Below are 288,358 nucleotides of genomic sequence, written 5' to 3'. Positions count from 1 at the left end.
AAAAAATAGCCATTTTCCTCTGCTTTACTGTACAAAGAGGAGGAGAAGGAGGAAAATGAGGAGGAGGAGGAGTGGATCAATTATTCAGGTTGAGCTTCCTTCACCTGGTGGAGATTGGAAATTCTGAGAAATCCAGCCTTTATTCATTTTAATAAGCGTCAGCCTGTCAGCGCTGTCAGTCGACAGGCGTGTACGCTTATCGGTGATGATGCCACCAGCTGCACTGAAAACCCGCTCGGACAAGACGCTAGCGGCAGGGCAGGCAAGAACCTCCAAGGCGTACAGCGCCAGTTCGTGCCACATGTCCAGCTTTGAAACCCAGTAGTTGTAGGGAGCTGTGTGATCATTTAGGACGATGGTATGGTCAGCTACGTACTCCCTCACCATCTTTCTGTAAAGATCAGCCCTACTCTGCCGAGACTGGGGACAGGTGACAGTGTCTTGCTGGGGTGACATAAAGCTGGCAAAAGCCTTGTAAAGCGTACCCTTGCCAGTGCTGGACAAGCTGCCTGCTCGCCTACTCTCCCTCGCTACTTGTCCCGCAGAACTACGCACTCTGCCGCTAGCGCTGTCAGAAGGGAAATACTGTTTCAGCTTGTGCACCAGGGCCTGCTGGTATTCATGCATTCTCACACTCCTTTCCTCTGCAGGGATGAGAGTGGAAAGATTTTGCTTGTACCGTGGGTCCAGGAGAGTGAACACCCAGTAATCGGTGCTGGAATAAATTCTTTGAACGCGAGGGTCACGGGATAGGCAGCCTAGCATGAAATCTGCCATATGCGCCAGAGTACCAACGCGTAAGAATTCACTCCCCTCACTGGCCTGACTGTCCATTTCCTCCTCCTCCAACTCCTCCAACTCCTCTTCTTCTGCCCATACACGCTGAACAGTAAAGGACTCAACAATGGTCCCCTCTTGTGTCTCGCCAACATTCTCCTCCTCTTCCTCCTCATCCTCCTCCACCTCCACCTCCTCCGATATGCGCTGAGAAACAGACCTGAGGGTGCTTTGGCTATCAACAAGGGAATATTCTTCCCCTGTCTCTTGTGACGAGCGCAAAGCTTCCGACTTCATGCTGACCAGAGAGTTTTTCAACAGGCCAAGCAGCGGGATGGTGAGGCTGATGATGGCGGCATCGCCACTGACCATCTGTGTTGACTCCTCAAAGTTACTCAGCACCTGACAGATATCAGACATCCACGTCCACTCCTCATTGTAGACTTGAGGAAGCTGACTGACCTGACTACCAGTTCTGGTGGAAGTTGACATCTGGCAGTCTACAATCGCTCTGCGCTGCTGGTAAACTCTGGATAACATGGTCAGTGTTGAATTCCACCTCGTGGGCACGTCGCACAACAGTCGGTGAGCGGGCAGTTGGAGGCGGCGCTGCGCTGCCCTGAGAGTGGCAGCATCTGGGCTGGACTTCCTGAAATGCGCACAGATGCGGCGCACCTTCGTGAGCAAATCAGACAGATTGGGGTATGTCTTGAGGAAACGCTGCACTATCAGATTTAACACATGGGCCAGGCATGGCACATGTGTCAGTCTGCCGAGTTGCAGAGCCGCCACCAGGTTACGGCCGTTGTCACACACAACCATTCCCGGCTTGAGGTTCAGCGGTGCCAGCCACAGATCAGTCTGCGCCGTGATGCCCTGTAATAGCTCTTGGGCGGTGTGCCTTTTGTCGCCTAGGCTCAGCAGTTTGAGCACCGCCTGCTGTCGCTTAGCGACGGCACTGCTGCTGTGCCTAGAGCTACCGACTGATGGCGCCGTGCCCACGGATGGTAGTTCGGAGGAGGAGGTGGAGGAGGGGTGGGAGGAGGAGGAGGCATAGTAGGCCTGAAACACCTGGACCGAGGTAGGCCCCGCAATCCTCGGCGTCGGCAGTATATGAGCAGCCCCAGGGTCAGACTCGGTCCCAGCCTCCACCAAGTTAACCCAATGTGCCGTCAGAGATATATAGTGGCCCTGCCCGGCAGCACTCGTCCACGTGTCCGTGGTCAGGTGGACCTTGTCAGAAACGGCGTTGGTCAGGGCACGGATTATGTTGTCTGACACGTGCTGGTGCAGGGCTGGGACGGCACATCGGGAAAAGTAGTGGCGGCTGGGGACCGAATACCGAGGGGCGGCCGCCGCCATGAGGCTGCGAAAGGCCTCGGTCTCTACTAGCCTATAGGGCAGCATCTCCAGGCTTAGCAATCTGGAAATGTGCACATTAAGGGCTTGGGCGTGCGGGTGGGTTGCACTATATTTGCGTTTCCGCTCCAGCGTCTGGGGTATGGAGAGCTGAACGCTGGTGGATGCTGTGGAGGATCGTGGAGGCGACGATGGGGTTTTTGTGGCAGGGTCCTGGGCAGGGGGCTGACTAGCAGCTGACACAGGGGAAGGAGCAGTGGTGTGCACGGCCGGAGGTGAACGGGCTTGTTGCCACTGAGTGGGGTGTTTAGCATTCATATGCCTGCGCATACTGGTGGTAGTTAAGCTAGTAGTGGTGGAACCCCTGCTGAGCCTGGTTTGGCAAATGTTGCACACCACAGTCCGTCGGTCATCTGGTGTTTCCTTAAAGAACCTCCAGACTTCTGAAGATCTAGCCCTCGCCGCAAGAGCCCTCGCCACGGGAGCTTCACTAGTTGACACATTTGGCGCTGATGCACCAGCTCTGGCCCTGCCTCTCCGTCTGGCCCCACCACTGCCTCTTCCAACCTGTTCTGGTCGAGGACTCTCCTCCGTCTCAGAAGCACTGTGTTCACCCGGCCTCTCAACCCAGCTTGGGTCTGTCACCTCATCATCCTCCGATCCCTCAGTCTGCTCCCCCCTCGGACTTCCTGCCCTGACAACAACTTCCCCACTGTCTGACAATCGTGTCTCCTCATCGTCGGACACCTCTTTACACACTTCCACTACGTCAAGAAGGTCATCATCACCCACAGACTGTGACTGGTGGAAAACCTGGGCATCGGAAAATTGCTCAGCAGCAACCGGACAAGTGGTTTGTGACTGTGGGAAGGGTCCAGAAAACAGTTCCTCAGAGTATGCCGGTTCAAATGCCAAATTTTCCTGGGAGGGGGCAGACTGGGGGGGAGGAGGCTGAGGTGCAGGAGCAGGAGGAGTGGCGATTTCGGTGACATGGGTGGACTGCGTGGAAGACTGACTGGTGGTGGACAAATTGCTCGAAGCATTGTCAGCAATCCACGACATCACCTGTTCGCACTGTTCTGGCCTCAACAGTGCTCTACCACGAGTCCCAGTAACTTCAGACATGAACCTAGGGAGTGTAGCTCTGCGGCGTTCCCCTGCTCCCTCATCAGCAGGTGGTGTCTCACCCCGCCCAGGACCACGGCCTCTGACCCCTGCAGTAGTTGGACGCCCACGTCCCCGCCCTCGTCCTCTACCCCTAGCCCTCGGGTTAAACATTTTTAAAATGAGAGTTATAACTTTATTTTTTTTTTAATTTTTTTTTGTGTTTTTTGTTTTTTTTTGAGTTTTTAAAACCAAACAATGCTATCCTATTGCTATGGCTATTTTCTAGCCAAGTATCAAAGCACACTACTATGCCAGATGAGATGACACTGAGTTAGTGCCTAATTGAAATCCAACCCCTACTAAATTTTCCCACTTCGGTCTTTGCTATGGATATGTGCGTCACTAAGCGCAGAACACAGCGGTCGCAAGTCTCACTACAAATTGCTCAGAATTGGCTAGTACATGCACTGCAGAAAGTACAGCCACCAGCAGATCAACCAGAAATCAAATATATAGAACGCTACTGTATGCGTAAGTAAGCTCTTTGTATTCTCCTATGGCTATTTTCTAGCCAAGTATCAAAGCACACTACTATGCCAGATGAGATGACACTGAGTTAGTGCCTAATTGAAATCCAACCCCTACTAAATTTTCCCACTTCGGTCTTTGCTATGGATATGTGCGTCACTAAGCGCAGAACACAGCGGTCGCAAGTCTCACTACAAATTGCTCAGAATTGGCTAGTACATGCACTGCAGAAAGTACAGCCACCAGCAGATCAACCAGAAATCAAATATATAGAACGCTACTGTATGCGTAAGTAAGCTCTTTGTATTCTCCTATGGCTATTTTCTAGCCAAGTATCAAAGCACACTACTATGCCAGATGAGATGACACTGAGTTAGTGCCTAATTGAAATCCAACCCCTACTAAATTTTCCCACTTCGGTCTTTGCTATGGATATGTGCGTCACTAAGCGCAGAACACAGCGGTCGCAAGTCTCACTACAAATTGCTCAGAATTGGCTAGTACATGCACTGCAGAAAGTACAGCCACCAGCAGATCAACCAGAAATCAAATATATAGAACGCTACTGTATGCGTAAGTAAGCTCTTTGTATTCTCCTATGGCTATTTTCTAGCCAAGTATCAAAGCACACTACTATGCCAGATGAGATGACACTGAGTTATTGCCTAATTGAAATCCAACCCCTACTAAATTTTCCCACTTCGGTCTTTGCTATGGATATGTGCGTCACTAAGCGCAGAACACAGCGGTCGCAAGTCTCACTACAAATTGCTCAGAATTGGCTAGTACATGCACTGCAGAAAGTACAGCCACCAGCAGATCAACCAGAAATCAAATATATAGAACGCTACTGTATGCGTAAGTAAGCTCTTTGTATTCTCCTATGGCTATTTTCTAGCCAAGTATCAAAGCACACTACTATGCCAGATGAGATGACACTGAGTTAGTGCCTAATTGAAATCCAACCCCTACAAAATTTTCCCACTTCGGTCTTTGCTATGGATATGTGCGTCACTAAGCGCAGAACACAGCGGTCGCAAGTCTCACTACAAATTGCTCAGAATTGGCTAGTACATGCACTGCAGAAAGTACAGCCACCAGCAGATCAACCAGAAATCAAATATATAGAACGCTACTGTATGCGTAAGTAAGCTCTTTGTATTCTCCTATGGCTATTTTCTAGCCAAGTATCAAAGCACACTACTATGCCAGATGAGATGACACTGAGTTAGTGCCTAATTGAAATCCAACCCCTACTAAATTTTCCCACTTCGGTCTTTGCTATGGATATGTGCGTCACTAAGCGCAGAACACAGCGGTCGCAAGTCTCACTACAAATTGCTCAGAATTGGCTAGTACATGCACTGCAGAAAGTACAGCCACCAGCAGATCAACCAGAAATCAAATATATAGAACGCTACTGTATGCGTAAGTAAGCTCTTTGTATTCTCCTATGGCTATTTTCTAGCCAAGTATCAAAGCACACTACTATGCCAGATGAGATGACACTGAGTTAGTGCCTAATTGAAATCCAACCCTGTAATAGCTCTTGGGCGGTGTGCCTTTTGTCGCCTAGGCTCAGCAGTTTGAGCACCGCCTGCTGTCGCTTAGCGACGGCACTGCTGCTGTGCCTAGAGCTACCGACTGATGGCGCCGTGCCCACGGATGGTAGTTCGGAGGAGGAGGTGGAGGAGGGGTGGGAGGAGGAGGAGGCATAGTAGGCCTGAAACACCTGGACCGAGGTAGGCCCCGCAATCCTCGGCGTCGGCAGTATATGAGCAGCCCCAGGGTCAGACTCGGTCCCAGCCTCCACCAAGTTAACCCAATGTGCCGTCAGAGATATATAGTGGCCCTGCCCGGCAGCACTCGTCCACGTGTCCGTGGTCAGGTGGACCTTGTCAGAAATGGCGTTGGTCAGGGCACGGATTATGTTGTCTGACACGTGCTGGTGCAGGGCTGGGACGGCACATCGGGAAAAGTAGTGGCGGCTGGGGACCGAATACCGAGGGGCGGCCGCCGCCATGAGGCTGCGAAAGGCCTCGGTCTCTACTAGCCTATAGGGCAGCATCTCCAGGCTTAGCAATCTGGAAATGTGCACATTAAGGGCTTGGGCGTGCGGGTGGGTTGCACTATATTTGCGTTTCCGCTCCAGCGTCTGGGGTATGGAGAGCTGAACGCTGGTGGATGCTGTGGAGGATCGTGGAGGCGACGATGGGGTTTTTGTGGCAGGGTCCTGGGCAGGGGGCTGACTAGCAGCTGACACAGGGGAAGGAGCAGTGGTGTGCACGGCCGGAGGTGAACGGGCTTGTTGCCACTGAGTGGGGTGTTTAGCATTCATATGCCTGCGCATACTGGTGGTAGTTAAGCTAGTAGTGGTGGAACCCCTGCTGAGCCTGGTTTGGCAAATGTTGCACACCACAGTCCGTCGGTCATCCGGTGTTTCCTTAAAGAACCTCCAGACTTCTGAAGATCTAGCCCTCGCCGCAAGAGCCCTCGCCACGGGAGCTTCACTAGTTGACACATTTGGCGCTGATGCACCAGCTCTGGCCCTGCCTCTCCGTCTGGCCCCACCACTGCCTCTTCCAACCTGTTCTGGTCGAGGACTCTCCTCCGTCTCAGAAGCACTGTGTTCACCCGGCCTCTCAACCCAGCTTGGGTCTGTCACCTCATCATCCTCCGATCCCTCAGTCTGCTCCCCCCTCGGACTTCCTGCCCTGACAACAACTTCCCCACTGTCTGACAACCGTGTCTCCTCATCGTCGGACACCTCTTTACACACTTCCACTACGTCAAGAAGGTCATCATCACCCACAGACTGTGACTGGTGGAAAACCTGGGCATCGGAAAATTGCTCAGCAGCAACCGGACAAGTGGTTTGTGACTGTGGGAAGGGTCCAGAAAACAGTTCCTCAGAGTATGCCGGTTCAAATGCCAAATTTTCCTGGGAGGGGGCAGACTGGGGGGGAGGAGGCTGAGGTGCAGGAGCAGGAGGAGTGGCGATTTCGGTGACATGGGTGGACTGCGTGGAAGACTGACTGGTGGTAAACAAATTGCTCGAAGCATTGTCAGCAATCCACGACATCACCTGTTCGCACTGTTCTGGCCTCAACAGTGCTCTACCACGAGTCCCAGTAACTTCAGACATGAACCTAGGGAGTGTAGCTCTGCGGCGTTCCCCTGCTCCCTCATCAGCAGGTGGTGTCTCACCCCGCCCAGGACCACGGCCTCTGACCCCTGCAGTAGTTGGACGCCCACGTCCCCGCCCTCGTCCTCTACCCCTAGCCCTCGGGTTAAACATTTTTAAAATGAGAGTTATAACTTTATTTTTTTTTTAATTTTTTTTTGTGTTTTTTGTTTTTTTTTGAGTTTTTAAAACCAAACAATGCTATCCTATTGCTATGGCTATTTTCTAGCCAAGTATCAAAGCACACTACTACGCCAGATGAGATGACACTGAGTTAGTGCCTAATTGAAATCCAACCCCTACTAAATTTTCCCACTTCGGTCTTTGCTATGGATATGTGCGTCACTAAGCGCAGAACACAGCGGTCGCAAGTCTCACTACAAATTGCTCAGAATTGGCTAGTACATGCACTGCAGAAAGTACAGCCACCAGCAGATCAACCAGAAATCAAATATATAGAACGCTACTGTATGCGTAAGTAAGCTCTTTGTATTCTCCTATGGCTATTTTCTAGCCAAGTATCAAAGCACACTACTATGCCAGATGAGATGACACTGAGTTAGTGCCTAATTGAAATCCAACCCCTACTAAATTTTCCCACTTCGGTCTTTGCTATGGATATGTGCGTCACTAAGCGCAGAACACAGCGGTCGCAAGTCTCACTACAAATTGCTCAGAATTGGCTAGTACATGCACTGCAGAAAGTACAGCCACCAGCAGATCAACCAGAAATCAAATATATAGAACGCTACTGTATGTGTAAGTAAGCTCTTTGTATTCTCCTATGGCTATTTTCTAGCCAAGTATCAAAGCACACTACTATGCCAGATGAGATGACACTGAGTTAGTGCCTAATTGAAATCCAACCCCTACTAAATTTTCCCACTTCGGTCTTTGCTATGGATATGTGCGTCACTAAGCGCAGAACACAGCGGTCGCAAGTCTCACTACAAATTGCTCAGAATTGGCTAGTACATGCACTGCAGAAAGTACAGCCACCAGCAGATCAACCAGAAATCAAATATATAGAACGCTACTGTATGCGTAAGTAAGCTCTTTGTATTCTCCTATGGCTATTTTCTAGCCAAGTATCAAAGCACACTACTATGCCAGATGAGATGACACTGAGTTAGTGCCTAATTGAAATCCAACCCCTACTAAATTTTCCCACTTCGGTCTTTGCTATGGATATGTGCGTCACTAAGCGCAGAACACAGCGGTCGCAAGTCTCACTACAAATTGCTCAGAATTGGCTAGTACATGCACTGCAGAAAGTACAGCCACCAGCAGATCAACCAGAAATCAAATATATAGAACGCTACTGTATGCGTAAGTAAGCTCTTTGTATTCTCCTATGGCTATTTTCTAGCCAAGTATCAAAGCACACTACTATGCCAGATGAGATGACACTGAGTTAGTGCCTAATTGAAATCCAACCCCTACAAAATTTTCCCACTTCGGTCTTTGCTATGGATATGTGTGTCACTAAGCGCAGAACACAGCGGTCGCAAGTCTCACTACAAATTGCTCAGAATTGGCTAGTACATGCACTGCAGAAAGTACAGCCACCAGCAGATCAACCAGAAATCAAATATATAGAACGCTACTGTATGCGTAAGTAAGCTCTTTGTATTCTCCTATGGCTATTTTCTAGCCAAGTATCAAAGCACACTACTATGCCAGATGAGATGACACTGAGTTAGTGCCTAATTGAAATCCAACCCCTACTAAATTTTCCCACTTCGGTCTTTGCTATGGATATGTGCGTCACTAAGCGCAGAACACAGCGGTCGCAAGTCTCACTACAAATTGCTCAGAATTGGCTAGTACATGCACTGCAGAAAGTACAGCCACCAGCAGATCAACCAGAAATCAAATATATAGAACGCTACTGTATGCGTAAGTAAGCTCTTTGTATTCTCCTATGGCTATTTTCTAGCCAAGTATCAAAGCACACTACTATGCCAGATGAGATGACACTGAGTTAGTGCCTAATTGAAATCCAACCCCTACTAAATTTTCCCACTTCGGTCTTTGCTATGGATATGTGCGTCACTAAGCGCAGAACACAGCGGTCGCAAGTCTCACTACAAATTGCTCAGAATTGGCTAGTACATGCACTGCAGAAAGTACAGCCACCAGCAGATCAACCAGAAATCAAATATATAGAACGCTACTGTATGCGTAAGTAAGCTCTTTGTATTCTCCTATGGCTATTTTCTAGCCAAGTATCAAAGCACACTACTATGCCAGATGAGATGACACTGAGTTAGTGCCTAATTGAAATCCAACCCCTACTAAATTTTCCCACTTCGGTCTATGCTATGGATATGTGCGTCACTAAGCGCAGAACACAGCGGTCGCAAGTCTCACTACAAATTGCTCAGAATTGGCTAGTACATGCACTGCAGAAAGTACAGCCACCAGCAGATCAACCAGAAATCAAATATATAGAACGCTACTGTATGCGTAAGTAAGCTCTTTGTATTCTCCTATGGCTATTTTCTAGCCAAGTATCAAAGCACACTACTATGCCAGATGAGATGACACTGAGTTAGTGCCTAATTGAAATCCAACCCCTACTAAATTTTCCCACTTCGGTCTTTGCTATGGATATGTGTGCCACTAAGAGCTAAACACAACGGTAGCAAGTCCCCCTGCTAATTCCTCACAAAATGGTACTAGATGCAAATTAAAATAAAAAAAGTAGAACGTTATTGTAGCCCTAAGAAGGGCTGTTGGGTTCTTTGAGAATCACTCCTGCCTAACAGTAAGCTAATAGAACACCCTAACGCTTTCCCTGACCAGCAGCAGCTCTCTCCCTAGCGGCATCCAGACACAGAATGATCCGAGCAGCGCGGGCAGCGGCTAGTCTATCCCAGGGTCACCTGATCTGGCCAGCCAACCACTGCTATCGACGTGTAAGGGTACCACGTCATGCTGGGTGGAGTGCAGAGTCTCCTGGCTTGTGATTGGCTCTGTTTCTGGCCGCCAAAAAGCAAAACGGCGGGAGCTGCCATTTTCTCGAGCGGGCGAAGTATTCGTCCGAGCAACGAGCAGTTTCGAGTACCCTAATGCTCGACCGAGCATCAAGCTCGGACGAGCATGTTCGCTCATCTCTAGTTAGCAGATGTATGGAAACATCTGCAATATATTCTTCACTGTGTTCTTCACTTAAATGATCCTTAACCGGTTAAGGACCGGACCCTTTCCTGTTTTTTCATTTCCATTTTTCACTCCCCAAAAATCAATAACTATTTTATTTTTACATGTAAAGAGCTGTGTGATGGCTTGTTTTCTGTATAACAAATTGCACTTCATAGTGATGGTATTGAATATTCCATGCCATGTACTGGGAAGCAGGAAAAAAATTCCAAATGCAGTGAAAATGGAGAAAAAACGCATTTGCGCCATTTTCTTGTGGCCTTGGCAATTACGGCTTTCACTGAGTGCCCCAAATGACTACTTTATTCTTTGGGTGGGTACGATTACGGGGATACCAAATTTGTACAGGTTTTATACAAAATTTTTTTAAATTATTTTGCCATCTTCTGGCGCCAATAACTTTTTCATACTTTGGAGCTGTCTGTGGGTGGTGTCATTTTTTGCGACCTTTGATGGCGTTTTCATTGCTATAATTTTTACAACTGTGCGACCTTTTAATGACTTTTATTTATTTTTAATATTTTTCAAAATGGGCGTTATTTTCTGTTACAGGGTTAAACGCAGTGAAAATTCGTTATTATATTTTGAAAGATCGGCCATTTTCAGACGCGGCGATACCTAATGTGTTTATGATTTTTACTGTTTATTTATATCATTTCTAGGGAAAGGGGGGTGATTTTAATTTTTTTTTATTTTTACTATTTTTCAGACTCCCTAGGGTACTTTAACCCTAGGTTGTCTGATCAATCCTATCATATACTGCCATACTGCATTATAGCAGTATATGGGGATTTTCCTCCTCATTCATTACAATGTGCAATTAGCACATTGTAATGAATGGGTTTAAACGAGACATCTTCGGGTCTTCGTGAGACCCGAAGCTGTCATGGCAATGGATCGCCGCTCCCCGATGATGTCATGGGGAGCGACGATCCACGGCAAGATGGCCCATGCGCGCCAGCGGGAAGGGAAAATTGACCACTCTCTGCCGGAACACTATAGCAAATATCAAAGTAAGAACCCGAAAGATAGCAATTTTTATGTACTACAAAAAGTAGAAAGGCACTGGCGAGAAGATGACTTTATTAACAAAATGAGCCAGAGAGAAAGCTGTAGGATATTCACCTTAAAAACCTTAATACCATTCGGATTGAATGCAGATTTTAAGCTGAAGTGTTTTTTGACTTGGACTTCATATGCTGCATATTTTTACGATCTCTTATTCTTATATTTTAGAGTAAAATTAGGGGTTAACTGGAAAAAAAAATGTGTATACCCCAATAGAAGCCGTAGTTGGCGACACTTTAGTCGGGTTAACCCTCCGGGAGGGTGATCATCTTTTGTTTGTTTGATGATTAAACTTAAGCTATACGCTATGTGACTACAATTAAAGTATTTTTTAACCTGGTTTACTAATGGTGGTGCACTAGTGTTGTTCCTCTTCATTTCAAGTGTATGGTCCGGAGAACAACTGCAACATAGACAGGCGGAACCCTGGGGTGACGTATCTGTTTCTGGAGGAAAAGTCTCCAGTGTTGCACTGCTGGCGTGGAACATGCTCCACTCAAGGTGGAGGAGAACAGTGAGCTCCATAGAATCTCTCCACTACTCTACTCTGGTGTCTGATTCTTTCATTATAACTGCACTTTCATTATAAGTACTCTGGACTGTTGGTGGAAATTGCCGTTTATTGGACACTTTTCAAGAAACAAATCTATTTATCCATTGATGTATTCAGTGGAGGATTAAGAGGTTTTTTCATTTGGATTGTTTGTGTATGTATTTTAAATCGGCAATCTAGGGACTGTGGCCAAGGTCCTGGCACTGGACATAGCTTGACCTTCTGATATTTTTCCATCCACTTCCACATTGTATATTGTTGCTAATTGAGGTCTTCATTAATAAACCAAAAATATCCATTTTTGGTATGGCTATACAGAATATCGACTTTTGGAGATTATTTTCTGATATGTGCATTGTTTGTATATAAATAACAAAAACTACCTACAGTATATTAGAGAATTTATCACATACTGTATAAAATTATGACTTCCCACTCCAAGTGTTCTCGGAGTAAATAATCTGTAAGTCTACTTTACAGCATTGCTGAGATAAATTAATAAACGTGAAGGATCCTGTAAGCAAATGCCTTAGTGACTTCCCGCATTAAATATTTCATGTAATAAATAAGTAGAAGAGACAAGCTTCCAGTTCTGCTATAATATATACATGAATTATAATGAAGTGTGCGTACAGCCTGTTTATCAGTACAAAATCCAAATTCACTCATTTATGTGGTCGGAGATGGAGGCAGTATTTCAACATACAGAAATGTACAGATATTGTATGAATTTATGAGGGCGGCTCAGCCTCGCTGTATGGGATTTACTTGGCTATTAAATACATTTCCTGCAGTTTTGAGAATTCATTACAACATGTTGAACTGAAAACAACTTCTTATCTAATCTAAGCCTGTCCCTATTAGACAGACAGATTCTTAAAGGGGTTTGCCACTTCATGTTTTTGTAGTGTTTTCTGTAATATGTGTGGGGGGGGGCAAGGTATAATGTAATTGACTAATTTACTAATATAAATCAATTATTAGTCCTGCACGGATTTCTTGAAATGTAAAGGGAAGCCGCTGGTTAAGAAATATCTTTTATTTCATAAGCCAGACATTTCTGTCTATAAAATGTCCGCACATGGAAGGTCATGTGATCTCTTAATGTCCATGAGCCCTGCCAGGACCTTAATGTTGTATTCATGAATACTGTATTATGCTCCTGGTAAGGCGATTTGTCACGGAGACTTAGGATCACATGACCCTCCATCTGCAGCCATTTTATAGACAGAAATGGCTGGTGATGAGGTAAAAGACATTACTGAACCAGAAGCTTTATGTGGTGCAGAACATTTAATAGATGTATATTGGTAAATTACCTATTATCCTTTCTGCACACTTACACACATATTACAAAAAACATGACGTTAATTGGCCTGCCCCTTTAAGGATAACATACACATTAAATGGAAGTAGCTTGATGCAGGGACCACCAATGAACCAGCAATCCTCTAGTTATTGAGTGTTACACTGATGGAATTGTTTTGCTCCACAACCGTTTACGCTTCATTCTTTGTTCTTGTGATTTTTGGCTGCTGTCTTGATCTTGTTCTTTACCCTATCCCAATCCCAATGTTTGTAAGTCTTTGATGGGATAATGTTGGTTCCTGGACTATGTGAGGGTCACTCAAGTTCCTATACACCAAACACCTTCTCTAAGTGTTCAAAGGAAGGAAACAATTGCCCAAAAGGTCTTGGAGTAAATGCATTAAGTTTAACATTCACTCTATCCTTACAGTTCTAGATTGAGAAACTCCGTAGAATTATATCTCCTTCAGTCATGCAGGTAATATTTTCCTGGCAATCACCAAACAGAGATTCATTTGATACCACATAGAAAAGAGTAATTTGTCACTCTACATAACATGTTTCCACTACTCCAGAAGCCAATGACAGAGATGAACCTTACACCACTCCATCTGATACTTAAAGAGCTGTCATTAGTTTTGGGACCCTAAACCAACTATAGGCTCATTTGGATCTGTAGCTTAGGGTCCAAAAGCGGCCTTCATGAGCTCTCAGGGTGGGGCAACCAAAAAAAAATAAACATATTTACTCACCTTCGATGCGAGTCTGATGGAGCACATCAGACTTCAATCTGAAGTTTTTGCCACCACGCATGCCCTCTCGCAATGCAGGATGAAGCCGCATTCAGTGTGAAGCCAGCTTGATTTTCGCACTACGCAGGTACTGAGAGGTCCGGAGCAGGTAAGCATTAACGTTTTATTTTACTACCCCCACCTTGGAACTCATTCAGGGCGCTTTGGGACACTAAAACACAGGTCCATTAGGATCTGTGTGTGGTTTTGTATCCTGCATCACTCTAAATTATTTGTAATTATACAAAATGAATAACGGTTACAACAATGACATGCCCACAACCAGGCTTTATGCAAGATATCATATTAGGCAAGTGGTGGCAAACTCTGGAGCCCTACCTACAGCAGAATGAACCACCGCGATAAGGGGGTCAAACTATCTGGAACCTGCCTAAGTGATCTTGCAAATGCTTTTGCCTGCCATCTACTGATACATGAATTGGACAGGTTGGGGTCAACTAGTAAAGTACTAAAACAACCAGAGATCAATAAAGAGAGGTAATGTAATACAATGCAATAAGCACAGGTGAAGCCTGGAAATTGCCAGTTCTAAACACAAGGGGGGAGATTTATATCATAAGTCTCTTACAGCCGAACTGTTGTAATTGCCTGTGGCAACCAATCAGAGTGCAGTTTTTTTTTCTCACAGCTGTTTATAAAAATTTAAGCTGAGCTCTGATTGGTTTCCATGGGAATCTAGAGCAGTTTTAACTCAGAAGCATGATGATAAATTTCCCCCTAAATATCAAATTATTTGCTCTGCTTGTATCCAATTACAGTGCGACACTGGAATTTATTGAGATCTATAGAACAACCTTTTCTTTCACTATTTGTAGACAGCCTACAAGATAAGGGCCTGGATTTTATATACCCGTGGCATATATCATACATACAGTATGGAAACTACTTTCCCTAATGCTAATAATAATAATTCTTTATTTATAAAATACTTAATTTACGCAGCTCTGCACAGAGTTTGCCAAATCAGCCCCTGTCCCCATGGGGCTCACAATGTAATGCTAGTAGGCAAATCTCTTAAGTTATACATCTATGCAACTACAGATCAATATGCACCGTAGCTTTTCCATTTGAAATCCCCTTAAAATTATTTATGATATTGAAAGCCATGTAAACCTCGTTACATACTGATTTTTATATTAAAAGAAATGCTTAATAAATGCAGAAACATCTTTCATTTCTTCATATTTTCTTTTTAGTATTCAGTAAGCATAAGGTAGAGATATTTTAAAAGATAAGATAACCATCATATTAGAGCCCTTAGCTTTCCTGAAGCCTCAAGCACCGTCTTTTTGATAGTTAGACTGACAGCGCAAATCAATACGGCTGAAGCTTGCAGGAGACATTACCTTATTTAACCCATCGATAAAAGGCTTTTGACTTTAGACACAATTAGTGAAGAAGGCACGTATACGCTCGTAAAAAGCAAAACAGTGCTGCCCCCCTCTCTCCCCTCATGAGGGGCCTTGGGGTCTTTGCCTTTTTTTTTAACGTAGGAGCCAAGTAGTGAGCAGTGAGAAAATATCCTCCACTATATTTTTTGCAGTGTTGCCAAAATTGGGGAATCAATGCTGCTTACAAAAGTTACTAAACTTATAAAAGAAGACTGAGTTAAAGGAAATCTACCATCAAAAACCAGTATTTTAAACCAGGGACACTTACTCATAGATGAGGAGCACCGTGACTGCGGTAATCTTCTTATATTTCTTATCCATCCTTCTAAAATAAACTTCCCAAATTATTCTTATGAGCCTGAAGAGTTCTCCAGAACCCCATCATGCCACGGCTACACAGGCTTTTACACTGTGCAGGAGCACTTCCCCCTCCCACTGTCTGCTGAAACTTCCTCTGCTTCAGTGAGATTATATCAGGCAGTGGGAGGGGGAGGTGCTGAGTGAGCAGAGGGCAAAGGGAAGACAATGGAGCACATTTACTTACCCGCCCGTTGCGTCCTCCGATCTGAGGAATCGGAGCTGCTGAGATTCACTAAGATCGTGTGTCCAATTTCCTGCATGTGATGCTTCCCCGCTCAGGTCCGCCAGAGTTCCTGGTGCATGTAAGTGCGTGTCTTGTGACACAATTTTGAAAGTTAAATTCAGCGGTTTGTCCGACTCAGTTGGGTTTTCTGACGGCCACTCCCCCGATTTGTGTCGCATGAAAGCAGGCGCTGATGTGCCAAAATCCGATCGCGTGTGCCAAAAACCCCTGTGCAATTCAGGGCAAATCAGAAATATTCGGGAAACCTGACGGAGATGAGTCTGACGGACCCTTATTAAATGTGCCCCAATGTGATAGCCAGAGCACAGCAGGGCTTTGGTAACACCTCCCAGAGTCCTTCTGGCTATAGGTGAGCAGACCTAAAGTTTCCAATCAAGTTGAGGTGTATCTCACACGGCCTGGACATATTGCTAGATTAGCAGTCAAACAGTGAATCTGGCAAATTGACTTCCCTAGCAACTAGCCGTGGCTGTGTTTGGCTAGTGGGACACTCTGGTTTTCTCACCTCTACTTCTGGCTAATTAGCATTATTTTAACATTTGATTTTAGAAGGAAGGAGGCCATGGATAACAAATATAAGAAGATTACCACAGTCACAGTGCCTAGATCTATGAGTGCTCCAGGTTTATCATGCTTGATTATGATCACACATTTCCTCTAATGTCTAAAGACATTTTTTTTTAAAAAAAGGTGTGGGGTTGGCAACTGGGACACAAATTCATTTTGGGGCATTTCTCAAGGCTTGTAGTGGTGTGCAAGTCTGGAAAGAGTAGCAATTTCTGGCCTTGCGCTCACATCTTTTTAAGGACTTTCTGCCCCTTTTACTCCACCACCATGCCAAGTTTTCGGGGAGTGAATTGGGAAGAATGGAGAGAGGACACTTAGCACTGGCATTTTAGCTAAAGCCTGTGCCAATTCCTGACCCAGGTTATAGGGCAATTCTACACTAGGCAGGACCTTATATAGTATTGATCCAACTGCATGGCCATGCGCTATATATACTAAGAAGTTGGTCCTCTTGGTATATCTCTTCTGATCTAAAAATCCCTCCCTCATTGACTCAACAAAACAAATTATTGAACAGTGAACTCCCACTATTTCCAAAGCCACATCACTTTTTGTACAATCTTTATAAGCAAATAAGCAGTAGATTCTGGTTCATTGAGATCTTCTCTGGTATTCAGATCATAAAGTGCATTTAAAGGCACATCAGATGCAGTATATTTGGAATGAAATGGAGCTTTAGGTGCTTCATTGGTCAATAGCATACTATATCTACTGTAACCTGTAATTTCTAATAATACAAAGCCCTGCAATGAAACTCTCAGAAGACTATGGATCTGCAAACAAAAGACCCATGCTGGGTTGTTAGCAGCCCATGGGGGACATGTATCTTTATTTCTGCTTATTAAAATGGCCCCTTTTTTGTGACTTTTTTGTCATTTTTGAGACTTTGCACTGCAACTTTTTCAAGTACGCCTTGGTCTGCACCTTGTGCATTGCCTTGTGTATCTTTATTTTCCAGGTGTTCTGTGCAACTTTTCACTTACGTATCACATTTTTTGCTTATTTTTGCAACTTTTTAGGTGGAAATCTGCAGCTGGTCCAGGGCAGGTGAAAAGGAAGGTTTTTTTTTCATGGACTCTGTTTTAACATGTAAATTGGAATTTATTCACATACTTAAAAGAAAACTGGTTAATGTGCAAAATTTTAAACATTTAAGAATTCATAACTTTTTTCATTTTCATTTTTAAAATATGTATTGGTTACTTTTAAGGGTGAGGTCACATGTAGCGTTTTGAAACACATAACAACAGCTGAGGAGAATTGTTTTGCCTAATTACATTACTGTTAACATTTGCAAAACGCAATGTAAATATGATGTTATTGCATGCAATGAGTTGATATGTGAGTTTTGTAAACGCAAATGTTAACAGTAATGTAGTTAGGCAGATCACCTCTCCTCAGCTGTTGTAATGTCTTTCAAAATGCAATGAAAACGCAACATGTGACTGCACCCTTAACAACACGTGTGACCACAGCCTCCTATGTCGTCATCTCCCTGGGGTGTGACTAAAGTGGTTAAAAATGCAGGACACAGCCTCAAATCCTAAATTTACAGTAGTGTCCACACCTGCATATAAACCCCTCTCGTGGCTTGTGTCCATGTGGATTTGAGAGATTTGCAACAAAAAGTCTCAAAAAGAAGCCAAAATTTGCACCTGCAAGGATAGGCAAGACTAATCATCACAAGAAAAAATACATCATCATATATAAGGTGCAAAAAAGACTAAAAAATTAACCAAAAAAGAAAAACTGTGATACATGTCCCCCCATGTGTCATTGTAATGTGAAGTCCGCTCATGCGCTGGTGAGTGTAGAAGAGGACAGGCAGAAATAGGACCTGCTCTATGATTTGTGGTCCCGGCAGTTGGTTCATACACAGGGCCATGAAAACAGCAGCATGTTTGAGCCCATTTAAATAATTGTGCTAGCTGTTGAAACAACTGCTGGCACATAGCCAAATGGAGAAATTGGGGGACATACAACAGGATTTCTATACCACAAAACTGGCAATTGCTAGAAAAACTGCAGAAATTTTGAGCATTTACCCCTTAACACTATCTCCACGTTAAAGGGGGGGGGGGGGCAAAGAAGAGGCCTTGCCAGAGGGAGAAAGGGCCAGAACAAGTCGTCACTGCTCCTTGCACACTCGTTCGAACTAGCGAACTTTCATAAATGAAAGTTTACATGCTGTGTGTATCTGGATGCCTGGTAGCACCTGGTGTAGAAATATTAGCTGCTCAGCCGGGCAGGAGGTACATCAAGAGGGATGTATCCGGCGGTGTCGGAAGGGCAGGAATTTCCTCATACATTATATATTTCTCTATACATATTTACCAATAAAATGATCTTATGCCTTTCAGAAAGGAACACATAATATGAATTAACAACTGTAACATTTTCTATACACAGTTCCCTTATATAGACATCATGACATTATTGCTTATTGCATATTTAATTTAACTGTTACCATATAAATATACAGCAGTTGTGCAAAATGTGCAAAATGTGTTAAATACTGACACATTACAATGGCACGATCATTAAGAAGTGTGAAGCTTAGAAACATATTTAATTACTTTAATCATAAAGCAGCGATCCATCATAATCTTTTACTGTATAATTAAAAGTCTCGCCAGCATTTTCTACTATGCCACAGATAAAACTCATTAATAATTGCTTAAGGAGGCGGTGCAATACTTGCCAACAAATGGAGTTTTATTAAGAATTCAAGCTCTACTACTACAGGCATGACCAAGTGGTAAAATTGTCCTTGGGAAGAGTTTTCTTTTTATGATATGGATGGTAGCAGTATAAATGATACAGCATTATTTGAAATTGAGGTATCATATCTACAAATACAGGCTGGAATCATTATCATAACTGCTCTTGTTAAGAAAGGAACTTTTCTAAAACTTATCTTATAATTTCATTTATTTAGAACCTCATAGAAACATCCATAGCACATGGTTCTGACATTTAAAAATCAATCCTTTGTGAGCAAGTTTTTATAATCAATGCTGCCAAGTCAAAGTAACACATACTACAAGTCAAAGTTATACCGATCACTTCCTGTGTGCTTGTTTTACTGAGCACATCTTGTATATTAGTCATTCTGAGCACTTCTTGTGTAGTAGCTATTCCAACCATTTCCAGTGTAGTAGTTATTCTGACCACTTCCAGTGTAGCAGTCATTCCGACCATTTACGGTGCAGTAGTTATAACAGCCACTTATGGTGTAGTATTTATTCGGACCACTTCCTATGTAGTAGTTATTCCGACCGCTTTTTTTGTAGCAGTTATCCCGACTACTTCCGGTGTAGTTATTCCAACTACTTCTTGGCATTCTAGTGTACCACAAATTGAAATCTACGTCAGTCTCATGTGGATGTAGATTTCAGCTATAGCCTGAGCTATAAAATAGGTGCGGTAGCTTTGGCTGACCTTGGCGTCCTAGCCCTGGCCACTTTGTTTCCCACACTGCAGCACTTACTTTTTTTGAAAGTGGCAAAAAGGGCAACATTTTATGCCTTGCAGTGAATAGAGACCAATACCAGATTATTAAGGGCTGTAAACTAGGCTGTAGGCTGTAAACTAGGAATGTGTTACAGAGTTTCAACTTTTGATGCAAAACAGTCTGTAAGACTAAGGCCTCTTCCACACTAGCGTTGCGTTTCACGTCAGGGTGCAATGCGTGAAAAACTGACGTTTTTGGCTGTGTTTTTGTTCCATTTTTCCTTGGAGTAATTAGCGTTTTTGCGTTTTTCACGCGCGTGTTGTTAGCGTTTTTTTTGCGTTTTCGGCGCATTTTTCACGCGCGAGTCAATGGGAGAATCGAGCATTTTTCAAAGGGACCATGGTTTTGGATTAAAATGGGTTATTTAATTGAAAAATAATGTCTTCTGATAAATTGCAAACATCTGCGATCTATTCTTCACTGTTCCCCATGTATATTATCTCCCGACAAGTTAGCAGATGTGAAGAACAGTGAAAAATAGAATAAAAACAGTGAACACAGTGAACACAGGACCATTTAAGATAAAAACACAGTGCAGAACACAGTGCAGAATAGATTACAGATGTTCGGCACATCTGCTTACTTGTCGGGAGATACGCGCGGAACGTTGCGAACAAAATAGCATGTGAAGAACAATATATATGTGTGTGAAGAACAAATTGCAGATGTTTAAATACATCTGCAATGTGTTCTTCACACATATATATTGTTCTTCACATGCTATTTTGTTCGCACCGTTCCGCGCGTATCTCCCGACAAGTAAGCAGATGTGCCGAACATCTGTAATCTATTCTGCACTGTGTTCTGCACTGTGTTTTTATCTTAAATGATCCTGTGGTCACTGTTTTCACTGTGTTCACTGTTTTTATTCTATTCTTCACTGTTCTTCATTGTGTTTTTTTAATTAAATGATCGTTCGCGAGCAGAGGAAATACTGTTATACTGGTCACCTAACAACCCTTACGTTTAAAACGCATTGCACTCGCATTGCACTTGCAATGTTTGCGAGTGCAATGCGTTTTTGATACGTCCCCATAGACTTGAATGGGGCGTGAAAAATGCACGTGAAACGCAAAAATAGAGCATGCTGCGATTTTGACACGCGTGCAAACGAACGCAAGCACGCGCGTGCAAAACAACGCAAATGAAGAAAGACCCATTGAATACAATGGGACAGAGTGCAATGCAAGTTCTGCGCGTCAAATGCACGCGCAGAACTCGCGCGTGAAAAACGCCAGTGTAGAAGGGGCTTAAGACTGGCAAGTTTTCTCTACAAGTACCCGTTAAATTAATGCCCTTTCAATCTTCTTCCCACATTAAACCTTGCAAACCGGGTCCACCCACCACCCATAAACTTACAGGCTGATTGCAAGTTATAATAATAATTCTTTATTTATATAGCGCACACAGATTACGCAGCACTGCACAAAGCATGTCAAATTGGTCCCTGTCCCCATGGGGCTCACAATCTAATCACCCTAACAGTATGTTTTTGGAGTGTGAGAGGAAACCGGAGGACCCAGAGGAAACCCACGCAAACATGGAGAGAACATACAAACTCTTTGCAGATGTTGACCTGGGTGGGATTCGAACCCAGGACCCCAAAGTTATGTTTCTGCTACTTGATACATGTTACTTAAATTGCCTTTGGAGGCAGTATAGACATAACAGACCCCTTTAAACTTTCACATAAGGTTTTTCTTAGTGTTTTTTTAAAAACTTTCCATCATTTTAACAGATTTGCTACTTACGACTCCAGAATTCTGTATGTACACATTATACACAGCTGTTAACATTGATTTCTATATGTCTCCAAGGAATTAGCAATAGAAAAAATCTCAGCAAGTTAGCAATGAAACAAGGTACCTTTTGTCTCACCTATCAATATAATAATTTTTCTATGTAGCAATTATGTGCACTGGTGCGTAATTCTTATAGGACTTTAGATGGAATAATAAACTCTAATTGTTTGTTACTGTCTCACCCAGCAGATAAGTTAGAATTACTATTGATTGTGTTTTTCATCCAAGTCTACCGAAATTTCATCATACATCCAAACAGGTCCTCTTGCTACAATTTCATTTTGAATGTTATTTTCTCATAGGTCATGCAGCTATTCAACCAGATCTTTGTCTATTTATCCTGGGATTGATTCGGAAGCAACATTGGCTTAAAAGTCTTTGTGATAAAGTGGTGAATTTATACTAAAATCAATGGGACATTAAATGATTGAAATAACAGACAATGCAGGAAATCTTTTTCTCTTAATTGTGATGATATGGCCATATTTCTGGGAGGTTACAACATTTTCTTATATATGGTGATATTTTTATGCTATAGAAATAATTCTTTAAAGGGACTCTGTCAGTTCCCAGGTCACGTACAACTTACAAGCATGTGTGCTTATCTTAGGAAATTCTGAGGTTTGGATGCTGAGAAATCAGCACAGTGGGGGACATGTATCTTTATTTCTGCTAGTTAAATTGTCTAATTTTTGCAACTTTTTTTAACTATGCGACTTTTGCTGTCGTTATTTAAGTACACTTTGGTCTGCACCTTGTGCCTTATGTATCTTTATTTTCCAGATGTATCACTTATGTATCACTTTTTTGGCTTATTTATTGACTTTTCAGGAGCAAATCTGCACCTGGTCCAGGGCAGGTGCAAAGGAAGGATTTTTTTTCATGAACCCTGTTTTTCATGGAATTATTTCACATGCTTTAAATGTTTAACATTTTTTTTTTTTTTTTTAAATTCATAAATGTTTCCATTAACATTTTTTTCAAATTTATTGGTTACTTCTAAGGGTGAGGCCCATGGGGAATTTTGGTTGTGTTTTGAAATGCATTACAGCTGAGGAGAGGTGATTTGCCTAATTACATTTACAAAACGCAATGTAAACACATGTTAACACATGTAAACACACAGCTAACACTTGTGTTAACAATGTCTTAACGTTTTGTAAATGCACATGTTATCAGGAATGTAATTAGGCAAATCACCTCTCCTCAGCTGTTGTAATGTCTTTCAAATGAAAATGCAACGTGTGACCGCAGACGCATATGTCGTCATCTCCCTGGGGTGGGACTAGAGTGCTGAAAAATGCAGGATATGGCCTCAATTCCAAAATTTACAGTAGTGTTCACTTCTGTGTATAACCCCCTCACATGGCTTGTGTCCATTTGGATTTGAGAGATTTGCAACAAAAAGTCTCAAAAAGAAGCCAAAATTTGCGCCTGCCAGGATAGGAAAAACTAAACATGTATCACAAGAAAAAATACATGATCATACATAATGGCCAAAAAAGACCTTCCAAATGTTTCAATTACACCAATACCAATACACCAAAGAAAAAAAACTTTAATACATGTCCCCCCATTGGCATGCATTTATTAAAGTGTGTGCACCAGTTTTCTGTCTAACTTTGCACTAGAAAGAACTTGTAAACTGCTTGCACATGTATTTATAAAGTATCTGTGCCAGACAGAAAAAGTGTGCACCTATAATGGCTTGTTAGTGCTTATCATCATAGTATATAAGGCTGGAAGGAGACGCAAGTCCATCAAGTCCAACCTTCAAGAATTAAATAAATGTTTTATCCCCATAACCCGTGATATTTTTTCTCTCCAGAAAGTCATCCAGGCCTCTCTTGAACATGTACATAGAGTCCGCCATAACAACCTCCTGCGGCAGAGAGTTCCATAGTCTCACTGCTCTTACAGTAAAGAACCTTTGTCTATGGTGATGGTAGAATCGCCTCTCCTCTAGGCGTAGAGGATGTCCCCTTGTCCTGGTCACAGGCCTAGGTATAAAAAGATCTTTGGAGAGATCCTTGTACTGTCTGTTCAGGTATTTGTACATTGTAATGAGGTCTCCCCTCAGTCGTCTTTTTTCTAAACTGAATAATCCCAAATTTTGTAATCTGTCAGTGTATTCTAATCCCCCCATTCCCCTAATAATCCTGGTTGCTCTCCTTTGCACCCGTTCCAGCTCTATTATATCCTTTTTATACACTGGTGCCCAAAACTGTACACAATATTCCATGTGTGGTCTGACCAGGGATTTGTATAAGGGCAAAACTATGTCTTTATCATGAGAATCTATTCCTCTCTTGATACACCCCATTATTTTATTCGCTTTAGCAGCAGCCGCCTGGCTCTGGTTACTAAAATTAAGTTTACCATCCACCAATACGCCCAAGTCCTTTTCAGCTTCAGTTTTACTAAGTAATTGACCGTTTAGAACATAATTATACTTTTTGTTTCCATGGCCCAAGTGCATAACTTTACATTTATCTACATTAAACCTCATCAACCATTTCTCTGCCCATCCCTCAAGCTTCCACAAATCCCTCTGTAATGCTAAACTATCGACCTCAGTATTTATTACTTTACACAGCTTAGTATCATCTGCAAATATTGAAACTTGACTGTGTAAACCCACTACAAGGTCATTAATAAAAATATTAAAAAGAAGTGGCCCCAATACTGACCCCTGTGGCACTCCACTGGTAACATCAACCCAATCTGAGAATGTGCCATTAATGACCACCCTCTGTTTTCTATCACTAAGCCAATTACTTACCCAGATACACAGATTTTCTCCTATTCCCAGCAGTCTCATTTTGTATACCAACCTTTTATGTGGCACGGTGTCAAATGCCTTTGAGAAGTCCAGATATACAACATCCACAGCGTCCCCCAGATCCAGTCTTGAACTTACCTCCTCGTAGAAACCAATCAGATTAGTCTGACAGGACCGATCTCTCATAAACCCATGCTGACGCTGGGTTATAAGGTTGTGCACAGTGAGATACTCCAGGATAGCATCTCTAATAAACCCCTCAAATATTTTCCCCACCACAGCAGTTAGACTTACAGGTCTGTAGTTTCCAGGATCGCTATTTGATCCTTTTTTGTATATTGGTACCACATTTGCTATGCGCCATTCCTGTGGAACATAACCAGTCCTCAGTGAATCTTCAAATATTAAAAATAACGGTCTGTCTATCACGGTACATAATTCATGCAGAACCCGGGGGTGTATGCCCTCTGGCCCCGGTGATTTATCTATCTTAGTGGTTGCGAGGCGGCGCCGTACCTCTTCCTGGGTTAAACTGTTGACATTATAAAAAGAATTAACATTATTCCTCATTGTGTCTTCCACCAGGGGATTTTCCTGGGTAAAGACAGTTGAGAAGGCGATATTCAGTAGATTGGCCCTTTCCTCATCTCCTTCCACCATGACCCCCATGTTATTTCTAAGGGGACCCACACTCTCTGTTTTTAGTTTCTTATCATTTATATACTTGAAAAATAATTTGGGATTATTTTTGCTCTCCCTGGCAATATTTCTCTCAGTCTCTATTTTTGCGGCCTTTATCTGCTTTTTACAGGATTTATTTTTCTCTCTATAATCCTGTAATGCCTCATCGCTACCTTCACGTTTTAGCACCTTAAATGCTTTATCTTTCTCGCTTATTGCTTTCCTTACAAGACTAGTTAGCCACATAGGGTTTTTCTTGTTCCTTTTATGCTTTTTCCCATAAGGTATGTGTTTCTCACAGGACTTTTTCAGAATATATGAGAAAAAGTCCCATTTTTGGGGGGGGCTTTTGTCCTTGAGAGCATTATCCCAGTCTATGCCTTTAAGGTCTTCCCTTAGTTGCTGAAAATTTGCCCTCCTGAAGTTTAGAGTGTTGGTTGCCCCTTCACTAACGCTCTTAGTAAAGCGTAATACAAAATCAATGATATTATGATCACTATTCCCCAGGTTCCCCCCAACCTGTAGTTTTGATATCCTATCAGGTCTGTTGGTAAGGATAAGGTCCAGCAGTGCCCCCCCTCTTGTTGGCTCCAGGACTAGCTGCGACAGGTAATTGTCTTTTGTTGTTGACAAGAACCTGCTACCTTTGAAGGACCTGCAGGTTTCTGCCCCCCAGTCAATATCTGGGTAATTGAAGTCCCCCATGATAAGTACTTCACCATGTTTTGAAGCCGCATCCATTTCACTTATCAGCATTTCCTCTGCTGCCTCCATTATATTTGGAGCCTTATAACAGACCCCTAGTAATATTTTATTATTCTTTTTCCCTCCTCTTATCTCCACCCATAGGGACTCCACATTTGCGTTACTGATGTCATCTCGCAGGACGGGCTTGAGGCAAGAATTCACATATAAACAAACCCCTCCCCCTTTTTTATTTATACGATCCTTTCTAAAAAGACTATAACCATCTATAGTAACAGCCCAGTCATAGCTACTGTCCAGCCATGTCTCGCTGATACCCACTATATCATATTTCCGTTCCAACATCAAGAGTTCCAGTTCCTCCATTTTGTTTGTGAGGCTTCTGGCATTTGTGTACATACACTTTATATGGTTTTCCCTGTCCCTATTCCTTTTGTCCTTATTCCCCAATCTCATTCCAGCCCCCCTTCCTCCCCCATGGACTATGGCTCTTCCCAGCTCTCTATGTACACCGTCTATTTGCCCTGCACAAGTGTAATTGCCCTCCCCCCAGGTCTCTAGTTTAAACACTCCTCCAACCTTCTAGCCATTTTTTCCCCTAAAACAGCGGCCCCCTCCCCATTGAGGTGCAGCCCATCCCTACTGTAGAGCCTGTAGCCCACAGAAAAGTCATCCCAGTTCTCCATGAACCCAAACCCCTCCTTCCTACATCAACTTTTGAGCCACTTATTTACCTCCTTGATCTCCCGCTGCCTTTCTGGTGTGGCACGTGGTACAGGCAGTATTTCGGAGAAAATTACCTTTGAGGTCCTTGCCCTGAGCTTATGGCCTAAATCTCTGAAATCATTTTTAAGGACCTTCCACCTACCTGTTACTTTGTCATTAGTGCCAATGTGGACCATGACCGCTGGTTCCTCACCAGCCCCTCCCAGTAATCCGTCAACCCGATCCGCAACATGCCGAACCCGAGCACCCGGCAAACAACACACTGTTCGGTATGCACGGTCTTTGTGACAGATTGCCCTGTGTGTTCCCCTAATAATGGAATCTCCCACTACCAGCACCTGTCTGACTTTGCCTTTGCTCCCATTACCCTTCTTACTGGAGCAGACATTCCCCTGGTTGCTAGCGGCCATGTCTTTCTGCAGCATTGCTACCCCAGAGCTGATATCCCCCTCATCCACCAGCCTGGCAAACTTATTGGGGTGCACCAGATCAGGACTAGACTCTCTACAACTCTTCCCTCTACCCCGCCTTCTACATGTTACCCAACTAGCTGCCCCCTCATTCTGCACTTCCATACTTCCCTCCCCACAACCATCTTCCCCAGAGAGTTTGTGCTCCAGGAGCAGCAAACTTCGTTCCATATTATCAATTGCCCGCAGCCTTGAAACTTGCTCATTTAGATCCAGAATCTGGGCTTCCAGATGAGCAATTTTCACACACCCCACACAGCAGTATTCCCCTTCGAACGGCTGTTCAAGGAAAGCATACATGGCACAGGATGTACACCTTGTAGCAATGCCACTTATGGAGTCCATTATTCTAATGGGGATTACAATATAAATATGCACAGAAAGAAGAATTTACAGTCAAAGTAACACAAAACACAGAAGTTACCTACTAAAGCCCCTCAAACTTAAGTCCCTTAAACCTAAGTCACACTTATGACACTGCACACACTTCAGATCAATGCACACTCGCTGCCAAGTTCACACACTCGCTTTGCTAATGCTTTTTTTTAAAGTTATCGGCCACAAAAATCTGCAGAGCTCACTGCACAAGATCTGGCTGCAAAACCCCAGATCACACCATGCACCACAATTATGTCTGAAGTGCACCACAATTGTGTTTGCGACTCTCAATTCTGCAGCATGAAAAAAGTGCATAAAAATGGTGCCCACTTCCAGAGCAGTGCAGGGGCCGCCAGATTCATGAAGAACATGCATCACAATTCATGAATCTGGCGCACCCTGCACAGTGTTTGATACATGTTGGCCTGTAAGATTAAAGCAAATGAGCATTTCAGTGCACTGTGAAATGCGGTGGATCTTCTCTTTGTAAAGTTTTACCACCCAACACCTTCAACTACTCCCGAAAACGAACAGAAAAATGTGCACCAAATGTTAATTTGCATAAAAATAAAAATGAAGATTTCTTTATATTCAAGCCACATATTTTCCCAAAATAGGCCTGCTTATGATGAAGTCACCTCTCAAACAAGGACAAACATTATTCTCCTTTTTTTAAAGGGGTTGTCCGAGTTCTTGAAAAAAGCTAAAAGTGGCCGGGACAGGGCTGCATAAAAAAAATAAAGCCCTACTTACCTTCCGGTGCCCTCCGGTATCCAGTGCTGCTGTCACTCCGGTCCGGGTGCCATGTAAACAAACATGGCCGCTGGAGCAGCGCTGGATTCAGCTTCCGGCCGGCACTGAGTCCAGCGCTGCTCGGGCGGCCATGTTTGTTTACATGGCGCCCGGACCGGAGTGACAGCAGCGCTGGATACCGGAGGGCACCGGAAGGTAAGTAGGACTTTATTTTTTTTAAGCAGCCCTGTCCCGGACACTTTTAGCTTTTTTTTCAAGAACTCGGACAACCCCTTTAACAATTATTTGTTCCCTTCCAGAAGCTAAGAACTGCAATATTACAATTCCTGCTGTAATCGTAAATCAGAAGAGAGACCATGGTACTATTCAGGCAGGCCTATCACTTTATGGCCAAAGGCATTTTAAATAGTTTTTGCCCGAATTAATGGCAATTTTTTTTTCTATCAAGCCATATTGAGGGATCAGATTTAGAAAAAGAACCTCCTGTACTGTTGCACTAACAGAAATAAAGACATTAGTTAAGAAATGTCAAACCTATTCAAGATTAAGCCCCGATAGTTTTGCCTTCTAGCTTTATCGGCCTGTGTTCCTAAAGTGCTCTCTGTTAAAATTCCTCAGATGGAAATGTCATGGGGCACATTCATTTGCTCTAAGCACCGAACAAATAAACTAGCTTAATGCACCAGAGCTAAGTATCAATCCTAAAGTACATGCATAGCCAAAGCATTAAAGTAACACTTTAAAGTATAAAAGCTTTTACCTAACTTTGCACTAAGCGAAAATAAGCAGTTCTCTAGCTATCTGCAGCCATTTGCCAGCTAGCAGGAGGTGTTACACTGTCCCTGTGGTTGTCTTTGTTTGGTTGGTTGCCATGGGAATCCATATCTAGACAGTGGAGAGGATGGTGGATGTTGTTTGGAGATGATCTGTAGCTGCTGGGTGCAGGAGAATATCAGCATGTAAAAATCTCTAGGATCTTGAGTGATGTCATAAGCATGTGACTGATCACATGCTTCAGGCCATCCAATTACATACCAGGAATGGGATGTAACAGACTGTTTGTGTTTGAAAGAAAAGTGTATGTGTGAAAGTTTGAATGCAAAAATAAAGACAGAGCAAAAAAAATTTAATCAGTGATTGAATAAAAAAACTTTCCTTCAGGGAGGGGGTGTGCTCAGAGAGGTGGTCTTCTGGAGTGGTTTCACTGTGTAAGTTCCTCTTTTTATTACTATGTAGGTGTTTTATAGTGTAGGTGGACATGTTTTAATATATCTTTTTCTTTGTGATGTAGTAGATTCCTGTGTGATGCAGAACTCCAGTGCTCTGTGTCTTCCCTCTCTTGCTCTGCCCTACATCTCTGTACAAGCAGTAACACTTATTCTGTATCCTGATTGGCTGGGTTTGTGCACGTTCCACTGTCACAACCAGGAAGTCCCGCCTCAGGAAAAGCAGAGAAGATTTTACAAGAAGCCTTATATATCTATTAGCCCTACATCTCAGGATAGAAAGAAGCCAGAAGCATGATATAGGCATCATTGGAATTGTCATCAAAGACTCTTTCCAGTGGTTCTAAAACTATTTTTTGTCAAGCAACTTTACAGTTACGCTTTAAGAATTGCAATGTGCAGGAAACAAAGATACAGGAGTGAGGGCTGCGGAGCATATGTACACTGTGGTTTCATGAGTTTGTGACTTAATTATTTAATATTATAAGTAATGTCATAATGTCTAAGCAGCTCCAAGATGTACCTTCCAATATTATTTAAGGATCTGAAGGCTGCAACATTGCAATGCGCCCTCACCACTGTTTTATCTTATAGAAATAATCTCTTTCTACAAAATAATATTTTCTCTACCTACAAATGCCTTATAGTTTTTGTTTGTCATTGGGCTGTTTAAATTTCTGTCCAATAAACAAGAAAATCAAGTCAACAAATTGCATTTAATCTTTTTTCCCTAGACTGAATATAAATGAGGCAATATTTCCCTAAACTGCATCTAGAAAGTGTTCTGAGCTGCATTATAGGCTGCTCATATAAAATATGAAGTTCAGAATTAGTCTGTACAGCAAATAGAACTGCAGATTTGTCAGATAAATCTCCATAATATCTTTCCTAAACAGCACTGCTCCGGAAAATAAAACGTCTGAACTCGTTTTCAGTACACACTTGGGAAATCTATTCAGTTTGGACAAATCTTTTACATCCGGAACGCAGCCTGTCAGGTGTATTTAAATGATCTGTATTGTAACCAATATAACCCCAAAACAAAGCAGTGACTCAACAAATCAAGTGACTATCATGTCTAAAGCAGATAACATAGGGTTTGGTCCAGGTGTTACCACGTTGTTATTCATTTAAGTGCAGTGATATATTTAAGTAATTTGCAGTAGAAATATGATGCTGTTTTATTTACAATAGACTGTACATCCCCTTATCAACTCCGCAACCGTTGAAATTGAACAGGCTGAACAGAGACCCCTTGCAGGGGGAACATCACAAGTCAGTTTTGTTGGATACATAGGCAAATACAGTGTCATAATCAACAGTAAAACTTAGGGAGGGGGAGTACCACAAGGGGGGAGAAATGTATAAAAATGTGTCATAATATTGGTTTGCTCTAAGAATTATGAGATCAGTAATTAACGGTGGGGGAGGTTCCCCTTTGCCTCAAAAGGACTGGTGGAAGATCTCTGCGAGGTAATCCATGGTGCACATATTCTTTCGAATAGTGCATAGGTATTTGTCCAGGTCGCCTCTATCATGTGAAGGAGTTGAATCATGGAGGTTCTTAAGCAGTGCAGGGACCCCTTCTGCAACATAGAAGTCCCTGCAATTTTGCCTACAATAATTTCATTGTGTTTTTTTTCTCAGGGCTTTCTTATGACAGCAGTGGATAGCAATATCATTGTATGATCACGTTGGGAAAGTCCAAAAATTAATGGCTTTCCCACTATGCTAATGCTAGGCTGCTACAGCTTTAATGTATCAGGACAGTTATAAAAAGCCAGTATTGTGTGGTCAAAGATAGCCAATGATAGCCTCCTTGAGGCTGAGACACAGTTTCAGCCCACATAACCATTTTATAAAAAAAAAAAAATTGGGTCATAGCCATTACAAAACAAATAAATGGATCTAAAAACCACAGAAAAAAAGACTAACAATAATTAAATTAATAAAGCAATTATCATACTTCCCTCTCCTGAGTCCAGCATGGCTCACTTCTAGTAGTCCTTACTTTTTCTCAGCATTCTCATGACACAGAACATTGGGATTCCTGTGTAGTTGAAGAGGTCACTGTGATTTCATGTGAGACCCAGGTTTTTTAATTGTGACAAATGTTGGGCTCCAGAATGCAGAGATTCATTTACTGTAAGTACATTCAAAGGGTTAAGTGCATTTATCAACCTAAATAGGCAAATGCCTGCGAGTGAACCTTTCAAATCATTTTAATTGCTGAATTAAAGGCATTGTGCTTAAACATGACGGGGGGATATCTTGTAGAAAAAAACGAGATCTTGCGAGCCGTGCATGAACAGATTAGAGGTCCAAACACTTTTCTGATGATGCATCTGTGTGAATATGTTCCTATTTGTAGCACCCAGAGGTGTCCAGAGAGGGAGGAAGCCTGCAGCAAGGTAAAAGATACCAAACTAGGCTACTTCAGGTGGTTTATACACTTGCCCTATGAGCACTTTGCATTCTCTTCTAGTTTTTTTACAATACATAGCAGGTATATGCATAGCTTTTACCATATGCCCACCAATATACCAAAAAGTTTATTTTATGTATTATGCAATTTGTCGCTGGCGTTTACTAGTGGGATTTAGTCACCCAGTAATTGCTGGGTGGACTGGTTTATTAATTTTGACTTGAGAGTTATTACATGAGTTGGAATTGTTATGGTGGCTTTTAAAGAATATTTATTTCATTGATTATTTATTTATTTAAATGAGTATTTATTTATGAATTGACTATTTATTAAGTTATTTATGTAACCCATAATAAACGCTGCGGCCAAAATTGTTCCAAAAAGTCGTTGCTGTGTATTTATTTAGCATTAGTTTCAGTGGGGCTTGTGATTCCATGTGTTTGGGTATGGACTGTGAAGATTCCAACCAGCCTGCATAGGCAGCAACAGAGAGACCCACATTAGGGTACTAATCTAATAAAGCATTGTTTTATACTCATGTACATGTGTCTTTCATAGTGTATTTTATACACGGAGTAGGCAATCATATGTCCACCAAACCAAAAAAAGGCTTCATACACAAGTGTAGAAATATACATTTGTGGGAATGAATCTATAATGCCTGTAAGCGATAATCATTTTTTTATATGATGAATATGCAAAGCAGCTTGTATAGGGTAGGTCCAATTTGCCCACAAAACCCATTTTTAGCAACAGTAACATTGCTATTTTTTATTTCTGCAAAGTACTGAACACACTTAGTAATCAGCCATGTAATGGTCTTGGGTGCAAAGGGGGCAACCGTTACTTGGCCTGGGGATGGAAGGGGTCCGTATCCTGCCAGCTGCCAGACTAAGGGTCCCTGACAAGGGAAGTTAATGAATTGTTTTGACCAATGGCCAGTTAAGGATCACATGAACCTCCATCTGCGGCCATTTTATGGACAGGAATGTCTGATGAGGTAAAAGACAAGAGGCTTTACTTCACATATCAAGGAAGAGGAACAGAACATTTAATAGATATATATTGGTAAATTACCTAATATCCTGCCCCCCACACTTACACACAAATTACAAAAACCATTAGGTAAAGTGGCCAACCCCTTTAACACCACATCTACAAGTAAATAGAGCGCTTGTAAACAAAGCATTGTAAATGTAGGAATGGTCACATGAATGATTTGGCTTCTTAAAGTAGATGAATAGTCCATCAATATCCTGAAACGTGAAATGTGGTTGACATAATCTGGGGATAAGTTTTTCGATAACTTCCAGCACACGATTGAATGTTTCTTCCTGATGGCAGCATAACTGGTATCGCTGTAAACTACACATGCAACCATGTGAGATCTGCCTAATATCCCTGCTTTCCAATTTTACACTGCCATAATGTTACTCATGAGTGCACCATCATTTTAATAGTGCTATGAAATGGGCCTATGATATACTGAATAATGATGTAATTGGGTAGAGGAAATAATTATAGCTGCTGGAGAAATCCCTCCGACTGCAGAATGTTTTCAATTTGCTCTCCGGAATATTTCTTATTAGTTTTCATGAGTATAAATCATCAGAAAAGTGCAGATGTGCAGTATCTTCCCATCTCCCAGCACTTTTGTCTTGCTCTTTTCTTGGCGTTGAGGTGTTCTGTTTTGTCATTTTATAATATAGATGTTTCTGGTGCCAGATTGTTTACGCTGTTGTTTAAATAACTTGTTGTAGGATATTTTGCTATTTAGGTATAATATATACAGCCGTTTGTACTTCCTTACAATAACTAATTTTCATTTTCATGATTTATTTGCCATGCATGATAGCAGCGGCAATCTGTTGTTTGCTTACATTATTCGGTATTGCTTACAAAATATTACCATAAAAATATATTAGTTTCATAAATGGGCCATAGAAAGGATTCAACATAGAAGCCTACACAATAAGGGAAAAATATGGCTTTTATGCTTTCCTTTGTGTCTTGCTAATGTGTTGATTGCACAGATTGCAGAGCCAAGTTTTAATGAAACCGGATGGGGAAAAATGTGAATATATAACTGTATGTCACACATGAAATATCTGCTCATGTAGGTCCATCACTAAGTATATGTTATGTGTGGTGACAGATAGTCATAGGGCGCAGGAGTTGGCTGACAACTGGGAACTATCATAATGTTCTCTTTCATGGTGTGCTGCCTATGAGGACAGCAATCTAAGAGTAATACTGACAACAATGACATTTATTTGCCACTTCAAGCTTTAACCTATTACACCATACAGTCCAATATTTCTCAGGTTCTCAGGTTATATGTGAAAATATGTGGCTTATCACTTGTGTAAAACTACAAGTTTACTTGTAGTTTGTAATCCCGAGTTATTAAAGAGGACCTGTCACCTAAAATTTTGGCCCTGAACAAATGCTGCAGTGTTAGAAGGATAGTGTTACCGGAAACCTCCGGTAACGCTATATAACACTGCGGCGGGGTACAATGTAATCATCGGACTGCTTGCAAAGCAGTCCGATGTATTCATGAGGGGCGGTGTTGGGCCGTGGTTAGAGCCGTGACTGTAGCATGATGCGCGGCAGTCACCGCCGGCCTATGGAGCGAGTGGGGTAGAGGCAGCGCACCCTCATGAATACATCGGACAGCTTTGCAAGCAGTCCGATGATTACATTGTACCCCGTCGCAGTGTTAGATGCTATCCTTCTAACACTGCAGCGTTTGTTTAAGCACTAGGAGCTGCTTACTTTTCCTGGGGCGTAAAGAAAAGTCTCAAAGTAGGTTTTTTGAGACTTTTCACGGGGCTATTTCCACCTCTTCCTTAATCTGGTGTAAACATAAAAGTACTGCCAGTGCAACACCGTGCAAAGCCACATTCATGACAAGTCTCATATTTACTCCAGTCCTCTGCTGGTCTATGTGCTGAGATGTTTTATGTTTTTTTTTAGATTTTTTTGGGTAATTTTTGAAAAAACAAATCCCAGTCAGACAATAGACCATAAGAACATTTATTAAAGGACCAAAGCCACTTTAATGAATCTGATGTGCACCAGAGCTCCAAAAATAAAGCTAGGACTGTCCCAAGGAGCTTACATAATAATAAATAACCCCCTATGCCTGTCTCCGCTGCCTGTTAGATTCATTAAAGTGGCTTTGGGCCTTTAATAAATGTTCCACTTGCATCTGGGATTTTATTTTTTTAAAAAGTCGCAAAAAACTAGCAAAACGCATAAAAAGCCCCTGCAGGGGACTGGAGTAACTATGAGACTTTTAATGCAACTTTTTTAAAAAGTCTCAAGTCAATAATCTGGCTTTGTACGGCGTTGCACTTGCAGTAGTTCTATGCCTGTGCCAGAATAATGAAGTGGCGGAAAAAGTCTAATGCAACTTTTTAGCATTGAAAGGCTGAAAAATGTGATGTTTTTTTTTTACTTTTTAGACTCCAAAAAGCCCAGAAAAATATCACTGAAGGTAGTATGAACTAGGCCTTACACATCACTGGCTTACATCCATATTACATATCTAAAGGGGAAATCTGCATTGGTTTAATTTCCAGAATTTATTTGGCAATGAGTATATACAGTATTGAACTTAAATAGTTTACTTAGCAGTATCTTTTTATGCATGGTAAATTTCCACACAAGTTATTGGGGCTTATTATGATCATGATAGCCCTGCCGCTGCTTTTGCGCAGCCCATGTGAAAGTTCGCCGGTTGCAGCGAGTGCGCAGGCGTGGGGACAGTAACTCCCTGCACCGGCCCACACTTGGCCTTCCAGGCCTCCCCTTCACATCCCTTCACGCCCCACTGGCGTGAAGGTGGCAGGTTGGGGAAAATAATCCCAAATCCTAGCATTTGCAATTATTTGAGGGCTTCTGATAAATATCCCACATTATCTATATATTTTATGGATTTACCATTCAAATAAGCTATATGAGAAATACGATATTTAGAATATTTTCTGCAAAAATGGTGCTCAAAGTTTCCCCACCATAAGAGACATCATGGGTCAGTGCATGCGCTGTTCCATACAAATTTGTATTATAATATAAATTTATATTCCAGGGTAAGTTATTAAGACATTTTGGGAGTTATTTATCATTAGGTGGGTCCTTGCCATAGTTCTATGTCTGCCTTTGGAGCTCTGCTGCCCTTTAGATTTAATAAAGTGATGTTGGACCTTTTAAAAATATCTCTGGGATGTTTTTAAAAAAATAATCACAAGAAGAGTAAAACTATCGCAGCAGCACATATAGCAGGGTGGTTAGTGGAGTGATTGCGATTATTTCTGAGTGATGGGAAAAGGCCCTTGTAATGTTTTTACTCTAAAAAAATCACAATTTTGAAAAGCCAGAACTTTTTTATTTTTCAAATAACATAAATCAGACTGTAACACGATGTACTGATATTTCATACAGTATACTTTCATACTACTGTATTGCAGTATTTGTTAACTTCGTTGGTTCCCTCCCGACCGTCATTGTAACCAATCGTCACAACTCTACAACATGCCCCGTTCTCAGTACCAGCCAAGGGGTGATAATCGAGCCCCATACATGAAGTGGTGCTTATTTTGTCAGCTTCTGTAAAAAACTAAACATGGCCTTTCTTGAGAATATGTGTGTCTTGAAAGTATAGAAATCTTCATCTTTACTTAAATACCATGGGCCCTGGGCTTTACGAATATTATAAGTCCTACAAGTCTGGAATTTACTTCTTAGATATGGTACTAGAGTCAATCGAGGATATGTCCTTTCTGCCTTCTTTCAATCAGTGGTTTCAGGACCTTTGGAGGACCCTCAAATGTCCTAAAATGGCTTTATGTACATGTGTATTGAGATCATGAACAGATGTATGAGGATTTCATGGGTGAACGTCCTTCTTGGTATTAAATTTGGTGGGTGGTTTGGGTGGCCATGGGCCCCCTAATAGGTATAACCCCAGGTTACTGCCCAAACGGCTTTTAATGGATGCAGAGGGGATGCAGAGCAAGCAATATGAGTATGAAATATTTTCCCTGTAATTACATTTGTTCAGCTTCCCTTTGTAAAGCTTTGGAAGAAGTTACCCCATTTGAAAATAGACCTTTCACATACCTGAATAAGAGGCAACAGGGAGCAGGAGTGTCCTTTACCAATTTATTATGGTGAACATACGGAAGTCTGTGTTGTAAAAATTGAAAAATACAAATAATCTTAACCATGAATTTGTGTTGCCATTAAGTTGCACACCTTCTACACCTTAGGATTTATATAGAAGAGGGCTTCTTGTATGCAGCGTTAGTGTGGATTCCAGGCTCGAAGTGTTGGGGGATTACTTGGTAGCCTGTCTTTTTTTTGGAAAGGACATAAAGTAAATGCCATAATTGTGCACTTGAGTGGCATACTGAGATTTGGCACTTGGTTTATCAGATAGTCGGATAAAGTACACCATTGAGAGATGGAAGGTTGGCACCTACTTTATTTTAGACAGTTAAGAGATCCTGGAAAGTCATAAAAATTACAATAAGACAGCCTAAAATGTTATGTAAAACAGAGTATCTAACATCTAAGGAGATGAATAGATGAGAAGTGAAGAGGGAACTATTCACCTTTTCCCCTTATTATACTTATCAGCTTCAATTTCTCTTAACACTTGTCATATCACACTATTCATTAGGAAATATAGAACATTGAGTGCAGCTACGGAGAAATGTTCAATCATAATAAAACTGTCTCCGAAAAGCTTAGAGCATACAGTTCCCCCATTTCCAGTAGATGTGATTCACTTGACCTTGTATGCAAAAAATACTGTATACAGTATAACGTAATAGCCAAACATATATTTAAAAGACTAAATAACGTTAAAAAACCCCTTGAAGCACAAATTGATTTATGTGATAATTTAGGGTTTGAAATTGCTTGTAGAATGTAAATCTATACACCTGACATCTTTTACTTACATAAATGGAAAGCATCAACTTTGAAACACATTAAAAATAGATCAATAGTCAATTTAGTTCAAAGTAGAAAAACTTTATGGCGCACTTATATGTTGATTTAGAAATCGGCCTTTCATAAATGCGGCTATGTGTAGCGGATAGCACATTAGCTAAGACTAAATAAACTATAGCCAGACGTAAAATCAAATACATTACCTGGAAGAAAAACTCACACGGATGGGAAATAAAGAAAATAATGGATTTAAAAAATGTCAACGTATTTTTGCAATTACTGTGCATTGGCATTTTTTTTATCTTAAGATGATGAAACTTGCAGTTGCCTTTTCTGGCCTTGTACAATTTTACAAACTAAAACTTTATTATTTTCCCATTTATGTAATTATATAAAGTGTTTTCTTGAAAAACAACTAGTTTTTTTAAAAAAAATGTATATATCTTTTATAAAGAGTCAAGTACCAGCTTGCAGTATTGTCCCTACTGACAGTGAGCAACAGGAAGTAGATTTGGATCCCTGGCCTGGCTCTCCCCAATTTCAAGAAAACCTACTATGATTCTAACCACTGGGGAGAATGGTTGGATACCACCCTTGGTTGCAATCATAATCAATTTCAATTGATTCCCTTCACCCTCATGAACCCACAATCTGACCCTTCAGATATAGGCCACGGTAGTCCACCCTGTGAAAGTTATATCCCTTCCCATACACCACCCATTTTCCGGGCCTCTTTTTTTTTACAAAGAGTTCAAGCAATAGAACCCAAGCAGCAAATATGCACCCAAATATATTGTAGCACCACTTTTCTAGAAATATTTTAAATTCCTAATATGCTTCTGGCTGTTGTTATTACATTATTACAAGAAGGGGTCATAGGGTGAAGCCAAATGTCAGTGATGGACCTCTTTCATTTGTAATTGATCAGGACAGGTTTTGGCTTGTCATTGCACAGTATGCTAGGCTTTATATAAACTCAAGAAAAATTACCCTGCTAAAAAAAATAAAGGGAACACTCAAATAACACATCTTTAATCTGATTGAATGCTGTATATAACTGAGGAAGAGCCCGATGCGGGCTCGAAACGCGTATTATTCAGCCTATGAATAAAGATATTAGTTTATGAAAAGGAACTATTCTGAGTGATTGGCGCCGCTGATAGCCTGGAAGATTGCCATACATTTACTAATCTGAATGAATGAAATATTCTCATTGAATACTTTGCTCTGTTACTAAAAAAACATCAATAGAAATTAAATTTATTAACCAATGGAGGCCTGGATTTGGAGTCACCCAAAAAATAAAAGTGGAAAAACACACTAAAAGCTGATCCAACTTTGAGCTAATGACATTAAAACAAGTCAAAATGAGGCACAGTATTGTGTGTGGCGTCCAAGTGCCTGTATGACCTCCCTACAACGCCTCGGCATGCTCCTGATGAGGATGGTCTCCTGAGGGATCTGGTCAGAACTGGATTAAAGCATCCGCCAACTCCTGGACAGTCTGTAGTGCAACATGACATAGATAGATCGATAGAGCGAGACATGATGTCCCAGATGTGCTCAATCCGATTCAGGCCTGAGAAACAAGCGTCCTTAGCTTCAATTGCTTCATCTTGGAGGAACTGCTGATACACTCTGGCCACATGGGGTCTGAGGATCTCATCTTGGTACTTAATGGCAGTCAGGTTACCTCTGGCGAGCACATGGAGGGCTATGCTGCCGTCCAAAGAAATGCCAACTCACACCATTGCTGACCCACTGCCAAACCGGTCATGCTGAAGGATGTTGAAGGCAGCAGATCGCTCTCCACTGTGTCTACAGACTATTTCACATCTTTCACATGTGCTCAATGTGAACCTGCTTTTATCTATGAAGAGCACAGGGTGCCAGTGGCGAATTTGCCAATCCTGGTGTTCTCCAGCAAATGCCAAGCATCCTGCACAGCGTTGGGCTGTGAGCACAACCCCCATCTGTGGACGTCGGACCATCCTCATTGAGTCAGTTTCTAACCTTCTGTACAAACACATGCACATTTCTGGCCCGCTGAAGGTAATTTTGCAGGGTTCTGGCAGTGCTCCTACTCTTTCTCCCTGCACAAAGGCAGATGTAGAGACCCTGCTGGGTTGTTGCCCTCCTACGGTCCCCTCCATGTCTCCTGGTGTACTGGCCTGTCTCCTGGTAGCGCCAGCAGCCTCTGACAGACACAGCAAACCTTCTTGCCACAGCTCTCATTGATGTGCCATCCTGGATGAGCTGCACTACCTGAGCCCCTTGTGTGGGTTGTAGAGTCCGTTTCATGCTACTACGAGTGTGAAAGGACCACCAACATTTAAAATTGACCAAAACATCAGCCAGAAAGTATTGCACTGAGAAGTGGCCTGTGGTCCCCATCTGCAGAACCACAACTTTATTGAATTGTCTTGATATTTGCCTGCGAAATTGATTGTCAATCAATGATTCATTTACAATATGTCTGTGTACCTGGGAAATGTTGGTGTCTACTGGTGCACCTGATTTCTTCTTTTCTCTCCATGGAGAAGTAATTGATTTAGTAAAGGGCAGCACAGAAAGACAAAAGCAAGTGGAGCAGCGGGCCCTTTTCACTGACACGCTGATTTGAATAAAGCTGAAAAAATACAGTATGGTATTTTCTCTAATAGATGGTTGTAAATAGGAAAGTGAGGTATGAGTAGTAGTAGGTGCCCACCCACTGACCCTCCTCTCCTTGTTCCTAAACCAGGTCAGGAGGCTAGGACATAAGCAAGCACCTCACAGGGACCAGACCCCTATCATAAAACCTGATGATAGTGCAGGGTTCCTACACAAATCCATTACTGAGGTCAGAAAAAGGCTAATGTCCTCTTTTGCAAGGGTCACATATAAAACTCCCATATATTGGCCATATGCTTTTCCCTGTCAACTCTGTCCAGGTGTCTGCTGCTACTGTAGGAAAATCAACTTATTGGCACCTCAGCAACAGGGAACAATTCATTAATTCCCAAATTATTGCTCCTCTATTTTCATATTTGGTATGTATGTATGCAGATTTTGAGGCAAAAAGGTGTTGTAAAATATTAAGCTGTCCCTTGAGCATCTGTAGCAAATTAATTGACCGTTTCAGGCACCAGACTTACGAGTATACCAGCAAAGATATATGTAAAAAGAAAGATTGCAGCTCTGTCCAGTCTTGTATCCTCTACCATTAGTGAAATTCAAATCAAGTATCATCCATCGGGGGCCCTGGTGCTTCACGTTCATCTGCAGGACAGCAGTTAAATAGATCCATAAGAATGTAAGTTAATTCACACTACCTAAAGACCACAACATCTTCACATTCTCCTTTTTTATATTAAAACATCACTTTAATAGGAGCCTTCTTGTTTTCTAACGATTCCCTGACCTCGGAAGAAGTGTAAGGGTTTATTCACACGGCCGTCTGTGGGGACATACATGCGGCCGCAAATCTGCGGCCGCATATATGTCCCCATAGACGGCAATGGTGGCACGGCGGCGGTACGGTGCCACACATGCTCTATCTTTTCCTTGGTGTGCGGCTGTGCGTCCTTGTTTCCTATGGAGGAAGGAGGGGCCACCTCCTCCTCCTCTCCAGCACATGGAGGGCATACCGCGTGTGAATGCCTCCTTGCCTAGATTGACTGTTCAACCTAATGAATGTTATAGGTTATTTGGGCCTACTCTAATGTAAGTTATATCGTGAGCCTGACATAACGAGAAGTGGCACCTAAAATTCTTCAGCTTTCAGGGGATGGTCCAGTTTGAACCGGCAGGCTCCCTCCCTGAACCATCCATGACCCTGACAGAAAGATATTTTTGGAAAGTTTATTTAGTACCCTGCACATTGCTGTTATTATTTGTGAGGTGCATTGGGAACTGGAAGACTAAGGAAGGATGTGAGAATTTTATTGGTAGTGACTGGACCTTATGAGCAGAGTTTGCTTGAGTGATTTGCCTCCTCTATTCACTATAATCTGCCGCCTAAACACATTTTGATATTATTTTGGTGCTAGGGTATATTTTTTTGCTGTCAAGCACTGAAACCATGACTGTGTAAAATCTGGAGCTCTATTCAGTCACATAGTTGTCTCTGCTTCTGTGTTTGAGCCACATAGGCCCTTATTTTTAGATGAATAAACACAAGTAGGGTTCCAAAAGAAGCAACGCATCTGTGATTTTAATATGAGATTGAATGAGGCTGAAGATTTTATATTGTCCATGGTGCTGGCTTCAATTCTTCCATCATCTCCTTTCAGGAAAATAACTGCACCCAAGCCTAACATGTGGGGATGAAGCAGAGCTGAATTTTGTTAACTGATTCTGGTCCATAACTCAATATTTTTCAGAAAGGTGTAATTATGAAGCCTTATCAACAGAGAATATTGTATTGCATTGTATTATTTCTTTACTACTCTTAGAGCTGAAAGAATTAGTCTTAATAATTCATGTAAAGTTGAGTACTGTAGGTCTGACAAATGAACACTATATCCTCATTTTTGCTGTTAGGTTGATAGATCATAGTATATGTTGGAATCATTTCACGGTCTAGTTGATCAGCTATAGTTGCAGAGCAGAGTGAATAAACAGCTAATACCTGGGGTGAGATGCAAGACTCAGCATGATGCAATGCCTTACAATTTCATTAAATATTCATTACATGATGAAGTCATTTCATGTAAAATACAGCTTTGCCTCTGACATGTACAATTCTAGTGTTTAATAAACCAGAAGGTATATATATAGAAATTGGTCCGTGAAAAGAGCTAATGCAATCACAAATGAAAAATAACAGATTTATGTAACAAATACAATGGGGCAGATTTACTTACACGGTACATACGCGATCAAGGGGCGCGTTCTCTGCGCTGGATTCGGGTCCGTCCGGGATTTAATAAGGTAGTTCCTCCACCGTCCACCAGGTGGCGCTGCTGCGCTGAAAAGCATCTGAACACACCGGAATTCACCGAGGCCGGCTGAGTGCAGGTAAGCGCGGTTTTTCCGAATACGTCGGGTTTTCGTTCAGCCACTCCCCCCCGATTTCCGTCGCGTGCATGCCGGCGCCGATGCGCCATAATCCAATCGCGTGCGCCAAAATCCCCGGGCAATTCAGGTACAATCTGCGCAAATCGGAAATATTTGGGTAACACGTTGGGAAAATGCGAATCGGGGCACTTAGTAAATGACCCCCAATGGGTCAAAATAGAGAAGCAGTGCAAAAGAAATTAAGCACACCTCATGGGTTTAGTCAAAAGTTGAATGGTGATAGATCAGTAAAGTGTGGGAGGTTCGATAAGCACTAGTACTGACGCTCTATTATCTCCTCCTGGGAAACAGGAAAAGTGGAAAACCTCACAAAGCTGAAGGTGGACCCTACAGAAGTCTACTGAGTTAAGTTTTGGAGACCCATTACAAACTAACAAGCTAAAGGCAATCATACATTGCACCACTGTGAGAGCTCTAGTCCTAAAGTCCATGTCCATGGATCAGTCCATGGTCCATGGATAAGTGGATAAGTGGCCCCAGCTAATGAGAGTTCTACAAATCATATGACTTCACTGATGACTGTGCCGAATGCCAGCTCTACACAGATGCATCAGGTCCTGTCAGAGTCCCCTTAACCTCATCCATTTATGCATATGAAGAGAAACAACAATTGGACCCAGACAATAGAACAATGCAATGTACTGTTGCAAGCTTTCTGTTTTCCTAAATTCAAAATCCAGCAAAGCATATGTTTAATCACACATTTTATAGAGCTGTGGGGGTGGTGTTCCTTAGAAAGTGAGGGGCGAGGAGAAGACATTTTAGGGGATTCTTCACATTATTTAAGTCTATATGCTGTATGAATATAGATGAGTCAGAACAAGTCATGAAGACTGACATATTTAAATTCTAAGATTGCGTGCCATCATAAAGCCCAACTGTCAACCCACAAAAGAGAATGTGAGCCTTTAGCTTCCCAAAAGCTCTGTCCCTGCCTTCTTGCTGGCCCTGCGCTAAATGGCAAGCAGCAACTGGATGGAAATCTCTTCTCTGGTTAAGTGCAAAGTACAGTAAGACAGACAAAAAAACAAAGAGACACAAGACAGACAACAAGGTAAAGTCAGATAAACAGGTACAAACAAGTCATCATAATGAGCATATTGAGGAGCATTGTCAATGCTAAAACATAGCTTTTATTAAACAGTTTGCATAAAATCACACTAAAACCATTAGTGCAGAAAAAGTTAGAACCTTAGGCAAAAAATTATACAATGAGGATTACCTAGCAGAAGTGTGCAATCTAAAGAGCCAGGCTCCAATTTCTTAAGCTGCTGCTCTCCTGTCCTGGCGGTGGACTCGCAGATGTGATATGCAGGCTGGCAATGATAGAATGACAGATAGAATGCACTTCATCCTCTTTAAATCAGAAACCCCACCCCCTCTCTTATTTGATTGGTGCACACCTCCTCATGCCAGCGATCCTATTGGTCCGGCGCGGTGCGCAGTTGCTAGTAGGGTGGACCGCAAAGTAAACAGCCGGGAACATGGTCCGGCTAGAGTGCGCATGCGTACTGTGGGGAAAATCGAGTGGATGCGTCACCATAGAAATGCTTGATATTGGTCTGTCTCTTTTATGCGTTATGTCGCCCAGATGTTCCCCCACTCTCCTCCCTAATTCTCTGTAGGTCTTGCCCACATACTCAAGACCACACTTACAAGTAACCTTGTAGATCACTCCCCTGCTTTCACGGTTTATGTAATCTCTGATGGTGTATTGATTACCTGTAGTGTTACTTGTGAAGATTTTTCCTGTTTGCATATAAGGGCAGGGCACGCAACCCCCGCATTTGTAGCTTCCGTCACTCATCTTTTCAGCCACATGCCCTTTGGCTTAGGGCAGTGGTGGCGAACCTATGGCACTGGTGCCAGAGGCGGTACTCGGAGCCCTCTCTGTGGGCACCAAGGCCATCACCCCAGCATGAAGTTCACCAGACAGGTCTCAAAGAATCTTCCTATAGAATCTTCCTACAATGATAGGCAAATTTGCCCTCCTACTTTCAACTGCATTGGTGTCTTTAGGAGGCTGAACGATTTAAAGTTGTCTAAAAGGTTCGCCATCACTGGCTTAGGGGCTACATAGTGGCTGTGCACAAGTCGATCTGTTATGGAATGAGTCGGTCCAATCAAATTTTTAAGGTCTTTATCCATCAACAAAATGGGCCAATGTTTCTCCAGGATTTTTTTCACCTCCCTGGAACCATTATCAAAAGTGGCTATGATCCTCAGTTTATTATTTAATCCTTTCTCTTTAGGTGGAGTATGTAGCAGATCTGCTTGATTCCTTCTCATGCAACCTTGATAAGCCTCTCTAAGAATCCTATCAGGAATCCTTTCTAGGAATCTATTTCTCAGGTCACTTGCCTGCAGTCGGAACTCCTTCTCTGAACTGCAGTTCCGACGTACTCGCAGCTACTGGCCTTTTGGGATTCCTTTACGCAGCGGGTATGGGTGATGACTATCCCATCTTAGCAGCGAGTTAGTCGCTGTTGGTTTGCGATAGATGGATTAGTGTAATTTTGTGATTGTGATTTTGTGATTAACACATCTCAAAATGGAAGGCTCGAGTTATGGATCTCTGAAGTGCAGCCCTATGTGATTATGACACATGAATTTGCCGCATTCATCTTTTCCACCCTTCCACAAGATGAATATATCATCAATAAATCGAAAAAACATATCCACATGTTCGTTCCCCTCCGGTGAGTCATCCCCAAAGATGCAGGTGACCTCCCACAAGGAGCAGATTAGCATATGAGGAAGCGTCATTAAGTAAGAAGATGTTTCTGAAAAGGTGGGATGACACGTGACGGCATGACGTGAAAAAGCGTCATTGCCGCCCCTTCCCATCTGCTCTTACCACACGTGATGCTTGCGCTCCTGTCTCCGTCCTGACCAACCGCCCAACAGCGCTTTCCGGCTTGCCAGTAGACTGACTCCTTCGGAAGCATCCACAGCACCTCGGCAGCCGCCTGCGATGCAGACGCGGTAGACAACAGCACGGAAGTTTGGTATGCACCTGAGGGTAGAAGCGGGGACCGAAGCCCAGCCTTGATGTAGTGGAGCCAGCTTGCTGCCTGAGAGTGCGGTCGACCGCTGGATTCCTCCTTGGTTACGGATGCCACTCTTCCCAACGTGCCGCCTGCGTTTTTGAGCTGGGACCCTTATTAGGACTAGTGCTACCCAGGAGAAGTGGTAACCCGCTGGTGTGAACTCTGAGAAGTAACAAACATGGTAATTAGGCTGTAAAAGGATATGCACCCGTAAGATGCCAGCAGTATCAGGTCTGGACGGTGAAACAGAGGTAATAGTGGTGTTAGTACTTACACCCTTTAAGCCTAACAGGGCAACCGGCTACGTGGCTGCTTGATTTACAGCTTTATATGAAATGTTTGTGGCTCTAATCCTAATAATATAACTAACCACATCCGTGTTCCTCTCGAATCTTCTGCAACTGTAACATTCTTTTTTTTTTTTTTTCTCATGCATTTTGCATACGGCACTGTTAAGAAGAATTGCCAGTGATTCCAGTTTAGCAGCATATGCATGGACATAACTTCTACTAACTGCTTAATTGTCCTGACGCGATTTCTTGGATCTAACCCCTACTAACTGCCCTACTGCTGTGAATGCTTAAACTAACTTTAACATAACTTGCCGTCCAAAGTACACCTCTGCATCTAACCTGACTAATTGGACTGAACTTATTTTTCATCTTCTTGGCATACCCTTGGTGGTTATGGGTCTGAGGACTGATCCTTGGGAATTTTTTGACAATCTTGATGCGGTACCAATTGCTCTTAGATGCACACACTCCATTATAAGCATAAAGAGCCTGCTGCACTGTTAAATGAGCGCATTGGAAGCTCAGTTTGTTAGGGATTTGTGTGTTTCTTTGAGTTGATTTAGTGCTGGATTGCTAACCCAGAGAATCTTGACACACCTACGGGGTGGCGCTGGGACCTGTTGCCAAATCCCAGTCGCAAGGTTTTGTCATCTTTCACAATGGGCCCTAAAAATGCACAAAGGAAATCGGGAGGGGGGTATAGATAAGCTTTGGAAAGCATCGCCTGCTAAGACTAGACAGACCCCCAAAGAATCAGAAGGCCCAGAGAAAGGCTCCAGGTTTACTCCCCTACAGAATGAGGACCCTTCAGGGGAGCTAAAAGAAACTCTATAAGAATCTTTATTCTTAAAGATCAGCTAGACATAGAGCTGGAGGTGCAGAGGTTTTGGGAGCGAAATATTGGATCTGCGAACAGAAGCTCGGTATGGGACGCCTTAAAACTCCATCTCGCTAGTCTATATGGGAGGGAAATTAAACAGGCGAGGTTACGATACAGTGAACAAGAACGCACATTGCAACAAGAAGTGTGTAATGTGGAACAAAGACTTATTGATTCACCCTCGGAGGAGACCAGGGATAAAGTGCCTATATGCACACAGGCACTGGAAGAATTTACAAACCTAAAGTCTCAACACAGAGCCTTTTTTCGCTCCCAAACCCAGTTTGTAGAAGGTGGGAAACCTGGCAAATACCTAGCAAGACAAATTCAAGACATAGGGGGGAAAAACTTTATTACAGGTATTAGAAGGAAGGATGGCAAAGTGACCAACGACCAGGAGGAGATAGTCCAGATTGTGATAAATTTCTATGAGGAATTATATAGGTCCAAAGAAATACAGGACACTAGAGAGATTGGGTCATATTTGAAGGGGATACAATTTCCACAAATTACACAAACTCAGCAATTAATGTTAAATGGTCCCATTACATTAAATGAACTAAAAACTGCACTGGATTCCTTTAGTCGAGACACATCGCCAGGTCCAGATGGGTTCCCCTTTAGCCTCTACAGACAATACGGGGATGTTTTGCTCCCAAGACTCTTACTTGGGTTACTAGATCGATGGCTGAAGCTGGAATTGTGTTGATTCCCAAGAAAGATAAAGATCCTGCTGATGTGGGGTCATATCGTCCGATACGGACATTAAGATCCTATCCAAAATTCTAGCCAATAGACTTCAAGGTGTAATTAAAGACATAGTCCACAGTGACCAAAATGGGTTTATACCCGGTAGAAATACGGGATACTGCATTCACCGGCTATATTTGGCCATCAACCTGGGAGAGGGGGAGCTCCGCTCCATCCTGTCACTGTACGTGGTAAAGGTGTTTGACAGGGTGGAGTGGAGCTTCCTTTGGGAGGTAATGCAGAGATTTGGTTTGGGGAATCGGTTTGTCGAGCTGGTATGTATAAAGCACCGACGGCAAGAATTAGGATAGGTAGCAGGGAATCGGAACCTTTTTGCCTCACACGAGGTACTAGACAAGGGTGCCCATTATCACCTTTATTATTTGCAATTTACATAGAACCCCTAGCTATTAAAATAAGAGCGGACACAGAAATACCCGGAGGGGGTTGTTTGGGTCTGGGTGATAAGATCTGCCTATACGCGGATGACCTTGCTCTTCTTCTGCGAGACTCACCGGCAGCGATTCCAAGGGTAATCACGGTGGTTGAGGAATTTGCTAGAGTATCGGGCTTGAAGATAAACTGGGGGAAGTCCGCTATGCTGGCTATAGACCCAGGGGTAGAAAGTTGGGCAGTGGACAATGTCACACTGCACTCTGTAAAAACTTTTCGGTATTTGGGTGTAATAGTTTCAAATAAACTGGAAGAATTTTATGGCTTTAATATGGCGCCATTAGTGGATTCGTTAAGGAAAAGAATCGGAGGATGGAATAAGCTTCCACTTTCTAAAGCAGACAGAATAGGGTTGATTAAAATGGTTGTTTTACCCCAGGTATTATACTTTTTGTCCGCCTCACCAATCTGGATAGAAGACTCTTTTTTTAGAATGATTGAAGCAATACTGAATAGCTTAATATGGGGCAGAAAGAGAGTTAGAATGAAGATCGACTTTCTGTATATGCCTATAGGAGAAGGTGGACTAGGTCTTCCTTTTTTTAGAGGCTTTTACTTAGCCGCACAGATTGGTCGATTAATAAAATGGAAGGAGAATCCTTTTATGGTAAAACTGGTGAGGATGGCGCAAGGCAAAGTTGAGACCATTTTTGAACTTTTGGAGAGCTCTCTTCTGGAAGAAGAGTTAGGTCATGCACAGGTTTTAGGCAAGGCCTTGAAGAAAGCTTAGATGGCCTGTAAAAAGATTCTTGGGGTACATGGTTTTTTAAATGATACCCCGCTTTGGTTTAATGCAAATGTTACGGGTGTTAGGAGCCTACAGGAACAGAACTTTTAGTGGGGGCGGGGTATTAGGTACTTATCACAAGTAATGGTAGAAGGTAAATTTGTATCACTTTCTATGATGCAACGGCTTTACGGATTAAAGTCAGAAGAGTGGGTTAGGTATTTGCAACTTAAACACGCATTAAAAAATAATAGGCACAGGATTGAAATGAAATTGTAATCATATGAATGCATTTGTTTTGTTAAATCAGAGGGCAGTAGTAGAAAAACTATATCTAAAATTTATAAATTTTTGAGGGATAAGTATTCATGAAGTAGGAGTAATAAAGCTAAAAGTAAATGGGAAGTTATCACCGGTGCACTGAGTAAGGGTAAGTGGAAAATGATCCATAAGTACGCGAAATTATGCTCACTCAATTGGAGTCACAGATTCATTTATTTTAACGTCCTGTACCAGGTATATTATACCCCAGAAGCTCTATGTAAAATGAGACTGAGAGAGAACTCCAGATGTTGGAAATGCCAACGGCCAGAGGCAGACTTTCTACATATGGTATGGCAGTGCCCTATTATAGGGGACTTTTGGAAGGAAGTATTTCAAAAAATAGATGACATCCTTGGAATTGACCTCCCTTTAGTTATGCCTACAGCCATTTTCGGTCTGGTGGAGGAATCAGAAATAATTAGCAAGTACGGTAAATTGATTGTTAAACTGATGAATGTGGCTATGATAATTATCGTTCGAAAATGGGGCGTTAAATCCCCCCCGAAAATGGAAAGCTGGTGGCATCTCTCCAGACAGATAAAATAATATAAGTTTAACCGATCCCGAATAATGCAGAGTGTAAATGGAACAAGATCTGTTCCCCTTGGCAGTAGATTAAACATTGTTGTCTGGTTTGGTCGGCACTCGGAGATTCTTACCTCGTGCTCGTGGATAGGGGTAAAGGTATCCAATAGAAGAAATGATCCCGGCACTTCGAGGTAGATCAATTATATATTGGTTTTTAATTATCAAATTTTCAAAATGATACAAAGCATATCGCGGTAAACGCGTTTTTCGGCTCTGACCGAGCCTTCATCAGAGCTGATGAAGGCTCGGTCAGAACCGAAAAACGCGTTTACCGCGATATGCTTTGTATCATTTTGAAAATTTGATAATTAAAAACCAATATATAATTGATCTACCTCGAAGTGCCGGGATCATTTCTTCTAGTAGATTAAACATTGTCTGTTCTTTCCTCCCCTTTGAAATAATTTTTTTTTTCTCTTTCTCCTTTGCTACTACTGCCAGTGGACTAGCCATGGGGAGGTGGGGGAGGGTGGGGGGTAATATTACGGTTATGTCTCAGACTGTGATGGGTTTTTTCAGGAAGCGTGCTAGTCTAGGTTTGACATGTATGTACCTATATATCTTGGGTCTCCAGACACATGTTACACGACCCCAAGGGAACCAAATGCTGAAAGTTTGGAAATGAATGCATGACATATATCAGGTATTAAGTAGGTTATCTTAGGGGTATACTGTAACATACATATTTGTCAATACCAAGTCCGTATTGTTTAGAGTTAAATGGAACGGGGCATAGATATATATGAGGAAAAAATCACAGTAAGCTACAAACATTTTACTTAGAAACAAATGTATATTTTATATTTGGTACTATGTACGCCTGATATATTTTTACTGAGATGCACATTTATGTGTATTAAGAACATATTGTTATTCTATTTATGATATTTTTGTAAAATGAAGACGGAAAATAAAATTTGTTATACTAAAAAAAAAAAAAAAGTAAGAAGATGTTTCTAGTAAGAGATCCTGGATGAATCTATTGTGTCCTTGGTACTGAGTGCCCCTAGTTGAAAGAAAGAACTCCACTGCCTCCAGCCCCTTATTATGGGGGATGGAGGAGTAGAGAGCCTCCACATCGATGCTACCTAGCAGAGTATTCTGTTCTACTGTGATCCCCTCTATGTGGCTCAGAAAGTCAACAGTGTCCCTCAGGTAAGATGGTAGTGAGAGGACAAATGGGCACAGAACTCTGTCGATGTATGTACCAATGTTTTGACAAATTGAACTGACCCCTGATACAATTGGTCTTCGCTTTAGGTGTGTAACCCCCTTATGCACCTTTGGGAGGCAATGAATGTGACTGGGGTGACAGGGGTCAAAAACTCAAATTCATCATCACTGATCAATCGTGGTATCTTGTCTTCTGCAAGGATATTCTGTAATTCCAGCACGTAATCCCCTGTTTGGTTGGACTCCAGAACTTAATAGCCTGTCCTATCGTCCAACAGATCCTTACATAGTCGAGCATATTTTGGTGTGTCCATCACCACAATATTTTCTCCCTTGTCTGACGGTTTTATTGTTACTCCACAATCTCTTTCGAGACTGAGGAGGGCCGATATGTCTTCCTTTGTGCAGTTGTGTACAGTATTAGTTGGTTTAAGTTGTTTAAGATCTGCACAGACCATTTCAATGAACACTTCAATGCAAGAAACGTCCCCTGATGGGGGCATTTTTTGTTACTTCTGTTTTTTAGTGTGGTGAATGTACCCTGTCTCTCCTGTTTAGGGTCTGATTGTTCCAGGCTAGCAAGTAGCCCCACATCCTCAACCATCTCTGGGGGTTCACCCCGTTCCCTGCTGGATTTCAAATTTTTTTTAATAAAGTATTTTTGCCAATTCAATTTTCGGGTGAAAAGGTGAATATCCTCTGTCCATGTGAAGGCATCATAGTCAGGTGGGGACAAACGATAAGCCCTTGGAAATAATTTCCATCTCCTCTCTACTCAATGTCCTCTGTGATAGATTTATGATTTGGGGGGAACGGTTTGGTTCACTGTCGTATTCCTGAGGGGTTATGGGTTCTCTAAAAAACGGGCCCCTGTACCTCTTCTTTTGGTGTTACGCCCTTTTCTGTCCTTATAGGACCCTTCACTATCTGATATTTCAGCCTGTTGATGAGACTTCTGTATTGGTGGCACGAGGTTGAGGACGTTGGCTCAGAACACTATAAACTGTATTCTCTTTAAAGTCCTGAAGATCCCTTATAAATTGTTGCTTTCTCTTTTTCAAAAAATATTGGTACTTGTCCACTGTATTTTTCTTTAATAGAGAACTCTGATTCCGTTTCGAACCTTTTCACTGTCTCAATTTGTTCCTGTAGTATTTGTCTAGTTTGTCAAGATTTATTTTTTCTTCTTATTCTTCACAGTTTTCAGATTCAGCTCAACTCATCGATTACTTTTGTACAACCGGAATAGCCGGCGCCGCCTGAGATTCAAGCGGCGTGGCACAGCCGCGGACTGCCTCCTGACTGGTGGGCCATGGCTTGGTGGGTGGAGCGACGCTGCACCAGGTGAGTTAAGCAACCTAGGTGTGAGGAGCGTGGTTTAGTATGCAAATACTTTTGGGGGCGCCAATTGCCAGTCCTTACCACCTGTTTCATATTAGTGTGTGAGTTCCTTAGGTCCGAATGTGTACAAATACCCGTGTATTTTTTAAGTCACTGATATCAGAGGCTGGAAGAAGCGTAGCCTTGCGCGAAACGACCGTCGCTGCCGACCATAGGCATTCTGCCTTCACCCTTCATGAATAAAGAGTAAGAAGATTTTATTGAAGATTGGTGAGTGCCATCCATTCCTTCTCCCACATAGCACTATTGCTTAGCTGTCTGCTTTGGACTAGAGCACCGCCTCATTCGATATTTTTGTCACTACAAGGAGGTCGCTATATGTATAGGACACTATGGGGCTCATTTACTTACCCGGTCCATTCGCGATCCAGCGGCGCGTTTTCCGATGTTGATTCGGAGCTTGCCGGGATTCACTAAGGTTGTGCGCCTGATATCCACTAGGTGTCGCTGCGATGAAGTCCACCGGAGTTCACCTTCTTCCTCCCGTATATGTGTATGTTCTATTCTTGCGACACAATTTTTATTTAAAGTTCCGCAGTTTCTCAGAATCCGTCAGATTTTCCGACGGCCATGCCCCCGATTTCTGTCGCGTGAAAGCCGGTGTTGATGCGCCACAATGCAATCACGTGCGCCAAAATCCCAGAGCAATTCCACGCAAATCGGAAATATTCGGGAAACCCAACGAAAATGCGCGATTCGGACCCTTAGTTAATGAGCCCCTAAAGTTGAACATATCTTCGCTGCAGTTCTACAGAGAAGACACTAGGTGGTGCCGTTGTTAAATTGAATTTGTATGTAAGTCGGAACTGTACATTTTATCATTGTAACCCCAGTCAGAAGTTTTTTGGTCTCTGTGACAATTGGATTTTAAAAATGTTGGGTTGTCATAAGAACCAGGATTAACACTAAAGCTTCATTACAGACACCTGTGATAACTGTTATAGCTGTTTATTGTAGCCTAGGACTAAAGTACAATAAATAACCAATATCCAGAGGTCCATTTGTAACTAGGGGTCGTATGTAAGTCGAGTGTTCTTAAGTAGGGGACCGCCTGTATTAAGTTTATGAATTTATTACCAATGATACTTAGTAACATCTAGTACTTCACAAGTGACTGTTTCTCCATTAGGAATAGATCTTAATTACAATTTCCCCCATCTATGACAATCACTGTTGAATTCACTGCTAGATGTCGTCAGCTCCATGCAGCATCTCCACACTGAACCCATAAAAATACAACATCACTTACAATATGTCACCTGGATAACAACACTGTGCTCCTAAGTAGTATATATCCCAAACTACAGAATTTAATATAAACTACTGATAATTTAATAAATACCACCCTAATAAACTAATATATAAAACACCACCCCAATAAACTTATAAACAGCCCCCAATTAATTATATACAGTACCCTATATGCAGCCTCTCCCTGTAATTACAATCTGCCCCCCATAGATGGAACCCCCCACTTTAATTATATACAGTATCCCATAACTGTCTTTCCCATAAATTAATATACAATCCCCCATGTTAGGGTAATTCAGCAGCCCGTCTATGGGGGCGTATATGCAACCACAAATTTGCGGCTGCATTTACGTCCCCATAGACGGCAATGGCGTCCCGGCAGTGGTACGGTGCCACACATGTGGCAACAGCGGGCATGCACCGCTGTTTCTTATAGAAGGGGGAGGGGTCACCTCCTCCTGCGCACACCCTTAAGCTGTATTCAGTATCAGCCCACCCCCCAATTCAATTACTACCCATTCCCCATAAAAATCCCCATCCACCCCCAGTTTCGTTATATATAGTACTTATTTATAGAAACCGCTTTCCCCATTTTAATCCTGGACACCATAGTGAGCCCTATTCATACTTATGCACTTATAGATTTAGCTTTTTTAAGACACAAGATTGACAATCTTATCTGAAGCTGCGCAGAACCGCTAAGGAAAAGCATTCTGCTCATTTGCAGTTAGTGATAGATTTTGTGTTTTCAAGCTTATGGAGTTTCTATTAATAAATATTGTTCGGATACGTCATTTAGCTTTGTTCGGCCTCAATCTTGTATAAAATTAGAGTTGTCCACAAAACTATAAGTGGCAATTTTTTTATTGTTTTGTTTTAAATGCTCTTTCATTTGGGGATTAAGGACCTGGCTAATTAAATGCAATTATTACAGTACTTTGAAGTACCAATTTCTTTTAGCCGTAGCTGTTGTTTTCTCCCAAGAGTTTAAGCAGATTTTAGAATTTAAATAATTAAACAGGTTTTAGAAGTGAATGCATCCCCTGCTTTATTATCAAATAAAAGAGAAGCTACATAAAAGGATATTTAGATGGCACAGCAGAAAGACATCACAGCACCGAAAAATCATTGTCATATCTAGAAATATGAAAAGTTACTGACATGGCTTATCTGATGTGCAATGTTATTGCACTGAAAGGAAATAAAAATAAAAATCGGAATTTAAAGCAAACCTGTCACCAGGAAAATTGGGGCAGCATATTATAGAGTAGAGGGAAATGAGCTAATTGTATATAGGGTCCTATATGCAGGCAGCATATTATAGAGCAGTAGAAACAGAGAAGATTTTACAAAGTGTCCTATCTTCAGGCATCATGTTATAGAGAAGGATAAACTGAGAAGATTGTACATAGTGTCCTATCTGCAGGCAGCATGTTATAGAGCAGGATGAGCTGAGCAGATTGTACATAGTGTCCTATTTGCAGGCAGAATGTTCTAGAGCAGGATAAACTGAGAAGATTGTACATAGTGTCTTATCTGCAGGCAGCATGTTATAGAGCAGGAGGAGATGAGCAGATAGTACATAGTTTTCTATCTGCAGGCATCATGTTATAGAGCAGGAGAAGCTGAATAGATTGCTAGAAAAGATTCAATATAACTTATCATTTAAACAATTATATATTTACTCTTTTTATGCTTGTATACAATCTGGCCAGCAAATTACACTGAATTTTTATGGTGAAAATTCCCCATAAAAGTGAAGCTGTAGACACATTTTCAAAAATAACACAGTTAAAAAGTAATATAATATATACAAGTAACTTTTAGTATGAAGCCTTTTTGTATTTTACAGCATTTTTGGATTTTACAAAATTGTTGCATTTTACCAAGTTTTTCAAATTTTTCAGTGGTCTCTTTACTGTATAGGCTCTTAAAAGCACAGTGAAATCTATATGAAAGTGTATTAATTTGAGTTAGCTGCAAAAATCTCAGCTAGCGCACATAAGGAAAATATGTGAATGAGGGCTAGGGCCGGCAATTCCATGGACTGCAAACACTGCACAGGATGGGAGTTCTTGCATCATACAGAAAAATGGTTCAAGGACTCCCTGTCTGCCAGAATCAGCGCCGGTATTGTAACAGTTGTAGGCGTTCAACAGGATTAGAAAAAGCTATACATGATTTGGGGGGGGGGGTATTAAAACAATAAGAGGCCTGGCATTAACATATGGTGCTGCAGGTGAACAGGAGCATGGGAGGAGATATGTTTAAGATGTTTTTACCGATTTAATGGCTTTAAGCCATATATAACTTTATCATATACTGGAAAAGCCCTTTCACACAGTGGTGGGACAGCAGTTCACCGTAACCGTAAGACCTTGCATTATGTTTCTGTATGATGCAAGGACTCCAATTTGTAAAGTCTGTCATGTGGAGCCAACATATGGGTCCTTTACCATGGGCTACACATGTCCGTCTGCAGCCAGCCCAACAATGCCGATACAAATCCCCTCATGATTGTGTAGTTCTCTGACTTTATTTGCTTCTTTACCTCAATGTCCATTTAATAAATATTTTTCTTAGGTTGGGCTGTCCGGCTACTGCATATACAGGAGGTTCTCCTGACACTCTTTCGATATTTTCTAGTGGAGGAGATAAGGACTGTGGACATTGGGGCAGATTTATCAAGCTGTATAAAAGTAAGAAGGTTCTTATAGTTCAAAAAAAGAGGTAACTTCCAGCAGTGTTGGTTCCAATTGAATAAAAACACTTCTTTATTGGCACAAAACTAAAAACATAGGAATGCCATGGCGGTCAAAACATAACGATCTGACGCGTTTCAAATCAAAGATGATTCTTAATCGTAGATGAGATCTACGATTGAGAATCATCTTTGATTCGAAACACTGCTGTACCGAGGATCGCAGGTACGGCCGTGACAAGTTTTTTGAAGGTGGGGAGTAAAAAATGGAAATGCAAAAATGGAAAAGGGCCTCGGCGTTAAGGGGTTAATATTGGGGTATTTTAGCACCCAAAAGCTCAGACTTTCCACAGTTCTACTAACCTGGACTTAGATCATCCCAGGAGTATCAGGAAATTGTCGGGATACAATGAAAACACTTCGGGTTAAAAGGAGAAACAGTTCTAGTTAATTAAAGTGATGGCCCCTCAGATTGTGAAGCTTCTTCTCTTCCTTTTGTAGCTGAAACAAGATAAAAATTACACCTCCACTTTAAGAGGAAATAAGGAGCAGAGGTTATTCGGTAATTACTTCTGCCATATAAGAAGGTATGAGAGACTGTCAGAGACTGTCAGAGACTTCTTACGGAGACTGGCCGTTAAGTCCACCATGTAGCCATGGATGCTTCACTAGGGGGATTCTGGGAAAACATGCAAATATGTTTTCCAGGTTGAGATAAGGAAAGCCATGCCTCTTTTAGCTACCTTGTAAGGCAGCTCGCTTGACATCAAGCATGACCTAGTAGTGCCCTGCTATTTTAAAGTGACCCATTCTGGGCGGCCTGGTTCTGTCTGAAGTGGATCTCAATGATTTTGGTAGCACTTAATTTGTTATTGACTAAAATGCCATGTTTGGGAAAAGCTAGTGTGTTTTGGGTTGCTTTTTGGGCACTCAATCTCTAAAAGGTTTGCCTTAACTGCCCTAGGGTACTTTAACCCTAGGGGGTCTGATTGATCCTACCATATACTGCGATACTACAGTACAACAGTACAGGACATTTTTGCACATGATCCGTTACAATGTGCCATCGGCATATTGTAAAAGATCTGCAGAAATGACAAGTACTAGGGTCTTCTAAAGCCCCAGGCTGTCATGGTGACAGATCGCTGCTCCCCAATAATGTCACAGGCAGCAATGCTCACAGCCAAGATGGCGAAATGTGAAATGGATGTTTATATTTAAATATATATTATAGTCCTATAATATCCTGCCTGCTTTTAATACCTTGGAGATAAATACCCTTTGAAGAGAACCTGACGCAAAGAAGAGCTTTTCAATTTTAAAACCAACCTGTCGTCATTATGGTTCAGTCTGATCTCTAGAGGTGAGCAATAAGAGCTGAGCCAATTGATATTGTTTAGTTTTTTTTTATGTACCAATCAGTAACTGGCACAGTGATACATAAAAGGGGGTTTATCATTAATAAAAGGAATAGTATTTGGGAATATTTTCCTTGAAATTGTACACATTTATCTACTCAATACATGTATCTTCATCCTTTTTATGGTGGCAGCTTCTATTCCAAACAAATCCTCAATGTTGAATCAATACATTAGAAACTGAGTATGTAATGTAGTGTATGAGATTTTGGTTATAAAATAAAATCACTACTTAATATACATACAATATACACTATACTAAAGGTAGAAATTGTAAATGGCGTAGTTGGCCATGTAACATGATAGACCCATGATGTCGGAAACCATTGTATTTAGAATCAGGCTCAATCACACCACATTCACAGATGTAGCAGCTGTCATTGGATATTCCTGGCAATGCTGGCAAGGGAAAGGAATGTCATTTCTCTGATATGATATATTATTTATTTAATATACATTCTTAATGGGATCTTTGTCAAAAAATATAAATGCCAAACTTAGAAGTCACGGAATGCACCTGGGAATAATTTGGTTTCCATGGAGCAGTCATGTCTATTGACAGTGCACATGGTTTATTTAGTCATGTCCTATTATCTACAGGACTGTCAATCTCATTCAGAGGTATCTCGCTGAAAAGTCTGCACAGATGCGAGTAAAATATGGGCAATGAGTGGGCAGTAACCATATAATGACATTCAATAATGTATTATCTGAAGGAAATATTAAACCTGAAAATACTGAATGTAAGCACAAATGTTGAGGCATCTAACTTCATCCATTTATCATGTCATATCCAGAGTGGCCCAGGAAGCTGAAATTAGGGCTCCTGTTTGGTAAAGTCCTTACGTTTTCATCTATGGGTCAACTTTAAAGAGGAACCATGGTTTAGTGTTCCAAATCGCCTTTTACCAAGTCCCTTCATGGGAGCTATAATTAAAACACAGGACATTATACTTACCTAGAGGTGCATCAGACCCATCTCTGGTGCTTTCCAAGTGTCAGCAGTTCTTCAATAAAGTGCGAGTTGTACACACTTGCTTCATTGACTGTGCACGCAGAGGAACTAGGTAAGTATTATTGTTTTTTATATTATATTTTTAATATTATACTTTTATAGCAGGCACCTAGGGGCTTTCTAAAGGGTGACTTGCAGGGTTGTAACTACAGTGATGGCAGCCATAACAGTTTCTATGGAGCCCAACATCCAATATAGATATACAATGTTGGGGGAGAAAGAGGCGACAGCAAAACAACAGGACGAGGGATCTCTCATCTCTTATTTTTGCTGTGCACGTCCCCCATGTGGTCAGCAGCTAATGGGACAGGTCTGTGTAAGTGTGTAAATGTAAGAATAGTGTGTAAATAAATCAGTGTATAATTGTGTGAACATACAAAAATTTATATTTTCGGAGGGAGTAGAGGTCTGCGATGGGGCCCTGCCTTTCCTGGTTCCACCACTGGCGACTTGGAACACTAAATCACTGGTTCATAAGGACCTGTGGGTGGTTTAGTATCCCAAATCACCCTGACAGGTCCTCTTTAAGCTTAGTTCAAGCCTGCCAGGTAATGCCAATAAAATGGACCAGAACACCCACGTTTATGCAAATTTTAAGTAGTCCTGCCCATTTTATGGATTGTTTCATGGGAACATACTGCAAAAATTGGATGGATATGCAATTCAAAATGGGCCTGAATTTATTTGAGAGTAAGGTCCTGCTTTATAACTAGTGGCAGACAGCGCAGTGCATGCACCGGTCATAGGAATGAGCCCATAGAAAATAGGGGTGCTTTATGTTTACAAAAATTTTTTTTTTTAAATGGCTAGCAAACGGCCCTGTTACATGGTATTTATATGCATTGCCCTGACCAAGGCAGCTCTTCTTTTGCACCTCCACCATATGCAAACACGCATTTACTGACAACCATCAATCTCATTTGCCGCTCTTTATGCCCCTTTCAATATGTAAATAACTTACATGTTTGACTCTCAATTCCTAAACTTGATGAATTCAGATTTCAGATTTGATAAATACGTTTATTTCATTCATGAAATGTATTTGTAGATTTAACTGCAGAACATTTTTAAAAAATTCCAATGAAACTTTTGGAAAATGCAAATATTACAAAACCGAAGCAAATAAAAGCCTGGTTATTTGTCTTCTACAGAACTTTTCAAACATTCACAACATTACATACATTAATAATGATGTATATGAGAGAAATGTAGAAATTGTAGAAACTTCAACTGGTAAAAATATCATCTTTTCTCATCTTTGCCTTGGTATCTTTTCCTACAAATGTTGGCCACCATGTAACATGCGTAATATCATAGGAGATCGATGCAAAACTAGCCATGGGCTCAAATCTTTAATGCAAGCAAATTATTGTCTTTTAAGTACAGTGAACCTGAACAGCCAAAAAGTAATTCTTAGAATAGTTGACTAACTATTTTTATCATGTAATAATTATAGACAGCTAAGTCCTAGGATGTTGTAAATGGAAAGAGGTGGCCTGTTTCTGATAAGTGACATTATACCATTATTTTAAAATTGTGAAATTGTTACACAGATAACACTAATAATATATAACTTCAACCTAAATGGAGCCAAAGTAGAAACATATTTATTGCAATTTTCCTTCATCTTAGTGTGGCCTTATTACACAATGTATCCTTTTACCTGGTATTTTGTACAGTTTTCAATGGTTAAAGTAGAAAATGTACTTTAACAGCTTGGACTCATTTTGCATATTCCTTTTCGTTGACAGGTTTGTAAAAAAAGAACTATAATTTAGATATCTGAGAAAACTTTTTGAAAATCAAATAGGTGTGTAAATTTTAACATGGTTATTTCCATCAGTAGAACCCTAATAAATAGTGACTCATCCATATGGAGTTATATAGGGTGTAACAAAAAGTTTGTGACTGTGGAATATCTTGCAAAATACACATTGGATTAAAAATCTAAAAATATTCATTTAAAATGTATTTTTTGTTTTCCGATCTTATGTGTATTTCCCAAGATATGGGCATTTTTGGTTTTTTTTTACCCATTTTTAATTTTGGCGATTACAGCTCCATCTGTCAATAAAAAATACTTGAATCATAGATTGAATTACATTTTTCCTGTGGTATTTGAAATTGCAATAAAAATTGGGGTTTTCATTTGCATTTCCTGATTTGCAGAACCTGTTTACAGAGCAGAAGAAGCTGTGCACATTCATGTATGGTTATATAGGACGTTACGTTAATATGACTCTTACTTATAAGAGTAATCCTTATCCTTATAATGGGCTAATAATTCAAGTGAATGGTTTGAATTCAAGTTGATGATTTTTAACAGACAGTCTTCCTGCTGTGACCCCACATACAAAGATACCTGTCTATTAATCATTAGGGCAACCCACCGGCCTCCCAAGCCAAAAGTGAGGAGAAATTTTAAAAATTATCCTGAAACTTCTCACAGAACACTATAGGGCACATTTACTAACAACAGTGCAAACTGCGCCACTGTTTTTGGTGCACCTTTAACATGGGACTTGCGCTACACAATTATGTCAGACTTTGCATGTTAAATCTGGCGCACGGTCTGACTGAGCGCTGGAATGCCCCCTAATTTGTGTTGCATGATGCCTAGTGCAGCTGTGCCCCAAAAGGGTCGTTTGTGACACAAATGTGACACAGACACTTCTTAAATACCTGTGCAAGCAGTTTGCACTAAAAAGAATGTGAAAAGTCCAATAGAAAACTGACACACAGAGATTAGTAAATGTGCCCCTATATCTCAAGTTGCTGAAGCACTTTGCAATTAATAAGTGTGGTTTAGGCTGCAGTTTGGGCACTTAGTCTCTACAACAGTTGCTATCACTGGTTTAGCACATAGCAGAAATGTTGAAGTTATAGGTTGGCACATGCGATAGCTCGGAGTAGAGTAGAGTAGACCTGGTATTAGATAATGTTATATTTCATGTTCTTCAAAAAGAGTAATAATTAAACCCAAACTTGAAAGAAATTTTTTGCACATTTTTAAAATCGATGAACATCAAATGATAAAAATTATATTTATCTCCATGTACAACATATTGAAACATTTGCTAATACTTATTTCTCATTACACTTCTCATTGACACATTTTATAGAACAAATAATATTAAGCTGTAAATTAAAACCTGCAAAAACTAATTGGGGGAAATGCATTAAGAATGGTGCTTTGAATGCCAGTCTTAAAATTTCCACCTTGCCGGCGCTCCGGCCCCCGTATCCACTAATAGGCTCTAGCCTTTTAGTGGATACAAGCACAAACTCTGCCAGTTCCAACCTCCAGACTAAATCTCAACTGGTGGAATTATCCTGGTTTTTGGCCATAGACTATAGTAAATGTGGCTCCCCGTCTGTTCTCCGTCCCAACATGCCCAAAGTGGCATGTGGGTCGGAGGAGCCAGAAAACTGGCAGAAAGGAAATATTTATGTGCTTCTCCCTAGTGTGTTTTGGTTCATTTTTGGTGAGTATGCGAAGATGTCAGAAGATGCGAAGATTTAAGCTTGTATTCTCTATTTAGAAGGTCTTGAAGGTATAATGAATTTTGTCTAAATTGTGATGCTAGTGTATTACCAAGTCTTCATGAAGTTACGAAACAACATCTATAACCCGTAAAATGGTAAAGCTCCCATGAGTGGGGTCATCAAATAATTACCCAATTTAAAATATCTCCCCACAGTATTCATATTCTTTAGTTGTGCTGTAATATTTTTAGAGGCCAATCTTTTGCTCTATTGATATTGTGAGAGATATCAAATGATATATTTCTCACCAGACACCATCTTGTTCACCCAGACACCATCTTGTTCACTGTCAGCCATCTCATAATTGAGACACAGGGGGTCATTTACTAAGGGCCCGATTCGCGTTTTCCCGACGTGTTACCCGAATATTTCCGATTTGCGCCGCTTGTACCTGAATTGCCCCGGGTTTTTGGCGCACGCGATCGGATTGTGGCGCATCGGGGCCGGCATGCGCGCGACAGAAATCGGGGGGGCGTGGCCGAACGAAAACCCGACGTATTCGGAAAAACCGTCGCATTTAAAAACCGAAAATGTGTCGCTTGGGGAGCGCTCACCTTCACCTTCTATGGGATGGTGCATTCCGGGGCGTTAAGATTATTTTCGGCGCTGCAGCGCCACCTGGTGGACGGCGGAGGAACTACCATCTTAAATCCCAGCCGGACCCGAATCCTGTGCAGAGAACGCGCCGCTGGATCGCGAATGGGCCGGGTAAGTAAATGTGCCCCACAATCTTGTGTAATCTGCTTAGACATACTTTGTCTTTCTCTGCAGCTCCTGCCTTAAGGTCATGTTTTGATTAGTGGGGACCCTTCACAGTACTTTTAGTGATAAGAGATTCTGATCCCTTGAGAACAAGGTTTTCTAAAAGAAATGATAGAGTTCATCAACATTATTCTGGGAAAAGTAGCCTAAGGAGAGGTGCTGGAAATATATTCAAGCTTACCTATAGCATTATAGTGTTTTATCAACTTTTCACGCCCTTTACAAACCATTTCTGTTTTCTTTATACACAACTGTGTGCCTGGAATAAAGTGTAATTGAGTACAGCGTATGACCTGGTTGTGTCTTTCTGTGCAGTTCATCTAAGCACTGGGAACAAAGACCTATTAAGTTGGAGATCACCTTACAACTGAGAGAGGGTTGTTGGAGCCCTGGGTAAAATCTCTAACAATATGTTCTGATTAGGAAATCTATGGCTGTCTACGTTTCCAACTGTTACAGAATGTAGCACTAGGAAAAGGGAAAAAACAAGCAAGTAATATACTGTACATATTTTTTCATTTTCATATAGGTAGGTAAGGAAATAGTCAAATAAATATTGGCATACTCTCACATCTACATAGAACAGGGTAAAGAGTTTGTATGTTCTCTCCGTGTTTGAGTGGGTTTCCTCCGGGTCCTCAGGTTTCCTCCCACACTTCAAAACATACTGGTAGGTTGATTAGATTGTGAGCACCATTGGGGACAGGGACACTATATAAAAAAAGGAATTTTTATTATTATTAACAAGGTTTGTTGTTATGTAGCTTAGTGGGAAATGACGTCATGTATAAAGCCTATTTTCCTACAGTTTTGTTGGAATTTGGACCTGACGTGGGGTGAAGCAAGACATTTAAAATGTCTTAATAGACTGGCCCCCTAGAATAGCTTGAGTTATTTCTAGGTTTTCTTAGGAATGCAGTGGGTGACCCTACAGCCTAATAATTCTGCGAAAGCTCATAATCCAGCAGAGATTTAGCTAAAACATGTTCAAGTGATACTGCGTCTTACCACCAATGTAGGAAAAATATTTGCTTGTTGCCCCTCAAAGGTGGCATAAGAACGGTGCTACAACAGATACCTCTGCGTAGCATGGTTTCTGTGACACCTTCCCTTTAGAAACCCAATAATGAGTGACATAGCAGAACTTAGCAAAAAAATAGAAATGATAACATAGTGGTTTTATTCTGTTCCCATTCAATATACGTTCAGTAACTGATATAAATGATCGCAGATCACTTTCTACATTTCTCTTCGATGTATTTTCAACATAACATAGCACTGAAAAAAATACAGTTCCAGAACATGCTCAGTATTGTTTCACTTCAACCCAATCAACAAAGGCAATGTCAAAGGGGCTAAGACAGCTTCTATTAAGTTAAAAAGGGCAGGCGAGCTCATGCTGACTTACTGAATGAAAGGTTGTTTCATGACTAAGGAGCCTGGGGGCAAACATTAATTGATTTCATCAGCCCATGATAATGAATCATGTGCATATCACTATATTGCTATAATTAGGGATTTACAAGCCATGGACACTGCTTTACAATGAAATGCATGAGCCATTTTAACCTGTTGCAATGTCACATTAGCAAACACTTGCAATAGGATGACTTCTTGGTCACCATCTGCCATGTCTCCTAGAAAAGCAAACTTCCCTAGCAGTCGTATCTGGCTGCTTAGAACAATGGCAAGACACTTGAATTAAAAAATGTAACCAATAATGTAAAACAATGTACATCCAAGAATGAAAGAAAGGATCCCAATTCTGAACAGCGACATTCCAATTTGAGCATGATTCTTCACTTTTCTCTGTATAGTGAGTTCAGTCTTGTGCCTTGCTTCTTAATAAGTCCTGTTTCATCAGCTTTTAGCTTTTTAGAGTTCATAAATGGTTGTTTTTGGAAAGGTACGCTATAAGCGCTACAGCCACCCCAACATATATCCCTGTTCCTATGGTGATGGACAATACTGCTAAGAAGAGTGCTCTCCGGGAACTGGAACTTGCTTGATGAAAGTCTCCTTTTGCCACTGCCTTGTTTGTCTAAATTTTGCAAAAAAAATAAAAAATAAAAGTACAAATTAGTATACAACCGATCATGAATGCAATTACTGTTACTAAGAATAATGTACACACAACTCTATACAATGCATAAGGTGACCAGATGTCTTGATGTGGACATGAAAGAAAATTGACTCAAAGTTGTAGCCTTCCATAATATGCATCCACCGAAGCCACATGTTTAAAGGTATATTCCGGGAATATGAACTTTTGATACAAAAACCCTTAATACTATAATAAAATGAATACAACAAAACTCAATGTCATTTTAACATGGTTTTAACATATCCATGTGATTTCATATTGTTTTCTCGTGACACATTGTACTTCATGTTAGTTGAACAATTTATGCAATACGTTTTGCGTTTCATTTTGAATTTTGAAAAAAAACTGGAAAAAATTTAAATTTTCAAAGTTTTAAATGTTCTGCTTTCTAGGTATTTAGTGGGACCACCAAAATAGCTTGATTGCTAACATTTCTGAAATATCTGCTTTATGATGACATGGATTTTTTAATGTGTCCTCCTCTTTTTTTAGGGGTTATGAGGCTTAGCAATTTAGCTCTGATTTTTCTCATTTTCATAAAGAACTTGATGAGATTTTTGAGGGACAACTCAGCTTTCAAGTGAATTTGAGATACCTACATATACTCTAAACATAGAAACTACACCCCCTTATGTATGTAAAAGAACTCTTACAAAGTCTGTTAACCCTTTAAGTGTTTCACAGGGGTTAAAACAATATGGACGTGCAATTTAGAAACTTTAGAATTTGTTTGGGGGAAAACAATTACACTTTCACAATGAATCATATGATAAAATGCTCTTCAAAGTTTGATACCCAATTTCTCCTGAGTGTACCAATACCCCATATGTGGTATCATAGTATCATAGTATATAAGGCTGGAAGGAGACGCAAGTCCATCAAGTCCAACCTTCAAGAATTAAATAAAAGTTTTATCCCCATAACCCGTGATATTTTTTCTCTCCAGAAAGTCATCCAGGCCTCTCTTGAACATGTACATAGAGTCGGCCATAACAACCTCCTGCGGCAGAGAGTTCCATAGTCTCACTGCTCTTACAGTAAAGAACCTTTGTCTATGGTGATGGTAGAATCGCCTCTCCTCTAGGCGTAGAGGATGCCCCCTTGTCCTGGTCACAGGCCTAGGTAGAAAAAGATCTTTGGAGAGATCCTTGTACTGTCCGTTCAGGTATTTGTACATTGTAATGAGGTCTCCCCTCAGTCGTCTTTTTTCTAAACTGAATAATCCCAAATTTTGTAATCTGTCATTGTATTCTAGTCCCCCCATTCCCCTAATAATCCTGGTTGCTCTCCTCTGCACCCGTTCCAGCTCTACTATATCCTTTTTATATACTGGTGCCCAAAACTGTACACAATATTCCATGTGTGGTCTGACCAGGGATTTGTATAAGGGCAGAACTATGTCTTTATCATGAGAATCTATTCCTCTCTTGATACATCCCATTATTTTATTTGCTTTAGCAGCAGCCGCCTGGCTCTGGTCACTAAAATTAAGTTTACCATCCACCAATACGCCCAAGTCCTTTTCAGCTTCAGTTTTACTAAGTAATTGACCGTTTAGAACATAATTATACTTTTTGTTTCCATGGCCCAAGTGCATAACTTTACATTTATCTACATTAAACCTCATCAACCATTTCTCTGCCCATCCCTCAAGCTTCCACAAATCCCTCTGTAATGCTAAACTATCGACCTCAGTATTTATTACTTTACACAGCTTAGTATCATCTGCAAATATTGAAACTTGACTGTGTAAACCCACTACAAGGTCATTAATAAAAATATTAAAAAGAAGTGGCCCCAATACTGACCCCTGTGGCACTCCACTGGTAACATCAACCCAATCTGAGAATGTGCCATTAATGACCACCCTCTGTTTTCTATCACTAAGCCAATTACTTACCCAGATACACAGATTTTCTCCTATTCCCAGCAGTCTCATTTTATATACCAACCTTTCATGTGGCACGGTGTCAAATGCCTTTGAAAAGTCCAGATATACAACATCCACAGCGTCCCCCAGATCCAGTCTTGAACTTACCTCCTCGTAGAAACCAATCAGATTAGTCTGACAGGACCGATCTCTCATAAACCCATGCTGACGCTGGGTTATAAGGTTGTGCACAGTGAGATACTCCAGGATAGCATCTCTAATAAACCCCTCAAATATTTTCCCCACCACAGCAGTTAGACTTACGGGTCTGTAGTTTCCAGGATCGCTATTTGATCCTTTTTTGTATATTAGTACCACATTTGCTATGCGCCATTCCTGTGGAACATAACCAGTCCTCAGTGAATCTTCAAATATTAAAAATAACGGTCTGTCTATCACCGTACATAATTCATGCAGAACCCGAGGGTGTATGCCATCGGGCCCAGGTGATTTATCTATCTTAGTGGTTGCGAGGCGGCGCCGTACCTCTTCCTGGGTTAAACTGTTGACATTATAAAAAGAATTTACATTATTCCTCATTGTGTCTTCCACCAGGGGATTTTCCTGGGTAAAGACAGTTGAGAAGACGACATTCAGTAGATTGGCCCTTTCCTCATCCTTCCACCATGACCCCCATGTTATTTCTAAGGGGACCCACGCTCTCTGTTTTTAGTTTCTTATCATTTATATACTTGAAAAATAATTTGGGATTATTTTTGCTCTCCCTGGCAATATTTCTTTCAGTCTCTATTTTTGCGGCCTTTATCTGTTTTTTACAGGATTTATTTTTCTCTCTATAATCCTGTAATGCCTCATCTCTACCTTCACGTTTTAGCACCTTAAACGCTTTATCTTTCTCGCTTATTGCTTTCCTTACAAGACTAGTTAGCCACATAGGCTTTTTCTTGTTCCTTTTATGCTTTTTCCCATAAGGTATGTGTTTCTCACAGGACTTTTTCAGAATATATGAGAAAAAGTCCCATTTTTGGGGGGGCTTTTGTCTTTGAGAGCATTATCCCAGTCTATGCCTTTAAGGTCTTCCCTTAGTTGATGAAAATTTGCCCTCCTGAAGTTTAGAGTGTTGGTTGCCCCTTCACTAACGTGCTTAGTAAAGCGTAATACAAAATCAATGATATTATGATCACTATTCCCCAGGTTCCCCCCAACCTGTAGTTTTGATACCCTATCAGGTCTGTTGGTAAGGATAAGGTCCAGCAGTGCCCCCCCTCTTGTTGGCTCCAGGACTAGTTGAAGTCCCCCATGATAAGTACTTCACCATGCTTTGAAGCCGCATCCATTTCACTTATCAGCATTTCCTCTGCTGCCTCCATTATATTTGGAGCCTTATAACAAACCCCTAGTAATATTTTATTTTTATTTTTCCCTCCTCTTATCTCCACCCATAGGGACTCCACATTTGCGTTACTGATGTCATCTCGCCAGACGGGGTTGAGGCAAGAATTCACATATAAACAAACCCCTCCCCCTTTTTTATTTATACGATCCTTTCTAAAAAGACTATAACCATCTATAGTAACAGCCCAGTCGTAGCTACTGTCCAGCCATGTCTCGCTGATACCCACTATATCATATTTCCGTTCCAACATCAAGAGTTCCAGTTCCTCCATTTTGTTTATGAGGCTTTTGGCATTTGTGTACATACACTTTATATGGTTTTCCCTGTCCGTATTCCTTTTGTCCTTATTCCCCAATCTCATTCCAGCCCCCCTTCCTCCCCCATGGACTATGGCTCTTCCCAGCTCTCTATGTACACCGTCTATTTGCCCTGCACAAGTGTAGTTGCCCTCCCCCCAGGTCTCTAGTTTAAACACTCCTCCAACCTTCTAGCCATTTTTTCCCCTAAAACAGCAGCCCCCTCCCCATTGAGGTGCAGCCCATCCCTACTGTAGAGCCTGTAGCCCACAGAAAAGTCAGCCCAGTTCTCCATGAACCCAAACCCCTCCTTCCTACACCAACTTTTGAGCCACTTATTTACCTCCTTGATCTCCCGCTGCCTTTCTGGTGTGGCACGTGGTACAGGCAGTATTTCGGAGAAAATTACCTTTGAGGTCCTTGCCCTGAGCTTATGGCCTAAATCTCTGAAATCATTTTTAAGGACCTTCCACCTACCTGTTACTTTGTCATTAGTGCCAATGTGGACCATGACCGCTGGTTCCTCACCAGCCCCTCCCAGTAATCCATCAACCCGATCCGCAACATGCCGAACCCGAGCACCCAGCAAACAACACACTGTTCGGTATGCACGGTCTTTGTGACAGATTGCCCTGTGTGTTCCCCTAATAATCGAATCTCCCACTACCAGCACCTGTCTGACATTGCCTGTGCTCCCATTACCCTTCTTACTGGAGCAGACATTCCCCTGGTTGCTAGCGGCCACATCTTTCTGCAGCATTGCTACCCCAGAGCTGATATCCCCCTCATCCGCCAGCCTGGCAAACTTATTGGGGTGCACCAGATCAGGACTAGACTCTCTACAACTCTTCCCTCTACCCCGCCTTCTACATGTTACCCAACTAGCTGCCCCCTCACTCTGCACCTCCATACTTTCCTCCCCACAACCATCTTCCCCAGAGAGTTTGTGCTCCAGGAGCAGCAAACTTCGTTCCATATTATCAATTGCCCGTAGCCTTGAAACTTGCTCATTTAGATCCAGAATCTGGGCTTCCAGATGAGCAATTTTCACACACCCCACACAGCAGTATTCCCCCTCGAACGGCTGTTCAAGGAAAGCATACATGGCACAGGATGTACACCGTGTAGCAATTCCACTTATGGAGTCCATTATTCTAATGGGGATTACAATAGAATTATGCACAGAAAGAAGAATTTACAGTCAAAGTAACACAGAACACAGAAGTTACCTGCTAAAGCCCCTCAAACTTAAGTCCCTTAAACGTAAGTCACACTTAAGACACTGCACACACTTCAGATCAATGCACACTCGCCGCCAAGCTCATACACTCGCTTTGCTAATGCTTTTTTAAAAGTTATCTGCCACAAAAATCTGCAGAGCTCACTGCACAAGATCTGGTATCCTGCTGTATGGGCACAGGGCTGAGCATAGAATGAAAGTAGTGACACTCAGAGAAGATTTGTATTTTCAAATTGTACAGGCTACACATTTTTAATTTTTTTGTTTATGCAAACATATCAAGGATTATTTGCGAGATTGATTTTGAGGTGTCTATAGTTTACTTATGAGATTTTATTAACTATTTCAAGGTACACACAAAGAAAATCATCAATTTTTGTTTTGGATTTTTAGCCCTTTTTAGGGCCATTCAATTTAACATAGAAATATTTTGTCTTTATTCTCTGGTTCACTACGATTATGGTGATACCTCATTTATATAATCCACAAAAAAAGGAAGGAAAGCCGGGGCACATCCGAATAAAAAATACAATCTTCTTTATTTAATTGTCATGTAAAAACGCACACAAGAAGTGTGCATGGCCGGTGTAGGCACAAAACAACTACGCGTTTCGGCTTAACTGGAATCCTTAGTCATGCCTTCATGACTATCTATATTTATTCCAAACCATACCAATACCACTTCCTAGGTCATAATTCAATAGACTTCGGCGCGTGACCCAATGGTTTTGTCTTCCACAACTTCCAACCTCTCATTAGGTACGCTATTTTGGCATCACATAACAGAACAGGGCTCCGGGTCTGCTACAACAAGGCAATGATAGCTACATATTTCACAAACGTTCCACAAAACGTTTGATCAAAACCCCTGGGCCGCTCACCCACACACCACTTCCACACACCACTACCATACCCCTGTCTAGACTGCGAGATGTCATCTCGGACGCAGGAGGTGACAACCCTGCTGGGCATTCCAACGTCCAGGTGGCTTCTATATATTATTAAAATTTTAACTATGTTTCCTTCTTGGGACCTTTGGAACATCTGCTAACTAGCTTCTCTTTTGAAGATCTTTACCTCTCTCCCTCCACACCGTCTCACACAATCTCCTTGGTCTACTCAATACTTACACAAGTTTAAATGTTGGATGCCACACTGTAGTGTGCAAGTATCTGGTAAAGAGATCTCAATTAATCATTTACCCCTGTGCAATGGCAAAAGTCACTGATCTTGAGGCATAAATTGTCAATCTCCAGCTGCTTACAAGAATTAAATTACAAGATACTGACCCAATGGTATAGAACGTCAGTAAGTCTACATAGAATGTTCTCCACTGTCCCAGATACTTACTGGCCCTTCGGGAACACAGTGAGTTCTAAGCTCCACTTGCGGTGAGAGTGCCAGCCTGTACAGGATCTCTGGTGAGCCATCTTTGCAGATGTGTCTGCCAGGGTAAGGTCACACTGACCTCTGAATTTGCGCTTCTGTCCATGTTCTCTGGCACTATTGTGAAATACAAAGAAAGCCTGCAGCGCCACTTTATTATGGCCATGCGACAAATAATTTCCAAATTCAGGAGATCCACCGAAGTTCCCACCAGATTGTAATGGATAGAGGCGCTGGACTCAATTAGTCATATGGAGGAACTGAAAGCAAGTGATGATGGCAGATACGAGCAGTTCCATGCAACTTGGTCCAGTGGTCCATCACCCACCTTCCCCCTCCATTACCCTTCCCTCCTTTTCTAGACCCCTTATCCCAATTCCCTATCTTTTCTTGTCTTATCCGTAGAAACCCTTAATTTACTTAGTTTACTGTTTACTGTTGGCAGGTTAAGCCACTGAAAACACATACTCAAATAGGTCCTATATATAACTATATCTGAACACATATATCTCACACTATGTAATGTTGTGCATTATGACTTATTATACCGTAACATCCCGCAATATCTGACCATAAAAATTAGCACATCCACACATATCTAGAGTTTAGATCTCACATAATGTAGATATATGTATAAAGTAAGAAATATTATCCAATTACTATTACATTTCTTCAACTTTTTGTAAAGTTTAGAAATAAGTACATTAAATCCGTTGCCTACTTGTGCTCCTTGAGTACCTTTATATACTTTATAATTTATTAAATCAACTTAATAATTTACAAAGAAGGAATGTGGAATCAAGATAGTTTCTTCTTTACCCATCACTAGGGCAACAGAGTACATACACAGTAAGGTACATGTTCTTAATAATTTAAAAGACCAATCACACTGTGTATTTTGGAATTTATGTAGAGTCCTCATTGAGTTTATGAAAATAATGTATCATTGAATCTTAGCCTACAATATTAAAATATCAGAAACTAGGAAAGTCAGCCTTCCATATTAAACAGGAATATTATAGATTAGCTGGATATTTGGATCATATGAATACTTTAGTGGATGGTACATATTTTTGGAAAACTATAACAATAATATAGAAGTTTGAGTTTATGATCCATGTTTACTTCACTTTATTATTAAGAGTCCACATAGAGCACTAAAACAATTTAACATGTAGATTCACATGAGAAAGAAATAAAATATAAATCACAAATTGTCCTTATTTGGTGAATTGTGAATTTTTAGAAGGTAAAATTTAAGGTAATGGACTTGTTCCTGAACTTGATAGAGTTGCCCATATTGGGAAGGTATTTCATAAACCCAACACCTTGCAATTGGCAAGTGTGGCAATTATATACCAGGCAGGCTTTTGCCAGTTTTACACACAGGGGCGTAAATATAGGGCTAGCAGCCATAATAGCTGCTAGGGGGCCTGCAGTGACAGGGGGCCTCGTCATCCCACCTGACAAACTAAAAAGAAAGGAGGTGCACTGAAATATATAGATTATGCTGTGCATTGTACAGTATAATATGTCAATAAAAGAGCAAATCCTCCACAGTACACAACTGCTAAGATCTGAAATGTTGGGGGAGGGTGACAGCAGAACAGCAGGACTAGGAATATCTTATCTCTCCTTCCTGCCATTGATTTCCCCAATGTAGTCAGCAGCTACTGGGACAGATCTGTGGCCTCTGACAACCCCGGGATAAAAAGACTGCGTGAGAGCGAGTATATACACATGTGTGACTATACAAATATTAATACAGGGAAAATGGGCCCCATTCAGTGGTCTGCTATGAGGCTCTGCCATTCCTAGTTATGCCCCTGTTGACAAAGCGCGTAATCAGATCACTATTCTGGATCAGTATTTAGAATCCAAAATGGATCTAAAAGAGAGGAGATGTATAAATCCTTCCATCATCCTCTGTAGGAAACACACTGGTTATGGCTTTACATTTATGGATGCTAAATACTGACCAGAAGACAGCCATGTGAAACTGGTCTTTATTATATAGAGGTCTTTTTCTAGCACAGATTCATAAAGACACGACAAGTCTTAAAGGATTCTGAAAAATCAGAAAAACTCCCTGTTGACAGGAAACACACATAAAGTAAATAATAGATTCCCTCAAGGGGCTGACCACTTACACAGAGCATATTATTTACTTAATGTGGTAAGCGCAGTCCATATGAGCCTTGGGTCGAATGAAGAAATACCTGCATGATATAACCTTAATATTTTGTGTCTGACACATGGCTTGTTTTTTTTGCTGTAACAGTTGTATTTTCCAATGGCATAATTTTTATTGAAAAATAGCCTAATGGTAAAAAATATTAAACCCTTTTATGCAGGGGAACAAAATAAAAAAGCAATTCAGTTACTTGTTTTTTTTTAAACCTATTTTGTTTATTTTTTTATACAATATATTGTAATTCATCATATACAAACATACAGTATATACTGCATATACACACACAACATATATTATACACACTTATACAGCATATACATTAACACACACATACAACATATATACACATGTATACACCAGATATACACACATACCATAAAAACACATACATATACATATATAGATATACATGTTTAGAGGGAGGGCAAAAGGCAGCTGCATATATACCAGAAAATGGGAGCTTGGGTCACGTCTGATTTCATGTGCACGAACCTCAGAGGCCTCATTACATTCCTGCCTCATCAGCAGCCCGTGCAGCTGCTGTGTTACCCGGTTCTGGACCTGCACTTCCTCCACCTTTCCCCGAGGTACTATGTGAGTGTCCTGGAGGGAAAAATCATCCACTTCTGTCAGGGGATGTTGTGGAAACCTGAGTGTATCTGCGGTGGTCTGCACCATTGGTGAGGACCCGCAAGCTTGTGACTGTATTGAGAAAGGGGAAATACAGGGAGCAGCATGCCCAATCCTGGGGGAGAGAGGGGGGCTTAAAATTAATCCACACTCCCTCCTCCTCTCCACCAGGCTGAGGGCCCCTGTAATAAAATTGTGCTCCAGTTGCACAGTCAAGGCGCGACTTAAAAGCACTGTAATTCACCAGTGCGCCACGGGCCCCTGGTTCTTGGGGGCCCCATAACAGCCACTACGGCTGCTATGACTGTAGTTACGCTACTGGCCCTGCAGCTAAACTCCCCCTCATACTGTACTCGTGAATAAGCGGAGGCTCCTAATTTTACCACAAAAAAAAACTTGGAAAAGTTGACTTGAGTATAAGCCCTTGTGTAGGAAATGCAGCCACTAATCTACAATGGACAATGAAATGTCCCCAGCAGATACCCCCGTTTAATCTTAAATTTTTAGCAGAGCCCCACTTTAAAGAAATATCCACAGCAAAGTCCCCCTTTAGACAAATGTCCACAGCAGGGGCCTCCTTTACAGAAATGTCCACAGCAGATTACCACTTAAGAGAAATGTCCACAGCAGAGCCCCCTTTACAGAAATGTCCATAGCAGATACCTCCCTTTAATAAAATGTCCAAATCTGATGCCATCCTTTAAACAAATGTCCACATCAGACGCCCCCCTTTAATGTTATGTCAACAGCAGGGCTTCCACTTTACAGAATGTCCACAGCCTCTGCATGTGTATGCGCCCAGGCAGAAGTTGGAGCAGCGGGGACGGGGAGACGACACCGGAGGTGAGTGTAGATTTGTTTTTTAAATGATGGCAGATTCTTATAGGGCCACCATTTCTCATCCTAATCCAGAAAGTACCCATCCTTTGTCGGTAACTTTTGTTTGTTTTGTACATATTTTAACTCCATTTGTTTAGTCTCCATTTAGCCATTATCATCTTGATGTAGTATAAGTGAACCCCTCATTGATAGTGCAGCACCATGGAATTTATGCTTCTCCATTAATAAATAAATAAATAAATAATAATATATGAAATCTATTTGTTCTATTTTATTTTACCCACCACAAACAAGCAATAGAAAGCTCTCAGTAATGCATAGCAATGGCATAGATTTGCACTAGACATTTTGCTTAGCTCAGAAATAGTCTCTGCATCTCATGTTGTTATACAATATTCAGAATAATTCCATTTCTTTCACATGGAGACTGTATTTCCATTAGCATGCCACCTCTTAACAAGCTATAACATGATATTATATTATGCCTCTTTTACAGTATTTGCAATCCTTTTCATACTTCCACTATCTAAAGACACCAATCTGTATCTGTTAAGACTTTGTTCCAGAAATAAAAGATGATTGCTTTTTCTGATTGAAATGGAAAGGACATGTGAAAAAGTGTAGCACATAAATTAACACATATTTATTTGATTAATATTGGTATGTATGATGCAACACTATACAAGAACAGATAGATAGGAGGGTAGGTTACTGGTTGTAACTCCCTGCATTCCCTGCACGATCCCGGCATGCAAAACTGGACCTGATGAAGCACTTTGCATAGTGCGAAACGTGTTGTCCAAAAAGTTTTTTCCGAATAAAAGAAAACCTTACCCTTGAGTACCAGCGCCATCCAGACGTCTCTTTTTCTCTCATAGAGAGTTACAACCAGTAACCTTCCCTCCTATCTATCTGTTACACACCCTTGTTATCCAACCCTTGGGTGAGGGTGGAGATGTGGCAGTGGACACTCACCATACATGCCGAACACCAGCATTGTGCCTTTCTCCAGCACAACCAAATAAGGTGAGTACATATCTCACACATTAACAAATTCCAACTAACCAAGGATAATCTCACATTAGGTAGCGCTACTTTTCTCTATTCCCCTTCCTTCATTTCTCCATACACCCACAGTGACTATACAAAAACCATGCAGAGGGAAGATATCAGAAGTAATTGAAGTTCGTAGTTTAAGATTCGAATCCTGCTCCTGTTCCCTTTGCTCAAAGGACCTCACAGACATTAAAAAAACTACTATCTGGCTACAATGGGGAACCAACTATTCTTTACCCTAAACTTTTAAATCTTCTCCATGTAAGGTTTAGTTGTTTAGGTCCAGTGAACACTTTCATAATGTTTCCTGTTACACTCTCCATTTTCGGAGAGCATAAAGAAAACAAAACTTGATATGTCTTCTGTTCATCTTTCGTTCCCCATTGTTGACTTCTGTTACAGTAGAGAATAAGATACAATGTGCTACGGTATTTTTTCAGTTATTAAAAGGCCTCTGCTCTTTTTTAACCTTCTTATCCCTTAGTTTTTAAGAAAAAAGGGCTTTTAAAATATACAAATGATCCTGAGGGGCTCCAGGCTCCATAGAAGTTAATGGAGCCTGGAGCCCCTCAGGGTCATTTGCATTTTTCTTAAAGCCCCTTTTTCTTAAAAACAAGGGCATATTCTCCTGCACTCCTGCACCTGCCTGTCCATCACAAACCATGCACCAATTTCTATCCACTGGAAGTAAACACAGTGGGGCATATTTATTTACCCGGCTGCTGGAGTTCATCGAAAGTGCATTGTCCAATGATATTGCACTGTGCCGCGATTTACTAAGATTGTGCACCCGATATCCTGCATGCGTCCCTATCCAGGTCCGACCGGTCTGACAGAGTTCACCATCTTTTCGTGTTGCATGTAAGTGCATTATCTTAAGACACAATTTGAATGTTAAATTCCGCGCTCAGTCTGCATCAGTAAGATCGTCCGTTGGCACGCCCCCCCACCCCCCGTCCTGCACCAAAAACCGTTTGTATGTGACACAATCCCAGCGCAGACACTTGCTAAATATCTGTCCAACCATGATGAATTGATACATTAAGTATATTAGAAAATTGTATAACTTTTCTTTACACAAAAAATATCCATTATTTGGTTAATCTGAAAATTAACAACCCCTTTAAATAATCACCAAAGCCTTTAAAGAACACAATATTACATGGAAATTCCTGAATATCTACTTGGTAACTATGTAATCTGATTTCTTCCTCTCTCATTCAATTTGCAGTGGATGAAAAACTCAGCTATCACAATGCGAATCCAGTTCTCTGCCCAGAAGTCTGACTTTTTTTTTAAAGATGTTTTTACCATTTCAGAATTGATACCAGGTGTCAGGGGAAAGCAGAACACATCATGCAGAATAATAATTATGAATGGCTTAATATACTCTAATCAGGATAGCAATGCCATTATAAAGATCCCTCCTAATGCTGATTCCTTGCTAAAATGTGTTATAAATAAATAATCCTTCCTGTCACATAGGACAAAATCATGGAGTGTAGAGGTGACTGAGCCACTTAAAAGACCGAATCAAATATTCCATTAGCATTATAGCACTGAGCACATTTCCTATTACTTCTCAAGTCATATAATCAAATTCAGTTACAGAAAAGCCACCCGTGACAATGAGGTCGCTTAAGCCGCTGCTTTGCAAAAAAACAAAATATTTTCTTTGAGGCAAATGTCAAATCTCAAGTGCTCACTGAGGAGCTCCGATACCTCTTCCAGCAAGATTAGGCTTGGCCTACCGCTTTTATACCCAGGACTTGTGCAATATCCAAACATAATGGTCAAGGTGAATTTTTTAGCCTTCAGGCACTCGAAACCCATGGAGAATTATAGCGCACACAGAGCTTGCCGAATCAGTCCCTGTCCCCAATGGGGCTCACAATCTAATCAACCTACCAATAAGTGTGTGAGGAAATTGGAGGACCCGGAGGAAACCCATACAAAATTAGAGAGAACACACAAACTGCAGATGTTGACCTGGATGGGACTTGAACCCAAGACCCCAGTGCTTCAAGGCTGTAGTGCTAACCACTGAGCCTCCATGCTGCCCACCCTCATCCATGCCACAACAGACCCAAAACAAGGGGCAGAGTGGGAATTTAAAGTGGCCCTGAAAAAAAATGGTAAAAGTGATCCAATGGAATAGGTACCAATAGAAAAGGTCAACACAATTGGGCAGTTTTCCAGAAGTGACTCATGATGACCTATCCTGAGAAACATATATTTTAACATGATTCCTTAATTTAAAGGGTTGACCAGAATTTGTTGAAAATGATTTGTATAGTTATTGATTGCTTGTTATTGATATTGCTGATCAGTAGACACTAAACCTAATCCTCATAATCCAGAGCTGTGTAGTTGGCTCTGTCGCCCTGTGACAGTGTGTTTACACTGTAGTTGCAGATTCCTGTAGAGCCAATGGTCCATCTACCCCAGCCCTCAACTTAATTAATAGATTGACACTACACATTGGGGCTCATTTACTAAGGGTCCTCCCGATGATTTCCGTTTTGCAACAAATTGTCCGGGGATTTTGGCGCACGAGATTGGATTTTGGCGCATTGGCGCTGGCTTGCATGTGACAGAAATCGGGGGCGGGCCGTCAAAAAACCCGAAGGATTCGGACAACGCGGAGGATTTAAGATTTAGAATTGTGTCGCAAGACACGCACATACAAGCATCTGGAAGAAGAAGGTGAACTCTGCCAGACCTCGGCGCGGAAGCGACGGATGCAGAAACTCAGGCGCACAAGCTTAGTGAAGGGGAGAGTGGAGGGGTCACCACGGCTCTTCTCCATCGCGGCTAACATATGCCTGTTTGGCCGTTCTGTGTGCATGTAGCCTTATGTCATATAGAGAATATCTGGTAAATTTGTGCCGCGCACATCTGAACATGTTCAGTATCAATTCTCCAAGCTTTTTATCTTGGTATTGTAATATCTTCACATGTTGCATTTGTACATATGCAGACAATAGTGATACAACTGAATACATATGCGTTACACTTTCAGACCAAAGTCACATTTTCAGGAGCAGAGTTTTTTTCCACTAAACTAAATCCTTTTTTGACAAAAACATAGGGACAGGATTGTATAAATGATGCAAAAAAATCACAAAGAAACAAAAATACAGTTTGTGAACTGGCACTATAAACTCAATACTATCTCTTCAATAGATTGCTTTCCCTTAAAACTGTTTTGAGTACAGGTGGTCCCTTATTTACGGACACCCGACTTACAGACGACCCCTAGTTATAGAAGGACCTCTCTGCCCACTTATTGATAATCCTTGTTCCCATGAAGATCCAATTGTCTCTGTAGCTCTAGACAACTTATTTTTGTCCCAATTATAAAATATACAGTTCTGACTTACATACAAATTCAACTTAAGAAGGAACCTATGGAACCTATCTTGTGCGTAACCCCGGCACCCCCTGTATATTGTCTCTATTAATTGAACAGCTTTTACATATTGATGATTCTCAACCATCACCTATAAGACCTTAGACATTCTGATCCAGGTAACAGTTTGAGGTAAGGTTTATTTACGGGTAGGTAATTCACCCTATGGTTAGGGTGTTTTTAAATAAATTAAAGGAAAATACACATTTTGTCAATGTTTGTTGCATTTTTGGCCCTTTTGTAATGCTTAGAGCAAGCAAGAACATAATGATTTAGGAAAAAATTAATCATGACAAATCAAAGAAGCCGTAGGAGATAGAAGGCAAATTATTTTATTCTTGTGTTCTTCAGTCATTCATATCATTTTTTACAACTTGTATAGAATGGATCCAATTGTTCTGTACATAAAGAATGCTAACCCTTGAGAAACTCTAGAGAACAACTTTGATTTGGTAGTGATGGTGGTTATAATCCACAAGCAAGCTTTGAGCCCAGTTAGTAAATTGTGGTTCGGAGATGTATCAACATTTTGTAGACATTTTAATACAAGGTAAAAAAATATCTGATTTATATTTTTAAACATATTTAAAACCATTTTACCATTTGCATCACATGTCATCACTTATTTCAAACCTCTTCTTGAAAACTAATTATATGTTGTTCTAAATCACCAGACCGATCATTGACCCATGTTCTTTAAAATGGGTTTATAACAATTATATTGGCTAATAGATGAAACCAGTAGATTATAATATAAGCCCACGGCCACCTAAACTACCCACCAAATTCTTTACTGAGAAGGAATTGCACCAATTAAATACAATACACATGCACACAAGAGCCATTCAGGACTGTTGACGGTCCTTCAAAGATCTTAAAACCACAGATTGTAAGCAGCAGAAGGGACACATCCTCCATTCCCCAAGAAGCTTGATTGTAGTATCATAAGTAGGAAGTGAATTTTGGACTTGTAGGAGCTATAATATTCATACAATCCAGGGCCCATGACCGTCTTAATCCGCCTTTGGATGAAACTCCAGAAAACCCTACATTTTCATAAGTCATAAAATCAATTAAAGAATAGCTACAACATTTACCATTCTCCAGATACTCCCAACTTTCTACTTTCTGGATTCCTCAACAGTCTCTTCTTCCTAGTTCTTCTAAAAATAGAAATGTGACAGCTCGCTGAGATGGGTCACAAGTAGAGATGAGCGAGCACTAAAATGCTCGAGTGCTCGTTATTCGAGACGAACTTTTCCTGATGCTCGAGTGCTTGTCTCGAATAACGAGCCCCATTGAAGTCAATGGGAGACTCGAGCATTTTTCAAAGGGACCATGGTTCGGGAATAAAATGTGTTATTTAATTGAACTTATCTTCTGATAAGTTAGCAGATGTATGCAAAGATCTGCAATCTATTCTTCACTGTTCTGCGCGTATATTATCTCCCGATAAGTTAGCAGATGTGAAGAACAGTGAAGAATAGAATAAAACCAGTGAACACAGGATCATTTAAGTGAAAAACGCAGTGAAAAACACAGTGAAGAATAGATTGCAGATGTTAGGCACATCTGCTTACTTGTCGGGGATCCGCTCCTCTTCTTCTACTGAAGTGTCCCCGATCTCTCTGCGCTACTCCCCGATGTCTCTCCGTGCTGCCGCCCCGATGTCTCTCCGTGCTGCCGCCCCGGTGTCTCTCCGTGCTGCCGCCCCGGTGTCTCTCCGTGCTGCCGCCCCGGTGTCTCTCCGTGCTGCTGCTCCCCGGTGTCTCCTTGCTGCTGCTCCCCGGTGTCTCCGTGCTGCTGCTCCCCGGTATCTCCGTGTTGTTGCTTCCTGGTGTCTCTGTGCTGCTCCCCGGTGTCTCTCCGTGCTGCCGCCCCGATGTCTCTCCGTGCTGCCGCCCCGGTGTCTCTCCGTGCTGCCGCCACCGGTGTCTCTCCGTGCTGCCGCCCCGGTGTCTCTCCGTGCTGCCGCCCCGATGTCTCCATGCTGCTTCTCCCCGGTGTCCCAATGCTGCTGCTCCCCGGTATCTCCGCGCTGCTGCTCCCCGGTATCTCCGTGCTGCTGCTCCCCGGTGTCTCTGTGCTGCTCCCCGGTGTATCTGTGCTGCTCCCCGGTGTCTCTGTGCTACTCCCCGTGTTCTTCAATGTGTTCTTCACACATATATATTGTTCTTCACATACTATTTTGTTCGCTCCGTTCCGCACGTATCTCCCGACAAGTAAGCAGATGTGCCGAACATCTGTAATCTATTCTTCACTGTGTTTTTCACTGTGTTTTTCACTTAAATGATCCTGTGTTCACTGTGTTCACTGTTTTTATTCTATTCTTCACTGTTCTTCAATGTGTTTTTTTAATTAAATGCTCGATCTCGAGCAGGGGAAATACTCGTCCGAGCAACGAGCCGTTTCGAGTACCTTAATACTCGAACGAGCATCAAGCTCGGACTAGTATACTCGCTCATCTCTAGTCACAAGTGAGCCTAAGTGATCTAATTTCCATGGTGAGGAATGGGAGTATTTAAGGCTTGGTGGAAGACTGGTGAATTATAGGACGAGGAGGGGCACATGACTGATCAGATCATGATGACTTTCTGACATTATTCTGGACTCTTCAGACTTTCCAATATGTAATGGTAACCAGAAAAGTTTTAGACCCACTTTAATTTACATTATCATTTTGGATTCACACCAATGTTGACATTTTTCCATCCACTGGCCAATATAAATTGTCATAAACTAGAGCAAATATTCAATGTTTAGGTGTCTTATTTGTAAAATTATTAGTTAATATATTAGTTATTATAATCCTTTGAGGACATTTGAGTTTCTACAGTCAGAGATTACATGCAACTGTACAGCAGTACATACATCAAACATGAAATAATACATCATGTAAAAAATGGACACAAACTATATACAACAATATTCTGTGGATAAAAAAGGTACCACGATCAATCCATAGTAATATAGTAGGGGCAGCCATACACAATATAAATAAGACCAACACCAACTAGTCTTAGTGATATATTTTGGTCTTAACATGCCTCTGACTCCGGAATATTAGATGATAAAATGGCTGAGGCTCACTGTGTGTTTTTGACTAGCGGTACTCGACATGTTGCATTTCATCAATAACACATAATTTAGAAAATAATCTGATATTGCCATGACCTATGCCATGTTACTTTACTCCAAAATATGGAGTTATATAAAATGAAACACTGAACTAGCATCCATACCCGTACAACCCACGTCACAACAGAGCATGTCGCTTACATGTGAGGATTTTGTCATTGTCTGCTGTATCGGCGATGGAAATGTAAACTTCAGTGAAAGAACATTTTCTGAATCTGGGATTTAGTGCCAATCGCCTCTGACTACTTTTGCATCACAGTGCAGTTGAAAGCTAAGAAAAAAAGTCATGCGCACATTAGGATAATGAACAAAATCCCACCATGCAGTCCCATTGATCATGAACAGAGCTAGCTCTACACAATCAATAAGTTATTTTCTTTTTCTTGTTTCAGTAAAAGCATTTTTTCTGCCGATCCATCTTCTTTCTGGAAGACAGAAAAGAAAGAGAAAATGCACGTGGGAGTTACATATTAATAATAGAACAATCACATAGCAATTGTTACATTCACATTCTACTATGATTAACAGAATACAATATCAATTCTATTGTTGCATTGCATCATAGTTAACTTAAAGAAAAACTTTAGTTCTTTTGGGAACTTAGCATTGATGATACCCTATTGAGACATTGTTTAATAAACCTTAAAGGGCTGTTCCAGCAAATCCATTAATACAATAAAAGGTTATGTACTTCCCTTACCACCGCGCCCACTTGAATCATTATGTTTTACATATTATGCACAATGTTTTATGCATTGTGGGTCTTAGTGTGGGGGGCAGGATATTAGGCAATATACATCTGCTCTGCTTTCTTAATATGTAAAGTGAAGCCTCCTTTTTTACCTCATCAATCAGACAATCCTGTCCATAACATGGCAGCAGATGGAGGGTCATATGATCCCTAACTGTCCATGAACAATCACCCTGCCAGGACCTTGACCTTATATTCATAAATACCATCATAAAGTACTGGCAGGGTGATTGCTCATGGACTGTTAGAGATCACATCACCCTCCATCTGCGGCCATTTTATGGACAGGATTGTCTGACTCATGAAGTAAAAGACAGGAGGCTTCACTTTACATATCACGATAGCAGAGCACAATTATTAATATATGTATATTGGTAAATTACCCAATTAGCCCAAACTTACACATATTACAAAAACATGAGGTAAATAGCCAACCCCTTTATAGAGGTTGTCCAGTGGTTGAAAAACATGGCTGGTTCCTAGTAAAAAAATTAAATCCACTCCTGAGCATGGTTAATACATGATATTACACTAAGCTTCATTCATTTCTATAGAGCTCAGCATCAATACTGGCATGAACCAATGGTCAGGTGTGGCACTCTTATTGGAAGAAACAGCCATGTTTTTCAACCTCTGTACAAGCCTTTTAATGTCCATAAGTAAAACAGTAATGTTAACAGTAAAACAGAACACTGGATTTTCTTTTAGAGGAGTTGGTAAGTGGTAGACTCCCATTAAAATCTACTTAAACCCAAATAGCATATGTAGTTTATCATCTATAAGGAGAGCTACCGTATTAGGGACTGTCATTTTTAAAGGGAACCTAATATCAGGAGTGGCTTTCTCAGTGGCCACTTGGGACACGGGACACTGCTCTGCAGAGAAAAAGGTAAACTTTAACTTGTCTTTTTAAAGGAAAAAGCCAGTTTTATTATAAAAACACTTTGGCAATGTGCAATCTATTGTCTATGGGGACATGGGGGAGCCAGAAAAAGGGCTCCTGATACCAAGTTCACTTTAAGCCAGGGTATACAGTAGCTATAAGAGAGCATTGTTTTCCCTCTCTCTCTCTGGAGGACACTGACAGACTATTAAATCTCCTGTGGTGGTATTGCAGATGAATTGAACATTATTGGAGAAATTTATTACATATTTTATGCTAACTTCTGACTTTAAAATATGGTAAGGATCACAAATTGTGTCACTGTAACTAAACTTTTTGCAACAAAGCTTGCAATTTCTGGAACATCTGAGCTACAGACACCACATTTACATACAGCCCCGCTTACAAAGAGGACACAGATTGTTTGGCTTGCCTTTTTCTTCTTTTTTTGAGACTTTTTGTGGCGCATTTGCACTTTTGTGACTTTTTTTTGCCTAAGATAACTTCCTAAAAAGTTTGCTAGTTTTCTGCAGTGTTCTCTGAGTTATCTCTTAATTCCAGATGTTGAAGTTGTAACTTTTTGTATAAATTTGCCAAAATATTGCATATCCACACCTGCTCTTGCCAGGCTTAGGAAAACTGTGACTTTTTGGGACTTTTTTGCAACTTTTGGTTAAAAGTCACTAAAGACCTTAACTGCGATGTATTAAAAAGGTAAAATTCACTTCTGACCAGCAGAAAAGCAGGAAAAAAACACAGGAGCACAAAGCCAAATCAAAGGTAACTCTGCCCCAATGTGTGTTACTTGTATATTCATCTTAATTACTTATGGCACAGGGCAGAGCAACACTGGCAAATACTGGCCAGACATTGTCAGTTTTAATAAATCTCCTTTCCCTGCAGTTATAATTCCACAACAGGTTGCAATGTGTCCCAACAATAGGACAGCATGTGATCAGCTCATCATCCCGAGTTCCATACATACTTTTAAAAATAGTTTTCTTTACATCCAAATTAATCAGCTTTATGTTCTATTCCCTATTCAGAGAAGCCATGTCCTGCATGGCCAATACTACCCATCTACTCCTCCCCAAATCCCATACCTCTTCTCAACAGGCCCTTTAGCCTCCTAACATTAGCAAACTGTACACCATGCATATATATGATCACATGAAATCATAGCAGCCTCTATGGACTTCTTCTTTTCCCCATCCTCCATGGAGGCTGCTGTGATCACGTGATCAGATATACTCATGAGGTAGATGTTGCAGATGTAACAGGACTTTAGATGATGTCATCCTGGCTTTAATCGCCATAACTCTCCATGCCGCAGAATATCATAGCCTGTCAATCAGGAACAAGGAGGCAGGGCAATGCAAGTAAAATTAAATCTACATGACTCACTTAGTGTGCATGACTTACATCAGGTGAGTTGCATATAAGTTTCCAAACTGATTTTGTGACATTGCAGTCATGGAAAGGAACCATTTAGGGATAAGGGCAATGCTTCTTAAACATAGTTTTTAATTAAACCTTTATTTTGGGTGGGTTCATTTGCATGACATGTTCTCTTTAAGTTTTAAGTTGTAAAATTATAGTTGAAGGGATATTCTGGACATTAACATTTACTTTCATTCATCTGCTCTATAACTGCATATCTTATGATTTACATGTATAGGAAGTAATAATTACATATGGTTGACACATTGCTTAGCATGGAAAAAACTTTACTTTGAGCCAACTAAAAAACATATACAAGCTTCTACTTATAGCTGATTTTATAATTTTAACTAAAGTTTTTCTTTAAGTTTGGATTTAACTTACAGAGAAAAGTATAGCATGTGCCAGATCTTTAACATTTGCTTAGATAAAAATTCAAAATCTCCACAAAAGTAACGAAACCAACAACCCATTGGAGATCTGCCCCTGAGTAATATGTATCGGTAATGTACAGAATTATAGTTATCACATCTTCTTTAAGCACAGATCGTATGACAAAAGTGTTGACAAAATGGGTTGGCCACTTATAACAAACTTTAACAGGGTAAGGCATTTGGGGATGGATATCTGGACGCACATTGGGGCAGATTTACTTACCCGGTCCTGTCGCGATCCCACGGTGTGTTGTCCGACGAGGATTCGGGTCTGCCGCGATTCACTAAGATCGTGCGCCCGATTTCCTGCATCCGTCGCTTCTGCACCGAGGTCTGCCGGAGTTCACCAGCTTCTTCCCGATGCTTGTAAGTGCGTGTCTTGCGACACATTTCTAAATGTTAAATCCTGCGCGTTTTACGGCCCGCCCTCCGATTTCTGTTGCGTGCAAGACTGCGCCGATGAGCCAAAATCCGAACAGAAATTGTCGGGAAACTCGACAAAAAATGCGCTCCGCAGACCCTTAGTAAATGAGCGCCAATGTGTGGCCAGGTATCCATCCCCTTAGATGCTTGGGGCACTCGACCTCAGTATGGTCACCGGGAAAAAGATAGTCCTATGGAGAGTGGAGGGGTGAGAAGCACTTACCACTCCATCACTCCAGTCAAACGTATGCTACTCCTGGGAGTAAATATAATATGAGCGACCCCCTCAAGGATCTTATACTTACCCTTGCTATAAGTGGTCAAACCCTTTAACCAATAAGGGTCCTGTTCAGACTGCATTTAAGTCATTAACTGAGGAAAATTTCTCAATAAACAATATTCTTCATCATGGTGCTTTGATGAATGCCACTGTATGCCATCTATTGATACAGAGTGCAAAAAATGTATTTCATGCAATATACATTTTTGCAGTGGCTGGTTGTATAGGAAAATGCTATGGACTGTGCTTTCCTATACAGTTGATAATATTGTAGAGCAAGCTAATGACACAGTGTTAGTTTTTGTTGGGTGAATGGAAGTACATGGATATATTTAATGTACTTTTTACTCCAACATAGAAACCAAATACAGAATTCTAAACACATTCTGCAAATGTGTAAAATGTAGGTTAATTGTCATTTTACCTTTTTTATGAACCTGAAGGTTGGGTGATTATTTTGACTTTTTGCAACACAATTTTTAGCTTCTAAATATCTGAGAATATCTCCTCTCTATGCACACAACAAGTAGCAATACATCCATAGTTAGAATTAAGTAGACGCTATGCAGGGCTATTGTACCGGCTGGAGGCGTGGCTTCTTCTCCTACTAATTATGGAAATTTTGTATGAGCAATTCCCAAACTAGCAGGTCTTTGTTACAAAATCTATAAGCTCAAAAAATGCTACATTTAATATGACACTACTACCGTTGCCAGGGACTTACCCCGCCTGCAGGTTGTACTTGGCTGTTAAGGATCCAGGTTGGCCACAATGCCAAAGAGCAACAGTAAATGGGCCAAAATTAGAACCAGGAGATGCAGCTAAACTTAAAGAGAATCTGCCTTCAAATTAACTCTTCCAAAATGAATATTTTATTAAAATGATTAAAAAGCATTGACTGTATCCCAAAATGTTTCCTTTCCATGGCTGCAATGTTGCAAAAATCAGTTTGTAAACTTATATGCAACTCACCTGATGTAAGTCCAATCATATTAGTCCTGCATATTCAATGTTCACTGTTCCTCCCTGTTCCGTATTGACAAGTCTCACTGCTACCAACAAGCTGCACTATGGAACTAGCAAAATGAAATGTTACGGGGAGACAGACAGAGTCTGTGTGTGACAAATCTCTGCTACATCATTAACCACACAGTCAGTAAAGTGGGGTCTTAGAGAGATCTGGCTATATAAAAAAAATCAACCTCGCTGCCCTCAGGAATCCTCTTCAGAGAGTCACATGTTTCTCTCATTCGTAAGGGGGGCTGGGTTAGCAGTGTCAGTTTTGGGGGGGGGGGAGGTAACTAAACTGTATACTGCAGTTCCATGCCTCTATGACTGGAACAGTGTCTATTTTAAAAGCATGGTGTCTCTTATTCAATTGATAGAGGCATCAGTGGAACATCTATAAAGACATCTAACAGGTACTGCATGAGGTTTGTGGAGAGGGCGTTGGTGACCTTTATTATTAAACAAATGAGTTACCAGGTAGTGTCAAGTACAAACAACACAAGGAATAAGGAAAATAAGGTGAAGAAGGTAACACTGGTACACAATTGGGGAAGCAGAAAAGCAGGCTGAGTGAGCCATGAGGAAAGAGTTCTTGAGAACAGGGATTTTAAGTTACATACTGATGCTTTACCATGCTCTGGTAAGTAAGACAGAGTCTTGGAAGGCAAAGCCAGACAAAGCATGTTTCCTCAGAATACTGTAGCTAACATATAGAAATAGCCCTGTAACAAAACCACACATTGTGCACCACTATTCTGTATACATTTATTAAAATACATATTTAAATATGTTGATTTCTATAACTTTGGACTGACTACTTTAAAGACCTGTTACCAGAATTTTACCACCCTGACTAACAATACTTGCTGAAAAGGGTTACAAGTCCTCCCCATATCAACTAAAATTAGCTGCCAGCGAGGCACTGTACCTTTTAATACAGTCATTTTTCTGATATGCAAATTAGCTTTCATGGCTCATGTCTGCTGGCTCTGACTCTTCTCTCTCCTGGGCTGCCAGTTAACCATGCCCCCTTATTTTGGCTGGCAGCTCTGCCTTACAGTACTGTACTGTACTGTGTGTGATGACATGAAATCACCGCAGCCTCCATGAAGGATGGAGAGGCTGCTGTGATTTCATGTCTTCAGATTTATACATTTTTGCAAATGTAAAGGACCTTTGATGACATCACCCTGGTCCCATGACATGAACTGCTGAATAGTGAAGAGGCATAAGGCACCGGAAGGAGTATATTGGAGGGGTCGTCCAAGCAAGACACACCCCCTCTGATTCCAGGTAATATAAGATAAGTTGATTTATGGGGATGTAAAGGAAATAATTTTTAGTTAAAAGTAGGATGTCAGTTAGGTCATAGAGCTCTATAGGAACCTTCCACTGGCTGTATATATTAAAATGTGGTGACAGGTTCCCTTTCAATCCTTTTTTTGACATTTTTGATGTCAAAATTCAGTCAATTGCAGTGACATGATAAACTTGTTTATACATAACATATATTAAACTTTTAAAAAACTCATGTTTCATATAAAAAGTATCACAGTTCTAAGATCAAAAATTGAATGTTTAGGTTTAAAAATAATAGATAAGTGTTATCTCAAAATTCTGACTTATTAATCTAAAAACTTGTAGTAAATGAATACCCAGAATTGTAAAATGTTATTTCAATATTTTACAGTTTTTTTCAGAATTAAAAATGACAACTTACAATTAGTACAAATTAAAAAGGTTATAAGTGAGCCCACAACAGTTTTCACATCTTGTGTAAAAAGTTGATTCATCCTTCATCTTCCAAATCCCATTTCTTGACCATGGACAGGGATTCATTTTGGAGCTTGATTGGCTAGAAAGAGTGATGTCCATTTGGTGACTTTGCTTTGGTCACCCACTGTATTGGTCACCCAAATGAATTTCATTTAAAGTTTATGCATATGACAACTTGATGGTGTAGATCTTCTACCTCTTCTTCTCCATCATGCCCAAACAATCTTCAGGTTTATTTAGCATTCTGAAAACGTAAACCTGAATGTTTCTGAATTTGCTGTTGATTGACGATGTATTGACTGAGCATAAAAAAGAAATTGCAATGATTGCAATCTGATGGAGACATTCCTAATAATGTAGAAACATTACCATACACCGAAAATTCCTATAAGGTCAACAGTCATTGTGAATTTTCACAAAATATTGTCAGAAAGACTGCAATAAAGGCATTGGAAGTAGTGCCATTCCAATGATATAACCTGTACAGATCCCCAGTTTACCCCACGTTGCCAATACCAATCCATTGGCATCTCATGCTGGATACAATAAGCAATTGTGCGCACATTCTGCCTTTAACATAATCCCAACATGCCAGGATAGTATGACAGATCGGGATGACGATATGACACGCCACGGCCAAGAAAGCATAGGCAGTTCTATGTCCTGTTCTCCCTTCTATGTCAAATTCAGCCTGGCATGAAATATAAACAAATGAAGTAAGCACAAAAAACCTGTATACCATATCTTCTGCTCGCATCACGGATCAGGTTACACAGCGAGCAGTAAGGGAGGTAGATCAGCTCCTTCTCTGGCACCTCCCCTGAAGCGATGATAGGCCAGTTCGGTCAGCCCTCAGGGAGAAACACCTCCCTCTGATGTGGAGCCAGCTGATTGGTTAAACTGGTAGACTCGTCAGCGGTATTGAGCCAGGGGTCTGCAATAAGAGCGGGGCTATGACAGCGCGCAGTACAATGCCGAGGTGCGCACAGCACAGACCTCTGCAATACAAACCCTAGATAATAATGCCTTTTATAGAGACCCCTCGGGTCCTAGGGTGCTGTGTGTGTGTGGTTGGCAGGAGCTATGATAGACACAGTCAGATTCAATACAATCCAGTCAGTCTAGCTAGGAGTCAGTGGAGTACAGGCTACTAAAATCAAAGATGAATGGCTGAATGAAAGAGTTCTATTGCAGTCTTAAAATGCAGAGCAAGGAGTAACTAGCATATGTACAACTGGTCTACAATAGCAAATAGTGGTTCACCTAGCCACTTTGTTGCAGACACACATAAGACAGACTGTAGTGGCTAGTACACCAATAACTGATCTACAATAGACTGCAAAAAAGTAGCCAATGTAGCCACTCCTTGTTTTTTTGTTTTGGAGCAAACATATGAAACAATAAACAACTTGCGATCCCAAATTTAATATTTAGATATTTTGGGAATCTAAGTTTATGCACAATATACTCCATCTAAGACGCAAGTACTGAAACTGAATCGACTATTAGTCCATAGCACACTGCCAAATCGCTGTGAAGTGGTGCTTACAAAAATAAAATATGCACCATCCCAGTGGAACAGAATTTGTAAAACTCTCATTTATGTGTTAGGATTGCAGAAACCAATGCAACAATTAGAGTGGGGACAGACAGCAGAAAACAAACTGTCCTACCCACTCCAGACAATAACACAGAGAGTAATCACTTTATGTTTGTATGTCTGTAATCACAATCCTGCTTCTTAATATTTTATATGAGTGAAATAAAAGCTATGTTTTAGAACCTAATTAGAATACCTCTACCTACAGTGCAATTGTCACAATTAAGGAGCTATTTCTTAAATAATACAGCACAATTTTTTCTTCAGTGAAAAATTACCATTTGGAAGCCCTGCCATAAGAGGCCACACATGAATGCATATATAATTGAACTCAGGGGCGTAACTATAAAAAGGCAGGGCCACACAGTATATAAACACCATATATACATGCATACAGCATGTACACACATACATACAGTGCCATATACACTCATACATTATATACACAGATATACTGCATATACACATCACATATGCACACACACATGCACCAAATACACATCAAATATACACACATACATACAATACCATGTACACACATACAGCATATACACACCCAATACCACACATGCTGGGGCCCCATATCAGCTGCTATGGCTGCTACCCCTCTAGTTACGCCCCTGATTAAACTGTTAATTTGATCTTCCAGTATCATTACTACAGTTGACTGTAATCAAATCCCAAACAGAACTTGGATTAGTTGATAAATAATACAGTTTTGTCTCATACCTCTACAGATTTCTTTTTTGCAACACACTGAAGATATGGAAGGACACGTAATGAGGACTGTTACACCAAAGTTCATTCTGTAAATTCCTGCAAATCTTTAAGGGAGAGATCGGGCTGTACACTCAAGGTGCATCTTGTGTCTGGATCGTATTGTGCTAGTCAGTGGGGCACATTTACTAAGGACCTTACACCGGTCAGAATTTGCAGGTTCTTTTATGTGCAAACTGCTTGTACATGTATTTAAGAAGTGTCAGTGCCACATATGTGTTATACGCAACTCATTTGTGTTGCAGCTGCACTATACCTGATGAGACACGAATATTTGACAGAAGTGTGTTGCATGCCGCATGTTAAACGTGCACCAAAAAAAGTTTGTGCACACTGTCACCGCGTGCAGGGAGCGCCAGATTCATGAAGAACTGGCGCCACAATTCATGAATCTGACGCCCTCTGCACACTACACAGAAAACTGCACATAGTGCACTTTGCTCTCTTTTTGATAAATGTGCTGTATTTTGTATTTACTCCCAATCGGAGACTACCAGAAACTACCAGCAGAGTGTTGAAGCCTGATAACTTAGACATTCCCAGATACAGAACTATTGGACCAATCTACAGAGGCCTCACGTCAATTGAGCTGTATATAACAATCATATACATTACTCCATTAAGTGATGTGACTTGGGACATGACTACATATGAATGACATGATGACACCAGCAGTGTTGCTGCTATAACCATTTCCATGTGGTACTGTGATCACCATTTTCTTGGGGTTCATGTTGATGTATAAATGTCCCCATAATGAGTAAAATCCAGCTATTGTCACTTTGTATATTTCGACAATATGATTCTACTCTCTTTATAGATTTGGTGAATAATAGTGCCACCTGCTGTTTTTATTAAACAGCTTTTCCATGTCCACCTCAGTGAATGTGCCAGGGCACAACACATACTTAGTCCTGTATCCTGGTGGGCTAGTTGACTTTCTTTAGAAGTACAGTAGCGTCTCTGCAGAAATGCTGAGCAAGTGATAAGATTGAGTCAGCATTTACTGTAATTGTACTTGCCAAGCATCTACACTGACAAGATGAGACGCCACAAGTGACAGCCTGTTAAACTCACCATAAATCCCTCAACACAATCTTTCAGCAAATGATGACACCAATATTCTCACTGCATCGGATGTTATGGTGGTTGATTGTATCAATTATTTTCTTTGTGTAGGTCATTGATTCAGAGATTTATTCTTACAGCAATACTTGGAGCGAGTTATCACCAAGACTATAGGATTATAGGCTGGTCTAGATGGACCTTAATTTCTGTGAATATTTGAATATTTTACAGAGCTATCCATCTGACAAATATGCCTAGCATTGTGCTATATCTTTGCTTTGATGCTACCAGGTCTTACTATGGATGGGAATAGCATAAAACAGTTCTTATGTTTCCACTTCCTTCTCACATACATTAAGAGATTTCTATATGCTAATCCAGTAATATTTATAGGTCAATGTTGCAATTACTACATCTACTTTGTCATCTTGTTGCTCAATTACAGACAATGGGGCACATTTACTAAGGGTCCGAACGCTGCATTTTCGTCGGGTTTCACAATTTCTTTCCGTTTTTCTCTGAATTGCCCCAGGTTTTTGGCGCACGCGATCGGATTGTGTTGCATCGGTGCCGGCTTCTATGCAACACAAATCGGGGTGCGTGGCTAGCAAATTGTGTCGCAAGATCAGCTCTCACATGTACCGTGAAGAAGAAGGTGAACTCCGGCGGACCTCAGTGGGGAAGCAACACACGTAGGAAATCGGACGGACGCACAATCTTAGTGAACCGCGGCAGACCCGAATCCTCGTCGGACAACGCACAGCGGGGATCGCGATGGGACGGGTAAGTAAATGTGACCCATTATTTCTTGCCCATTACGTGTAATAAATTTCCATCAGAAACTGGGGGGATGGCACAAGCAAGAAGTAGAGATATGAGCCTATAATGTGGCTAATACAGAACAATTAATGTGATGCTAATCTTATACTTTAAAAGAAGAAGCGAAGGCGATATTGGGTGTACAAGCAGGAGGTAAAATGAGAAGAAATGCTTGAAGTTCATATGGGAATAAATTATTTCATCTTCACAAATTGCAGTAGTAACTGACAAAAATTTTTGCATGTGAATTTGCAAATAATTTTAAAGACCTGAAACCACCTTCAAGTTGCTACTAGGGTAGCCTCAGATATATGCAAAGCATTGCTACAAACTTTGCTTTACACTCTTCTCCACATGTAGAGCCATTCAGAGTGCACAAGCAGCGACTGACTCTTAAAGTGAACCTGTCACCAGGAATGTAATTTTGAGCTGGTGACAGGTTCCAATAGCCAGTGCTATGCTGTGTGCCTGTGCCTCCTTATGTATTCCTTTTCTGAAATACTGAACTGATGGAGAATGCTGAAAAAAAGGTATTATTTAAATCAGCATAGCAGCATAGAGGCTGTCACCAGCTAAAAAATGACATTCCTGGTGACGGGTGCGCTTTAAGACACTTTTAGCTAAAGCATAAATACTTCGTATCCCCAGAAAATGAACTTTGTAAACCTAGCTGGCACCTTGCCAGAAAGAGCAGCGAATCACACAGGATTTGTATTATTTATTCCAGGCAATGTGTGACTCATTCTATGTCTTGCATCTCCCTCCTTCCCTCCCTTTGGACTGCAGGAGATGCTGGAAACATGGGCTGTGTCACACAGTGGCCTCACATGAATAACACAAGCCCCTTATGACTCGTTGCTCCCCCTGGCACGGGACCGGGTATGCTTATTTTCTTATTTTTATTTATATTTTTTGCTTATTTTATGGGGATAGGAATTATGCATTTTTTAAATTAAAAACAGAGTGGGCAATAGTTGGCATAGTGCCATGGGAACCTGTCATTAGGTTTATTAGTGAAAGGTTCACTTTAAAATACAAACAGCAAGAAGGTGAGGCTTAGTCTACATGTTTTGAACTTAATTTCTTACCCTTGGCATGAAAGGTGAGGCTTAGCCTAAATGTTTGGCATGGGAATAAATTTATAATATATACTTATAGTATCTCTTATCAGGCACCAGGGGTAGTGGACCCACTGGACCCCTGCTGATGATGACGTAAGCCGACACCTGGGAGTCTCACTGGCACCTGGTTTTCACCAGTGCCCGCCGCAAAGCGGGTTGGACTTACTGTGGTGTGGTACCACCAGGTCGCTCCACAGGACTTAACTTTGTCTGCAGTGGCAGCCAAGGCATAGCACAAAGTCGTGAGGCAGAAGCGTGGTCGGGTACAGGCAGAAGTTCAAGACAGGCGGCACAGGAGCAAAGTTAGGAATGAAATCGAGGTTACAATGGGAAATCAGGATAATCGCAAAAGGCTTGGAATACAGCTTTCTGTATGGAAGCACAAAGATCCGGCAGGGAACACAGAGGGGTTTGGGAATTTATCAGATCACTGGCCCTTAAAATCTCAGGAAGCCGGTGCACGCATGCCCTAGGAGGGGAGGACGCGTGCGCCCTAAGATGACCTAGGAGGTGGGGACGCGCGTGCCCTAAGATGACCTAGGAGGTGGGGATGTGCGGGCCGTACTGCCGGTGTCAGCACTGAATGGCCGCACGCGTAAGTGAGACAGTGGGGGAACGGGGCAGCGAAGAGGGGCACGGGTGCCTCTGCGACCTAGTAGGTGGGTCGCAGGATCACCCGTGACAGTACCCTCCTTCTTAGGCCTCCCCCTCTTCTTGGACTGGAGGAAATTTAGCAGTAGGCCATGTTCCAAGATGTTATCCTCTGGCTCCCAGGATCTCTCCTATGACCCGAACCCCTACCAGTCAACAAAAAAGTACCATCTCCCTTTAACTGACTTCATGTCCAGGACCTCTTTGACTTCATAGACATTGGTGGAATTAGCCACAAGAGCAGGAGGAGCCATTTGCATGGAGAAACAATTCAAGATGACCGATTTCAGGAGAGAGACATGGAAGGTGTTTGGGATGCGCATGGTGGGAGGCAAACAAAGTTTGTATGCCAAAGGATTGATGCACCTTAGTGACTGGAATGGGCCCAGAAAACGAGGACCGAGGAGCCGAGGATCTTCAAACAGATATATCTGGAGGACAGCCAGACTACACTCATCGGCCACTATTAGGTACACCGTGCTAGTAACGGGTTGGACCCCCTTTTGCCTTCAGAACTGCCTCAATTCTTCATGGCATAGATTCAACAAGGTGCTGGAAGCATTCCTCAGAGATTTTGCTCCATATTGACATGATGGCATCACACAGTTGCCGCAGATTTGTCGGCTGCACATCCATGATGCGAATCTCCCGTTCCACCACATCCCAAAGATGCTCTATTGGATTGAGATCTGGTGACTGTGGAGGCCATTTGAGTACAGTGAACTCATTGTCATGTTCAACAAACCAGTCTGAGATGATTCCAGCTTTATGACATGGCGCATTATCCTGCTGAAAGTAGCCATCAGATGTTGGGTACATTGTGGTCATAAAGGGATGGACATGGTCAGCAACAGTACTCAGGTAGGCTGCGGCGTTGCAACGATGCTCAATTGGTACCAAGGGGCCCAAAGAGTGCCAAGAAAATATTCCCCACACCATGACACCACCAGCCTGAACCGTTGATACAAGGCAGGATGGATCCATGCCTTCATGTTGTTGACGCCAAATTCTGACCCTACCATCCGAATGTCGCAGCAGAAATCGAGACTCATCCGAACAGGCAACGTTTTTCCAATCTTCTACTGTCCAATTTCGATGAGCTTGTGCAAATTGTAGCCTCAGTTTCCTGTTCTTAGCTGAAAGGAGTGGCAACTGGTGTGGTCTTCTGCTGCTGTAGCCCATCTGCCTCAAAGTTCGACGTACTGTGCATTCAGAGATGCTCTTCTGCCTACCTTGGTTGTAACGGGTGGAGATTTGAGTCACTGTTGCCTTTCTATCAGCTCGAACCAGTTTGCCCATTCTCCTCTGTCCTCTGGCATCAACAAGGCATTTCCGCCCACAGAACTGCCACTCACTGGATGTTTTTTCTTTTTCGGACCATTCTCTGTAAACCCTAGAGATGGTTGTGCGTGAAAATCCCAGTAGATCAGCAGTTTCTGAAATACTCAGACCAGCCCTTCTGGCACCAACAACCATGCCACGTTCAAAGGCACTCAAATCACCTTTCTTCCCCATACTGATGCTCGGTTTGAACTGCAGGAGATTGTTTTGACCATGTCTACATGCCTTAATGCACTGAGTTCCCGCCATGTGATTGGCTGATTAGAAATTAAGTGTTAACGAGCAGTTGGACAGGTGTACCTAATAAAGTGGCTGGTGAGTGTATATCTTCAGGCGAAAAGACTAATGTAGGCCCACGTTTCCTGTCCTGTTTTGATGCAGGCGGATGCCCGAAGTAGAGAATGGAGAGTTTGCCCCCAGATGGACTTAAGATCTTGCAACAGTTCTTCTACAGCAGGAATATCAGAAGGAAGGGCAGGAAGACGTGGGCGTGGAAGTAATTCGTAAACAACGAAGAAGGAAGCAGCACCAGTTGATTCAGAGTCTAGAGAATTATAAGAAAATTCCACCCAAGGATGAACCCTGGAGATTCTGCTTGATATAGGCTGACATAGCCGTGGTCTCAGGTACGGGCAATGGGTATACCCGACCTCGTGACAGAGAGGTGCCCAGCAGCAGCTCTATAGGATAGTCTTAAAGACGGTGTGGTGGCTGCGTCTGTGCTTGTTTCTCAGAGAAGACGTCAGCAAAGTCCGTATTAGCAGCGGTAAGACCCACCAGAGGCTTGGAGGATCCCAAAGCTGAAATGGTGGACAATGGCCAAAGAACCGAGAGACAGCGAGACTGGTACTCTGGACCCAGCAAAGAATCTCCCCAGTCTGCCAGTCGAGCACTGGAGCTTGTTGCTGCAACCACAGGAGACCCAACAGAATGACAGATCGTAGATCGGGGAAGCACATAAAATGACAGTCTCTCTTTGTGCATAGCCTCAACTTGCAGAGACAGAAGCTCAGTGTGGTAAGAGACTGGATCACAGAGGATCTGCCCACTAATGCAGGAGATAGCCAGCAGCTTCTCTAAGTGGACAACGGGAAGGTGATAATGGGAGACCAGGGCAGCATCCATGAAATTTCCTTAAGAACCAGAATCCAAGAAGGCAAGTTCAGTCATGGAGAAGATTGGCTCTCAACTACGGACCCTCCTCCCAAGAACCCTAGGTGCGAGCATTTGCCGGACGCTTGAGGACAGTCTGGACAAGACTCAAGAAAGTGTTCTGGGCTGGCACAATAGAGGCAAAGATTCTCCTGTCTTCGTCGGGAGCGCACTTGGGGAGTCGAACGAGCTTTATCCACCTGCATCGGTTCCTATGTAGTAGACATGGAAGGTGGCAGGCACGGTCTTTGGAAAACAGGAGCCAGGTGGGGCAAACGTTGGGTCCTGACTTGTAGTTGTTCCAGACGCTGCTCCTCAGAATACTCAGCAAAGCGTACGTCAATCTGAGTGGCCAGAGTGGTGAGACTGCTCAGCGAAAAAAGCAGGTCACGTGCAGCCAGTGCGTCTTTAACTTTACCAGACAGTTCTTTTTTAAAAGTGGCAACCAAAGCCGCTTCATTCCACGAGAGCTTGGATGCTAAAGTGTGAAATTGAACAGTCACCACCAGATGAGTCCCCTTAGCGTAAATTCAGTAGGGCAGTTTCTGCACGTGACGCCCAGACTGGTCCCTAAAATATGAACCGCAATGCTGCAAGGAACGTGGAGATATTAGCCTTGAGCAGGTTTTTCCTCTCCCAGGGGGGAGTGGCCCATGCCAGGGCTTTCCCGGAGAGCAGACTTAGCATGAATGCCACCTTAGACCTTTCCATGGCAAACTGCGTAGGCATCAGCTTGATGTGCAGAGAGCATTGTTTGATGAACCCTCTACAAATATGGGGTCTCTGTCATATTTAGGGGGCATGGATAGTCGCAGTCTGCGTTCTGCCGAAGATGATGGAGCCGTAGAGGCAGGAGGTACCGCAGGAACCGGTTGCTGCTGCTGCACGACCAACAGTTGCTGCAAGCAGGCAGTAAAATGTCCAAGCTGCTGGCCTTGTTCGGCAACCCCTTAGGACTACTGGACCACGATGATGCTAAGGTCAGCCAGTTCAGGAAGTGGAACCTTGGCAGGATCCATGGGCGGATCTTACTGTCAGGCACCAGGGGTAGTGGACCCACTGGACCACCGCCGAGGATGACGTAAGCCGATACCTGAGTCGTAGTGACACCCAGTTTTCACCAGAGCTTGCCACAAAGCGGGTTGGACTTGCTCGGGGTGGCACCACCGGGTCACTCCACTGGCGCGATTTGTCCACAGTGGCGACTAAGGCATAGTACAAAGTCGTAAGGCAAAAGCGTGGTCAAGGACAGGCAGAAGGTCGAGACAGACAGCCCAGGATTGGAGTTGGGGATGTAGAAGAAGGTCAGAACAGGCATCAGGACAGGCAGCACACGAGCGAAGTCAGGAACGAAATCGAGATCACAACGAGAAATCAGGATAATTGAAAAGGGCTTGGAATACAGCTTTCTCTCAGACATGGAAGCTCAAAGATCTGACAGGGAAGAGGGAACATAGGAGAGGGGGTACGGAGAGAAGCAGTGGAGAGGGGTACGGATGCGCCTGCGACTCAGGAGGTGGGTCGCAGGAGTACCTGTGACATATTTTCTTACATTTATATTTTTAGGGATTTATGGTAAGCTGGATACATTCTATCTGAATTTGCCGTAGCTGTCCTTTTCAGCTAAACATCTAACATCTAAGATGACTGAATTATTAGGCATCTTTCTCCTCAGTGTCAAATGCTTCTTCTATTCATTTGAGGCAGCATGACTTGATCATCTCCTCTAGACCTCCTTGGCTTGCCACTGGGATGGTGCACTTTATTGCTGTGAGTAATATACTTACACGCTGTAGGTTACCTTCCCCAAGGCTTTTACTGAAGTGGCAATCTGTAAAAATTCATTTTAGTTTATTTATGTTTGGACAAAAACGAGACCTAAGAACTTGAAGTCCTGCAGCTTTAAGCCACAAATTGGTTCTTAATAGAAAAATGCAGTGAACAAGTCAATAGTTAGGTCAAGGCAAGGTGAAGAGAATTTACCAAACTCGTTTTTGAGCTTTTCTTTTATGTCTCTGATGAACTTTTGACAACAGTACATTACTTATATGCACAGCTGCTAGTTATGTTGTAAGAGTAATGAGATAACTAAAAGTGATCAGATAAACTGTACTAGAATTAACATATAAAATGTTAAATTGTACATCTGGAAATAAATATCCAATAATATTCATATAGATGTAATATTATATATATATTGGTCGCTTTACTGGACTAAGGGGTACTTACATTGTTTACCGCTAGTTGCCAATGGCTATAGCAATTCTGCTCTTTTCTAATGCACCTCTACTGAGCATTTTGGGGTACAAATGTAGCAAAGGTTAACTTGAGAAAAAATGTGAGAAGTTAAAAATACACCAAGCTTTAAATTTACTTGTTCAATGATTTTTTAAAGGCTTTTTCTACATGAGATGTGGTAGTAAATTTTACTTTAAGAGACTTGAAGTGTTCATAAGGATGAACTTCATAGGTTTGCCTTTCAAGCATGAGTGCTCTATAGATGGGCAAACTGTTTTCGAGAAATAGTTGTGATAGCTGGATTGCAAGTGATGTCTTAAACTATTGTTATCTTATTTTTTATTAAAAGTTTTGCTTGTTTGTCTTCTGAAACCTGTATGTATCTAACAGTATAAAGCAAATTAGATTTACCCGTATATACTCAAGTATAAGCCGACCCAAGTATAAGCCGAGGCCCCTAATTTTATCACAAAAACCTGGTAAAACCTATATTTTTTTTACTCAAGTATAAGCCGAGTTTGGGTTTTCAGCACATCTTTTTGTGCTGAAAAACTAGGTTTATACTCGAGTATATATGGTAATACATTATTATTTTAACTTAGATAAACACACATACACATATCTACCTACCATATGTTAAATTAAATCTACCATCAATACCAAGCATGATAAACCAGGGACACTTACTCATAGATCCAGGGCCGGCATTATGGGACGGCAAACTGGGCATTTGCCCATGACCCCTGTCCTAAAGGGCTCCCATGTATGTGGTCTTTTGTGGGTAGAGGATGTATTGCTCTTTTAATACTCTTTGGTTGAATGCCTTGGTGAAAATGCTTATCATCTCTCTCCTGTGTATCTATCTCCTATCATTTTAAGGCCCCACTTTTAGTTTTGCCCAGGGCCCCACTTTGTTTAAAACTGGCCCTGCATATAACCAAGCATGGGGAATGGCCGGATAAGTGGGCTCTCCATTTTGCACTGTCCCTCTCAAAGACTGGGACTTGCTTCATGTGGATGACACAGTGGCAGAAAAGTAGAATATAAGTGTGGTGCAGTACAGTAGACCTCAATGTCATCTACCTAAATATCAGACTATTGAAAAATCAGACTATACAAGATTTGTAAATTTTAGCCATGGAGAGGCAAATATTAGTATAAGAGCTTTAGACATAAAACAGAAAAGGCAAAGTTTAAAAAAATCAAGGATATTTTTTATAAATCTGCTTTTTAGTCTAAAGAATACTTGTGCAGCCAAATTATTGGAAAGTTGTAGATACCCTTCAATATTGTAAGAAAAACACATCTGCAGCTGCAGCCTCTTATGTAAATCTCTATTGTCATATTCACATCAAAATTCTCCAGCTATACAAAGCAAATGAGATTATTATAACAAGGAGAAAGTATCTGGAGTGCATTTAAATGTCTCTAATTCAATTCTACACGTGCATTCCCATCCACACATACATGACATGCGCATCTTCTTATTCTTGTCACTCGTTCTGCTTTTGCTTGTATTGAGGTTTTTGGAGCATTAATGATTTTTTCCCTCTTAATGCATTGCATTCTGTGCCAGCAAATGTCAGAATAAAATGCAGCTCCGCTCTGTCAAACACTGATACGTCCTTTAATATAATACATTTGTTTGAAATGGCTACAGACACAAAAAAAATTCCTTTATTGAAATTCATTCATAAGCTTTTACTAAGCCTTCATCATCTCCCGAATCTTTTTTTTTTAATAAAGAGCATAAAATCCACATGTTGCATTCTTATGCTATTCATACTACCGGATATTTTAAATATTGATAAAAATAATGATACATTTGAGCAACTACTTCAATAGGACACCATAGTCTGAAATGACAAATTCACTTCTACATGGAGGCACAAATGAATATATACAAAGTTAAAGTATGGTAAATGTATGAACAAAATTACCACCAAAAACAGTAAATATTCTTAGATTTGTTTTGTATAAGGCTGCATGCACACGACCGTATGGGGGACGTATGTATGGCTGCAAACTTGCGACCGTACATACGTCCCCTACAGACGACAATGGCCGCACAGAGCAATTCGGTCCTGCACATGTGCTGCACCATACCACTCCGTACAGGGAAAAGATAGGACATGTCCTTTCTTCCCCATGTTGCGGCCTGTACACTTTGCATTTCTATGGAGAGGGGTCACCCTTCCTCCTTTCCATGGCACCGAATGTATGCCTGACCGGCTACGGCCCGGCGGACATACGTTGGTGAGGATGCAGCCTAACATTCATCTTTTCCTGCTTGTAGTATCTGATTTCTAATAAAGTTGCTTTATTGATTGACTGTACTACATTCTTCAATATGTCATGCGACTACTCCATACCCTAGTTTGTGTGGCAGAGGAGTTGTGGTTATTGGCAGCAATAATGTAATTCAGCAAATTGTTGAGCATGGATTTGGAGAACATGCTACATGGAGCCTCTCTATTCTCTGTAATAAAATCCAATTATAAAACTTTTTTTTTACCTTTTTGAGGGGCTCTTCTCTCTGTTTATGTCAAATACCATATTAATGCCAACATACCTAACAATGTGACCAACATTATGCCCCATTTTTAGTCAAACTGAACAAAGCCTCATTCCCATAACCATATATGGCAGCCATAAACTATCTGCCCCAATTGCGGCAAACTGGCTCCAATGGCCATGGCCACCAGACTAATGCAATTAATGAACGCGGAGATTGGCTTTAGGACTTATTCTCCATTTTATTTTATTTTTAATTTATTTAATGACCACTTGTAAATAAGTGAACTTTACTCTTTGCCTATAACACTCTATTTTGAACACGTAACATGGTCACCAACCACTCTGCATATACAGTAGAGGTTGATTGGAGGAGCTACAAATTGTATATGTTAGCCAATCATGGCCCATATCCATTATGTAAGATGCTGAACCATGCAAGATTTAGAGGCTGTTCAGGGACAGGTATGAAGCTAAACTTTGTAGACAGTCTTATACAGGCAGTCCCCGGGTTACATACAAGATAGGGTCTGTAGGTTTGTTCTTAAGTTGAGTTTGTATGTAAGTCGGAACTGTATATTTTATCATTGTAATCCCAGCCAGAACTTTTTTGGTCTCTGTGACAATTGGATTTTAAAAATGTTGGGTTGTCATAAGAATCAGGATTAACAATAAAGCTTCATTACAGACACATTTGATAACTGTTACAGCTGATGATTGTAGCCTAGGACTAAAGTACAATAAATGACCAATATCCAGAGGTCCGTTTGTAACTAGGGGTCGTATGTAAGTCGAGTGTTCTTAAGTAGGGGACCGCCTGTAATGGCTCATAAAGGATCAAAAGTCTACACCCTAGAATAACACGGATTTGGTTAGAGACAAATTGAGCTCTTCAACCAACCAACGTGGCATGTGCATGGCAATTACACAAGGGGAATATATATGCTGCAGAGTGTATCAGGCATGTGCTGTTCATGTCATGTCCCTACTGAGCCTCTGTATACAAACTAAACAAGTTAATATAGAGGGTTTTTTATTTTCTTTATTTTTATAATATGAACATTTAAATGGTAAAAAGGAGGAAATGGAAAAAAAACTTTACTCATAATAGAAACAATTAGTTTCAATTAATAAATTAATTTCCCAACCCACCGTGTTTACCCTCCCTCTTTCAGTCATCTATGGCATCACTTAATATTATAATGCCTGTGTGGATTGCACCATGTTACTAATCCTCTTCTGGTTTTGCCATATTTTGTTATATTCCTTAGATTGTCTCCACTTTTGGGCATTATTTATCTAATCAGTTTGTCTATACAGGCAGTCCCCAGGTTACGTACACGATAGGTTCCATAAGTTTGTTCTTAAGTTGAATTTGTATATAAGTAAATCAGCCATGATAAACTTACTCATGGTTGCTCATAGAATGCTTACACTTACTCATAGATCCAGTCACTGTGACTGTGATAATCTTCTTATATTTGTTATACACGTCCTCCTTCCTTCTAAAATACAACTTATTTTGCTAATGAGTCTGAGAGGCTCTGGTGGGTGTTTCCAGAGCCCCTCATTGCTGCAGCTTCACAGGCTGGTAATTCTAAGCAAATTCAACAAAAAAGTCAACAAGTTGTTCCCTACCAGCAACTGGTACTGGGGGCCATTTATTAGGTTTTTGTACCACCAGGAATTGCAATTATTTCCTCCTTAATGCCACATCCATTCCAAGTCATTGTGGAGGAGTGAAGCTGGTGTAAGCTCTGTGCACAAGTTATAGCCTGTGGCCATTCAGGTCTGTGTGGAGACAAGTTATTGCTCAATTCTATGCCAGGCAGGACCTGAAATAGCTCTCCTCCCCCCCCCCCAGAGTTCGTCGGTGAAAGAGGGGTGGCCATACACTGGCAGCAGCGTATTATTAATTCCCCCCACTTGAGTTTTATAGCTTCCACTATTGATATGTTGTAAGTGTTAGTGTTTTATGCAAAATGCTTCATTCTAAGAAGAAATAAATGACATGCAGATCAATGTATCGATGCAATCCCTCGTGGCATAAAACATTCATTTTTTAATACTAAAAAAGCAGAATTCACAAAATGCTTTGCACTGTGCAATTGAAATTCAGTACTGTAAAGGAAAATTATAAATAAAATATTAAATGTCAAGTGCTGCAGAATTTGATGGCGCTATATAAATAAAGGTTATTATTATTATTATTTTAAAATGATGGAAAGTTCTATTAAGGGAATTGACAATCGCTTTATCGTAATTCAGCATTTAGAAATCTGCCCAGTTACTGTATATAACATAAGGCTATCATATATTTTCTGCATCCCTGACCTTTTGTTGCAGGGAGAAATTTGTTAAACAATGAGACTAGGAGTCATTCATATGACCGTTCTCTTCATTCCTGATTTTATCTAATCTTGCATAGGGCACTACATGAGCTCTTGAGACATACCTTTTCTGTATTTAAGAGAACATTATGTATTTACGGTATTTACACATTTTTAGCAAACCCGGGGCACTAAAATATAGTTGTTTATAGTAAGGCCTGCTGACGCTTCTTCATGCTGCTCATGCGTAGGGCAGCACATACTGTAGTCCCAATTCAATTTCTATTCATGGGAATAGAAACTAGAATAGGAGATAAAGAAAACTCATGTAGAGGGAAATACATGATCTCCAGATGATCTGGATCCATGGTACTAAGATTCCAACAGGGGCCAATAATAACTTACTTTTCCACACACTCTGCTCTTTTATGGATTCCATATACATCCTTGTAGTTGGTTAGGCTTAGTACTACAAAGATGCAGAAATACCTATGCATAGTTGGATTGCATAGTTATTATGAGTAATCGCTTGGGTACAATAGAAAACCACAGATGTGTAGACCATTAGATTACTTGTTTTCAAAGGACTGTTACAGTAAGGCTAGTCATCGATTAACAGAATTGGGATGGATCAACAAAAACCGGTTGTTTCCTGGTCAAGATTTCAAGGCCAGTTTTATTCTTACATGGTAAATTCTGTACCATAAAGATTTTCAGAATGTACCAGTTTCAAGCTGCTACCTCAAGCTCACCTTTCTCCATTATTAGGAGCCTGTTTTTTATTTTACTACCATCTTAAGTGCTCTGGTTACATTGTTCTTATCACTTTCCTTTGATACATTAGTTTGTATTTGAGAGTCCAAGGAGGTCCTTTCTCTTTATTTTTCTTCCTGTTTTTTGTTTTTCATCATTTAAACACATTTATCGTCTATTCCGATGTGCTAAAATTCGCAAATGACATTTATCTTTTCAAATTGTCTAAAATTTGTGCCATTATTTGGCGCAAGATCCTCCATTCGAAACCATACTTAAGGAAAACTTAGAAAATGAAAAGAAGTGACTTGAGACATTTGAGCGACATTTTTGAGACATTTGTAACAAAAACATTTAACACAAAGAATTTTACTTACAGGATTGTTTTCCTTACATTTACAGCTAGTTTTGTAGGTAGTAGTCCACTGTCATTCTGTAATAGTTCTGTGCAGATGTAGCATATTCTCACAATGTTGCTACAATTACGATAAGCACGTGATGGAACAATTAGCAGGAAGGTTGCAGAGGCAACTATATGACTCCTAGTGAGTACTATAGACAGATCCCACTCTTTAGAATAGGGTTTATGCGAGAATACTTTTGGGGTTTCACCTGGTTGCCTCATAAACTGTTCTATCCTGCATCTAGTGGGAAAGTGTGGATGTACAAGCCCATTAAAATCACTCATTTTGTATACAAAAAAATTTTTTAGTGTCAATACATCCAGTAACCAAAGATCCAATATTATCTACTGAGAAGAAGACAATGTAGAAACAACCAAGATCCAAACTGAAGCAGATGCACCACTGTATAACATAGTAAGTTAATCAGAATTTACCTATATGAGAGACAAATGCCTTACAGGGTGTGAGATGGCGAACCATATTAATACCCATCTCACCTGGTGAACAGAGAACCCCAGGCTTACACATAGATTTGCAAAGAATAAGCCAACAGCAGAAAAGTTAACATAGGAAATATACCATAGGCAATGGGTGACATTGAGTTGTTTGGATCAAGAAAAAATAATGTAAGAAGCAGAATAAATGTAAAGATACTTGAGGAATGTCTGATGCCTTCTTTCTAGCATAGCAAAAGAAATATAATGGTATGAAGCTTTTGTGCGGATGATAAGGTGAGCGATATACACAGAACCCAATGTAATGCATCATTCAGGTTTTTGCTGTATTTCTATTATTTTATACAGTGTCATGCCATTCCCCATTGTCAAGGTTTAATGTTACACTTCACAATATACAATACATTGTTGATGCATAGCTATTGGCCATTATACTATTCAGACAGGGTTTATCAGATTTCCAGTTCTCTTTTCATTTGTGTAAAAGGCCTTTAGACTTGTCATCAATCTTCGACAACCTCCTGTTATTGGCTGGTCCATTCAAGAGCGAGGGGGAGTGTCTCAGACTACATCAGTGTGTGAGGTAAGTTGTAAGAATAGCTGGTGGCTAAGTAACACATGGGAAGTAGAAGAACCCTGCCAATAATTTTTTGTAACTATTAACCACTTGAACGTGAATGTTATCACACAACAGGTTATCTTAAAAACGGGAACTGCATTATAGCTTAAAGGGGTTATCCAGTCAAAATAACTTTTTTTACCTTAAAATGTACCTATGACTCTAGAAACTTGCAGTATCTGAAGGTCAAATGACCACCAGGAAAAAAGGTAAATAATGACCACCCAACCACCTATGAAAACAAGGATTTTTGCATTTTCTTTGTTTCTGGAAAATGTATTTGCGTATTCCCAAAATCCCCCAGTGGAGTGTCAAAGGCTGTAAGTCTCCACATGCCTGCAACGCAAGGTGCTCTTAATAAGTCTCCATGAGGAAAGCTCTTACTTCCCGACCACCCATGAGAAATCCATGCTCCTGTGGTCACCAGCTTATATTGGATACCACTCCCCTCCCATGTCATTTAAAAAAAAAAGCTATCCTCCTTTTTAAGTCAATTAAATGTTGTTCTGTCCATCCATTACATGGAAAGCCAAACACACGTGTAAGAGATTAAGCCTGACTTCCAAACTTTACCTACCAGTAACAATCACAGCTCTGCACAGGATCCATAAACATAAATCCACATGGATACTTAGATGATGGCGTGAAAAGAAGGAGGCTAGATAAGCTCATTTAAGTGTCCTCACTCCCCTTTCAAATGTCCTGATCTGGTTGGTACTAAGGTCAGAGTTTCATGAGTTCAGCCACTTCTGATAAGCATGGACTGTAGTGGTAACTACTACTGGAGGGAGAGCAGGAGGATACAATGACACACATGATCAGTGGACAGTGTATTCTATAGTTACTAGAGTCTCAGTTACATTTATAGGACAAAAATATGTTATCACTGGAAATCACCTTTATGTGGAATGGCACTTGGCTGCACAATTGTTAGAACTTAACCATATTGAGCTCTTGGGGGATGAGTTCAATTTTTAAGGCAATGAATAGTGATTTCTTGGGGAAGGTTTCTGTGAAATCTGCAATTACTGCATAAATTATGGATATTACTTCAAGAATGTTGGAGGGGGTTTTCCAGGAATCTTTGGGGAAGGGTGGGACAAAAAGAAACAAAGTGCACTTACCCTGCTGCGGTTACTGCTTTCCATGTTGAGTTTGTGTTTTAAACTTTGTCGTTTATAAATTGGCCAGAAGATATCTATTAACCAATCAGTGATCTTCTTAAGACCACAGGATGTCACTTGTGACCTAAGATGGCTTTCTTTGGCCACTCATTGGACAAAGCAGGTCCTGTGACCAAAAGGCCAGCATGACAAAGGAACCAGAGCTGGGTGAGAGTTGTTTTATTTTAGTCCCCCTCTGCCGTAGACCCTAGAAGGGTTTTCAACATTCCTGGAAAACTGCTTTGTGTTTTTTGCCACATATTGTCCTGCTGGTCATTTAAACAGTATCTCGATTCATATTTATATGTTATAGATAATTACTTTCTGTCTTGCAAGTATTGACCACATTAGTTGAATCCTTTACAGCGATTTATTCAATGCAATCGTTCTACAGCTTTTCAGAAGACACAAGAAAATATGAATAATATCCCAAAGAACGCCATTACAAATGAGGAAAATGCAGATAATAATGCAAATGAATAACAAGCCTATTACATTTTGCTCAAAAAAAAAACACGGGGAACCTTCATAGGCCAACATATTGGCTTACAATCATAGACGTAATGTTTTATGCATGAATAATTCATCCCTGAGAAAGCTGCCCCGCTGTAAAAAAAACCACATAATGCTAATCCAACAGAGGAGGAAAGAAGGATCTCTGGGAGATACATACAATACACAGATTCATTACTCCGACTATTTGACAGGTATGTGTTAATGATTGTCATCAGCCTCAGACTTACCTCATGTGACAAATAAAAGGCAGCAATTCCCAAAGGCCAGAAGCAGCACAGCATGGAAAATACACTGAGGCCAAGATGGTCTCTTGGTGGCATCATTAAGAAGTTGTCTTCGCTTTCTGTGTCACTTGAATAGTCGCTCTACAAGAACATAAACAGCAAATGGCAAATGAGTTAAAGGGCCATAACAACATAAAATGTAAAAGCATACTATGTACAACATCTGTGTTCTAACACACGTCGGAAATTCATCAATTCACTATAAAGGGCTTTTGTAGAGTGCGCTGGAAATAATGCTGGGGCCTTATAGGATGTCACTCAAAAACAGATGGGTTAAAGGTACAAACACAGCAAGAACCTTGAAACCTCACCATAGTTGGCCAAACCATGCAGTCTTTTTATTGCAGAGTCTGCATTGATGCCAGGACTGAATATAATAGTCACAGCATTCATCCTAAGTGTCTAAGAGCTGCACTGATGTCTATTCTCTCCACTTGTAGACCATGTTATATTACTCTTGGGTCTAGCTTTATGCCTATTTTAATTTAGGTCTTTTCTGTCATGCGGGGTAATGTTTAGAGGATAGCTCCATTGTCAGCAAGATGTTATTGCTTTCAAGGACATTGATTCAAAGCTTTAGTTATATACAAAAACAAGACATTTTGCTTTATTCATTAAAAGACTGTGCAAATCTCATAAAGTGGTGGTGTATTGCTAGCATATGGTCCATATGCACAGAACTTGAATAATCCTATTTGAAGACACTACTAGAAGAAGATGGTTAAAGCCCCAGCTTAAATCTTTATGGTAACATAATAATATAGTAATGCTGAAAAAATACATACACCTACCCAGCGCAGTCTATTATCCTACAATGTGGCTTTATAGGAAGACAAAAATGACGTTACCCGGACTATCAGACTAATACCCAACCTCCAAAGTTTCAGACATACTCTTAAAACCCATCTTTTTAGGCCTATCACCCTCGCTTTACTAATCCATCCTATGTCCTCCTCCTGTCGGTTATACAAAAAACACTGGATGCATACCAAGGTCCAGACTTCTCTGCAGTCACTTTAACCTTGGATATTTATATATGATGGCGGCTGATGGCTGGTTCAAGCAGCAAGATTTTTATTTATTAAGTTGTTTTATACTGTTCCCTTATAAAGAATGGCTGGACCATTATACAAGCTTTTTACTTATTGTGTCACCCCCCATCCTTATAGATTGTGGGCTCTTGTGAGCAGGACCTTCACTCCTATTGTTCCATTTGAACAAATATACAAATGTAATATTAAATTTGTATATGTCCTGTATGATTTGTAAAGCGCTGGGGAATTTTATGGCGATATGTAAATAAAGATTATTATTATCAACCCCGTGAGGCTGAAACCAATTTTTCCTCATTTTAGGAAAAACATGAAAATATTTCAGCAATCTTAATTCTTTAAAGGGAACTTGTCGGGGCAATTTGGCACACTAAGGTCCATATGGACCAATGTTTTAGTATCCCAAATAGCCCGGTATGATATTTTAAGCGAGTATATAAAAAACAAAAAACCTTAATACTCACCTCCTACCTCCGCTTAGTGAAGCCGATGTAGTACATGTGTGAAGTTCATTACACAAGCCCTGTAGGTAAAGAGGATGTGCAATGAAGCCTGGGTATTTTATTCTGGCTTCACTTTCCACATCACAAGAGGAGATCTTCAGATGTGAGTCTGCTGAGCCTCATCAGACATACATCTAGGTATGTATAAAAAAGTTATTTTACATTTTCTCCACCTACAGCCCTCATACCGGTCGATCTGGGACCTAAACCTGCAGTTAGTTTAGGGTCTAAAATTCACCTGACAGGTCATCTTTAAGTGAATTTCCCCTGACAGCTTCCTCCCTCTGCTCTCATACTAAAAGATCCTCTTTCATATATAGGAACCTTTTCTACATGTAGAGAATTCACCCATATCGCAGTGCTGGCTATGAAAATAATAGTGGCTTTAAAAGATCTACATATAACTACAGAGAGTGGTATCATATGAACATAATTTTCTTTGGGGTCTATTATACTTGTACTTTTTACTAGCTCATTGGGATTGACTCTTACTGAAAAAGCATATTGGGATTGACTCTTATTGTAAAAACATATTGGGATCGATTTTTGCTGCTAATACTTATATGCATATGCAAGTGACTTTTACTTTTATTTTCATTATTGAATACATGAAGGCGACTTTGATCATAATGCGATTGTTTAATACCTCTGTGTTTTACTGAGTATGTATTATATATACAGATTTTGCATTATATGTACTGATTTCATATATTCTATGGGCCCTGCCATAGAATTGTATAGAACTACAGGGAATATTTATATATGTATTTTTAGTGATTTTTTCTCTATTATGTAGTTTTGTATTTTATAAATAAAACATATAAGCATAGCCATAAAAAGGATTTTGGTGTTGCATGATTTTACCATTTTCACACTAAAAATCTTTTCACCCAATGATACCAGGGTTTGTAACATAGAATATCCTCCCATAACGCATTGGTGATCGTCACCACACACTTCTAGGTTTGAGTTTTTGTAATATTTCTGTAAGTGGAAATACTGTATTTTTTATAAACATTTCGAAGTGCAGCTAAAACTGAAAGCTGCCAGAAGAGATGGAAAGGATATCCAGTGAAATCTGAAATGTGTGATGAGTCAGGAAGCTGAGGGAGCAAACTGTGGTTTAGCAATAGGAAAGCAATCAAACTAAGAGCCTGTCAATCAGCACTTTGCCTAACGAAGTTGTGGCTGAGAGAAGTTGTCTAATATGATGCCAGGATGCAGGGAATGGAAGTTTTAGAAGGTTGTAGAGATTGACGGCTCTGTAACATGGTCTTGCCAACTCTAGTAAAACAACTCAATATATCACACTCAGTGTTTCGATTGTCTCACATCACTGGGCAGAAAGGTTAAAAACAATATTATTTTGGAAAAAATGACTGCATATATAAGATGTAAAAAGACAACTATGGATAAAAGTTATAGCAGTACCCCAATATAATATAAGGTGGTCCTTTTTTGCTTCAGAATCATTCCCAAAATCCCCTCACTCGAGTTACCTACAGTTTTGTTCATATAGATCAGCAAAATGCATACATGTTCTGTAAGCTCTGCAAGTTCACATCAAATGCTTAGAGAAAAAAAACCAATGATTAAAATGAAAACCTCCATTGTATGAAATAAACCAGTGCTGAAAATACCCCTTAAACTATAATGGGGTCCATTTTACCAGGTGAAATAGTCCTCTGTGCAGGGCTTGTTGTCAATGATTCCTGAAAGTATTGGGAGTTCACAAAAATTAAGAAGTGCAGTTTTACAAATAGTCCCTCTCGAAAGATTTCCGTGGCTTTTTAGGCATGAAAACTTGAAAGCCCCATTAAAATATGGGCATTACCTCCTGACAGTCCCATGGTGGGGTTTAATTTTGAGGGTTTGATAATGAAAACACCTACAGTCTACAGGTTATGAAAATACATATAAATATTCCAGTTTGTTTTTAAATATAATACACTGAGAATCAAAAACAGATCATTTTAATATGCAACTTTCCTGATTAATTATATAATAATATGATTATAAAAAAACATACTCATAAAATGAATTATAATAAAATAATTTTGGTATACATAGGAAATTTCTGAGGAAAACGTTGACTTACCTATGGAGCAGCATATCTATAGCCTACATACTAGAAGGGAAGATATTCCTTACACCTACTATCATAACAACCCACAACCACAAATAATATTACAGGGTTAATAACCCTAACCCAATCTGGGAAAAACAGATCAAGGAATGAAACAGGAGCCCACCTCCAGGACTTGTGTTTCGCACGTTGGCTTCATCAAGGGGTCCATAATTGAGCCACCTTTTTCCTCAGGAATTTTCTATGTATGTCATCATTATTTTATTATAATACATTTTATGTTGTATGTTGTTATATTGAACTGAATTTGTCAATAAAGCCTTGACAAATGTTCTTAAAGATGCCATTTTCTTACAAATGCAATACATATTTTCCTATTTTACATACTTGCAAAACTATAGATAATTTTTCTAGTACACACCACAATGGTAAAGTATCAAAGCACGAGCCATATACGTATCTGTGGGAATGGCGGAACAAGTGGAAAATCACAGAAGGATACATTATGGATATTGTACCTTCACCAAATATTGTGATCACGGCAATATAGCTGATGTTGATGTTTGTACATGGTGCCAAGAGCCACATAGATAAAAACCTCTGCCGAGATAAGTCCAAGTGCACACAGTACAAGTACCAACCAAATTATATTGTTCAGTTCCACAAGTCCAATAGATTCTCATATTATACCTTGCCTCATTTAACCAGAATGTAACATTCTTTGCATTATCTGATACTTATACAACAATTAAACTTGTCACATGTCCAATATACCAACATATAGTGCTCTTTTATGTCCACACAGGGAATCTTTAGTGCTAAATATTGTCAACAGAGGCAACTATCACACTTTTCCCCAAATAAAGCCCAAGTACAACCAAAACCTACTCATTTATCGTAAAGTCCAATTAAGACAGATAGGTTTTGCTCCCTACTCTGCCAAAACTTTCAACTGTATTGGCATCCTGACGTCACCAATACAGGAGGAAAAATTAAGATTATCAGTGTAGCATCTTGCTAGGGGCTCAAGAACAAGAAGAATGGCAAGGCCTGATCTGATTGATTCTCTATTGCTCCCCCCTCCTTTGCTTCTTCCCCCTCATTCCCATGAGATTTAGGACACTACTCCCCCACCCGCACCCATTCACCATATACCCCTGTTAGTTCAAGTACTATTGCTATGCCCCCTGACTGTACACTGCCTCTGCCATCTCTCTCTGACTTCCTATGCTTGCATGTAACTCCCGATAGAGGTCCCAGAGAGACTCTTGAATTCCTCTATTACAAACTAGAGGACAATCAGTCTCAGTGAATATACAAAAATAGAAACACCTGGACACAGTGGATTGAGATGGTGATTGTACCGAGCAGGGATCAGAAGCATGCATACTCCAAAAGAAATAATGATCCAGGTTCAGGTTCAATGTGTATAATAAAAACAATTGTATTTTATTTTCCATTAGCCATGACTAAGATATTTTATTGAAACGCGTAGACTTTGCCTGCAGACCTTTGTACAATTTTCTCCCTTTTGGATGTTCTATGGACATTATTGGAAATAGAAAATAAAATACAATAGTTTTTATTAAGCACATTGAACCTGAAGCTGGATCGTTTTTTCTTTTGGAGTATGCATCAGTCTCAGTGTACTTCTTAATATATCCACTGCAAGATAGAAATTGATACCTGGTTCTTACCTGGTTCTCGCACAAAAAGCAACTGTGTGTAATATGCATGTACTTCTATTGATTGTATGTGGATTGCCTATTTCACTCTGCACTATACCCTTAACTACATTTATGTCTGTTAAAAAAAGCTAAATCATTTTCAATAAAAATTTATTGAAAGTAAAAATGGCATGGCCTGGATTATCAGCTCCAAAAATAATCCAACCCCGTCCACCCATTCTCACTCCTCTGATAGACTGTGCGAGCCAGGCTGTGTGGTTCAAAAAAATTGTTGGGCGCCGAACATCCTGGGCAGCCTTGGACTGCAAGAGGAGCCTTTGAGACTGTTTGGTGGAGCAATAACCTGGGTGCCCACAGAAAAAGTTCTGGGTGCCACCTCTGCCGTATAGTAATAAACTGTGCTCCCAGGCAAATGGTGCCATATTCTGTCCATAGGGGGCATATATATACATTTATATAGAAAAAAAGGAACAAACATTTATACAAATGAGCACCAAAAAAACTTTTTAGCTGAATTTTAAAATATAAAAATTTGCTACTTTATTTTTGTAAACTTCCTTGATACCAATGTTACTATATGCAAAGCTTTTTCAATTGTGTTATTTTGATTGTGGAATAAAAGATTCACATAAAGTAATTGAATTCTAAGAGAACTTAAAACCTCTATTTTATACCTTACAAGAAGAACAAAATAATGCAACAACGTTCTTGTAATATATCATTGCAGCCAGGGACCCAGCTTGGATGGCAAGAGAAATAGACAATGTGTAATTTCTATGCCGGTTCAGGAGCTTGGCACATTTTTTACATCAGGAGATTATATTTTGATCAACTTTATTCATGAACCATGCAAGATGGGTTCACAAAGCACGAATATAAAGATCACATAGCATTTCAAAGCTGGAACCTTCGGGATGAGGCTGCGGCAAAGTCACATTAATCAAGTATAGTGTACTGTTTCAGATGGCTAATTCCTAGCTGCAAATCCTCAGCACAGGGACGACTTTGGTTTCTATGGGCTTTGTCCAGGCAACATCATTTCAGTCGACACAATAAAATAAAGCTTCTTGTTCGTTTTTGAAGCTTTCCATCAGGCAGCCATGTCACCCTTTTCTGTGTTGCCACTCTGACCCTCACATAAGGATTTTACTTACAAATGAAATCTGCTACTTTGCAGTGATTGATGGTCTAGTGAATCGTTTCTGTCAGAAGTTTCTTTATCCACATTGGCGTATAAACCGGATGAGCCCATAGAGGTTTAGGAAATGCTAAACTTCACGTTTTCTAAAAAACCTTTTGACATCCTTCTGTCTCCCTGGCCCTTAGTGGTGCAGTTTGGATTCCTACAGAACCTGCAAACCTCATAAATACTGTGACAAATCCAACAAGCGTAAAATATCAAACAATACACTATGTTTCAGTAACACCGCTAAGATGTGGTTTTATTTCTTTGAATTTTTTAGAAGTGGCTCGATCGGTGAAAAATAAAGCTGTCCATTAATAACATAAAACTTTTTAATGAAAGTTGATAGGTAATAGATTTTCTCCAGGCAATCAACTTTCAAAAGTAGGAATTTTTCCACATAATGTAAAAAATATTTATTAATTGAATAGTTTTAATTATGAACTTAAATGAGACAATGGAGCAGATTTATCAAGTGTCTGAAAGACAGAATATTTCCAGTTGCCCATGGCAACCAATCACAGCTCCCCTTTAAAATATTCATGAGCACTGGTAAAATGAAAGATGAGCTGTGATTGGTTGCCATGGGCAAATGGAAATATTCTGACTTTCAGACACTTGATAAATCTGCCCCAATATGTTGACCCCATTTTTAAAACATTACAATTTTTTTTTCCATAAAAAAGCACCAAAGCTGGTGCAATAAAGCCCAACAGAATGTGTGACACTACTTTCAGGAAGCAGCATTGTTTTTATGATTCAAAAATCTGTTAAAATGTAATAACTAACATCAAGGCAGTTTCCCCTTTCCAAAAAAATATTACATACAGATATCGATATGCTTTGATTTGATCTTCACCACCTCTATGATCACACGGCATAGGGGGGTGACCATATTCTTCTCCACCAAACAAGGTGATTATGTTGCCAATACAAACCTTTTTCTACTGGTGTGAATAGAGTACCTTTCATGCATTCAACACTCAGGATATATGCACAGTATAGGTCATAAAGAGATGATAGATGCAGGTTCTGCTTCTGGGATCTGCTTCTATCTTGGGAACAGTGGTCCAGGCTGAACAGAGACTGTGGAATCCGTGCACATCCATTCCCCATTCAACTCTACGGGAGCAAGGTTAAAAAGTCCAGAGTATTCAATTGAAGCTAAAGTTGAATGGAGATTGGCCATGCAGATGCAGCATACTCTCTGTTCAGCTCCACTGCTGGATGGAAGTCAGCAGCCCCCATTTCCTAGTTGTGGGATACTCATTTCTAAACTATTTATGATGTATTAAGTCTCCATGGAAAAGCCTCTTTGTCTAGCTTTTAGGAGTCCCCTGAAACTGAATATGACCAACAATGTTTGGGTATGGCCTGCATAATTTTTCCTCTTTTTAGATCAGTACAAGGCAAATTAACTACGTTTGGGGAGTCAGGAAGCACACATCAAAATATGGGTAATGTTATTTTACAACATTTTAGATGATCAAAGTTTTGATAGGACTTCTAGTAATTAGTACACTATAATTGACTTTGTATAAAATTATAAGAGATGGTAACTGGTGTAATACTGTAATATATATTGAGCCCTATTCTCATTATATTTACGATACATTTTGAATGTTGTGCTATTTGCACCATATAAAAGTCTGGAATCATCTCTTTACTTTAGTGTATTTTTTGTTTATGAATTCATTTTAACCCCTTAAGGACGCAGCCATTTTGTAGCTTAAGGCTCAGCCCGATTTTTTGGATTCTGACCTGCGTCTCTTTATATGGTTATAACTTTTGAACACTGTTACTTATCAAAGCGATTCTGAGATTGTTTTTTCCCCACATGTTGTACTTCATTTTAGTGGTAAATTTTGGCTGATAAGTTTTGCGTTTATTTACAAAAAAAAAAGAAAATATGATAAATTTTTTGAAAAATTTGCCATTTTCGAAATTCTAAGTCATTGCGTTTTCAGGCAGATAGATTTACCACCTAAATAAGTTGCTGAATAACATTTCCCATTTGTCTACTTTACATTTTCATAATTTCTGAAATATCTGGATAATTTATTTTGATGTCACGCGGCTTGCAAATAGAATATCGCTTTTCCGGATTTTCAGAATTGACTATTTTGGGGATAAATACAGTTTTGAATGAAATTTTACATATTTAGCATCAAAACCCCCTATATAATCTACCCATTTTCAAATCTGCACCCCTCAAGCTATCAGAAACAGCTTTTACGAAGATTGTTAACCCCTTGAGATCTTCATAGTAATTGAATCAAAATGGAGGTGAAATTTAGAATGGTCATATTGTTCCCTTATACGTTCATTTAGCACTAAAATTTACACATTTCCAAAATATAAAAAGAGAAAACCCACCATACAATTTGTTCTGCAATTTCTCCTGAGTACAAAGACCCCCCACATGTGGCTGTGACTTGTGTTATGGGGGCACAGCGAGGTGCAGAAGGGAAGGAGGGCGCTGCAGCTGCCAGGATTTTAGTTTCCTCATTGGCCCCTTTTGAAGGCTATAAAATTTTCGCTTTTTCGTTATTGGGGCCATGTGACGGCATTTTTTTTGCGGGACGAGATGCTTTTTCCATTGTTACCATTTTGGGGTTGGTATCACCTATTGTTGAAAATTTAGGAACTTTTTTTGAGGGCAGGAGTAGAAAAGCATCAATTCTGTACTGGATTTTTTACTCTTTTTTTTTTTGGTGTTCCCCGTTTAGCCTAATAATCCTGTTATCTTTATTCTATGGGTCGATACGATTACGGGGATACCAGACATGAATATATTTTCTTACGTTTTACTAAATTTGTCAAACAAAACCCTAATGTGGGGAAAAATCTATCATTTATGTATTGCCGTCTTCCAAGTGGCATAACATTGTTACATTTTTGGCTACGGAGCTGGTTGATGGCTTGTTTTTTGCGGGACATGTTGTACTTTGCACCAGTATCATGTCTGAGTACATATGGTTTTTTGATCGCATTTTATAGCATTTTTTGTGGGATTGAAAAGGTAAAAATCATAATTTTTGGAAGGTTTATAGCAGTTTTTTTTTTACGGCGTTTATCGTGGGGGTTCAATAATGATTTACTTTTATTCTACGGGTTGTTACGGACGCGGTGATACTATATATGTGGGGTTTGTCTTATGATTTAGACTTTTTTTTGAGTTATATGTCTCTTTATATGTTTTGGGAGTTTGGGGCATTTTTAGTGATTTATGACTTTATTTTTTTATTGAATAACTTTTTTTTTTTTTAACTTTTTCACTTTTATACCATGGGACATGAAGAAGCAATCATCTGATTGCTTCTTCATGATAATATTCTGCAATACTCATGTATTGCAGAGTATTATCAGTGTCAGCCTATACACTTGCATAGGCTGGCACTGTGCCAGTAAGATGACGTCACAGACGCCATCTTACTGGCAGTTCTTGCAGGTAACTCTGGGGTCCAGATCGGACCCCAGAGTTACTATAGCAACGATCGGCGCCCCCCGAAAACGGTTCGGGGGGGCCGATCGTGGGGGAAAGATCCCCCAGATGCATGTTAGATGCCGCGGTCGCGCTGACCGCGGCATTTAACGGGTTAAGCACCCGCGATCGGAGACAACTCCGATCGCGGGTGTTACACTGGGGTGCCGGCTATTAGTTACAGCCGGCACCCCGTGTCTCCCGATGCCGGTTCGGCTCTGATCCAGAGCCGAGCCGGCATAAGCGCCGTGGCGGATATATCCGCCACTGAGCGCTAAGTCACTGCGCTCCGTGGCGGATATATCCGCCACGGAGCGTGAAGGGGTTAAATGAATATAAATAGGGTGTTCTTAACTTACAAAACTCAATTTGTTCTTGATAAAAGTGATATGGAAGGAGTTTACATAGTATGTACTTTGAAGGGGATTAATTGTATAATCTAGCCCATACATGAAAGGATGCAACTGTGAATAATATTTACCAGGGTTTTTGGGACCGTTGGTTAAAAATTTATGCTGAACCAAATTTATCCTACTACAAAAAGCTATGGCAATTTAAGTTGAGGCAAATATAAAGGAACCAAGCACGTTTACATGCTGCCACGTGTGTCTCCTAAAACAAGATCCCTTCTTTATTTTGCTCATAATGGGGGTCATTTACTAAGGGCCCGATTCGCGTTTTCCCGACGTGTTACCCGAATATTTCCGATTTGCGCCGATTTCCCCTGTATTGCCCCGGGATTTTGGCGCACACGATCGGATTGTGGCGCATCGGCGCCGGCATGCGACGGAAAACCCGAATGGCCGAGCGAAAACCCGACGTATTCGGAAAAACCGCCGCATTTAAAACAATAAAAGTGTCGCTTGGGACGCGCTTACCTTCACTCAGCCGGCCTCGGTGTATTCAAGTGCGTTCAGATGCTTTTCAGCGCAGCAGCGCCACCTGGTGGACGGCGGAGGAACTACCTTGATGAATCCCGACCGGACCCGAATCCACCGCAGAGAACGCGCCGCTGGATCGCGAACGGACCGGGTAAGTAAATCTGCCCCAATGTCTTAGTTTTTGTGAAAATGCCTTGAAATTATGCAAATGAGTCTTCAGTCACCATTGTCTGCTAAGAGCAGTCATTGTTAGTGGTGGTATGAAAGTAACTAAACATTGCATGAAACATACACCCTCATCACGCTGCTTATGGTGACAAACTCTAAAAAAAAGTGACATCTCTGTTTATAAATTTTTAAGAGACTGTGGCATCATTAAAGGCAGTCCAGCTGCTAAAGGTACCATCAGATACACAAAACCACTCCTGCACATCCCTAAAAATTGTTATTGCAACATTCTCTATTCGTATAGTTTTGTGTAAACAAAAAAGATTTAGAAACCACATTCAAAATGGTTCAATCTCCGCTCCAATGTCATAGCTGCAATTTAAGCTTGACTTTGTGATTAGTCTGAAGAGATGATCTATCAGTCTGCAGGGTTTTTTTAATGGGCAGTAAATTTACTTAAAACTTAAATTAGAAACATAGAACAGATGTTTAGAAAAGTGCTAACTACATATGTCGCATAGCGGAATAATTAAGCTGACAGTTTGACAAGCAGTCAGTCACTTTGACAGTTTTATTATTGCGCTCCTTCATTGGTAGGACTTTCTGAACATTTCTGTGAGTCCTAAACTCAACAATCCTGGAAAGATACGAATGTGGATCCTCTTGGATCAGACATCGAACAATTGACAATGACAATGTGCTTTTTCCGAGGCTTGAACTTGTCACAGTTAGACAGGATGTCTTCTATACCAGCTGTATAATAGGAATCTTCACTCTTTGGTCCCTTGTTTTCCAATATTGCAGGCAATGGTAATATGGTTTACGGTGGATTTTATTTTCTCCTCAATTTTTAAATTTCAGGGGTTTTCAAATAATGAACATTTTTAGTATTTCAGTAGAAATGCCACAAAAATGTCTATGATACAAAAATGACAACACTCACCCACGCAAAAAATGCAGTTAGAAATTATGAAATTTAATAACTAACTGCAAAAAGTAACAAAAAGTAAATGTGTTGACAAGTTGTGAGTGGTTGGAGCCATACTGAAGTGCTGACTGAGGACAGACCAACAAATCAGCATGCGATGTAATGTGATGGTTTAGAGTGAAGAATTACACTTCACCATCTGTCTGTCTGAATGTTGTAAAACTAGTAGAACACTTTATACATTAAATGGTGCCAACTGTTAAGTAATAGTTTGTTTTTTTAGGGTTTGTGCCAGGACCCAGTTAAAGTGGTTTCCCCATGAAAGAAAATTATCAAAATTCAATCCCCTAGTGTTGTGTACACAATAAAGATCATTTTTACCCCTAACTTTACAATTTTACTCAGTTTTATTGCTGTTTTAGCACCTATCACTACCTCGGTTGGTCAGTGTGTAATATACCAGAGTGTGGGCAAAAACTTCATGATTCCCCTAGTTCTGACAATGTGGTTAGATTATAAGGGTACAGGTTTATATATACTCCCATTTATCTTCTGAACACTGACTAGTATCTGACACATATAAATAGAGATTAGAGATTATGAGATACATGAGATGCAAATTACACATGAAAGTCTCCCCTCTGCTATCACAACCATTATGTCAGGCTTGCAGGTGTGGATCCTCTGGACCACTGCAGACGATGACGTAACCCACTACCTGGGACCGGAGTCTAAGTGGTACCCGGTTTTCACCAGAGCACGCCGCAAGGCGGGTTAGACAAGCTGCGGCGTGGTACCACCAGGTCGTTCCTCAGGCGTGACTTGTCTGCAGTGGCGGCCAAGGTAGAAGTACAGAGACAGCAAACAATCTAGTGGTCGAAGTCCAGGCACAAGGTCAGGGCAGGCGGCAGAGGTGCAACGCCAGAGTCGGGTCCAGAGTCAGCAACAGGAGGTCCAAGCAGGAGGGTACGGGAACACAGCACACAGGACAGCAGCATGGAGGAACACTGGTACACGGGAACACGTAGGAGGTCAGGTAACACAGGAACACGGAGGAGGTCAGGTAACACTGGAACCCGTAGGAGGTCAGGTAACACTGGAACACGGAGGAGGTCAGGTACACAGGAGACACAGGAACGCAGAAGACACAGGAACGCAGGAATTGCAGGCAAATCACAGAATAGCTTTCTCTCAGGCTGTGAGGCACAAAGATCCGGCAAGGGCTTGCAGGAAGAGGCAGGCTTATATAGAACTAACCAAATGGCCAGCGCCAATTAATGGCGCACTGACCCTTTAAATCTTAGCGAGGAGGCGCGTGCGCGCCCTAGGAGACGGGGACGCGTGCGCCGAGCCGCGGGAGCAGCAGAGGACGCCTTAGGAGCCGGGGAAGGTAAGAGAAGCCGGCCACCGGATCCAGGGGAGGCACACGATCCGAGACAGGGATCGCAGGAGCACCCGTGACACATTACATACTATCAGATGTGCTTTATGCCTCCCTCACTCTCCCCTGGATAAACATCTTATCTTTCTTTAGCTTGTAGCTTTACACTCCTCACACTCGAGCAGGAAGTCAGTGTGTGTGTGTGAGCTTGTCCTGGAATGCAAGGGTGGGGGCTAGAGTGCAGAGAGGAGCTCAGCCCAGGGACAGACAGAAGAACAATGGGGCATATTTACTAAGGGTCCGTAGCCGCGAATCCGTCTGGTTTTTCCCGAATATTTCAGTTTTGCGCTATATTTCTCAGAATTGTGGCGCACGTGATCGATTGATTGCGCCGACTTTCACGCGACAGAAATCGGGGGGCGTGGCCGCCGGACAACCCGAAGGATTCGGAAAAAACGCGGAATTTAAAAAGCCATTTGTGTCGCAAAATCAAGCCCTCACATACACCAGAAAAAAGCAAGTGAACTCCGGCGGACCTCGGCGCAGCAGCGACACCTGGTGAATATCGGCGCACGGACCTTAGTGAATCCCGGCAGAACCCGAATCAGCGTCGGAGAACGCGCTGCTGGAACGCGAATGGACCGGGTAAGTAAATGTGCCCCAATATGTCTGTTGACCCTAAAGTCAGAAGATCCAGGGTTGGATCCCGGGGCAACCAATATTATGTACACCAAGACTGATAGAGAATGGGAGGTTGGAATTATATCTGTGAAATGCTGTATTTTTGTTAATAATAGTGAATTATTTTGTTATCCTGAGTATATTTAAGAATCCTGTCTTCATGTGAATAACCCTTTAAGGCAAATTTTACAATGACAAATTAAGTAAATGGACAATATTATATGGGTAACTTATTTAATTATAACTGAAGAAGGAGAAAAGTGGGTTCTCAGTTTATCTGGTCTATAGAGTGTTGTTAAAAAACACTATTAATTATACTTGAAAATCTTTGGAATGTATTGAATTCATTGGTAAGAGTTAAAAATTCTATATACTGGATGTATGGATACTGTTGAGGCATGGACTACACACACGGATTGGACGAATGGTATGCAGTTTGATATAGCTTAATATAGTAATAGGAAGTCCGGCTCTTCTTAGTGAGCTGGATAATTTGGCTCTTACAACTAAAAATCTCTTCTGGTTTCGGATTGGCTCCTTATTAAAAATGTCATATACAGTCTTCAGTTGCTTAAAACTCTTCACTGTAAAGAACTGAATCTTTGTGTCGGTTCGGTCATGAAAGACCCATTACTAGTCTAATAAAAGAGTTAAAAATGCAGAAAGTTTGTCCCCTTTCTGCGCTCTGCTGCATCATCTAACTTCATTTATATACCTTCAATACTAAACACTACATGCAATCAGCTCCTGCTTGGTGACTTGCCCAGTGTCTGCTGTAGAACAGTTCAGGAGACTCAGCACAGCCATCCTACAAAGTTGAGTTCTACTCTGAGCTGGCAGCAAGTCCGGCATACCTGGGCAAGTGCCAGGGCCCAGTTCTGGAGGGGCCCACACGGCCAAATCTCAGTCTCCGACAGCCGGACAGCACCTAATGGCGTTTGAGTAGGGCTGTATATAATTAATCCATGGGTGGCTGTATATAATAGAATCATGAGGGGGCTGTATCGAAAATAACTGTGACTGGGCTATATGGGAGCAGCATTTACAACTGTGCTCTGACAAATATAAGAAGTGCCAGAATTTGACTGTTCTCCTAGTAACACCTTAAAGGGAACCTGTTATCAGAAATTGGCCTAATAAACCACTACCAGTATGTTGTCAAGCAGTTGAACAGCTTCTAATTTATGTCTTTTATGAACCAGCTTGGTGGCATCATCCAGAAAACCAACTTTAAAGTTAGATGTATAAAGTCAGGGAGGCGGAGAGTTTAACATTGAAGTCATGCTCTCCCTGCCTCTGAAAACCTCCTACCATGGCTGGACTTAAGGAGATCTGATGAATGATATCCTTGGATGCAGGACCATCATTTACAGTCAAGGGGGCACTTTAAGGAAGGGAAAGCTTGAATTCAGTGATAAAAATCTCTGCCTCCTTGACTTCATAAAACCAATTTACTTCCCATTTCAAAGTGGATTTTCCAGATGATGCCACCACACAAGGCCACGAAAGAAACTCAGCTGCTTGACAACATACTGCTAGTGGTTTATTAGGCCAATTTATGATGACAGGTTCCCTTTACAACTATGTATGCTCCTTTAACAATCCCTCTCATCCAGATACTTTTTGTTTCCACTAACGCAGTGATGGTGAACCTTTTAGAGACCCACTTATTTATCGCAAAGTGCCAACACAAAAATTTAATTATTGATTTATACTCCCTTCTCTGTCACAGCTTTCATTGATACCGGCACCCTGAGGACACCAATAAAGCAGAAAATAGAAGAAATTTGGATGAACATTGTAGCTTCCCTCCCAGGTCCCATAAACAGGAAGAATTGTCAGGGCCGGAGCAGGAGCTACAATGATAATCCAGATCTGTCCACACCTTCCCACTCCTCCAGTATTCCCAGGTAGCACTGTCAATTGAAAATAGCTCTGTGCACCGCAAGTCCTGGGCTGTCTGGGACTGCAGGAAGATACCTGGAGTCATCTCTGGTGATGGCCTGAGTGCCCACAGAAAGGGCTGTGAGTTCCACCTCTAGCACTAGTGCCATAGGTTAGCCACTACTGCACTAACGGTCAGGGTGGTGGAGAGTGACTGCCCTGAATTTCTCTGTCTTGCACCAAATGTCAGCTATTTAAACCTGCTGCTGTGTCCAAAGGCCTCCTCTTTCACTTTACCAAGCACAAAGCTTCAAAAAATCAATTGTCAGCGTGTAAATGGTATATGTATGCTGTATGTGTGACATTATTCTTATTTCTTATGCATGTGTAATGGCTATGCGTAAATTGTGTTGATACACATGTATATTGTGTTTATGCCTATATATTTTCATGTTTTATGTACACAACATTGTGTTTCTGTTTGACGTTGAACTATACAGTCAGAGACCAAGTGTCGGTTATGCTACACAAATTTTGTAGTGGATATCAAAGGCGTTTTGTATACATAATGTGAACTGGAAAATAGTGAACCATTAACTGTATCAATCCTATAGGGGTAAGTTCACAAAGAGAATTTTGCCACAGATTTTCCATCTGAAAAAACTGTGCCAAAATCCTATTCCAAGCTGGGGCTATAGAGTCTGTAGAGTCAAGTGACAAAGCTTATATTCCGCAGGAAATCTGGGCATATATCACTCGAAACAAAGAGCAAGTCGATCGAAACCTGTTTCCAGGAGATTTTGAAATGGTGCAATACTTATGTGTGACCATAACCTAGTTCTTTGTCAGTCACTTGCAGAAAAAGAGCGCTAAAGTTCAGAATTGGAGTTCATGTTATGGTCTGTAGAAAAGTAATATCGGCCCATAAAATTCCATAGCCTCTCATTGTCCTTTAATTATTGTATTGCCCTATTTCTGAGGCCTTCTGCTCAAGAGGTGTTGTTCAATTTGTAGTATATTATGGAGTATAAACCCTCAGAGCTCCACATTGAAGAAATGCAGGGGTCTGGGAAGGTAAAAAGTATTTTGCTCATAGTGTCGCTTTAACAACTCCGCCAAGGTTCTGGTGTCATATGTACAGAGCCAGTTGAAAACACAGTCAGGAATGGGAAATCCATATACATTTTATGTTATTTGTATAATTAGCTTTTTTAGGTTAGGTTATCTGCTGTGATATACAACCTTTATTATAATAACATGTAGTGTATGTTCAGCTGAGGTTTCAACAGTTATTCTAAAGATTCTTCCTGCTGTGAAAAGATATTAAACTAAGAGAATGGGAGATACATGCTGGTCAGTGGGGGCATTTCTTTGTTATAAAATGTATTTATAGTCACATTGTAAAACTGCAGGAATCTTGATGCTGCTCTGAAAGGAAATCATGTTTACTCAGGAACCGAGACTAATGCTCTTACGAAAAGTAAAATTGATTTAGTTGATATTATATTCCATAATTCACAGGGCATGCTCACCAAGCCATTAACATTATATACTGTCAATTAAATTACAAGAAACTAAAACCTGCAAATGGCTTATTCTCACATGAATAGGTCCGGGAATAATGTTGCAGCACTTCTCCTTATGAAGTGCAATAAACTCATAAATTGATGTGTATATATACATTTTTATGGCTGATAAAACCACAACATGAATAAATCTCAATTTGGAGTTAGATGGCTGTGACGTGGCAATGTTTTAAAATATGATTTTTTTGGAATACTTATTCATTTTGAATAAAATTAATGGAGATTAAAATATATTTATAAGTATTGCTTTCAAATCATAATTTTATTGTTGTATTTTTATTGTTTGTAATATGTATAATCTATTGTTTGGTTGAAAGAACACAATCATTCATTATTAATAAAATCAAATAAAGAGACACGGGAACACTGTCTACATCTGTAGAAAACAAGGTTTAATCTCTAGAGAAGATATGGCTTCTATGCTTTAAGAACTGTGAATTTATGGAATAGCTGAGCTCAGGAGCTGGGAATAGCAGGGACAGCAGAGATGTTCAAAAAGGGTCAAACATAACGTTGATGGTTATGTTATAATAAGTTGATCCCTTATGTCCTATCACTTGTCTTTGATTTCCATAGATACATAGTTAGTACGGTTGAAAAAAGACCAGGTCCATCAAGTTCAACAAAGGAAGCAATCATCAAATGTTGACATTATAAATTAGCATCACTGTCCATGTGAGCACTGTGATTAGGAATATGTCTTCATATCCTTTATTTATGGCAATCTTTGTCCAAAAATTAAAAAAAAAAAATTATAAGTGGGGCACAAGTACTTTAAGGGGTCTCATCTTAGCCACTTTGGGATCGGCTCCAGTCCATAATTACTGCCTACTGACTCACACATAGGGGGCGCAGTCATACACACATCTGCTTGATAATGCAGTTCAGTCGCATATTCTATCAATGAGCTGGAAACGGGTTATCTGACTGATGGCTATCCTAAGTATTGGATTCCTTAGTTATTATATTTTTTTTCTGAATAAGTAGATTGAATAGAAAAGAAATGTAAAAAACCTTTCTTTTAACTTTTTTAACCTTAGCACATTTTTTGCTGAACAAATGCTATTCAGCACAAGTTCTTTCCTGCTTCGAGCCTCCAATCCCATGTTCTATTTTCTACATGCCCGTCTTAACCTGTATCGTCTAAGCATTTTAATCTGGCACATTTTCCATCTTCTTAGCGTATTAAAACCAACTTTTTTAATGCCAAATCCCAAACTCTATGCTCAACGAGGCTGTCATAACTGGTTTCCAGATTAGTGCTACAGTCCCAGCAATGTACTGTCGCTGATTGTACTTTACTATAAAAAACCTCTATGTCAAGCCTTTTCATTTTGCAGTACAACGGAAAAGACTTGCCTAAGGCTTTCCCTCCTGCAATGATTATTCATTTTAAAGAAGACGTTTATCAGCTCCACTGTGTTCCTCTAGTCCTGGAAGCCAAAGCATAAAAGTCACACTTCAACAAATGACAATAGGAAAACTGTGATTCACTCTTTAATATCTGGCAGTAAAACTGAAGTCTAATTCCAGGATTCCCTGGAGGTTTAAACACAATTGCTCATTTTTAAATAAAAAAAAAACCATGAAATAGTTGTATGCATTTCCTCAAATAATTCTATAGCTCCAGTTTAATTCTGCATATATTGTTTTATCTTAGTATGAAACCCTCATGGAGTTGTTTTATTAGGATCATAATGGTATTTTCTATAGTTTCTAAACACTCACACTATAACAGATACTATTTATTCACATACAACTAAAATTAGAGCAAGTAATCAGGTTTTCTTAATATTAGGTAAACAATTGCTATAGTTTTACTTTGACTTATTGTTTCTTTTTATTAGATCCTCATAGTAACAGTTTATTGGGGCGCCAGTCTTAATGATCACACAACTGGCACACCACATTTCAGAATTCTTAATTATTCTTGTGGGGTACTCACCAGAATTGATATTTATGCTAGTCCTGGGATCATTTCAGCAAATTTTGGGGGGTTTTAGAAAATTTGGCTGGCAAACCGGTGGCACAAAAAGGTAGAATATGCCTTGTTGACTAACAAAAAATTGGCAGAAAAGGAACAATACATCCCTGGTTTTAAACCTTCTGTGGGTTCGTGATATTGATGACCTATCCATAGAATAGCTCTTAAATATAAGATTGGTGTGGGCCCCATTGCAGATTCTAGCCCTCTTTGGCACCAGACTCAACTCAGAGAAATAAGCTGCAAGTACAACTGTATTTAAGTACAGGTAGTAACTGCATAAATATTCCTGATATTAGTATAACACCAATCCGATATTGATGAACTATTCTCAGCAAAGGTCACTAATATCACAAAACTGGAACCCCCCTCCCTTTAAAGAGAAATGATAGGTCTATTATTCAGCTTGATAGGGATGTTATAAAGAAAATGTTTTTTTATTTCAGCTCCCAACCAATTCATAGTCGTATTGGGTGGGGCTGAAACTCATCTGCTCCTAAAGACTCTTAGCCAGTTGACATTTTAAAACCAGTATCTTTCAACTGGTATCCATATGTCATAGATATTTATGGGTGTATGCTCATCTTCTTGTACCTTCTTCTCACCTTCTTGTACACCTTCCTAATTCAGTAATGCAGTAGAAAGTAGGAAGGCGTTTAATGGGTGGTGGTCATAGCCAAGACACTTTATCTGTCAAGAAATTTGTCTCCTATTTTGTGGATAAGTGATGCGTGCTGAATGTCCAATGTGGGAAAATCCCTTTAAAAATTGGGGAGATTACGCCAGAAAAGTGAAGTCATTTGTTTCTGAAATGCCTTGCGCCAGATTTATTGAAGGTTTTTGACCATTTTCCGGCTGTTTTTCAAGTCGTTTGAAATAGGGTCCATAGTAGCAAGGGAGAGTGACTGGACAGAAAATAGACCGTGTGTCATGAAATTAAATTTTGTGGTGCAGTAAACTGGACCAACTAATAGGAGAAGCAAAGTACAATTTACCAGTCTGCACTAGAGTAATCATCCAGCATCAGGCACAGGGATTAATTTGGCGCAATAGAGAACTGTCTTGTTCTACTCTTACTCGTCTAAACACCAACACATTACTACATCTCCCCTATGTGTTTTCAATAGAGATAATATTTTAAGCCTAGAATTTAGTATTTAAATGTAGTAAAAATTATTATTAATTATTCATTTGTAACATCAATTGGCCATTGAAAGATATAGGTAGAACAATTACTGTTACACATGTCAAGGCTACAACCCTACAGCATCTATAGGGTTATGTGCATATGTCATATTTAGAGATGAGCGAACATGCTCGTCCGAGCTTGATGCTCGTTCGAGCATTAGCGTACTCGAAACTGCTCGTTGCTCGGACGAATACTTCGCCCGCTCAAGAAAATGGCAGCTCCCGCCGTTTTGCTTTTTGGCGGCCAGAAACAGAGCCAATCACAAGCCAGGAGACTCTGCACTCCACCCAGCATGACGTGGTACCCTTACACGTCGATAGCAGTGGTTGGCTGGCCAGATCAGGTGACCCTGGGATAGACTAGCCGCTGCCCGCGCTGCTCGGATCATTCTGTGTCTGGATGCCGCTAGGGAGAGAGCTGCTGCTGGTCAGGGAAAGCGTTAGGGTGTTCTATTAGCTTACTGTTAGGCAGGAGTGATTCTCCAAGAACCCAACAGCCCTTCTTAGGGCTACAATAACGTTCTACTTTTTTTTTTTTTTATTTGCATCTAGTACCATTTTGTGAGGAATTAGCAGGGGGACTTGCTACCGTTGTGTTTAGCTCTTAGTGGCACACATATCCACCTCAAACACCAAAGTGGGAAAATTTAGTAGGGGTTGGATTTCAATTAGGCACAGTCTGCCATTTTTCCTTTTTTATTTTACGTTTATTTTGTTTAATAACTCAGTGTCATCTCATCTGGCATAGTAGTGTGCTTTCATACTTGGCTAGAAAATAGCCATAGGAGAATCCAAACGGCTTACGCCTACAGTAGCGTTATATATTTGATTTCTGGTTGATCTGCTGGTGGCTGTACTTGCTGCAGTGCATCTACTAGCCAATTGTGAGCAATTTGTAGTGAGACTTGCGACCGCTGTGTTTTGCGCTTAGTGACGCACATATCCATTGCAAAGACCGAAGTGGGAAAATTTAGTAGGGGTTGGATTTCAATTAGGCACAGTCTGCCATTTGTCCTTTTTTATTTTACGTTTATTTTGTTTAATAACTCAGCGTCATCTCATCTGGCATAGTAGTGTGCTTTCATACTTGGCTAGAAAATAGCCATAGGAGAATCCAAACGGCTTACGCCTACAGTAGCGTTATATATTTGATTTCTGGTTGATCTGCTGGTGGCTGTACTTGCTGCAGTGCATCTACTAGCCAATTGTGAGCAATTTGTAGTGAGACTTGCGACCGCTGTGTTTTGCGCTTAGTGACGCACATATCCATTGCAAAGACCGAAGTGGGAAAATTTTGTAGGGGTTGGATTTCAATTAGGCACAGTCTGCCATTTGTCCTTTTTTATTTTACGTTTATTTTATTTAATAACTCAGCGTCATCTCATCTGGCATAGTAGTGTGCTTTCATACTTGGCTAGAAAATAGCCATAGGAGAATCCAAACGGCTTACGCCTACAGTAGCGTTATATATTTGATTTCTGGTTGATCTGCTGGTGGCTGTACTTGCTGCAGTGCATCTACTAGGCAATTGTCAGCAATTTGTAGTGAGACTTGCGACCGCTGTGTTTTGCGCTTAGTGACGCACATATCCATTGCAAAGACCGAAGTGGGAAAATTTAGTAGGGGTTGGATTTCAATTCGGCACAGTTTACCATTTGTCCTTTTTTATTTTACGTTTATTTTGTTTAATAACTCAGCGTCATCTCATCTGGCATAGTAGTGTGCTTTCATACTTGGCTAGAAAATAGCCATAGGAGAATCCAAACGGCTTACGCCTACAGTAGCGTTATATATTTGATTTCTGGTTGATCTGCTGGTGGCTGTACTTGCTGCAGTGCATCTACTAGCCAATTGTCAGCAATTTGTAGTGAGACTTGCGACCGCTGTGTTTTGCGCTTAGTGACGCACATATCCATTGCAAAGACCGAAGTGGGAAAATTTAGTAGGGGTTGGATTTCAATTAGGCACAGTCTGCCATTTGTCCTTTTTTATTTTACGTTTATTTTGTTTAATAACTCGGTGTCATCTCATCTGGCATAGTAGTGTGCTATTCCATAGCAATAGGATAGCATTGTTTGGTTTTAAAAACTCAAAAACACAAAAAAAAAAAAAAAACACAAAAAAAAGTTAAAAAAAAATTAAAGCTATAACTCTCATTTTAAAAATGTTTAAGCCGAGGGCTAGGGGTAGAGGACGAGGGCGGGGACGTGGGCGTCCAACTACTGCAGGGGTCAGAGGCCGTGGTCCTGGCCGGGGTGAGACACCACCTGCTTATGAGGGAGCAGGGGAACGCCGCAGAGCTACACTCCCTAGGTTCATGTCTGAAGTTACTGGGACTCGTGGTAGAGCACTGTTGAGGCCAGAACAGTGCGAACAGGTGATGTCGTGGATTGCTGACAATGCTTCGAGCAATTTGTCCACCAGTCAGTCTTCCACGCAGTCCACCCATGTCACCGAAATCGCCACTCCTCCAGCTCCTGCACCTCAGCCTCCTCCCCCCCAGTCTGCCCCCTCCCAGGAAAATTTGGCATTTGAACCGGCATACTCTGAGGAACTGTTTTCTGGACCCTTCCCACAGTCACAAACCACTTGTCCGGTTGCTGCTGAGCAATTTTCCGATGCCCAGGTTTTCCACCAGTCACAGTCTGTGGGTGATGATGACCTTCTTGACGTAGTGGAAGTGTGTAAAGAGGTGTCCGACGATGAGGAGACACGGTTGTCAGACAGTGGGGAAGTTGTTGTCAGGGCAGGAAGTCCGAGGGGGGAGCAGACTGAGGGATCGGAGGATGATGAGGTGACAGACCCAAGCTGGGTTGAGAGGCCGGGTGAACACAGTGCTTCTGAGACGGAGGAGAGTCCTCGACCAGAACAGGTTGGAAGAGGCAGTGGTGGGGCCAGACGGAGAGGCAGGGCCAGAGCTGGTGCATCAGCGCCAAATGTGTCAACTAGTGAAGCTCCCGTGGCGAGGGCTCTTGCGGCGAGGGCTAGATCTTCAGAAGTCTGGAGGTTCTTTAAGGAAACACCGGATGACCGACGGACTGTGGTGTGCAACATTTGCCAAACCAGGCTCAGCAGGGGTTCCACCACTACTAGCTTAACTACCACCAGTATGCGCAGGCATATGAATGCTAAACACCCCACTCAGTGGCAACAAGCCCGTTCACCTCCGGCCGTGCACACCACTGCTCCTTCCCCTGTGTCAGCTGATAGTCAGCCCCCTGCCCAGGACCCTGCCACAAAAACCCCATCGTCGCCTCCACGATCCTCCACAGCATCCACCAGCGTTCAGCTCTCCATACCCCAGACGCTGGAGCGGAAACGCAAATATAGTGCAACCCACCCGCACGCCCAAGCCCTTAATGTGCACATCTCCAGATTGCTTAGCCTGGAGATGCTGCCCTATAGGCTAGTAGAGACCGAGGCCTTTCGCAACCTCATGGCGGCGGCCGCGCCTCGGTATTCGGTCCCCAGCCGCCACTACTTTTCCCGATGTGCCGTCCCAGCCCTGCACCAGCACGTGTCAGACAACATCACCCGTGCCCTGACCAACGCCGTTTCTGACAAGGTCCACCTGACCACGGACACGTGGACGAGTGCTGCCGGGCAGGGCCACTATATATCGCTGACGGCACATTGGGTTAACTTGGTGGAGGCTGGGACCGAGTCTGACCCTGGGGCTGGTCATATACTGCCGACGCCGAGGATTGCGGGGCCTACCTCGGTCCAGGTGTTTCAGGCCTACTATGCCTCCTCCTCCTCCCACCCCTCCTCCACCTCCTCCTCCGAACTACCATCCGTGGGCACGGCGCCATCAGTCGGTAGCTCTAGGCACAGCAGCAGTGCCGTTGCTAAGCGACAGCAGGCGGTGCTCAAACTGCTGAGCCTAGGCGATAAAAGGCACACCGCCCAAGAGCTATTACAGGGCATCACGGCGCAGACTGATCTGTGGCTGGCACCGCTGAACCTGAAGCCAGGCATGGTTGTGTGTGACAACGGCCGTAACCTGGTGGCGGCTCTGCAACTCGGCAGACTGACACATGTGCCATGCCTGGCCCATGTGTTAAATCTGATAGTTCAGCGTTTCCTCAAGACATACCCCAATCTGTCAGATTTGCTCACGAAGGTGCGCCGCATCTGTGCGCATTTCAGGAAGTCCAGCACAGATGCTGCCACTCTCAGGGCAGCGCAGCGCCGCCTCCAACTGCCCGCTCACCGACTGTTGTGCGACGTGCCCACGAGGTGGAATTCAACACTGACCATGTTATCCAGAGTTTACCAGCAGCGCCGAGCCATTGTAGACTGCCAGATGTCAACTTCCACCAGAACTGGTAGTCAGGTCAGTCAGCTTCCTCAAGTCTACAATGAGGAGTGGACGTGGATGTCTGATATCTGTCAGGTGCTGAGTAACTTTGAGGAGTCAACACAGATGGTCAGTGGCGATGCCGCCATCATCAGCCTCACCATCCCGCTGCTTGGCCTGTTGAAAAACTCTCTGATCAGCATGAAGTCGGAAGCTTTGCGCTCGTCACAAGAGACGGGGGAAGAAGATTCCCTTGTTGATAGCCAAAGCACCCTTAGGTCTGTTTCTCAGCGCATATCGGAGGAGGTGGAGGTGGAGGAGGATGAGGAGGAAGAGGAGGAGAATGTTGGCGAGACACAAGAGGGGACCATTGTTGAGTCCTTTACTGTTCAGCGTGTATGGGCAGAAGAAGAGGAGTTGGAGGAGTTGGAGGAGGAGGAAATGGACAGTCAGGCCAGTGAGGGGAGTGAATTCTTACGCGTTGGTACTCTGGCGCATATGGCAGATTTCATGCTAGGCTGCCTATCCCGTGACCCTCGCGTTCAAAGAATTTATTCCAGCACCGATTACTGGGTGTTCACTCTCCTGGACCCATGGTACAAGCAAAATCTTTCCACTCTCATCCCTGCAGAGGAAAGGAGTGTGAGAATGCATGAATACCAGCAGGCCCTGGTGCACAAGCTGAAACAGTATTTCCCTTCTGACAGCGCTAGCGGCAGAGTGCGTAGTTCTGCGGGACAAGTAGCGAGGGAGAGTAGGCTAGCAGGCAGCTTGTCCAGCACTGGCAAGGGTACGCTTTACAAGGCTTTTGCCAGCTTTATGTCACCCCAGCAAGACACTGTCACCTGTCCCCAGTCTCGGCAGAGTAGGGCTGATCTTTACAGAAAGATGGTGAGGGAGTACGTAGCTGACCATACCATCGTCCTAAATGATCACACAGCTCCCTACAACTACTGGGTTTCAAAGCTGGACATGTGGCACGAACTGGCGCTGTACGCCTTGGAGGTTCTTGCCTGCCCTGCCGCTAGCGTCTTGTCCGAGCGGGTTTTCAGTGCAGCTGGTGGCATCATCACCGATAAGCGTACACGCCTGTCGACTGACAGCGCTGACAGGCTGACGCTTATTAAGATGAATAAAGCCTGGATTTCTCATAATTTCCAATCTCCACCAGGTGAAGGAAGCTCAACCTGAATAATTGATCCACTCCTCCTCCTCCTCATTTTCCTCCTTCTCCTCCTCTTTGTACAGTAAAGCAGAGGAAACTGGCTATTTTTTGACAGGGCCCACTGGCTCTTGCTATAGTACGTTATGCATTTAATTTTTCTGGAGGGCCACCGACCCGGTCCTCTGTTTTAAACAATTTTTGGGAGTGCCACATACAGGCACTCAATCTATTCAATTTTTCTGGAGGGCCACCGACCCGTTCCTCTGTTTTAAACAATTTTTGGGAGTGCCACATACAGGCACTCAATCTATTCTATTTTTCTGGAGGGCCACCTACCTGCTCCTCTGGTTTGAAAACTTTTTGGGACTGCCACATACAGGCACTCAATCGATTCCATTTTTCTGGAGGGCCACCTACCTGCTCCTCTGGTTTGAAAACTTTTTGGGACTGCCACATACAGGCACTCAATCTATTCTATTTTTCTGGAGGGCCACCTACCTGCTCCTCTGGTTTGAAAACTTTTTGGGACTGCCACATACAGGCACTCAATCTATTCAATTTTTCTGGAGGGCCACCTACCTGCTCCTCTGGTTTGAAAACTTTTTGGGACTGCCACATACAGGCACTCAATCTATTCAATTTTTCTGGAGGGCCACCTACCTGCTCCTCTGGTTTGAAAACTTTTTGGGACTGCCACATACAGGCACTCAATCTATTCAATTTTTCTGGAGGGCCACCTACCTGCTCCTCTGGTTTGAAAACTTTTTGGGACTGCCACATACAGGCACTCAATCTATTCAATTTTTCTGGAGGGCCACCTACCTGCTCCTCTGGTTTGAAAACTTTTTGGGACTGCCACATACAGGCACTCAATCTATTCTATTTTTCTGGAGGGCCACCTACCTGCTCCTCTGGTTTGAAACATTTTTGGGACTGCCACATACAGGCACTATCCAAATTAAATTGTCTCCATAGCAGCCTCCACACGTTGTCTCCATTGCTACCTCCAAAACTCGTCCATATAGCTGCCTCCATACATCGTCCCTTTATCAAACGAGGTGTGTCAGGCAGAAATTTGGGTTGTTTTCATGGAATCCACATCAAAGTTGTTAACTTTGTCGCCACCCAGCTGTGTTATCCACAAAATATACTAATAAACTTTTATCATTTACCAATATTATTTCAGCGCTTCTTGCGCATCTGTTTACATTCCCCTCACCCGCCATATCCTAAACTTATAAGAACGCTACTACACTTGATCTTATACAAAAGGTTCTTAGAAGTGCTGTTTGGGGAGTAGCCTAGAGACAGGGGCTTGGATTGGCGAAAGCTCGCCTGGCAGCGGAGCGCCAACTCCATGCCAAGATCCAACTAACATAGTTTTAACTGCAGAACCTTTAATCTACTACTAGTTCACTGCCTCCATACATGGTCCCCTTATCAAACGAGCTGTGTCAGGCAGAATTTTGGGTTGTTTTCATGGCTTCCATGTTAACTTTGTCGCCACCCTGCTGTGTAATCCAAAAAATATACTGGCAAACTTTTATCATGTACCGATATTATTTGAGCGCTTCTTGCTCACCTCCTTTGGTTCCTCTCTGCCACCCATTGGTTTGAAGCCTGAGTCCATTTAGGGTATGTCGCCATGCCACTCTCTAGCCTGCTGCCGCTGCCTCTGCATGCCGTCCCCTATAGTGTCAGGGTCAATTATTGCATGTTTTAGATGCTATCTAGCTTCATTCTGTCACTCTGTCATGGCCATGCTGTTGCCCATAATTTTGGCATAATGGTGCGATTAAGCAGCCTCAGAGGCATCCATGCATGCTGCCCCTGCTGTTTCCTGTCCATTTCCGTGGTGTTTCCATCCTTTTCTGAGGTTCCCAGGTGTTTGGCCAAGCTTCCCTGTGCAGAGCCTTGGTCCCCTTGAAAAATGCTCGAGTCTCCCATTGACTTCAATGGGGTTCGTTATTCGAGACGAGCACTCGAGCATCGGGAAAAGTTCGTCTCGAATAACGAGTACCCGAGCATTTTAGTGCTCGCTCATCTCTAGTCATATTCTAATTATATCTCATTGGGTACCATCGGAAAATAAAAGGAATAAGTGAAACTTTGCATATTTGTTATGTTATCAGAATTCCTGACATGTAGAATACTATTTATTCTGGTGTGGGATAATCATTTAAGGATTAAATCCGCTGTCAGATTTGGGCATTTTAAATTACAAAAGTTAAACAAGCATGACAAGAGATACGTGATAAATGATGAGAACTGGAAGTGACATTTCATTATGCTGCATCTAATACTGTTTATGTATTTAATGAATTAATTAACAAGTGAACAATCACATGACTTCAACAATAATACAAGGAGTCTACCAGCTCCAAAAGGAACCCACAAGTAAAAACATAATTGTATACGACATGTCATTTGGTTTTCAGTCATACCTCTCCTATTCCCAGTGATCTATAATTATAAAGAAAATTCTTTTTGACTTTGACAATTACTGCAAAACTTATAAAGTGTCCTATGCAGTTCTGGTTTTATTTGTGGAATGGTTTGGGAACAGGTAGACTGCATTTAATTATAACGACCTAAATGGGTTTTAGTTCCCTTATACCATTAATGACCGATGCATTAGTAGTTGATTGGTGCAGGTGCAACACCTAGCAACCCCACTGATCAGCTGTTATATACTATTGCCAGACCTGGAAGAACACTTCTTAGTCTCTAGTATAATGGTCCTCCGACTACACAGCTTTAATTGAAATAAATACTTGATGTGCCTACTGTCCCGTCAAGCTACGGACAGAGTTGTGTTCTTCGGGTACACACTGCATTGATTGGCGGGGAGCGGATCTCACACACACACCAATTAACTACTTATTGAGCTATCCCATAGGTCAGTAGTGTAGGGGTTTAAAACCCCTTTAAAAGATACATAAATGCAATATTTTGTCTATAAAAAACAATAAATATTTAGGATGCTCAACTTTTAGCATGCTGTTAAATCTCTCTCTTTTTCAGTGCACATAGTTGAGAGGCCTAGCGTTGACTTGCATACTTGCATACAAAAGTAATGTTTTAAAATGCCCTTGTGTCTCATAGTTATTTACATTTTAAGAAACCATAAAGTTATCGCATTAAATATCCACACTGTAAATGTTGTACAAAATTAATAATTAAAAACAATTGCAGTTTTTATTTTATTTAAGTAATCACATGCACAGTATGTATTATAGTGTTTGTTTTAGTAAAATGTAAGGAGACATTTTAAAAAATCCTTTACATATCTGGTATCACAAAGAGATGAACAGACCCAAACTTCAGGTTTAGCTGTCCAGCAGCTCCACCTAACCCTAACATGTTGCTTGATGGGCTGCAGAGTAGCGAATGGCAGCTTTATACCCATAGCATTGAGGCATGGCTGTGATTGACCAGGTGGCCAAGAATGGTGGACGCTAACCCTCATCTCTCATCACATACAATCTTAATGACCTACAGATTAAAAATAAGGGGGAGCTGGATCAAGTAAGTAGATTTTTTACTACAATGTTACTTCTACAATGGTGAGTGGCAAAAATTTAATGTTAAAATTTCAGTTTTTCCCTTTTTAAACAGTATTGTATTGTTAACTTACAACCCTTAACCCTTTTGCACTAAGGGGGAGTGCATAAATTAAAATACAAGGCTACCTGAGGCGCCCAGGTGACCTAGCCTGAGAGCCCCAGGGTATAAACCCCTTAATGACACGTGCCGTAATAGTATGGCGCATGTCAGGTGCGGGTACATATTGCAGCAAAGACTTACCGGTAACACCGGCGATCAGTGCTAGCTTTGCCGGCGGCTTCAAAACGATGGCGGCGTCATCTTGCCGAAGATTGTCACTCCCTGTGACATCATCGCGACCTGCTATGTCTCGTTTTAACCCATTCTTTACAATGTGCAAATTGTTATGAATGAGGAAGACAAACCCCATATACTGCCATACAGTAGTATGACAGTATATGGTAGGATCGATCAGACAACCTAGGGTTAAAGTACCCTAGGAAATCTGAAAAATAGTAAAAATAAAAAAAATGTAAAAAAATTATAATTAAAAAACATAAAAATTCAAATCACCCCCATTTCCCTAGAAATCATATAAATATAAATAAACAGTAAAAATGATAAACGCATTAGGGATCGCCGGGTCAGAAAATGCCGATCTGTCGAAATATAATAACTTTTTTCACTGCGTTTGACCCCGTAACGGAAAATAGCGCCCAAAATCAAAAATGGCACTTTTTGCCATTTTGAAAAATATAAAAAATTCAATAACAAGTGATCAAAAGGTCGTACAGTCCTAAAAATGACAGCATTGAAAACGGCATCAAAATAATAACACCACCCACAGCTCTGTAAACCAAAGTATGAAAAAGTCATTGGCGCCAAGATACGTTCTGCTGGTTTGTAGTTGAATTTCTGGATATAAGTTTGAACAGGTACAAATTGTAACTAAAACCAAACTTCTTTTGTTCCTTGGCTTTTCTAAATTTTGTCATTGGGACAATGATTATCAATAAAGCTTCATTGCAGACACCTTTGATAACTCTTACTATTTATCACTGCGTCCTGGAACTAAAGTTTTGTAAATTACCAGCATCCAGAGAGCTTCACTAGAGGCCAAAGTGGACAGAAATGTCCCTCTGTAACAAGGAGTCATCAGTATCACAGTTGTTCTTAGAATGGGTACTGCCTGTATGCACAAACAATTGGGAGGTATCTCTTTAAGATCTTAATTATCCAGTGTCAAATGATTAAACTTACCTCTAATTCTTGGAATTCTTCCTCCTCTTCGACATCATAAGAAAGAGTATGAATTTTGATGTCTTCAGATGAAAGGTCAATAAACTTGCTGTCCGGGTAGTCAAGACTGTCTTTGGTTGGTGATCTATCTTCGATAAAGGTGGTTTCACAACACTCAGTGCTGACGTTCTCGCCCCAAGAGCGTAAGACATTCTCAGAATACAGAATTATATTGGGGCGATAGTGAGACTCCACAGTCTGTTGTAGCATGTTAGGATCCAAGAGTTGTTGAACAGGGTCATTTTTTATGTTGTCTATGCCAGTCTGAGAAGAAATACTTCCAACAATATGACTCTGATATTGAGGAGTTGGATAAACTGAGACCATCCCATCTTTATTTTCCGCCATTAAATTTCTTGTGTTGATTAAGCCATTTCTTTTCCCGGCCTCTGTGATTTTATTATGCATTAGCACACTGTTCTGTTCAATTAAACCATCCATATTTTGAGTTTGTGTGTTTTGCTTGCTTCTGTAGCTCCCGTTGCAGAGGAAAATGCAGGTCACATTTGCCTAATGGCTTTTATTTTCCTAAAAGCAGTAAAAATAAATGATGTAAGAAAAACAAAAATGCAAGCCAGCGACAATCCACAATGAATAATCAGACAAGTCCGTGTAATTTAGTCATTATGCCTGATAATGCACAGTGCATTCTAAGCAGTAGCCCCCAACTTAGTAGCTTATCATTCACGCATCTATGGACCATATCCATTGTGACCTGAGTAATTCCATATTCATTCAATAAGATGTTAACTGAAAAACAGAGCTTCAATTTCCTGAACATTTGACACAGAATATGCAATCCCTGCTCTGTGTCTATGATTGCTGACTCACAATGTGATGGAAGTTATTAATTCATGGACTGGATGACAGTCAAGCTTCGATCGGGATGCCAAATTTAATTATGTTAATGGAACAATAGTCTGGGTAATTGTTTATCCACATTTACATAATACATAGTAGGAAGTCACAAGGAACTCCAAAATCTCTATTGTTTCCTAATATATCTTTTGAAGACCTTTTAAGAAAATGGTGGTGTGAACTGGATAGTTGGTTTAACAAAGCCATGTTACTAATACAGCCCTCAACCATGAGCCCAATTCCCAATTGTAAAAGTAAAGGCCAATATCCAGAAAACAATAAAAAGAAGATTCCTGTGCACGATCTTCTCGGACCCTGCATAAAGCAGTCCCATGGTCAGAATGATACTTTAACATACTTATTTTTTTTGTTATTTTCCATGTTATCTATATACTTTTTAAAAAATTCCTGCAGTTTTCACCCCAGATACTATGCCAAACAAAATGATTATATTTCTTGTTACTTAAGAGATTTATTTTCAGCAGTGGCTTGCTTATCATAACACAGATAATGAAAGATGTCACTAAATATATAGCCAGTACACAGAATCCATCATTCACAGTAGACAATACCTGAGCTTCTTTACTCCTTTACAACCCCTGCACAGGTCACAGAGCGTTCCAAGAATGATTTCTTATATAAGTCAATTGGGTCAAAGTGTTTCTACTGCTTGAATACTCTAGGTTCCATCTCGGGGAAACTGGACTAAGAAGCAAAAAACTACATAAAAAATTCTTCAAATATGTTTCATCTAAAAATTTATGTGACTTTACATGTGTAAGTTTTCAAATATTTTCACTTACAGATGGATCATCCTACATCTGGAAACTACTACTAGTAAGGTTGATGCACATGACATGTGTATGCCAGGTGAGCACTTACCTGAGGTGCCATTTTCTTTGTTGTGTCGCTTTTTTGTCTTCTTTGTCTATATTTAACAAATAATAGTTCTCTAATGCAGCTTGGCATATTAATTCGGATTGAGGATCAATGTGATTATGGGTATAACTGGAGATTTTACTGTAGTATAAATAGGGAAGGTGTCGGTGCAGAAATATTACCTTGTAATACACGTGATGACCTGATAAACGTTCAAAGGCCAGAGTCAAATGCAATAAAAGGAAGTAATCCAGAACTCCTATAAACTTGTTATTTATTCCAATCATCTAAATTGACACTACAAGCCAAGTGTATCAAGAGGTTTCGAAGACCAACTCTACGTGGAGTCTTAGCCATGGTCAGTCATGGAGCATCTTTACAAAGTAGTATTACTAAAGTTTACATTTTGAAACTGTTTTTAAAGATATTTTTTAGATGAAGTGCCCTGCCTTTAAGTGTGCCCGGCATCTTAAATCGTCCTTTCTTGTAAAAATCATTTACCTGGAAAAGAAGTCTTTTTATTTATATAGAGATTATTTATATGTATATATCAATTTGATGAACCATAGTTGTGGCCATTAGATTTGGAGAACCCCTTACATATTTTGCTTAGGGGCAAAGTGTAAAGCAGAGTTACATACTGGTAATCAAGGTTGAATGCAAGATGCTGGACAGTAAAATGGGCCATGCCCTTGATGCACCAAAATCTGCACATAAATAATATTGAAGATTTGTTTTAGGTCAAGTTCAAGGATTAATGGGTAGTGGACCCACTGTACCACCAAGGACAATGACATAAGCCGACACCTGGGAGCGGAGTCTAAGTGGCACCCAATTTTCACCAGAGCCCGCCGCAAAGCAGGTTGGATTTGCTGTGGCATGGTACGACTAGGTCACTCCACAGGCGCGATTTTGTCTGCGATGGCGGTCAAGGTAAGGTACAAGTTCCTGAGGCTGATTCGGGGACAGCAGGAGGTCAGGACCAGCAGCATGGGATCAGACTCAGGGACGTAGCGGAAGGTCAGGACAGACAGCACATGAGCAAAGTCAAGTATAGAATCAAGGTCACAACTCACTATAAGCACAGAGGACATAGGGAACAAGCTTTTTCTAAAACGAAGATTCGGCAGGGGCCTTAGGAAGAGGCTGGCTATTTAACAGGTCAGCGGCTGGCGAGCGCCAATTAGCGGCACACTGGCTCTTTAAATGTTATAGAGCTGGCGCGTGTGTGCCCAAAGCGGCAGGGAGGTGTGCCCCGAGCCGCGGGTGACACAGCTGGAGTCTGGAGGAGTAAGTGAGACTGCAGCAGGCATGGAGGGGCACACAGAGGTGGACAGGTTTGCCTGCGACCTGAGACATGGGTCGTAGGGGCACCCGTGACAAGGAACATGATAATAATATAGGACACATGCCCTAAATGGATCTGACGGATTCCCAATAAAGTAGGAATAAATCTTGGTATTTAAAGAATCAATTAACACTGGATATTCAATGTACTATACATTTTTTTCTTTAATTACTTAAACCCTAGAGGCTTAGAGAAATGACCATAGAGAAGATAATGTTTTAATTGACTCACAAGATTGTGTTATAGATAAAAAGGCAAAACTGTAAAAGGTGGAGAAGGGCCTAATCGTCTTCTTCAACTAACCCGCAGAGCCCATTATTATAAGTACTGTCTTAAAAGAGAACATGAGAAAAACCCAGAGATCTTTTATCACCATTACAGAGCACAATGATTGGAAACAACAGACGGTAAAAGTTTAAAACCATTTACAGAAGTATTGTAAAGACGAAGGTGACTCTGCCCGAACTCATTACAATCATTTTATACAAGGATGGAGAACACATTGTACAGGCTTTGTTCACAATATTCAAACTGGTCTCTAGATGATCTGCTCCATGAAAGGCGTAGAAATCCATTCAAAGGAAGAGAGAAAATGCTTCAAATAATAAAAAGACGCAATCTATGTTCCAAAAATATAAACCAGAAAGAGAGAGGTGCCAGACCAAATTAAATGTATAAACTCATCTTTATTCCTTTCTTCATTTCTAGAAGCTTTCAAAGCCATTGGATGTGTATTAAAATAGAGTACAAACACAGAAAACAGTAACTGAACAGAACAATACCGGCTCAATAATAAAAGATTGAATACTTGGAAGAGGGTTTAAACCCAATAGATACCCCCTACACCTCCCTCCCAGTAAGGGGGTGGGGAATGGGCCAGGCTGGGCAAATTAATAAAAGAAACCTGTTACAGCGTATAGTGCAATGACCATGGGGAGCATCATATGCTGGGGAAGGGGAGTGTCACAACTGGCACATGATGTCACCAGTGGCAATGCATTTCCCACATCCAGTACATGGGACTATGTAACTATCATATTGCCACTATGCAAGGTGGATTATGTGGAAAAAATGCTCACTGTCAGGGCTGGTGTTAGGGGGCCCCCTGCATGTGGACTTTTGTTTTGAAGGATGTATTGCTCCTTTAATACCCCTTGGTTGAATAAACGGTTAAAGATGGTTATTATCTATCTCCTATCTATATATCTATCATCTATCGGTCTAGTTATCTATCTCCTATCTATATCTATCTATCATCTATTTATCTAGTTATCTATCTCCTATAAATCTATTTCTTATCTGTATATGTCTTTCTAACATTTTATATTTCTTCCTTTTTGTCTATCTATCTCCTTTCTATTATATATCCATCTATCTTTGATCTCTCTACTACTGTATCTATCTTTTATATCTATCTTCTATCTTATATCATCAATCTACCCATCATCTGTCTCCTATAAAATTCTCCTACAGTCCCATATTACAGATACTTACCTACTACTTGTAAACTACAAAGTATTATTATTGTGAAGGTGAAAAGGAGCCTATTACTGACTGTGATTGCTCATAAAATTTATTTTGGGGCCCCACTTTTATTTTTGCCAAGGGCCCCACTTTATCTAAAACTGGCTCTGCTCACTGTGACAGGAAAATGCTCAGTATACGTGTATATGCCCTTTGAAGGTAGTTACTTGGGTACACAGCTCCCTCATGCTGTTTAGAAAGAAACATGTAGTGACATTTATGGTTAAAAGAAGACACTAGGTGAATTGGTGAATCGACCATTGGCTCACTAAGCTTGGTGTGTGCCCAGGCCCTGGTACCCACTACCCTCACAGTACATCATACAGATATTATTCACCATACAAAATTTCAACTACCCTATAATAATATTCCCTAGACACATACAGTAAATATGATATCTACCCAACCAGTATCCTCCCTACTTGGTCTCAACCATCTCAATCACATTAGAGCATATTTCTACTACCTCATACCTGCTATTTTATGTATGTATGTATGTATGAATTCCTAGCTCACAGAGATAAGAGGGCTTAAAGGGTTTGTCCAAGACTGTATAAAAAAACAATGGTGGACGGGAAGGGGCTGCTTAAAAAAAATAAAGATTTACTTACCGCCTAGTGCCCTCCTGGCGTCTCGAGATGCCATCGCTCTGGTTTGTCCCCCTTGTAAACAAACAGGGGCACGGAAGCTTCTCTGCATTCAGCTTCCGGCCGGCCACGCCCACCCGCCCCGGATATACAACGCTGGGAATAGGTACAGGTGGGCGTGGCAGGATGGGAGCTGAACACAGAGAGGCTTCCATGCCCCTGTTTCTTTACATGGAGCATGGACCAGAGCAATGGCATAGTGGGACTCCAGGAGGGACCACAGAGGTAAGTATAGGTTTATTTTTTACAGTACAGTATATTATACAATCTCGGACAGCCCCTTTAAGTTAAAGGCAAAAGGCCAGTCAGGACAGTACAGGACCACTAGGGCCAAAGCAGTCCATTGCAAGTGATAGAAAGGAAGCAATGGTTAGCAATATTTTGGGAACTTACAAATGGTTATCAGGTATTATTTGCATATAGCTGTACAGTGGTGGGTTACATGAAAACATTTTACTGGTAGGCCCTGGCACTGGTGGACAGTTGTGAATGTTGTGCAGCCATGGTCTAGGATGGAGAAGTGCTGCCTAGTAATACTACTACTTCAATGCAATACTAGAAGGGTCCTGTGCTTTGACACCTCTCCAATGAGAAGAAAAACCTTCCAAACCCATTAATTTGCCTTTTGTGACACATTGTAAAATTCAATCTAAATAGTTTTTGGTGTTTACTACTTTAATTTACCAGCATACTGAGGGAGACATAGATATACAATATCATTCATGATTGTAATAATGCTATACGATAGGCCTATGTTATGCATTTATATACAACCCACCACAATAATGATTATTTTCCATAATCAGATAATAGTTGCCATTCAGCACATTGGTTATTATAGAATAACCCAGACAATAGTGTATTTTTGTTTATACAAGAACCTCACCATACAATAATGTGTTTCTTGATCCTTTTATCCTTTTAAATCCCGTATTGAAGTAGTAATAGTTAATGTTGGATATTCTGAAAAGGAGGGATTTAGATTGAATGTAGTGAGATCTATTGTGCAAAATGGAGTAATTTAGAGATTAGCTATTTTTGCATAAAGGTTTAGTTTCCTCTAACGATGGAATTGGAATATCTGTAATTCCATTTCCATAAAGTCGTTCTAGCAAGAATGTTACAAGAGTTTAATAGGCTCATACTAATACTAGACTAGTGAAGAATATATATCTCTCTATAATATATATATTATGTAAAAAAATTATAACAAGTCTCAGAATTAGTTTTAAAGGAAATACCTTACTCATTGAGCCAGACACCATGAATGGTTATTTACTTAATTGTTATTCATGGCCTCCTTCCTTCTAAAATCAACTTTTAAAATTATGCAAATGAAGGGCTACCATAGTCCATTTGTGATGTGGCTTTACAGACTGATACACTGTCTTACCTTCAACCAGCGCCCTTGGCACTTATGTAGTGAGCACATCCACATTAAGCAAAATAATGGGGTAATCAACTTTAGGGATTGGCCCCTCCTTTACCTAAAATGCCAATGTGCCGCCTTGTAGATAAACCCTGAATTTTAATCAAGTGCTCCTGCTTACTTTTGTACAGTGTGCAGACCCTCCATGATTCTTTCTTTACATCTCTGAGCTCTGCTGAGTAGTAGGAACTGGACCGCCAGAGTTATGACTCATCCTGCTCCCTCCCCTCTCCCAGTTTCTGTCAGTGTTGTTGGACTTTGAGAAGAGAGATAAAGAAGGTGAGGTCATATGGATGACCTGGAACAGCGAGAGAGATGGCAGCTTTGTGTGTATGCAAAGGGCAGCATGGTGAGAGGCTGAAGCTTTCAAAGGAGGCAAATGTACAATAGAAGAAATTTATTCAAAAGTGGCCAACACCTTAAAGTTTCATTTTTGGTGATAACTAGTCCATAAATACTGATTATTTGAATTAAAGTATGTTTGTATAAATGTGGGTTAGTTTTTGATATGCATGAATGAGTCACTGTTGTAACTGCTTCTGTTTGAATACTACAGCAGTTAGGAATAGGGGCTGTGAAAATATCTCATAGAATCAAAGTGCCCCAAGTCCAGCTACAATCATTGAATATAAATGCATTTTTCATAGTTCTGCTGCTATGACCAACATACACAAAGGTATGGTTATATAGATTTCCAGGGACAATACCTGACACTTGTATGGGCAAAACTGCTGACAGATTCCATTTTCATCTATAGAAATCAATTATTGCATAAGGCATCAAATTATTAGAAGTTAACAATATTAAAAATATAAAAAAAAAAAAAAAAGATAGCTGATAATAAAAGCCACCTCAATTGTCCTCTAGCTTTCTGATGACACTTTATCACATGCATGGTATATTTTTGTGCTTGTATAAGGCTGCCACTCTATTGTATGCTGATATTTGCTGAGCCTACCCGGTGATGCATGATGTTTTTCACAAGGTCACTGTGGAGTAAACTGCAAGAAATTGCAATGTCTAAGAAAACGGTTTAACCTAATGTCATTTTAATCATCACGGTGCTACAAAGCGCAGCCGTGACTGACTGATGGAAGCGGCATTATAACTCTAAGTATATAATTAGAGGATATTATGGCTACATTTTACTCACAATTCATAACAAAACCTCAATATAGTTGAACGAGCTTCAAATTTTTTGACCCATAAAGGATTTTATATATTTTGACAATGCAGAAGAACTTGTGATCAGCAGGCATGTCCAATATAAAGTCCAAATAAAAGGGAACTGAGACCTTTTTAATGGATCACTGCTTTTAATTTACGGTATAATGAAACATGTTACCTAAAAAATGCTATCTTCTTCATAATCCACCCTGATTACGGTACATGCTTCAGTTGCGAACCACTTGCCCAGTCAGGCAAGAGCTTAAACCTTTAGCATTAAAATAATAAATATTTTATGCTATTTCTATTACAAAGTCAATATATGCATGAATACAGAAGGCAATATTAGGTCTCATGCACATGAACCATGGGGGGAATTTATCATACGCCGGGGCTCGTTGGCTGGAGTATGATAATGGCTACGACCCCTCATGTCCCGGCGGATACATCAAGAGGCTTAGGCCTGAGGCTTAGGTTGCAAATGAAAGTTTGCACAGGCACTGGGCAGGAGTGCCCCATGCTGGCCCTCTCCGGAGGCGGCCGCCACTTCATGCCCATTCCATTCCGACATGGCATGGAGGTGGCGTATTCACAATAATAATAATCTCAAATTCTTGTAGTAAGAATTTGTGATTATTTCAGTGCATTTACGTTAAAAAACTGGAGTAGAAGCACTGATCTCGCCCCATGTGCTTTGGCCATGTGTTAGCCGTACAAACAGCAGCCAACTCTCGGCTCCATTAATTTCTATTGGGCACATTCACAGTCTGGTGCATTCCCTGCAAAAGAAAGGGAAGGTTATATTCCTGCCTATCTTTCAGCTTGGGCAGTCGTTTTATATATACCGTATATTCCGGCGTATAAGACGACCTGGTGTATAAGACGACCCCCCTACTTTCCTGTTAAAATATAGAGTTTAAGATATATTCATCGTATAAGACTACCCCTTTTCCAACGCATACAAAACACCGTTAAAAATTTTAAAAAAAACAGATTTGAATTTAGCATGGTCCTTTTTTTAATGTAAATTCTTATGACATGCAGGTATATAGCAGGAAAAGTGTCGCTCATAAACATAAGGCATACAACAACAACATTACCATCGGTATGCATAAAAACATTGAACACCTCCTCACCAGTAGCCATAATTAATGTCCCCCCTCACCAGTATCCATAATTAATGTCCCCCATCTACCAGTAGCCATAATTAATGTCCCCCATCTACCAGTAGCCATAATTAATGCCCCCACCCACCAGTAGCCATAATTAATGCCCCCACCCACCAGTAGCCATAATTAATGTTCCCCCCTCACCAGTATCCATAATTAAATGTCCCCCCCTCACCAGTAGCCATAATTAATGCCCCCACCCACCAGTAGCCATAATTAATGCCCCCACCTACCAGTAGCCATAATTAATGTCCCCCCCTCACCAGTAGCCATAATTAATGTCCCCCCCTCACCAGTAGCCATAATTAATGTCCCCACCCCCAGCAGTAGCTATAATCAATGTCCCCACCCCCAGCAGTAGCCATAATCAATGTCCCCCCCACCAGTAGCCGTGATTAATGTCCCCCATAGGTAATATTCCCCCCCCCCAAATAGCCATTTCCTAACTTTCACCTATGCCTCCTCCCTCCCCAAATAGAAACAGGACCCCATAGATTTAATGAAAAGAAAATGAAAAATAAAACTTACCTAGTTATTCCGCTCCTCTTCGCGCCCTCTCTCTCTTCTAAAGATCGGCGCAGGCAACGGCTGATGACGCGTCTGCCAGGTCAGGTGCCGGGTCATAGACCTCAGCAGACCTGGCGCAGGCAGGCGCGTCATTAAGCCTGTGCCGGCGTCGATGGATGAGGTGGGTGGGAAGGTGGGTGGGACGGGGGCGTATCGGGGGCCGTTCAAATTTTAAATTGTGACAGCTCCGGGCCCTCCTGATCCAGCGCACGGACCAGATGCAGAACAGTCCGTGCGCTGTAAGGGAAAGGCCCGCGGCTGTCACAAACATCTGCCCGATGTGCTGCGCCGAGTTATCAGCGCAGCACAGGGGTCAGGTGTGGGCCTCGGTACCGCGATCGGTACGCCACTGTTTGAGGCTGCCGGCAGCTTTGCCGGCAGCCAACGCTGTGAAAACACCCGCGATCGCTGCTAGCAATATGCAGCAAAGACTTACCGGCTATGGAGAGGGCTCAGCCCGTGAGCCCTCTCCATGCAGCGCGATCCGACCGCGATCGTCTTATACGCCGTCATTACCGGCGTATAAGACGATTACCAGCGTATAAGACGACCCCAGAGAAGACAGAAGATTCTTCTGTCTTCAAAAGTCGTCTTATACGCCGGTATATAGCTCGTCCACTAATGGCTGATGGGTTGCAAGAATCGGCACATGGTCGGTTCTTGATGGCTGGCAAAATGCACACAAGGCCTAAATTATATAGCAGCCACATAATTACGTAATTATTTCCCCCAACCTTTCCTTTTGGCTGACCATGTCCTTTATAGTCACAGTATACTTAGCATATTCAAACATTTCTGTTTTCATTAATGACCAATTGTTTGTTTATGTGTGGCTACCATTTTATTGGTTTTTTTGTTACCTTCAGATTATCAAGGGTTTTGATAGCACAAACAAAATATATCACTTTTATTTTTTACTTTGTATTTAAATTTTTTATTTAATTTATCTTGCCCAAGCCAGAATTTAGCCAACTTGTTGCAGTGCAGCGAGAGAGTGTAGAAACGCTGTGACATTTTTTAATTGTCAAGAGTGGATGCAATTATGGTGCAGAATTATTATCAAAGAATTATCTTCTATTGTAGTATTGCTTCTGATATAAATGAAGTGACTGCTGCAAAGAAACCTTCCAAACAATTGTTAAGTACCAGTTAGAGATGAGCGAGTATACTCGTCCGAGCTTGATGCTCGTTCGAGTATTAAGGTACTCGAAACGGCTCGTTGCTCGGACGAGTATTTCTCCTGCTCGAGATCGAGCATTTAATTAAAAAAACACAGTGAAGAACAATGAAGAATAGAATAAAAACAGTGAACACAGTGAACACAGGATCATTTAAGTGAAAAACACAGTGAAGAACACAGTGAAGAATAGATTACAGATGTTCTGCACATCTGCTTACTTGTCGGAAGATACGCGCGGAACGGCAGCAGGGAGACATCAAGCAGCAGGGAGACATCAAGCAGCACGGGGAGACATCGGGCAGCACGGGGGAGACATCGGGCAGCGGGGAGACATCAGGCAGCACGGGGGAGACATCGGGCAGCACGGGGAGACATCGGGCAGCACGGGGAGACATCGGGCAGCACGGGGAGACATCGGGCAGCACGGCGGAGACATCGGGCAGCACGGGGAGACATCGGGCAGCACGGGGGAGACATCGGGCAGCACGGGGGAGACATGGGGCAGCACGGGGGAGACATCGGGCAGCACGGGGGAGACATCGGGCAGCACGGGGGAGACATCAAGCAGCACGGGGAGACATCGGGCAGCACAGGGAGACATCGGGCAGCACGGGGGAGACATCGGGCAGCACGGGGGAGACATCGAGCAGCACGGGGGAGACATCGAGCAGCACGGGGGAGACATCGGGCAGCACGGGGGAGACATCGGGCAGCACGGGGGAGACATCGGGCAGCACGGGGAGACTTCAGTGGAAGAAGAGGAGCGGATCCCGGGACAGCGTATCACCCCGACAAGTAAGCAGATGTGCCGAACATCTGTAATCTATTCTTCACTGTGTTTTTCACTGCGTTTTTCACTTAAATGATCCTGTGTTCACTGTTTTTATTCTATTCTTCACTGTTCTTTACATCTGCTAACTTGTCGGGAGATAATATACGCGCGGAACAGTGAAGAATAGATTGCAGATGTTTGCATACATCTGATCACTTATCAGAAGACATTCTTTTTCAATTAAATAACACATTTTATTCCTGAACCATGGTCCCTTTGAAAAATGCTTGGGTCTCCCATTGACTTCAATGGGGCTCGTTATTCGAGACAAGCACTCGAGCATCTGGAAAAGTTCGTCTCGAATAACGAGCACCCGAGCATTTTAGTGCTCGCTCATCTCTAGTACCAGTCTATTATTAGGTTTAATGGACAGAGTGAAAATATTTTTATTAAATAATGAAATGGAAGAATTAGAAAATCATCACAAAAATACAAAAAAAAAAGTTTAAAGGGACTGGCCACTTTACCGCATGTTTTTTTGTAATATGTGTGTATGTGTGGGGGGCAGGATAGTGGGTAATTTACCAACATACATATTTTAATAGTCCTGCTCCGCCTTCTTAATTAGTAAAGTGAAGCCTCTTTTCTTTTACCTTGTCAGCGAGAGATTCCTGATCATAAAATGGCCACTAATGGAGGGTCATGTGATCTTATTTGTCCATGAACAATCACCCTGCCAGGGCTTTGATCTTATATTCATGGATACTTTCATAGGGTCATGGCATGGCAATTGCTCATGGTCAGATAGAGACCACATGAACCTCCATCTGCAGCCATTTTATGATCAGGAATGTCTGGCTGATGAGGTAAAATACAGGTAGCTTCATTTTTTTAATATTAAGTGGTTTATATCAAGTTTAGATTGTTAAATTGCCCAATATCATGCCCCCACACTTACACCAATATTACATAAACCCTTGACAACCCTTGGCTCATTCCTGACAGGTACGTGATCAGTGCTAATGCCTCATATCAGTGACAATTCCGGAAAGTGCGACCCTACAAATCTAACCTGGAATCCACAGGAGGAGGTGTCTAATCCACACCTCCTTCTGGTGGTTTAATGGTGGAGAAGTAGGAGGTTATTTTACGGCCAATCCATCAAAATGTGACATGGATTGTGGTTTTAGAGATTCTACAACCTATATATAAACTGTAACTCACGTTCATAGGATTACATTCACTCTAAGCATCCCTCAAGTCAAAGGAAAGAAAAGAGGATTCCTGAATCAACTTCTATGATGTAGTAAATCAGAGATTACTTGTGATAATAATACATAGGAATGACGCATTATGAGCATGAGATACTAACCATATAACAATAAATCTGCACATATCTTATTATTACCGCTCAAGATATTTTATAGAAAAGTGCGCCTTTCTATGGGAACACGAATGCAATCCCCTTCAGCTGTTGAAGCATTACACTGTTTGTCAATGTTATCGAAAGCTGCGCCTGACATTAATAAAACTGCTTCCTACTTCACTCCTGCCTCAAACAAAATCAATACAATGGCAACAGAAATTCTATCTTTTTCGACCAAGGAGATTACAGCATGCCAGGAATATTTACAATGGACTCACAAGAAAGATACTCGGAAAACACTGTACGTTCCGTAATAATAAGTCAGCCAGACAAACTTCAGCCTAATAGATTGCTGATCCATAAGTAAATAGAACAGTTCTGCCCACAGACACTTCTGATAAATCTCCCTCATGCGTATGTATCCTCCGTAGAAGCAGTCGCTGTCCTCAAACTTGGATATTATTTAAAGCGGCCCTAGACAGAACCATTTTTCATTATTCACAGAGAGTTGTATCATAGAAGCATATTTCAATGAGGTTAGGTCAAAGGGGTTGGCCACCAATAAAAAATGTACTCGGTTAGTATGATACCCACAAAGGGTCCTTCATATTCTACTTAAAATGGTAAACTGGTACCAGCCGTGGGCCACGTGACCCACCAACATAACTTCTTGGGACTTCCTGAGATGGACAGTGTCCTAAAGACTTCTGGTAGATCAAGGAGTCTGTGCACCTATCACTGTATGAATGCCAAGGACACCGGACTTCTCAGGAAGGAACTAGTCCTGCACATGACCTGACACATGACTTGACCTGTAGTCTGACATGACCTGTAGTCTGGTACAGACTAAATAGAATGGTTACCAGGGTAATAACAATATGGATGACACTATTGTACATATAAATCTGATGTACAAATTCACATTCCTGACCTGGGGCGTAACTAGTTTACAAAATTTGGGATTATTCGGTTTAGAAAAAAGACAACTGAGGGGAGACCTCATTACAATGTACAAATACCTGAACGGGCAGTACAAGGATCTCTCCAAAGATCTTTTTATACCAAGGCCTGTGACCAGGACAAGGGGGCATCCTCTACGCCTAGAGGAGAGCCGATTTTACCATCAACATAGACAAAGGTTCTTTACTGTAAGAGCAGTGAGACTATGGAACTCTCTGCCGCAGGAGGTTCTTATGGCGGACTCTATGTACATGTTCAAGAGAGGCCTGGATGCCTTTCTGGAGAGAAAAAATATCATGGGTTATGGGTATAAAACATCTATTTAATTCTTAAAGGTTGGACTTGATGGACTTGCATCTTTTTCCGGCCTTATATACTATGATATACTATGATATATGATATACTATGATACATATACTATGATACATTGCCCCATAGAAGGCAATGGTGGCCGGGCGGTGGTATGATACTGTGGGCCCCATAGCAGCTGCTATGGTTGCTGCCCCTGTTCCTGACAAATGATCAATCTGCCCCATAAACTCATTGCAAAGACATATTTTTGTTTTGAGTATTGGATCTACTGAAACCTGAGCCCCATTCTTAGTTTTTCTTTATTTGATAATATCATATTGTTTATTTATCAGACATGTAGAGCAGGCGTTGGTCAGACATTGAAAGAACAGATATTTGTCTCTGTATCCTAGCAAGTAGCCCCAGCATTAACTTGGGTATTGCTTTCATCTTGCTGATAATACATTGTTACCTAAACTGATATTTACTATAGCCATCAGTTTGCTAACCAGTCAAATAATCTCTATTATAACATTAATAATCATAAAAGCATTTTTACAGGGTAATAAGGGTAACAAGATTGAGGCCGCATTCACTCTGCACACTGAAATTGTGTTTTGAAATGCAGAAAAGAGATGAGAAAAATCCAGCATCCAGGCTAATATACAACTTCTAAAACATCCAATTTTATGGGTTTCAAGTTGAAAACATCTGTAGTTCATTCTCCCCAAATGCATGTGTGTTTATACCTATAACACTTGTCTTACATGTCACCATGTCTCCACGGCCAACTATTATTTCGGGTTTGCGTATCATTGTATCTAATGTATCACTGATTTATAAGAATATATATGATATATATGTAGTTCCCCTATATGAAGTAGGTGTAAACCAGTTTCCTCGGCAAAAAAAAAGCTGAAATTACAAAATCCAAAAAGTTTTCAAAAGTTTCATAAAGTACAACTGCCCTCTCTCTGTATAGAGGTTAAAGGGAAATGACAGAACAGAAGAAATTCACATTGACTTCATTGGAATGCGATATGTGTAGACAATCAATCCTATATCAATTCCCACTGACCTTCATGGGATGAGAATATTCCACATGATGTGGCCAGAGCTGATGTTATATATAGTTCTCCAATATATCACTATACTCAATCACGTTTAAGTCCCCTACCACATGCAGCCAGTGCTCTTATGTGCAATGAAGGTCAGAGTGATCGACGCTCATTGACATTAGACATTTGGAGGATTTATTTTTATACTTACTTATATGAAAGTTTCCATGTCCACAGTTAATCCACAGTGTGTGAATTTTCTGATTGAAGCAAAGGAAGTGCCAAAGGAATTATAGTAAAGGATTCCCACTGAGATAGTAATGGCTTTCCAGTGAAATCGACCAGAGATGAGAAGCGAAGTTGTACTTATAAGATATGAAGATGTGGATGTTGCCCTGCAGGAATCATGTACCATTTATGACCAACTGTGTAGACGTGCCTAGAAATATCCTATATGGTGACAACGCTCCTACACACAAACACATATATATTATTGTAGACATCAGAATTTCATATATTTGTATATATATTTTCATATCTAATTCTATATATCATAGTGACGATCGGCACATTAGCATTGCAGCATATAACAATGAAAAAGTGATCAAATGATCACTTGTTCATGTCCCACCCTGGGACAAAATAAAACAATAAAAAAGTAAAAAAAAAGTGCAATTAAAAAAAATATTAAAAAAGAATAAAAGTCCCCCCAAGTCCCGTCCCATACAATAATCAAAATAAAACATTAAAAAGTAAAAATCACACAAAAACCACAGCATATTGCGTATCACAACATCTGTAACAACCTGTACAATAAAATAAAATTGTCACTGAACCCATACGCGGTGCATGCCGTAAAAAAACGGCAAAAAACTTCACAAAATTTATGAATATCTTAAAATCCTCTGGATATATTAAAGCCTTACAAAGTTATAACCTCCTATAATGACACAGCAAAAATTTTAAATATCAGGCCTGGTCCTAAGGCCCTAAAATGGCTTAGACACAAAAAAGAATGTACAAAGTCCAACAGAAAACTGGCACATGGAGCTTAATAAATGCGCCCCAAAGTCTTGAATTGCTTTTAACCAAGTTTACAATAAAGTTAGTTAGGGGGAATCTGTCACCTCACTAAATTACTAAATGTGCCCCATCAAGCGTATTTCACAGAACTAATATGGCCATGGAGATTGGAGTACAGGTCTGCCAATGACCACACTTGTACATATTACAAAAACATCCTTTTACATATCTTGATGGGAATTTTTCTTTCATCACTTTCATGCACTAAATATATATTTTAATAGTTTCTTTTGAGTTCTTGAGGTACAACATTCAAGGAAAATTAAGAAGATCTGGATCTATGTCTTATCATAGCAGAATCAGTAAAGCTTTTGTTTGGGTACTCCTTCCAAATTTGTTATACGGAAAGTTCTCCCTGACGACCATAGAAGCCTGAGAGTGATGCCTTTGGCTATGTCTTTGTTCTTATCAGTGGAGCTATGTACCCCATATGTACCTTCATGTCTGCCTTGAGACACATTGATAGAAATATTAACCGCTCAAAGTTTCTCTTTATAGCAATGACTTCTTGGAAGAACTCATTTCATTTGTACTTAAGACTGTCTGCAACATTTACAAGAAGAGCTGGATCAGTACACATTGTCTAGTCTGGCTTCCTGTGGAAAAGCACGAATAATAGCCATTACACCCACAACTGCAGAACAGAAATAATAGTACAATAAGAATTCCTTTATTTATACAGTGCCAACATATTCTGCTACACAGAACTTGCCAAGTCAGTCCCTGTCCCGAATGGGGCTTACAATCTAATCAACTTACCAGTATGTTTTGGAGTGTGGGAGGAAACCGGAGGACCCAGAGGAAACCCATGCAAACCCAAGAACGAACATACAAACTCTTTGCAGATGTTGACGTGGGTGAGATCCTCATCTGTACCTTCAGATGCTCATCTGTAGTATGATGAAAAGCACAATAGTGGAAGGAGGTATAGTAGAGCTGACTACGTTATGGCAGAGATAGCGGAGCTGTGAATGTAATTGTGTGTTATATGCATCTCATAGATCCTATCATCTCTCATCTCTGATCTGTCTCAGCTCTCTTTCTATGTGCAAGATACTAGTGAATGTCCAGAAGCTTAACCAAAGTCTGATAATCTCACCACATTGTCAGCACACAACACCCCACAGCACTAGAGGGATCATAATGTGTCTGCTTACACACTCTGGGATTTTACATTGACCATCACTGACCATCACTGAGTTATAGGAGCTCAAGCAGCAATAAAGCTGATTAAGATTATAAAGTAAATGGTTAAAAATTATCTTTATTGTGTAAACATTACTAGGGGATTGAAATTTGAGATTTTCTTTCATGGGCAAACCCCTTTAGCAACATGACTATGGAGAACACGTGGTACATTGCTACTTTGGCACAGTTTAGGTATGGAAAATCCATTCTATTTTATTCACGTTTGGTTGACTAATATTGCTACAATAAGAATTAATATTCAGGGTTCCTGCTCCAGAGACTGCAGAAAAATATTCATATCTTTATATAAATATGATTTTATTTCATAATTACAAGACAATTTCCTCCAAGATGAGATTACAATAAGAGCCTGAAGAGATCAAGAAAAGTGAGAATGTTATTATACTGGATGGCTAATAACTGTTATGCTCTATTTACCAGTTAATATATTTGCAGGGTCTTTAATAAACTTATTTTACTTAAGAAAATAACTCACAATCAAAAAAGGTCATGAAGATGCATGTGTTTTCATGCTGGAATGACCTTGGGATCTAGAGGATAGAAAAGCTGGTATACTCTACATATTTTCTACATAATATTAAATGATCTATCACAAGACATTGCTTGTGCCCTTGAAACTGATTCTGGCTGGATGAATTTCATTATTAATACACCAATGGACATCCAACTAATATGATGATTTAATAGAATTGAATGTATCTGCCAAGTTTTTGGATAGCCAGAATCTGATACTATTCCACACTTCACAGCTAATTTCTCTTCCTCAAAAGTACTATAATCAGTCTACTTTGTGAAAGTGACCCCAAAAATTACTCTTAGTATCCAATAAGGTTTTTGTGATGTAATTCAAACAAATTTATAAAACTGGAACAACCACTGACACAAGAAAGTTTTTTCAGAAGGAACCTACTGTCTGTGGAAACCTTGAATACCATATTTCAGCATTCTATTCTAGTACATAAGTCAAAATATTAATTTGAGCAATTAGGATGTATAATTGGTAGACCCTCATACAACCATGGACGAAAAAATTACAAAGTTAAGGTTTTTGGATGGAGAAAAGTAAAACAATAGAAATTGAAAAGGGATGAGGGGGTTAGTTAAATAATGACAAAGTTGGGTCTGCTGTTTGGGGTGTTCAACTGTGTGTAGTAACCTAGCTTTAAATGGTCAGCAGGTTTTTGGAAAAACTCAAGCTATATTTATAGCCCCGCCATGCTGAACACATTGGGGCACATAAACTAAGGGTCTGCGGACCACATTTCCGTCGGGTTTCCCAACTATTTCCGATTTGCGCCACACTTAACAGGGGTTTTTGGCGCACGCGATTGGATTTTGGCACAATTGCACCGAATTTCATGCGGCACAAATCAGGGGTGACTGATTCGGAAAACGTTTGGGATTTAAAATTCAAATTCTGTCGCAAGACATGCACTCACATACACCGGGAAGAAGAAGGTGAACTGCGGCGGACCTCAGCGAGGAAGCAACACATGCAGGATACTGGGCACATGATCTTGGTGAATCGCGCCGGACTTCATCCTCGTCGGACAGTCCGGATCAGGGATCGCGACAGGACCGGGTAAGTAAATGTGCCCCTTTGTTGTTTAACCCCTTGAAGAGGTTGTCTGATTTAATATCTAACTGTATGGCCTACTCTAAAATTTACTCTCGACTAGACTACTGTAACTCCCTACTAATTGGTCTTCCACTCACTAAACTCTCTCCTCTCCAATCTATTGTTAATACAGCAGCCAGGCTTGTCTTTAAAACTAAACGCTACACGGATGTCTCTGAGTTGTACCAGTTTCGCTGCACTCAAAGAAGGAGGATGAAGCAGCACTCCAGGAGTAGTGAAAAAAGTGAATATTTATTCCACCATAGTTGTGACGTTTCGCCTTATCTATAAAGGTATTCTCAAGCATGTCGGACCCTCTGTGCAGACCTGCACCCGACAATCACACAGTTTTGCTGCACTGGTTGTCCATCTCATTTTGAATATAGTTTAAAATAACAACTATCATCCTCAAAGCACTGCTTAATGCTGCACCTACCTAACTCTCTTCTCTCATTTTAGTCTATTGCCCAACGATTGATTTTCGTTCTGCCAGTGATATAAGATTAATTTCTACCTACGTTCACATCTCTCACGCACGTCTCTAGGACTTCTCCCGAACTGCACCAGTTCTCTTGAATGATCTTGCCCGGACCATCAGACTAATACTTAACCTCCAAGGTTTCAAACATGCTCTTAAAACCCATATATTTAGGCAAGCCTATCACACTCGCTAACTGCATGAAATGTCAACTCTCTTTACTAATCTATCCTATGTCCTCCTACTGTCTGTTATCTTGAAAACACCAGATACATACAAAGCTCTAGGCTTCTCTGCAGTCACTTTCACCTTGGACTTTGTATATAAGATGGTGAGGGCAGCAGCATTTAATTTATTAAATTATTTTAGGTCTGTTCCCTTATAAAGAATGGCTGGACCATTATACAAGCTCTTATGCTTCTTGTGTCACCCCCTCAACCTCATAGACTGTAAGCTCTTGTGTCACCCCCTCAACCTCATAGACTGTAAGCTTTTGTGTCACCCCCTCATCCTCATAGACTGTAAGCTCTTGTGTCACTCCCTCATCCTCAAAGACTGTAAGCTCTTGTGTCACCCCCTCATCCTCATAGACTGTAAGCTCTCGTGTCACCACCTCATCCTCATAGACTGTAAGCTCTTGTGTCACCCCCTCATCCTCATAGACTGCAAGCTCTTGTGTCACCCCCTCATCCTCATAGACTGTAAGCTCTTGTGAACAGGGCCCTCTCTCCTATTGTTCCATATGACTATTTGTACTCTGTTATGTAATATTATATTTGTATATGTCCCCTATGATTTGTAAAGCACTATAGAATATGATGGTGCTATACAAATAAAGATTATTAATATATATTCCATCTTTACTGAAGACTGTAATACTCCAATACTCAACTCTCATATATTAGTGACAGGTTACCGTATATACTCGAGTATAAGCAGACCCAAGTATAAGCCGAGGCCCCTAATTTCACCACAAAAACCTGGTAAAAACTATATTTCTTTTACTCGAGTATAAGCCGAGTTTGAGGTTTCAGCACTTTTTTTGTGCTGAAAAACTAGGCTTATACTCGAGTATATATGGTAATTTGTACACTGCTGTCAACATTAGTCATTGTTTAATTGTTAATAATAATTACATTTAATGTATATATAATTTTAAAAAAACCTGTAATGATGGCACAAATTTAATAGAATTGGACTATCATTTCTTTGCTAATCTCAAGCAAGACTCTTGCTCAAGTGTTTTAGGCTCCTCTTTATAGTCACTATGCAAATAATAGAATATCTTTCCATTAATAAAAATAAATAAATAAAAATACAAAATAATCATTTAAGAGAGAGCTGACATCTCGGTGTATCCATTTAGCTTGACAAGCCTGAATATTCATGAATTAAAATGAATTAATATTAATCAATGTGAATGAACATGAAAACAATTTAATACATAACTGCCGCAGAATTAATATTTATGGATAGGAAAGTAGATTATATTAAATTACTGACATTGGAATTATGGAATCTGAAAAAGAGAAATAAATCAATGTGAAAAAAATAAACATTTTACTATATTAGTGGCAATCCTATTACATTCTCTGGCTGGTTCTAGGAGGAATTTAGCTAAAACATAAAGTTTAATTAAAACGTAGGAAGCAATAAATATTTAAATACCCAATGTCCCCAGAGTATATTACCGATAAAAATACATTTTATGAGAATAATACAGTAGACTTCTTCAGACACTTTGGGACCCATTTTATAGCTTTTATAAATGTAAAATATATTTTGGGGGTTTAACTTTCTCATTTTGGTAGAATTGGCTGACCATCTAATTCGTATGAGGATATCGTGACTACCCGCTACCCCTCTCTCAATGGCACACGTCAGACGAAAATTATTCCTAATCTTATAACTGGAGTGGGAAATAAAATGAAAGAAAAAAATCCTTTCTAAAATAGAAAATTCTACATTCAGATAATTCAAACCCATCATTTTCAGGGATATTGATAATATAACATTATGGTAAATGTTCAGCGTAATTACAAAATATTACAGATATTCTGAACAAGTTGGCGGGACGAACAGGTAAATGGCTAAGGACATTTTATCAATGGTCTTCAGACCTAAGAATGATTGACTTCAATTAATGACGGATGGCAGCTGTTTATTCCTTATCAGTGCAGACTTCTTAAACCCTTACTTTTGAGAGACAAGAATGATAAATTATCATCATTTATTAGCTCGACTTATGAACGCAAGACCTGAATAAACATACAATATAATCTACACCTGATGATTCCAACTTGAATGAGTATTCCCATTTGGACATTCACATTTAATTAATAGGGAACCTATCATCAGAAATTGGCCTAATAAACTACTTCCAGTATGTTGTCTAGCAGCTTTACACCTTACAGATCATGTTTCTTTCATTGCCCAACATGGTTCCGGCATCCAGAAAATCAATTTTGAACTGAAATGCAAACTGGTAGTATAAAGTCAAGGAGGCGGAGAGTTTAACAGTGAAGTCAAGCTCTCCCTGCATCAGAACACCTCCTCCTGTGAAATATCTCTGGGTGTAGGACCATCAATTACAGTGAAGAGACATTCTGAGACAGGGAAAGCTTGACTTCAGTGTTAAACTCTCCACCTCTTTGATTTTATGCAACAAATTTTTGTGGATTATGCCGCTATACTGGGTGATGAAAGAAACATGATCTGGAAAGTGTTAAGCTGCTTGAGAACATACTGGAAGTGGTTTATTAGGTATTTCTGCTGACAGGTTCCCTTTAATCCATCTTCTATATGATTGGATATTATAAAGAAATATGAACCCATGTGAAAATAAGTTTGTACAAATGAAGTCATATGAGATTGTTAGAAATGAGATTGTTGCTCTTGGATAAGACCACTGCTGCTGGAGTTATTGTCAAAGAAACAAATTTTTTTGACAAATTTTGTATTTGTAATATAACATTGGATTCCATAGTTTAATATGGTTCAACCAATTCATGTGTGTACTGTCCCTACTATGTGCTATGTTCTATTAGCTGCAATAATCAATTATAAATGCCATATATACTCAAGTATAAGCTGAGTTTTGCAGCACAAAAAATTTGCTGAAAAACCCAAACTTGGCTTATTTTTGAGTGAAATTTAAAAAAGTAAGTCAATAGTTACCTTTCCAATGCCCCCCCCCCCCAGCTCCTCTTGTTACGTCCGGCAGCCGGAACAGACAATATAGTGTCGTCATGGCCTGTGCACTGCAACGTTGCACAGAGCTGCCGCTGCCGGACATGAGAAGATAACCTCAGGCCAACAAAAAGGTGAGCATTTACTTTATTAATATGCGGCTGGCTATATACAGGGACATTGGGCTGGCTATATATGGGTACATGGGGCTGGCTATATACTGGGGGCTGGCTATTTACGGGGGCTGGACATATACGGGGCATGGAGCTGGCTATGTACTTCGGGCTGGCTATATAATGGGGGATGGCTGTGTATATACCGGTGCAGGGACTGGCTATATACTGGGGGCTAGTTGGCTATATACTGGGGAACAGGAAGCTCGCTAGCTATATACTGGGGGCTAGGTGGCTATATAATGGGGGCAGTGGGCTGGCTAACTATATACTGGGGCTAGGAGGCTGGCTGGCTATATACTGGGAGACAAGGAGCTGACTGGTTATAAACTGGTGCACAGGGGGCTAATTGGATATATATTGGGGAGATCTGTGACCAATGCATTTCCCACCCTAGGCTTATACTCGATAGGTCTTCTGAGGTTTTTTGGGTACTATTAGGTGTCTCGGCTTATATTCGGATCGGTTTACTCTCCGGTATATGCAGTAGTAAGTGACCCTAGCTCCTACTTTTGACTACAATCATTCTTTACCTCTGTTGTTCTTAAATGTAATTTTTTTGATACATGTTAATAAAATAAAACATACACTACATGGAACCAATTATTCTTCTTCCATGGGAAGCAAAATAAATATATAACCTGCCGTACATCTCTTTGAAGAAGTTTATAAGGCATGGGTAATGGGGGCCAGTATCTAATATTGTTAGCCAATGCCCCTGATGTCCAGATAGAAGTCGGAACTGCAACCCTGTACCCCATTAAAACTAAATGGAAGCCAAGGGTGCAATTCCTTCTTCTGTCTAAATTTAAAGAGAACCTGTCAGCAGAAATTGACCTCATAGACCAATACCAGTTTTTAGATCATGTTTCTTTCATGGTCCAGTGAAGGGGCATTATCCAAAAAAATCTACTGTGACATGAGATGTAAATTGGTTGTATAAAGTCATGGAGACTGAGAGTAATTGATTACCTCAGAATTCCCCATTTGCTCTCCCTGAATCCAGGAACATGAGTAGCCAGCTTGCTTGAAATCCGGTGCATGATGTAAATCACAGCAGGGAAGACGTTCTGAAAATTTAAGAAGTTCTTCATGGCATTAAAAAAATGTACATCTCACTAAAAAGATGATTTTCTGAATGATGTCACCACACTGGGCCATGGAAAAATATCTGAAAGCAAAAACATGGAATTTTCTTTGTTGATTCAGGATAAGAAGCACTAAAAATATACAGCCATGAGAGTGTACAGTGCGAGCTGACGCATTTCAGAGCATGAGGGTCCTTAGTCATAGACCTATGACTAAGGATTTACAATCTATAGTGCGATCTGATGCGTTTCAAACCTATAAAGGTCCTAAGTCATAGATCTATGACTAAGGATTTATAATCTATAGTGCGATCTGATGCGTTTCAAACCTAGGAAGGACCTTAGTCATAGATTTATGTCTAAGAATCTTAAAGGAAACCTACCACCACAAATCTACCTATAAAGGTAGATTGGGTGGTAGGTGCATCAATGGGACGTGAGGATAGCCCTTTTAAGGGCTAATCCTCACGTCCCCTCACTTTTTTGGTAACTTTTATTCCACATATATTTAAATTTACTTATGCGGCTACCGGGGCGTGGAGTAGCCGCATATGAGATTACATGAGGCGGCTACTCCACGCCCCGGTACCCACTTTACCCCTCCTACTCACCCATCTTCGGCACGCAGCTCCGCATAGCTGCGCGCCCTCGTCCGGCGACCCTGCCGTCTGCGCATGCGGAGCTGCGTGCCGAAGATGGGTGAGTAGGAGGGGTAAAGTGGGTACCGCGGCGTGGAGTAGCCGCCTCATGTAATCTCATATGCGGCTACTCCACGCCCCGGTAGCCGCATAAGTAAATTTAAATATATGTGGAATAAAAGTTACCAAAAAAGTGAGGGGACGTGAGGATTAGCCCTTAAAAGGGCTATCCTCACGTCCCATTGATGCACCTACCACCCAATCTACCTTTATAGGTAGATTTGTGGTGGTAGGTGCCCTTTAATAGGTATAAAACGCGTCAGATCGCATTGTGCACTCTTATGGCTAAATATTATAGTGCTTCTTATCCTAAATCAATAAAGAAAATTCCACATTTTTTCCTGGAACAGTGAGTACTGACCTAACAGTTTTACCTCATCTGTAGCTGGCTACAACATGTAGTATGTGAAACTTCCTACAATTCTGTCATAAGGCCAATTCCTATAGAAGGTATTTTTTTTATTTTACAGATGAGATGCTAATTTTTGAAAGGTTAGTTATAACAAGCTTTGTTTTTATTTGATAAAACCATAATATCCACTACTGTATATACAAATATAGTCATAAAATAACACATCTGAGATCATATGAAAAGAGCTATTTATCTTTTCAATTATTTGTTCCTCTTTTGACGATTCTATATATCGAAGGTCATCTCTAAAATTAAGTGACTGACAGATGGTCGATGCAAACTGTCCAAAACTGGCATTCTCCAGCCTAAACGCAGATGGCTACTTGGCAACAATGTGTCTCCTAGTTGGAAAGTATAAGTTTACTATATAGCAAAAGGATTGACAGTGTTAAAAATCACTACTTTACCTTTACAATGATATAACATGACATTTCACTGTCCTGACAGCATTTCTTAAGATGTAAAGACAAATGTTCCTTGAAGCTGAGGATTATTTTTTTTATTTACTACTGTTTCTAGTTTAATTCTTGGGCCAGAATTAATTCTACGCCAGGTCTGGCCTTGTGTATATTTAATTTGGTGACACAAAATTAAGAGTCTGGAACCTCTAAGTAATGCTGGTGTAGTCCAACGCGTCAAGTATCATGACTTTTTCTCTATGGACCAGTCATATACCTACCTCATCATATACCTACCTTGTAGGCTGGGGCATCAAGTATCATGACTTTCGCTATATGGACAAGCCATATATCTACCTCATCATATACCTACCTCATCATATACCTACCTCATCATATACCTACCTCATCATATGGCTTAGTGTCCAACATGCAGCATGCCCACAGATCAATGGTGGCTGATCTTCAGTGACCTTGCATGAACACTACACAGAGAATAGAGCTGTCTCCTTCCTGTTTCATTTTCTGTTTATTAACTGATGTCTGGAAATACTGGGTGCACCAATCAGATGAATGTATATTTAGGTCTCTGGTGCCTCTCAATTAATTAGTTGCTTGTCTTTTGCCAGAAACTCCAATCTATGCCCGCCAAAAGTGCAAAAGGCAGAAGTTTTGAAACATATCTTCCATATTGTAGCTAAAGAAAAAAAAATGTTGTCCTTTTGTCAATAAGATTTTAACATTTCTTTGCTGTATGGGGAAGAAGGATTATCAATAAAGCTTCATTACAGACACCTTACAGCTGATCATTGTAGCCTGGGACTAAAGTAACAACCAGAGACTTCACCAGAGGTCACAGTGGGCAGAGATGTCCATCTGCAACTAGGGGTCATCAGTAAGTCAGCTGTGCCTAAGTAGGTGACCCCCGGTATACTATTATTACTATTAAATAATGGAATACTTGAACAGAATATAACAAAATTCCCAAATAAAAGTGTGATTTTAAAGTAACAAATTATGAAAATAGGAAACATTTCTAAGGAATGTTCCAATGAAGGTATTTGACATGAAAATAAGTTACTTGATATATATAATGTTACGTATACTGTAGATGATGAGACACTGTGCAGTAAATCCTGGGCCCTGTATATTGCAGCAACATCATCATCTGTCATTTTTATTGCCCTTCTGCAGCACTAGCTGTACAGCAGACAAATGCAGACAAGAGTAATATACTTCTCCTGTAGTCACAGTCCACTAATGCCCAATCACACCAACTTCACCGACAGATGGAATTATTGGAAATCTATCACTGAATGGATAATGACAAATTACGTGGGAAGTTCATCAATGCTCTGGTCTTAAGGATTTTTACCGATCAAGTCAGCTCTTTTGTACTAATTGTCTTCAGATTCAATATACAGAAATATTTTCTCAAAGGGGTTTCCAGAATAATCATATTGATGACCTATCCCAAACACCTTTGAAGAGGTTGTCCAGTCACACAGGGAAAACGGCACTGATGGAGACATATATATACTGCAGTCTATGTCTGTCATATGGATGAGTAGAGCATCAGGCTGTATTTACGACCTTCTGCTCTGTTCATTTGCGGTACCTTCATGCTTTCTGGGGTCCCACCACTGGGACCTCCACCAATCAGAAATGTATCCACTATACTGAAAAGTAGGCTAGGGTTGAAGGGGTTGGCAACTTTCCTAAAAATAATTATATCAATGTGTAATTAATTTAATTATACATATCTGGGGAAGTATATTCCCCTGTGTCTTGTCTTCCCATCTTTTCTTACCAGGAATCCTACTGTGTTGTTCTTTTGATAGGACGTTGTTGTGACATCATTCACTATAGACCTGACCGACCAATGCTCTCAACCTGGAACATGCACAGTAAAAACTCCCTGCCGCCTTCTTGTTCCCAGCCAGGGAATCTAATAACTGATTTCTGCTTCTTCTGCATCTTTTCTGGCAGCTATTCTAGATAATCATCTGCCAGAAGGAGAAGAAGGACAATGTTTAGGGCCATACTTGGATGCCTACTTTGATAAGTTCCCAGGAACATGCACATCCCTGACATAAGAGGGAAGGAGGCGGGAACCAGGGGACAGTGGGCAGCCTGAGTAAACTTCAGACGTCACCTATTCTCAAGCACTCAGGGAGATAAACAGAAAAGGGATGCACGCTCAAGGCAGTTTATAAAAGTATTGCAATGGGCACTCCAGGCGCTTTGTGGGATTATAATAAAGGCACAATTTGAATGTTAGCAGATAAAAGAATGGAGAGGCCAGTCCATTTGATATCCCTAGTCTAATGCTTTTTGCCAATCTCCTTTATTCAATTAGCCTCTTAAACCCTTGGTGCTGGAGCTCTTTGCCAGAGACTAACTTCCTCCTGCTCTTTTCTCTCATTTCTCTTTTTTCTTATGTGTTATCTGTTTCTTGCTTGCCTTGTGGCATGAATCTAGATGTCTTGCTCATTCTCTTGTATTCCTTATTTGCACCCTATTTGAAAAGATTTTGGGTTCCCTGACTTCTCTTGTTTTTTTTAATTCAATTTTTATTTGTTTTTTCATTTTTCACAAAAAGAAAGAAAATACAACAAAGGATACAACGTCCCCTTCAAATATAAAAAAAAAAAACATACTGACAAAAATTTCAACGTGGTGCCGATCTTTTACATGACAAGGCTACAGAGGGTTTACAGAGCAGAGAGGAGTACAAAGAATAAGGCCTGTTGTATACTGAACCCGCCTGGGAGTGGGCCCAGAAGGGTTGCATCAATGTAGTGATTTCCCTGTTTACTGTATATGTATTTTTAGTACCTAGCATTTAATGATTGATATTTTAAAATCTTCTTTCACATAACCATAACCTTCCTGAATTTGCTTTAAGTGTTATTAAGCTTTGCATAGACTTGTCCTCTCAGTGAACTTGCATATCCCATACTGTGAATTGCCATGAAATCTAACCATACAAATTCATACTAATGTCAGTCTTTCCATTTTTAGTGATTCTTAGATTTCTCTACATATCGCTATAACATTGCTGATTCCCCCTGGAGTCGGATGTATGTGGACTAATTATTCACAGCGGTCATGGATCGGAAAAGGAACCATCTTCTATTACTCCACTTACATGGCAGAGTTTTCTATTGTTGTGCTAATCACTTTACATCCTTAATGGAAAGTCACTATGTAGGCAAAAAGAAAACACATCATAAGAGCTCTTGGCAGGTGTATAGTAGAAGATGTACAGTATGTAATTATTTACACATGTCCTATTATCGCAAAACGGAGACAAACTATTGATCTGCAGAGCAAGTTACTACAAAGGGCATCTCCGACTCCAGAAGACTTTTCAATAATGGATTAATTGGTGCCTGCTCTTTGTTAATGACCATCATGCACTACACCTTATTGTCAAACTTGGAGGAGGAAAAGTGTGTAAAAGTCCCTTGAAGAGTCTGTGGACCCACTGGACCACTGTGGGAGAAGGTATGAGGCCCACAGTGGCAGCATAGGTAGTACGGCAGGAAATGCAGGAAACAGTCCAAACCTGAGATGACAGCAGGAAACATGGAGGAATACTGGTAATGCTGGCACACAGAAGTACACTGGTGATGCTGGCTGTAGATTCCGCAGGACAGGACAGGCATATCATGACAGGAACCCTTGAAGGCACAGCAGGTCACGGGAATGGTAGCAACACGGAGGATCACTGGTAACGTTGGAACACGGAGGAACACTGGAAACACAGGGAACACTGGAGGGCTTTCTCATAGCAGGAAATGATGGTGGAGACAGGAACACAGGAAAGTGTCTGGGAACGCTAAATGGCTTTCTCTTCACAGGAACGGCTTGGGGAAGCCTGGTATGGAAACCGAGAAGATCCCTCGAGGAGTGAAGGGAGGTGCCAGATTATAAGGGTGAGCCGGATTAGCAGGAGCCAATCAGGAGGACACTGGCCCTTTAAGTCTAGCAGGAGTAAAGCCAGTAGCGTGGAGAGGTGAGTCCAGGCCGGGGAGTGGGACAGCAGCAGCTGGGACCGCGGCACATAGAAGGGCACAGGTGTGCCCGCGATCTGCGACAAGGATCGCGGGTGCATCTGTTACACTTATCATAGCAGTGGTCACTGCGGAACAGAAGCAGCCCCATTCTCAGCTGATTCCCAGATCCCCTACCCCAAAAATGCAAGGTCCTCAGTATCGAATCCTGGAGTTCCTGGCATATAAACACAGAAAAGAGACAGACGTCCATATCTGTTCTGTATTCAGTAGATGGCTCTAGAAACTGTAGCTGAGCTGTATAACAATAACACTAAGGAAAACCTCTTAAAGGGGTTGGCCATTTTACCTCATGTGTTTTGTATTCTGTGTGTAAGTTTGGGGGGGGGGGCAGGATTTTAGGTCATTTACCAATATACATCTGATGAAAGTTGATCACAATGACCTCCTCTGCACAAAAAATGTAACACTCCCTGAGCTAATGTTTTATATGTGGCACCAGTAATTTACAGATACAATCTATTCCAAGGAAAAAGACTCCTTTTGCTTATGTGATGCCATTGTGATAATTTAATAACCAATGAACTGCAGGCATGACTTCTTTATTCACAACTAACCAAGCCCAGGTCCTGCCCAAAGTTTCTGTATAATCCTTTGTGATGCTGATAAAGCTTCTCACATCTGCCCAGCCTTGCATAGCATCAGGTCTTCACAGAGAGAGATCTTATATCAAACTTATGCCTTGGTATGATTTCTTTGAGCTCACTAGGTGGATTATTTTAACCATTAGCGAACCTGAGGTTGTGTAAACAGGGGCAAAACCTGACAAAAATTGTCCAACCAGGACCTTATGATAGAATTCATAAATATAAGATCAATGTCCTGGCATGGTGATTGTTAATAGTCAGATAGAGATCACATGACCCTCCATCTGCAGCCATTTTATGGTCTGGAATGTCTGGCTGATGAGGTAAAAGACAGGAGGATTCACTTTACATAGACTAATAAATGGATATTACCTAATGTCCTTTCCCCATACACCTAGACATATATTACAAAACACATTAGGTAAAGTAGCCGACTCCTTCAATCTTTTATAATGTATAGTAATAATAAAACAGTTTTTCAGATACACAGTTACAAATTCTCTACATAAGCTAAAGGGAGGTTTCCCTATCCTCCAGAATGGCTCCTACACAGTGGGCAGACATATGCTTCTGGCTCCGTCCACTGTGTAGTAAATTGATGATCATTTGGCACTGGAGGATAGGCTACCAAAAAATACACAGGGTGGAAAACCCCTATAATGATCAATAATATTAAAGTGGTTAACCTACCATAAAACATGTTACCTATTTACCGGACAACCATATGATTATTGGTGGTCCAACCACTGATAGCCCAGAGAACACAAGAGCCTTAATAGAGAAAAGAGTCTTCTATTAAAACAATTGAAAAGTAACATGAAGACTGGGAATCAAAGTTTACAGGAATGACAAATATTGCCGAAAACTGTACTTGGATGTCTCTGTCAATATTGGTTGAATTGGGTGGCATTACGCGTGCATAACAGAAGACCTTCATTTTTGTGATGATCCCAGCATTTGGACCACGACTTATGAGCTGTTGTGGTTCTTAAGTGTAGACCATTGTCCAACCTATGTAAGGGAAAGCTATCAATTTGGAGAAATCTTAATTTTCAATTAATATAATGTTATTAGCCACAACAACTTCCATTAAAGCTGTAAATGTAGAACTGCAGTTTAAAGTAGAAACTGATAAAAAAAAAGTGTTTACTTGAACAAAGCTGTAATTTGACTTAACAGGCCACGGGAAGGTGAATACTCAGCTTTACACGCTCAGCCGAATGCTAGAGAGTGCATTGTGTGTCTGTATCTTGTTAGGTCACCTACCCTACAGCGCTTTTGTGAAGTATATGATGCTTGAAATGCAAATCTATAAAAATATTTGTAAGACAAAATGAACTGTGTAAGAATGAACTTTCAATGACTCTTAGTAATAACCCAACCTTGCAGTTTTTCGACATTATAAAGATGAGAACATAAAATACCAAAACTTAAACGACTGATTGAAGGTCTGGATCTTTATTATGTTATATATGCCTTTTAATCTAAAAATATAATAAGTAGTAATATATGTAATATATCTGTTCCGTATGCTATGGGGATGTATAAAATGTGGGTTGCATACGTGCTGCATATGGTTGAGCGCTGTATGCTGCCGTATATACGTACAGTATCCCTAAATCACAAGAGAGCCCTTTTAGGACTGCCAAGGCAAGGTACTAATTTATTTACAAAGCTGTCCTAAGACAGGGTAGAGCCTTAACGGTCAGGCCTAAAACATAACTTTTAATAGGTCTATAAAAATTGTAGTCAATTGTAAATCAATTATCACACTTGTGAATTTAAAATCCGCAAGTCCGAGGCTGCTGATTAGCCTAGTATGATTTATAATGCTGGGTATTCACCCAGCCTATAAGTACATCGACGGGTCTCTGCAGTGACCCGTTACACAAGCAGCCTCAAACCAGTCAAATTAAAAGCCAAACAATAGCCCCCCCGACATGTTTCGCTGGATCACCAGCGTCATCAGGGGATCGGGGCTAATGACGCTGGTGATCCAGCGAAACATGTCGGGGGGGCTATTGTTTGGCTTTTAATTTGACTGGTTTGAGGCTGCTTGTGTAACGGGTCACTGCAGAGACCCGTCGATGTACTTATAGGCTGGGTGAATACCCAGCATTATAAATCATACTAGGCTAATCAGCAGCCTCGGACTTGCGGATTTTAAATTCACAAGTGTGATAATTGATTTACAATTGACTACAATTTTTATAGACCTATTAAAAGTTATGTTTTAGGCCTGACCGTTAAGGCTCTACCCTGTCTTAGGACAGCTTTGTAAATAAATACGTACAGTATCCAGAAACAGTGGGAGGTGCATTCTGTTAGCCAGCCAATAGTCAGCCAGCCATCATTTGCCAGACCACCATATTTTATACAGATATGGTGACATACGTGCACATAGGGAAGAAAATCATCAAGTATATATGGATTCATACAGCACGGTTATACAGGACTGGAGAAATCACACCAAGGATTTATCACGTGCTGGCGCATGGTGCTCTGGCATTTGATGCAAGCCAAGCTCCTCCCATCTCCCGGGCGTCTCTTGTCTCCTTATATATCCGGCAGTTTGTGTGCGGCTGGGCAATTCTACACCAGGTCCTGTCTGGCATAGAACTGCGTAGTTACATGCACCAGTTTCTGGAGAAGGCATTAACTAATGCACCGAGGCCACAACATCCCACTCCAATGTCGTGGATGGCTCCCGACATGCCCATCCATGCTTATTTGGCATGGAGGTGGCATAAACTAGAAAATAGCAGACAAAGGGTTGAGGAAACTTGCGCACAAGCTCAATTGTCTGCGTATAGTAAAACTTTATTTAATCCCTCATTTATTTTTGAGCTGGTTCCAAAGGGAACAATAAGAAAGCAAAAAGGTGAATAGCTGCAGTCGCCGGGTTACGTACAAGATAGGTTCTTTAGGTTTGTATTTAAGTTGAACTTGTATGTAAGTTGGAACAGGTATTTTTTTGTCCTAGTGACAATTGGATTTTCAAAATTTTGTGCTGTCATGGGAACGATGTACAGCCCCGTTACCCCCTGAGGATGCCACTAGCTGGTGAAACATATCGGGGTGGCTGTGATAAAGTTAAATACCACAACAGCTAATGTCATAAACGGCAACATCAGGAGTATATATTAAGGTTTGTTTTTTGCCACTGTAAAGTATAACAGTGGTTTACTGATTATACCACAAAAAAGTCCCTACCCTACTGAGATCGCAATGTAAATAATCTATATCTTAAAGATCTAAACAAACCACCCACTCTTGCCGTGTTTTTAAATCACATTGTTTATTGTCTACACATTGTTGCTTGTTGGTAGTGTTTTTGCTACACTTTTATACAATTTATACAAATAAAAGTACATTTTTATTCTTGACCAATGGGTTAAATATGCCTGGTGGCATTTGTGTTTTGGTCATGGGAACGAGGATTCAATCAATAAGGATCAATAAAGCTTCATTACAGACACCTTACAGCTGGACATTGTAGCCTGAGACTAAAGTAAAGCACCTACAGAGCTTCACCAGAGGTCACAGTGGGCAGAGGGGTCTGTCTGTAACTAGGGGTCATCTGTAAGTTGGGAACCGCCTGTATTACATAAATATATAGTATAGGATTACCCATTTTATCAAAAATAAGATCCATTTTTCCGTAGATATAAAGTATTAACTTTAAATAGAAGATCAGCTTTATTTGTCATTTATATTGTTATTTATTGTTATATCTAACGGTCAATGTCCAGAGGGAATCACAGACCTTCAAATAAGCAGAAGGTCTCCTTAAATTTTAAATCAAACTTCTCATGAATCTATAGTGCATATTACTATGAGAAACTTTGCAATATATTTTTCCAAAGGAAACTTTATCTTTCTCAACTTGCTTAGCTCCTTTCCTTCCAGATAAAATTCATGATCTGAAAGCTCTGCTGAATTCTATCTTTCTAGAAAGACAGTCAGGAGCTCACTGAAGTGTCAAAGTACAGAGAACTTCTCTGGAGAGGGGAGTGGGAAGAGCGAGTCACCACAGCGAGTCACATCACACCGCAAAGAAAGTTCTGTAAATTCTGTAATAAAGCTGCAGAGGTGAAAGCATACAGAAAATGAAAGTTACAAGTCACATAGTAGGGTTTGTAGTTTTACAACCCATAGACTAATTCTGTCCTACTGATTTAAAGGGGTTGTCCACTTCCAGCAAGTTAAAGATATAGATTGTGTAATAAAAAGTTAGTCTATTTTCCAATATACTTTCTGTATCACATTCTCACGGTTTTCTAGACAATCAACGTTTGTTGAAGACTGATATATACTTGAAGTGCCAGGACTGTAAAATATTCACAGCTCAGTGCAAGTATTAATAGTTGGTATAGTATTTTGTTGGTTTCACTGCCAGGAATGCAACTCTCATATGATCCTACCAGTCATATTTATCATGGATGTTTTACTGATAACTATATCGGTTACATCCTATTCTATTTGTGACTTATTGACTATAAGTTTAAGTGGATATTGTAAAATGAAAACACCAGAGGGACTTGATTTCAGTTTTCAGCATCTGAAAAACATCTGCTGTGATTTATAACTCGTGGAGCTGACTGAATTATCAGGGCAGTGATTTTTTTTGTTATTTTATATGATTTGATGTTCTTGATGCATCCCTCAGTTGAGAAGAAATGTGCTGATAATACGCCTTACATATCATGAAACCACTTCTGCAATTCAACCCCCCGATAATATATACAAATGAATTCTTTAGAGACAGATCCAGTGCTAACGCAAACATAAAAATGAAATAAAACAACATATGGCAACAGAAAAATGCACCGTGCTGCCAACCGTCACTTACGACTAAATATAGTATATTAGTGAATATTCAGTCCGGGTTCTTGTTCTTTTACCATTATATTTACAGAGAACATATCATATCTTAATATGATATGGAAAGTCTACATGGAATCAGGGCTGCCACTAGGAAGTTTGGGGCATCTGACTGGTAAATTTTACAGCCCCCCCCCCCTACGCAGAATGATAATCCGGCCTTGTGTGCACAGTGAGTTCCTTGAACCTGGGTGGGGAGGAGAGTTTTCTGTGACTTTTGGCCCCTTCTCCTCCTCGGGGCCCCTGAACACAGTCACACTCAACCCCCCCTGATGGCGGACCAGCATGGAATAAGTATTTCAGATGCACTTTGCCCTTCTATTCAAGCAGAAGGGTCATGGGCTGGTAATTTGATATTCATTCTTCTAGGACTATCCTTTAATAAGGAATATGGTTTCCAAGGCTAATTTTAGTTTTATAAAAAATAATCAATTAACATTTCATCCTTCCCATCCCCCTACTGCCATTGTTTCAGGTTGCACTATAGCTTTTGCATTCCATTCATGGACAAGTAGTTTACCAGTGTCTAGGTAGAGAATATTGTGAAGGCAGATAAAACACAATGGGGCAGATTTACTTACCCGGCCCATTCGCGATCCAGCGGCGCGTTCTCTGCTCTGGATTCGGGTCCGGCCGGGATTCATGAAGGCAGTTCCTCCGCCGCCCACCTGCGCTGAAAATCATCTGAACGCGCCGGAATGCACCACCTCGGACCAGGTGAAGGTAAGCGCTCCCCAAGCGACACTTTTTCGGTTTTTAAATGCGGCGGTTTTTCCGAATCCGTCGTGTTTTCGTTCGGCCACGCCCCTCGATTTCCGTCGCATGCATGGCGGCGCCGATGCGCCACAATCGACACAATCCTGGGGCAATTCAGGTACAATCGGCGCAAATCGGAAATATTCGGGTAACACGTCGGGAAAACGCGATTCGGGCCCTTAGTAAATGACCCCCAATTTGTTACTTGATTATCATCAGAAATCAATGTTACAATTGTGATTTATGTCCTCCAGCAGAAATTCTAAACCTCATGCCTGATATCAAAGAATCCATTCTGCTTGTAATTCATAAAATACAGATAACAACAGCAGAACAGAACAAAGATGCTACATGGTAGCATGGAAGAATCCCTTTTTAGAGAATAGTGTTTACAATGCCAACGTTTTTTTTCCGATAAAAAGAAAAGTTGGATGAAAGTTTACCTATCTCGATGAAGAGCAGTGTCCCATGGGACAAATCGAAAATAAGGGGGAAAAACGGCTCACCCTAAGTGGGTCCAACATTTGTGACGAACAACAGTGTGCACGGAATCCTAGGTCCGGTCCGGTATCCAGGCGGCTGAGAAGCTTCAATCCATGGGAAAAAATGGTAAGGGAAGGATTCCAGCATTCCAGTAGAAACAATAGCTTAAAAAAGTAAACCTTTAATTCATCTTGTTAAAACATGTGCTTGTAGCAAACAGCAAGAACATGGATACATAAAACATGAAACACGGAGACATGGCTGCGGTAACACGTTTCGGACTATAGCGTCCTTGTCCTTAGTCATGGGAGTGGCCAGTGAGGATTGGTTCCCCCATTTCCCCCCACCTCGGGAAACTGCTCGCTTGGGCATTTTTTAAATTTTAAAATAAATGCATATCTACCTTATTTGTATTAGTGTTTTTAATACAAAAATACTTTGGCAATGTGAACACTATTCTTTATGGGTACACGGGGGAGCCAAGAAATAAAGTAGAGTGGTTATTTCTAGTGCACAGGGTAGCTTTAAAAACTGTGTCCACAAGCAAATGGTGTAAAAGGATTTTTTTACAATTTCATCACATCACATTCAACGCTCAGAATAAAACCTTATTGGAATACAAACTCATGACTATCTGGAGCCGTAATCCATCCCGGAGAAGGAACAGCCTCACGAGCGTGGCAGCAGGAGGATATATCTTGTGCCCTTTTACACAACCTTTTCAGGTTAGTAGTTCTAATACTACTATTGATTTCATCCACAAAGCGGGTACTATACTATAGGAGCGCCCCCTTTCTCTCCATTATATTTCTCATACAAAGCCTGTATTACTGTATTACCGCCCCCCCCCTGTACCATTTTGAATGCTCCTGCTGGGACACTGTCCTGCAATATCATCTCTCAAACCAAGCACTTTTTTTAAATGGAACCTGTAAGTGGAAATTGACCTTATAAACCACTAGCAGTATGTTGTCCAAGAGTGGAGCACCTTCCAGAGCATGCTTTTTATGGCCCAGTATAGTGGATTCATCCAAGAAATCTTCTTTGAAGTGAGATCTTAATTGGTTCTATAAATGGAGGTGGAGAGCTCAGCACTGAAGTCAAGCTCTCTCTGCCTACTCAGAACAACCTTTCAGATGTGAACTGCCGTGATCCAGGATCCAGGTTAGTCAGTTAGTGATGTCCCAAGACACAAGGGCATCCAATTCAGCAAAGAGGACATTCTGAGGGTGGGAGAACTTGACATGGGCCACCACGCTGGCATATAAAAGAAACATAATCTGGAAGCTGTTAATAAATACTTATTGGGGCATATTTACTAAGGATCGCGCATTTCCGTCGGGTTTTCCAAAATTTACCGTTTTGCGACGAATTGCCCCTGGAATTTGGCGCACGCAATCGGATTGTGTCGCACCTGCGCCGGCTTGCATGCAACGGAAATTGGGGGCATGGCCGGTTAAAAACCCAACAGATTCGGAAAAAATGCAGTATTTTTAAAAAAATTCTGTTGCTTGACACGCTCTTACAAACACCAGAAAGAAGATGGTAAACTCCGGTGGACCTCGGTGCAGCGGCGACAGCTGGTGGATATCGGCCGCACGACCTTAGTTAATCCCGGCAGGACGCGAATCCACGTCGGACAACGCACTGTGGGATCTCGAATGGACCGGGTAAGTTAATGATCCCCATAGTGTTTTATTTGGTCAGTAGCTGCTGTCAGGTTCCCTTTAAAATGACCATTACACTAAAATGCTAAATTGCACAAACATATGGCTGAGCATACAGGTATATATGGCATTATCACAATGTGCCAGCTGCCTTGTTCTAGTAAATAAATGGTTTTGTGAATACAGTAAATAGGATAAATTCAAGAGGGAGACGCCATTAACTTGTTAATATTTATAGGTTATTCAGGTGGAAGTAAATTAACCCCCGACATTAGTAGAAGGCACGTCATGAATATACACCGTATTTCTTTCTATAATACATAGCATATGGGCTGATAAGAATGCAGCAGTGTGGCACGGATGGCAGAAAACAAACGCCTTGCCACTTCAGTGTGACATGACCTGCTAAAATTGTGCATAGGGTAAAGAAATAAAACCGCTCTCCTTCTACCTTTCATGTTTCCATCCCGGCACAGACACGTCTTTTACTTTCTGCTGCCTTGTCACATCTCCCTCTCCTCTTCAATAACACAGCTGTCATCTTCACAGAGTATATATACAAGCTCCAACTTTTCTTCTGGTTTTATATGGACATAGCTGACAACTAATTACAGACAACTTCTCATCTCTCATTTTGCAATTTTCTTTGTTGCAGAATATTTTTGGTATATTTCACAGCACAATCTTTTATAACTGTACATCCCATATGAAGTAGAGGGTTTCTTAGCTCTATATGACTGTCCTGATGATGGCAGTGAATTCAATTTACTTCATCTAGTGGAGACTTTGGCTACTATCATTTCCTCAAAGAGCTTTAAGTTATATTGATAGTTTTATATAGACAGGTCACTAATGTCAGATGAATCCTGAAACAGGAGGCAGATTAGGAATGCGAAGGGTCCTGGGCTATATGGTGCAGGTGCCTACAAGTCACATTTTTTAAGGTTTGCCTTTTGTAACCTACATATGGTGCCATGGGGTCCCTTCTGCTGACTTTAAGTTCTGCACTATAAGAAACTTTGGAGGACCATCGTAAGTGCTGGAAAGGCTCTTCTATACAAGGATGGAAGTCCCTTTCTTTATTACCTCTAGAGGGCAGTATCAAACTTGGTGGGTGCCTTGTACTCAGTTTTGAAGCCTAATCTATCGATTTTATAATCTGCTTCTGCCTAACACACCAAATGATCAGCTGATAAGAGTCCCTGGCAATTGAGAAAGTTGTGGAACATTTTTGCTGCATTACACAATTGTAATGAGGACTCATATGTGGCCATATATTGGTCCCCATTCATGTCTATGGCACCCGGTCACTGTTCGTGAGCACACATTGTCTCATCCACTGCGAAATATAGGACATGTTACGCGCTGGCAGCTCGCTTCTCTACGTACGTAAACTGGGCGAACATACATTGTGTGAATGTACCCTTATACAGTAGTAATGTTGCAGAATTTTCTCAATTGCCACAGACTTTTGAGCCGATCATTGGGGGAATTAGGGAGAAGCAGATTATAAAATTATTATAAAGATAATAAAATGGATGGATTATTTAAATGCACGTATTGTCCACCGTACAGTAGTGTAAAAAAAAAGCATGTCCAGTTTTTCCTTTCTGTACATTCCATAGAAGTCTTTTAGGAACATTGCCAGCTCACTGTATTTTATACAGATGCAGTACAGATACAGTGAGATATGTGCACATAAGGATAAAAAACATCACGCATATACGGATTAAGGCCTTATTCACATGGCTGTGTGGTCACCTGGACTAGATCCTGAGAGAGCACAGGGCTGAGTGGAGAAGGGAAGGGAAGAGGTGAGCACACATCATTTCTACATTGAAAGACGAGTGGCCACTGGCCTGATCGGTCATGGTGTTCTGACGTTTGTGGTGTAGGTACCCAACAGAAACAGCTCCACATGTAGATATATCAAGTGTAGCAGTTCAATTATATTTGTTAAATATCTGATCGTTGGATGTGAAATTTTCATGGCCAGAGGTAAATCATCCAGAAACTACAATTTTTATACTAAAATGCTCAGCAGCCAGAATGGGATTAGCATGCAAAAAAATGCTGTCATATTTTGGTGTGGGAGAAATAATAAACAACAAATTTATCTTCATATGGGTAAGCACCTATTTAGACTCAACCTCTCTAATCGAGGGGAACCTATTTCACCACTTTATTATAGCTAATCATTTGACTTTTAGACAAAACATGGATTTTTCGGATATATTGGGTAAATGCTCTGTTAAGGGAACAGTAAGGGAACTGAAACTCCTACTATTGTTTTGCAGGTGTACGTTATCCTAAAGGCCTTGCATGCCCTGTTGAGAATATGAAAGTAAGGTTTCCAGAATGGGTAAAGTGCTAAGACTCATTATACCTGCAAAATCAATTTCCTTAAAAAGATACATCCACCTTCCTGACCCATCTCTGTGGCCTCTCAGACGCACCATTTCCCTACACTGCACTGATGAGAAGCAATGTCTTAAAACAGCACTGTCTACAGTTGGGTGTAAATTCCTTCTGGAAGAACCTTACTAATTTGGCTTTTCTAAAGTCTCATGGCTTCCTAAAAGTCAGACATTGATCTATAGGGAGCTATTCCTAACCTAGAATTCTCAGTGTAGAATGGGCTCTGTAGTGTGTTTATATGACCAACATAGCTGGCTTTCTATTCCATGGTGAGGTATTATCATGGCTTGGAAAGCAGAAGGTATTGAGATCGCAGGATTAGTACTTCACCATATATTGTAACTGGTGGGTTACAAATATGAAACTACTTTGAATAACATTACAATATGAGACTCCACTATTAGAATTTAGTAAAACTAAAATATTCCCACACCTCAAGTATGAATCTATCCTTGTCCTTGCAAAGTCTTCCAAGAAAGTACTGGGAGGAATCGTGACATGCTTTACCTTGTTAGCGCACCACCGTCTGTAACCGTACATGAACTATTATATGCAAATGAAGGCAGAACAATAACCAAATGGGATTCACGTAGGAGCAGTAAATCAAATGATAAACTGCATGTCTCAGTTACCATAGCATTTCTTGTATCATGCAAGACAGTTTGTGCGGTGTGAATATTTATCAGAGCCTTCGGTTTTGCTTTGCTTATCCATTGTAAAATGCGGCGCACTTTAAAGGAGCATGTTTAACCGTGTGATATCAATAAGCAATGTAAATCAGAGAAGATGAGATGACCTCTTAAACCAGGTTGTGCAGTATGAATTTGGAAATTAATTTTTTTATACAATTCAAATATGCCATAGTGTAGAATTCTCACATGACCCTAATGTACTGTATGGAGCTTTATGTTAAAGGAACACCAAGGGAAGGGAAGGTGTGATGAAAGTACAGACCATACAGCCAGGGGGAGGGGGCATTATGTTCACTTTCCCCAGCCTTATCTGAATAACATAATTTAGTCAGGAAGACAATCTGGAGAGTCATTTACTTCATGGGGGGAGGGGATTGTGTAATTGACACTTCCACAGACCTACCGGCACCGATTGTTTCACAGAGTTTCTTCCACTTTATTAGACAAAAAAACAAAAGACCATAAAAACCATCCAATATGCAAGTTATGGATTTATAGTCCAACCCAGCCCAAGGTCAAATACATATCTGAGATCAAGGCAGCAAGGCAAAAGAGTACCTGGGTCTCAGCATGCTCTGACGGCCTTGGAGAAGGAGATATACTGGTATCAACAGTATCCAAAGATCCAGACAGATCCGCTGAGACCAAATCCCTGATCCTATGGCCATTAAGAGGCTAGAACCCATCCAAGGTCCTGGACCTGATACAAGGTGGGATGTTCTCTAGAGGGGGCTGTCGAGGGGTGTGGCTACAGCTTATATAAGCATGTCAACCCCGCCCCTCTGCCCATTATATTGTTTTGTCTAGTGTGCCTTTAATGTAATTAAATATAAAGTTTAACCTTCATAATTGTTTTATCTCAATCTATGAATCCCCATGTCCATGTCTCAGTTAATATACATGCTACCGCGTTGATTCCTCACCTGTTACAGACCGGACAAGCAGTTGGTGGCAGATTACTGCACTGATAAGTCTCTGTTTGATTGAGGCTAGTGAAAGGGAACTTTTAGCCATTGAGTTAGTGTTGGGCCATACCAGAGGTGGTATGAACAACGCTATCTCACTTCCTTTCTCTTCTAGAATCCATGAGTTCAGGGAGTGTTTATAAAAAAACAATAATTAATTAACTTTGCATATCCTTCAGGGGTCCAGAACGTCACAATAGGTTATCATTGGACATCCAATTGTCAAGTGGGCGGTCTCTATTGATGTTGTCAATAACTGAGTTGACTTTTCTTTGGCATTGGGATTCCATTTATAAGCATTGTGCATTGAAATTAGTGAGAGCTATTAAAGGATAGGAGAAAATGATAAAAGCACTGGTATCAGTGAGACAGCAGCTTTAAGGCATTATGGTCAGTGCCACATCTTCCTATTTAAAGCCAGGTATTTTTTGTGAGTGGGCAGAAAATGTGACCTTCCTGCTGTCCATAGAGTGTTATTTTAGTTTTATGCATCATGTAGTTGTACTAAAAGTGCATACAAGAGAAGAAAGTTACTTAGTTTTGGCAATTGCTGTTGTGTCTTGTTTACTAACTTATAGACAATTTTATCATTTGGCAGGAATTGGTACAGTATAGTGGTCTACAATAGCCTGTTATATTAGTTTCATACAAGACAGATCCATACAGTGGCAGTATGCATGACATCTAAGGAGAATCTATTCTATGTAGACAAAGTTTTATTCTGGATAGTGATAGCCTCCAAACTAGGCAGATATCTAATAGCTGCTTCTACCATCAAAAGGCAAAGAAGGGATTATTAATAGTGATGAGCGAACCCAGAGTGCAATATTGGGTTCATGGCAAATTTGACAAATTCATTGGCAAATTTGGTCACTGTATACAGCACGCCATGGGCCATTGGGGGAATAATACGACTGCTGTTTAAATTGCCATTCGTAAAGGGGTTGTCCCACAAAGCAAGTTAGACCCTATCATTTCCATAGAGATGAAAGCGGCAGCACGCATATGCGTAACCGGCTGCTCCAGTCACCTTATCTCTTTTGATCTGACACTGAGACCCCCACTAATCAGCAAGTCACGACCTATCCTGAGGATAAGGCCTAACTTACCTTATGGGACAACCCCTTTATTGGATTATCCATTGACTTGGGTTTTCAAGCTGCGGGGCACTTATTTGCCCTAATGTAATGTAGGGGGATACTGGTAGCCACTACCATGAGAGGGGAATTTGGACAAACCTGCTGCTAATTTTCACAATGAAAACCCAGAAGCAGGATCATTCAGTGCGACCTCCGGCAGTCAACAGGACATTAAAACTGAACGGTGTGAAGAAGAGAGACTTCAGCTGCCTAAATGGTTGACATACTTTCATGTCACATAACAGGTGTGTGAAAAGCAATTTCTATTTCACGCATTATAGACATTACAAATCAAAGTCTAATGACTTCTTTCATCTTTTAAAAGATTTCTCTCCTACAGTTTTCAAACCATAGATAGCTATGAATGAAAGCTACAAAAGTAGAAATACTGGGAAATCTGCCTGGAAAAATATTAATAGGCGAAAGAAAAACATTAATTTCATTTAGTTTATATCTAGAGACACCATGTAAAATGCTTCAAAACTTTCTACTAAAACTGCATTTTCACTGAAAAAGGAGCTTCAATAGAAATGTGAATTATTATACATAACTCTGCTATCAGTCTGTGCCCTCCTCAGTGTGCGTTCACACCCGGCATAGCCCAGGGCGGGGCTCGGCCCGATTATATCTGTGTTTCTAGTGAAATGCATGTGATCGGTAATAAACACCAAGTGTTCTGCATGTACACAATGCCAAACATTCAATGGGGGACATGTATCATTATTTCAGCTAGGCAAATTGTCTAATTTTAGCGACTTTTGCCGTTTTTGCACCATTTTTGCGACTTTTCACTCTGTCTTTTTTCAAGTACGCCTTGGTCTGCATCTTGTGAAGTGCCTTATGTATCATTGTTTCCCAGATGTTCTGTGCAACTTTTCACTAAGGTTTTATTTTTTGGCGCTATTTTTGCGACTTTTTTTGGTGCAAATCTGCACCTGGTCGAGGGCAGGTGCAAATGAAGGTTTTTCTTCAAGTACCCTATTTTAACATGTAAATTGGAATTATTTCACATGCTTTAAATATTTAAAATTTTACCAACATCCAGAGGTGCGTTTGTAACTAGGGGTCGTCTGTAAGTCGGTTGTTCTTAAAGGAAACCTACCACTTGAAGTGGCAGGTTTCTGATCAGGAAGTGAGTGTGTGTGAGCTCGTTGTGGAATGCAGGGGTGGGGGCTAGAGGCAGAGAGAAGCTCATTTAGCATCAGACCGGTGAGCAAGAAGGCTTCGCCGACCCTAAGTCAGAAGATACAGGGTCGGAAACCAAGGGCACATAATACAGGCAGTCCAAAACTTAAAGGAAACCTACCACTTGAAGTGGCAGGCTCCTGATGGAAATACTGGGCACCAGCTCAGGGTGAGCTGGTGCCGGAGCTTATTTTTGTTAGTGTTTTAAACCGCGGTATCGCGGTTTAAAACACTTTTTAAACTTTATAGCCGGCGCAGGGAGGTACCCGCTCGGCGCTTACCATGCGCGCGGATCTCCTTCACTTCCTATGCACGGTCGCGCGCATGGTAAGCGCCGTGCGCGTACCTCCCTGCGCCGGCTATAAAGTTTATAAAGTGTTTTAAACCGCGATACCGCGGTTTAAAACACTAACAAAAATAAGCTCCGGCACCAGCTCACCCTGAGCTGGTGCCCATTATTTCCATCAGGAGCCTGCCACTTCAAGTGGTAGGTTTCCTTTAAGTTTTGGACTGCCTGTATTATGTGCCCTTCGTTTCCGACCCTGTATCTTCTGACTTCGGGTCGGCGAAGCCTTCTTGCTCACCGGTCTGATGCTAAATGAGCTTCTCTCTGCCTCTAGCCCCCACCCCTGCATTCCACAACGAGCTCACACACACTCACTTCCTGACGACAAACAAATCACATCAAAGTGCATTTTGAGGAGAGAAAAGCTGCAAGCTACAGGAAGATAAGTGCTTTATACTGGGAGGGGGTGGGACACAGCAGATCAGATAGTGTGAGAGCAGATACATGTATGTAGCGTATGTATGTATGTGTCATTGTGTCTAATATGCATGTCATGGATCTCAACATCTCATCTCTCATCTGTCTCATCTCATTTTCTATGTGTCAGATACTAGTACAATGTTCAGAAGCCAGATGAAAGTGTATACAAACCTTGTACCCTGATAATCCAATATATTGTCAGCTCACAGAACTAGATGGATCATGAAGTGTCTGCTTAGAAAGTCCCCGCTCACACTCTGGAATCTTACACTGATCATCAATGAGTGATAGGAGCTAAAACAGCAATAGTCACATTGTAAATTAAGGGGGTTAAAATGATTGTGAAAACACCACTAGTGCATTGAGATTTGAGCATGTTTTTTCATGGGAAACCCCCTTTAAGGCAGTAAAGGCACATGGGCAATTGATGTTAAAGAGTGGCCAACCCCTTTAAGGACACTAAGCCCATATATGAAGTGAGCTACCTGACCCTCACTTTGCCCATCTCTTTACATCCCTATGTACTTTTTCTCATATACAGGCTGGTTTACCCATTTATATGGCTATATTTTCATGTGCCACCCACTTCTGGTCTCCTACAGACATGTTTCAGTATTCTTATATCTTGCTATTAGTAAATGTTTCCTTGTATGTGTTTTTGTTCTCAACAATTTAAGCAATGCAGAAGACGCTGCTATCTAAATAAAGGAAATAAAGGTTATTATCACATAATAGCAGCATTTTCAGCATTTGTTGACAATACAAATGGCAATGTATTCTATTAATATATCACTCCACTGTAATACAGTAGTAGAGCAGCTCATTATGTTAACAACAGCAGAGCACCGTAGAAGTCTATGTTACAAGCATCAGTTTCTACAAACAGCGTTAAAATAATCACACATTTTAATATAAATTTTAACCAAAATGATCATTCATTTAGTCATTTATCTGACCAAAGATAAACCTGAAAACATTCTAATTTACTTCCCAACATTCTCTAGTGTATCTACTTTTCCAAACAAGGATTTTACCAGCCCATTCCCAAAAGATCATTCATCTTTCTTCCCCAATAATGTTTTTGATTGTCTGATAAATGTGTATATCATTCCTAATTATCTTTTTTTCCCATCTCCCTTGGTTTACAATGCAAACTGAGATCTTTTCACTGAACCTTTCTATAGCCCCTCCTCCTGCTCTGAGTTACTGCTGAAGCAATCTATATATTTTACTCAAAGCAGAGGGGAAGGGCACTTGAGCAGTTCAATGTAGAGAACTCATAGCAGTGTATGGACAACCCATATAAGCTGCAGCTACAATCCTGGAATATAAATGCATTTTTACAGTTCTGTATTTACTAACATTATACCTAATTGTATGCTTACACAGATCTCCAGGGCTTCTACTTTAATCTTGGCTACATTGTGTCTAAAAAGGGACTCTTTTTTATTTTATTTTTTTGTTATAGCCACCAAACAATATACAAATGTGTATTATTTTGTATTTTTTTTGTGTGTGTATGTGTGGGTTGGGGTGGGGGGGAATTACTCAATTAGATGAAAAAGGACCATTCTTTTCCCTTACAATATGTTATGAGAAGCTGTTTTTATCCTCATACGAATTCACCAGCTTCTTGTGGAATTCTAGTTCTACAGACTCGGCGTCTCCTTGATCAAACATACTCTAAAGCCTTTATAATACCAGGGAAAGGCGAATGGAGAGAAAACTGAAGCAAAAGCAAGACTGCAGGACTAGACTAAAGCTTTGAGTGCTTTGGGCGCCGTGTTCTATTCTTAGTATATACAAAACAACCAAAATGGCAGAAAATATACAGTATACATTTAGCACCAAATGCAAGTTATTCAGTAATCTTTATACTTTTTTCGGTTTCAGTTTGCTTTATAATGCTGAATCTCAAGGTTGTTCCAATAAAAATGCTTTGTAAGAGCAAACAATATTTGTGCCTTGTAGGTTCAACATCAATTTATTTACTGCATTATTATATTTATACGAAGAATATTGTGTATTCATACAGACTTCATTCCACTAGCCAGACAATTCATACAGACTTTATTCTACATTCAAAGAAGCACAAAAGTAGGGTTGTCACAAATGAGATAACTTCTTAATTGGACTACAATACCATAAATCCTAAAGCCATAGCATATTTAATGTTTCCATTGACATAGCTGTATAATGGCTTGTTATCCACAAAACAGATGAAGGCACATTTACTAAGGGCTTTGTGCCACTTTGCAACGCACTTTAGTCGGACTGTGTCCATTCTCCAATGTTAAAATGTGTGGCTCAGGTATTGGGTGCGCTGCGATTGAGGTGCGTGCCGTCAGAGGATCGGACTGATTCAGACTGAGTGCAGGATTTAACTTTCAAATTGTGTCGCAAGCCCAGGCACTTAGATGCACCACTAAAAAGATGGTGAATTCTGTCGGACCTGAGCGGGGGAAGTGACACATTACATGATAGAGAAAGAAAGCACCTATTCAAGTCCCTTAGTCAGGTTTACACTGGCACTGTTTTCAGGTTTTATAAAACAGCCCCTGAGACCTCCCCTTACAGGGTTGAGAGACGTTAAAGGGTCATTTACATAATAAATCTTTTTTTATAAATGCATAAAAACAGAAAAAACTGGAAAAAAATCTTAGAGGGAAATGCCTTGATCTCCTCTTAGCAGCTCTTATTGCTCAGTTCAGTACCAAAACAAGTACTCTTGAAGGAGAAAACAATTTGATTTATAAACATCTGGGAAAATCTGCTAGATTATTTCAGCATACATGCTTTTTTTCCCCACAAATAGGCAACGGCACTCATGGAAAAGAGATACAACACCCTCCCATACATTTTAATGGAAGACATTTTTTGAAACTAATGCAGTTTGTGTATCTACTAGTTGGCTCCTCATGTACTCTTTAGGCTTCCAGGGCAGGGTCACGACCTGCTCTGAGATTTATGGCATAGACAGTCACCCCACACTGGACCATGAGAACCACAACTGTGTGTATGGACCAATACAATTACATAGCATTTCAGATGAAGGTTAAAAGCAGAGGATTTCCTTTATTCACCCAGCAAAGCAACTTCTTTGTCAACAGATGATGTCAAAATGTTGTTATGCTGGGTGAATAAAGGAAATCCTCTGCTTTTCACCTTCTTCTTTTGAAACTATGGTTTGGATCCGGTTAACTAGGATTAACAAGGTTAATGGTGCTTCCTACCAATTAACTTTGAACTCATAGGAATACATTGGGACGTGTCATAGCCGTTACAAAAATGACCATACACAGGGGGTACATGGCCATTGTTTTTTCCATGGCTACCACACTAGCCGAAATACAAAAGGCTAATACTGAGGAATATAATACAATATAAATGTCTGACATCTCTGCATATAAGCAGGGACTACCTTAGGGAATCCCGGCCGGACCCGAATCCACCGCAGAGAAGGCGACGCTGGATCGCAAATGGACCGGGTAAGTAAATCTGCCCCAGTGTCTTTTGAACTTTATAATAATTCTTTATAGGCAATAGCGTAATAATACTGTATAAAACGATTTGCCAGCCTCTTCAATTGTAGCATAATGTAAATGGAGTCATTTATATACATTATAAGAGTATGAAAATTCTCCGGCTGCATCTAGTGAGCCGACGTGAGTACAAGAATGCCCCGCGCCGGTCCACTCCCACGCCAGCCACACCCACTCCCGGACAGATTTTTAGCTTTCTTAATTGATATTGAAGTTTAGAAAGGGAAATTACAGCATGTACCTTACATCTTGCCAAGTCATATTCATTTAGATGAGGAGCTGAATCTTTGAATTCATGAAATGAGGCATAAGAAGACTGAAAATACCAATAAATATTAAAAAGTAAAATAAAGTACAGGCTAGCATAGTTTGATAGAATAAAGAAATCCATCCATTTATTCTGCAACGATCATTTAAAATATGAACCCATTATAAAAAAACCTAAGAGTGCGTCTCATCTTTCAACAAACTTTGCATAACTCAGTATTCCAGTGTGTGAACATGAATGCTAGGAAGAAGTCTTCTGGGAGTGTGTTACCTTCCACGCTTCAACCAGTGGCTCCTTAGTTCTAAGGTGCATGCAGCTCGAAGTATGGTTGCACGATACATCAAATGATCTGTACTTTTTCAACACTTTAAAACAGGTCGGGCAATCGGCAGAGGAGGAACCAGGTCATGAGTGAAATATCGTGAACCGTCCATATATGGTGTCTCTACATCTTTGTGACTTCCCCTGACTTTGCACATTCTTTTTAGTGCAAATTGCTTGCACATGTATTTATAAAGTGTCCAAAACACATTTGTGTCCCACGCAACACATATGGGTGGTGCACGACAAATTTGTGTCATGACTGCACTATACCAGAACCCAAAATTCTGCTCTAAAAAGGGCGTTCCGGTGCACAGCCGGACCATGCAAGACATTTATCAAGCAGTGTCCTACAGAAGTGTGTCACATGCCCTATATGTTTAAGATCCACCAAAAAAACTTGGTGCAGTGCAAGGGGCGCCAGATTCATGAAGAATGTGTGCCACAATTCATGAATCTGGCGCACCCTGAACACTTCACGGGCACTGTTTTTAATAAGTGAGGACCAAGGTCTCTAAATTATTTCATGTTATTTAATTAAATATCACTTGGGTCAACCAGGTTTTGAACTCAGAATTTCCACTCCCCAGCAGTACAATACTGTCCTGTTATCCTCTAGGCTAATCATCTACCTGTAGACATAGGTAGACATTAGAGATGAGCGAACATACTCGTCCGAGCTTGATGCTCGATCGAGCATTAGCGTACTCGTAACTGCTCGTTGCTCGGACGAGTATTTCGCCCGCTCGAGAAAATGGCAGCTCCCGCCGTTTTGCTTTTTGGCGGCCAGAAACAGAGCCAATCACAAGCCAGGAGACTCTGCACTCCACCCAGCATGATGTGGTACCCTTACACGTCGATAGCAGTAATTGGCTGGCCAGATCGGGTGACCCTGGGATAGACTAGCCGCTGCCCGCGCTGCTCGGATCATTCTCTGTCTGGATGCCGCTAGGTCAGGGAAAGCGTTAGGGTGTTCTATTAGCTTACTGTTAGGCAGGAGTGATTCTACAACAGCCCTTCTTAGGGCTACAATAACGTTATCCTTTTTTTTTTATTTGCTTGTGGCTGGGCTTGCTGGCACTAGTAGTGTGGTAGTAGCACCATATTGTGAGGAATTAGCAGGGGGACTTGCTACCGTTGTGTTTAGCTCTTAGTGACACACATATCCACCTCAAACACCAAAGTGGGAAAATTTATTAGGGGTTTGATTTCAATTAGGCACAGTCTGCCAGTTTCTTTTTATTTTACGTTTATTTTTTTCATAACTCAGCGTCATCTCATCTGGCATAGTAGTGTGCTTTAATACTTGGCTAGAAAATAGCCATAGGAGAATCCAAACGGCTTACTTACGCCTACAGTAGCGTTATATATATTTGATTTCTGGTTGATCTGCTGGTGGCTGTAGTTGTTGCAGTGCATCTACTAGCAAATTGTGAGCAATTTGGAGTGAGACTTGCGACCACTGTGTTTTGCGCTTAGTGACGCACATATCCATCGCAAAGACCGAAGTGGGAAAATTTATTAGGGCCCGGGGTTGGATTTCAATTAGGCACAGTCTGCCATTTCCTTTTTTATTTTACGTTTATTTTTTTCATAACTCAGCGTCATCTCATCTGGCATAGTAGTGTGCTTTAATACTTGGCTAGAAAATAGCCATAGGAGAATCCAAACGGCTTACTTACGCCTACAGTAGCGTTATATATATTTGATTTCTGGTTGATCTGCTGGTGGCTGTAGTTGTTGCAGTGCATCTACTAGCAAATTGTGAGCAATTTGGAGTGAGACTTGCGACCACTGTGTTTTGCGCTTAGTGACGCACATATCCATCGCAAAGACCGAAGTGGGAAAATTTATTAGGGCCCGGGGTTGGATTTCAATTAGGCACAGTCTGCCATTTCCTTTTTTATTTTACGTTTATTTTTTTCATAACTCAGCGTCATCTCATCTGGCATAGTAGTGTGCTTTAATACTTGGCTAGAAAATAGCCATAGGAGAATCCAAACGGCTTACTTACGCCTACAGTAGCGTTATATATATTTGATTTCTGGTTGATCTGCTGGTGGCTGTAGTTGTTGCAGTGCATCTACTAGCAAATTGTGAGCAATTTGGAGTGAGACTTGCGACCACTGTGTTTTGCGCTTAGTGACGCACATATCCATCGCAAAGACCGAAGTGGGAAAATTTATTAGGGCCCGGGGTTGGATTTCAATTAGGCACAGTCTGCCATTTCCTTTTTTATTTTACGTTTATTTTTTTCATAACTCAGCGTCATCTCATCTGGCATAGTAGTGTGCTTTAATACTTGGCTAGAAAATAGCCATAGGAGAATCCAAACGGCTTACTTACGCCTACAGTAGCGTTATATATATTTGATTTCTGGTTGATCTGCTGGTGGCTGTAGTTGTTACAGTGCATCTACTAGCAAATTGTGAGCAATTTGGAGTGAGACTTGCGACCACTGTGTTTTGCGCTTAGTGACGCACATATCCATCGCAAAGACCGAAGTGGGAAAATTTATTAGGGCCCGGGGTTGGATTTCAATTAGGCACAGTCTGCCATTTCCTTTTTTATTTTACGTTTATTTTTTTCATAACTCAGCGTCATCTCATCTGGCATAGCAGTGTGCTTTCATACTTGGCTAGAAAATAGCCATAGCAATAGGATAGCATCGTTTGGTTTTAAAAACTAAAAAACACACAAAAAAAAAAAACACATAAAAAAAGGTAAAAAAAAAATTAAAGTTATAACTCTCATTTTCAAAATGTTTAACCCGAGGGCTAGGGGTAGAGGACGAGGGCGGGGACGTGGGCGTCCAACTACTGCAGGGGTCAGAGGCCGTGGTCCTGGCCGGGGTGAGACACCACCTGCTTATGAGGGAGCAGGGGAACGCCGCAGAGCTACACTCCCTAGGTTCATGTCTCAAGTTACTGGGACTCGTGGTAGAGCACTGTTGAGGCCAGAACAGTGCGAACAGGTGATGTCGTGGATTGCCGACAATGCTTCGAGCAATTTGTCCACCAGTCAGTCTTCCACGCAGTCCACCCATGTCACCGAAATCGGCACTCCTCCAGCTCCTGCACCTCAGCCTCCTCCCCCCCAGTCTGCCCCCTCCCAGCAAAATTTGCCATTTGAACCGGCATACTCTGAGGAACTGTTTTCTGGACCCTTCCCACAGTCACAAACCACTTGTCCGGTTGCTGATGAGCAATTTTCCGATGCCCAGGTTTTCCACCAGTCGCAGTCTGTGGGTGATGATGACCTTCTTGACGTAGTGGAAGAAGTGTGTAAAGAGGTGTCCGACGATGAGGAGACACGGTTGTCAGACAGTGGGGAAGTTGTTGTCAGGGCAGGAAGTCCAAGGGGGGAGCAGACTGAGGGATCGGAGGATGATGAGGTGACAGACCCAAGCTGGGTTGAGAGGCCGGGTGAACACAGTGCTTCTGAGACGGAGGAGAGTCCTCGACCAGAACAGGTTGGAAGAGGCAGTGGTGGGGCCAGACGGAGAGGCAGGGCCAGAGCTGGTGCATCAGCGCCAAATGTGTCAACTAGTGAAGCTCCCGTGGCGAGGGCTCCTGCGGCGAGGGCTAGATTTTCAGAAGTCTGGAGGTTCTTTAAGGAAACACCGGATGACCGACGGACTGTGGTGTGCCACATTTGCCAAACCAGGATCAGCAGGGGTTCCACCACTACTAGCTTAACTACCACCAGTATGCGCAGGCATATGAATGCTAAACACCCCACTCAGTGGCAACAAGCGCGTTCACCTCCGGCCGTGCACACCACTGCTCCTTCCCCTGTGTCAGCTGATAGTCAGCCCCCTGCCCAGGACCCTGCCACAAAAACCCCATCGTCGCCTCCACGATCCTCCACAGCATCCACCAGCGTTCAGCTCTCCATACCCCAGACGCTGGAGCGGAAACGCAAATATAGTGCAACCCACCCGCACGCCCAAGCCCTTAATGTGCACATCTCCAGATTGCTAAGCCTGGAGATGCTGCCCTATAGGCTAGTAGAGACCGAGGCCTTTCGCAGCCTCATGGCGGCGGCCGCCCCTCGGTATTCGGTCCCCAGCCGCCACTACTTTTCCCGATGTGCCGTCCCAGCCCTGCACCAGCACGTGTCAGACAACATAATCCGTGCCCTGACCAACGCCGTTTCTGACAAGGTCCACCTGACCACGGACACGTGGACGAGTGCTGCCGGGCAGGGCCACTATATATCGCTGACGGCACATTGGGTTAACTTGGTGGAGGCTGGGACCGAGTCTGACCCTGCGGCTGGTCATATACTGCCGACGCCGAGGATTGCGGGGCCTACCTCGGTCCAGGTGTTTCAGGCCTACTATGCCTCCTCCTCCTCCCACCCCTCCTCCACCTCCTCCTCCGAACGACCATCCGTGGGCATGGCGCCATCAGTCGGTAGCTCTAGGCACAGCAGCAGTGCAGTCGCTAAGCGACAGCAGGCGGTGCTGAAGCTGCTGAGCCTAGGCGATAAAAGGCACACCGCCCAAGAACTATTACAGGGCATCACGGCGCAGACTGATCTGTGGCTGGCACCGCTGAACCTGAAGCCAGGCATGGTTGTGTGTGACAACGGCCGTAACCTGGTGGCGGCTCTGCAACTCGGCAGACTGACACATGTGCCATGCCTGGCCCATGTGTTAAATCTGATAGTTCAGCGTTTCCTCAAGACATACCCCAATCTGTCTGATTTGCTCACGAAGGTGCGCCGCATCTGTGCGCATTTCAGGAAGTCCAGCACAGATGCTGCCACTCTCAGGGCAGCGCAGCGCCGCCTCCAACTGCCCGCTCACCGACTGTTGTGCGACGTGCCCACGAGGTGGAATTCAACACTGACCATGTTATCCAGAGTTTACCAGCAGCGCCGAGCGATTGTAGACTGCCAGATGTCAACTTCCACCAGAACTGGTAGTCAGGTCAGTCAGCTTCCTCAAGTCTACAATGAGGAGTGGACGTGGATGTCTGATATCTGTCAGGTGCTGAGTAACTTTGAGGAGTCAACACAGATGGTCAGTGGCGATGCCGCCATCATCAGCCTCACCATCCCGCTGCTTGGCCTGTTTAAAAACTCTCTGGTCAGCATGAAGTCGGAAGCTTTGCGCTCCTCACAAGAGACGGGGGAAGAAGATTCCCTTGTTGATAGCCAAAGCACCCTTAGGTCTGTTTCTCAGCGCATATCGGAGGAGGTGGAGGAGGATGAGGAGGAAGAGGAGGAGAATGTTGGCGAGACACAAGAGGGGACCATTGTTGAGTCCTTCACTGTTGAGCGTGTATGGGCAGAAGAAGAGGAGTTGGAGGAGTTGGAGGAGGAGGAAATGGACAGTCAGGCCAGTAAGGGGAGTGAATTCTTACGCGTTGGTACTCTGGCGCATATGGCAGATTTCATGCTAGGCTGCCTATCCCGTGACCCTCGCATTCAAAGAATTTATTCCAGCACAGATTACTGGGTGTTCACTCTCCTGGACCCACGGTACAAGCAAAATCTTTCCACTCTCATCCCTGGAGAGGAAAGGAGTGTGAGAATGCATGAATACCAGCAGGCCCTGGTGCACAAGCTGAAACAGTATTTCCCTTCTGACAGCGCTAGCGGCAGAGTGCGTAGTTCTGCGGGACAAGTAGCGAGGGAGAGTAGGCGAGCAGGCAGCTTGTCCAGCACTGGCAAGGCTACGCTTTACAAGGCTTTTGCCAGCTTTATGTCACCCCAGCAAGACACTGTCACCTGTCCCCAGTCTCGGCAGAGTAGGGCTGATCTTTACAGAAAGATGGTGAGGGAGTACGTAGCTGACCATACCATCGTCCTAAATGATCACACAGCTCCCTACAACTACTGGGTTTCAAAGCTGGACATGTGGCACGAACTGGCGCTGTACGCCTTGGAGGTTCTTGCCTGCCCTGCCGCTAGCGTCTTGTCCGAGCGGGTTTTCAGTGCAGCTGGTGGCATCATCACCGATAAGCGTACACGCCTGTCGACTGACAGCGCTGACAGGCTGACGCTTATCAAGATGAATAAAGCCTGGATTTCTCCTAATTTCCAATCTCCACCAGGTGAAGGAAGCTCAACCTGAATAATTTATCCACTCCTCCTCCTCCTCATTTTCCTCCTTCTCCTCCTCTTTGTACAGTAAAGCAGAGGAAACTGGCTATTTTTTGACAGGGCCCACTGGCTCTAGCTATAGTACTTTATGCATTTAATTTTTATGGAGGGCCACCGACCCGGTCCTCTGTTTTAAACAATTTTTGGGAGTGCCACATACAGGCACTCAATCTATTCAATTTTTCTGGAGGGCCACCTACCTGCTCCTCTGGTTTGAAAACTTTTTTGGACTGCCACATACAGGCACTCAATCTATTCCATTTTTATGGAGGGCCACCTACCTGCTCCTCTGGTTTGAAAACTTTTTTGGACTGCCACATACAGGCACTCAATCTATTCCATTTTTATGGAGGGCCACCTACCTGCTCCTTTGGTTTGAAAACTTTTTTGGACTGCCACATACAGGCACTCAATCTATTCCATTTTTATGGAGGGCCACCTACCTGCTCCTCTGGTTTGAAAACTTTTTTGGACTGCCACATACAGGCACTCAATCTATTCCATTTTTATGGAGGGCCACCTACCTGCTCCTCTGGTTTGAAAACTTTTTTGGACTGCCACATACAGGCACTCAATCTATTCCATTTTTATGGAGGGCCACCTACCTGCTCCTTTGGTTTGAAAACTTTTTTGGACTGCCACATACAGGCACTCAATCTATTCCATTTTTATGGAGGGCCACCTACCTGCTCCTCTGGTTTGAAAACTTTTTTGGACTGCCACATACAGGCACTCAATCTATTCCATTTTTATGGAGGGCCACCTACCTGCTCCTCTGGTTTGAAAACTTTTTTGGACTGCCACATACAGGCACTCAATCTATTCCATTTTTATGGAGGGCCACCTACCTGCTCCTCTGGTTTGAAAACTTTTTTGGACTGCCACATACAGGCACTCAATCTATTCCATTTTTCTGGAGGGCCACCTACCTGCTCCTCTGGTTTGAAAACTTTTTTGGACTGCCACATACAGGCACTCAATCTATTCCATTTTTATGGAGGGCCACCTACCTGCTCCTCTGGTTTGAAAACTTTTTTGGACTGCCACATACAGGCACTCAATCTATTCCATTTTTATGGAGGGCCACCTACCTGCTCCTCTGGTTTGAAAACTTTTTTGGACTGCCACGTACAGGCACTCAATCTATTCCATTTACCACCTACCTGCTCCTCTGGTTTGAAAACTTTTTTGGACTGCCACATACAGGCACTCAATCTATTCCATTTTTATGGAGGGCCACCTACCTGCTCCTCTGGTTTGAAAACTTTTTTGGACTGCCACATACAGGCACTCAATCTATTCCATTTTTCTGGAGGGCCACCTACCTGCTCCTCTGGTTTGAAAACTTTTTTGGACTGCCACATACAGGTATCGGCAAAAGAAGGAGGGTAGGGAATATAGAAGAAGGGAAAAGATGTGAGTGTATTTAAGAATTAACTTTTATTTATTCTTTAAAAATCTTAAACGAGTATTCATGCTCATATGAAACAAATTTTCATGGCAGTATGATAAACTGCTTCATTATTATCCAGGTCACTGGGGTGATGTGTGTACACCCCGGGATAACACTCGGGTAGGGGCGCCCTTATATTTTATTGTCCCCTCCTCGGTTAATTATTTCTCCCACTTATTTATGATGTGGGTATCAGAGAAAACAGGGGACAGAGATAAAGAATTCATACAGTCCCAGTGCTATCTTGCAGCCTGACACACTGCTATGATAATACTATTTGTATTCATATGTCAGGAGAGCGATCACGATGTTGAATGAAAATTTTTTTGTCGCTCCCTGATTAGCTGCACTGTGTCGCGCCCACAGTAGATGGTATTGCCGGGATCGCGACTATGAAAAATGTGTCGCGTCTCCCTTACTGTTTTGGCGCAGGCACGATCGTCTCGGCTTGCGTGCGTCCACGCCGCTGGGACTAGCAGAAATTCAATACACTGGTAACTGGTTTCTATCACTATATTGTTTGATTACTACTGTCCCTGATAGATTCTGTCCCTGAGATGTGACTCTGGATAAACTAATAGTGTCCCGACACGTGTTTCGCCGGGTATTCCCTACCCTCCTTCTTTTGCCGATACTTAATCTAAGAGGTGGTGCACACCGTGAGTGTTCATAGGATTGGAACACTAAAATTACCTTGAGTTAACCTTTGGTGTCCTGGTGGACATATTTCCTGAAGTGTTCACACGCGTAATAGAGTGAACTGATGGCCAGCTTAAACATCACAGACACATTAAAAGAACATTTTAGCAAACAACAGACAGCAGTAGAGAATCTTTTCCAAGTTGAGAGTAGAGAGGAAGAGAAAGACAATGACCTAACATCAGTTTTCAGACAATTCAAAGATTTATCAGTCAAACAGGCACAAGCGTGGTGGACCAAAAAAACACTACAGCAATATCTCTCTCAAAATTTAATCTCCAGAGGATTACGAGTCTCTTTATTCCCCAATTATGAACTAAGCACTATCGAATTGAAACAGAGATGGGAAACAACGCTGACCGAATGCTCACGGTCATTGATGCACATCCTAATAGAGGATGAAACACAAAAACTGACTAAATTAGAAACAGAAATTAATGCCATCTCTAAAGAACTTGAAAAATTCAAAGAAGTAGAAACTTTTGAGATTAAATTTCAGAATACTCTCACACAAATTGACAAAATCGAAGACAAAATAAAGGAGAAAAAAAGAAAAAAGTACATAAGAGATCAGAGAGACTTTAAAGTGGGAGACATTTACAGGTGGGAGGTCAGAGCTCCAAACTCTCTTCCAGCAAGGAGAAAATACAAAAGGTCGCAAGAAGATAAACCGACTACCAGTAAGGAGACGGGATCGGAATACAGTGATTCCTCTCCTTGCGACACGGAGACAGAAACTGACACTCCCAATTCAAGTAACAGTCAACCGAACACACATTACAGAGGAAACACTAGTAATAATCTTTTTTTACGAGACAGACAGAGATGGGGATATGGGAACAGAGGAGCACAAGCCCAAACTTGGGGGATAAGGGGAAGGAAAAAATAGGATCTGAGTATTCTGACGGGAACATGCGAATTATTAACCTCTCCAAACATGTACTGACGGGGGCACAAGCTTCTGTCTTAAAGAAAGGGTTTAATTTTTGTATTACAACCACCATAAAGAAATTTGAAATAATCAAAGATTTACATCTATTTGGGAGGAAATTGTTCTATAAAAAAATATTCCTTAATAAAGAAACTGAACATACAGTGGGTGATGCAACTGATAACAGGGAAGGCACACAAGAAGATGAAATCCTGAGAATACTAGAAGAACTGGCAGAGGAGAATGCCAGTACTCCTGAACCAGAACTATCTCCTACCCAACATGATCCAAAGACTGCTCCCAATCCCAAACTAAAATCCAAATCCAAGGCAATGCCCTCTTTTGAATCTTGTCCCCCAATAAAAATATTCATAGAGATGGTCTCGAGGGACATCGAGAAACTAGAAAGCGACACACGCGGTTCCAACATTACATATGAAGAACGTAAGGCTTTAGAAGAACTTAAGAAATGGGACGATGTGGTCCTGAAACAATCAGATAAAGGGGGAAACGTGGTTATTTGGCCCCAGGAATCCTACATAAAAGAAGCCAGGAGGCAACTCTTGAATACACAATGTTACAGACAATTGTGGAGTGATCCCACAAAGGATTTCCTGATCAAATACCAAAGCTTATTAAACAGAGGATGGCAGGATCGAGCCATCTCCACTCAAGAGAGGGACTATCTCACGGTCAGGCACCCGAAAGTGGCGACATTCTATATGTTGCCTAAGGTCCATAAGGACCTTAATGTTCCACCGGGCAGGCCCATCGTGTCCGGCATCGGGTGTCTGACCGAGAGACTTAGTCGTTGGTTGGACAATGAATTGAGACACTATGTCCTCGATCTGTTCTCATACACAAGAGACACTATGCAGATTTTGAAAGATCTAGAAGGTACCTCTCTGGAACAGGACGAAATCCTTGTTACAGTAGATGTGGAAAGTCTGTATACCAGTATCGGTCATCAAGTGGGGTGTGAGGCTGTTAAGTATTTTTTAGAACGCTACAACGATAAAAGTCCAATGCGACAGAAATTCATCTTGGAAGCCTTGCTCTTTGTACTTCGCCACAATTACTTTGTGTTTGATGCCCGCTTCTTCCTCCAGACCCAAGGAACGGCGATGGGCGCAGCATGTGCGCCCACGTTCGCCAATTTGTTCCTTGTGTGGTGGGAGGAAGAGCGGGTATTCTGTGACACTCAAGAGGAATCCACGCATCATATCGTAACATGGAAAAGGTACATAGATGACGTGGTGTTCATCTGGAAGGGGTCAGAGGAGAGTATGAGGGAATTCATATTACATCTTAACAACAATGATTGCAACATTAAACTTACCCTCACATATAGTAAAACCTCCATTCCCTTTCTCGATATTAACATCGAGGTGGATAAAGACGGCTCAATCCAAACACGAATGTATAGAAAAGAGACGGCCACCAACAGCCTGCTACACGCAGAGAGTGCACATTTACCCCGAACCATCAAGGGAATTCCAAAAGGGGAATTCCTAAGACTAAGAAGGAATTGTTCCACTCTCGAAAGGTTCAAGGAAGGAGCAATTGCCCTGAAGGAACGCCTACGACAGAGGTTGTACTCAGGTCGCTCTATAAAAAAAGCATATAATGTTGCACTCCGTACCGACAGATCCTCTCTGTTACAAGTAAAATCTAAAACTGTAGATTCACAAATCAGATTTATTACTACTCTACATAACAAATGGAATGAAATGAACCAGATTTTTAACCGTCACTGGGGGATACTTACCCTGGATCCCGACTTAGCTAAAGTGGTAGGGGAAAGGATTTCATGCGGATACCGAAAGGGTTCCTCTATAGGCAATATGTTGGTCCAGAGCCACTTCTGTAAGACCAAGAAGGATATATATCATAAATATGCAGGATTTTATCCTTGTGGACTCTGTATGGCGTGCCAGATTCTGGTACGAACAACAAAATTTGAGGACAAGGATGGACATGATTATAACATCAAGGAACATATTACATGCTCTTCACCGGGAGTAATCTATGCTCTCCAATGTCCTTGCAAGTTCATTTACGTGGGGAAAACCATCCGAGAGATGAGAACAAGGATTAGAGAACATATATATTCCATAAAAAACTATGATAAGATGCAGAAGGAAGCCGAGAAAAAGAAAAAAATCTTCCAGCCCACACCTATTGCAGAACACTTTTGAAAATTCCATAACTGTAACTATAAGGGCCTTAAAGGGTGGGCAATCACCCAAGTCACATTAGGCATCAGAGGTGGTGATTTGGATACTCTGCTTCTGCAAAAAGAGAGTTATTGGATCTATAAGATGGGCAGCCTAAAACCCAGAGGCCTGAACGACAATTTTGGCTTTGGGTGCTTTTTATGATCTCCATCATGTTCAACACCTATGCATATCCACGATAAAATATCAATTAACATTGTATGTCTCCTTGTCCTATTTCCAATAGATTTTATATACCAGCATTATTCCTCTCTCGGACCTCAGACAACATAACTGCTTTTTGATACAGAGACCCCTATATTTTACAGGGGCAACTCTCTTTCTCCCTTCTCTTACTTTGATTATAATCTAATAGTCAGTTTTTATCAAGAACACCTTACTGCACTGCTCATTATCATCAATTCTCAATATTTAGTGACAAGAAATCACATTAAGGCAGAAGGATTACCTAAAAGATTTATATTTATTTGGATAAATGTTGCTGTATTTTTATGCTGGCCCTTCCTTCTTTACTGTTAACATCATGTCTCTTCCGAATAAGTATGATTCGTATAGAAAATAATAATATTGTTTATCGACCACACAGTATAATGACATCAGTGGAAGAAAGGACAATTATACACTCTTTTCATTAAAAGAAGCCAAACATACTAAAAGCATTGGTTGTTTGGTATTGGCTTATCAAGCCGTCAATCACGAATGACTGAATAAAAAGCGCCCGGAACCGGGCGTCCTTGACCTTAGAAGAAGCCGGGGAGACCCGGCGAAACACGTGTCGGGACACTATTAGTTTATCCAGAGTCACATCTCAGGGACAGAATCTATCAGGGACAGTAGTAATCAAACAATATAGTGATAGAAACCAGTTACCAGTGTATTGAATTTCTGCTAGTCCCGGCGGCGTGGACACACGCAAGCCGAAACGATCGTGCCTGCGCCAAAACAGTAAGGGAGGCGCGACACATTTTTCATAGTCGCGATCCCGGCAATACCATCTACTGTGGGCGCGACACAGTGCAACTAATCAGGGAGCGACAAAAAAATTTTAAAAAATTTTCATTCAACATCGTGATCGCTCTCCTGACATATGAATACAAATAGTATTATCATAGCAGTGTGTCAGGCTGCAAGATAGCACTGGGACTGTATGAATTCTTTATCTCTGTCCCCTGTTTTCTCTGATACCCACATCATAAATAAGTGGGAGAAATAATTAACCGAGGAGGGGACAATAAAATATAAGGGCGCCCCTACCCGAGTGTTATCCCGGGGTGTACACACATCACCCCAGTGACCTGGATAATAATGAAGCAGTTTATCATACTGCCATGAAAATGTGTTTCATATGAGCATGAATACTCGTTTAAGATTTTTAAAGAATAAATAAAAGTTAATTCTTAAATACACTCACATCTTTTCCCTTCTTCTATATTCCCTACCCTCCTTCTTTTGCCGATACTTAATCTAAGAGGTGGTGCACACCGTGAGTGTTCATAGGATTGGAACACTAAAATTCCTTGAGCTGCCACATACAGGCACTATCCAAATTGAATTGTCTCCATAGCAGCCTCCACACGTTGTCTCCATTGCTACCTCCAAAAGTCGTCCATATAGCTGCCTCTATACATCGTCCCTTTATCAAACGAGGTGTGTCAGGCCGAAATTTGGGTTGTTTTCATGGATTCCACATCAAAGTTGTTAACTTTGTCGCCACCCTGCTGTGTTATCCACAAAATACACTGGCAAACTTTTACCATTTACGGATATTATTTCAGCGCTTCTTGCGCATTCCCCTCACCCGCCATATCCTAAACTTATAAGAACGCTACTACACTTGATCTTATACAAAAGGTTTTTAGAAGTGCTGTTTGGGGAGTAGCCTAGAGACAGGGGCTTGGATTGGCGAAAGCTCGCCTGGCAGCGGAGCGCCAGCTCCATGCCAAGAACCAACTAACATAGTTTTAACTGCAGCACCTTTAATCTACTACTAGTTCACTGCCTCCATACATGGCCGCCTTATCAAACGTGCTGTGTCAGGCAGAATTTTGGGTTGTTTTCATGGCTTCCACAACAAACTTGTTAACTTTGTCACCACCCTGCTGTGTAATCCTCAAAATATACTGGCAAACTTTTACCATTTACGGATATTATTTCAGCGCTTCTTGCGCATCTGTTTACATTCCCCTCACCCGCCATATTCCAAACTTATAAGAACGCTACTACACTTAACTTGGTGCAGGCTGGGACCGAGTCTGACCCTGGGGCTGGTCATATACTGCCGACGCAGAGGATTGCGGGGCCTACCTCGGTCCAGGTGTTTCAGGCCTACTATGCCTCCTCCTCCTCCCACCCCTCCTCCACCTCCTCCTCCGAATTACCATCCGTGGGCATGGCGCCATCAGTCGGTAGCTCTAGGCACAGCAGCAGTGCCGTCGCTAAGCGACAGCAGGCGGTGCTCAAACTGCTGAGCCTAGGTGATAAAAGGCACACCGCCCAAGAGCTATTACAGGGCATTCCGCATCAAACTTGTTAACTTTGTCGCCACCGTGCTGTGTAAGCCACAAAATATACTGGAAAACTTTTTTCATTTACGGATATTATTTCAGCGCTTCTTGCGCAGATGTTTACATTCCCCTCACCCGCCATATCCCAAACTTATAAGAACGCTACTACACTTGATCTTATACAAAAGGTTCTTAGAAGTGCTGTTTGGGGAGTAGCCTAGAGACAGGGGCTTGGATTGGCAAAAGCTTGCCTGGCAGCGGAGCACCAGCTCCATGCCAAGATCCAACTAACATAGTTTTAACTGCAGCACCTTTAATCTACTACTAGTTCACTGCCTCCATACATGGTCCCCTTATCAAACGAGCTGTGTCAGGCAGAATTTTGGATTGTTTTCATGGCTTCCATGTTAACTTTGTCGCCACCCTGCTGTGTAATCCACAAAATATACTGGCAAACTTTTATCATGTACCGATATTATTTGAGCGCTTCTTGCTCACCTCCTTTGGTTCCTCTCTGCCACCCATTGGTTTGAAGCCTGAGTCCATTTAGGGTATGTTGCCATGCCACTCTCTAGCCTGCCGCTGCTGCCGCTGCCTCTGCATGCCGTCCCCTATAGTGTCAGGGTCAATTATTGGATGTTTTAGATGCTATCTAGCCTCATTCGGTCACTCTGTCATGGCCATGCTGTTGTCCATAATTTTGGCATAATGGTGCGATTAAGCAGCCTCAGAGGCATCCATGCATGCTGCCCCTGCTGTTTCCTGTCCATTTCCGTGGTGTTTCCATCCTTTTCTGAGGTTCCCAGGTGCTTGGCCAAGCTTCCCTGTGCAGAGCCTTGGTCCCCTTGAAAAATGCTCGAGTCTCCCATTGACTTCAATGGGGCTCGTTACTCGAAACGAGCACTCGAGCATCGGGAAAAGTTCGTCTCGAATAACGAGTACCCGAGCATTTTAGTGCTCGCTCATCTCTAGTAGACATATTTGATCAAAGAGCTTTATTAGAGTGTCTCTATCTGCTTCAGCACTCTTCAGCTCAGACCGTTCCCAAAATTTCTTCAAAGAACTTCACTCTTGTACAGGTAAATTTATATGGGGGAACTCTAGGTCGAAACTTAGTCTGACGACCCTGCAGTGCCGCAAAACGCAAGCTGGTATGGCACTCTCAGATTTTATTTATACTATCTAGCAGGACAACTGCAATATCTATTTCATTGAGTACTTTATGCACATCTACCTAACTCCGAACATCACTTATGCTACTATCTTCAACTTCAGACCTGTGGTCTATTTTTGAAGGCTACCCCCGCCTCCTGCTTCCTGTGCTGCCGTTACATAAATGGTGATTCAGGTCAGGAAGGTGGCTAAATCTGTAACTTACTTCACTTACTTTACATTGCTGACATGTTCCTGTGAAAAAAATGATGCAATGCCCCAACTAGGTTGGCTGGAGGGAGTGCGCGGGTGGGAAACTATATATGTCAAATATATATGTAGATGGGGATTGGTCTCCTTTAGTGACTTGTAAGAAAAATATGCCCTGAAAGCTTCCATCTCATTTCATCGAAACCTCTCTGGTTTGACGGGGCTGAGGGTAGAATCCACATTATCCTGGGTTTTCTCTTTTTTGTGTTTACATGACTGCGAAATATTATAATTTTTCTGCAACACGTCGAAGTCTAGAATAGTTTGTTTAGTATATTTATTTTATTTGTTATAAATTCACACTTTTAATTGCCATGCTTTCCATATTTGCATAGATTTAGCGCTGGATTCTCATATGCATCTCATATAGAGATGAGCGAGCACTAAAATGCTCGGGTACTCGTTATTCGAGACGAACTTTTCCCGATGCTCGAGTGCTCGTCTCGAATAACGAACCCCAATGAAGTCAATGGGAGACTCGAGCATTTTTCAAGGGGACCAAGGCTCTGCACAGGGAAGCTTGGCCAAACACCTGGGAACCTCAGAAAAGGATGGAAACACCACGGAAATGGACAGGAAACAGCAGGGGCAGCATGCATGGATGCCTCTGAGGCTGCTTAATCGCACCATTATGCCAAAATTATGGGCAACAGCATGGCCATGACAGAGTGACAGAATGAAGCTAGATAGCATCTAAAACATGCAATAATTGACCCTGACACTATAGGGGACGGCATGCAGAGGCAGCGGCAGCAGGCTAGAGAGTGGCATGGCGACATACCCTAAATGGACTCAGGCTTCAAACCAATGGGTGGCAGAGAGGAACCAAAGGAGGTGAGCAAGAAGCGCTCAAATAATATCGGTACATGATAAAAGTTTGCCAGTATATTTTGTGGATTACACAGCAGGGTGGCGACAAAGTTAACATGGAAGCCATGAAAACAAACCAAAATTCTGCCTGACACAGCTCGTTTGATAAGGGGACCATGTATGGAGGCAGTGAACTAGTAGTAGATTAAAGGTTCTGCAGTTAAAACTATGTTAGTTGGATCTTGGCATGGAGTTGGCGCTCCGCTGCCAGGCGAGCTTTCGCCAATCCAAGCCCCTGTCTCTAGGCTACTCCCCAAACAGCACTTCTAAGAACCTTTTGTATAAGATCAAGTGTAGTAGCGTTCTTATAAGTTTAGGATATGGCGGGTGAGGGGAATGTAAACAGATGCGCAAGAAGCGCTGAAATAATATTGGTAAATGATAAAAGTTTATTAGTATATTTTGTGGATAACACAGCTGGGTGGCGACAAAGTTAACAACTTTGATGTGGAATCCATGAAAACAACCCAAATTTCTGCCTGACACACCTCGTTTGATAAAGGGACGATGTATGGAGGCAGCTATATGGACGACTTTTGGAGGTAGCAATGGAGACAACGTGTGGAGGCTGCTATGGAGACAATTTAATTTGGATAGTGCCTGTATGTGGCAGTCCCAAAAATTTTTCAAACCAGAGGAGCAGGTAGGTGGCCCTCCAGAAAAATTGAATAGATTGAGTGCCTGTATGTGGCAGTCCCAAAAAGTTTTCAAACCAGAGGAGCAGGTAGGTGGCCCTCCAGAAAAATTGAATAGATTGAGTGCCTGTATGTGGCAGTCCCAAAAAGTTTTCAAACCAGAGGAGCAGGTAGGTGGCCCTCCAGAAAAATGGAATTGATTGAGTGCCTGTATGTGGCAGTCCCAAAAAGTTTTCAAACCAGAGGAGCAGGTAGGTGGCCCTCCAGAAAAATAGAATAGATTGAGTGCCTGTATGTGGCACTCCCAAAAATTGTTTAAAACAGAGGAACGGGTCGGTGGCCCTCCAGAAAAATTGAATAGATTGAGTGCCTGTATGTGGCACTCCCAAAAATTGTTTAAAACAGAGGACCGGGTCGGTGGCCCTCCAGAAAAATTAAATGCATAAAGTACTATAGCAAGAGCCAGTGGGCCCTGTCAAAAAATAGCCAGTTTCCTCTGCTTTACTGTACAAAGAGGAGGAGAAGGAGGAAAATGAGGAGGAGGAGGAGTGGATCAATTATTCAGGTTGAGCTTCCTTCACCTGGTGGAGATTGGAAATTAGGAGAAATCCAGGCTTTATTCATCTTAATAAGCGTCAGCCTGTCAGCGCTGTCAGTCGACAGGCGTGTACGCTTATCGGTGATGATGCCACCAGCTGCACTGAAAACCCGCTCGGACAAGACGCTAGCGGCAGGGCAGGCAAGAACCTCCAAGGCGTACAGCGCCAGTTCGTGCCACATGTCCAGCTTTGAAACCCAGTAGTTGTAGGGAGCTGTGTGATCATTTAGGACGATGGTATGGTCAGCTACGTACTCCCTCACCATCTTTCTGTAAAGATCAGCCCTACTCTGCCGAGACTGGGGACAGGTGACAGTGTCTTGCTGGGGTGACATAAAGCTGGCAAAAGCCTTGTAAAGCGTACCCTTGCCAGTGCTGGACAAGCTGCCTGCTCGCCTACTCTCCCTCGCTACTTGTCCCGCAGAACTACGCACTCTGCCGCTAGCGCTGTCAGAAGGGAAATACTGTTTCAGCTTGTGCACCAGGGCCTGCTGGTATTCATGCATTCTCACACTCCTTTCCTCTGCAGGGATGAGAGTGGAAAGATTTTGCTTGTACCGTGGGTCCAGGAGAGTGAACACCCAGTAATCGGTGCTGGAATAAATTCTTTGAACGCGAGGGTCACGGGATAGGCAGCCTAGCATGAAATCTGCCATATGCGCCAGAGTACCAACGCGTAAGAATTCACTCCCCTCACTGGCCTGACTGTCCATTTCCTCCTCCTCCAACTCCTCCAACTCCTCAACAATGGTCCCCTCTTGTGTCTCGCCAACATTCTCCTCCTCTTCCTCCTCATCCTCCTCCACCTCCACCTCCTCCGATATGCGCTGAGAAACAGACCTAAGGGTGCTTTGGCTATCAACAAGGGAATCTTCTTCCCCCGTCTCTTGTGACGAGCGCAAAGCTTCCGACTTCATGCTGATCAGAGAGTTTTTCAACAGGCCAAGCAGCGGGATGGTGAGGCTGATGATGGCGGCATCGCCACTGACCATCTGTGTTGACTCCTCAAAGTTACTCAGCACCTGACAGATATCAGACATCCACGTCCACTCCTCATTGTAGACTTGAGGAAGCTGACTGACCTGACTACCAGTTCTGGTGGAAGTTGACATCTGGCAGTCTACAATGGCTCGGCGCTGCTGGTAAACTCTGGATAACATGGTCAGTGTTGAATTCCACCTCGTGGGCACGTCGCACAACAGTCGGTGAGCGGGCAGTTGGAGGCGGCGCTGCGCTGCCCTGAGAGTGGCAGCATCTGTGCTGGACTTCCTGAAATGCGCACAGATGCGGCGCACCTTCGTGAGCAAATCTGACAGATTGGGGTATGTCTTGAGGAAACGCTGAACTATCAGATTTAACACATGGGCCAGGCATGGCACATGTGTCAGTCTGCCGAGTTGCAGAGCCGCCACCAGGTTACGGCCGTTGTCACACACAACCATGCCTGGCTTCAGGTTCAGCGGTGCCAGCCACAGATCAGTCTGCGCCGTGATGCCCTGTAATAGCTCTTGGGCGGTGTGCCTTTTATCGCCTAGGCTCAGCAGTTTGAGCACCGCCTGCTGTCGCTTAGCAACGGCACTGCTGCTGTGCCTAGAGCTACCGACTGATGGCGCCGTGCCCACGGATGGTAGTTCGGAGGAGGAGGTGGAGGAGGGGTGGGAGGAGGAGGAGGCATAGTAGGCCTGAAACACCTGGACCGAGGTAGGCCCCGCAATCCTCGGCGTCGGCAGTATATGACCAGCCCCAGGGTCAGACTCGGTCCCAGCCTCCACCAAGTTAACCCAATGTGCCGTCAGCGATATATAGTGGCCCTGCCCGGCAGCACTCGTCCACGTGTCCGTGGTCAGGTGGACCTTGTCAGAAACGGCGTTGGTCAGGGCACGGGTGATGTTGTCTGACACGTGCTGGTGCAGGGCTGGGACGGCACATCGGGAAAAGTAGTGGCGGCTGGGGACCGAATACCGAGGCGCGGCCGCCGCCATGAGGTTGCGAAAGGCCTCGGTCTCTACTAGCCTATAGGGCAGCATCTCCAGGCTAAGCAATCTGGAGATGTGCACATTAAGGGCTTGGGCGTGCGGGTGGGTTGCACTATATTTGCGTTTCCGCTCCAGCGTCTGGGGTATGGAGAGCTGAACGCTGGTGGATGCTGTGGAGGATCGTGGAGGCGACGATGGGGTTTTTGTGGCAGGGTCCTGGGCAGGGGGCTGACTATCAGCTGACACAGGGGAAGGAGCAGTGGTGTGCACGGCCGGAGGTGAACGGGCTTGTTGCCACTGAGTGGGGTGTTTAGCATTCATATGCCTGCGCATACTGGTGGTAGTTAAGCTAGTAGTGGTGGAACCCCTGCTGAGCCTGGTTTGGCAAATGTTGCACACCACAGTCCGTCGGTCATCCGGTGTTTCCTTAAAGAACCTCCAGACTTCTGAAGATCTAGCCCTCGCCGCAAGAGCCCTCGCCACGGGAGCTTCACTAGTTGACACATTTGGCGCTGATGCACCAGCTCTGGCCCTGCCTCTCCGTCTGGCCCCACCACTGCCTCTTCCAACCTGTTCTGGTCGAGGACTCTCCTCCGTCTCAGAAGCAATTTTTTTTTTACTTTTTTTTGTGTTTTTTTTTTTTTTTTGTGTTTTTGAGTTTTTAAAACCAAACAATGCTATCCTATTGCTATGGCTATTTTCTAGCCAAGTATGAAAGCACACTACTATGCCAGATGAGATGACACCGAGTTATTAAACAAAATAAACGTAAAATAAAAAAGGACAAATGGCAGACTGTGCCTAATTGAAATCCAACCCCTACTAAATTTTCCCACTTCGGTCTTTGCAATGGATATGTGCGTCACTAAGCGCAAAACACAGTGGTCGCAAGTCTCACTACAAATTGCTGACAATTGGCTAGTAGATGCACTGCAGCAAGTACAGCCACCAGCAGATCAACCAGAAATCAAATATATAACGCTACTGTAGGCGTAAGCCGTTTGGATTCTCCTATGGCTATTTTCTAGCCAAGTATGAAAGCACACTACTATGCCAGATGAGATGACGCTGAGTTATTAAACAAAATAAACGTAAAATAAAAAAGGACAAATGGCAGACTGTGCCTAATTGAAATCCAACCCCTACTAAATTTTCCCACTTCGGTCTTTGCAATGGATATGTGCGTCACTAAGCGCAAAACACAGCGGTCGCAAGTCTCACTACAAATTGCTCACAATTGGCTAGTAGATGCACTGCAGCAAGTACAGCCACCAGCAGATCAACCAGAAATCAAATATATAACGCTACTGTAGGCGTAAGCCGTTTGGATTCTCCTATGGCTATTTTCTAGCCAAGTATGAAAGCACACTACTATGCCAGATGAGATGACACTGAGTTATTAAACAAAATAAATGTAAAATAAAAAACAACAACTTTGATGTGGAATCCATGAAAACAACCCAAATTTCTGCCTGACACACCTCGTTTGATAAAGGGACGATGTATGGAGGCAGCTATATGGACGACTTTTGGAGGTAGCAATGGAGACAACGTGTGGAGGCTGCTATGGAGACAATTTAATTTGGATAGTGCCTGTATGTGGCAGTCCCAAAAATTTTTCAAACCAGAGGAGCAGGTAGGTGGCCCTCCAGAAAAATTGAATAGATTGAGTGCCTGTATGTGGCAGTCCCAAAAAGTTTTCAAACCAGAGGAGCAGGTAGGTGGCCCTCCAGAAAAATTGAATAGATTGAGTGCCTGTATGTGGCAGTCCCAAAAAGTTTTCAAACCAGAGGAGCAGGTAGGTGGCCCTCCAGAAAAATGGAATTGATTGAGTGCCTGTATGTGGCAGTCCCAAAAAGTTTTCAAACCAGAGGAGCAGGTAGGTGGCCCTCCAGAAAAATAGAATAGATTGAGTGCCTGTATGTGGCACTCCCAAAAATTGTTTAAAACAGAGGAACGGGTCGGTGGCCCTCCAGAAAAATTGAATAGATTGAGTGCCTGTATGTGGCACTCCCAAAAATTGTTTAAAACAGAGGACCGGGTCGGTGGCCCTCCAGAAAAATTAAATGCATAAAGTACTATAGCAAGAGCCAGTGGGCCCTGTCAAAAAATAGCCAGTTTCCTCTGCTTTACTGTACAAAGAGGAGGAGAAGGAGGAAAATGAGGAGGAGGAGGAGTGGATCAATTATTCAGGTTGAGCTTCCTTCACCTGGTGGAGATTGGAAATTAGGAGAAATCCAGGCTTTATTCATCTTAATAAGCGTCAGCCTGTCAGCGCTGTCAGTCGACAGGCGTGTACGCTTATCGGTGATGATGCCACCAGCTGCACTGAAAACCCGCTCGGACAAGACGCTAGCGGCAGGGCAGGCAAGAACCTCCAAGGCGTACAGCGCCAGTTCGTGCCACATGTCCAGCTTTGAAACCCAGTAGTTGTAGGGAGCTGTGTGATCATTTAGGACGATGGTATGGTCAGCTACGTACTCCCTCACCATCTTTCTGTAAAGATCAGCCCTACTCTGCCGAGACTGGGGACAGGTGACAGTGTCTTGCTGGGGTGACATAAAGCTGGCAAAAGCCTTGTAAAGCGTACCCTTGCCAGTGCTGGACAAGCTGCCTGCTCGCCTACTCTCCCTCGCTACTTGTCCCGCAGAACTACGCACTCTGCCGCTAGCGCTGTCAGAAGGGAAATACTGTTTCAGCTTGTGCACCAGGGCCTGCTGGTATTCATGCATTCTCACACTCCTTTCCTCTGCAGGGATGAGAGTGGAAAGATTTTGCTTGTACCGTGGGTCCAGGAGAGTGAACACCCAGTAATCGGTGCTGGAATAAATTCTTTGAACGCGAGGGTCACGGGATAGGCAGCCTAGCATGAAATCTGCCATATGCGCCAGAGTACCAACGCGTAAGAATTCACTCCCCTCACTGGCCTGACTGTCCATTTCCTCCTCCTCCAACTCCTCCAACTCCTCAACAATGGTCCCCTCTTGTGTCTCGCCAACATTCTCCTCCTCTTCCTCCTCATCCTCCTCCACCTCCACCTCCTCCGATATGCGCTGAGAAACAGACCTAAGGGTGCTTTGGCTATCAACAAGGGAATCTTCTTCCCCCGTCTCTTGTGACGAGCGCAAAGCTTCCGACTTCATGCTGATCAGAGAGTTTTTCAACAGGCCAAGCAGCGGGATGGTGAGGCTGATGATGGCGGCATCGCCACTGACCATCTGTGTTGACTCCTCAAAGTTACTCAGCACCTGACAGATATCAGACATCCACGTCCACTCCTCATTGTAGACTTGAGGAAGCTGACTGACCTGACTACCAGTTCTGGTGGAAGTTGACATCTGGCAGTCTACAATGGCTCGGCGCTGCTGGTAAACTCTGGATAACATGGTCAGTGTTGAATTCCACCTCGTGGGCACGTCGCACAACAGTCGGTGAGCGGGCAGTTGGAGGCGGCGCTGCGCTGCCCTGAGAGTGGCAGCATCTGTGCTGGACTTCCTGAAATGCGCACAGATGCGGCGCACCTTCGTGAGCAAATCTGACAGATTGGGGTATGTCTTGAGGAAACGCTGAACTATCAGATTTAACACATGGGCCAGGCATGGCACATGTGTCAGTCTGCCGAGTTGCAGAGCCGCCACCAGGTTACGGCCGTTGTCACACACAACCATGCCTGGCTTCAGGTTCAGCGGTGCCAGCCACAGATCAGTCTGCGCCGTGATGCCCTGTAATAGCTCTTGGGCGGTGTGCCTTTTATCGCCTAGGCTCAGCAGTTTGAGCACCGCCTGCTGTCGCTTAGCAACGGCACTGCTGCTGTGCCTAGAGCTACCGACTGATGGCGCCGTGCCCACGGATGGTAGTTCGGAGGAGGAGGTGGAGGAGGGGTGGGAGGAGGAGGAGGCATAGTAGGCCTGAAACACCTGGACCGAGGTAGGCCCCGCAATCCTCGGCGTCGGCAGTATATGACCAGCCCCAGGGTCAGACTCGGTCCCAGCCTCCACCAAGTTAACCCAATGTGCCGTCAGCGATATATAGTGGCCCTGCCCGGCAGCACTCGTCCACGTGTCCGTGGTCAGGTGGACCTTGTCAGAAACGGCGTTGGTCAGGGCACGGGTGATGTTGTCTGACACGTGCTGGTGCAGGGCTGGGACGGCACATCGGGAAAAGTAGTGGCGGCTGGGGACCGAATACCGAGGCGCGGCCGCCGCCATGAGGTTGCGAAAGGCCTCGGTCTCTACTAGCCTATAGGGCAGCATCTCCAGGCTAAGCAATCTGGAGATGTGCACATTAAGGGCTTGGGCGTGCGGGTGGGTTGCACTATATTTGCGTTTCCGCTCCAGCGTCTGGGGTATGGAGAGCTGAACGCTGGTGGATGCTGTGGAGGATCGTGGAGGCGACGATGGGGTTTTTGTGGCAGGGTCCTGGGCAGGGGGCTGACTATCAGCTGACACAGGGGAAGGAGCAGTGGTGTGCACGGCCGGAGGTGAACGGGCTTGTTGCCACTGAGTGGGGTGTTTAGCATTCATATGCCTGCGCATACTGGTGGTAGTTAAGCTAGTAGTGGTGGAACCCCTGCTGAGCCTGGTTTGGCAAATGTTGCACACCACAGTCCGTCGGTCATCCGGTGTTTCCTTAAAGAACCTCCAGACTTCTGAAGATCTAGCCCTCGCCGCAAGAGCCCTCGCCACGGGAGCTTCACTAGTTGACACATTTGGCGCTGATGCACCAGCTCTGGCCCTGCCTCTCCGTCTGGCCCCACCACTGCCTCTTCCAACCTGTTCTGGTCGAGGACTCTCCTCCGTCTCAGAAGCACTGTGTTCACCCGGCCTCTCAACCCAGCTTGGGTCTGTCACCTCATCATCCTCCGATCCCTCAGTCTGCTCCCCCCTCGGACTTCCTGCCCTGACAACAACTTCCCCACTGTCTGACAACCGTGTCTCCTCATCGTCGGACACCTCTTTACACACTTCCACTACGTCAAGAAGGTCATCATCACCCACAGACTGTGACTGGTGGAAAACCTGGGCATCGGAAAATTGCTCAGCAGCAACCGGACAAGTGGTTTGTGACTGTGGGAAGGGTCCAGAAAACAGTTCCTCAGAGTATGCCGGTTCAAATGCCAAATTTTCCTGGGAGGGGGCAGACTGGGGGGGAGGAGGCTGAGGTGCAGGAGCTGGAGGAGTGGCGATTTCGGTGACATGGGTGGACTGCGTGGAAGACTGACTGGTGGACAAATTGCTCGAAGCATTGTCAGCAATCCACGACATCACCTGTTCGCACTGTTCTGGCCTCAACAGTGCTCTACCACGAGTCCCAGTAACTTCAGACATGAACCTAGGGAGTGTAGCTCTGCGGCGTTCCCCTGCTCCCTCATAAGCAGGTGGTGTCTCACCCCGGCCAGGACCACGGCCTCTGACCCCTGCAGTAGTTGGACGCCCACGTCCCCGCCCTCGTCCTCTACCCCTAGCCCTCGGGTTAAACATTTTTAAAATGAGAGTTATAGCTTTAATTTTTTTTTTACTTTTTTTTGTGTTTTTTTTTTTTTTTTGTGTTTTTGAGTTTTTAAAACCAAACAATGCTATCCTATTGCTATGGCTATTTTCTAGCCAAGTATGAAAGCACACTACTATGCCAGATGAGATGACACCGAGTTATTAAACAAAATAAACGTAAAATAAAAAAGGACAAATGGCAGACTGTGCCTAATTGAAATCCAACCCCTACTAAATTTTCCCACTTCGGTCTTTGCAATGGATATGTGCGTCACTAAGCGCAAAACACAGTGGTCGCAAGTCTCACTACAAATTGCTGACAATTGGCTAGTAGATGCACTGCAGCAAGTACAGCCACCAGCAGATCAACCAGAAATCAAATATATAACGCTACTGTAGGCGTAAGCCGTTTGGATTCTCCTATGGCTATTTTCTAGCCAAGTATGAAAGCACACTACTATGCCAGATGAGATGACGCTGAGTTATTAAACAAAATAAACGTAAAATAAAAAAGGACAAATGGCAGACTGTGCCTAATTGAAATCCAACCCCTACTAAATTTTCCCACTTCGGTCTTTGCAATGGATATGTGCGTCACTAAGCGCAAAACACAGCGGTCGCAAGTCTCACTACAAATTGCTCACAATTGGCTAGTAGATGCACTGCAGCAAGTACAGCCACCAGCAGATCAACCAGAAATCAAATATATAACGCTACTGTAGGCGTAAGCCGTTTGGATTCTCCTATGGCTATTTTCTAGCCAAGTATGAAAGCACACTACTATGCCAGATGAGATGACACTGAGTTATTAAACAAAATAAATGTAAAATAAAAAAGGAAAAATGGCAGACTGTGCCTAATTGAAATCCAACCCCTACTAAATTTTCCCACTTTGGTGTTTGAGGTGGATATGTGTGCCACTAAGAGCTAAACACAACGGTAGCAAGTCCCCCTGCTAATTCCTCACAAAATGGTACTAGATGCAAATAAAAAAAAAAAAAAGTAGAACGTTATTGTAGCCCTAAGAAGGGCTGTTGGGTTCTTGGAGAATCACTCCTGCCTAACAGTAAGCTAATAGAACACCCTAACGCTTTCCCTGACCAGCAGCAGCTCTCTCCCTAGCGGCATCCAGACACAGAATGATCCGAGCAGCGCGGGCAGCGGCTAGTCTATCCCAGGGTCACCTGATCTGGCCAGCCAACCACTGCTATCGACGTGTAAGGGTACCACGTCATGCTGGGTGGAGTGCAGAGTCTCCTGGCTTGTGATTGGCTCTGTTTCTGGCCGCCAAAAAGCAAAACGGCGGGAGCTGCCATTTTCTCGAGCGGGCGAAGTATTCGTCCGAGCAACGAGCAGTTTCGAGTACGCTAATGCTCGAACGAGCATCAAGCTCGGACGAGCATGTTCGCTCATCTCTAATCTCATAGCATCTATGATACTACCTGAACATGGAAATGTGAGTTGAAGTGCTCTGTCATTGACATACGTATATCTTTGTAGATCCATTTTTCGCAACATGCTGTTATATTTTTTTCTTTAATAAACAGTTAAAAAAAGAACTGCACTTCAGATTACATTATTATACTGTTTCCCCATCGTCTATATATCATTACATTATCCTTTTTTTATTAATTCCATTTGACTGCGTTATTTATGTGCTTTTACTAAAATGTACAAGATATGCAATATACAAAAATAAATTATACATTTTATATTAACACTACAGGGCAACCTTTACAATATCGTATTGGTAGTGAGTAACTCGATACTTCTCTAGATATTGTATCGCACTCAAAATTTCGGTATCGGTGTAACCCTATCTCAAACTATAATTTAAAGGGCCAGTGCACTTGGTGTGTCCCTGATCTATCCTAAATAGTCCTGGTTATTTAATGTATTTAAGCCCAAAGAGAGGATTGTGGTTTCACAGATCATAACAAACTTAACTGTGTTTTGGATTATCTGTGTATGACCCCCAACTCCATTCCTAGACTATGATTCAGATTCTTTATTTCACTTTGTTGATGACCACAGCTTGACCCAACTGTATCTATACGTGGCAGCCCCAAATCTCAGCTCTAATCTTAGATTCTGTCTTTCTACTTGCCTCTAACCTATAACTTGTTATTTAGATTCTGCCCTCATACTCCCCTGTGTCCTTTGATCCGCACAATCTAAATATCCATACAGGATAAATTTTGAAAACCAATGAGGACATTTGGATAAAGCTGTTGGGCACAAGCCTGTTAGATGGCACACTGGGTCCACAACCCACCATTCATTAAAACACTTCAGTGAGCTTCTTCCATTATTCTAACAAAACAAAATTCAGAAGAGATTTTAGAGCAAAACAGACTAATCTCTAAATCCAACGTTTAATAAATTGCTGTTGTCAGATACTCTTCTCAAGTAATCCAATAACAAAAATTTTTATATTATTGCATCCAAGAAAGGCAATTAAGACAATTAACTGTATTGCTCATGACAACTTGAAAGTCATCAAAAAAATTGTTTCAATTTCTCTCTTTTCTTAAAGTAAAAAACCCCCAATTAACTGTGTTTTGTTGTAGAGACTTTCTTCTCTTAACCCATTTCTGACCAGGCCTTTACTTTATATGTCCCAGGGAGTTTATAAAAGACCCCTGAAGGACATTTCCATAGTTTTTATTGGTAGTTTTTCTGAAATGTTTTCCACTGTAACTGGGGAGTTTATAAGAGAAAAATCTGTTGTAGTCCCCACCCTGATCTATTTTCTGTAACTTTTGATTTTTTTTTGTGATTTTTTTATCTGACTGCTAGGACCAACATTGAACTGTTGCAAGGACCCTGTCTAATGATAAATCTCCCCCAGTCACTCAGGTCTGCTACATACTTCCATTCACTCACACACACAAACACACAGCTCTTCTTCATACCCAACAACAACTTCTTCTCTGGCCCTGTCCATTGGCAGAATAAAAGGGTTTAGGGACCTCGCAGTGATGTAGTCTGTAATTAGTCACTCTTGATCCTACAGTAATACTCAGATGTTCTGTTTCCTCAGAGATCATGTGAAGAGCTTTGTTGGCGCATCACCCGATCTCCAGGACAGCAGGAGATCTCCCGAAGAGCAGGAGAGTCTGGCAGTGATGGATCTTTCTAACCTTTGAGCGATGAGACACATGCACTTTTTAGCAAGCTACAGGGGCACATTTACCAAGGCTTTGCGCCGAATATTCCATACCATGTACTGGGAAGCAGGAAAAAAAATCCAAATGCAGTGAAAATGGGGAAAAAAGCATTTGCGCCGTTTTCTTGTGGGCTTGGATTTTACAGCTTTCACTGTGCGCCCCAAATGACATGTCTACTTTATTCTTTGGGTCAGTTCGATTACGGGGATACCAAATTTGTATAGGTTTTATAATGTTTTCATACATTTACAAAAATTAAAACCTCCTGTACAAATTTTTTTTGGAGTATCTTGCTATCTTCTGGCACTAATAACTTTTTCATACTTCGTTGTACAGAGCTGTAAGTGGTGTAATTTTTTGCGACTTTTCAATTATATCATTTTTAGGACTGTACAACCTTTTGCTCACTTCCATTACGGGGTTAAATGCAGTGAAAAAACATTATTATATTTTGATAGATCAGGCATTTTACTGTTTATTCATATTTATATCAGTTCTAGGGAAAGGGGGGGCGATTTGAATATCTTTTTTTTACTTTTTTTTTTACTATTTTTCAGACACTTTAAATCTAGGTTGTCTGATCTATCTTATCATATACTGACATACTACAGTATGGCAGTATATGGGGATTTTCCTCAGAATTCATTACAATGTGCTGATAGACCCGAGGCTGTCATAGTGATGGATCGCAACTCCCCGATGACGTCACTGGGAGCGACGATCCTCGGCAAGATGGCGGCGCATGGGCAGCTTTGCCGGTGGCTATTGCCGGGATAACACCTGCAATCGGTGCTAACACTGATTGTAGGTTTTACCGGTAAGTATTTGCTGCAATATGCAGCAACGACTTACCGGCTATGGAGAGGGCTCAGCTTGTGAGCCCTCTACATGCACCGGGACCGGACGCGCGCCATCATTACACGGCAGGCAGTCGTGAACCGGTTAATATGAGCTTTGATTGGCTACTACAGGCAATGAGTATAATACATCTTATGTGTGAGGTAAGATGGATATGGGGCGATTTATCAGAATTGTCTGAGGTATAACTGTTCCAGTTGCTCATGGAAACCACTTAGAGATCAGCTATAATTTTATAAACAGCTGTGGGTAAATGAAATCTGACCTCTGATTGGTTGCCATGGGCAACTAGAGAAGTTCAGCTCTCAGACACTCCTGATAAATCTCCCCATAGACAAAGTGACAGTCGGGGACAGAGACAGTCACTGGAATGAGAGTGTCAGAAACAGACAGTCACTGGAATGAGAGTGCCATAGACAGTTAGCCACTGAAATGAGACTGCCAGTGACAGACAGTCACGGAAAGAGACTGCCAGCGACAGACAGTCACTCAAAGAGTCTGCCAGAGACAGAGAAGGTCAGAGATGGTCAAAAAGTTTTTACAAAAGGGACAGTAAAAGAGACGGTCAGTTACAGCGACAGTCTAAATTTATTGTTAACCCATTCTCTTTCGTTATACCTTAGAACAGTTATTTACTATCCCAGGCAACGCCGAGAACTACAGCTTGTATATATATTTTTACATTTCTGCCTCTATATTCCAACTTCTAAGCAACAAGTTAGAACAAATTATACTGAATATTTTCCTAAAAAGCCACATATCAATCTGCTGAGATCCTCTTGCTCTACAACATACTGGGGCACATTTACTTGTGTACACAATAGAAAGAATGAAACATGGCACTCACCGGAGCAATGTTCAACAAGCTTCTTTTATTGTTTCAGAGGTATCAGGACAGAAAGAGGTGCTGCCTCACCAAGGCGACGGGCCGTTTCGCGCATACAAACACGCTTTCTCAAGCCTAGTCTTTCTTACATTTACTTAGGTCCTTGCACCAGTTATCTATCAGACTTTGTATGTTCTTTCATGTGAAAGCTGCTTACACTTGTATTAAAGAAGTGTCCATGCCACATATGTGGCACATACCACCCTTTTGTGTTGCAGCTGCACTATTCTTCATGCAACACAATTTTTGTCATTGATATGGGCGCTCCGGTGCTCAGTTGGACCGTGCACCACATTTACCTTGCAAAGTCCACAGAATTGTGTCGCATGCCCCTTGTTAAAGGTGCACAAAAAAAAGTGGTGCACTCTGTCAGGGCAGTGCAGGGGGCTCCAGATTCATGCAGAACTGGCACCACAATTCATGAATCTGGCGCCCCCTGCACACTACACAGGCAAACTGCTCATAGTGTTATAGTGTTTTTAGTAAATGTGCCCCACTGTCTACAGATTAGACTGGATGTATAATGTGAAACATTACCTTAAAATATACACTTCATGACAAGTTGGAATCTTAAGAAATACAATCAGGTCCACTGTCTCCATGACATTATTTCCTGAGCTTCTATCCAGCAATATATGACTGTGAGTGACTCATACTATCTCTCTACAAAGTTTCTGGAAATGTGATCATAACTTTGCTCTCTAAGTAAATCATATATGTTAATTAAAACAGTAAAATAAAATGAAGTACATTTGCTATTCACATCATTGTTGCTTTGGGCTTACAGGTGTCCTTTCTTATTTACGGAAATTGCTCCATCATTTGCCAGCGTACTAAGAAGTATATGTAATTGCAGTGCTTACATGATAATGCAGAAGAGAGTCCTTTTCTTTCGATAATGGACTGCTATCTCAGTCATTATCCCTCAAACAATGCATTCGCAGTGTGATGAAATTTTTGATTAAGTAGATTAGTGGCAACCAATTACTGTAATATATGAGATGCCGGTCTTTCGGATTTCATTTGCGCTCGAGTGGCGGACGTCTGCTATGAGCCGCGTTTTCAAAAATTGGAAAGATTTTTCTGTTTGCCTGGGATGAAAATGGAAATCTCGGAAATCTCTTCAAATGCTTTTATAGAAGAGGTAAAATATGTGCAGCTGAAAGAAATATCATAAGTAAACATTCTTTTATGGTGAACAATACAAACTTTGCTTGTGAAGATAAATCTAGAATCTATGATAAATGTGTAGGGCACTGTTTTCCCATGAACAAAAGTTAGCCCCTATCCACGCGATAGGGCCCAACTTGCTGATCAGTGAGGGTCTCAGTGATCACGAATACGAGCGGTCCCATGTTCCTCTGTCAGACCCCTTATTGCTCCGACAGACTAATGGAGCAGACGGCCACGCATAAACGTTCTGCTCCACTATGGAACTGACGGAAATGATGGAGTGCTGCACTCACCGATCTCCATCAACTGCATAGAGATTAATGGAGCAGAACAGTCATGCGCGGCTGTCTGCTCCATTAGTCTGATGGAGCAATAAAGACCCCAATGATCAGCAAGTTAGTAAATAAAAATAATAAAATAATTTAAAAAAAAAGTAAAAAATCAAATAAAAGTTCAAATCATCCCCCTCTCCCTAGAGCATATATATATAAATAAACAATAAAAATAAATAACTCATAACAAATAAGTCATGATAAATAAATAATAGGATCATAAACATATATTTGTCATGCCCTAGTTTGCATTTTGTTCCCTTCATGACGTCCATCACTTGTTTTCTTCTTCTAATATCTTAATATCTTGTAATATTTTCCATGTTATGAAGAATGCATGAATAATAGTAAATGTAAATATAGACCTCCCACTGGTATAAATACTTGTAATGCAACACACAAAGTCACAATCATAGTGGGTTAATGTGCAAATTGTTGCTTTCTGACCTTTGGCAAATAACATGCAATCATCAAAAATTGCTGCATTCAATTTTGGTGCAAAGCAGATAATAAGTAATCAACCAGATTTACTGAATAATAAGTAAAAATATTCAACCACTGCAGTTTCTTTCTGTGCCGTTTTTCTAGTCATTCTACTGTTTGTATAAGGGATTAAAAATATAGAACATGTTGTAAGATATATTTCCTCCTAGAGGCCATATAGAAGCTGATCCCTACCATCACATATGGAGATCCATAAATATGGAAATAACAATACAAACCGAGCAGGCAATGTTATTTATGCTCTTTTAATGGACAAACATACTCCAGGTCCATTCTGCCAATTTACAGGTTATCAAGAATCCTGAAAACCTGCCAAAATTGAATAAACAAAAAAATTGTAAGTAGAATTAATGGTACTTAAAATGTACTTATCTTGGTAGTACACAATGGGGCTCAATTACTAAGGGTCTGTCAGATGCATTTTCGTCTGATTTCCCGACAATTTCCATTTATCGACGAATTGCCCCGGGAATTTTGGTGCACGCGATTGGATTTTGCCGCATCGGCGCCTGTTTGCACGCAACAGAAATCAGGGGGCGGACCGTCGGACAACCCGCAGGAACTCGGGCACAAGAGCTACGTGAATCGCGCCAGACCCGAATCCTCGTCGGACAACGCACCGCGGGATCGCAACAGGATCGGGTAAGTAAATCTGTCCCAATATTCTATAAGCTTTTGTGAGCAGGGACCTCACTCCTATTGTTCCATATGACTGTTTGTACTCTGTTATGTAATATTATATTTGTATATGTCCCCTATGATTTGTAACGCACTGGAGAATTTCATTGCACTATATAAATAGATATTATTATTAATATACTAAAAAAAAAGTTAGCAAATTTATGTCATTTTTTCCCCCAATCTGTCATAAATGTTTTTGATGGATTCTAACACTTCCAAGTGTTCCAGAATAATCGTGTTTTGTTGCTTACTATTCTAGAGGCATTGGAGGGGCTGTTCTGTTTCCTATACCTCTGGGCCTGCCTACACCATTGCCCTTCCATCTTTCTGCCAGTTAGAGCATGACCTACTTCTGATTGACATTTTTTAGAGCTAGAGAACTGCTGAACTGTGGCACCGCAGTGTTAAAGGTCCTGGAAGGGCTGTGGTAAAGCATCTTCTATTACAGTAATGTATGGATTACAGGTCACTGCTTCACTCTGAGTTAAGAAAATCAGAAGTGAGGCTGAGATTGTTCAGCTTTCAATCTGACGTAAAAGATTTCCACTTTCCTAGTCATTAAATTTAATATTTAAAGAGTTACTTTAATTTCTATGGATGTTAGGATTTATAAATCTCCAGTCCCTCTGAAGAATATAACTATTGAGGAAACATAAGTGTGTTTGGGGGGGGGAGGAATTTTTTGTTCATAGGGCAGGAGATACTGGGGTTCATTTGAGACAGCAAATTACCCCCAATCAGGGGCGTAATTTGAGAGGGTGCAGAGGGTGCAGTCGCAACCGGGTCCAAGAGGTTTAGGGGGCCCATAAGGTGTCAATTTCCCATATGAGAAGACTATTTCTAAAATCCATACATTATAGTCAGAGGCCTTGCACAGATTTTGTACTGGGGCCCATCACCTTCAAGTTACACCACTGCCCCTGATCTCTCAATTCCTGTCACTTCTACATGCCACATACCTGAATCACGGTAAGAGATATTATTATTCTGTTACGGATTCTCAGGTGAGATTCTGTTATACGTCTTTGTTTTTGGCTTCACCTAGAGTGCAACAAAGCACAATTATATTTGGTTACATTCCATCTAATTTCATGTAATTTTTAATAATAGGACCTTGATATGTAGCTGTAAAATCACCACGTGCTTCAGCTTTCCTATAAGCACATAAGACCATACCCCTATAATATGAGCAGTCTTATGGGAATACATTAATTATATTACATATTCTCAGCAGGAAGCCAGTGATTTCATGCTGGTAATAGCTCTTCATGACGGCAGTGTAAATGCTGGCACCTTGTCCTTGACAACATAATTTATTGCACCCCTATGAGAACATGGCTTTAAAGGATTGGAGCAGTTTGTCCTTTCTTCTAAATAAGCAATTGTGAATGTTTCTCTAGTAGCAAGAATGAGTATTTTTTGTAATACTGTGATCAATCTAATAATTTTAGATCTATTTTACAATAATAAATATAAAAATATGGGGCTTTCTAATGGCACTGCGTATGAAATATGTTCATATGTGAAATATTAGTTGATCATGACAAGTGATGCCTTTGTCTCTAGAGTCCCGGCAGCTTATAACCCCAATTCATCATAGTTTGACCCATGTAACTCACAAAGATCACATGGCGACTACCGTTTCTGTGAACATATAGCATCAAAATGTGATTAATTCCCGGGTTTTTGGTTACCTTGGAAACATCATACTTCAGAGACATCACTGTTTTAAATGCTCTGGGGGAAAATACTAGAATTATATTAGTTACAATTTTATTGGATTTCTGTGGGATATCATTTTTCTAACTAATAATGTGTTTGGCATCTTAAAACTTAAATAGAACCTGCCATCAGGGACCCCCCACCTACACAATCCAGTCCCCGGAGGGGAATAAAGAACTTGACCCTATAAATTATAAGCACTAGGTGGATGGGGAAATCAGCAACATATAATATACCAATAGTTGCCCGGCTTGCAACCACAAAACCCTTTATCCACCAGGGTAAAGTGAATGGTTAAAATGTAACCTTTATTATATTTCTCATTAAGAACAGTTATGGTAAGGGATTGAAAACGCAGTCAGACAGTAACCAAACTTGTGGTATTCAGGGGTTGGGAGATACTATCCTCTATGCAACACAATGGGGCAAATTTACTTACATGGTTCTGTCGCGATCCCCGATCCGGACGGTCCGACGAAGATGAAGTCTGGCGCGATTCACATAGCTCGTGCATCTGTTTTCCTGCATCTGTCGCTTCCCCACTGAGGTCCGCTGGAGTTCACCATCTTCTCCCCGGTGCTTGTCAGTGCGCGTCTTGCGACACAATTTGAGTTTTAAATCCTGTGCATAGTCTGAATCCGTTGGGTTGTTCGACGGTCACGGCCCCTGATTTGCGTTGCATGAAAGTCGGCGTGAAAAAACCCTGCGGCACAATGCGGAAATCAGCAGACCCTTAGTAAATGAGCCCCAATATTCTGATCTAGGAGGGTTTGATCACTTCCCCCCTATTTTTGGTAGTGATCATATTCTGTTAGAAAACAGGTTGCGGATAGGATTATCCCTGTTCATCCCTGTATTATAGATAGGACCTTTCTGTCTCTTCTTAGTCTATCTCTAGAACAAATCAGCTAATCCCACCCGACATGGGGCGTCATCAGGGGTTTAGGGCTGACTGCTGCCCCCCACCTACACACACACACACACCACACACAGTACCTTTTAGATGTCTTTATACATGTCCCATGGAATTAAAGCGACAATTCTTGTGAAAAAAGACTTTTATTGATGTTCTCTGTTCCAGTCATGGAGGAGGTGAGCTGCAGTATAAAGTCATGCTACACCACCTCCTCACCGACGCTGCTAACCCAGATGAAGAGAATTCCTGAGAGTACGGTGAGGAGCAAGTTGATTTCTCTTCACATACCCAGCGTCACTCTGAACCTCTCTCTCACCTTTTCCACCACCATCAGGAATCTTCTTCGGCCGGGATAGCATTGTGAACACAGTGAGTACTGTATTTCCTGGCCTCCATGACTCGAAGAGGGGACATCTTGTTAGTATTGAAAACTACATCTCATGCTGCCAAGAATGACACTTTATACAGCTCCATACATCAAAGTAGGAAAAAAAGTTATTGGCCTCAAAATATGGCAAAATGAAGAATTTTTTGTACAAAAGGTTAGAATTTTAGAATTTTAGCAATGTTATAAAACTGATATAAATTTGGTAAATTCATTATCATACCGACCAAAATAATAGAGGGGAGGTGTAATTTGGAGCTCACAATGAAAACTATAAAAACAACCCCTAAAACAAAATCATGAAAATGTGTTTTTTTTGTCAGTTTTACCACATTTGGATTTTTTTAAAGGTTGCAAGTACACACGTGGAATATATAATAATGTCACTAGGTAGTGCAATTCTTTATGCATAAAAATAGTTATGGATTTTTTTTATGGGGTTAAAGTCAGGGGCGTTACTATAGTGGTAGCAGACATAGCAGTCGCTATGGGATCCGCAGTGTCAGGGGGCCCTGTCATCTGACCTGATAAAGAATAGAGGATGTTCACCATTAAATACATATATATTCACTGTGCCTTGTAGGTTTCACACATAAAATTAGTGGGAAAAAAATCAATGGTTAAAGAAAAACTTATACTATACATCACATTACCTAATCAATCAAGCTATTGAGCAGATACAATTGTCAATAAGTTTACTCTTTCCATTCTCCTCTGCTGCTTCAGATTCCTCTGAGCCTCCAATTATTCTACCTTCAGAGTGATTATCAGAGATATTGTTTAGTTTTGTACATCCAAAAACAAACAAAGCTCGGTATTATAGATCAAGATATATATTTAACAATGTGTCTCAGGTTCCTGCAGTTTGTAGCTGGAAAACACTGGTCTTTTGCTGCGCCAGATTTTTCACTGTAATGATGAATTCTGGTGCAGTATAAGACGTACTTTTAGTTGGTCTAAACTCGGCGGCATAATTTTGGGCGCACGGACAATTTCCCACAAGCCACGCCCTTTCTTGTGAAGCCGCGCCCATCTCCAGGAGGCTACGTCCCCTTAATCAGACAAGTCGGGAAAGTATAAAAAAAAAGGTCTAATCCAGGGGTATGGCTACATTATCTTCAATTACGTAGTGCTATTCAAGCTCTGACTTCCGTGGGAACCTTGACCTCCACTCCTACGGCATTTGAGTCTATTTGCAAACCGACGCCTCATGGAGTGTCTCTAGTCTACGGGATGTTGTCGGGATGTGAGGGGGAGGACCTGGCACTGCCCTATATGAGGGCATTGGAAGCGGAGTTGGGTAAAACCTTTACTAAAGAACAGTGGGAAAAGTCCCTCCTCTTAACTCATAAGATGTCGGTGTCTAACAAAATCCAGGAGACTAATTTTAAAATCCTTACCAGGTGGTATAGAACCCCCACTTGCTTGCACAGCATGTTTCCTTCGGTCTCTCCTATCTGTTGGCGGTGTCACAAGGACAGGGGTACCATGCTTCACATATGGTGGGTCTGTGGAGTGGTGGCAGCAGTCTGGAATGCCATTTGGGATCTTTATAAGCAGTTACACGGCTCCACAGGGAGCATTTCTCCTGATATTGCTTTATTGTCGATGCTCCCAGGAAGGCTCAGAGACATCAAAAAAGGTCTCCTACGTCACTGTATAGTGGCAATGAGACTGGTAATCCCTAGACTGTGGAAATCCACCTCTCCACCTACCAGATTACTGTGGGTGGAAGAGATGGACCGATTGAGACGCATGGAGGAATTGAGAGCATTAGATAACAACCAATACAATGTTTTTCATAAAACCTGGTACAGGTGGGAGACGTTCAGGAACTCACCCGCTTTACTCTCTTGGATACAGGTGACTTAATAGTTGGTTTCGCTGACCGAGCAACATGGGGCACCACCCCAACCTTGAGATGTAGTGATCGATTCCTTGTCCCCCCCCCCCCTCTCCCTCCCTCTCTTCCCTACCCCCCTTATTTTTTTTTTTTTCACTTTTGGATGTTTGGTTAATTATAGGTATGTTCATGTTTGCTTTGCTGAGCTCGAGACCTACTTGCATATGATGCTTTGTCATAACTAAATATGGGGCTGCGACCCGAACATGTGCCTGACCTGTAGGCTTTTCGCTTGCTTGCAATAAAGTTTATTGAACCATAAAAAAAAAGGTCTAAAAGCCTTGATAACTGTGGTACAAGGCCAGAATCGTGGCGCAAGTGCGTTTATAAATCCCCCTCATTGTGTACTATATACACAGTCCCTTACATATTCCCACCAAAATGAAATACTTTGAAACAGATGCCAAGCAGAGTGTATTGGAGGTACCATCAGTGCTAGTGAGAGCATGATGGTCTGGCGGGTATTAAAGCCCATTGGTCAAAGGTGCTTATTGTAACTGAAAGAAATAAATGAACCTCTACTTTATGTTCTTTCCCAGGTTTTAGACGAACCATTGTCCCATAATGGATGTAGAAGTGACTTAAAAATATAATAAAATAAAGCAAAATTGATCATGGGCATAGCAGTAATCAGATGATAGACGCAACTTATAATTGGCGACTTAATTGGTGTCGTACTTGGTCCTCGTTAACATTCCACAGAACCAATTAGATTCACAACTATTCACAACATTCAGAATTGTGTAATTAGAAAATATCTCCTAATGAACACTTGTTACCTATCCACAAAATGTTTTTGATCATCGATCATGACCTCTGATTGACTAACTTGTTTAGCGTGTTTGGTGTCAAAATTATCCCTGAGGGGAACTGATTATTGGACTACGCCTTTCAGAAACAGAATATTAATAATACAGTCACAGTACACATAGTTTTGCCTTTTTGGACATTGTCATACTTCTTGACGCCCCAGTGCATTGGTTTTGTAATGGCCTATTTTTTTTAAGGTCGTTGACTTGAACACTGACAGTAATTATTATTAGCTTTTTCTTCTTCTCCGATCACTTGTAGTACAAAAAAACCACAAGGGTCATCTACAGAGATCTTGACTACAGATCCATTGTTCGTCAACACTAAGGTTATCGTGTGTAAGAAAAATTCTATAGAACTAGAAACATTCTGTAAAGCATCCTGTTCTTCCCACCTGGGATTGACCCTTCTTCTCCACCATCACATCATATCTCTGCATTTCTTTACATTTATTTGATGACTTGAACACTCTCTTCCTATGTAGAGAAAAGACAGCGAATCCCCAGGAGAGAAGCAATTACCAGTCTCATTAAAGCATCCAGTGTCAGGACGTTACATGTTTTTAAAACCCTTCGCCTCTGAAATCATAAAAATTATCCAATAAAAAATATGTAAATAAATAATCAATTACTGCAGCTTGACATCTTCATGATGCACGTGGCACGTGGCTGCATGTAGTAATAAATATGGCTTTGGAGCGCTGCTATTTGATCCTCAAATGAAAAAGAATTTATTCATTTTACTGCCTATAGCTTTCCTTCGCAAGACTCTTTTCATATTAAATCTACTTATCATGTCTACGCTGGTGTCACTCCAATACACTGAAGTAATACAACTTATAAAGCACAAATTGCCATGTCTATGTGCATTGTGCTAGAGTTATGAGAGAATTACAAGTGTGTTATAGAAGTAGAGTTTTAGTGTTAGACATGATGAAGGGGGATTATCACATTTCTTTGTAATGCCTTACATGGGGTCTGTCCTGTATATGCTTTATGTCTCTTTAATATCTTATTTTGGTATATCCCTTACTTTTTTGTACATGTCTTGTATCGGGCCTGTCTTTTATTCCTTCATAATGTTTTGTGTTGGGCCCATTATTTTTCATTATTTCTCATGTGTTGGGCTTCTCGCCTTATTCTTTCACAAAGTATTATATAAGGCTACTCGCTACCTCCCTCAGTTCTCATATTGTCTGCTACATGGTCTTTGCCTCAAATCCCTTATTTCTCACATTGGGGCTCATGTACTAAGGGTCCACGGACCGCACTATCGTCGGAATATACGTCGATTTCCGATGTGCGCTGCATTTAGAAGGTTTTTTGGCACACGCGATCGGATTTTGGCGCATCAGCGCGGGCTTTGATGCGACAGAAATCGGGGGCCGTGGTCGTCGGACAACCCGACTCTTTTGGACTAAGCGCGGGCTTTAAAATTCAAAATGTGTCGCAAGACATACACTCACATACACCGGGAAGAAGAAAGTGAACTCCGGCGGACATGAGCGGTGAGCGACACATGCAGGATATCGCACGCATGAGCTTAGTGAATCGCGGCAGACTTCCTCCTCGTCGGACAACACACCTGGGGGATTTTGCAAGGACCGGGTAAGTAAATGTGCCCCATTGTCTCATATTGGGTCTTTCCCCCACATCCTGAATTTCTTCATAATATGTTATATTATGTTGATCATTTTTCTCCATAAGATATTGAACTAAGCCTGTCCCTTATATCCCTTATTTATTCATAAGATCTTATACTTGGACAGTTCTTATATCCCTTATTTATTCATAAGATCTTAAGCTGGCCTGTCCCTTATATCCTTATTTTGTATAATTTTTTTGACGTGTCTGCTCGTTATATCCCTTATTTATTCATAAGATCTTATACTGGGCTTGTTCCTTATATTCCTTATTTCCTTGCAATGTGTTTGTTCGGGCCTGTCCCCTTTGTAAAGTTTTATACAAAGACTGTCCCCACTTATGATATCTTTTATTGTGTCAATCCCTTAATCCTTCACAAGGTCTTATAGTACATAGAGCCTGTACCTTATTTTTGTACTAATATCTTAATATACTTTATATTTTTTCGCTTTCCTTTTCTATGTCCATTCTGTTATATATTTTATTTCATGATAATATCAGGACCCCTCTGGCACCGCAGGATACATCAGGTGGCTCCAGCCTTCTGATGTTTTCGCTAGGCTGCCAAGATTTGCACTATTTAGCAACAACCATAGTATCTGTGTAGACACGCCCTGCGCCGGCCTACTACACTGCCTGCCACACCTCCCTTCACACCCATCCATGCCCCCTTGGCATGGAGCTGGCGGAAAAGGGGGCTCACAATACACTGAGATTTTTGCAGGGCTTGCACACCAGGAAACCGGCATACAAGACCTGATAAGTCTTCCCCAATAATTTTTACAAGGATTGTGGCACAATAACTATCTCAGCATGTATCATCTAAAATCAGCAGAGGGCAACACAAAGATCCTCTTTTTATTATAGCCCAATCTTACATTGAATTAATGACTGACTACTACTTTATATGAATAGACTTTCACTGATCAACATATGCTGGGACAGCATTCCTATAACATAAGGCTATTCTTGGGCTTCTTCAAGTATAAGCAATACCCAGGTATGCAAAGAAAGATACCTACTGTTCACAGGGGCGTAACTACAGCTGTAGCAGCTGCTATGAGGCCAGCAGTGTAAGGGGGCCCTTGCATCTGGGATATTGGGTGTGTATATACTGGTTGTGTGTGTAAATGCTGTTTGTCTGTATATAGTACTGTATGTATGTGTGTATTTGCTGTATGTGTGTATATGCTGCATGGATGTATATGGTACTGTATTTATTTGTTACTGTGTATATATGTATGAATTCATATGTAAGAATGCATGTATATTGTGTGTTTTTTAAGACGTCTGCTATGGGGCCCCGCCTCTCCTGGTTAGCCACTGCTTGTGCAATATATATATATATATATATATATATATATATATATATATATATATATATATATATATGGGCCTTTATCAGTATATAGCGCATTTCCTTCTGGCAGTACTGCAGCATAGGTTGTAAAAGTGAAAATAAGGAAAACTTTTGCAAAACATTTGACAGATCATTGAGATACACAGTAAGTTTTGATGAGTGGGAAGTCCAGATGCTTTGATCCCACTAGTCACTATGGGTATCTCTCCTTGCTACAGGTTCAGAGGACATCTCTTGTCTAAGCACAGTTACATCTAAAGTGAATCTGTCAGATGCTGGATGTGATGATTTACAGTTTTCTTAGTCTTGATTTGTTATTTTCATGTAAACAGCAGCCAGGACTCATAGAGAAATGACCAACTGACTGACAGCTCCCCTTGTGTAGGAGGGAAAAGCAGGAGTCACAGGCTTTCTCCATGTGTTCCTGCAGATAACTAACAGATTTTAAATAAAGATAATGAAACAAGTTATAAAAATCAGAAGTGCCTAAGAGCAAAAATGTTATAGTTGCTCATGACAACCAGTCAGAGCTCAGCTTTATTTTATAAACTGCTGTGGGAAAATGAAAGCTGAGCTCTGATTGGTTGCCCTGAGTAACCAGAAATTTTCTGCTCTCAGACACTTCTGATAAATCTTCCTATATATATCCTGAAGCTCAACATTTCTCTCTAACCCGAGTATTGTAGGATACTTGGCAGGGCCAATTTAAGTCTCCTCAGGTTGTAGACAGAGTTAAGAATGTCTTCTTTATTTATGTTATAATCACAAATAGTATAATTACTGGTCATTCCAGTATACCACTGCCCCAGAATGTCAACAAATGATCTCATATGTAAGCCTAAAGGGAATTTCTTTCTTGTGGGAATGAAAAAGATCCAATATACTCAAGTGCGGAGTTGAACAAATCGATCGGATCGCTCCCATCGGAGGGTAGAGGGGATTTGTTTATGGGACCTCAACAACTGGAGCTATTGCAGTCGCCTCTGTCCCTATCGATGGCCCCTGCCAGAGATAATGAGAGATGTGGCCACTCGAGTGCTATGCATTCAGATAGCATTGGCAAAATTCATTGCCATGTGCACCTGTCAGAGGCAGATGTCACTGATACCCAGTGCGACGTGGCTGAAAACATCCCAGCATGCATTACACTCTGACCCCAGATGGACAGCGCATGATGACATAATCATTTGGCCACACTTCCTGTTCCTGTTTGTCCCAACTCCCACTGCAGAGAGAAGAGAGGCGGAGGCTGCTACAAGTCCTGCATTGGTATGTGATTCATTTTTTCCCTACAGTCCAAGGTGGGTGTTGGCAGTATATAAAAAATTATTCAGGAAAATATATATAATGTCAGAAGGGCTTGATTATTAAATAAAATGAGCGGAGAGGGGGGTATGTATAAAATAGAAGGAGGGTAGTACATATAAACTTGAATGAGAAGTGGGAGCTGTATATATAAAATGAAAGGAGGAAGGGGGGGTGGCTATTGTGATAGGCAGTCCCCAGGTTACGTACAAGATTGGTTCTTTAGGTTTGTTCTTAAGTTGAATTTGTATGTAACTTGGAAATGGTATATTGTATAATTGTAGCTCCAGACAAACCTTTTTTCTCCCTGTGACAACTGGATTTTCAACATTTTTTGCTGTCACATGAACCAGGATTATCAATAATACTTCATTACGGACATCTTACAGCTGATCATGGCATCCTGGGACTAAGTGGCACTCACCACTGCAGGTCCAAATTTTTTCAATAAAAAATTTTTATTACATTTTTTATTAAAAATTTGGACCTGCAGTGGTGAGTGCCACTCCGCTTTTGTCTTATAAAGTATAAAACAGTATAAACTATAAAACACAAGAAAACAAGCAAAGAATTATGGAATTTTCTTGAAAATGATCAATGTAGACTATAAGACATTTTAGAGATGAATGTGATTCCATTCACTTCAATGTATAAAACGCCTGGCACGAATTGTTGAATGAGCCTTATGTGACCCTAATATTTGTGATAAGAGAAATATTTTGGTGTCTACTGCTTTTGGGATCTTTCCACAAAATTAGCATTTCTGGGATATTGTGGGTGGTACATAAATTGTGAATGCCAAAGAATGAAATATCAAAGCATTAAAAACATATGTACTATAAGAATCATATTCTGGGAAAAATGAAGCTGTTAGTGAAAAAGAGACATGAGTCACCCACTCCTCCTTTGCAATCACTACTGAACCACTCTGGGTAAAAGACAATCACAGCTGATATTAATATCCCATATCTGCATGTAATGAAGCTGAATTCTAGGGCAAAAGAATAATATAAAAGTAAAGAATATTTTTTTATAATAATATAAAAGAATAATAATATAAAAGTAAATCCAAGGACCAACGCAGTTCATCTTTATTGTCTTCACAGGATTTGTAGTGCTTGAGGACTGAAAATTTTAAATGTCACCTACTGTAGGATGTTTGATCCAGCAATAAGGGGGGAAGGAATTACAATAATATGGCACGTAGTACATGTACATCATGACTGACAAAAGGCAACTCTGGAAATTGTTGCCATTTTGTTTTTGGTTCTGGGACCAACCTTTCTGTATTAAATGTCCAAGAAATTTAATTGTTTATCTCTGTCTTCTAATAGAGAAAGGATTGACATATTCATGAAGAGAAAAGACTCTTACAGTTAATCAATTTATAAATTTTCAACCTATAGTAGTTTTGTAGTGGAAGTGGTATACAGAGAGCAGGAAGTAGGTGGAGTTTGTCTAATGACAGCATCCAGTACAGAGTAGAAATGAAGGTTACATAGAGTTGAAGACTGAAGTCAAGCATGCACAAGGCATCAGTTTCCATTTGGTCTCCTAGCCCCTTAGTGACAGAGCCCTTGTATTGGTGGCATCAACCATAGGGTAATACATTTTACAATGCAACTTATGGATACAAAGCATGAGCAGTCAAAGTGAAAAAAAAGCAAGTCCATCTGTCATATGATCCAACAGAAAAGCCAAACAAAAAACCCCAATTATAACAATGTCACACGGTAATGACTCGGATGTGCGGTACATGCCCAAATCAAACCGTGAAAAGTACTAAAATGGAAAGATGCTACATATTAGCAAACAATTTTTATAAAATGCTAGCAGTCAAAGTAATAGGACCAAGGCTGTAATTATAAAAAAATCCCAAACTACAATGCATGTCTAATCACAAAAATCTTCCAAGTAACTTACTATATGATACAGTTGTAAGATCTGTGTGGAAACTACAAAATGTTATCTTTAATACCTTAATTTGGTAGAAACAGAGAACACATAGAATCCTTCATGATTTCCTAGTCAAGGAACATCATACAATTAAAACTTCCATCGCACTACGCTACCCCTGTGCCACCGTCACTCTCTTCCCATGAGTCTTTCAAGGTCCATCTCATTTCTGAGTTCTTGACTACTACATAAAAACATTCGTAATAGTTTTTAGAACACAACAAACATGAACTGGTAAGTTTACAGCATACATAGAATATCTATGATTGAAGAGTTGAGGTTCTGCTTGATTACGCATCCAACAGTGTAGCAGATTAATCACCATTTCATTTTACTCCCACTTTTTAATGACAATTAGAGGACTCTGCTGATTATGTCCAAGTCTACACAACAAAGCTTAATAACAGGCTGAAAAATTTCAGTCAGCTGTGTTCTGAAAGCGAGTGAGAAAACTACTTGTATGTTCTCCTTGAGTTTGTACAAGTTTGATGTACAACAAGACATTGTTTTGCATCCTCATCAATGAATAAAGCTAAGAGAGTTTATGGGGTTATTGATATTGATTACTTATTCTAACAACAGGGTTATCTCCTGGTCCTCAGGTCCTCCTCTAATCCTACTGGTAGGTTGATTAGATTGTGAGCCCATTGGGGACAGGGACTGATTTGGCAAGCTCTGTGCAGCGCTGTGTAATCTGTGTGCGCTATATAAGTAAAGGAATTATTATTATTATAGGTCACCAGTGTTGAACTAGTTGTGGTCCAACAACTGACACCCCCACCTGTCTTTGGTTTCCTACAGCACTGAACCTAATAGAGAGAATGAAAGAGAGAAAGAATAAGGTATAAGAAAAGGACCTTTTAACTGAACATTAGCTGAGGGGTATCTGGACAGTAATCGTCAGCACATTTATTTTCTGCGAGTCAAAATGGAACCCGGAAGCAGCAGGTGATTGTGGAAATATTTCAACTCTGATCTTAGCCTTTTGTAAATAATAAAAACATAATGAAACTAGTTCTGCATGTACAATAGTTTACCCTGGTTGGTTTATGATGGTTTTCATCTAAAGAAATCAAGTGCTCACTCTAGTGAATCATACACTGAATTAAAATTTGTTTGGGGGAAACATGACATTTAGAAATGTCAGACAGTTTTTAACGTTCTCTGTATGATGCTCTAAATTTAAAATAATGTATTCTTTACATCCAACAATTGTTTGCAGTATCATTAGGATGCAATACTTCTGTTAAGCGAATCACACGTTTCAGTAAGAGGACCTCCAGCAATCAACCGTGATATGCAAGAAGAACCTGGCACCAGGTGTTCAATTTCCCTGCAGCACCACCACAGGACAAATTAAGGATTACACTTTGTCACTACAAGTGATGTTGTGATACGTCCCACAGCAAGGGATAGTGTTTAAAGTTGGACTCTCTTCTGAATTATAATTTGGCGCCATCCATTTACTTAAATTTCTCTTGTAGGATCATTGAGAAAGAGTTTTTAAACTGCATTTTAAAATAGAAGTATCCCATAATAGATAGTTGTCTTTGAAAAAAAATGATGCTAAAGATATAGAAAGTATTCATACATGGCTCTTACAACCCTAAACATAGAGTCAGGTTTGCATTTCTGGTAAGTGATAGAGTGAATGGATTTTGTTCCACTGATTTCCCTTAGGAAAATGGGAAGATTGTCAACGCTCTCCTTGAAAAAGGATCATCAAACAGGCAATTATGCTAAGTGTAAAGAACAATGTGCCATTGTACATGCCTCATGCCTCTTTATATGGATAATAGAGATATATTATAGAAATCCCATCCTACAGATCATTTCATTCTTGAACACAGATCAGAATTTACATTAACATTCACATAATCCCTTGAAAATCATCCAAAAGGTAGGAAGGGTAACCACTGATATACCATTAAACACATATTACTGAAGGAGTATATATATATAAGTATATATATATATATGTATATTATATCTTCCTATCTATAAAGTAATATTATTTCTGTTTATATGCAAATGAGTTGATAGTAAAGAGGTTACATGACATATTTTAAATAAAATACATACCACATGTACTTCCTATAGATTATTTATAACTGGTCGTATTATTCATACAGCTCTATCATATTCAGTGGAGCAGTACAAAACATAAATGAGAACATAAAAGCAACTACAATAGAACAGCATGAAACCTGAAGCTGAGCTGCGACACAACAGGTGAGATCATTGCCATAAGAGCTTACAATCTATGAAACTGAAAAAAGACATTACTGTCCCACGCTAACATACAGCTCTTTGCAACCTGCTGTGCCAAGAAGGGTTTTTTTTAGGTTTAGTATAACATCTAGCAAAAAGCACATCACAGACTATGAATGTAAACTACAAATGCAGCAGCAAATTAAAATAGGCTACAAAGAGCTTTACTTAAGACATTGAGAAAGCAGCACTGCAGTAACTTTGTTAATCATTATGTTACAATATTGTTATTTTCTAATACAAGTATTTGTTGTTCTTTCATAAAGTTCTTTCCCCAAAAGCAACACAAAAACTTTTGCTATGCAACTGTCCTGCTATGGTCACCGAGGACTCAAGCATAATGTAAACAAGAAATAATCATCTATATAAAATAATAGCAAAAGCCAAGTAATGACACCCCCTATGCAGTGATGGTGTTTACAACCTGCAGTAGAGGGAATCCTGAGTGGTCCCAGTCCTGTAGATACTGAGCTGTCTGGCATTACATTCCCCTGCACAGATAGGTTTGGACAACAGATGCAGACAGCATATTAACTTCTCCCTCCAATAAACAACCTATGTGCTGCATTATCAATAGAATGGAGCCCTGATCCATCATACAGAGCAGCTCCCACCTAGACTGCAGCATACAGGTACAAGGGACTATGCCCTATATATTACCCCAGTGCAATAAGGAAAAGGGACCTTACCTAAGCAAGGTGAAGCCCCTCTGAGCAGTGGTAAAAGTTATGCTAATTGTAGAATAGCTGCTCCATCTGGTCCATAGAAGTGATTGGAGTCAGACTTGGACTTGTTGGTTGAGGATGCAGCAATGAGTCCAAATGCACAGCAATGATCAGCAAGAAGTCCAAATGCACAGCAGCTCCCAGGAGCTGGAGATGAACCTGAATTGGCCAGAGGTGGGAGGGAGGGGTCCATACAAGGGGAAACACACCATGAAAGAATGAAGAAGCCTTTGCAGATCTTCCACTGCAATGAATGGGATAGGGAGATGCAATGTGAATGGGGCCAACTTTTCTACTGCAGCAGCAGCAGCCTGCCTGAGTGTCTCATATACATGAAGAAGAAGAAATAGATGTGTATATGAGGGAGAGGCTGGATGAGGTGGGAGATAAGGGCAGCAGCCACTGCTATGCTGACAGTAATTTACAGCCCCTGCACAGGAGAGACATGGAGGGAGGAGGATCCTGCTAGGTCTTAAAGAGAGCTGTGCTGCAACTGAGCTCATTCTCCTGCCTGCTCCTAGTGAAAGAGCTGGGGAGATATTTCATCCTTGGATACAGTAATCCCTGTCATAGGAGTGAGTGTTTTATGCCACTGCATTATGTATAGCTCCTGCCTGAGATTCCTCAGTCATTGCACGTTTCACCTTTAATGTGGCTTGTCCTGCAAATCAATTCATCAGAGCAGGAGGAATCATCCTCATGTATAGTGGATGGTGTGCAACAGAGGGGATGCACATTGGGAGAGCTTCGTGAATATCCTCAGGGTGTCAGGGTGACTTGCTCTGCTGCTGTCATTTCTCCGCTGCACTTTATATTAGCGGCCACTTAAAATAGTTGTCATTGAGCTTATCTGGGATGAGATAATGTCTTTCGACTGCACATTTCCATCTCTTATCTGGGGAATGAAAATTCGCATTGTAAGGTGGGCATTTTGCCATCAGGCTGAATTTATATCAGAGGAGCCTGGGCACAAAACTTGGAATAGCATCTATTGTGATTAGCGGTCCCTGGGGTCACTACTATCTTTTTTCGTGCTTTCGTAAATCTAACTGCAGGTAATTGCACTTGTAGTAACCCTTTAAGGGGAGTCTAGCAGCTTTCAAATCACCCCACAAGTAAAAAAAGCACTGTGGGGGGCATTTTATTAGCTTTCTTGTCATACCATTGCTGTCTCCTAGTGATCTATCATTTTAGAGGAAATTCTGTTTTTATCTTTTTGTACATAAGCATCCTCATACGCTAAAGACATGCCAATAACATGTTTACAAACTTTATTTCTATTGAAGATGTCACTCATTCAAAAAAGGGGCGGTGCTGGATAGTGATTGGTGGCATAGAATGAAGATAAATACTGTAGGTCCACCAGAAAGTACACTAAGAGGCTCCACCCCCGGTACAACAAGAGTCTAATTTACTCTAAAACTAATTTTCCCCAGGACACAGGAAAGATGTGTCTAAAAAGTTTATACAATTCCCCATGAATCCCTGTTTTTATTTGTGGGGTTTTATGGGAACTGGAGTGTACAAGTGAGGTTATCAGTAGGGGACCAGATGCTAAGGGTCTCATGACTCAATAAGAACAAAGAGTCTATAACAACCCAACAACCTCTAGTCACCTCCCTCCAGTCACTTTTTCAGTGACTGGAGGGTATCAGCACATCACACTTTAGAAGATAAATATTTGTACATATAGAGTGATTCCCCAATTAAATAGGGTTACATTCATGTGGGCTGAGCTTGAAAACGACAAATTATATAAGAAAATTGGTGTACAAAAGTCACAAATCATGAGTTTTCCCCCAAATTCTTTCAACAAAAGGGATTTTTACACCGTTCTCCCCACTTTCTGATAAGGGCATGGGTCTGGTTTGAGCAAAAGTTATTTTAAATTTAGACCCACAGACTGCCAGAAGATACCCTTAACTTGTAATGAGAAATATGTCTCGTCATAAAACTTACACAACCTTCTGGTTCCTTAGAAATTGCCGATCTTGATAAATCTCTTGCACTCCTTGACTGAATAAAAGGGTAGGGTAACAACTGTGCTGCCTTCATCCTGTGTTCATGGTATGCAGCTGAGGAGGTGCTGCTTGTACATTTGTGCCTTTCTACACTTCTGCAGTGCGAACACAGGTTTAGCTGGCTATGCTGTTTGGATTGTTCTGCACCACCCCTTCTTTTTCCTGCGTTGTTAGCTCTGGCTCGTAGCTAGTTAACCCACTATGATTGGCAGCTCCTCAAGTTGGTCACCTGACCACTGTGTTGTTTGGATTTTTGAGTCTTGCCCATGCCTCTTAGTTTAATGGTTAAAGAGTTCTGAATGTTAGCTACTCGCCTTGCTCATTCCTCTGATCATTTTTTTCTGATCCTTGGCTATTGTTCAGACTACTACACTGTTTTTGTGTCTTTGTACTTCCTCAGCTCCCTCTTTAGTGACCCGGCTTTGACGACCATTCTTATATGTTTGTACTGTTTTGTCCTTGTCTGCATGTTTTGTAATTAGTTGCATTCCCAGGCCAGGCTATAAAGGGCAATTGAGAAGGGAATTAGTTTTAGGAATCACTTTCTATATCTGTAAACTCAGTCTGTTCTCAGATCTTGCATTACACGTTTTGCTAGTGGATTGATTGCCTGTTACCAGGAGGAGTCATAAAGCCGCTTTGACTTGCCCATATAGAGGGCAACAAAAGAAATCTTTACAACTTCATGTAAGGTAAAGCCTTCAGTTGAAAGTATAGGCTAGTAGAATTCACATTTTCACAGCATTCAGAGTTACAGATTGGTCAGCAGTTCCATAAAATATGTTGGCACAGGAACAGAGATTTTCATCCGACTAGGTCTCATACAAGGCCAATGCATTATATGTAAGGACGCTTTACATTAGATGTAATATGAACTGTTACTTGTTTGTTGTAATAACATCCAGCAGAGTTGTAAAAGCAGCTCTGGACTATTACACATGTAAATTATATGTTGTGTCATATATCCATAAGACTATATAGATTACATCAATATATAGACTGTAGAATGTTATGTTGTGAATATACATATTAAAGATTCATGTTTCCCTGTTGATCAATGTCAAGGAGCCTAGAAATGATTGTACAAGCAAATAATCAATTATTGGGAAAACAACATAGTCTATACGTCCAACTAAGAGGAGGTTTACTAGAGAAGTGTATATAGTATTTTAGGATGTCAGTGTTCTTGGTAATACGCAAGGATAGTGTGGAATTCATTTGAGCTATGTGATCTCCTTAAACGGATACCTGACTGTCCCTTTATTAAATCTGCAAAGTCAAGGGTTTTTAAAGCTGGTCATATTATGCCCCTTGTTTTTGTATATGTTGAGCCAGAGCAAGGAGCATCATGTACTGTGGTTGCGATGTCAACCCATTTATAGGGTAACAGCGAACTGAAATGAAAAAAATAACTTTTAGCATAAGTTTTATTAAATATTAGTATTATTTAGGTTTATACTCTTGCATGGTCCAGCCCAGTTCACATTTGTGTCAGTGGTTTCCATTACATTCCTCCATTATGAAAAGAGATTAACAGAATTGAAGTATTTTAAAGGTTTGACCACTTTTTCTTATGTCTTTTTTGATGTGTGTAAGTGTGGGGGGCAGCATATTTACCAATATATATATATATAATAAGGCGACACAGTGGCTGAGTAGGGCGGCATGGTGGCTGAGTGAGTAGCGCTTCTTTTGATGTGTGTAAGTCTAGGGGGCAGCAGATTTACCAATATATATATATATATATATTAGGGCGGCACAGTGGCTCAGTAGGGCGGCATGGTGGCTGAGTGAGTAGCGCTTTTTTTGATGTGTAGGGGGCAGCATATTTACCAATATATATACACTCACCGGCCACTTTATTAGGTACACCTGTCGAACTGCTCGTTAACACTTAATTTCTAATCAGCCAATCACATGGCGGCAACTCAGTGCATTTAGGCATGTAGACATGGTCAAAACAATCTCCTGCAGTTCAAACCGAGCATCAGTATGGGGAAGAAAGGTGATTTGAGTGCCTTTGAACGTGGCATGGTTGTTGGTGCCAGAAGGGCTGGTCTGAGTATTTCAGAAACTGCTGATCTACTGGGATTTTCACGCACAACCATCTCTAGGGTTTACAGAGAATGGTCCAAAAAAGAAAAAACATCCAGTGAGTGGCAGTTCTGTGGGTGGAAATGCCTTGTTGATGCCAGAGGTCAGAGGAGAATGGGCAGACTGGTTCGAGCTGATAGAAAGACAACAGTGATTCAAATCGCCACCCGTTACAACCAAGGTAGGCAGAAGAGCATCTCTGAATGCACAGTACGTCGAACTTTGAGGCAGATGGGCTACAGCAGCAGAAGACCACACCGGGTGCCACTCCTTTCAGCTAAGAACAGAAAACTGAGGCTACAATTTGCACAAGCTCATCGAAATTGGACAGTAGAAGATTGGAAAAACGTTGCCTGGTCTGATGAGTCTCGATTTCAGCATTCGGATGGTAGGGTCAGAATTTGGCGTCAACAACATGAAAGCATGGATCCATCCTGCCTTGTATCAACGGTTCAGGCCGGTGGTGGTCGTGTCATGGTGTGGGGAATATTTTCTTGGCACTCTTTGGGCCCCTTGGTACCAATTGCGCATCGTTGCAACGCCACAGCCTACCTGAGTATTGTTGCTGACCATGTCCATCCCTTTATGACCACAATGTACCCAACATCTGATGGCTACTTTCAGCAGGATAATGCGCCATGTCATAAAGCTGGAATCATCTCAGACTGGTTTTTTGAACATGACAATGAGTTCACTGTACTCAAATGGCCTCCACAGTCACCAGATCTCAATCCAATAGAGCATCTTTGGGATGTGGTGGAACGGGAGATTCGCATCATGGATGTGCAGCCGACAAATCTGCGGCAACTGTGTGATGCCATCATGTCAATATGGACCAACATCTCTGAGGAATGCTTCCAGCACCTTGTTGAATCTATGCCACGAAGAATTGAGGCAGTTCTGAAGGCAAAAGGGGGTCCAACCCGTTACTAGCATGGTGTACCTAATAAAGTGGCCGGTAAGTGTATATTAGGGCGGCACAGTGGCTGAGTAGGGCGGCATGGTGGTTGAGTGAGTAGCGCCTTGCAACGCTGGGGTCCTGGGTTCGAATCCCACGCAGGTCAATATCTGCAAAGATTTTGTATGTTCTCTCCGTGTTTGCATGGGTTTCCTCCGGGTACTCAGGTTTCCTCCCACACTCCAAAACATACTGTTAGGTTGTTTAGCTTTGTGCAGCGCTGCATAATCTGTGTGCACTATATAAATAAAGAATTATTATTATTATCTTTTAAATGTTCTGCACCACTCTCTTTATATGCAAAGTGAAGCCTTCTGTCTTTTACCTCATCAGCCAGACATTTCTCATAGATCAAGGTCCTGGCAGGGTGATTGTTCATGGACAGATAAGATCACATAATCCTCCATTTGCGGCCATTTTATGGACAGGAATGTCTGGTTGATGAGGTAAAAGACAGGAGGCTTCACTTTACATATGAAGAAAGTGGAGCAGAATACACTACAAAACTTGTGAGGTAAAGTAGCCAACTCCTTTAAGGTCTTCTGTTTACCATCATTCCCCTTAGGGCTCACTGTGCAGATTCCGTCATTCTCCCATTATTTATTTTGTGAAATTGTGTGAAAAACTATATGGCTTGCTAACAGAAGGACAAGCTAAACACTGCCAAGGATGTTTATGGGATATCCACTTTAACTCACAATGGGGAAATGGCAGGAAGGTCTTGTATCCCTTCTCTATTAGGCGTGTCAAGAAGATATATCATGGAAATAAAAAGCCATTCTCTCCATAGATAGGAAAAACGGTGATACAAAACAGCACCAATAACAATGGGCCCAATTTTTATGTTTTTATTATGTTCTTTGTGCAGTACGTTCCCCTGAATATTGAATTTCTCTATGATTGAGTAAAAACACTTAGATCTATTCTCACCTTAAGCAAGATTTAGTGAGAACATTTCCACCTTCCCCTCTAATCCCCTGATATTTCTCATCATTCATTGTCACCTGATTTGTGCGGCTCTTTATGCCTCTGTTACCCGACGCAAGGACCAGCAATGACGTGAAGAAATCCTCCGGCATATCTTCATAAGTCTCGCTTTAGTAAGTCTGATCTGTTAACATCAGGGCACAGGCTCTACTTGCAGTGCAGTGCAGAACAGCAGAAGAAAACCTTCCTTTTATTGTTGCAAGTCGTCAGAATATAGACATAGTCCGTCAATCAATAGTTACCCAGTCCTCACATCATGTAGTGTAAAGCCTATAAAGAAAAGAGGAAAATGTCCTAAATTGCAAATTAGCTTCACTTTAAATGGATTATTTAAATTTCTTTTAATGATGTTCTTAAAATCAGCTCTTCGCTTATCTCTTTTCTTTACTGCTTGCTAAAAAAAACTGCACATGCTGCATCAGCGCTGTGTGACAGGACTGCTGTCTATTCAAATGGCTTCTTCATTCATCTGGGTTTAAGAGGGCGGCAGAGCTGCTGGTCTAGTGAGAAAGTCTTATTCTCGTAAAATATATATGGTTGCAAGACAGCAAAAGAGCGCCATTTATCTTAGGAATTTCTTTTTTCAGCTCATTTGAATATTTGTACAAAAATTTGCCCATCAAAGTTTTCCATAACCTTTTTAGAGTTGAAGTTGATATATCTTTAAAATCTAGCTGTGGACGTATGAAAAAGTTGCACATTTTTGTGCAATCACAGAAAAATAGTTGCAATTTTTTGCGCATAAAAAAGCAGTACAGAAGATAAGTAAGCAATAGAAGGGATAGGGATAGGGTTGCGACTTTTGTGCAACTTTTTAAGAAAAAAGTTGCAAAAATCATACTCGAATGTCAAATGTATCACCCTCTAAGATAATTCAAACAAGTCCAAAACAAAGAAAAAAAACAAAAAAGACAAGCACAAATGTCCTGACTAAAGATAAATTAAGGCATAATTAACTTCATCGTTATTAATTCCATTTTGCTTGGACTCATAAAATGTTATTGAAATAAAATACAAATAATATGATCCAATCCATCTTTATAAAATGCATAAGGGGCAAAAATCTATAAACAACTTGGTGGATTTGAAAGCATCAAGACATGAAAATATATCTTTTGCAGATTGATCGATTATCACCTAGGGAATTCATATCACATGTGTTAATCTATTTTCAGATATCTGCCCATTGTTACTTTAAAGGCACGTGATGTTAGGGGTTCAGTAAGGCAATTGCTGAACCGACCCCTTCCCAACATTTGACATAATAGTACTGCAGTACCGAAACATGCAGTACTATTATGTCATGCTTCTGGTACCGACTCCTGAATGGAGCCAGAAACTGCAGGTGTCACCTGTATATTACAGCTGATACCCGGCTGTAACAGTCATGATTGGAAATTCCTCCCATCGTGGGTGTTAACCCCTTATACGCTGCAGTCACGCATGGCTGTGGCATGTATGGGGCTTTTAATAAAGATCCGATCCCCCTGTGACACTTACTGGGGAGGTCTGATCCTCCATTGGCAGCTCCAGGGTCCACCCCAAAGTTATGTTACCAAAAAAATACCGATATGAAAACGACATAAATGAGGTATCACCATATTCATAGTGATCCATAGAATAAAGATAACATATAATTTTTTTGGTACGGTGAACTGCTCAAAGAAAATGCAAAAAATATGAAATCAAAATTGATGATTTTCTTTTCTTCCATATATTCAAGAGAAAATAAACCCTTATATGTCAAAGTTGACAAAAATAAAGATCCCATAGCCTTTAAAAAGTGACAATGCAAATCTGCTCTGAATGGCGCATCTTCCCTTCAATGCCCTGGCGTGTGCCCGTACAGCTGTTTACCAACACATATGGGTATTATTAGAAATTGGGTATCAAACTTTGTGGAACGTTTTGTTACTGTGACCACTGAGAATGTGTACATTTTTTGAAAAATACTTTCATTTAGTCAAAAAAATGTAAATTTCAAAATTGCAGCCGGATTTGTTTTATTCCCTAGGAAACAATTAAAGGGTTAACAAACTTTATAAAAGTAGAGATAACCCGTGTTACAATGCTGGAGTGTATGTCTCTGTCTGCTCAACATATTAGGCACTGAAATGTCTTGTTTGCTTTCAGCCCTGTTTAAGTCACCAAATTAGTTAAACGTTTAGAGCTACATGTTATGGAAAACACAGTTGGAGTCAAAATGCTCATTATGCCCCTTGATAAATTTCTTGGAGATTGTATTTTCCAAAATGGGGTCACTTTGGGGTTTCCATAATGCGGGTATCTCAGGGCTTCTGCAAGTGCCAAATACTGAAAACTATTACAGTAAAAACTGATCTGTAAAAAGCCAAATAATGATCTTTCCCTTTCGAGCCTTGCCATTTGCCTCTACAGCAGTCTCTGGTCACATATTGGGTATTTTTGTATTTAGGAGCAATTGTGTAAGAAAGACTTTCGGGCATGTGCAAGTTTTGCAGATAGCAGGCCTATGTCACCGGCTGTTTATGATAAGTGGGAGGGAACAAGGGTTTCATATAGAGTAGGAGGGGACATGAAATTGGTACGTCATTTTTACAAACTTAATTACTTCGGAATAACGATGTGCTGGAGTTAATGGAAGATGGTTCTATCCACCCCTAGGGATAACGGGCATTGCTGTAAGGACAGTCTACCGTTAGTAATCTGGTGGTAGATGGCCTTTAACAACTTAAGAAGGAGAGTCCCATTGACCTCCATTGAGAAACTGTGGCAGCACTTCAGCTGGTTTACTCTCTGTATCACCTGTTTTGATAAACATAAAGGTGGCTTCTTTGTCTTAGCCCTTAGCTGGTGGCCACATGCTAGTTTGTTTGAATGCCATTGTATACAGATTAGGGGCATAACATGAAGGGGTGCAGAGCATGGGCTGCAACCAGGCCCAAGAGTTTAAGGGGCCAATAAGGTGTCACTTTCCCATATTAAAAGACTAGTACTATAAACCATAGATTATGGATGGTGGCCTGGTACAGACATAGCACTGGGGCCCATCAGCTTCAGGCAACATCACTGATATGTATACAGTGAGATCTGCTGTGGCTTTACAACGGGGGTGAAAACGAGATGTGTGCCGAGCCTGATACTGGAAAACTGTTTTGTAGCCCAGTATTTTTAGCTGCCATCATACAACTCTCTTGTTATAGTTATCTTTCCATCAAAAAGAAACTAGAATGCTTCTTGATGACAGTATCTTACAATCAGCTGTGTCTGGCGTTGGCCTTTTTATGTTTTTTTATGATTATAAGAGCTATTATTACACCTATTACAGCATTATCATTACATTGACTTCCAAGTCGTAATCAGCAGTGTAATTCTGAGTCAGCATTTGTGGAATAAACAAGCCGTGAAATGCATACCTTCACTGCTCATTACTGAACCACTGAAATAGAATGGTAATCAATAAAATACGGGTTCCTGCTATGTTTCTGTGATGACCCTCCAGCAATCAGCATGGCAAGCCTGGCTAATGAGTTCAGAAGTAATTTGGGAATTTCTTTAAAAATGATTTATATATTCAAAATATAAAAATAGAAATCAGAAGAATATTTTATGAAATTTCTATTTATAGGTGTATTTACAAGCTAAAAGGCAGGAATAGAAATAACATTACCGCATTTTTCGGACTATAAGGCGCTCAAAAAATCCTTTGATTTTCTCAGAAATCAAAGGTGCACCTTATAGTCCAGTGCGCCTTATATATGAACTGTACTTACAGACAACAGCTGCCTTGGACTGTGCACAGGTCTGCCACCTGCTGGTCACTCATCCTTATAATCAAGTGTGCCTTATAATTCGGTGCGCCTTATATATGAACCTAGACGTTTTAGTAGGCATTTATTGACGGTGCGCCTTATACTCCGGTGCACCTTATAGTCTGCAAAAATACGGTATATGCGAGAAATATCAATGGAACACGAAAAAATGGTAAAAAAAAATTCACTAAAGTTTTGGAAAACATGAAAAGCCCAATGGCTTATTGTAGTACATGCCGCAATCCACCAAGATGTTTTTTTCGTCTCCAACTCTCAATATACTACAGGGCAGGGCAACATGAACTATTCCTTGCCATATTACATTAGAGATAAAGGCCTAATATGACCACCAGCTAATGTCTTCTATGGACCGGGGAACTAAACACAACATAAAAAAAATTCCACAAGAATATTAGACAATTCTGTATATATAATTTATTTGTTTTTTTGCCTTGTACTAATAATGGTAATGCATGCCAGCAGTTATTTAAAACAATATAATGCATAATTACTAGATTGTTATACATTTTTTGTGTATCCCATATTATTATTATTATATTTATTAGTTTATTCATCTATTGTGATGCTTTTATTGCTAGTACCTCTAAAACTCAAATTGAGCAGATTGATTTCCAGGATTCCAGGATCATTGATTCACTGTTTATTTTTCTAGCATCATGTACAGTAACTAATGAATGTGAGAGATAAGCCATCTTACATGAACATAATACAAACATCTTTGTGTGCCCCTATTGCACCTAGAAGTATTTCAGTTCAAAAAATTGTTTTAGACCCAATTAGGGAAGGCATTGCAAAGGTTGGAGTCTCACCTTGGCCCTGGAGCATGGATGGGTCCAAACATATCTAACAGAGGCCTGATGGTAAGGAAATTCGGATAAAATGCTAAACTTTCTGAATTGACTCCTTTTGCACCTTTCTTGCTCCTTAATTTTTTCTGGAGCAAAGTCCTGCAAATGGATTCTCCTGGCTTGCAACCACACATGGGTATGATGCTCTGTGTGAGGCTGTTTGAGTGACTGGGCAGCAAACTTCTGATTGGGAGATATGTCTAAGGAGCCAATTAGAGTGATGGACTGCTGAACCAATTGGCTCCAGAGGCAGCATCCAATCAATCCATTTATACCTGCTAGATTAATACACCTGTGCCTTTATTGAATTTAATCTTCTGGTTTTCCGATTATGTAGTAATACTGACTTTTTCCCCTGTACTTTGACTAGTCTTCTCGCTTACAATTTTGTACCTTGGTGTCATCTTGATTTGGACCTAATCTTATAAACGTTGTCTGTCTTCCTGTTTGTTTGTCTTTCTATATTGTGCCCTTATCCGTGGTAGAGGCCGTAGCCTAGTTGTCATCTGTAGCTTAGCATAGTACTAGCAATTAGACAGGGACAAAGGTTGTGTGAAGTTCTGGGATAACGCTTCTTCCTTGTCTTGACAAATCAACTTCACGGAAAAAAAATCCTAAAAAAAACATTGAGTTACACTGCAGTTGTGGGTTTACTATGTTACAGGATTTAACAATTTACAATATGTAAATGAAGTGAAGGGTAGTTAACAAGGGTGTATTAACAAGGTTAACGTCTCTATATGAGCACATTGTATAGAATATGCATAAATTGTCAGTGGCATCAATAAGTCATACTGTGCTGTCGCTTTCTTTGTATATGTAGAAAATTGCTTCCTGTGAAAGAACTATAATCCTTCTGCGTAAGGTACTATATTTAATCTTTACATCTACAAAGAAGTGTCTCACATGTGTTTCCTGTGGCATATATGTCAAATTGTTTCTCTGGAGATATGAGATGCCAAGAACTGTGCATTTATTTGCTTACATTACATAGTACCACTTCTCTCTAGAGCCTGGTTTATGAAGACAAAAGTTTAGTATAAATGAACAGAAAATAAGATTTTTTTAATAATAATATACACCTGTTTTTTCATGCAAATAATAAATATATTGGATCAATGAGTTTTAAGTATTATTTTATGTTTTATTGCATCATTTCCTCTAATAAAAAAAATATATATTTTAAGAGGTTACACAAAAACCTATATGCATGCTGAATGCTCACCAGGTGATACCACCATTGATCAGAAGTACCGTATATACTTGGGTATTAACCGACCAGAGTATAAGCTGAGGCATCTAATTTTACCATGAAACCTGGGAAAACGTAATGACTTGAGTAAAAGCCTAGGGGGAGAACCTGCATTCCCCCTCCTCCTAAGCCCTAGAAGGAGGGGGAATGCAGCCGCTATTCTCTACTAAAATGTCCAGTAGTCTCCCCTCATCAATTAAATGTCCATTAGTCTCCCCTTATGAATGAAATGTCAGCAGCCCCTCCAATTAATAATATGTCCAGCGGAGTGCCCCCATTAATAAAATGTCCATCAGAGTGCCCCCATTAATAAAATGTCCAGCAGAGTGCCCCCATTAATATAATGACCATCAGAGTGCCCCCTTTATATAATATCCAGCAGAGTGCCCCCATTAATAAAATGTTCAGCAGAGTGCCCCCATTAATATAATGTCCAGCAGAGTGCCCCCATTAATTTAATATCCAGCAGAGTGCCCACATTACAAAATTGTCCAGCAAAGTACCTCCATTAATACAATCTCCAGCAGAGTGGAACATTAATGTAATGTACAGCAGAGTGCCCCCATGAATAAAACATCCAGCAGAGTACCCCCATTGACCACCAGCATCCTCTTCTCTGCGCGCCACCTCTCTGGGTTCCCAGCCAGGTCAGCAGATGCATGTCTATGCAATCTGCCGACACACAAACTATGAGGTCAGCAGGTGACAATGCCATGTCATAGTTTGCATAGATGTACATCTGCCGGCCTGGCCGGGAAGCCAAATCAGTGCCGCAGGGAGAAGAGGACGCTTGGGGACAGTGCCGGAGGGTGAGTTATAACTTGATTTTTTTTTATATACCCAGTATAAGCCAAGTGTTCTGAAAATCTTGTCTTATAATCGAGTATACACGGGAGTTGTTGTATTTTCTCATTTTCATTGTCTTGGCAAACACTGTGCTGATCTTTGACTTGCTGATGGCAAAAATACCATGTAAAGGACTACTGTTCCTATGATTCCTCTGCCCTCTCACATATATTGTCTCAGATGTTGGCTTGTCATTTGCATGTTTTTCTCACTGACATGAAATCATAATAAACCTTTCATGTTTCAGGTCAATTAAGATTACCAAAATAATTTATTTTTGCCACATGCCAGAATAATGAGAGATAGAGAACTTTTAACATGTTTTTATTACTTTCTGCAAGTCAAAAGTTTGTAGGACGCCTTGATTGCACCTGCCTTGTTAGTTTTGCCCATAAATTTTCAATATGATTAAGTTCAGGGCTTTGTGATGGCCAATCTAAAAAAATTACTTTGTTAGCCATTTTGTAACCAGTTTGGCAGTATGCTTTGGATGTCTATTTGGAAGATCCATTTGCACCCATGATTTAACTTCCTGGCTTATGTCTTCAGATGTAGCTTCAGAATTTCCACATAATGTTCTTTCTTTATGTTGCCATCTATTTTGTGCAATACACCAGTATCTTCTGCTGCAAATAAACCCCATAACGTGATGCTGCCTCCCCTGTGTGTCACAGTTGGGATGGTGTTCCCAGGCTTGCAATACAAACCTCTTACTGTTTGTGTAGCACCATGGAATTAATGGTGCTCTATAAATAAATAATAATAAAATTACTAAAAGACTACATGTAGGAGTATGTGGCATCACATAGTGTCAAAAGGGACAGCTAGCATGGCTTTACTAAGGATCGAAGTTGTTAGACTAACCTGATCTGCTTCTATGAAGAGGTTAGCAGATGCCTGGACAGAGGAGCTGATGTGGATATTGCGTTCTAGAACTTTGCAAAGGCATTTGATACTTTCCCTCGTAGACGCCTCATGGGTAACATAAGGTTTATTGGTTTGGCAGGATTGAAAATTGACTGAAGGCTCGTATCCAGAGAGTTTCCTACTTATAATGGTCACCAGTCATCAGCTGCCTCTAATGTTAGCAGGATCTTATCATGTATCAAAAGTGGTATGGACTCTCAGGATAGGGATGTAATATTACTACTGTACAAGGCACTGGTTCGGCCTCACCTAGAATATGCTGTCCAGTTCTTGGCTCCGGTCCATAAAAAGGATGCCCTGGAGCTGGAGAGGGTACAAGGAAGAGCCATAAAAATGATAAGGGGTATGGTGGGTCTAAGTTATGAGGAAAGATTAAAACAACTAGATTTATTTAGTCTTGAAAAGAGACGACTAAGAGGGGATGTGATTAATTTAAAAATATATGGATGGTCCATATAAAAAATATGGTGGAAAGTTGTACCAAGTTAAACAATAGACAAGGGCTGCTGTATGTGTCAGGACAAAACAAGGTAGGTAAATACACAAAGAAATGAAAGGGGGTCAGATATGATTGGAGGTTTAAAATTTGTCTTCATGAAGATAAAATAGAAATGCATATGAACTGTAAATAAATTTAAACATATTTTAGAATATTTTTGTTTGAGACTATATATAAGTATTTTTAGTTTGTGAGAAAATAGGTTTCAAAGTCCCTCTTAAGAATGGCTTTTATCTCTCTGTTGATAAAGAGATCCCTATTCCAGCCTATATAATGTGTGTCTGTGAAGCTATGGGGTTATTACTGCTTGCCTTATATTTGTTTTTACAGATTTTTACCAGAGAGTTTTAATTGTTTTTTTCGCTCTTCCTGGTTTCTCCCTGTTTCTCTCCCTTTCTCTTACTTTAATTTCTAGCTAGATAAGGAAAGACTGCTGAGCAGGGACACATATATAAACTGTTCTGTTAGAAAATAGTGTTCACGGAATAATATAACGAGCCAGTAAGCAGAATGTATAAACAAACTCTGGGATATTATACTTATTCAGTTATCTTATAGACACCTTATAGGCACACGCAAGCTGGGATATGGATCTGTTTTCTTTACAAAGAAGGAGAATATCTTCATAACATAAGGTGTAAGCTCACCTGTGGAGAGTAAAGGGTCGCTCCGTATGAATGTAGCTGTGCTCGTCGGGACAAGAAGAAGCCTGGTCCGGTCCCAGGTAAGATATGTGAATGTGGACGAAAAAAGAAGGCGTCCTTCGGCACCAGCTTGAGTAAAAAGTCTTCAAAGTTTATTCATAGCAAAAAAGTAGTAAAAACACAAACATGTTTTTATCATGTTTTGTTATTTTTTCACCTTGTTATTTGTTTTTACTACTTTTTTGCTATGAATAAACTTTGAAGACTTTTTACTCAAGCTGGTGCCGAAGGACGCCTTCTTTTTTTGTCCACATTCACATATCTTCATAACTTCACACTCCGCCAACATACTATTAAAAACAGATCTAAAAAAACATTACACTTTAAAGGTATTTTGAAACCAATTCTTCATAAATGTTCTTATAACATACTGTACATGATAGACCCCATATTTGTTAAAGCAGGAAAATTAGTTTAAATATATTATAAAAACAGAGGAACATGAAATATAGCAACACAGAGAAAACTAAAATAAAATACAATGATGATTTCTTTCAAAGTAATAGCTTTAGGTCGCTGTGTTGAAAAATTACCTCTAAAGTCATTTTAATGCATTTGTATAATATACGGTAGCAACATTTGTAGTTTATCATTCTATGCAATTGCTAGAAGAGATTTACCAATATATTTCAAATACTTATTGAAAAGATGAAGCTTAACCAGATTTTGGTTCACAATAGTCAATTATGCAGTTTTACTCCATTACAGTAAAAATGCCTTTGACCAATAAAGAATAAATAGTGTGTCCACTTATCTCCTACAAAGTAATATCCAAGTTATTGAAAACACTTCAAGTCAATTTCTTTCATCTTCTTCTTCTCTGTTTATATGCATAAGGTCCTTTTTGTTCGGATGCTGACTTTTTAATGATGGTCCTAGTTCATGCTGATTATTTCATGGTCATTCAAAACATGACTCATGTCCTTCAAACTCGGTCTGACCATAAAGAACTTGAATCGCTGTTTTTTTAAACTCAGAAGTGACGTTTTTTTCAATATTTTCATTGTTGAGTTTTAAAAGCAGCAGCTTCAGTGTAGTTTGAAGAAATTTTGGCATTGTTTTCTTTCGAGGCAAGTTGTATTTGTTGATGTCCATACATGTCCATTCACATGTATCAGTTGCCATTCTTTCTTTATCCTCAATGCACCGAAGGGGTGGCGGACCAGCGCCAAATTAGTAAATAATGGTAAAACTGATTCAAAGATGCAAATTTAAGGAGAAATAGCTGATAGTAACTGATACGTATGAACGCCTTAGGTCTTATTCGCAAGACTCTTTTGCCCTTTGTGGGATTTATTTGTTGACATTTTAAACGATGTGTGCCTATTTCAATTTCAGAAAAGTCAGAAAAGGTGTTTTAAAGCCAACACATTTTTGTGCAAGTTTTTAAGCAGAAAGGGGGCACGCTTCAAGTGGTTATTTCTTCTGGTACCAAAATGTCACAGAACTGGAAATATCCACTTAAAGTTACAGTTGGAAATGTAGATATCAGCTAATTCAAGAAAGAACCATGTAATTAATAAAACTATGTTGCCAAGTTAAAGATGCACATGTCTGCACACTATTGCATATTGGCTGCAGGATTTATCCTAGTGGTATCTCCACAAGCATCAGAAAACAGACACAATCAACTGACTTAGGCTACATTCACACGATGTATGCCCGCCGTACTGTAGTACGGCGGGCATACATCGGCGCTGCGGAGACTAGCAGGGGATGTGCGCTGCTCACCCCCGCCCCTCTCCATAGGGAGATACAGCGCACGGCGCCATATCACGGGAAAAGATAGGACATGTCCTATCTTTTCCTGGGCTACGGAGCGGTATGGTGCCACACGTGTGCTGCACCGTACCGCTCCCGTACAGGGCCGTGAGCCCATAGAAATGTATGGGGACGTATATCGGCCGTACATCAGTCGGCCGTATATACGCCCCCCATACATGTGTGTGAATGTAGCCTTATTACCACTTGTTACGTCCGAGACAACTTCTTCCTGGGTTTGTGCTACTAGGTTGAGGGGACATTGAATTTCTATGTAGTTCACTTTCCGGCAGCATGAACAATGCCCTAGTTACTGCTGCTCAGTGAATTCATCACACCTGTCAAATGTTTTGTGGTAGATAATTGCACTGAATTCAGAAGGTGATGTGTTCCTCCAGGCTGGAATGAATGCAGTGTTAAGTATCAATTCAGACTGGGATTGTCAGATGCGGTAACGATCTAGTTGTAGGTTACCCTGAGCCTAGAACCTTGGAGGAGGCTATGTCATTATCAGTAAGGTAAGGCCCGTTCCATGCGATAAACTCGCATCACACTCGCAATTCATGCTGCCGGGAACGCATGGCCCGAACGCTGCACCGCGGGAGTGAACTGACATGCTGAGTTCACTCCCGGTGTGCAGCGTTCGGGCCGTGCGTTCCCGGCAGCATGCGTTGCGAGTGTGATGCGAGTTTATTGCATCACACTCGCAAGTGTGGAACGGGCCTAAGACACAAGTTTCAGCAAATATAAAGGTGAATGCATGTCTACTGTTTGTGCTCCTTTTTTCTTTATCTCTACTCCATCTAAAGAGATTTTGGTGTATATTGAAGAACCCATGCAGGTTGGAGACAGATCACCTTGTGATCGTTAGGAATATTCTTTTAAGAACTCACTTTGCTTCTATGGTGGAAACTCTGGTCAATCCTACTCCCCTGTTACTACTTTGTTAAAGGGGTTGTCAAAGATTAAAAAACCTTTCATATTTGGGTCCGGTGGGGTAAGAAAATAAAGAGCTTCTATGGTGTTCCTATTTAGCCACAGCGTTGCCAGTCATTGCTGGCCTCTAGTTGTATGCAGAGGCCAAAAGTGACTTGGCATCCACAGCCTTGGGTCTGCTACAGCGGGAGTTTCAGGCTGTCTTTGCTGCCCCCCATGTTTGTCTGCTGAAAGAGGCCCTTTTTTCACATTCATAAAAACTACCCACCAAGCTTGATGGTAGTTTTTTCTTTCTTTACAGTTTTTATAAGTCCTTCGTCAGGTCTCAAAATGTCACAATTTATTGAACAGATGGGCTTCCTATTTCACCCTACCCTTGCATTGGTGACCTGCTCAAGCTATTTATTAGTTGAGTGGGCAACCTAGGTATTTTCTGGGCTGCACTGGTAAACCAGCCCTTGTAGTAATTGGCTGTGCGGGCATTTATAGACATTACGGATTGACAAGAAACACCTGAAAGTAAACACCAGTGCGAGAACATTAGAACTGCAACTCTGATTTATGCAAGTATGTATATTTTTTATTTTCTTATAACCTGTGCCATGAGGCTAGATGAACATTTTTTCTCAGGCAGCAGATGACACAGGTCTTATGGGGGTGACAAAATATCTAATATTCAGGCACCCATGGCCACCCTAACCATGGCCACCAGGGAAATTAATCTTGTGATGATGTCGCGCGGCCTATATCTCTGCGTAGAAGCCGCGACCTAGCAGAAAAGCCACAAAAAGAGGAGGAGGACACAAATGGAGGCTTGGGAACATGACTGGTGATAGTAACACCAGTAACATAAGCAACAATAAGTAACTGGTGATAAATTATTTTATTTCTTGCCACATACTTAATATAACATAAAATAAAATAACTAGAGATATGTATATTATATAACTTGGGAGGCTAGTGTAACCAAGTGGGTTACTTTATGGAAACTGCTCTATATATAACAATAATGAAACACTTAACACATTTGTTAAAAAATAGGAAGTAAGGTTTATTTATACTTAGCTTCGGTGGATTTAATCAGTTCGATACCCGGGTAGTCCCTTTCCACAGCCTCTTAACACCGCTCATTGCGTCTCAAGAGAAAATTCTGTGGCCCAGGTCAAAGGATCAATTTGGACGCAGAGCTCTTCGGTCATCTGCTCCAATCAAGACTGGTTCATGTGAGAGGCTGTGGTGGTTCTTATACCCCATTTTTAGCTGACAGGGTTTCAGACCTGAGATCTGTGACTGACCATACATGGAGATGCTAAATACACAGAAGGATGACTCGTTTTATATGTAAATGTGATAAAGAAAGGTGGGAGGATATAATGAAAACTGGTCAGAACTTTATACAGACTAGAAGAAAAGATAGGGAAAGAGAAGACAACTGGTCGCTGCCTGTAGAAGCTCCCAGAGGTCATCGACCTTTCAGTAAAAATAGACTATGGTGATGTGTAATGTCACCTACATAGCAAAACATAGCTAGTTACAAAACAGAGTGTTCACATAGGCTTTACAAATATATCAAAAGCAGTTAAATGACAGATTAATAACAAAAATAGAATTTAACTATGTCATATACCGTATATCACATTGATAAGGCAAATAAAAATCAACCCTGATACAGCTAGAAACTGATATAAGAAGGAGGCTGGATACAAAAATTACAAGGGGGCAATGTTACTGCAATTTGGTTTTTCGATTCATCCATGAAATTATCCTGGTCTATCCTTTTTTGCAACTATCCAAAACTCAAAACACACAGAGTAATATGGTCCAACAAATCAATTTTTATTTAAATACGGTAATTCAATTTAAAAGCAATATATCACAAACAATATATTAAAACAGGTCAAGAATAGGACTCCAAATAGTTATATTACCAACAGACCAATGGTGCATACAGGAGTGTACAAATAACTATAAAAATGCATCATGCATGTTAGTAAATTTATAGATGGGTAGTGATTCCTGGGAACAACATTATCAGTATATCAAAAAATAAAAAGGATCAGTGTCCATATATACAGGCGGTCCCCTACTTAAGAACACCCGACTTACAGATGACCCCTAGTTACAAATGGACCTCTGGATATTGTTAAATTACTGTACTTTATCCTTAGGCTACAATAAACAGCTATAACTGTTAGCAAAGGTGCCTGGAATTAATATTTATTATTAATCCTAGTTCTTATGACAAGCCAAAATTTTTAAAATCCAATTGTCATAGAGACCAAAAAAATTCTGGCTGGGGTTACAGTGATAAAATATACAGTTTCGACTTACATACAAATTCAACTCAAGAGCAAACCTACAGAACTGATCTTGTATGTAACCCGGGAACTGTCTGTACTTAGATAGTCATTGTATCCCTACAATAACATCATTGCACATACCCATGTTGGACTCCTTATTCCAGGTCGTGGTCGATTACCTCAACGTGTGTTTCGCGTTCCCTCTGCTTCCTCAGGGTGCATCAGTTTTTTTGCAATTATGTGAATAAAAAACAGTAAACAGACATTGGGGCACATTTACCTACCCGGTCCCACAGAGTTCACAAAAGTGCATTGTCCGATGATAATGCACTGTACCGCGATTCACTAAGATTGTGCGCCCGATATCCTGCATGTGTCACTTCCCCGCTCAGGTCCGACGGAGTTGACCTTCTTCTTCCTGGTGCATGTAAGTTCTTTATCTTACGACACAATTTGAAAGTTTATTTCCCGCTCAGTCCGAATCAGTTGGATTGTCTGACAGCACATCCCCCCATTTCTGTCGCTTGGAAGCCAGCGCAGCTGCACTACAATCTGATCGCTGGCGACACAAACCCAGCGCAAACCTCTGTTAAATACATGTCAAAGCTACGTAAATCCTGAAAACCGTCAACATTCCGACAAAAGTGCAATCCGCGGCCTGTAATAAAGAAGCCCCATTCTGTCTTGTATGATAAATCACCAAAGAATTCTCCTACAAATAAATCACTTTGTGCTCCAGTCTTGGTTTACCCCCCACCGGTGAAACTAATTCTACACCAGGTTTCACAAGAATTGCACTGCAATCTAGCACACGTCATAGTTAAAGCCCAGCTCCATGCATGCCCCATTTCTTCCAGCCCGCTTGGCATGATGGTTACATGGGGGGAAATAAAGTCACAATCCTGCCTATGTGCCATGAGTTGTGACCTTTATATGGCATGTAGCACAGAAAAATAGTGTGCAAGTCATGATAAATGTCCCACAATAGGGTTTATAAATAACATCCTGTTTTTTGAAATCCTGAATTCGTCCCCCCAGATAGATTCCTTAGCTAAATGGATAGATAGATAAAACTGGTGTAGAAGCCCTGAAATAATCACAATTGCTAGAGAACCTCCAGCAATTGTGATTATTATCCTCTTTATGGCACCTCCACGCTAAGGGGGCATGAAGGACATGAAGGAAGACATGGTCAGTGGGGATGTGGGCCAGCAAAGTGAAAGTCTGCATGCTGCACATATTTCTACGCCAGATACTACCTGGTATAGAAATATACATTGCCGGATGCTGGTCTATCAGGAGACCTAAGCCGGCGTATGATAAATCTCCCCTAATGAATCTGGAAAAAACCTGAATTCTTACTTTCAATAAAATACTGGAGGTCCCATTAAACTGATGTCAATTTTCATTCCTCAAGTGCCACTAAATGACTAGGTGTAGCTCATGATAAAAATAGAACTTAAGTTCTTACCTTTCTTTTCTAAGTCAGAAAGATAAGAAGACACAAGACCTCATAGTTGATTAAAGAGTGTTCTCAGGAGATATCTGTAATTGATCCCAGGCTGTTAATCACGGACGCACCTCTTCAATTAGTTTTAGATACAGAACATCGTTTCCAATAATATGAATGGAAAACCCATTGAAATGTCATGGACTATTAGTCATTGCATAATTGTAGCAATCAAAGAAATGTAGGAGAGCCTCATGTAACTATACAGCTGCATTGTAGTGCATCATGAAAAGCTGTGAGAAGATAGATAATGCGTGATGAAAATATCTTAAAAAATGTCTCCGTATGGTCAGGAATGTAGATTATGCAACATGTTATACACACTATATATATTTTTCTCCTATACTGTGATGTCACATTGTACATATCAACCAATCGTTTCCTGTTCTTTCCTGTTCTGATATCCTTGTTGTGTAACATCACTATTTCCTTTAGACGTCCTCTGTGACATCAACTTGCTTATGAATACTGAGCTGTAAATTCACTGGGAGCACTATTACACTAATGTGACATTACGGTATATTCCCTCTCGGTATTTTCTACGTACCGCGCCGGTCAACCCACTATTTTGACATCATAATGAAAATTATCCAAATATCTGTTTATCGTGTTTAAAGATCTAAACTTGCTGTTATTCTATACGAAGCTTCATTGTTTACTTCCTGTGGATAAGAACTAGTCCCTGGTCATGTGATGTCATACAGGTGCATGGCTCCTTATATGACAGAGATCTGATTACTCTCTGTGATACTAACAAGCCGTGCACATGTATGAATTGTGGCACAGGTTCTTCATCAATCTGGCGCCCCTTGCACTGCTCCATATGGGTATTGGGGGGAAACTGGTGCTGTGTTGCAGCAGTGGTGGATGCCATGTGATGCTGCACCTACAGTAATAGCGTAGGGACCCACTACAACAAGGTCACTGTAAAGTGATTACTGGGCTTATATAAATTTATCAGAATGTAACTAAGAACCTTGAATTTGTTTTTTAAATGTAGCCTAACGGCAATAGATCATTATTTAACGTGTGAATCTGCTGTCCAGTTCTTTTTTTCTCTCCCAATGTTGGTCTCCTGGCAAGTGTGTTTGTCCACTTTCAGCACATCCCCACACTGTACCTCTAAAAATACCAGAGTCGCTTATAGTAGTGCCACCTAGATAACAACTTAGTCCCACACAACTAACTATGCTGCACATTGGCATCACATATTACACTTTAATCCCCTCATATTTTAGTATAGATTTCAGTAATGTTATGTAGCATTAAAGGGGTTTCCCCACAAAGACAAGTTAGGCCCTGTCCACGGCATAAGGCCTAACCTGCTGATCAGTAGGGGTCGCAGTGCTGAGACCCCCACAGATCACGAGGGGTCGGACCCCTTGTCGCTCCGCCAGATTAATGGAGCAGATGGCCGCGCATGATTGTTCTGCTCCATTAATTTCTATTGAGCTGATCGGTGAGCGGGGTGCTCGGCAATTGCCTTCAGCTCCATAAAGATTAATGGAGCAGAATGGTTATGCGCGGCCATCTGCTCCATTAATCTGGTGGAGAAACAAGGGGTCGGACCCCCACTGATCAGCAACTTAGGCCCTATTCCGTGGACAGGACCTAAATTGTCCTCGTGGGAAAAGCCCTTTAATTTAGAATTAATATTTTAACCACTAAATTATTAATATGTACAGTGCTCCCAATAGTTAAATATAAATATTTATATAATAATAATAATAATTCCACAATCTAATCAACCTACCAGTATGTTTTGGAGTGTGGAAGGAAACCCACGCAAACACATAGAGAACATGCAAACTCTTTGCAGATGTTGACCTGGATGGGTTTTGAACCCAGGACCCCAGCGCTACACGGCTGTAGTGCTATCCACTGAGTCACTGTGCTGCCCATCATAAGCTTCTATTGAAGAATGCAGGTGGCATGATTAGCTAATTGTACCACCTACATCTCTGTACATCTGTATTGCTTTCTATATAGACGTTGGACCCTCAGAATCATTTCAGCAATGTAAATACCATGGTCTTCCTTTGCAGTGGTATTCTTCTTGATGCTCCGGAGGAGATAAAGATTGTGTCGGTAATACATGCCAGATTCCTGCCTTAATTGAATAGACATCACTGACATTACAAATTAATGACGGGCTTCTTCTCAACCATCACCTGTCATAGTCAATTATGGCTGGATCAAAAGTATTAAGACCCTAAGCCAAAAACAAAAAATAGACCCCGAAGATTCAATCTTATCTGCCAGTTATAATTACATTCTTTCATACCATCCTATATGCAATTCTCAGTGTTTTTTATATGAGCCTATTTAGATATTCCTGAAGGTATCTTTAATGTCTATGAATTTTTAAAGAATGAACCTTCCTTATATTATCTCATATGACAATAGTGAACACTACTGCAGGAAGCTCCTTCACCATTTGTAATTGTGATGAGAGACGGAAGGAACGCCAACTTTCCGGTTTCGGAATTCCTTATCTTCATGGATTCCAGAGATTCCTCATGAGCATGGGATCATTTTTATCACTGTTATCTATATTACCACAATAATGTTTTACAGAGTATTTAAATGTGTACTGCATTACAATATTACCCCTTAATGACCTGGCCATTTTTTGTATTTGTGTTTCCATTTTTCCACGGTATATAAACTGCCTTATGGGGGTATCTGCACCACAATTGCCCCCCCCCCCTTCTTGTTCCTTTGGCAGCCCTGAGGTCCGTTCAGGACCCCAGGACTGCCTGCAGGCAGTGCCAGTAAGATGGTGTCTGTAACGTCATCTTGAAGGCACAGACAGTATCAGCCTATACATGTTGACACAGCTAATACCCTGCAATACATCAGTATTGCAGAGTATTATCATGAACAATGAATACAGAGCATTTAAATGTGTACTGCATTGCAATATGTGATACTGTGGGTTTTGTCTGTGACCCAAAATTCATTACTGGATAGATACAAATTGATTAATGCTTTTACAGAATAACCCATTAAAGACCAGGCCATTGTTTGTATTTATGTTTCCATTTTTCACTCCCCATCTTCAAAAGTCTATAACTTTTAAAATTTTCCAGGTAGAGAGCTGGGTGTGGGCTCTGTGTAACAAATTGCACTTCATAGTGATAGCATTTAATATTCCATGCCGTGTACTGGGAAGCAGGAAAAACATTTCTAATGCAGTGAAATTGGTTAAAAAATGCATTTACGCCAATTTTTTTGTGGGCTTGGATTTTACTGCTTTTACTGTGCGCCCCTAATTACATGTCTACTTTATTCTTTGGGTCAGTGCGATACCAAATTTATATAGATTTTATAATGATTCATGCATTTACAATTAATTTGTCATTTTGCCATCTTCTGTTGCAAATAACTTATCATAATTCGGTGTACGGAGCTGTGGGTGGTGTCATTTTCTGTGACATTTAATGACGTTTTCAATGCTACCCTTTTGAGGACTGTACAGCCTTTTTATTACATTTTTATATTTTTCAAAAAGGCAAAAAAGTGGCATTTTTAATCTATTTATCCGTTACGGGGCTAAACGCCAGAAAAAAAAATTATAGTTTTATAGATCGGATTTTGGGACAAAGCAAAATCTAACATGTTTACGATTTTGACAGTTTATTTATATTTATATTATATAAATCAGTGGAATTATTTAGATGCACCACAAAGGCATTATTTAAATCAACATACCAGAGGCTATTGGAACCTGTCATCATGTAACAATGACTTTCCTGATGCCAGGTTCCCTTTAAACAAGTAGAATGGAAAAGAAGATGGTCAAAGAAGAGGTTGTTGTGTTGCCTAGCACCAACAATAGATCTTACGTTACTTCTTGAAAATGTACAAAAAAAAGAAGAAGATGTGACTTTATTTAAGACATAGGGAAAAATCTACTTAAGGAATTTAGCTAAAAAGAAGTTCTATCACACTCTTACTTCTTCATATCATCCTAGTAGTCACTGTAGGATGCTTTGCTACAAGCATATAGAATATAACAACGTGTACAAACTAGGATATTGCTTTTGCAGAATGTGATATAGCAAAACACAGTGACATAGTAAAATGACTAGATGCCGTTCTGAAACTGATTAAAACAATATAATATCCTACAAGGTGATGTCATGTTTATTATACCAATAGCACCCCGCTGCCTTGTTGATTTGAATGGAGGATGTGATACTGCAGGTTCGTAGCAGTAGTATGTAAAATGAAACAGGTAAATGTGAAGACATCATAAAGTATTAATGGACGCTCTAAACCCAACCTTTATACAACATAAACACTGTTCTATTTCCTGGCCTTGTGTATAAAAGATCTTTTCACAAAGTAAACCATAAAAAGATTAATTATTCTTCAAAGGTAGCACTGGAGGCATCATTCTCAGTTTTTTAATATAGGGAAAGTTATTTGTTGTTCCTTTTTTCAGAATTTTTAATGGAGCATTTATGGAGATTGCCAACCTATTTATCCCCAGGGACAGTTGAGTATAGGGTATCATTATTAAAGGAAAAGGAACGGCACTTTGGTTGGTGCTAGTGGGGGAAGGGGGTTTGGGGTGGTGATTGTCCTTTTGGGGGGTGAGAGAGCGAGGCTGAAGTTTGAAGTTGTGAAGCTGACCAGGCATAGAGCTTCTGCATCTCACACTTCCCATTACACAAGCAGGAGCGGCTGTTGACTGGATGAGTGGTGGAGGTGTCTAGAAGGAGAGATTCTGTTCCCAACTCTTCACACTCCCCAGAGTAAGATGTAGTTGTAAAGACCAGTTCATAAAGACCATGGGGTGGGGGAGATTTATCTCTTAGTCTCTTAGGCTACCTTCACACTGCCGCATGGGGGACTTATATACGGCCGACGTATACACGGCCGATATACGTCCCCCATAGACGGCAATGGGTGCATGGCACCCTACGGGAGCACTACGGTGCATATATCCCTATGGAGAGGGGTGGGGTGAGCGGCGCTCATCTCCTTCTCTCCCTGTGCGCTGCCCTGTGCCCGCTGTGCTACGGTACGGCGGGCAACAGCAGTGTGAATCCAGCCTTAGAGCAGAACTGTTCTAGTTGCCCATGGCAACCAATCAGAGAGCTTTCATTTTCTTACAAATGTTTATAAAATGAAAGCTGAGCTCTGATTGGTTTCCATGGGCAACTAGAACAGTTTTACCTCAGAGACTTGATGATAAATCTCCACTCGTGCGCCAGTTTTGGTGAATCTGCAGTTTGCACTACTTTTGATAAATGGGGCCCATTATCTTAGAAAATTTGATTATTATATAAGACCAACCGTAAAATATTTTTTAAACACAGAAATGTTGGCCAAATGAAAAGTATGTATAGTAAATGCACTCAATACTTGGTCAGGGCTCTGCATGAATGACTGTATCAGTGCTAGGTGATCAGCTGATGGCACTGCAGAGGGGTTATGGAAGCCCAGGTTGATATGATAGCTCATCTGCTCGTCATCTCGTCTGCTTTATTGGGTATGGTGTCTCTCATCTTCCTCTTGACAACACCTAATAAATTCTCTATGGAGTTAAGGTCAGATGAGTTTTATGGCCAATCAAGCACAAGGATCCGTTGTTATTAAACCAGTTATTGGTACCAGTTTTGGCTGTGTGGACAGGTGCCAAATCCTGCAGGAAAATTCCATCTCCAAAAATCTCCAAAAAGTAGGTACTATATGGGTGACCCTATTAGGGTCTTGTACTTACCCTAGTAAAGTTTTGTAATTGTCGACAACCCTTTTAACTTTGGGATGTGCACTGCAGTTACTGAACTAGACAGATGTTCTAAAAATTCAGAATTATTTCTACAAACGGACCTTCCCACCCCAAGCATCCATACCTTATGAATAATTTTTTTCCATCACCTGAATTCATTTATGTATAAATATCTTTATTATTCATTGCACGTGCTAGTCCTGTTACTTCTGAAGTCTACTCTACTTTAGTGTAAGTACGCAAGGCAATCTTAGACCAAGGCAGAGATGTGCAAATAACAGCCCATCTGAAACTGGCAGTTTGCAATGTATTACATTTATTTTGACAGAGATCACAGCCCAGGAGAAAATCTTTAAGATATGGTACAACATGGAATTTTAAAAGGAAAACTATAGTGTTTTAATAGGATACCCTGAGACACATCTCTACTAGAACTTTTGCAGGTTGCATATTTCTTTCATCAAACTTCTCTTTTTGCTATGTTCCATTTGAAAGGGCATCTGAATGGTAATACTAGTAAAAGTCACTCTATCCATTATAGCATTAATCTGGAACTAAACCTAAGAATGGAAATGTACTGGTTTACAGCAATAACTTACTAGGGTTGATGTCATCTAATAAATTGATGCCATCTTAATTTTAAAGGGTTACCTTGATGGAATATCCAAATATGGAATTAAGTTTATTTACATAGAACTAGAAGTAAATCTGATATTAGATTATTCATTGCTAGAATTCATTGCATGGTGTGGACTCCATGGGAGGAATACCAGCTAACCCCGGCCTTTCAGGATCTTTTTGCTTAAAATAATAAGATCTTTACTTGAACATAATCTTTCAGGACCCTTGCATTGAAAATTAGGCAATACACTCATTGCGTATGGCCAAAGAATGACTCAGAAGCCACCCCTCATAATGTATCTGCTTAGAGAGTCCTCGCCCACTAAGAACATAATTTTGTTTTCCTGATGTTCTGAGGAGAAAGATATCCCCCAATCATTAGCATTAAAAAAGTCAGTAAAAGATTTTGCATTTGTCGATGTAACTTTCCAAGTCAGGAACAGGTCTAGCATCACTAAAAATAAATAAAATGTCTAAAAGGGTAGCTGTTTAATAAAAATTGGGCTTCAAATAGGCCCATGAACAATTTGGCATAGGTTGGTGCTAATCTGCCCATTCGCTGTACTGCCTTTTTGATTAAATAACGTGGTATTACACATAAAATAATTATTCTTATTCATCAGAGGGGGAGGAATCTTTTGATAAAAAGTATTTTACACATTCAGTGCCTTTTTTTATGTTGAATGTTGGAGTATAAAGCATTTGGGAACTCAGATTTACTATTCAGTCAGCTCTGTACATTATTTCATAGGCCAGCAGTCAAGCGAGGAGACATGCTAAACGGTGGTAAAGACAAAGGTAGATAAGTCATTTATTATTTTTACACTATCTGGAGCCAGTAGTAAAAAAAAATTAGTGATCCTAGATAACCCCTTTTAACAAAAACGCCATAGCCCTTTTTCATTTCTGGTTTTCAGTTTTTCACTCACTAACCTCCTGGGAGCTATAACTTACCGTATTTTCTGGACTATAAGACGCACTTTTTTTCCCCAGAAAATGGGGAAAAAACAGTGGTGCGTCTTATAGTCCAGATGTAGGGAATGGAGGGCATCTGGCTGCGCTCTGCCAGCTAATGCTGGCAGTAAGCGCAGCCCTTCACAGTGAAGCGCAGCGGCTGTGCTGAGTGCCGCTGCGCTCCTCTCCTCTTCTCAGCCCTCCACTGCTGGAGGGAATGGAGGGCTGCACCCCTGCGCTCTGCCAGCTCTGATGTATATCATGTATATCAGGGCACTGATATACATGATAATTATGGCAGCAGTGGAGAGAGAGAGGGGGAGGAGAAAATCACTGACAATCCCCGCTTGTAAGTAGCCCGAGAGGAGCCGAGCCTGTACAGCGCTGTGTCTGACCTGTAACTTCTCTCCCAGCACAGGATCAGATAAGTGATTAGTGCTCCCTTCCCCCGGGTCTCTGCTCTCACACTCTTAACCACTTGTTGCCTGGTATGTAGTGGCTGCTGTCCCCCTGGTAGATTGTAAGCTCTTGTGAGCGTTGTACAAGCACTGTCATCTCCTGTGTCCCCCTCCTCATAGATTGTAAGCTCTTGTGGCCATTGTACAAGCACTGTCATCTCCTGTGTCCTCCTCCTTATAGATTGTAAGCTCTTGTGGCCATTGTACAAGCACTGTCATCTCCTGTGTCCTCCTCATAGATTGTAAGCTCTTGGGACCTTTGTACAAGCACTGTCATCTCCTGTGTCCTCCTCCTCATAGATTATAAGCTCTTGTGGCCATTGTACAAGCACTGTCATCTCCTGTGTCCTCCTCCTCATAGATTGTAAGCTCTTGTGGCTATTGTACAAGCACTGTCAACCTCCTCTGTCCCCCTCCTCCTCATTGATTGTAAGCTCTTGTGACCATTGTACAAGCACTGTCATCTCCTGTGTCCTCCTCCTCCTCATTGATTGTAAGCTCTTGTGACCATTGTCACATATACTCATACCTATACAACCCTGGTAACTTTTGAGACCCCCTGACTACGTGCCAGCATAATTCTATCTAAAGATAGGCTGCTCGCCCCTGCCCCTCTCCAAAGAGGAACATGGCTGCACTGCCCAGTTATTTACTGTTACTTTATTAAATACTTTGGCATACTATTTGGGGAAAAAACATTTTTCTTATTTTTCCTCCTCTAAAACCTAGGTGCGTCCTATGGTCCAGTGCGTCTTATAGTCCAAAAAATACGGTATTTATTTTACATTTACAGAGCAGAATAAGGGTTTTTTGTTTGCACAACAAATTTTGCTACCTAGATTTTGTTCTGCTTTAAAGGCAGCTACCAACAGGATGAAGGACTGTATGCAAATGAGCCTGAGGGGCTCCATAGGTGTTAATGGAGCCTGGAGCCCCTCAGACTTATTTGCAAACAGTCTTTCAGCCTGGTGGTAGATGTCCTTTAAATCCTTTTTATTCCTTTCATAATTCACTGTAAGGAGCTTGGTCGGGTATCATTTTCTGCAGCAACATGATGCTTTCTGCTGATTTTTTCATTGCTCCCATTTTAGGGACTGTAGAACATATTGATAATTTTTATTAAAATGTTTATGTTTTGCAAAATGGCAAAAAAGTGGAAATTTCGATTTCTTGGAATTTGGATTTACGGGGTTCAACACAGGGAATCATTTTTATATTTTGATAGATTGGGCATTTTGGGACATGGGGATGCCTACCACGTATTTGATTCTTCTTGTTTATTTATTTTACTACAGTTCCAGGAAAGGGGAGGGAGGGTGATCTGAAAATTTTTATTTTTTGTTTTATCTATTTTTGAGGCTCCATAGGGTACTCGAAAAGTTAATTTTAGTAGGTTGGAGACAATGGATAACAAATATAAGAAGATTTCCACAGTCACGGTGCCTGGATCTAAGCATAATTGTCCGCGGTTTATCATGCTGGATTTTTATGGTAGATTTTCTTTAAAGCCATCCGTATTCTTTTCTAGCTCAAATTAAAATCTTCACTAATTTGATTTTGTTAAACTTCTGTAAAATCATTGGAGGTCATTTATCTTTATTTTTCTTCCTTTCTTCCTGTAATACACATTTATCTTCAATTCCAGATGTGCTAAATGTTGCAAATGTCATTTATAATTTCAAATTGTCTTAAATTTGAGACATTTTTTGGCGCAAAAAAACCTGCAGAAAACGTAGAAGATGGAAAGAAATGACTTGCAATATTTGTACGACAATTTTGAGACATTTGTAACAAATGTCTCAAAAAGATATCTGAAATAAAAACCCATTTAACACAAAAAGTGAGATCGATAAATTACCAAAGAAGCAGACGGAAAAACAACAACGGCAAAAAGTAGCCAAAACAAACAGAGATATGATAAATGACCCCCATTGTGTTTTTGGCTCAAAACATTTATTGAAGTGAGAATTATTACCAAGCAGTTTATTAGACTGAAAGAAGGATCTGCAATATTAGGAAATTTTCCCACACAATGCCTGCGGTGCCAATGTCTTGTTTCTCATTTATTTTTGTTGTTTTTGCTGAACTCTAATTACAGGAAAGAATTATAACATTGGTAAATGGAAATGTATTGTAATGATTAATTAAATTATAAATAGTATATCTGGATAGAGCATTCTTCTTGGAAAATGAACAATAAACATATGGTGAGTTGTCTCCTGGGAATATTTGTTCATTACATTTTGGTATGAGAAGCAGCACTGATCATTTTATATATTTCTTTTTAATATTTATTATTATAAAACTAATTTATGTTATGGAATGGCAATTTGTTTGAGGAAATAAGTATAATGGGCATGAGCTGTAGCAAAGTGGAGAAGGAAGCATTTTCCTCTAGTAAGATGTATAACCAAATCTCTTGCATATAATTTATTATCAAATCAATCAATCAAAGTAAAGTTAAAGCAAAGTTTGAAAAGTTAGTGACCATTTAAAGCTGCTGATATAAAAATCTGTAACAGGTCATTTGTGGTACATCCCCTTGGTCCAGGTTATGATTCTGTGGGGGTCATTCATCTTATCTCTGTTTGTTTTCCATCTGATTCTTTTGGTAATTTATCAAGCTCACTTTTTCTTTGTGTTAAATGGGATATTTTTTTATTCAGTTTCTGAGACATTTGTTGCAAATGTCTCAAAAATGTTGCACAAATGCCTCAAGTCATTTCTTTCCATTTTCAGTTTTCCTTAAAGGGAACCTACCACCACAATTCTACCTCGTCCGAGTACCCGGCATCTGCGGTGTTCTGTGTATGCGCAGTAGCTCCGGCCTCGGAGCTGTGGCTGCACACACGCAGGCCTGCGCTCTGCGCATGTGCAGAATGCCGGGTATTTGGACGAGGGCATGCAGCTACGAGGAGCTGCGCGCCGAAGATGCAATGGTAGGAGGAGAAAAGTGGTGTAGCCTCATGTCCGGCTACTTTACGCTCCAGTAGCCACTTAAAAAAATGTACTTATCGGCAGATTAAAGTTTTCTTAAAGATAGCCGGGACATGAGGATTAGCCCAAAAAAGGGCTATCCTCACGTCCCATTCATCCACCTACCACCCGTTCTAACTTTTAGACAATTTGAAATTATAAATGTCATTTGCGACATTTAGCAGATCTGGAATAGAAGATAAATGTGTCTTAGTGAAAAACAGGTGTCTTCAATCCAATTCAAAATTGCAATGCGCCAAAAATGTCTCAAAAAAGACAGAAAAAAACAGGAAGAAAAATCAAGATAAATGACCCCCTGTGAGTTACAGAAACTATGTTTAGTTTGTGTTTTTAAAGACAAGACTGTGATCTTAAGCAAGATACCAAAAGCATGTTTCTAGTTATGGGCATCTGAGACAAAGCTCCTTCTACATCCCAAAGTGACTCATCTCAGGCATAATGTGATCATTTTCATCTGTCTATGGGGGTGATTTTTTAATGGGAAAACAAGCAAGATTTAACATAAAAGAGGGAATCCTAGACAAGATGGGCCAGATGTATCACTTTTGTGCACCTAAGTGTAGTAGTTGCACCTAAATTCTGGCGCACTGTTGTGCAGTGTATGTAATGTCTGTATTATCTGTACTAGTGTCTGGCTTAGCTCTGCTGCTGGGGATGAGCTGCTCTGCACAGGGGCTCAGTGTTACTTCTCAGTTAACGCCACCTTCGGGATGGAGTGTTTTTGCGCCTGAATGAAATGGCGCAAGTGATGAATATCATTAGGCGCAACAAAACATGTGGATTGGTAGGATAGATGAGGGCTGCTGCATGGCTAGTTTGGCGTTTAATCGCATAAATGGTGCAAAAACAGTGCGCCGGTATGAAAAGGCACAAAAACAACAGAAAAAAACAGTGGTAATTATGGCCCGATGTTTCATAGCTTCCTCCAATTTATCACTCAAAATTGGATTTGCTGAAGATTTGACAAATGTTTCATAGGATTCAATTTTCAGTCAAATTGAATTGGTCTGGAACGCTATTGCTCCTGTTGTCCTTTAAATTGGTGAATAACCCCTCTAGTCCTCTTAGACAAAGTTTTTTTTAAAAAAAAGTCCTATCATGTTTTGTTAATTTTTAATCATTTTTTTAATTTTCCCTTGCCTATCTCTTTCTCTCTCTGTCTCAGTGAGAGGGACAGACAGTTAGAGGGACAGATATAAATTTAATATCCTGGGCAACGCTGAGGGCTGAATAATTCAATTTTTAATATTAACCCCATCCAAGGAATGCTCTAGTCACAGTTGGTTTGTTGAATTATACCTTGTGCAAGGAAGGAGGGACATGACTCTAGTTTCTATCAAAGTTCTAGCAATACAATCAAAATGAGCAATGTACATTCAGGCACTGCGCCAAGCATTATTCAAAGAATAAGCTTTGACTGGGGTGTTCATTTAAGCTCTTCATATGTGATATTTCATATGTTCATATCTTTGGATCTATACTACCTACCAACATGTTTTTGTGTTGATCTTATAAGAATTTCATATTTTCAATTGCATAAGGCTTGTAGTATGTTACAGAATTGAATATAGGGGCATCTCTCCATGCAACGTTGACTCATCTCAGGCAAAATATGACTCTACTCTACTCATTTTCACCTAACTTTGGAGGAGATGTTTTATTGGTAAACGGATGAGATTTAACATGAAAGAGGGAATTCTAGAAAGGGCATTTAATACCATACCTTAGGAGGATAGTAGTTAAATGGAGTAATTTCTGGAGATAGAGTCACTATAAAAAAAAACAAATTCAAACTTGAAGCCTATTAAGGGTCTGCATAAGTTTTAAAAAAGATGTGAAATTGGTGCTTAAGGAAATGTGTCTTTTATGGCAACATAAGAAAGTAAGGAAAAGTGATACAAAAAGTAGAAGAAATAAGTAACAAAAGAAAAGTTTTACATCAGTAAATCCAGAAGTAGAAAAATATAGAGACTTTAATAAATTATGCGAAATTGAAATTCAGCAAAGCTGGAGACAGATAGTGATGACTACATAAAGTAAAACTGAAAGCCTGGGCCCTTTCAAGATTGATTTAGATAGAACGATTGAGAAAGATGAGGAGAAAGTTAATGTTCTTAATGCATTGCTTTTCTACTATATATATAGAAAAGTTACAATATCAAGGGAACAGATCTGTATAAAACTAAACTCAGAAGTAACTTTTGTATGTTTAAAGGAAGTCTCCCCTATGTCTCCAGCATTCACCTGACACCTTTTTATTTGACCTACCTCATATGATCCATAATCAGCTCAGCCACTTGCCCTCTAAGGCCTCATTCTCCATCTGTGGAAATGGACTTGTGTGCTGATCAGATCCTATGATGCAATAAGTCCCTGTCTGTCTGCTGAACAGCAGCATCAGCACTGAAACAACTATATGATGCAAGGACTCCCATCCGCTGCTCGGTCTGAGGGGTCTGACCTGCACGTTTCTATGGACCAAGCATGTTCTTGGTACAGGGGACCTTACACTGGAGATCCCACCGAGGGCATACACGTAAGTATCACACCAAGGACACTATGGGGCTTAATTACTTAGGCTCAGCGGATCGAATTTAACATTTAATTTGTGTCGCAAGACAATGCACTTACATGCACCAGGAAGAAGAAGGTGAACTCTGGCAGACCTGAGCAGGGAAGCGACACATGCAGGATACTGGGTGCACAATCTTCGTGAATTGCGGCAGATGTGCATTCCAGTCGGACAATGTCGGAGATCGCGCAGGACGGGTAAGTAAATGTGCCCCTATGTGATGCTAGAAAAGTGAGTATCAGAATATATTTGGATAATAAATAAAAGAAAATGTTGCGTGGAGAAGTAATGACCTAGCAGGATGGAAATAAAAAAGAAAATTGAACTTTCCAGTCAGAGAGCACATCACATATGAGGCAGTGGATATCATATACTGTAATAATGTTACATAGTAACACTGTGATTATATCTTTAAAATATTACTTAATGGTAACATATGGTCATAGTATGATGGTATTATATGTTGCTATTTCAATGTTTCATTGTTAAAATACCTGTCAGGGTTCAGGGGTAGTGGACCCGCTGTACCACCGTGGACGATGACGTAAGCTGATACCTAGGAGTGGAGTGGCACCCGGTTTTCACCAGAGCCCGCCACATAGCATGTTGGACTTGCTGCAGTGTGGTGCCACCAGGTCGCACTACAGGCAAGACTTTGTCCAAGGTGGCGGCCAGGGTGAGGTACAAAGTCGTCAGGCAGAACCGTGGTGGGGGACAGGCAGAAAGGCGAGACAGGCAGCACAGGATCAACGTCCAAGGCAAAGCAGGAGGTCTGGGCAGGCAGTGGAGAAGCGAGCGGGCAGTGAGTAGATGATGGTATTGATGCATGGAAACATGGAGTAGTGAGCGCATGTTGAACACACTGGGGCACATTTAATTACCCGATCCTGTTGCACTCCCCGCTGTGCATTGTCCGACGATCATGGACTCCAGCGTGATTCACTAAGATTGTGTGGTCAATATCCTGTATGTGTCGCATAAAAGCCAACGGCAATGCGCCAAACATGTTCTATAATTATGGTGCTGGCCCTGTGCTGCTCTATGGAGAGGGGAGGATGAGCAGCACTCACCCTCTTCCTCCCCAGTGCACTGATGTTTGTATGAATGTACCCTTAGGCTGCATTTTCATGGACAGGCAACCATTGGCTCCCTCTGGACCCTGTAGCTTAGCTATAGTCACAGATCAGAGTTTGGCTGTGAGAGAACTGAGTTAACAAGTATCAAAGCAGCAATCCAGCGAAGATAAGTATCAAATAAGCATCATCTATAGTCCCAGATTTAAATGACTTTTAAACATTCTGGGGCAGATTAATCAAAGTGCCTAAGAGTAAGATTGTGCTTAGATACACATGGCCACCAATTACAGCTCCCCTTTAAAATATTCATGGTAAAATGAAATCTGATCTGTAATTAGTTTCCATGGGCTATTAAGACCATTCTTGCCCTTCATAAATCTGCCCCTCTGTTCATTTAGATTGCTTAAATTTAAGATTTTGAATATTTAATTTTTGTGATATCAGAATCCTGCAATGAAATTGAGAAATGGGATTTACATATAAACAGTTGAGGAAGAGTCACTCATATATAATAAGAGATCATCTTGAAAAGAAAATCTAAAATCAGAGTCTGAGTCTTGTGCTGAAGCTGTTATCATCCTGACAATCATATATATATATTGCTGGAAATCTAGAACAATAACACCAGCGCACACAGCGAGGTCATTCCTAAACTCCATGAGCCGAATTTTTATTTTCACAAAACAATGCTACTGATCCCCTGCCAACATGTAATCATAAGACTAAATCTCTTCCCCCACCCTGGGTATACCAGCTGTTAAAATACTTTCTAACACATTTGAGGAGGAAAAGAGATTCTGGAGTCAATACATTAATATTGCATTTAATAAGTTCCCCTGACAAACAGCAGGGTCACTTTTATCCTCTTATCGCCCTTATAAGCGTGTCCCATGATATAGAGTCATAGGAACATCTGATTGTGATCTTTTCACTAATGATCTATCTACATTCAAAATAGAAAGACAAAAGGAAAATGAATGACATCTTGTCGTTTTCCAGTGGGAGATAGAAACAAATTATATTTCAAGTCCATTGTAAAACTGTCTCAAAATCACTTCTTCTGCCCATTGATAGTCTTCTTTTGATGAACACACATCTTGTGTTCTGAAACTCATCATAATATACACATCTCCCTAAAGACATTTTGTCTTTCACATTTGTAACTTGAAAGGGAAAATAGTTGGCGGAATTAATTACCGGATACCTTTTGTCTTTTCTTGACAAGTAACAAAAGGAAAAAGAATGTCTTTAAATTTATAAATAGGTTTGTTTTTCTATGCTTTATGACCATTTTGTGTAATTATAAGATATTGTGAGTGAGACTGTAATTTGTGAGTTGGAATCCATGGGCTTGAACGTTTCTGTGTTACCAATTTAAAAAAAAATATCACATGTAAAGCATTGCCTCTTGTGGAGAATATGGACCATCAAAGAGGACATATATGGGGACACACAGTGGGGTATAAAGCGCTATGCACCTGGCACACAACATACTGGAATTATGAAAAGGTTCTGACGCATGCTAGCAGAGGTCCAATCTATCATAGATTTCAGCTATAGCCTGTGTCAGTTTTATGGCCCAGGTTATAGAAAACTTGGCTGTCCAGGGCATCCAAGATCTGGCCCGCTTTGTTCCCTGCCCTTTCTTGACCACTTTTTTTTTTTTTTTTAAATAAAAGGGGCAAAAGGGAAAAAAAACCTGGCATACAAGGTATGGTATATCGGCGCCAGTGTGCCAACAATTACACTTTTATGTGACCCCATAAAGGCTCCTTTCATATATCTTTTAAAATCTTCTAGTAATCTATAAATATTACACCCCCATTCAAAAACCTTTCTCAGATACAAAAAAAGGTTGTCCGGTGGATTAAAAACATGGCTGCTTTCTTCAAAAAACAGAATGACACCTGACCATTGCTTGTGCTCATATTGCAGCTCCGCTGTAAAGAAATGAATGGACTTGGTTGTAATACCACACACTACCCATGGTCAGGAGAAGAGATGTTTTTGGAAGAAATCTACCTTTGGACTACCCCTTTGAGATTGGCTTTGGAGTTGAACAGACATATTGCCAGGATAAATAAATGAATTATAGTGTTTTGAGGGCTGTTTCTCTCTCTTCTCTTCTATTCCAACCATAGTATGGAACTGTGTATTTGGTCTAATAAAGACTGGTACCAACAGCAACTATTCCATGATTCTCTACTAAGACGTATGTTGGTGATATCATTTTGTGGTGGGGTTGTCCAGTTTTGGTTACTATCATGATGTCAGGATAGATCCTACCCTGCTATTCACGATGAGTCCAAGTCTGTAGAATGTTTTGAAATAGTTTACAATTAGATAAAAGTGGTATTCCGGTAATAAGCATAATTCATATATAAATGGGCCATTAAAATAAAAGCTAATATGTAATTAATAATAAATAATCTAATGTAATTTTGCTCCCCTTAGCAGAAAAATGCTGCAGACATACACTACAATGAAGAATTAAAACGCTACTGGCCCCTTAATAAGTCCTGTGACTCTGTCCCTGTGGGGGAGACACAGGACAGAAGATGGTCGCTGGTCACATGTCCACATCACATGTCCTGCAATTGCCTGGGCAGGTCATGTGACTATTACTATGTTTGGCTGTAGTGCAGTGCATCCAGTATGACCGGTGTTGTGCTGAGACGTCATCTCAGTGAGGTAATGTGCAGTGATGACAGTTACACATCATTACTAGAGATGAGCGAACACTAAAATGCTCGGGTACTCGTTATTCGAGACGAACTTTTCCCGATGCTCGAGTGCTCGTCTCGAATAACGAACCCCATTGAAGTCAATGGGAGACTCGAGCATTTTTCAAGGGGACCAAGGCTCTGCACAGGGAAGCTTGGCCAAACACCTGGGAACCTCAGAAAAGGATGGAAACACCACGGAAATGGACAGGAAACAGCAGGGGCAGCATGCATGGATGCCTCTGAGGCTGCCTAATCGCACCATTATGCCAAAATTATGGGCAACAGCATGGCCATGACAGAGTGACAGAATGAAGCTAGATAGCATCTAAAACATCCAATAATTGACCCTGACACTATAGGGGACGGCATGCAGAGGCAGCGGCAGCAGGCTAGAGAGTGTCATGGCGACATACCCTAAATGGACTCAGGCTTCAAACCAATGGGTGGCAGAGAGGAACCAAAGGAGGTGAGCAAGAAGCGCTCAAATAATATCGGTACATGATAAAAGTTTGCCAGTATATTTTGTGGATTACACAGCAGGGTGGCGACAAAGTTAACATGGAAGCCATGAAAACAACCCAAAATTCTGCCTGACACAGCTCGTTTGATAAGGGGACCATGTATGGAGGCAGTGAACTAGTAGTAGATTAAAGGTGCTGCAGTTAAAACTATGTTAGTTGGATCTTGGCATGGAGCTGGCGCTCCGCTGCCAGGCGAGCTTTCGCCAATCCAAGCCCCTGTCTATAGGCTACTCCCCAAACAGCACTTCTAAGAACCTTTTGTATAAGATCAAGTGTAGTAGCGTTCTTATAAGTTTAGGATATGGCGGGTGAGGGGAATGTAAACAGATGCGCAAGAAGCGCTGAAATAATATCCCTAAATGGTAAAAGTTTGCAAGTATATTTTGTGGATTACACAGCAGGGTGGCGACAAAGTTAACAACTTTGATGTGGAATGCCCTGTAATAGCTCTTGGGCGGTGTGCCTTTTATCGCCTAGGCTCAGCAGTTTCAGCACCGCCTGCTGTCGCTTAGCGACGGCACTGCTGCTGTGCCTAGAGCTACCGACTGATGGCGCCATGCCCACGGATGGTAATTCGGAGGAGGAGGAGGTGGAGGAGGGGTGGGAGGAGGTATAGTAGGCCTTTGAGACCTGGACCGAGGTAGGCCCCGCAATTCTCTGCGTCGGCAGTATATGACCAGCCCCAGGGTCAGACTCGGTCCCAGCCTGCACCAAGTTAAGTGTAGTAGCGTTCTTATAAGTTTGGGATATGGCGGGTGAGGGGAATGTAAACAGATGCGCAAGAAGCGCATGATGCGCATGGAGCTGGCGTTCCGCTGCCAGGCGAGCTTTCGCCAATCCAAGCCCCTGTCTCTAGGCTACTCCCCAAACAGCACTTCTAAGAACCTTTTGTATAAGATCAAGTGTAGTAGCGTTCTTATAAGTTTAGGATATGCCGGGTGAGGGGAATGTAAACAGATGCGCAAGAAGCGCTGAAATAATATCCCTAAATGGTAAAAGTTTGCCAGTATATTTTGTGGATAACACAGCAGGGTGGCGACAAAGTTAACAACTTTGATGTGGAATCCATGAAAACAACCCAAATTTCTGCCTGACACACCTCGTTTGATAAAGGGACGATGTATGGAGGCAGCTATATGGACGACTTTTGGAGGTAGCAATGGAGACAACGTGTGGAGGCTGCTATGGAGACAATTTAATTTGGATAGTACCTGTATGTGGCAGTCCCAAACATTTTTCAAACCAGAGGAGCAGGTAGGTGGCCCTCCAGTAAAATGGGATAGATTGAGTGCCTGTATGTGGCAGTCCCAAAAATGTTTCAAACCAGAGGAGCAGGTAGGTGGCGCTCCAGTAAAATGGAATAGATTGAGTGCCTGTATGTGGCAGTCCCAAAAATTCTTCAAACCAGAGGAGCAGGTAGGTGGCCCTCCAGTAAAATGGAATAGATTGAGTGCCTGTATGTGGCAGTCCCAAAAATTGTTCAAACCAGAGGAGCAGGTAGGTGGCCCTGCAGTAAAATGGAATAGATTGAGTGCCTGTATGTGGCAGTCCCAAAAATGTTTCAAACCAGAGGAGCAGGTAGGTGGCCCTCCAGTAAAATGGAATAGATTGAGTGCCTGTATGTGGCAGTCCCAAAAATTGTTCAAACCAGAGGAGCAGGTAGGTGGCCCTGCAGTAAAATGGAATAGATTGAGTGCCTGTATGTGGCAGTCCCAAAAATGTTTCAAACCAGAGGAGCAGGTAGGTGGCCCTCCAGTAAAATGGAATAGATTGAGTGCCTGTATGTGGCAGTCCCAAAAATTGTTCAAACCAGAGGAGCAGGTAGGTGGCCCTGCAGTAAAATGGAATAGATTGAGTGCCTGTATGTGGCAGTCCCAAAAATGTTTCAAACCAGAGGAGCAGGTAGGTGGCCCTCCAGTAAAATGGAATAGATTGAGTGCCTGTATGTGGCAGTCCCAAAAATTGTTCAAACCAGAGGAGCAGGTAGGTGGCCCTGCAGTAAAATGGAATAGATTGAGTGCCTGTATGTGGCAGTCCCAAAAATGTTTCAAACCAGAGGAGCAGGTAGGTGGCCCTCCAGTAAAATGGAATAGATTGAGTGCCTGTATGTGGCAGTCCCAAAAATTTTTTAAAACAGAGGACCGGGTAGGTGGCCCTCCAGAAAAATGGAATAGATTGAGTGCCTGTATGTGGCACTCACAAAAATTGTTTCAAACAGAGGACCGGGTAGGTGGCCCTCCAGAAAAATTAAATGCATGAAGTACTATAGCAAGAGCCAGTGGGCCCTGTCAAAAAATAGCCATTTTCCTCTGCTTTACTGTACAAAGAGGATGAGAAGGAGGAAAATGAGGAGGAGGAGGAGGAGTGGATCAATTATTCAGGTTGAGCTTCCTTCACCTGGTGGAGATTGGAAATTCTGAGAAATCCAGCCTTTATTCATTTTAATAAGCGTCAGCCTGTCAGCGCTGTCAGTCGACAGGCGTGTACGCTTATCGGTGATGATGCCACCAGCTGCACTGAAAACCCGCTCGGACAAGACGCTAGCGGCAGGGCAGGCAAGAACCTCCAAGGCGTACAGCGCCAGTTCGTGCCACATGTCCAGCTTTGAAACCCAGTAGTTGTAGGGAGCTGTGTGATCATTTAGGACGATGGTATGGTCAGCTACGTACTCCCTCACCATCTTTCTGTAAAGATCAGCCCTACTCTGCCGAGACTGGGGACAGGTGACAGTGTCTTGCTGGGGTGACATAAAGCTGGCAAAAGCCTTGTAAAGCGTACCCTTGCCAGTGCTGGACAAGCTGCCTGCTCGCCTACTCTCCCTCGCTACTTGTCCCGCAGAACTACGCACTCTGCCGCTAGCGCTGTCAGAAGGGAAATACTGTTTTAGCTTGTGCACCAGGGCCTGCTGGTATTCATGCATTCTCACACTCCTTTCCTCTCCAGGGATGAGAGTGGGAAGATTTTGCTTGTACCGTGGGTCCAGGAGAGTGAACACCCAGTAATCGGTGCTGGAATAAATTCTTTGAACGCGAGGGTCACGGGATAGGCAGCCTAGCATGAAATCTGCCATATGCGCCAGAGTACCAACGCGTAAGAATTCACTCCCCTCACTGGCCTGACTGTCCATTTCCTCCTCCTCCAACTCCTCCAACTCCTCTTCTTCTGCCCATACACGCTGAACAGTGAAGGACTCAACAATGGTCCCCTCTTGTGTCTCGCCAACATTCTCCTCCTCTTCCTCCTCATCCTCCTCCACCTCCACCTCCTCCGATATGCGCTGAGAAACAGACCTCAGGGTGCTTTGGCTATCAACAAGGGAATATTCTTCCCCCGTCTCTTGTGACGAGCGCAAAGCTTCCGACTTCATGCTGACCAGAGAGTTTTTCAACAGGCCAAGCAGCGGGATGGTGAGGCTGATGATGGCGGCATCGCCACTGACCATCTGTGTTGACTCCTCAAAGTTACTCAGCACCTGACAGATATCAGACATCCACGTCCACTCCTCATTGTAGACTTGAGGAAGCTGACTGACCTGACTACCAGTTCTGGTGGAAGTTGACATCTGGCAGTCTACAATCGCTCTGCGCTGCTGGTAAACTCTGGATAACATGGTCAGTGTTGAATTCCACCTCGTGGGCACGTCGCACAACAGTCGGTGAGCGGGCAGTTGGAGGCGGCGCTGCGCTGCCCTGAGAGTGGCAGCATCTGGGCTGGACTTCCTGAAATGCGCACAGATGCGGCGCACCTTCGTGAGCAAATCAGACAGATTGGGGTATGTCTTGAGGAAACGCTGCACTATCAGATTTAACACATGGGCCAGGCATGGCACATGTGTCAGTCTGCCGAGTTGCAGAGCCGCCACCAGGTTACGGCCGTTGTCACACACAACCATTCCCGGCTTGAGGTTCAGCGGTGCCAGCCACAGATCAGTCTGCGCCGTGATGCCCTGTAATAGCTCTTGGGCGGTGTGCCTTTTGTCGCCTAGGCTCAGCAGTTTGAGCACCGCCTGCTGTCGCTTAGCGACGGCACTGCTGCTGTGCCTAGAGCTACCGACTGATGGCGCCGTGCCCACGGATGGTAGTTCGGAGGAGGAGGTGGAGGAGGGGTGGGAGGAGGAGGAGGCATAGTAGGCCTGAAACACCTGGACCGAGGTAGGCCCCGCAATCCTCGGCGTCGGCAGTATATGAGCAGCCCCAGGGTCAGACTCGGTCCCAGCCTCCACCAAGTTAACCCAATGTGCCGTCAGCGATATATAGTGGCCCTGCCCGGCAGCACTCGTCCACGTGTCCGTGGTCAGGTGGACCTTGTCAGAAACGGCGTTGGTCAGGGCACGGATGATGTTGTCTGACACGTGCTGGTGCAGGGCTGGGACGGCACATCGGGAAAAGTAGTGGCGGCTGGGGACCGAATACCGAGGGGCGGCCGCCGCCATGAGGTTGCGAAAGGCCTCGGTCTCTACTAGCCTATAGGGCAGCATCTCCAGGCTAAGCAATCTGGAGATGTGCACATTAAGGGCTTGGGCGTGCGGGTGGGTTGCACTATATTTGCGTTTCCGCTCCAGCGTCTGGGGTATGGAGAGCTGAACGCTGGTGGATGCTGTGGAGGATCGTGGAGGCGACGATGGGGTTTTTGTGCCAGGGTCCTGGGCAGGGGGCTGACTAGCAGCTGACACAGGGGAAGGAGCAGTGGTGTGCACGGCCGGAGGTGAACGGGCTTGTTGCCACTGAGTGGGGTGCTTAGCATTCATATGCCTGCGCATACTGGTGGTAGTTAAGCTAGTAGTGGTGGAACCCCTGCTGAGCCTGGTTTGGCAAATGTTGCACACCACAGTCCGTCGGTCATCCGGTGTTTCCTTAAAGAACCTCCACACTTCTGAAGATCTAGCCCTCGCCGCAAGAGCCCTCACCACGGGAGCTTCACTAGTTGACAGTGGCGCTGATGCACCAGCTCTGGCCCTGCCTCTCCGTCTGGCCCCACCACTGCCTCTTCCAACCTGTTCAGGTCGAGGACTCTCCTCCGTCTCAGAAGCACTGTGTTCACCCGGCCTCTCAACCCAGCTTGGGTCTGTCACCTCATCATCCTCCGATCCCTCAGTCTGCTCCCCCCTCGGACTTCCTGCCCTGACAACAACTTCCCCACTGTCTGACAACCGTGTCTCCTCATCGTCGGACACCTCTTTACACACTTCCACTACGTCAAGAAGGTCATCATCACCCACAGACTGTGACTGGTGGAAAACCTGGGCATCGGAAAATTGCTCAGCAGCAACCGGACAAGTGGTTTGTGACTGTGGGAAGGGTCCAGAAAACAGTTCCTCAGAGTATGCCGGTTCAAATGCCAAATTTTCCTGGGAGGGGGCAGACTGGGGGGGAGGAGGCTGAGGTGCAGGAGCTGGAGGAGTGGGGATTTCGGTGACATGGGTGGACTGCGTGGAAGACTGACTGGTGGTGGACAAATTGCTCGAAGCATTGTCAGCAATCCACGACATCACCTGTTCGCACTGTTCTGGCCTCAACAGTGCTCTACCACGAGTCCCAGTAACTTCAGACATGAACCTAGGGAGTGTAGCTCTGCGGCGTTCCCCTGCTCCCTCATCAGCAGGTGGTGTCTCACCCCGCCCAGGACCACGGCCTCTGACCCCTGCAGTAGTTGGACGCCCACGTCCCCGCCCTCGCCCTCTACCCCTAGCCCTCGGGTTAAACATTTTTAAAATGAGAGTTATAACTTTTTTTTTTTTTTTACTTCTTTTTGTTTTTTTTGTGTTTTTTTTTTTTTTTGTGTTTTTTGTTTTTTTTTGAGTTTTTAAAACCAAACAATCCTATCCTATTGCTATGGCTATTTTCTAGCCAAGTATCAAAGGAAGCACACTACTATGCCAGATGAGATGACACTGAGTTAGTGCCTAATAGAAATCCAACCCCTACTGAATTTTGCCACTTCGGCCTTTGCTATGGATATGTGCGCCACTAAGCGCAGAACACAGCGGTCGCAAGTCTCACTACAAATTGCTCAGAATTGGCAAGTACATGCACTGCAGAAACTACAGCCACCAGCAGATCAACCAGAAATCAAATATATAGAACGCTACTGTAGGCTTCAAGAAGCTGTTTGTATTCTCCTATGGCTATTTTCTAGCCAAGTATCAAAGGAAGCACACTACTATGCCAGATGAGATGACACTGAGTTATTGCCTAATAGAAATCCAACCCCTACTGAATTTTGCCACTTCGGCCTTTGCTATGGATATGTGCGCCACTAAGCGCAGAACACAGCGGTCGCAAGTCTCACTACAAATTGCTCAGAATTGGCAAGTACATGCACTGCAGAAACTACAGCCACCAGCAGATCAACCAGAAATCAAATATATAGAACGCTACTGTAGGCTTCAAGAAGCTGTTTGTATTCTCCTATGGCTATTTTCTAGCCAAGTATCAAAGGAAGCACACTACTATGCCAGATGAGATGACACTGAGTTATTGCCTAATAGAAATCCAACCCCTACTGAATTTTGCCACTTCGGCCTTTGCTATGGATATGTGCGCCACTAAGCGCAGAACACAGCGGTCGCAAGTCTCACTACAAATTGCTCAGAATTGGCAAGTACATGCACTGCAGAAACTACAGCCACCAGCAGATCAACCAGAAATCAAATATATAGAACGCTACTGTAGGCTTCAAGAAGCTGTTTGTATTCTCCTATGGCTATTTTCTAGCCAAGTATCAAAGGAAGCACACTACTATGCCAGATGAGATGACACTGAGTTATTGCCTAATAGAAATCCAACCCCTACTGAATTTTGCCACTTCGGCCTTTGCTATGGATATGTGCGCCACTAAGCGCAGAACACAGCGGTCGCAAGTCTCACTACAAATTGCTCAGAATTGGCAAGTACATGCACTGCAGAAACTACAGCCACCAGCAGATCAACCAGAAATCAAATATATAGAACGCTACTGTAGGCTTCAAGAAGCTGTTTGTATTCTCCTATGGCTATTTTCTAGCCAAGTATCAAAGGAAGCACACTACTATGCCAGATGAGATGACACTGAGTTATTGCCTAATAGAAATCCAACCCCTACTGAATTTTCCCACTTCGGCCTTTTCTATGGATATGTGCGCCACTAAGCGCAGAACACAGCGGTCGCAAGTCTCACTACAAATTGCTCAGAATTGGCAAGTACATGCACTGCAGAAACTACAGCCACCAGCAGATCAACCAGAAATCAAATATATAGAACGCTACTGTAGGCTTCAAGAAGCTGTTTGTATTCTCCTATGGCTATTTTCTAGCCAAGTATCAAAGGAAGCACACTACTATGCCAGATGAGATGACACTGAGTTATTGCCTAATAGAAATCCAACCCCTACTGAATTTTGCCACTTCGGCCTTTGCTATGGATATGTGCGCCACTAAGCGCAGAACACAGCGGTCGCAAGTCTCACTACAAATTGCTCAGAATTGGCAAGTACATGCACTGCAGAAACTACAGCCACCAGCAGATCAACCAGAAATCAAATATATAGAACGCTACTGTAGGCTTCAAGAAGCTGTTTGTATTCTCCTATGGCTATTTTCTAGCCAAGTATCAAAGGAAGCACACTACTATGCCAGATGAGATGACACTGAGTTATTGCCTAATAGAAATCCAACCCCTACTGAATTTTCCCACTTCGGTCTTTGCTATGGATATGTGTGCCACTAAGAGCTAAACACAACGGTAGCAAGTCCCCCTGCTAATTCCTCACAAAATGGTAAAAGATGCAAATTAAAATAAAAAAAGTAGAACGTTATTGTAGCCCTAAGAAGGGCTGTTGGGTTCTTTGAGAATCACTCCTGCCTAACAGTAAGCTAATAGAACACCCTAACGCTTTCCCTGACCAGCAGCAGCTCTCTCCCTAGCGGCATCCAGAGACAGAATGATCCGAGCAGCGCGGCCAGCGGCTAGTCTATCCCAGGGTCACCTGATCTGGCCAGCCAACCACTGCTATCGACGTGTAAGGGTACCACGTCATGCTGGGTGGAGTGCAGAGTCTCCTGGCTTGTGATTGGCTCTGTTTCTGGCCGCCAAAAAGCAAAACGGCGGGAGCTGCCATTTTCTCGAGCGGGCGAAGTATTCGTCCGAGTAACGAGCAGTTTCGAGTACCCTAATGCTCGACCGAGCATCAAGCTCGGACGAGCATGTTCGCTCATCTCTAATCATTACTATGGTAACAGCACAGGACAGTCTGTTACATCATCACTGGGAGCAGAGCATGAGAGGCAGGAGGAGTTACTGAAGGATCATGGGAACTGAAGGATCATGGGAGTTCTATTTGTAGATAGTGGCCATCTTTCTACTTTAGAAAGCCCATAACATTTTGTGAATCATAAAAGCAAACTATTTAAGCTCCATTTTGTAATTAATGACACTGAATTTTGTTGTATTCATTTATTTATAGCATTATGGGTTTTTGTATCAGATATTCATATTCCCGTAACAAACCTTTCATTATTACTGTTATAACTGAAAGAAGACAAGGACTCATCTGTATAAAAAATGGCAAATTATCCAGTATACAAACTGTACACAAAGCACGTTTGTTAAAGGAATCGTCCACAGGATAGGGGATCCGTCATAGATCTGAGCTTGGGGACCCCCTAGTGATCTAGAGTAAGAGAAACAGATCCATGTTATCTCTCTATTACATAAAATATAGCTAGTTCTATAACAGACTTTTACAGGAATAGTTAAATATTCTCTACAAAGAAGATCTTTGCTGGAGGACTACAAGACCCCAGGGCTACATAAATCTTGATCAGGGAACTCACTTTAAAAGAAAATCTAACTTTGTAGGTGCAAGCTTTAAAAAAACATTGATATAACATGACGGATTATACTGCAATAACATACTCTTCTGCAATATAGCAAGGGGTTTACAGGATACAGTAGTTCTTGTTTTGCAACCAAAATTGTTATTCATATATTATTGTAGGGTTGTCATGGTGATGAGGGTTTGTTTCTTGTGGGACAAGTAATTAAAAAAAACATTTCATTTCATTTGTTAATTCATTTTTTTGTTTTGTAGAGGGAGAAAAAATAAGTAATTTGAAAATATGTAACTTTTTTTTGTGATATTGCTTTTTGTCATTGTAGCTTCATATGGGCCTACATTGATGATATATTTGCTTTTGACGTGCAGAACTTGCATTGCACTCTGACTAGAGATGAGCGAGCACTAAAATGCTCGAGTGCTCGTTATTCGAGACAAACTTTTCCTGATGCTCGAGTGCTCGTCTCGAATAACGAACCCCATTGAAGTCAATGGGAGACTCGAGCATTTTTCAAAGGGACCATGGTTCGGGAATATAATGTGTTATTTAACTGAAAAAGAATGTCTTCTGATAAGTTATCAGATGTATGCAAACATCTGCAATCTATTCTTCACTGTTCCGTGCGTATATTATCTCCCGACAAGTTATCAGATGTGAAGAACAGTGAAGAATAGAATAAAACAGTGACCACAGGATCATTTAAGTGAAAAACACAGTGAAGAATAGATTGCAGATGTTCGGCACATCTGCTTACTTGTCGGGAGAGGAGATACGCTGTCCCGGGATCGCTCCTCTTCTTCCACTGAAGTCTCCCCATGCTGCCCGATGTCTCCCCCGTGCTGCCCGATGTCTCCCCCGTGCTGCCCGATGTCTCCCCGTGCTGCCCGATGTCTCCCCCGTGCTGCCCGATGTCTCCCCCGTGCTGCCCGATGTCTCCCCCGTGCTGCCCGATGTCTCCCCCGTGCTGCCCGATGTCTCCCTGCTGCCCGATGTCTCCCTGCTGCCCGATGTCTCCCTGGTGCCCGATGTCTCCCTGCTGCGCGCGATGTCTCCCTGCTGCGCGCGATGTCTCCCTGCTGCGTGCGATGTCTTCCTGCTGCGCCCAATGTCTCCCTGCTGCGCCCGATGTGTCTCTGCTGCGCCCGATGTGTCTCTGCTGCGCCCGATGTGTCTCTGCTGCGCCCGATGTGTCTCTGCTGCGCCCGATGTCTCCCTGGTGCGCGATGTCTCCCCGTTCCACGTGTATCTTCCGACAAGTAAGCAGATGTGCCGAACATCTGTAATCTATTCTTCACTGTGTTTTTCACTTAAATGATCCTGTGTTCACTGTGTTCACTGTTTTTATTCTATTCTTCATTGTTCTTTACTGTGTTTGTTTAATTAAATGCTCGATCTTGAGCAGGGGAAATACTCGTCCGAGCAACGAGCCGTTTCGAGTACCTTAATACTCGAACGAGCATCAAGCTCGGACGAGTATACTCGCTCATCTCTAACTCTGACCCATTATAATTAGAGATGAGCGAGTATACTCGTCCGAGTATACTGCTCGGTCGAGTATTAGCATACTCGGACCGGCTCGTTACTCGGACGAGTATCTCGCCGGCTCGAGATCGAGCAGTAAATTAATAAAATAAATTGAATAAAAGTATTTTTATTGTAAAAAAAAAATATTACACATGTTTGCAGATGTTTTACTTGTAAGAACACATTGAAATAACACTATTCTTCACTTTCCAGGTGTTCGCGCGTGTCTCCCGCTAGGTTCGGAGATGTTCGGAACATCTGGAATGTGAAGAATATTGTTCTTTCAATGTGTTCTGCACTTAAATGGTCCTGTATTCACTGTTTTTAATGTTTTAATTCTATTCTTCACTTTGCAGCTGTGCGCGCGTATCTCCGAACCTATCGGGAGACACGCGAGCACACCTGCAAAGTGAAGAATAGAATTAAAACATTAAAAACAGTGAACACAGGAGCATTTAAGTGCAGAACACATTGAAAGAACACTATTCTTCACATTCCAGATGTTCGTGCACATCTCCTAACTTAGCGGGAGACACGCGCGAACACCTGCAAAGTGAAGAATAGTGTTATTTCAATGTGTTCTTACAAGTAAAACATCTGCAAACATCTGGAATTTTTTTTTTGCACTGTTTTTTTACTGTTCAGTTTTATTAAAAAAATGCTCGGGTCTCCCATTGACTTCAATGGGGCTCGTTATTCGAGACGAGCACTCGAGCATCTGGAAAAGTTCGTCTCGAATAACGAGTACCCGAGCATTTTATTTTTATCAATTCTCTTTTTATTAAAACATTTTGTAAAAACAGGATTCATACAGTGTACAATGTCAATTTGTTTGTTCAATGCAAGAATACAAAACATACTTCGTGTTAATTCTACTGTAACAATTGAACAAATATATTCAGTATTATTATCTCCATCAGGTTCGCGGGCATTTACAGATATACTGCGCGTTTGTGCAACAGAAAGTCATACTCCATACCTGCACGATACCTTTTTGAGCTCATGACATTGCAAGGTATTAGTAACAAAGCAAGTGTAACAACATAATATCGTGAACAAATATATAACCAGATCATGATGGTAGGATCCAATTTTATGGTAGCTTTTGTACATGGGGGGGGGGGGGGGAGGGAAGGAGTCATGGGGAAGGTAAGTCAGAGGGAGAGAGTGTGTTGTGTTATAGTACTGTCTGTTACTTGGGGGGAGAGAAGGAAGTGTTGTTTTGTTTTTTGCTATTCGGGGGGTGTGTGCTCACACTTCAATCGTAGCCATTATCCTTTATTGGCATTGGTTCTGTAATCTATCCAAGGTTGCCATGTTGTGACAAATTGCTCATGAGTGTGAGACGCCCAGCTCGAAAGTTCCTCCATCCGACAAATCTGAGCCACTTTCTCCTCCCAAGCTGAGATGGGTGGTGCAATGGGTTGTAACCAGTAGGTGGGTAT

The 288,358-nt window shown here is 41.5% G+C and overlaps 1 protein-coding gene across 4 annotated transcripts; it reads right to left on the bottom strand.

The window, feature by feature from the left end:
• Positions 1-64,399: 64,399 nt before the first annotated feature.
• SYNDIG1 (synapse differentiation inducing 1) lies at positions 64,400-238,158 on the bottom strand. Of its 4 annotated transcripts, XM_072140676.1 has the most exons (5): positions 237,418-238,158; positions 140,574-141,140; positions 109,569-109,706; positions 83,145-83,250; positions 65,145-65,283 (listed from the first exon to the last, which is right to left on the bottom strand). In XM_072140676.1, the coding sequence occupies exons 2-4, from the start codon at positions 141,051-141,053 to the stop codon at positions 83,179-83,181; spliced, it is 690 nt and encodes a 229-aa protein (XP_071996777.1). In that variant the 5' UTR covers positions 141,054-141,140; positions 237,418-238,158; the 3' UTR covers positions 65,145-65,283; positions 83,145-83,178. The 4 variants fall into 4 exon arrangements, with proteins under 4 accessions (XP_071996774.1, XP_071996775.1, XP_071996777.1 ...); XM_072140673.1 differs by lacking the exon at positions 83,145-83,250 and having other exon boundaries at positions 64,400-65,283; positions 237,418-238,154; XM_072140674.1 differs by lacking the exons at positions 83,145-83,250; positions 237,418-238,158 and adding an exon at positions 237,153-237,266 and having other exon boundaries at positions 64,400-65,283.
• Between the last annotated feature and the right edge of the window lie 50,200 nt (positions 238,159-288,358).

This window comes from Engystomops pustulosus, chromosome 3, assembly GCF_040894005.1.
Source record: "Engystomops pustulosus chromosome 3, aEngPut4.maternal, whole genome shotgun sequence".
Lineage (NCBI taxonomy): Eukaryota > Metazoa > Chordata > Amphibia > Anura > Leptodactylidae > Engystomops > Engystomops pustulosus.
The sequence above is the reverse complement of the archived record's forward strand: the minus strand, read 5'-3'. Positions and strand labels throughout refer to the sequence as shown.

What these genes read in the sequence shown, in the direction of transcription:
- SYNDIG1 (XM_072140673.1), bottom strand. Translation starts at nt 141,053, where the DNA reads ATGGATGGTTTAATTGAACAGAACAGTGTGCTAATGCATAATAAAATC. An exon ending in AAGAATTCCAAGAATTAGAG is followed by an intron (nt 109,707 to 140,573) that starts GTAAGTTTAATC and finishes ATGTTCTTGTAG; the next exon opens with AGCGACTATTCAAGTGACAC. An exon ending in CCTTTTATTTGTCACATGAG is followed by an intron (nt 65,284 to 109,568) that starts GTAAGTCTGAGG and finishes TGCAAAATTTAG; the next exon opens with ACAAACAAGGCAGTGGCAAA.